This window comes from Staurois parvus, unplaced genomic scaffold (assembly GCF_062004578.1).
Source record: "Staurois parvus isolate SC_StPar_1 unplaced genomic scaffold, SC_StPar_1.0 ptg000270l, whole genome shotgun sequence".
Lineage (NCBI taxonomy): Eukaryota > Metazoa > Chordata > Amphibia > Anura > Ranidae > Staurois > Staurois parvus.
This window is the reverse complement of record NW_028318066.1, coordinates 3,904,940-4,193,297: the sequence shown is the minus strand read 5'-3', so window position 1 is coordinate 4,193,297 and position 288,358 is coordinate 3,904,940. Positions and strand designations below refer to the sequence as shown.

At 42.9% G+C, this 288,358-nt stretch overlaps 5 protein-coding genes and 1 long non-coding RNA gene across 9 annotated transcripts; 3 read left to right on the top strand and 3 right to left on the bottom strand.

The window, feature by feature from the left end:
• The first annotated feature begins 62,768 nt into the window (after positions 1–62,768).
• Positions 62,769–69,974, top strand: LOC149459203 (galactose-3-O-sulfotransferase 2-like). The gene is made up of 2 exons (XM_089681524.1): positions 62,769–63,016; positions 68,441–69,974. Exons 1-2 carry the CDS (start codon positions 62,804–62,806, stop codon positions 69,239–69,241), a joined length of 1,014 nt encoding a protein of 337 aa, XP_089537650.1. The 5' UTR covers positions 62,769–62,803; the 3' UTR covers positions 69,242–69,974.
• A 4,606-nt stretch (positions 69,975–74,580) lies between these two features.
• AQP12B (aquaporin 12B) lies at positions 74,581–90,083 on the bottom strand. Its single transcript, XM_089681575.1, has 3 exons — positions 89,477–90,083; positions 86,506–86,622; positions 74,581–75,349 (listed from the first exon to the last, which is right to left on the bottom strand). The coding sequence occupies exons 1-3, from the start codon at positions 90,081–90,083 to the stop codon at positions 75,126–75,128; spliced, it is 948 nt and encodes a 315-aa protein (XP_089537701.1). The 3' UTR covers positions 74,581–75,125.
• Positions 90,084–112,619: 22,536 nt separating this feature from the next.
• On the bottom strand, positions 112,620–232,026 carry PAK2 (p21 (RAC1) activated kinase 2). 2 transcript variants are annotated; one of them, XM_089681570.1, is made up of 15 exons: positions 231,926–232,026; positions 160,854–161,064; positions 151,368–151,462; positions 148,568–148,718; positions 148,081–148,115; positions 147,890–147,988; positions 146,598–146,724; positions 144,121–144,184; positions 139,287–139,335; positions 138,728–138,840; positions 138,287–138,404; positions 129,256–129,355; positions 128,015–128,211; positions 120,675–120,812; positions 112,620–118,709 (listed from the first exon to the last, which is right to left on the bottom strand). In XM_089681570.1, exons 2-15 carry the CDS (start codon positions 161,047–161,049, stop codon positions 118,623–118,625), a joined length of 1,569 nt encoding a protein of 522 aa, XP_089537696.1. In that variant the 5' UTR covers positions 161,050–161,064; positions 231,926–232,026; the 3' UTR covers positions 112,620–118,622. The 2 variants fall into 2 exon arrangements, with proteins under 2 accessions (XP_089537696.1, XP_089537695.1); XM_089681569.1 differs by lacking the exon at positions 231,926–232,026 and adding an exon at positions 210,753–210,878.
• On the top strand, positions 211,805–222,705 carry LOC149459201 (uncharacterized). Of its 2 annotated transcripts, none has more exons than XR_016313326.1 (2): positions 211,805–212,246; positions 221,375–222,705. It is a non-coding gene; the product is annotated as an uncharacterized LOC149459201 (long non-coding RNA). The 2 variants fall into 2 exon arrangements; XR_016313325.1 differs by lacking the exon at positions 211,805–212,246 and adding an exon at positions 219,062–219,161.
• Positions 219,929–256,995, bottom strand: PIGX (phosphatidylinositol glycan anchor biosynthesis class X). Its single transcript, XM_089681572.1, has 7 exons — positions 256,950–256,995; positions 248,896–249,023; positions 243,366–243,429; positions 240,969–241,110; positions 235,813–236,023; positions 231,926–232,026; positions 219,929–221,154 (listed from the first exon to the last, which is right to left on the bottom strand). The coding sequence occupies exons 2-7, from the start codon at positions 248,960–248,962 to the stop codon at positions 221,011–221,013; spliced, it is 729 nt and encodes a 242-aa protein (XP_089537698.1). The 5' UTR covers positions 248,963–249,023; positions 256,950–256,995; the 3' UTR covers positions 219,929–221,010.
• A 47-nt stretch (positions 256,996–257,042) lies between these two features.
• CEP19 (centrosomal protein 19) lies at positions 257,043–277,300 on the top strand. 2 transcript variants are annotated; one of them, XM_089681574.1, is made up of 3 exons: positions 257,043–257,251; positions 267,471–267,613; positions 276,696–277,300. In XM_089681574.1, exons 1-3 carry the CDS (start codon positions 257,154–257,156, stop codon positions 277,055–277,057), a joined length of 603 nt encoding a protein of 200 aa, XP_089537700.1. In that variant the 5' UTR covers positions 257,043–257,153; the 3' UTR covers positions 277,058–277,300. The 2 variants fall into 2 exon arrangements, with proteins under 2 accessions (XP_089537700.1, XP_089537699.1); XM_089681573.1 differs by having other exon boundaries at positions 257,099–257,234; positions 267,468–267,613.
• The last annotated feature ends 11,058 nt before the right edge of the window (positions 277,301–288,358 follow it).

Genomic DNA, 288,358 nt, shown 5'->3' with positions numbered 1-288,358 from the left:
TATCACTACCCATCATCAGTGCCACCTATCAGTGCCACTTATCAGTGCCGCCTACCCGTGCCACCTCATTAGTGCTGCCTATCAGTGCCACCTATCAGTGCCCATCAGTGCTGCCTATCAGTGCCCATCAGTGCTGCCTCATCAATGCACATCAGTGAAGGAGAAAAATTACCTTTTTGCAAAATTTTATAGTAGAAACAAAGAAACTTTTTTTTCACATTTTTTGCAATTTTTTTGTTTATAGCACAAAAAGTAAAACACCCAGCGACGAGTAAAGACCACCAAAAGAAAGCTCTATTTGTGAGAAAAAAATTATAAAAATTTCATATGGGTACAATCCTGCATAATCGCGCAATTGTCAATCAAAGTGGACAGTGCTGAAAGCTGAAAATTGGCCTTGTAAGGAAGGGGGTATAAGTGCCCGGTAGGCAAGTGGTTAACATGCCCGCAGATAATAGGACAACTGTTTTCATTTCATAACTGGTTAAATGGGGATAGTGAATTCTGCTTATGTTTTCTTAAGGTCATGAATAACCTAAAGAAATTTAGACGTTTTAAAGATTATGTAAAGTAGAAAGGAGGGAGTTAAATGGGAGTGACCTTTTCTGATGATTCAGAGTAAGTAGACATGTGAACAGTAGAAGCCGGATCATTCTGGGGTAAAGAATGATGACCTGGAGAAGGAGAAAAGTCTATGAAATTGAAATCTGACCAATAATTTTATTACAGATGATTGTAGTAATTATCAACAAAGATGTCCAAGCAAAGGGTGTGCTGCAGGTAAGAACAGAATGACTGACAGCTGTTATATGTATGTGAGATTCTGTTTCTGTGTATTGGAGGAGTGTTGTCAGTTGAGCAGCTTATGATTGATCATTAGCAGTGTAATCTTGTGCCCTGTATTGTATGTAGATCCTCCAAAGAGACTATCTGCAATCTGGCATTTTACAGTTAGAAAGCAAGGCTGTCAGTGAAATTCCTTTTCAGTCACATGTTCGCTTAATAATGGACCACTATACCTTAATCATCCATGTAAATGAAGACAGGGAGTTCAAATGAGAAGGCAGCAATTCCAACAAGATATACAAGATATATGTCTAATGATCACTTCTTCAGATTGTGTAGAAAGATGTAAAGAAGTGACCAGGATGTTATTTTAGAACATATTTTGGCACTCTTATCTATAGAAGAAGCCTGGGGCCATCCTAAAATGTATTAAACAAAATTCTAAGTTTCAAAGTCAGAATTCTGAGAATAAACATCAGAATGCTGAGGTTCAGAGATAGAAGAATTCCTACTTTTAATTAAAGAATTCTAACTTTTGTTTAATACATTTTAGGATGACCCAGGGCTCTTTAGAATCTATCTTCCAGTTTAGTTGTCCCCATATAGTTTGAATGCTCCAATGCTCCCAGCAGAGTTGGGAAGGGGGATGGTTAGATGGTTTTTCATTGCTATATCCAGGTTTCCCTAATTATAAGTAACTTGACCAAGTGAGTGCATACATATTTACTGCCATTTACTGTACCTTCTCAGGTTTTATGTCAATATCTTTGAAGGAAAACTCTAATAACACTGTTCAACAAATTTTTATTTTTTGCCAGTTTTGGAAACAAAAGGATCCATTTCTTAATGAATTTCACATTCTGAGTTCAAATATAACAATGAAATTTGTCAATTGGCTCTAGTTTTTCTGTAAACGGAAAGTTTTCTACTATAGGCGTAATGACTACATAATGAACAATAATTATATAGATAGATGTCTTTCCACAAATATAAAGCAAGTGATATTGACTACATAACAAAGCCTAAATGGCATAATATATTGCATAGGATTACCAAGAAAAATTATAGCCATAAGCTAAGTTGAATCATTTTAATACTTAGGATTCTCACTAGTTTTGTCTTCAGTTTGTGTCGGTTTTGCTTCTCTTGGCTTTTCTCTTGTATTCGAGGAAAGGGCTATCTCTTACAACTGCACGTGACTACACGCTTCAGGTTCTTCCTCACTTGACTCAACCACAAAGGATTCTGGTGCTTTAGGAATTGGTAGCCCCTCTCCATGAGGAACTGGACGTATTGCCGATGGAATATTTGGATAGTGCACAGATAACTTTTTCTTCTTATTTAGCCCTTTTACAATTGGAGGCACCATACAAAAGTAACAATTACTAACATGATCTGTTGGCTCTCTCCAAATCATTGGCACAGCGAAAGGCATAGATGCCTTTTTTCCATTCAACCATTGCTCCAGTGCCGTCCCACAAGAATTGCAGCATATATGTGGTGCCCAGCTCTTGTCCTGGTCTCCTATCTTGCAGCCAAAATACAAGTTGTAGGCTTTCTTAATCATTCCTGTTATCCTCCTTTTTTGTGAGATAAAAGTTATTTCACCGCAGATATAGCAGAAATTATCTGCTTTATTCACACAAGTTCGAGGCATTACTGAGTAGCCTATATAAGCATAAAACGAAATGTAAAGACGCTGTCGAACTACAATCAGCTACAGATACTGCAGCTTTTATGCAGTGAAGTGATGCAATTAAAGGCTAATATTGCATCATCTCAGTATACATGCAATTTTCTATTGGTCACCAGTATCAATTGCGCAATATGCAGCTGAAGTTGCATCATAATTTTGAATGGCTTACGTCATTAGATGGGTGAATATATCATGGAAACTAGAGCCAATCAACATTTTTTTAGGGTCATTTTCATTTTCAGCACCCCAAAATTATGTAAGATTAGCTAATTTTATGCCCAAAACTTTTTACCAGTTGAACAGTGTAATTAGTCAAGTTTATTTTCATTTACAAGTTTAGAAATGTTAAAATTAATAAGTAGAAACTATATATACCCGCTTTACCTTAGCAGACCATGGGGATCAAGGCAACACTAACACTTGGCAGAGGCCTTAACTCAATACTGTAATATATTGTACTTTAAATTCCTGCACACTAAAAGTTCAGTTGTTTGTTAAATGCAAAAAAAAGCTTTAAACAAAGAGTTTGCTTATGTTTTTCAGACAAATATTGCGTTTGTCATAGCTGACCTGGTCATCTATGATTAAGACTGGCCATAGATGGTTGATTTCTGTTTGATCAGCCAGCAAGATGAGCAAAAAAAAAAAATGAGCAGGTTCCCCCCATCCACAAACAAGGAGGATAGAAGAATTATCCATGTTGTACTATTGTATTCTTACAGCAGGACTCCTTCACAAGATAGCAGCTGCAGCCAATTGGCTATAGCTTTGGGATTCACTTGGGAGGAATTAGGGTAGATAAAAAGGGATGTAATTGGATTGTGCAGTCACCCTAGTGCAGTGGTGGGCAACCTTTTTTTTCAACTGAGCCAAATCTCGCCAAAACCACGATTGAAATTTATTTTGAGAGCCACATTTTTAAAACTGAAAATACATCCCCCATATAGTAATTCATCCCCCATATAGTAATTCATCCCCCATAGTAATTCATCCCCCATATAGTAATTCATCCCCCATAGTAATTCATCCCCCATATAGTAATTCATCCCCCATAGTAATTCATCCCCCATAGTAATTCATTCCCCCTATAGTAATTCATCCCCCCTATAGTAATTCATTCCCCATATTGTGTCAATTCACTTACCTTTGCTCCGCGCGTTCCTCTCGCCGTGTTCCCGCGCCGTTCCGGTCTTCAGGGCGGACTGTGAGAGGAGTTCGTCACGCTGCCCCGCCTACATCCTGACAGCCAATGTTTGCCACGCTCCGCGGGCCGGATTAAAAGGTCCGCCGGGCCGTAGTTTGCCCATTGCTGGGCTAGCTGCAGAGTCCTGACTTTTGGGGCGGCCCCCCGAGAGGAGGGAGGGGAGCGGGCGCCCGGCACACAGAAAAGCCACATTAAAGTGTGTAAAGAGCCGCATGCCGACCACTGCCCTAGTGGGATAGTAGGGGCTGATTTGGGACTCATGTAAAGACATAATATGTGTCTCTACCACCACTCTCTTCTCTGGGGACAATCTGGAACTAATCCCCAAGAAGGGCTGAGCTCAGCCATGACTGCTGGAGTGCCATTGAACATGGAGACATAATTAAATATTTCCCTTTTTGCAGGACATGAACCTGCAATTATGAAAAGAGAAGGACAAGCGAATTGCTCAAAAAACATTTATCAAAAAAGTACTGTATGTTCTGTAGTCTTTGCATAATTGTAAACCATGTTACAAGTAAAAATTGGATTGAGTCTTTTTGCATTCCTATGAGTGTTTGCATGAGCCTATACCTGGGGAGTGGGGAGTAGAGACCATGAGACCAGTTCTGGTAATTGAATTGGTGGTAACCTGGTTTAGGAGCCTCAAACTGTCTGGTGGTGGGAAAAAGGGTCACTTATGGTACCACAGGCCACTGACCTAGAATCCCCTAGTCACATGGGCCCTGGTGTTGAACATGACTCTCCCGCAAACTAAGCTTGGAAACAACAGAAGCAGAGGGACCCCTTCTGTGTGTAAATGAGTGTGTCTTGATGCATCCTAATAGCTGAGGAGTAGTGAACCAGAGTGGGGGTTTCCTTACAGGATCTCAGACCCTTCATCACTGAAAAAGTATAGTAGGCCATGTGGCAAGAACAGGTTTAACAACCTGCACAAGCAGGGCATTACATGCAGTTATACTGTCAGGAAAGGCCTACCCATAGTGCAGGTGAAGTTCCACAGCGCACAAATATGAACATGCGCAGAGTCCTTACCAGCCAAACAGATGTGCAGGCACTTGGACATAGGCGCGCACACGTGCGTGCACGCATGTGCATGTGCATATGGGCGCGCCTGTCACTAATGCTGGTGCCAAAAGGGCTATTTAAACTGGCTGCAGTAGTTTTCCCATTGCCGTATGGTCTTTTCCCTGCTCGTGTTCCCTGATTCCTGTGATTGTCTCCTGATACTGAACCAGCCCGTTCCTGATCTCCGCTTGATTGCTTCCTGCCCTGACCTCTGGCTTGTCTTGGATTATTCTTCTGTCTCTGCTCCTGTCTGATTGATCTTCCATTGCTGACTTGGCCTGTGACCTGACTACTCTTCCTCCTGCCGCTGTAAGCCTGATCTGCCTGACCAAAACCGAACCCAGCTCGTCTGACATACACTGACTTCTCTATCACATCCAACAACGTTACCATCAAACCCGCTCCGCAGGCCAGAGTACTTGGTGTCATTCTGGACTCCAACCTATCCTTCCAGCCCCAAGTCCAATCTTTAACAAACTCGTGCAGACTCCACAACCGCAACATCGCCAAAATCCGCACGTTCCTAACTCCAGAAACCACTAAACAGCTCATCCACTCCCTCATCATATCACGACTCGACTACTGCAACTCCCTCCTCACTGGCCTGCCCCACCACTGGCTATCCCCGCTTCAGTCGATCCTGAATACGGCTGCCAGACTAATTCACCTTTCCAACCGCTCCGTCTCCGCCACCCCCCTCTGCCAATCCCTCCACTGGCTTCCGATTGCGCAACGGATCAAATTCAAAATCCTAACGCTGACGTACAAAGCTGTCCACCATACTGCCCCGAACGACATCACTGACCTAATATCCAAGTAACGCCCAGCACGCACACTCCGCTCCTCACAAGACCTCCTTCTCTCTAGTTCCCTGGTCTCCTCCTCCCATGCCCGCCTCCAGGACTTCTCCAGGGTGTCACCCATCCTCTGGAACTCCCTGCCCCAACCCATCAGATTATCACCTACTCTCCTCTCCTTTAGGCGCACCCTGAAAACCCATCTCTTCAGGGAAGCCTACCCCACCCCCTGCTAGCTTGCCAACCTCCTCCACTCTTCCTACCACTCCATCCCCCACAGCTATCTCCTCCTGTGCCACCATCCCCTCCCTCCTAGATTGTAAGCTCGAAAGAGCAGGGCCCTCGATCCCCTCATGTTTTGCATTGTATTGGTATTGTTCTGTCACATGTTCTGTCCCCTTCTGTAATGTACAGCTCTGAGCGAACTATTGGCACTTTATAAATACTGTATAATAACAATAATAATAATACGTATACACTTGCTACAAACCAAATGCTACAATTTAAATTTAATAGGATTGTCAATAAAATTTACTTATTTCATAAAATTAACCATCAACAGCAATCACTAGAGACTTACCATATACTGTTTCTTTTCTACACCATCCAATACAGAGGTTTCTATCCAGGGGCGGACTGACCATTTGGAAACTCAGGCACTGCCCGAGGGCCCGGGGTCAGTAGGGGGCCCCATGAGATGCCCCTGGTACCTTTTTCATAGGCTTTTTTGAGTTTGGGCAAGGACACAGGGGCCCCATGATCCCCAATTGCCCGGGGGCCCCATGAGTTGTCAATCCACCTCTGTTTGTATCAAATTTGGTTTATAGCAAGTGTATAGATGCAGATTGCATCTAATAGTGCGATGTAAAAATGTCTCATCTATGTAAGTCTGGCTTGTGTTGTCTGAATGATGTTGTTTTTTCACAGTTCTTAAACAGCCTGGTTCATAAATGTGTCTGAAGGAACAATCCACATTGACCATACAACCAATCAGAATCTCATAATCGGCCACTCATACTGGGTGAAAGGGAGATGTTAATTAGGACTTTTTCTCTTCCAGGCAATTTCATATGTGAAATCCATAATCGAATATGAGTCCATAATTATCTTCAGTACAATTGTTACACTGTTTTACCCCTTTTTAATATTAACAACCTTATATCACGTCCCTAAAACAGTTAGTCACTTAATTGATCAGCTGACCTTGCATTTTCTCGGATCAGCACTAGTACACTAACTGCTCTTTGAATTTTCTTAGCTATTTTTGTTGCCAATTAGCTTTGACATTAACTAAATAAGGCATCAAAAAGAATATTTAAAATGATCCAGCCCTTATCTGCCATTTCAAAGACAATGTTGCTTTATGTTTGCAATCTTTGATACGGGTAGGGGAAAGGGACACACTGTTCTCTGTTTTGTTTTTTTTTGTCCTGGAGACATATGTAAACCCCAACATACTGTACATAGCTTGGTTGGCTAGGCATTACATTTGCCTATTTGCTTATAATATCATACTTTCATAAGAATCACATTAGCCAGATTGCCTTATCTACATTTTCTGTTGGATGATATTCTAAAGTATCAGGGTTGAAGATCAGTAGCTTTGCTTTCAAAGCCCTTCAATAACTAAAAGTGAATGTTGTCTTTCTTAGGGAACGCATGCACATTTCTCAGGAATCCACCATTGTGGTGGACAGAGGTTGTTAATAAGTGGTTTTATTTTGGTTAAGACATGGGTTTTCATCCTTACACACATTTTCATGGATCAGCCATTTGGACTATTACAAGGTGTATTGTTTAGATTTTAGTAAGGCTACAATTAGTTGAGTATCATTCAGTTTATATAGGAATAGCTAGTAGTAGTTAGTCACATTGAGCTGAACTTGTTCTGTCATGAAAAAGATAACCTGCAGCTTATAAGGATAACTCCCTAAAGTGGTTCTAAAGCTAAGATGATGTTTAGCGTAATGCATTTCCTGCATTTATGTAAAAACATTTTACCGCTTGGTGTGCTCCCCCACCTCCCTATACACTTACCTGAATCCCCTATCAATCTAGCACTGCGCCTCTATGCGTCTCTTCTCTCCCCTCTACTTGCTTTCACAGGCTTTTGTGAAAGCAGCTAGAGCCATTGGTTCCTGCTGCTGTGAATCAAATCCTGTGAGGAAGGAGCAGCGGGTGAGGCCAAGCCATACTGTGTGTGTCTATGGATGCACAAAGCTCAGCTCTGGATTCAATACAAAATACCTTTTCCTATTCTACAAACATATACACCCTATCCCGCAGTCTCATACTGCTAATATAATGTCTATCATAAAGTCCCACATATAAAAAGTCCAAAAATTAAAATAATAGATACAAAATAAAAAATATGCAAATAATAGTCCTCGCTCTCCAATCTTCCAACTGTGAAAATGTCCAAATCTTCCCTTCAATCCAAAAAAGCACCTAAAAAAAAATATACTAGATATAGTGCATTATCTTTTTAGAAAATAAATATACGTGATATCATGCAACCACACTGGTGACATAAATAAACATCACACATGTGAAGTGAGAAAACAACACACCACTTGACTAGTGGTCCTGTGAAACAACCACTGCAATGCGTGAAAATCTACAAATACACAATTTGTGTTCAGTGACAAAATTGTGCCAAAATAGGTGCCACTCTGCATATAGGATAATATACAATTACCCTCTTTTACTTTCAAAGCATACTGGAATTCCTTTGTACCACATACAGTTGCCTTCACTGGGAGTATGCTTTCCTTTATATGAGTAGATAATGGAATCACTTCCTCATACAATAACGGGCATCGGGATCCCCGTTCCTCACAGGACAAATAGGAGCAGACTCAGTGGAATAGTATATAATGGTATACAGAATTTATTTCACAGCTTACATAGTAAAAATACTGTCCATCCTCGCTGATCTCCGTTCTGTGCTGAGACCTTCTCAAAATGGCCGCTCTGCTCCTTCCGGCCTAGCGTCTGACGTCACGACACTGACGCGTTTCGTCACTTCCGACTTTTTCAAAACGGATCAGCTCTGGATTGCTCCCACACGTGTGACCACATGGCACACAAGAAATTGACAAACTTATTGGGCGCTGGTAACCAACAATAAGGTCTTGTAGCTTTTTAAGGCTATAACCACAGCTGCTCAATAAACCATAGGAGACATATGTGAATAGAACAGTAGCTGATACTGAGCGCTATTGGTATAGAGCCAAATTAATAGTGACAAGTAAAGTATTAAAAATTAGCAAGGATAGAGAGTGCCCATGCGCGGCAGCCGGGACGGACATGTCCCGATGAGGCTCCGTCTCCCCGTCGGGTGACGGCACCTTGAAGCAGCGGGTCCCGGCCCTCAATTCACTCAGGGGGGATCCGATCCCCACGGCAACCATCCCGGGATCCGATCCGCCCGGGTCTGCGGCGGATCCTCCGCAACAGGTCGGAGAAATCCGACAGGGGACTGGCTCCCCACTGTGAGCCGTCCATAGGCCCGCCCACCGCTGTACACAGAATAACGCAGCCGAGGCAAGGAGAGAGAGAGCAGGGGGGGCTGAGTGCAGTATAACAGCCCCCCTCCCCTAGCAAACGGCAAAATGGTCAAAGGGGCACCCCGGCATCAGGTCCCCCCGTCGACCAAAACTATCAAAGAGGCCCTGGCAAAGGCCTCCACAAAGATGGCCACCGCCCCAACACATGGAAGCAAGCACGCAGCAGCAGGGGCATATGCAGCCCTGCAGGACCCGCAGCCCAGCCATCCCTGCACATCTGAGGGTGAGTCTGACAATGAAACAGATGTCCTTGCACAAGCCCTGACGCCTGACCTTACACCCACTGACCTATTATCAAGATTTGAAAAATTGCTACACAAAGCTTTGAAGCAAACCTCGGACCGCATCACTGCTACACTTTCTAGGGAAATCCGTGAGCTAGGACAGCGCACTGCGGACCTAGAACAGAGGGTAGATGGTCTTGACGCCTCGCTTCAGACGCTTACGGATGACCTTGATCTCTTGCGTGATGAAAACGCAACATTATTAACACGACTGGAGGACTTTGAAACCCGAGCACGGCGCTCAAACCTGCGTATCCGTGGCCTTCCGGAAATGATTGTTGATGTCCAATCAACGGTAACAGCTCTGTTCCAAGAGCTTGCCCCAGCTATCCCAATCGAAAGATTAGAATTGGATAGAGTTCACAGGGCGTTAGCACCACGACGCGCGGATGGTCCACCACGCGATATTATAGCCAAGCTCCACTTTTTCCGTACCAGGGAGCAACTCCTGCAGGCGGCCCGCAAAGCAGAATCTCTACAGTTCCAAGGTCATACCTACCAATTATTCCAAGATCTATGCCCCACAACTATCTCCAAGTGCAGAGCTATGAAACCCCACCTACAAGTTCTCCAACAACACGCTATACAATATAGGTGGAGCTTCCGCTTCGCAGTGCGCTTCCGACACCAGTCCCAGGACTACACCTGCAAGACTCCAGAGGACCTCTTAGACACCCTACGGATCCTGCAACTACATCCCCCAGCAACGCCTTCAGAAAGCGCCAAGCGGAGGTCCACATCTTGCTCGCCGCGGAAGTCCTTCCCCACGCGTGCAACTGAAGGTCGACTTAATTTCCACAAGCGGGGGCGTTTCTCGTCTCCGGGCCTACCTTCGCACGATACCATGGACTGAACGATATTTCACGTTTATTCTTCTTTCTCCCTTTTTTCGCCACATACATCGTAAGGTATACTCGTTTGATTATCACCATGACGGTTCACACCGTGGTTATCCACCCTCCCTTTACCTGTTAAATTTTGGTTGCCCCAATACCTGGGGATTGTTCTACACCCCCTCTCCTGAGCTCCACTGTAGTTTATATGTGGGATCCAGGGCTTTGGCGACATGAGATACCACACCCTTGCACTAACGTTGTCTAACTAGCACTACTAGTGCCGTCTGAGTCTAGGATCCCTGATTTTCTCGAATGTTCTTCTTATGTACCTACTTTTTTCTACCGGGACCTAGCCACCATTTATTAAATACGCTGCTGTCACCCTCACGGTCCGCGTACCTGCACACTCCACCTTAGCCCCTGTGTTATTGGTTCTTTAATAACACTTGGGCTATTGTTGTTCCCTGGCCAACCCTGATTCAGGATGTCCTTAGGAACACACCTTTTAGGCCACAAATGGCCTTCTACACCCCTTCTCACCTGTTACCTTTTTCATACCGTACCCCCCCTCCTTCCTTCCAACATGACTCCATGACTTCGCACAACACGCTTCGTAACGCTCTCATCCCCTGTAGTAATCGTCAGGCTACATCACGAGTGGGAGTGCCACGCTATACAAACCACTTTGCACTTTACCCATGGGCTTGTTAAATATCCTTACCCTGAATTTACAGGGTCTCAATATTCCCCAGAAACGGAATAAGGCTTTCCGAACCTTTGCTACACTTAAAGCTCACGTGGTCTGTCTACAGGAAACGCATTTCACTCCCAACTCCACTCCTAAGTTTTTTGGCCCTCGATACCCTCAGGTCTATACAGCTTCTGCCACCACCAAGCGCAGGGGGGTGCTGATAGCCTTCCACCGCACAACACCTTTCAAGCTATGTACCGCAATCAAAGACCCAGAGGGTCGCTACCTCTTGTTAATAGGGCAACTCCTGGACATAGATGTTACCATTGTAGCATATTACGCCCCCAACCAAGATCCCTTACCATTCCTCTCCCACTTACTCTCGGTTATAGACCACCATAAGCGCGGAACTCTAATTGTTAGCGGGGACTCTAACAGTGTAATATATCCCTTTCTTGACAAATCTCCTCAACCATCCCCCATCCCTGCCTCTAAACAGACCTTCCAAGCCATACTACATCGTTATTCTTTGATAGACACATGGCGGGAACTCAACCCGACTAAACGCCAATACACCTTTTACTCTCATCCCCACCAGTCATTCTCCAGGATAGACCATATATTCATTGCTACCGCCTCTTCCCCTCAGCTCCTGACCTCTGAAATAATTCCAATCCCTTGGACTGACCATTGCGCTGTATTCACGGTTATGGCCTCGTTAGCCCCATCTCCTACTGAATCCTCTTGGGTCATTAATGACAACCTGCTTGCTAACCCAGATCACTGTTTAGAAATTGAAGCAGCCCTAAAAGACTATTTCACTCTTAACCAATCTCCTGATATATCCCCTCTCCTGTTATGGGAAGCGCATAAACCGGTATTGAGAGGGTTCTGCATTAGCAAAGCATCCTTTTTAAATAAAACCAAAAGACAACAACGTCTCTTACTGGAGCAAACCTATGATCGTTCCCATCAAACTTTCCAGGCGGCTGCTACGCCCGCCAATCGTGAAGCCTTAGAGCGATCTAGATTGGCTCTAGATCTTTTTCTCACAGATCAAGCGGAACTCTCTCTACGTAGATCTAGACATAAATATTATACTAGGACAAATAAACCCAATACACTCTTGGCCCTCTCACTCCGTAGGCTCGACCAGCTCACTAAACCTATCCGGATTCGCTCCTCCTTTGGCAACCTCACTAGTAACCCAGAACTCATTCTACAGACTTTCCATAAACATTTGTCACAGCTTTACTCTTCTTCCACACCTTTTGACCCCGCACAAGCTGATACCCTTCTAAGTTCCATTTCCTTCCCGAAACTCTCAGAGTGCCAGTTAGTGGCGCTTGAGCGACCTTTTTCTCCTACTGAAACCTTAGACGCTATTAAAAATCTAAAATTACGAAAACGCCCGGGACCAGATGGCTTCTCAGCCACTTATTATAGGAAATTTGCTCACCTCCTCACTCCCATCCTTACTAACGCTTTTAACGATCTACTATCTGGCCAAACCTTTAACCACGAAACAGTGCAAGCGAACATTTCAATGATCCCAAAGCCGAATTCTGACGACACACAGTGGTCCAATTACAGGCCAATATCTCTTCTCAATATTGACATCAAACTGTTAGCAAAAATCCTATCTTCGCGTCTTAACTTATGTATTGGCTCTCTAATTCATAACGACCAAGTGGGCTTTATCCCAACTAGACAAGCAGGAGATAACATCAGGTGTGCATCTCTTCTAGCAAACTTAGCCAGGTCTCGTAATATTCCTGCCTGTTTCCTCTCCCTAGACATCCGGAAAGCATTAGATACAGTCTCATGGCCATACCTCAACTATATTTTGCATCGTTGGGGTTTTGGCCCACACTTCTTAACCTGGATATTTTCACTGTATCGAGAACCTTCGGCCAGAATTAGGTATCTGGGGCACAGATCAGCTCAGTTCCCAATTTCCAGAGGCACGAGACAGGGCTGTCCTCTGTCCCCCCTGCTCTTTGCCCTGGCTATAGAGCCCCTGGCCCTCCTAATCAGAGCTAACCCGGATGTTAGGGGACTCAAAATAGGAGGCACGCATCATAAATTATGTCTCTTTGCAGATGACGTCCTGCTCTTTCTCACATCCCCATTAACTTCCACCCCTTCCTTACTCCGGCTCCTTGAGACATTTGGCGCGCTTTCGGGCCTAATAATAAACCCTAATAAATCAACAGCACTCAACATTTCTCTCCCCCCTATAGAGTTGTCGCATTTGCAGCAAATTTTACCATTCCCATGGTCACAGTGTCATATCCCTTTCTTGGGGATCAAACTGACACCAAGATTATCGGACCTTTACGCAGCTAACTATCTACCGATGCTTAACCACCTCTCAACCCTTCTGACCAAATGGTCCTCCCTTCCCCTCGCATGGCTCGGCAGAATAGCAGTTATCAAGATGTCAATCCTCCCAAAAATTCTATATCTGTTTAGAGTCCTCCCCGTCCCACTACCTCCTCACTACCTCCGCACACTGCAGCGTCGCATCTTTTCTTATGTATGGGGCAATACTCGTCCTCGTATACCTCGCTCCACCCTCTATCGCCCTAAGCTCAGTGGAGGTTTGGGCCTACCTGATATTAGCAAATATTACCAGGCAGCGCATTTAGCCCAGTTGCCTAAATACCATGCAACTTTTGAAATCCCACAATGGGTTGCGCTGGAATCGATAGAATGCGACCCCTTATCTACAGCAAACTTACTCTGGTTGAGGCCGATAGACCGCCGCCCTATAACCAACCCCATCACGTCTCACTTTCTATCCTTATGGAACAAACTGAAAACCCGTTATCTTCTCCAATCCCCACATAACCCTATGCTCTCGTTCCTGCGAAACCCAGCTTTCCCCCCAGCTTGGCAGACACCCCTTTTATTTAAAGCCTGGTCCTCTGCTAATTTACTCCGTACACATAATTTCCTACAGAGGAATAAGTTTAAATCCTTTGCCTCGCTGCGGGAAACGCATAGCCTCCCAGCCTCCGAGATATTCCGATACTTGTAGCTACAACACTTTTACGCCCCCTATACCACAATAACCAATCGGCCAGACACCATGTCTTTCTTTGAACGAGCATGCTACAAAGACCCTCATAGACGTGGGCTTATTTCCTGCTTATATTCACTCCTCACCACTTCGGTTACCACGTCCCCCCCCTCTGTATACCCATAAGTGGGAAGCGGATATGGGAAAGAAATTTGACCCGTCTGAATGGGACCGCATTTGGGCCAACACCAAATCATCCTCACAGAACATTGTAGCATTGGAAACGAATTATAAAATCTTAACCCGATGGTACTTAGTCCCGGCAAGAATCGCAAAATTTACCCCTAATTACTCACCCAACTGTTTTAGAGGCTGTACGGACCCAGAAACGCATTACCATATGTGGTGGGACTGTCCAGTAGCCCGTGCCTTTTGGGGTGAGATCTTCACCATGATATCTACACTTAGCACAATCACACTACAACCCGACCCAACAATAGCCCTACTCAATCAATGCCCCCCTGGCATCTCCAACTCGCAATTTAAGCTCATTATGCAAGTTACGATGGCGGCTAAGCAGGTTATAGCAAAATCTTGGAAATCCCACACCTTGGGTATCGCGGCCGTCAAAACCAGAATAACACAAGCCATGATACATGCAAAGGTGGAAGCCACAATTCTTGACATGATTCCTAAATTCTTGCGCATATGGAGCCCCTGGGTAGAGCGCTTCCTCCCCCCTAACTTTGACGAATCACTCCTTCTCCCCTGATTTATATACTATGCGATTTGGATATAATCAATAGCCCTTTGTACGTAGCACGCAGGGACTGATGTAAATCTGTCGAACGCTCATGGAGTCATGGCTGCTGTTCCACTTTCCCTCTCCCCCCTCCCATCCCGGTTTGACCCCCCCTTCAAACTTCCCCCTATCTCTTTAATGCACTCGGGAGTCAGTACTTTGATTGGCTGGAACAATAATATCCTTTATTGTCAACTTTTATCTACCTGTTTATACTAGTAGTATATAGACATATGTACTGTGCATTTTTTTTTTTTTCTGTCCTATTGCCACTTCCATGTCCATTGTACATTAGCAATGTCTCCTTGTTTGTACCATTCTGCTTTATTGTTAATAAAATTGTTTGAACAAGAAAAATTAGCAAGGATGATGACAATGTTATCCAGAGTAAAAAAGAAGGATTTTATTATCTACTTGAAAGGAATTAAACCCATTGTCTATAGTTATATGGACACAGGTCGCCAACTGTGAGAACGTACCTGTAAGGGACCGCCTGGCGGTACCACTAGCACTCCACTGAATAGGCGTCCCCAGCGCACGGAATCTAAGTCCCAGGGTGCTTGTTCACCAGGGCCCCTGATGGTGGGGATGGACTTGGAGCCCCCCGAGACCAGGTCGTGGCTACTGGGTGCGTCCGTCAGTGGTAGTGGTATGCGCCAAGGGCTCCCACGGGGAAGAGTCTGATGTGAGGAGGTCAGAAGACCCCACTGCAAGGGATGGATGGATGAGCAAGGTCAGACGGGCCGGGTCGGTAACAGAGAGGATGGCAAGGTACAAGGCAGTGGGCATAGAATGGTCGGGTCACACGCCAGGTCAGCAACAGCAGGTCAAATCCAATCAGGGGCATTCAGGAGAGAGGTCAGGCAAAGCAAGGGTCAGAATAGGAGAAAGCAGCAAGGTCAGGTACAATCCGGGTCAAAACTTACAAGGTACAGGTTCACAGGTTCACAGGATGCAGGGAAGACCAGAAGGCACTGAATGACAGCTCAGGGCCATTTAAATATCCCGCCCTGCGCTGCCATTGGTGCCCATGCGCGAACTCGAACGCCGCGGCCGGCCCGGACCTAGTGCCCATGTCCCTGCACAGGGCGGTGCACTGCGCCTGCACCGGGACCATCGCGGTGGGGATCAAGGAGATCCCTGACATTGCCCCCCCCCTACGGGCAACCTCCGGATGCCCACCCGATCTCTCCACCACGGGTGATCGCGAAAAAACCTCCGGACAAGTCTGGGTGCATGGACATTATGGGCTGGTTCCCAAGAATTGTCCTCAGGGCCATAGCCCTTCCATTTGATAAGGAATTGGGTCTGGCCTCCCCTCCTTCGACACTTCAGGATTGTTTCAACCTCAAATTCTTCTTCACCCTCGACCGTTATGGCTTCCGGGGGTCTAGATTCCCAGTCAGGGAAGGCATCTGGGACTACTGGCTTCAGCAGGGACACATGGAAGACTGGGTGGATCTTGAGCGTGTCAGGAAGGACGAGTTCGTAGGCCACTTCGTTAACCATCCGTTTAATGCAGAGGGGGCCTATAAATTTGGGTCCCAATTTCTATGACGGGCAAAGCATCTTTAAATTGGACGTCGCTAGCCAAACCTTCTCCCCAGGCCGCAACACCAGATCTCCTCTCCGTTTCCTATTGAATGCCTTCCTGTAGTCTTCCTGGGCCCGACTGATGGCCTCTTGAAGCTTCTTATTGTTCGCGGAGAAAAACGTTACCACATCTTGCGTTGCTGGTACTGGGCATTCCGAGACCAAATCCGGGAGGAAGACTGGGTGAAAGCCATAGTTGGCAAAAAACGGGGACTGTCCCGTCGCTGAGTGGTGGGCGTTGTTGTACGCAAATTCCGCTAGGGGTAGAAGTGGCATCCAGTCATCTTGAGTAAACGAAGTATAGCATCTTAAGTATTGCTCTAGGGTCTGATTGGTCCTTTCGGTTTGACCGTTAGTTTGAGGGTGGAACGCAGAGGAGAGAGACAATTTGATGTCCAGGGCTTTGCACAGTGCTCTCCAAAATCTTGACGTGAACTGGACCCCCCGGTCCGAGACAATGTCTTCGGGGACCCCATGCAGCCTTACTACCTCACGAAGGAAGACTCGCGCAGTCTCGGCCGCCGAGGGGGTTTTCTTCAACGGGATGAAGTGGGCCATCTTGGACAAGCGGTCCACGACCACCAGGATTGCCGTGTGGTCTAGTGATGGCGGAAGCTCGACTATAAAATCTAACGAGATCTTTTGCCAAGGCCGTTCAGGAATCGGTAAGGGTCGCAGCAGACCCCAAACTTTGTTTCTTGCTGGCTTGTTCTTCTGGCAGGTGATACAGGACCTTACATAGCCCTTACAATCTTTAGCCATGTCTGGCCACCAGAATGAGCGTCGGAGAAGTTCCAGGGTCTTTTCTGGGGCAAAGTGCCCCGCCATCGGGTGGTTATGGCAATGCCCCAAGACCAGGGTTCGGGCTTCCTCCGGCACCACAATTCGATCTTCCCTCCATAGGAGTCCCCCCTTGTTCTGGAGCGGCCCTCCGCCTGGGGTAGAGATGGTTGTGGATGCCTCCATTAGCTTGGAATGAAGGTCCGACTGAAGGGCCAAGAAGTTACCCGAGGACAGGATGGTGTCGGGTACTGGGATCTCCTTGGCGTCCTCGTACATACGTGATAACGCATCTGGCTTAGTGTTCTTTGATCCAGGCTGGTACGTAATGTGGAAGTTGAATCTTGAAAAGAATAGTGCCCATCTTGCCTGTCCCGGGCGTAGACGCTTGGCGGTTCTCAGATATTCTAAGTTCTTGTGGTCAGTAAATATTAAGATGGGGTGCACCGCACCTTCCAGCAGGTACCTCTATTCCTCTAATGCCGTTTTGATCGCCAGTAGCTCTCGATCACCGATATCATAATTCTTCTCCGCTGGGGTAAGCTTCCGTGAGAAGAATGCTACAGGATGGAGCAGTTCCTTGGTGCCTTTCCGCTGGGAGAGGATGGAACCTACCGCATTCTCCGATGCATCTACTACCAAGATATAGGGCAGGGCGGCGTCTGGGTGACCCAAAATGGGTGCCAAGGTGAACAGCTTCTTCAAGGCTTCAAAAGCTTCCTGCGCCTCTGGTGTCCATCTGAACCGGGTTCCCAGCTTGGTTAACTGAGTAATGGGGGAGACCAGACCCGAGAAGTTCTTGATGAACTTCCGGTAAAAATTTGCAAAACCGATAAATCGTTGGACGCCTTTCCTGTCCGTGGGTTCAGGCCAATCCAGTATTGCAGCGACTTTCTGGGGATCCATCGCGACCCCCGCGGTGGAGATAATCAGGCCCAAGAAGGCAATGCTGGATTGTTCAAAACAACATTTCTCTGCCTTGGCGTACAACCCATGCTGCCGCAATCGCCCCAATACCTTTGCTACATGTATTCTGTGTTCCCCCAAAGAAGGGGAGAAAATCAGAATGTCGTCTAAATAAACGATAACAAAGACATCCAGAAAGTCCCTAAAAATATCATTCACAAAGTGTTGAAACGTGGCCGGAGCATTACACAACCCGAACGACATGACCAAATATTCAAAATGGCCGAAGCGGGTGCGGAAGGCCGTCTTCCACTTGTCCCCCTCCCTTATGCGAATCAAGTTGTACGCCCCCCTCAGATCCAGCTTTGTAAAAACCACTGCTGTTTTTAAACTTTGGAACAACTCTGGTACTAACGGCAGTGGGTAACGGTTCTTTATCGTGACCCTGTTCAATTCCCTGTAATCGATACATGGCCTTAAGGTTTTGTCTTTCTTTTCAACAAAGAAAATTCCTGCCCCCGCCGGTGAAGTGGAGGGGTGGATGAACCCCTTCTGGAGGCTGTCCTCGATATATTCCTTTAGGGCCCCCAATTCGAGCTCTGAAAGGGGGAAGATTCGCCCAAAAGGAATTTCTGAACCGGGTAACAGGTCAACGGGACAGTCATAAGGGCGGTGGGGGGGTAGAGTATCGGCTCCCCGTTTGCTGAACACATCTAGAAACTCATGGTAGACTGCAGGGATTACTTGTTTTAATTCAGCTTCCCCCTCAGAGCACAGGAGGATTTGGGGGACCCCCGGGCCCGAAGTGCGGCAGTATACCCGACAGTATGGGGAAGGGAACGAGATTACTCCGGTCTCCCAGTCAATCTGGGGGTTATGGGCCCGTAACCATGGGAGCCCCAGAATGACTGGGAAGAGGGATGAAGCTATAGCATCCAGGCGGAGGAGTTCCTGGTGCTGGCTGGCAATGACAGTGGTGACGGAGGGGGTTTCCTGGTTCACTACCCCCGATTTTATTCGGGAACCGTCGGCCAAATAAATATTGAACCCCTTCTGTTTAAATTGGAGAGGAATACCCTGCTGGTGAGCAAAATTAATGTCCAAGAAGCAGCTGCATGCCCCCGAATCAATTATGGCCGATACTTCCACGGTCCTTTCTGGAAGCTGAAAGGAAAGGGGCACCACTAAGTATTGGGATGGACCAACATTGCCAATGGATAAGGAAGAAGAGGTGCACTTACTCAGTTTCTGCGGGCAGGATCGTACCATATGACCAGCTTCACCACAGTAGAGGCACAGGTTCTGGGATCGTCTGCGCTGATGTTCCTCTGGAGATAGTTTAGGCCGTGCCAGGCCGAGTTGCATGGGTTCAGGGATATCACCAGGTGGCCGGTTCTGGATGTTTGGCCTAGGTGCTTGACTGGGACCTTGAAATGACCCCCAGGGATTTCCATGACCCTGGCCGGACCTCTCAAACCTGCGTTCCCGCAGTCTACGGTCAATTTTAATGGTCAGTGCTATTATGTCCTCTAAAGTCTCAGGCACCTCCACCCGGGCGATCTCATCTTTCAGGCCTTCTGATAGGCCTATACGGAACTGATGCAGGAGTGCGAACTCGTTCCAGCGTGTGTCCCCCATCCAGCGCCTAAACTCAGACGCGTACTCCTCCACCGCTCGGCGGCCTTGCCGGAGCGTGTACAAAGTAGCTTCAGCAGAAGCTGCCCGCTGTGGGTCATCATAAAGGATGGCCATTGCGTCAAAAAAATTGTCAACCGAACTAAGGTGAGGGTCATTTTTTCCCCGTAATCGGTGGGCCCAGTCTTGGGGTTCACCCTGCAGGAGGGAGATGACGAACCCCACCTTCACGGATTCAGTCACGAAGGTCCGGGGTTGTAACTCAAAATAGAGAAGACAGGACTCGCGGAATGATCTGAAGCGTGTGCGGTCCCCGTGAAAACGTTCCGGTAAGGGTACTCGGGGTTCGGCCGCCGGGAGTGGTGCGGATGCCCCAGAAACCAGCACAGGGGCTGCTACGGCTGGGGGTGCGGGGACCGCGGCCTGTGGGGCAGGAACGGATATAGTGCAGGTCTGGAATTGGGTTTCAATCTGCTGACATCTATCCTGCAGGGCCGATACGGCCTGTGTCAAATTAGACAGGTGCCTGCAGATCTCCTCAAGCGGCGAGGGCCCTCCTCTAGACTCAGTCATGGCCTTCTGGTACTGTAAGGGACCGCCTGGCGGTACCACTAGCACTCCACTGAATAGGCGTCCCCAGCGCACGGAATCTAAGTCCCAGGGTGCTTGTTCACCAGGGCCCCTGATGGTGGGGATGGACTTGGAGCCCCCCGAGACCAGGTCGTGGCTACTGGGTGCGTCCGTCAGTGGTAGTGGTATGCGCCAAGGGCTCCCACGGGGAAGAGTTTGATGTGAGGAGGTCAGAAGACCCCACTGCAAGGGATGGATGAGCAAGGTCAGACGGGCCGGGTCGGTAACAGAGAGGACGGCAAGGTACAAGTCAGCGGGCATAGAATGGTCGGGTCACACGCCAGGTCAGCAACAGCAGGTCAAATACAATCAGGGGCATTCAGGAGAGAGGTCAGGCAAAGCAAGGGTCAGAATAGGAGAAAGCAGCAAGGTCAGGTACAATCCGGGTCAAAACTTACAAGGTACAGGTTCACAGGATGCAGGGAAGACCAAAAGGCACTGAATGACAGCTCAGGGCCATTTAAATATCCCGCCCTGCGCTGCCATTGGTGCCCAGCGGCCGCGGCTTCTACTGCACATGCGCGAACTCGAACGCCGCGGCCGGCCCGGACCTAGTGCCCGTGTCCCTGCACAGGGCGGTGCACTGCGCCTGCGCCGGGACCATCGCGGCGGGGATCGAGGAGATCCCTGACAGTACCACTCACAGAACAGCTTGCTGTATGAATGACTTTGACAAAGTACATATCTGTGCGAAACGTGTCATCATAGCAACCAAGTCTTTTTGTGGTCTGTCCCAGACACTCTGGCTTCTCTGTCCAACCATAAGCATCCATCTGCCGGTTTCTGAGCTTCACTGACATCACTTCCGGCATACTCCGACGTAATGTCCGGTGCACGAGTTCCAGGGACATCCAAGGCAGCATCCTGTTCTGTGAGTGGTACCTTCTCACAGTTGGTGACCTATCTTCCAGAAGAGCAGCCCACAGGATTCCTTTCCACTGCCTCCTGCACCCTGGTCCAGATGTACCTGTTTCCTCAGCAGTAAGCCAATTTTATTGACCACATTCACATATTTTCCTTTGTCTACTTTTAACATATGACTATGAACAATGGTTTTAATTCCTTTCAAGTGGATAGAAAAAGATCTTTTCTTTTTCACTCTGGATAACATTGCCATCATCTAGAGATGAGCGAATCGAACTTGGCGAAGTGGAATTCGTTTCGAATATTAGGAAAATTTTGAAAATTAGCAGACTTCGGATGCGCGAATCGAAATTTTTCCAAAAATGGCGGCGACATGTGCGGCGACGGAGCGGGGATCTCTGGGAAGGTGCGCAAACAAGGCGCGCTGACCCATAATGCATTCATTCATGACATGTGATCGCATTAGCCAATCAGCAGCCAGCCAGCCAGCACTGTGTAATGGTCGAGCTATAAATTGCGGCCATTTTAGAATTCTCCATTTGCCTCCAGTCATTCAAGAGAGGCAGACCTGGCTGTATTGAGGGAGAGAGTTAGGGACACAGAAACGTTACTTAGGGACACAGAAACGTTACTTAGGGACACAGAAACGTTACTTAGGGCCACAGAAACATTACTTAGGGCCACAGAAACGTTACTTAGGGACACAGAAACGTTACTTAGGGCCACAGAAACGTTACTTAGGGCCACAGAAACGTTACTTAGGGCCACAGAAACATTACTTAGGGCCACAGAACCGTTACTTAGGGCCACAGAAACGTTACTTAGGGACACAGAATTGTTACTCAGGGAGAGACACAGAATTGTTACTGAGGGACAGACACAGAATTGTTACTGAGGGACAGACACAGAATTGTTACTGAGGGACACAGAATTGTTACTGAGGGACACAGAATTGTTACTGAAGGACACAGAATTGTTACTGAGGGACACAGAATTGTTACTCAGGGACAGACACAGAATTGTTACTGAGGGACACAGAATTGTTACTGAGGGACACAGAATTGTTACTCAGGGACAGACACAGAATTGTTACTCAGGGACAGACACAGAATTGTTACTCAGGGACAGACACAGAATTGTTTCTCAGGGACAGACACAGAATTGTTACTGAGGGACACAGAATTGTTACTGAGGGACACAGAATTGTTACTCAGGGACAGACACAGAATTGTTACTGAGGGACACAGAATTGTTACTGAGGGACACAGAATTGTTACTCAGGGACAGACACAGAATTGTTACTCAGGGACAGACACAGAATTGTTACTGAGGGACACAGAATTGTTACTGAGGGACACAGATTTGTTACTGAGGGACACAGAATTGTTACTCAGGGACAGACACAGAATTGTTACTGAGGGACACAGAATTGTTACTGAGGGACACAGAATTGTTACTGAGGGACACAGAATTGTTACTCAGGGACAGACACAGAATTGTTACTCAGGGACAGATACAGAATTGTTACTCAGGGACAGACACAGAATTGTTACTGAGGGACAGACACAGAATTGTTACTGAGGGACAGACACAGAATTGTTACTGAGGGACACAGAATTGTTACTGAGGGACACAGAATTGTTACTGAGGGACACAGAATTGTTACTGAGGGACAGACACAGAATTGTTACTCAGGGACAGACACAGAATTGTTACTGAGGGACACAGAATTGTTACTGAGGGACACAGAATTGTTACTGAGGGACACAGAATTGTTACTCAGGGACAGACACAGAATTGTTACTCAGGGACAGACACAGAATTGTTACTGAGGGACACACACAGAATTGTTACTGAGGGACACAGAATTGTTACTGAGGGACACAGAATTGTTACTGAGGGACAGACACAGAATTGTTACTGAGGGACACAGAATTGTTACTGAGGGACACAGAATTGTTACTCAGAGACAGACACAGAATTGTTACTGAGGGACACACAATTGTTACTGAGGGACACAGAATTGTTACTGAGGGACACAGAATTGTTACTGAGGGACACAGAATTGTTACTCAGGGACACAGAATTGTTACTGAGGGACACAGAATTGTTACTCAGGGACAGACACAGAATTGTTACTGAGGGACACAGAATTGTTACTCAGGGACAGACACAGAATTGTTACTCAGGGACAGACACAGAATTGTTACTGAGGGACACAGAATTGTTACTGACGGACACAGATTTGTTACTGAGGGACACAGAATTGTTACTCAGGGACAGACACAGAATTGTTACTGAGGGACACAGAATTGTTACTGAGGGACACAGAATTGTTACTCAGGGACAGACACAGAATTGTTACTCAGGGACAGATACAGAATTGTTACTCAGGGACAGACACAGAATTGTTACTGAGGGACAGACACAGAATTGTTACTGAGGGACAGACACAGAATTGTTACTGAGGGACACAGAATTGTTACTGAGGGACAGACACAGAATTGTTACTCAGGGACAGACACAGAATTGTTACTGAGGGACACAGAATTGTTACTGAGGGACACAGAATTGTTACTGAGGGACACAGAATTGTTACTCAGGGACAGACACAGAATTGTTACTGAGGGACAGACACAGAATTGTTACTGAGGGACACAGAATTGTTACTGAGGGACACAGAATTGTTACTGAGGGACAGACACAGAATTGTTACTGAGGGACACAGAATTGTTACTGAGGGACACAGAATTGTTACTCAGGGACAGACACAGAATTGTTACTGAGGGACACACAATTGTTACTGAGGGACACAGAATTGTTACTGAGGGACACAGAATTGTTACTCAGGGACACAGAATTGTTACTGAGGGACACAGAATTGTTACTCAGGGACAGACACAGAATTGTTACTGAGGGACACAGAATTGTTACTGAGGGACAGACACAGAATTGTTACTGAGGGACACAGAATTGTTACTGAGGAACACAGAATTGTTACTGAGGGACACAGAATTGTTACTCAGGGACAGACACAGAATTGTTACTCAGGGACAGACACAGAATTGTTACTCAGGGACAGACACAGAATTGTTACTCAGGGACAGACACAGAATTGTTACTGAGGGACACAGAATTGTTACTGAGGGACACAGAATTGTTACTCAGGGACAGACACAGAATTGTTACTCAGGGACAGACACAGAATTGTTACTCAGGGACAGACACAGAATTGTTACTCAGGGACAGACACAGAATTGTTACTGAGGGACACAGAATTGTTACTGAGGGACAGACACAGAATTGTTACTGAGGGACATACACAGAATTGTTACTGAGGGACACAGAATTGTTACTGAGGGACACAGAATTGTTACTGAGGGACACAGAATTGTTACTGAGGGACACAGAATTGTTACTCAGGGACAGACACAGAATTGTTACTCAGGGACACAGAATTGTTACTCAGGGACACAGAATCGTTGAATTAAAGAGTATGTCAGACAACATGCAGAGGAGTGGCAGAGGAGGCAATGTTTTAGGAGCGAGCAGACGTGGCAGCAGAGGAAGGGGTCGAGGCAGCACTAGTTGCAGCCAGAGGCCAGTGCTCCCGGTGTCATCCAGCGTTCGTGTCTCTACCGACAACCCTGCCGTCATCGATTGGTTGGCTCGGTCGTCTTCCTCTTCCCAGGTCACCTCTGACACCTACAGCCAACGGTCGGTGGGTACGTCAGACACAACCGTTAGTTGGCATGGCCCGGGAGCAAGCCCACTGAAATCACGTGTCCTCTACCTGCCCCTGTCCTTTGGTGTTCCCTCACCAAGCGAAGTATCGCATGCTGTGGGCTCAGCCCCACTGTACAGTGAGGAAGAGCTAACAGAGGGCGGTCAGAAACGGGGGGAGACATCCGCCTCTTCAGCAGCCAGGCGAAGAAGTAATGGCGAGGAGAGTGGCTCGGTAGCCGGTCTAGAGACAGGTCTGTCTCCTGACCCACATGCAGACGAGGGGGCTAGTAGTGAGGCGGAGACCCTAATTGATGATGATGAGGCTGATCGCACTTGGCAGCCTCGTCGTCATCAGGCTATTGCTTCCGCATCATCAGGAGAAGAGGGTGCCAGCTTGGCAGCGAGCAAAACAGTCGGTGGGTTGCCCAGGAGGCAGCAGGGTCGCAGCAGTGTCAGTGGAGGCAAACGGCCACGGAGTAGAGCACCAGCTCCACTGCAGCCTACCACCACGGCCAGTAGTGGTGCCGGTGTGCACGGAGGAAGTAGCAGTCAGCCAGTGAGGAGTATCGGGGCAAAGTTTCCTACTTGGCGGTGTGGCAATTTTTCGTCAAGCCGCTCGAGGAAGTAAACGTAGCCGTATGTCGACTATGTGGCCAGAAAGTCAAGCGTGGCCAGGGGGCCCATGTTGGGACTACAGCGTTGCGTCAGCATATGCAGCGTCGCCATTTGGTGGCCTGGGAAAACCGTGATAAAGATACGGCGGTTCTGCCTGCCCCAGCCCCCGCTTCATCACCCGCTCCGTTACTTGCTCCGTCACCCGACGTCAATCGCCCTCTATCAGCCAGTCAAGGCTCCAACACCTCTGCTGAGGGGAGTTGTCGCTCGTTGGCATCGTCCGCTCGTTCAGATGCTCCTTCTCCTGCTACTCCTCTTCACGGATTCCGTCAGCAGTCTTTCTTGGAATCCGTTTCCAAGAGACAACAGTTTGCGAGCACGCACCCGACGGTGCAAAAGCTGAACGTCCTCCTGTCCAAGTTGCTGGTGCTGCAGTCCCTCCCTTTCCAAGTGGTAGACTCAGCACCTTTCCGAGAAATGATGGCTTGTGCCGCGCCGCGGTGGAGAGTGCCAAGCCGTCATTTCTTTGCCAAAAAGGCAGTGCCAGCCCTGCATTCACATGTAGAAGAGATGGTGGGCCAGTCTTTGAGCATGTCGGTCTCTGCCAAAGTGCACGGCAGCGCCGACGCGTGGAGCTGTAACTACGGTCAGGGACAGTACATGTCATTTACGGCCCACTGGGTGAAAGTGGTGCCGGCACAGCCGCACCAGCAACTTGGACAGGTCACGCCGCTTTTGCCTCCACGTTTGCACGTCCTTGGTCCACAAAAGATGTCCGCCTCTACCACCTCTTCTTCCGCCATGTCCTCAGCCGCCACCCCCGTGCCAAGTCCCATTACCCGACCGGCATATCACATGTGCAGGGCGCAACGGTGTCACGCTGTGCTGCACCTGGTATGCCTTGGCGAAAGTAGTCACACAGTGACTACACTTCTGAGTGTAATGAACAGAGAAATCGACAGATGGCTGTCTCCGCGCAAACTGAAAATCGGAACCATGTTGACCGACAACGGAAAGAACATGGTGTCTGCTCTGCGACAAGGAAGGTTGTGCCATGCGCCATGCATGGCTCACGTGTTCAATCTGGTTGTCAAGCGGCTCCTAAAATCCACCATCCCACTGCAAGACATCCTTAAAATGTCACGTAAACTTTGCATGCATTTCAGCCATTCCTACACCGCAAAGCACACCCTCCTTGAGCTGCAGCGGCAGAACGGAATTCCACAGCATCGCCTGATCTGCGACGTTGCAACAAGGTGGAATTCAACCCTACACATGTTAGACCGCCTTTACGAACAGCGAAAGGCCATCACCGATTTCCTGATGTTACAAGCGGATAAAGGTACTCCCCTGTGTAACTTAGATGTCAGCCATTGGCAGCTCATGCGTGACACCTGCCGCTTGCTCAGGCCCTTTGAGGAGGCCACGCTATTCGTGAGTCGGCAGGACTATGGGATGAACGACGTCATTCCTCTGTTGCACGTCCTGGAACAAATGCTGTTAACAATGGTTGGTCAGGGTGCGGTAGACGTGGCGCACAGATCTCAACGCCACATGACCCCTGTGGGGGCAGGACAGGAAGAAGAGGAGGAGGTAGAGGAGGACATTTGTGCTCAGGAATTATTGAGTGAAATGGGTGGTTTTTCCACTCAGCGGACAGGAGTGGAGGAGCAGGAGCATCTGGTAGAGGAGGAGGAGGAGGAGACAGAGGACCCAGACGCACCGTGGCAGTATGCTGTGGAGATGGAGGCAGGGAGTCCCTCGCATTCCTTGGCACAAATGGCCCATAGCATGCTCGGTTGCTTGCGTAGCGACAGCCGAATAATAACCATCAGACAGAGGGATGACTTTTGGCTGTCCACCTTGTTGGACCCTCGCTACCGTTCAAAAATGGTGGCCTTTTTCACACCTGCTGAGAGGGAGGCCAAAATAACGTACTATAAAAACCACCTATGTAGTCAGTTGGTCTCTTCCTTTCTGCACCAACGTCCATCCTCAGACACTGTGGGCCCTGTGCGCTCGCGTTCCACTGCCATGGCAGCAGGGGAGGGGTGGGGTGGTAGGAGCAGTGGCAGCTCCACCAGCAGCGGCTGCCTCAGTCTGCAGTCGATGATGAGTAGCTTTCTTCACCAGCGCAGTGAGGAAACTACTAACCAGCCGCAGCAGCAGCAGCATCAGGTGGACCTGGAGCAGGACCTCAAACAACAGGCTTGGGCCTACTTGGACAGCACCCTGCCAACCGAGGTAGACAATCCCCTTGACTACTGGGCAACGAAACTTGACCTTTGGCCCCAACTAGCTGAATTTGCCCTTGAAAGGCTGTCATGCCCGGCCAGTAGCGTGGCATCGGAGCGCGTGTTTAGTGCGGCAGGAGGTATTGTAACTCCGCGGAGGACACGACTGTCCACCCAAAGTGTGGAGAGACTCACGTTTGTGAAAATGAATCAGGCGTGGATTAGTCTGGATTTCAAACCACCAGTTCCTGACACAACTGACTAAATCCGCCATGAATCATGCCCCAAACATGTGCCACTTTCAGGTCTCCTCACACTGCTGGTGTGTTCCATTTTTTGTCATAGGGTGCTGGCAGATTACGGGCCTCCCGTTGCTGCTGCCAGGCCTGTAATCTGCCATGGGCCCCCGTACCGCCTCTTCATGCTGCTGCCAGGTCCAGAGTGTCTCATGGGTCCCTGTACGGCCTCCCATTGCTGCTGTCTCCATCGCCACACTCTGCCATGTGCCACTTTCAGGTCTCCTCACACTGCTGGTGTGTTCCATTTTTTGTCATAGGGTGCTGGCAGATTACGGGCCTCCCATTGCTGCTGCCAGGCCTGTAATCTGCCATGGGCCCCTGTACCGCCTCTTCATGCTGCTGCCAGGTCCAGAGTGTCTCATGGGTCCCTGTACGGCCTCCCATTGCTGCTGTCTCCATCGCCACACTCTGCCATGTGCCACTTTCAGGTCTCCTCACACTGCTGGTGTGTTCCATTTTTTGTCATAGGGTGCTGGCAGATTACGGGCCTCCCATTGCTGCTGCCAGGCCTGTAATCTGCCATGGGCCCCTGTACCGCCTCTTCATGCTGCTGCCAGGTCCAGAGTGTCTCATGGGTCCCTGTACGGCCTCCCATTGCTGCTGTCTCCATCGCCACACTCTGCCATGTGCCACTTTCAGGTCTCCTCACACTGCTGGTGTGTTCCATTTTGTCATAGGGTGCTGGCAGATTATGGGCCTCCCATTGCTGCTGCCAGGCCCGTAATCTGCCATGGGCCCCTGTACCGCCTCTTCATGCTGCTGCCAGGTCCAGAGTGTCTCATTGGTCCCTGTACGGCCTCCCATTGCTGCTGTCTCCATCGCCACACTCTGCCATGTTCCACTTTCAGGTCTCCTCACACTGCTGGTGTGTTCCATTTTTTGTCATAGGGTGCTGGCAGATTACGGGCCTCCCATTGCTGCTGCCAGGCCCGTAATCTGCCATGGGCCCCCGTACCGCCTCCTCATGCTGCTGCCAGGTCCACAGTGTCTCATGGGTCCCTGTACGGCCTCCCATTGCTGCTGTCTCCATCGCCACACTCTGCCATGTGCCACTTTCAGGTCTCCTCACACTGCTGGTGTGTTCCATTTTTTGTCATAGGGTGCTGGCAGATTACGGGCCTCCCATTGCTGCTGCCAGGCCCGTAATCTGCCATGGGCCCCCGTACCGCCTCCTCATGCTGCTGCCAGGTCCACAGTGTCTCATGGGTCCCTGTACGGCCTCCCATTGCTGCTGTCTCCATCGCCACACTCTGCCATGTGCCACTTTCAGGTCTCCTCACACTGCTGGTGTGTTCCATTTTTTGTCATAGGGTGCTGGCAGATTACGAGCCTCCCATTGCTGCTGCCAGGCCCGTAATCTGCCATGGGCCCCCGTACCGACTCCTCATGCTGTGACGTTGCAACAAGGTGGAATTCAACCCTACGTATGTTAGACCGCCTTTACGAACAGCGAAAGGCCATCACAGATTCCTGATGTTACAAGCGGATAAAGGTACTCCCCTGTGTAACTTAGATGTCAGCCATTGGCAGCTCATGCGTGACACCTGCCGCTTGCTCAGGCCCTTTGAGGAGGCCACGCTATTCGTGAGTCGGCAGGACTATGGGATGAACGACGTCATTCCTCTGTTGCACGTCCTGGAACAAATGCTGTTAACAATGGCTGGTCAGGGTGCGGTAGACGTGGCGCACAGATCTCAACGCCACATGACCCCTGTGGGGGCAGGACAGGAAGAAGAGGAGGAGGTAGAGGAGGACATTGGTGCTCAGGAATTATTGAGTGAAATGGGTGGTTTTTCCACTCAGCGGACAGGAGTGGAGGAGCAGGAGCATCTGGTAGAGGAGGAGGAGACAGAGGACCCAGACGCACCGTGGCAGTATGCTGTGGAGATGGAGGCAGGGAGTTCCTCGCATTCCTTGGCACAAATGGCCCATAGCATGCTCGGTTGCTTGCGTAGCGACAGCTGAATAATAACCATCAGACAGAGGGATGACTTTTGGCTGTCCACCTTGTTGGACCCTCGCTACCGTTCAAAAATGGTGGCCTTTTTCACACCTGCTGAGAGGGAGGCCAAAATAACGTACTATAAAAACCACCTATGTAGTCAGTTGGTCTCTGCCTTTCTGCGCCAACGTCCATCCTCAGACACTGTGGGCCCTGTGCGCTCGCGTTCCGCTGCCATGGCAGCAGGGGAGGGGTGGGGTGGTAGGAGCAGTGGCAGCTCCACCAGCAGCGGCTGCCTCAGTCTGCAGTCGATGATGAGTAGCTTTCTTCACCAGCGCAGTGAGGAAACTACTAACCAGCAGCAGCATCAGGTGGACCTGGAGCAGGACCTCAAACAACAGGCTTGGGCCTACTTGGACAGCACCCTGCCAACCGAGGTAGACAATCCCCTTGACTACTGGGCAACGAAACTTGACCTTTGGCCCCAACTAGCTGAATTTGCCCTTGAAAGGCTGTCATGCCCGGCCAGTAGCGTGGCATCGGAGCGCGTGTTTAGTGCGGCAGGAGGTATTGTAACTCCGCGGAGGACACGACTGTCCACCCAAAGTGTGGAGAGACTCACGTTTGTGAAAATGAATCAGGCGTGGATTAGTCTGGATTTCAAACCACCAGTTCCTGACACAACTGACTAAATCCGCCATGAATCATGCCCCAAACATGTGCCACTTTCAGGTCTCCTCACACTGCTGGTGTGTTCCATTTTTTGTCATAGGGTGCTGGCAGATTACGGGCCTCCCATTGCTGCTGCCAGGCCCGTAATCTGCCATGGGCCCCCGTACCGCCTCCTCATGCTGCTGCCAGGTCCAGAGTCTCTCATGGGTCCCTGTACGGCCTCCCATTGCTGCTGTCTCCATCGCCACACTCTGTCATGTGCCACTTTCAGGTCTCCTCACACTGCTGGTGGGTTCCATTTTTGTCATAGGGTGCTGTATGGCCTCCCATTGCTGCTGCCTCTACTGCCACACTGTGGCTCCACACTCTGGTTTTGGCCCCGTGACTGCCCAAATGAGTGAAGTGTGCGGTGATTCTAAGATCGACGGCACTCATCTGCATGTCATACTGACTGACAGTATTATTTCTCTTCCCCAGCAGACTCCAAGGGCATTTAAATTAAAGGTACAGTGTTCTGCACTAATATGAAGGCTCTCTGAAGCCTAGAAACACCCTTTTATAAGTTAAATTCGCAGCGAATATATTCGCATCGAATCAAATTTATTCCTCGAATTCGCCGAATCAGCCGAATCGAATTTTTGAATACTTCGCTCATCTCTACCATCATCCTTGCTAATTTTAATACTTTACTGGTCACTATTAATTTGATATTTTAGCAGGTAAGTATAACATGTTTAATATTTTGATTAAAGAAAAACCCTTTAGAACCACTATAATCCAATCTCCATGGAATGTGCAAATACAGATGTTGATTTTTCCAGGAACACACAGGAGGTTTGAAAGATGAGGAACCACCCTGTTCTATTTCCATAATCGCATCCCTAGGCTTCAGGTAATCTGTAAGAGATGTTAATTCTTGGATTTAAACAGATACCATAGCGTCAAAGGCTCCCACCCTTGTTTAGGGATTCATGTTCCAGTCTCTTTGGCCTCTTGCGAAGCATTTGTTCTCTTCAATTAAAATGCGCTCAAAAGATATGAGGAGTGTTTTGGAGAATTTTGATATGATGTCTTGACTCAAGAAGCTATGTCCTGATAATGATCCTAATACCGCCTGGTATGTTTTCCCCATTGACAGTTTACCTGACATGGTTATATCAATAACTGTATTCCCTTACATACTTGTTATATACAGTCAGGTCCATAAATATTGGGACATCGACACAATTCTCACATTTTTGGCTCTATACACCACCACAATGGATTTGAAATGAAACGAACAAGATATGCTTTAACCGCAGACTGTCAGCTTTAATTTGAGGGTATTTACATCCAAATCAGGTGAACGGTGTAGGAATTAGAACAGTTTACATTTGTGCCTCCCACTTGTTAAGGGACCAAAAGTAATGGGACAGAATAATAATCATAAATCAAACTTTCACTTTTTAATACTTGGTTGCAAATCCTTTGCAGTCAATTACAGCCTGAAGTCTGGAACGCATAGACATCACCAGACGCTGGGTTTCATCCCTGGTGATGCTCTGCCAGGCCTCTACTGCAACTGTCTTCAGTTCCTGCTTGTTCTTGGTGCATTTTTCCCTTCAGTTTTGTCTTCAGCAAGTGAAATGAATGCTCAATCGGATTCAGGTCAGGTGATTGACTTGGCCATTGCATAACATTCCACTTCTTTCCCTTAAAAAACTCTTTGGTTGCTTTTGCAGTATGCTTTGGGTCATTGTCCATCTGCACTGTGAAGCGGCGTCCAATGAGTTCTGAAGCATTTGGCTGAATATGAGCAGATAATATTGTCCGAAACATTTCAGAATTCATCCTGCTGCTTTTGTCAGCAGTCACATCATCAATAAATACAAGAGAACCAGTTCCATTGGCAGCCATACATGCCCACGCCATCACACTACCACCACCATGCTTCACTGATGAGGTGGTATGCTTAGGATCATGAGCAGTTCCTTTCCTTCTCCATACTCTTCTCTTCCCATCACTCTGGTACAAGTTGAACTTGGTCTCATCTGTCCATAGGATGTTGTTCCAGAACTGTGAAGGCTTTTTTAGATGTCGTTTGGCAAACTCTAATCTGGCCTTCCTGTTTTTGAGGCTCACCAATGGTTTACATCTTGTGGTGAACCCTCTGTATTCACTCTGGTGAAGTCTTCTCTTGATTGTTGACTTTGACACACATACACCTACCTCCTGGAGAGTGTTCTTGATCTGGCCAACTGTTGTGAAGGGTGTTTTCTTCACCAGGGAAAGAATTCTTCGGTCATCCACCACAGTTGTTTTCCGTGGTCTTCCGGATCTTTTGGTGTTGCTGAGCTCACCGGTGCGTTCCTTCTTTTTAAGAATGTTCCAAACAGTTGATTTGGCCACGCCTAATGTTTTTGCTATCTCTCTGATGGGTTTGTTTTGTTTTTTTTCAGCCTAATGATGGCTTGCTTCACTGATAGTGACAGCTCTTTGGATCTCATCTTGAGAGTTGACAGCAACAGATTCCAAATGCAAATAGCACACTTGAAATTAACTCTAGACCTTTTATCTGCTCATTGTAATTTGGATAATGAGGGAACAACACACACCTGGCCATGGAACAGCTGAGAAGCCAATGGTCCCATTACTTTTGGTCCCTTAACAAGTGGGAGGCACATATGCGAAATGTTGTAATTCCTACACCGTTCACCTGATTTGGATGTAAATGCGCTCAAATTAAAGCTGACAGTCTGCAGTTAAAGCACATCTTGTTCGTTTCATTTCAAATCCATTGTGGTGGTGTATAGAGCCAAAAATGTTAGAATTGTGTCGATGTCCCAATATTTATGGACCTGACTGTATGATCCACATGTTCATCCTAGCATCCAGCTTTTTCTGTGATGCTGTACCTGTCTGCCTGTACGTGTCATACTGCCTTTCTATTACTCAATTAATGTATTGTTTACTATCTTCTGTATTTGCTGAAAATCTTTCATCGAAGAATGCATTAAAAATACACTCAAAAGAATGCTCCTTTTCCTTAAAGTATAGGAAAACAGATGAGTCCTGAAATGCAGAATATGCCCCCATATGTTAGGCCATCTGTTTGCTAAGAGGTTGTTTTGTCTACCCCATTTAGAATTTTTTGTACATATAACTTCTATGGCAGTCTGGAATTGTTTGATTTTCTAAAACAATCACAGCAGTTATTTAGCATTTTAGATTGTTTCACATTTGGCACAGCAGTACCTCTTTTGATCTCAAAAGCATAAAGATGGAAAATACCAAACCCAGTTGAAAAGCATTGATTATTTACTGGCACATTTGACTGAAAGATATGTTATTCAGGGAATCTCATTAGGAACTCTAATTATGAACTGGAAGTAATCTTTCCTAGATCTTGGTCACTGTTTTGGACCTTGGGGAAAAGATATACTGTATCAATTATACAGAGGTTGGCTAAGTTTTCCTAAAGTTTTTAATGTTAGACTTATTTGGTTTTAGCATAAGATATTAGTAAATTATTTGTGAAAGCATAAATGGGTAACATTCACTGAGTATTGCTCTTTCATAGAACAATCAAAAACTACAGTATTTATGATGTTTTGTGACAATGAAATGTTCTTACATTTGCACAAGAATATACACCAGACTTGCTTCAGAAGGGGGTTGTTGCAGTAGAATTAAACAAATGTATAATAACTACCTCATGCCCGGCCTACAGACAAATGATGACTAAGTTGAACACTTATTCAGGGAGGTCATCATATGACATCCCCCCTGCATGCACCTTGCACCCTAGAAGCCGAGCTGCACCAAGATTATGTCACCCACTGTGTCCACCGGGCACAGTGGAAGACAGATCGTTGTACTGGGCTTACTGGACCAACCACAGACATCACATGACAGTTGTACACAATGAATAGCTTTCTTTCATAGCCATTTATTGTGTACTATTGTGATGATCTCTGTGATTGGACACAGTGATCACATGGTGCAGAAAGGGCCAATCACAATGTAGGTGTACAATGTGATAGCCAATCAGTTATCACAACAGTACACAATTCCAATGAATGGATGCAATTCATAAAAATTAATGCTTATAGCGTAACAAAAAATCCTGATCACTTCCCCAGAGTAGTATAGTGTCTCTATGTTAACATTGCACTGCTCTGGTTACTGCATGTATAACAGAAATTGTAAAAAAGACAAAAAAAAAAGAAGAATGTTTAAAAAAGATTTTTTTTTTTTTTTTTTACATACTGTCATCAGTCAGTATCCCAGATCACTGCCACACCAGTCATGTGATGACACTGTACTGCTGTGGTGACAGTATGTAAAAACATTGTGGGAAAAAAAATATTATTAAATTTCTACAGTTCCCAAAAAATTGTGACAAAAAAAATTACACCTTCAAAAAACTCGCCATGCCTTTTACTAAAACCTGGTTCACACCTATGATTGTTGCAGTCTGCTGCAGGAAAAAAGTCCCAATATTCAAATATATACACTATATTTCCAAACGTATTGGGACACCCCTCTAAATCATTGCATTCAAGTGTTCCTATCACCTCCATGGCCACAGGTGTAAAAAATCAAGTACCTAGGCATGCAGACTGCTTCTACAAACATTTGTGAAAGAATGGGTCACTCTCAGGAGCTCAGTGAATTCAAGCGTGGTACCGTGATAGGTTACCACCTGTGCAATAAGTCCATCTGTGAAATTTCCTCGCTACTAAATATTCCATGGTCAACTGTTAGTGGTATTATAACAAAGTGGAAGCAACTTGGAACAACAGCAACTCAGCCATGAAGTGATAGATCATGTAAAATGACAGAGTGGGGTCAGCGCATGCTTAAGCGCACAGTGCACAGAAGTCACCAACTGTCTGCAGAGTCAAACGCTAAAGACCTTCAATCTTTGTGTGGCCTTAAGATTAGCACAACAACAGTGCATAGAGAAATTCATGGAATGGGTTTTCATGATCGAGCAGCTGCATCCAAGCCTTACATCACCAATTGCAATGCAAAGTGTCGAATGCAGTGGTGTAAAGCATGCCACCACTGGGCTCTAGAGCAGTGAAGACGTATTTTCTGGAGTGGCGAAGCATGCTTCTCTCTGAAGGGAACTCTTAAGGCATCAGCATACCAAGACATTTTGGACAATTTCATCCCCAAACTTTGTGGGAACAGTTTGGGGATGGCCCCTTCCTGTTCCGACATGACTGCCCACCAGTGCACAAAGAAAGGTCCATAAAGACATGGATGAGTGAGTTTGGGGTGGAGGAACTTGACTGGCCTGCACAGAGTCTTGACCTCAACCCAATAGAACACCTTTGGGATGAATTAGAGCGGAGATTGCAAACCAGGCCTTCTCATCCGACATCAGTGCCTGACATCACAAATGCTCTTCTGGAAGAATGGTTAAACATTCCCATAGACACACTCCTAAACCTTGTGGACAGCCTTCCCAGAAGAGTTGAAGCTGTTATAGCTGCAAAGGGTGGGCCAACTCAATATGGAACCCTACGGACTAAGACTGGAATGCTAGTAACATTCATGTGTGTGTAAAGGCAGGCATCCCAATACTTTTGGTAATATCGTGTATATACATACACACCCTAGTTTGTAGGCTCTATGACTTTCACACAGACTAAATTATATACACAGATTTGGGTTATTCTTATAAAAAAAAATGTAGCATAATAAATTTTGGTCTAAATTTATGAAGAAAAAAAACAGTGGGTATTAACTACTACCAAAAGGAAGCTCTGTCTCAAAAAAAATGATAAAAATTTCTTATGGGTGCAGTGTTGCATGACTGAGTAATTGGCTTTCAAAGTGTGACAGCGCTGAAAGCTAAAAACTGACCTGGGCAGGAAGGGGTGAAAGTGTCTGGTATTGAAGTGGTTAAAAAACAAGTATAGTAAACTTTACATAGTTATAATTACATTTGTTACAGCCTGTAGCTTACTTTTTACTTTACAAACAAAATATTCTAAAAATGTTGCAGTATGTATCTCTCTGCTGTAAGGTCCTCCAGCTTGATTTAAACAATTTATGACTTTCACTTTCACCCTGAGTATATCTGACTGGCTATCTAAGTCTAACATTTTAGGGGAGGTTGTATGATTGAAGTAAGATTGCGGACACAACCAGAGGTGTATTTATAAGAACAGTCAATCAGTAGATACTGAAAGTTTATAGGCTAATGTATTGTAAGTAGAGTTGAAACTGAAACACCACACAACTGTTAAGACGTCCATATACAACTTTATGGGGGCGCATGCTCGGCCGGATCCTGGATGGACGCGGTCTGACACTTGCTCCATCCACCCACCAGACACATCTCCGCACACCCCGGCCCTGAGGAACATAAACCAGCTGATTGTGCAGATAAAGGGTGTACAACCCTCAATGTCAATGCCTCGCCGCCGCAAAACCCCTGGACAGCCAGGGAAATTGACAAAATTCTTCCCTGCTGTCACAGCAGAGATCCAAGATGGCGCCGGCTCCACAGCTCGCAGACATAGCAGCCATGAGGGGGACAACACATCCCAGCATCCAGATGTCCGGCTGAGATCTCCTCTATACCCTGGAGACCCAAGTGAGTCATCTCCTCCCCTGTCTCCCACCACGAGCAGCCCAGCCAAATCGAGACCACGATTAGAAACTGACTCTCCCTCTGCCTGTCAGCCTCTCATCCCTCCATCACAATACTGATACATTGGTGATAGAATCTTTCCCTGCTTCAGACCAGCCTATCACCAAAATATATATGAAAACCATGCTATTATCCCTGCGACAAACATTACATAGTGATTTGACAGCATCACTATCCCAGATCTCCACTATGATTCAGCACCAAGAACACAGATTACGCCATATTGAAACGAGAATGGGAGAAATAGTCACAGCGCATAACGACTTAATTGACGCACACGCAGACCATACCACGGATATCGAGCAAATAAATCGGAAATTAGCGGATCTAGAGGACCGCTCAAGATGCAACAATATCAAATTCAGAGGTATTCCTGAAAATATCACCAACGACACATTACTGCCATATATCCAACAATATATGAAACACCTCATCCCATCTCTTTCAGATATGGATCTTGCCATAGATCGAGCACACAGAATACCCAAACCATCATTCCTATCAGCATCAATCCCTAGAGATGATCTGCCCACATCCACTTTTACCACGTAAAGGAAAAAATAATGTCGGCAGCCAGAAACCCTCCTCCACTCCCGCCATCGCATACAAATATCAGATTTTTTGCACATCTGTCAAAGGCCACACTCCTTAACCGTAAAAAGCTGGTCACCATCACCAAAGCCTTATGAAACCATGGAATAGGCTATCAATGGGGTTTCCCCACAAAACTGACCGTCAAACATCATGGTAGAATATATACCAACAAAACCCTAGAAGCAGGCATCGACCTGTTACAGACCTGGAACATAATACCCGTGGATCCCCAACAATTCACCTTTACCAATATGCAACAAATGGAGGCAGAGTGATTCTGACTTAGTAAACCCTCAATCCACTTCAATCATTTCACCTCGGGCACTATACCCCAACCTACTAATTTCTGGCAAACGGCCCTTCACCAAATATCCTCACGTTACAAGATATTGTTTAGCATGACCTCTTTAATGGTCAATGCTTGTTCACACCCCCCTATTTTGAAGTAGCACACCATGCTACTCATGTTACTTGTGTTTTCCGCAAGTCTTTTTTACCCCCCTGCACCACCAGTCGATCATCTGATTCAACTGTTCAACTGAAACATGCAAATCAAAATGGAATACATCCCCTGATTCAACGATCGAGCCAATACCACATCATCATGCCTGTGGAAATTCTTTGCTCACGACCACATTTATCCAACTTCCCTCAACATACCAAGAAACAACTAGCCTACTTAACTAACCAAGTCAACGATCTGCAATATGATTAACATAACATCTCTTAATGTTCGTGGCTTAAACTCCCCCTTTAAGAGATCGATGCTCCAAAAGGAAACCCACACATTTCATGCTGACGTACTCTTCCTACAGGAAACACATTTTGCATCAGCCAGGACTCCTAAATTAAATCTGCATCGATTCTCTCACATCTATATGGCCACCAATTCCAAGAAAAAAAAACGGTGTCATCACAGCCATAAATGACACTAAACAATTTCATCACATCTCAGAAATAGCAGACCCTCAAGGTCGCTACCATATCTTAGTCTGTAAAATTAACGATATCCCCTATACTCTGGTAAATGTGTATGGCCCTAACAACAACCAGATGAAATTCTACAATAAACTCCACTCCACCATCTCCTCTCAAAAACAAGGCAGACTCCTCATCGGAATCGGAAACCCACTTCTGGACTCTTCCTCCAACAAACGATCCCCCAAACATAACTTCAACCGTTTCTTACATGACCATGATCTCTATGACATCTGGCGATGTCAACATAGCACGGAAAAGGACTACACATACTATTTCCCATCTCACCTATCCTACTCCAGAATTGACTTCTTTGTTACGGACGGTTTGTAAATGAACAGCTGGGGATTCTCTTCATTATACCAGACCTATATCTTAGTTGAGGATCTAATATAGATGTTAATAGGGTTCCCCCTAAAAGTACATACCAGACTCTTATCCTTGAGTCCGGCATGAGTGCCAAAGGGAAACGCATGAAAAAAATAAAAAAAATGGTGTATGGGAATAATAGGCATAGGACCCCCTAGCAAAGCACCATGTTCCCATTTAATGAGGAAAGGGCCTGTTATGATTTTAAGATATAATTTTAATGAAAGAAAAGGAAAAAAGTGCAAGCAAAAACATTTACAGAAAAAGATAATACAAAATAGACAACAGCAAAATAAGAAAAAGTACTTAACAAGTTTCCAGGTTTTTGGCTCTGAAACAGTCTACTCAATGTTCTTTAAAGGATAAGTTCACTTTAAAGAAAAAAATTAAAAGCTCATTTTTTTTGCAGGTCAAAAAATGTCCATTTACTAGTGCTTTGCTTTTGGAGCCTGGAAAGTATTGCACAAGCAATCAGCAGATTGCTTTTACCATGCAGGACTGCAAACTGTCAGTGTATCTGCTTGCCCATATATCCCGTACAGCAAGCAGATACAGTCTGACAGAAAGACTCAATGAACTACCAGAGGGCTCAACAGCACCGTGGTAGTTTATTCAGAACTACAAGCCAACAGTCACAAAGGCTGTCAGGACTTACAGTTTATTCAGTCACAGAATTGTGAGGAGCCCCACACGGCCGTGCCGTTTTCAAAAACTGACAGCTAGTACGGGGAACTTCTCCCGTACTGCTGTCACAGGGAGAGGGGGGATCAGGCAGCAGCGGGAATATGTTACATGTTCCACCCTAAAAATGGCTGGAACTTGTAACATGCTCCCAAGAATGAACTTATCCTTTAAATTCTTGAGAATGACTCTTGGCAGGTGTCAGGGCTCCGGGTATGACCAGAGGTGTGTGGACCAACACAGGGAAACACGGACCCAGGATGCATCCTTCCCAACAACAAGCCAAGATGGCTTCCCTGTGCAGCCACTTCTGGTCAGGACTAGCCTTGGTGTAATGTCAGAGCTCCGGGTATGACCAGAGGTGTGTGGACCAACACAGGGAAACACAGACTTCAGGTATAGCGTGTAAAATATTATAATTTATTAAGGGCAACACAAACATAAACGCAGTGCAACAAACCAAACCCAAAACTAACACAAATACGTACAACAAGGTGCAACAAACCTTAACTGATATATATATATATATATATATATATATATAAAAATATGTTGCACAACGTAGTCAGGCGGGCCGGGTCGGTAGCTAACGGGCAGACAATGTACAAGGAGTAGGCAGAAGATTGGTCAGGAGTAGCCGAGGTCGGTGCAGGCAGAGTCAGGATCAGGCAGGAAGCAGACAGGATGCAGGTACAGGGGCTCATGGGAACAATACACCAAGGCCCTGACTGCAGGCCTGGCCAAATCCTTAAATACACCTCCTGCAATCAGCCTCAGGTGATGGCTTGATTGCAGGAGTGAGCTTCTGGCTGCTGAGAACACCAGCTGGCCAGCCCTGGTACTGCAGCCCACAAGGCAGGTGAGTCCCACCACCATTGGCAAGTCCATTCCTGACAGCAGGTGTGCATTGTTTTGATAGAAAAGAAGAGCTCTAAAGCTGCAGTTGCACCAGCATTTTGTAGAATGTTGCCACTGAGTTCTCCTCAAGCCAATCAAAAGAGCTAAAGAGGTTCATTGACCACTGCATAATGTCAATTGTATAATTATATTGTAAAAGTTATGTATAATAGCAGTATCACAGAATGAAGCTGCAGCACTTCCTGGCAGCATCCACACTGATCTTTTATAGAGATGATTAGTATTTAAAGTGAACCAGTCAGCCATTTTAAAACATTAAAATAAGTAGAGGGTTTTGGTTAAACTCATATTATTTGGGTCCTAACTTCTCTATTTTTATGGCTATAATTTTATACATGTCATTCCACACTCATGCCCAGTTTCAATAAAAAAGTGTGAACCAACTAGACACTCCTGACCACTGCACTTGTAAAGAAAGTCTTTCTAATTACAGAATCTCTCCTATTGTCACTAGGAGGGCCCAATACCTGAAGTTACTGGTTACTATTTTTATATGTACTGGAATTATATGTATGCTGGCCATGCTACAGAATCTGAACACATCAGTATGGTAAGTAGTAAGTAGTTGAGCCATATTATCAAATTATAGGTGAATGTTGAACTATGCAAGGAAAAGGGGCATGTTTGAGTAGTAATTTTTCCCAAATAGGGAAAGAATGTTTAAGAATTCTCAGATTTGAGAGCTGAGTGGATGTAAGCATGAGACAAGAGAAACACTTGACCAAGTCCCAAGCAGAAACTTTTAAGAGCATCTTTAATTAGGTACTGCCAAATTATAAATAACAACTAATTTAATTTTACTTTTCATTTACTGGAAAAGTTAATGGAAATATATCATTGTTGGTAGTCATTTGATAGATACCCGTTACCTATACAGCTGAGCTGTATATCCTCATTGGGTCTTATGCAACTTGTTAAAGGCCAAAGCTTCAGTATGTTGATCAATCTGTCCTTGGCAGAAGGAAGTGGTGTCCTTGATTGACAGACATAACAGTAAAGATGACAGCAAAAGCAGTGCCATTCTTTTAAAAGGGGAAGAGCTGCCTTGGCAGGCCCTTCCAGAGCACTCATGGAAAATAGAGCTTCCACTATGCTTCCACTGATTGTACAGGGTGCCAAGCCCAAAACAACAGGTCAATAATGGAATGGCTCTGACTCTCAACCAATGTATTACATTAGACTAGGTAATCTCTCCTCATTATTATTGATTACATTTACAGATGAAATTAAGCAATATAAAAATACAATAAAATGTGTATAATACAATTAGAGATGAGCGAATCGAAGTATCCGAAGTGGAATTCGAGTCGAATTTCGGAAAAATTTCGATTCGTGCCGAATCCGAAAAACAGCCTAATTCGGACGCGCGAATCGAAATTTTTCCGAAAATGGCGGCTGACATGTGCGGCGACGGAGCGGGGATGTCGGGGAAGGCGCGCAGACAAGGCGCGCTGCCCCATAATGCATTCCTCAACGACATGTGATCGCATCAGCCAATCAGCAGCCAGCCAGCCAGCACTGTGTAATGGTCGAGGTATATATAGCGGCCATTTTGGAAATCTTCATTTGCCTGCAGTCATTGAACAGAGGCAGACCGCTCTGTACTAGGGACAGGGACAGAGTTAGGGCCACAGAAACAATACTTGGGGACAGAGAGAAGTTACTTAGGGACAGAGAACCATTACTCAGGGACACAGACTTGTTAATGAGGGCCACAGAATCGTTCTTTAGGGACAAAGAAACGCTAGTTAGGGCCACAGAATTCATACTCAGGGACAGACAGAATTGTTACTCAGTGCCAGAGAATTGTTACTTAGGGCCACAGAAACGTTATTAGGGCCACAGAATTTTTACTCAGGGACAGACAGAATTGTTACTGAGTGCCAGAGAATTGTTACTCAGGGACAGACAGAATTGTTACTGAGTGCCAGAGAATTCTTACTCAGGGCCACAGAATTCATTCTCAGGGACAGACAGAATTGTTACTCAGGGACAGACAGAATTGTTACTGAGTGCCAGAGAATTGTTACTCAGGGACAGACAGAATTGTTACTGAGTGCCAGAGAATTGTTACTCAGGGACAGACAGAATTGTTACTGAGTGCCAGAGAATTGTTACTCTCACAGACACAAAATTGTTACTTGCACAGACACAGAATTGTTACTTGCACAGACACACAATTGTTACTCAGGGCCACAGAATTCATACTCAGGGACAGACAGAATTGTTACTGAGTGCCAGAGAATTCTTACTCAGGTCCACAGAATTCATACTCAGGGACAGACAGAATTGTTACTCAGGGACAGACAGAATTGTTACTGAGTGCCAGAGAATTGTTACTCAGGGACAGACAGAATTGTTACTGAGTGCCAGAGAATTGTTACTCTCACAGACACAAAATTGTTACTTGCACAGACACAGAATTGTTACTTGCACAGACACACAATTGTTACTCAGGGCCACAGAATTCATACTCAGGGACAGACAGAATTGTTACTGAGTGCCAGAGAATTGTTACTCAGGGACAGACAGAATTGTTACTGAGTGCCAGAGAATTGTTACTCTCACAGACACAAAATTGTTACTTGCACAGACACAGAATTGTTACTTGCACAGACACACAATTGTTACTGAGTGCCAGAGAATTGTTACTCAGGGACAGACAGAATTGTTACTGAGTGCCAGAGAATTGTTACTCAGGGACAGACAGAATTGTTACTGAGTGCCAGAGAATTGTTACTCAGGGACAGACAGAATTGTTACTGAGTGCCAGAGAATTGTTACTCTCACAGACACAAAATTGTTACTTGCACAGACACAGAATTGTTACTCGCACAGAGACAGAATTGTTACTCAGGGCCACAGAATTCATACTCAGGGACAGACAGAATTGTTACTGAGTGCCAGAGAATTGTTACTCAGGGACAGACAGAATTGTTACTGAGTGCCAGAGAATTGTTACTCTCACAGACACAAAATTGTTACTTGCACAGACACAGAATTGTTACTTGCACAGACACACAATTGTTACTGAGTGCCAGAGAATTGTTACTCAGGGACAGACAGAATTGTTACTGAGTGCCAGAGAATTGTTACTCAGGGACAGACAGAATTGTTACTGAGTGCCAGAGAATTGTTACTCTCACAGACACAAAATTGTTACTTGCACAGACACAGAATTGTTACTCGCACAGAGACAGAATTGTTACTCAGGGCCACAGAATTCATACTCAGGGACAGACAGAATTGTTACTGAGTGCCAGAGAATTGTTACTCAGGGAAGACAGAATTGTTACTGAGTGCCATAGAATTGTTACTCAGGGACAGACAGAATTGTTACTGAGTGCCAGAGAATTGTTACTCTCACAGACACAAAATTGTTACTTGCACAGACACAGAATTGTTACTCGCACAGAGACAGAATTGTTACTCAGGGCCACAGAATTCATACTCAGGGACAGACAGAATTGTTACTGAGTGCCAGAGAATTGTTACTCAGGGACAGACAGAATTGTTACTGAGTGCCAGAGAATTGTTACTCTCACAGACACAAAATTGTTACTTGCACAGACACAGAATTGTTACTTGCACAGACACACAATTGTTACTGAGTGCCAGAGAATTGTTACTCAGGGACAGACAGAATTGTTACTGAGTGCCAGAGAATTGTTACTCAGGGACAGACAGAATTGTTACTGAGTGCCAGAGAATTGTTACTCAGGGACAGACAGAATTGTTACTGAGTGCCAGAGAATTGTTACTCTCACAGACACAAAATTGTTACTTGCACAGACACAGAATTGTTACTCGCACAGAGACAGAATTGTTACTCAGGGCCACAGAATTCATACTCAGGGACAGACAGAATTGTTACTGAGTGCCAGAGAATTGTTACTCAGGGACAGACAGAATTGTTACTGAGTGCCAGAGAATTGTTACTCTCACAGACACAAAATTGTTACTTGCACAGACACAGAATTGTTACTTGCACAGACACACAATTGTTACTGAGTGCCAGAGAATTGTTACTCAGGGACAGACAGAATTGTTACTGAGTGCCAGAGAATTGTTACTCAGGGACAGACAGAATTGTTACTGAGTGCCAGAGAATTGTTACTCAGGGACAGACAGAATTGTTACTGAGTGCCAGAGAATTGTTACTCTCACAGACACAAAATTGTTACTTGCACAGACACAGAATTGTTACTCGCACAGAGACAGAATTGTTACTCAGGGCCACAGAATTCATACTCAGGGACAGACAGAATTGTTACTGAGTGCCAGAGAATTGTTACTCAGGGACAGACAGAATTGTTACTGAGTGCCAGAGAATTGTTACTCTCACAGACACAAAATTGTTACTTGCACAGACACAGAATTGTTACTTGCACAGACACACAATTGTTACTGAGTGCCAGAGAATTGTTACTCAGGGACAGACAGAATTGTTACTGAGTGCCAGAGAATTGTTACTCAGGGACAGACAGAATTGTTACTGAGTGCCAGAGAATTGTTACTCAGGGACAGACAGAATTGTTACTGAGTGCCAGAGAATTGTTACTCTCACAGACACAAAATTGTTACTTGCACAGACACAGAATTGTTACTCGCACAGAGACAGAATTGTTACTCAGGGCCACAGAATTCATACTCAGGGACAGACAGAATTGTTACTGAGTGCCAGAGAATTGTTACTCAGGGACAGACAGAATTGTTACTGAGTGCCAGAGAATTGTTACTCTCACAGACACAAAATTGTTACTTGCACAGACACAGAATTGTTACTTGCACAGACACACAATTGTTACTCAGGGCCACAGAATTCATACTCAGGGACAGACAGAATTGTTACTGAGTGCCAGAGAATTCTTACTCAGGGCCACAGAATTCATACTCAGGGACAGACAGAATTGTTACTCAGGGACAGACAGAATTGTTACTGAGTGCCAGAGAATTGTTACTCAGGGACAGACAGAATTGTTACTGAGTGCCAGAGAATTGTTACTCTCACAGACACAAAATTGTTACTTGCACAGACACAGAATTGTTACTTGCACAGACACACAATTGTTACTCAGGGCCACAGAATTCATACTCAGGGACAGACAGAATTGTTACTGAGTGCCAGAGAATTGTTACTCAGGGACACCTAATCGTTGAATTAAATAGTATGTCAGACAACATGCAGAGGAGTGGCAGAGGAGGCAATGTTTTAGGAGCGAGCAGACGTGGCAGCAGAGGAAGGGGTCGAGGCAGCAGTATTCGCAGCCAGAGGCCAGTGCTCCCGGTGTCATCCAGCGGTCGTGTCTCCACCGACAACCCTGCCGTCATTGATTGGTTGGCTCGGTCGTCTTCCTCTTCCCAGGTCACCTCTGACACCTACAGCCAACGGTCGGTGGGTACGTCAGACACAACCGTTAGTTGGCATGGCCCGGGACCAAGCCCACTGAAATCACGTGTCCTCTACCTGCCCCTGTCCTTTGCTGTTCCCTCACCAAGCGAAGTATCGCATGCTGTGGGCTCAGCCCCACTGTACAGTGAGGAAGAGCTAACAGAGGGCGGTCAGGAACGGGGGGAGACATCGGCCTTTTCAGCAGCCAAGCGAACAAGTACTGGCGAGGAGAGTGGCTCGGTAGCCGGTCTAGAGACAGGTCTGTCTCCTGACCCAGACGCAGCCGAGGGGGCTAGTAGTGAGGCGGAGACCCTACTTGATGATGAGGAGGTTGATCGCACTTGGCAGCCTCGTCGTCATCAGGCAATTTCTTCCGCATCATCAGGAGAAGAGGGTGGCAGCTTGGCAGCGAGCAAAACAGTCGGTGGGTTGCCCAGGAGACAGCAGCAGGGTCGCATCAGTGTCAGTGGAGCCAAACGTCCACGGAGTAGAGCACCAGCTCCACTGCAGCCTACCACCACGGCCAGTAGTGGTGCCGGTGCGCACGGAGGAAGTAGCAGTCAGCCAGTGAAGAGTAGCGGGGGCAAAGTTTCCTACTCGGTGGTGTGGCAATTTTTCCTCAAGCCGCCCGAGGAAGTAAACGTAGCCGTATGTCGACTATGTGGCCAGAAATGCAAGCGTGGCCAGGGGGCCCATGTTGGGACTACAGCGTTGCGTCAGCATATGCAGCGTCACCATTCGGTGGCCTGGGAAAACCGTGATAAACATACGGCGGTTCTGCCTGCCCCAGCCCCCGCTCCATCACCCGCTCCGTTACTTGCTCCGTCACCCGACGTCGTCAATCGCCCTCTATCAGCCAGTCAAGGCTCCAACACCTCTGCTGAGGGGAGTTGTCGCTCATTGGCATCTTCCGCTCGTTCAGATGCTCCTTCTCCTGCTACTCCTCTTCTCGGATTCCGTCAACAGTCTTTCTTGGAATCCGTATCCAAGAGACAACAGTTTGCGAGCACGCACCCGACGGTGCAAAAGCTGAACGTCCTCCTGTCCAAGTTGCTGGTGCTGCAGTCCCTCCCTTTCCAACTGGTGGACTCAGCACCTTTCCGAGAAATGATGGCTTGTGCCGCGCCGCGGTGGAGAGTGCCAAGCCGTCATTTCTTTGCCCAAAAGGCAGTGCCAGCCCTGCATTCACATGTAGAAGAGATGGTGGGCCAGTCTTTGAGCATGTCGGTCTCTGCCAAAGTGCACGGCAGCGCCGACGTGTGGAGCTGTAACTACGGTCAGGGACAGTACATGTCATTTACGGCCCACTGGGTGAACGTGGTGCCGGCACAGCCGCACCAGCAACTTGGACAGGTCACGACGCTTTTGCCTCCACGTTTGCACGTCCTTGGTCCAGCAAGCATGTCCGCCTCTACCACCTCTTTTTCCGCCGTGTCCTCAGCCGCCACCCCCGTGCCAAGTCCCATTACCCGACCGGCATATCACATGTGCAGGGCGCAACGGTGTCACGCTGTGCTGCACCTGGTATGCCTTGGCGAACGTAGTCACACAGGGGAGGAACTGCTGAGTGTAATGAACAGAGAAATCGACAGATGGCTGTCTCCGCGCAAACTAAAAATCGGAACCATGTTGACTGACAACGGAAAGAACATGGTGTCTGCTCTGCGTCAAGGAAGGTTGTGCCATGCGCCATGCATGGCTCACGTGTTCAATCTGGTTGTCAAGCGGTTCCTAAAATCCACCATCCCACTGCAAGACATCCTTAAAATGTCACGTAAACTGTGCATGCATTTCAGCCATTCCTACACCGCAAAGAACACCCTCATTGAGCTGCAGCGGCAGAACGGAATTCCACAGCATCGCCTGATCTGCGACGTTGCAACAAGGTGGAATTCAACCCTACACATGTTAGACCGCCTTTACGAGCAGCGAAAGGCCATCACCGATTTCCTGATGTTACAAGCGGATAAAGGTACTCCCCTGTGTAACTTAGATGTCAGCCATTGGCAGCTCATGCGTGACACCTGCCGCTTGCTCAGGCCCTTTGAGGAGGCCACGCTATTCGTGAGTCGGCAGGACTATGGGATGAACGACGTCATTCCTCTGTTGCACGTCCTGGAACAAATGCTGTTAACAATGGCTGGTCAGGGTGCGGTAGACGTGGCGCACAGATCTCAACGCCACATGACCCCTGTGGGGGCAGGACAGGAAGAAGAGGAGGAGGTAGAGGAGGACATTTGTGCTCAGGAATTATTGAGTGAAATGGGTGGTTTTTCCACTCAGCGGACAGGAGTGGAGGAGCAGGAGCATCTGGTAGAGGAGGAGGAGGAGGAGACAGAGGACCCAGACGCACCGTGGCAGTATGCTGTGGAGATGGAGGCAGGGAGTCCCTCGCATTCCTTGGCACAAATGGCCCATAGCATGCTCGGTTGCTTGCGTAGCGACAGCCGAATAATAACCATCAGACAGAGGGATGACTTTTGGCTGTCCACCTTGTTGGACCCTCGCTACCGGTCCAAAATGGTGGCCTTTTTCACACCTGCTGAGAGGGAGGCCAAAATTACGTACTATAAAAACCACCTATGTAGTCAGTTGGTCTCTGCCTTTGTGCGCCAACGTCCATCCTCAGACACTGTGGGCCCTGTGCGCTCGCGTTCCGCTGGCATGGCAGCAGGGGAGGGGTGGGGTGGTAGGAGCAGTGGCAGCTCCACCAGCAGCGGCTGCCTCAGTCTGCAGTCGATGATGAGTAGCTTTCTTCACCAGCGCAGTGAGGAAACTACTAACCAGCCGCAGCAGCAGCAGCAGCATCAGGTGGACCTGGAGCAGGAGCTCAAACAACAGGCTTGGGCCTACTTGGACAGCACCCTGCCAACCGAGGTAGACAATCCCCTTGACTACTGGGCAACGAAACTTGACCTTTGGCCCCAACTAGCTGAATTTGCCCTTGAAAGGCTGTCATGCCCGGCCAGTAGCGTGGCATCGGAGCGCGTGTTTAGTGCGGCAGGAGGTATTGTAACTCCGCGGAGGACACGACTGTCCACCCAAAGTGTGGAGAGACTCACGTTTGTGAAAATGAATCAGGCGTGGATTAGTCTGGATTTCAAACCACCAGTTCCTGACACAACTGACTAAATCCGCCATGAATCATGCCTCAAACATGTGCCACTTTCAGGTCTCCTCACACTGCTGGTGTGTTGAATTTTTTGACATAGGGTGCTGGCAGATTACGGGCCTCCTATAGCTGCTGCCAGGCCCCTAATCTGCCATAGGCCCCTATATACCGCCTCCTCCTGCTGCTGCCAGGTCCAGAGTCTCTCATGGGTCCCTGTACGGCCTCCCATTGCTGCTGTCTCCATCGCCACACTCTGCTGCCATGTGCCACTTTCAGGTCTCTTCACACTGCTGGTGTGTTAAATTTTTTGACATAGGGTGCAGGCAGATTACGGGCCTCACATAGCTGCTGCCAGGCCCCTAATCTGCCATGGGCCCCTATATACCGCCTCCTCCTGCTGCTGCCAGGTCCAGAGTCTCTCATGGGTCCCTGTACGGCCTCCCATTGCTGCTGTCTCCATCGCCACACTCTGCTGCCATGTGCCACTTTCAGGTCTCTTCACACTGCTGGTGTGTTAAATTTTTTGACATAGGGTGCTGCAAGATAACGGGCCTCACATAGCTGCTGCCAGGCCCCTAATCTGCCATGGGCCCCTATATACCGCCTCCTCATGCTGCTGCCAAGTCCAGAGTCTGTCATGGTCCCTGTACGGCCTCCCATTGCTGCTGTCTCCATCGCCACACTCTGCTGCCATGTGCCACTTTCAGGTCTCTTCACACTGCTGGTGTGTTAAATTTTTTGACATAGGGTGCAGGCAGATTACGGGCCTCACATAGCTGCTGCCAGGCCCCTAATCTGCCATGGGCCCCTATATACCGCCTCCTCCTGCTGCTGCCAGGTCCAGAGTCTCTCATGGGTCCCTGTACGGCCTCCCATTGCTGCTGTCTCCATCGCCACACTCTGCTGCCATGTGCCACTTTCAGGTCTCTTCACACTGCTGGTGTGTTAAATTTTTTGACATAGGGTGCTGCAAGATAACGGGCCTCACATAGCTGCTGCCAGGCCCCTAATCTGCCATGGGCCCCTATATACCGCCTCCTCATGCTGCTGCCAAGTCCAGAGTCTGTCATGGTCCCTGTACGGCCTCCCATTGCTGCTGTCTCCATCGCCACACTCTGCTGCCATGTGCCACTTTCAGGTCTCTTCACACTGCTGGTGTGTTAAATTTTTTGACATAGGGTGCAGGCAGATTACGGGCCTCACATAGCTGCTGCCAGGCCCCTAATCTGCCATGGGCCCCTATATACCGCCTCCTCATGCTGCTGCCAAGTCCAGAGTCTGTCATGGTCCCTGTACGGCCTCCCATTGCTGCTGTCTCCATCGCCACACTCTGCTGCCATGTGCCACTTTCAGGTCTCTTCACACTGCTGGTGTGTTAAATTTTTTGACATAGGGTGCAGGCAGATTACGGGCCTCACATAGCTGCTGCCAGGCCCCTAATCTGCCATGGGCCCCTATATACCGCCTCCTCCTGCTGCTGCCAGGTCCAGAGTCTCTCATGGGTCCCTGTACGGCCTCCCATTGCTGCTGTCTCCATCGCCACACTCTGCTGCCATGTGCCACTTTCAGGTCTCTTCACACTGCTGGTGTGTAAAATTTTTTGACATAGGGTGCTGCAAGATAACGGGCCTCACATAGCTGCTGCCAGGCCCCTAATCTGCCATGGGCCCCTATATACCGCCTCCTCATGCTGCTGCCAAGTCCAGAGTCTGTCATGGTCCCTGTACGGCCTCCCATTGCTGCTGTCTCCATCGCCACACTCTGCTGCCATGTGCCACTTTCAGGTCTCTTCACACTGCTGGTGTGTTAAATTTTTTGACATAGGGTGCTGGCAGATTACGGGCCTCCTATAGCTGCTGCCAGGCCCCTAATCTGCCATGGGCCCCTATATACCGCCTCCTCATGCTGCTGCCAAGTCCAGAGTCTGTCATGGTCCCTGTACGGCCTCCCATTGCTGCTGTCTCCATCGCCACACTCTGCTGCCATGTGCCACTTTCAGGTCTCTTCACACTGCTGGTGTGTTAAATTTTTTGACATAGGGTGCAGGCAGATTACGGGCCTCACATAGCTGCTGCCAGGCCCCTAATCTGCCATGGGCCCCTATATACCGCCTCCTCCTGCTGCTGCCAGGTCCAGAGTCTCTCATGGGTCCCTGTACGGCCTCCCATTGCTGCTGTCTCCATCGCCACACTCTGCTGCCATGTGCCACTTTCAGGTCTCTTCACACTGCTGGTGTGTAAAATTTTTTGACATAGGGTGCTGCAAGATAACGGGCCTCACATAGCTGCTGCCAGGCCCCTAATCTGCCATGGGCCCCTATATACCGCCTCCTCATGCTGCTGCCAAGTCCAGAGTCTGTCATGGTCCCTGTACGGCCTCCCATTGCTGCTGTCTCCATCGCCACACTCTGCTGCCATGTGCCACTTTCAGGTCTCTTCACACTGCTGGTGTGTTAAATTTTTTGACATAGGGTGCAGGCAGATTACGGGCCTCACATAGCTGCTGCCAGGCCCCTAATCTGCCATGGGCCCCTATATACCGCCTCCTCCTGCTGCTGCCAGGTCCAGAGTCTCTCATGGGTCCCTGTACGGCCTCCCATTGCTGCTGTCTCCATCGCCACACTCTGCTGCCATGTGCCACTTTCAGGTCTCTTCACACTGCTGGTGTGTTAAATTTTTTGACATAGGGTGCTGCAAGATAACGGGCCTCACATAGCTGCTGCCAGGCCCCTAATCTGCCATGGGCCCCTATATACCGCCTCCTCATGCTGCTGCCAAGTCCAGAGTCTGTCATGGTCCCTGTACGGCCTCCCATTGCTGCTGTCTCCATCGCCACACTCTGCTGCCATGTGCCACTTTCAGGTCTCTTCACACTGCTGGTGTGTTAAATTTTTTGACATAGGGTGCTGGCAGATTACGGGCCTCCTATAGCTGCTGCCAGGCCCCTAATCTGCCATGGGCCCCTATATACCGCCTCCTCATGCTGCTGCCAAGTCCAGAGTCTGTCATGGTCCCTGTACGGCCTCCCATTGCTGCTGTCTCCATCGCCACACTCTGCTGCCATGTGCCACTTTCAGGTCTCTTCACACTGCTGGTGTGTTAAATTTTTTGACATAGGGTGCAGGCAGATTACGGGCCTCACATAGCTGCTGCCAGGCCCCTAATCTGCCATGGGCCCCTATATACCGCCTCCTCCTGCTGCTGCCAGGTCCAGAGTCTCTCATGGGTCCCTGTACGGCCTCCCATTGCTGCTGTCTCCATCGCCACACTCTGCTGCCATGTGCCACTTTCAGGTCTCTTCACACTGCTGGTGTGTTAAATTTTTTGACATAGGGTGCAGGCAGATTACGGGCCTCACATAGCTGCTGCCAGGCCCCTAATCTGCCATGGGCCCCTATATACCACCTCCTCCTGCTGCTGCCAGGTCCAGAGTCTCTCATGGGTCCCTGTACGGCCTCCCATTGCTGCTGTCTCCATCGCCACACTCTGCTGCCATGTGCCACTTTCAGGTCTCTTCACACTGCTGGTGTGTTAAATTTTTTGACATAGGGTGCTGCAAGATAACGGGCCTCACATAGCTGCTGCCAGGCCCCTAATCTGCCATGGGCCCCTATATACCGCCTCCTCATGCTGCTGCCAAGTCCAGAGTCTGTCATGGTCCCTGTACGGCCTCCCATTGCTGCTGTCTCCATCGCCACACTCTGCTGCCATGTGCCACTTTCAGGTCTCTTCACACTGCTGGTGTGTTAAATTTTTTGACATAGGGTGCTGGCAGATTACGGGCCTCCTATAGCTGCTGCCAGGCCCCTAATCTGCCATGGGCCCCTATATACCGCCTCCTCATGCTGCTGCCAAGTTCAGAGTCTGTCATGGGTCCCTGTACGGCCTCCCATTGCTGCTGTCTCCATCGCCACACTCTGCTGCCATGTGCCACTTTCAGGTCTCTTCACACTGCTGGTGTGTTAAATTTTTTGACATAGGGTGCAGGCAGATTACGGGCCTCACATAGCTGCTGCCAGGCCCCTAATCTGCCATGGGCCCCTATATACCGCCTCCTCCTGCTGCTGCCAGGTCCAGAGTCTCTCATGGGTCCCTGTACGGCCTCCCATTGCTGCTGTCTCCATCGCCACACTCTGCTGCCATGTGCCACTTTCAGGTCTCTTCACACTGCTGGTGTGTTAAATTTTTTGACATAGGGTGCTGCAAGATAACGGGCCTCACATAGCTGCTGCCAGGCCCCTAATCTGCCATGGGCCCCTATATACCGCCTCCTCATGCTGCTGCCAAGTCCAGAGTCTGTCATGGTCCCTGTACGGCCTCCCATTGCTGCTGTCTCCATCGCCACACTCTGCTGCCATGTGCCACTTTCAGGTCTCTTCACACTGCTGGTGTGTTAAATTTTTTGACATAGGGTGCAGGCAGATTACGGGCCTCACATAGCTGCTGCCAGGCCCCTAATCTGCCATGGGCCCCTATATAACGCCTCCTCATGCTGCTGCCAAGTTCAGAGTCTGTCATGGGTCCCTGTACGGCCTCCCATTGCTGCTGTCTCCATCGCCACACTCTGCCATGTGCCACTTTCAGGTCTCCTCACACTGCTGGTGTGTTGAATTTTTTGACATAGGGTGCTGGCAGATTACGGGCCTCCTATAGCTGCTGCCAGGCCCCTAATCTGCCATAAGCCCCTATATACCGCCTCCTCATGCTGCTGCCAAGTCCAGAGTCTGTCATGGGTCCCTGTACGGCCTCCCATTGCTGCTGTCTCCATCGCCACACTCTGCCATGTGCCACTTTCAGGTCTCCTCACACACTGCTGGTGTGTTGAATTTTTTGACATAGGGTGCTGGCAGATTACGGGCCTCCTATAGCTGCTGCCAGGCCCCTAATCTGCCGTAGGCCCCTATATACCGCCTCCTCATGCTGCTGCCAGGTCCAGAGTCTCTCATGGGTCCCTGTACGGCCTCCCATTGCTGCTGTCTCCATCGCCACACTCTGCCATGTGCCACTTTCAGGTCTCCTCACACTGCTGGTGTGTTCCATTTTTTGTCATAGGGTGCTGGCAGATTATGGGCCTCCCATAACTGCTGCCAGGCCCCTAATCTGCCATGGGCCCCTATACCGACTCCTCATGCTGTGACGTTGCAACAAGGTGGAATTCAACCCTACATATGTTAGACCGCCTTTACGAACAGCAAAAGGCCATCACAGATTTCCTGATGTTAAAAGCAGATAAAGGTACTCCCTGTGTAACTTAGATGTCAGCCATTGGCAGCTCATGCGTGACACCTGCGCTTGCTCAGGCCCTTTGAGGAGGCCACGCTATTCGTGAGTCGGCAGGACTATGGGATGAACGACGTCATTCCTCTGTTGCACGTCCTGGAACAAATGCTGTTAACAATGGCTGGTCAGGGTGCGGTAGACGTGGCGCACAGATCTCAACGCCACATGGCCCCTGTGGGGGCAGGACTGGAAGAAGAGGAGGAGGTAGAGGAGGACATTGGTGCTCAGGAATTATTGAGTGAAATGGGTGGTTTTTCCACTCAGCGGACAGGAGTGGAGGAGCAGGAGCATCTGGTAGAGGAGGAGGAAGAGGAGACAGAGGACCTAGACGCACCGTGGCAGTATGCTGTGGAGATGGAGGCAGGGAGTCCCTCGCATTCCTTGGCACAAATGGCCCATAGCATGCTCGGTTGCTTGCGTAGCGACAGCCGAATAATAACCATCAGACAGAGGGATGACTTTTGGCTGTCCACCTTGTTGGACCCTCGCTACCGTTCAAAAATGGTGGCCTTTTTCACACCTGCTGAGAGGGAGGCCAAAATAACGTACTATAAAAAACACCTATGTAGTCAGCTGGTCTCTGCCTGTCTGCGCCAACGTCCATCCTCAGACACTGTGGGCCCTGTGCGCTCGTGTTCCGCTGCCATGGCAGCAGGGGAGGGGTGGGGTGGTAGGAGCAGTGGCAGCTCCACCAGCAGCGGCTGCCTCAGTCTGCAGTCGATGATGAGTAGCTTTCTTCACCAGCGCAGTGAGGAAACTACTAACCAGCCGCAGCAGCAGCAGCAGCATCAGGTGGACCTGGAGCAGGACCTCAAACAACAGGCTTAGGCCTACTTGGACAGCACCCTGCCAACCGAGGTAGACAATCCCCTTGACTACTGGGCAACGAAACTTGACCTTTGGCCCCAACTAGCTGAATTTGCCCTTGAAAGGCTGTCATGCCCGGCCAGTAGCGTGGCATCGGAGCGCGTGTTTAGTGCGGCAGGAGGTATTGCAACTCCGCGGAGGACACGACTGTCCACCCAAAGTGTGGAGAGACTGACGTTTGTGAAAATGAATCAGGCGTGGATTAGTCTGGATTTCAAACCACCAGTTCCTGACACAACTGACTAAATCCGCCATGAATCATGCCCCAAACATGTGCCACTTTCAGGTCTCCTCACACTGCTGGTGTGTTCCATTTTTTGTCATAGGGTGCTGGCAGATTACGGGCCTCCCATAGCTGCTGCCAGGCCCCTAATCTGCCATGGGCCCCTATACCGCCTCCTCATGCTGCTGCCAAGTCCAGAGTCTCTCATGGGTCCCTGTACGGCCTCCCATTGCTGCTGCCTCCATCGCCACACTCTGCCATGTGCCACTTTCAGGTCTCCTCACACTGCTGGTGTGTTCCATTTTTTGTCATAGGGTGCTGGCAGATTACGGGCCTCCCATAGCTGCTGCCAGGCCCCTAATCTGCCATGGGCCCCTATACCGCCTCCTCATGCTGCTGCCAGGTCCAGAGTCTCTCATGGGTCCCTGTACGGCCTCCCATTGCTGCTGTCTCCATCGCCACACTCTGCCATGTGCCACTTTCAGGTCTCCTCACACTGCTGGTGGGTTCCATTTTTTGTCATAGGGTGCTGGCAGATTACGGGCCTCCCATAGCTGCTGCCAGGCCCGTAATCTGCCATGGGCCCCCGTACCGACTCCTCATGCTGCTGCCAGGCCCGTAATCTGTCATGGGCCACTGTTGTCGCTTGTTGGCATATTCCGCTCGTTCAGATGCTCCTTCTCCTGCTACTCCTCTTCACGGATTCCGTCAGCAGTCTTTCTTGGAATCCGTTTCCAAGAGACAACAGTTTGCGAGCACGCACCCGACGGTGCAGAAGCTGAACGTCCTCCTGTCCAAGTTGCTGCTGCCAGGCTCGTAATCTGTCATGCGCCCCTGTACCGCCTCCTCATGCTGCTGCCAGGTCCAGAGTGTGTCATGGGCCCCCGTACCGACTCCTCATGCTGCTGCCAGGCCCGTAATCTGTCATGGGCCCCTGTACCGCCTCCCCATGCTGCTGCCAGGTCCAGAGTGTGTCATGGGTCCCTGTACGGCCTCCCATTGCTGCTGCCAGGCCCGTAATCTGCCATGGGCCCCTGTACCGACTCCTCATGCTGCTGCCAGGCCCGTAATCTGTCATGGGCCCCTGTACCGCCTCCTCATGCTGCTGCCAGGTCCAGAGTGTGTCATGGGTCCCTGTACGGCCTCCCATTGCTGCTGTCTCTATCGCCACACTCTGCCATGTGCCACTTTCAGGTCTCCTCACACTGCTGGTGGTTTCCATTTTTGTCATAGGGTGCTGTATGGCCTCCCATTGCTGCTGCCTCCACCGCCACACTGTGGCTCCACACTCTGGTTTTGGCCCCGTGACTGCCCAAATGAGTGAAGTGTGCGGTGATTCTAAGATCGACGGCACTCATCTGCATGTCATACTGACTGACAGTATTATTTCTCTTCCCCAGCAGACTCCAAGGGCATTTAAATTAAAGGTACAGTGTTCTGCACTAATATTAAGTCTCTCTGAAGCCTAGAAACACCCTTTTTTAAGTTAAATTCACAGCGAATTTATTCGACTCGAATCGAATATTGTCCACGAATTCGCCGAATCAGTCGAATCGAATTTTTCATTTCTTCGCTCATCTCTAAATACAATCATATAAGATCTACAATATCCTAGTCCATGTTAGGAAGAGTGGAGGCAGAAGTGAGCCATGGGCTCCAAATACAGTCAAACTTGGTGGATGACCTATATTGTTTATAAAAAGGTAAGATTAGATCAAATAGCTTTTTTCCATTCCACAAGGGTTGGGTTGTGGGTGCCCCTTCCAGGCAAGGAGAATGTCTTTCTTAGGCAAAATAAAAGGTATTGGTGGTATCAGGTAAGAGCTGTGATATGGAAGTTCTCAAGCATGCCAAGAAGACAATAAAGTTGGTAACCTCTGATTAAAAGCTATGGATATGTAGGTAGCTCCAAAACGAGTGGAAGAAATCTATCTCCATTATATTGGTAGTACGTCTGGTAGCACAAGAGGATATACTCCTATATCACCTGTAAATAACGCATTTGCAGGATGGGAGCTATTTTTGAGGATATTAATAGCTCTCTGAAGGCATCTCCTCTCCTGCAGTTCTTCAATGCTGGGTAAGGCATTTCTTTCCTGGACTGTGCACATCCCTTGCCACAGAGAGATGTGATAAGTCAGCACCCTCTCAATGGCAGCCTTATAGAAGCTAAGGAGGACCTGCTCAGAAAAGCCTGCCTTCCACAGCTTCCTCAAGAAGTATAATTGCTGATGAACCTTGCCCACCAGATGGGATATGTGCCCTGTCCATGCAAGATCCTCATATTGTTCCCAAGAAATGGCACTCCTGTACCGTCTCGATCTCCACCCCATCAAACAAAACTGTCTCATAGCTAGTCTCTCTTCGTCTCCTAAAATCTACTATTATTTCCTTTGTCTTATTGACATTTAGCTCTAAATTATTGTCTCTGCACCAACCTACTGCGTTTCCTATTTCCTGCTGATATGCTGCCTCATTACCATCACTTATTCTCCCAATTAACCTAGTGTCATCTGCAAATTTTAGAACAGAGTTCACCTCAAACTCTCTCACTAAATGTGAAGTTACTCTTTAATCATCTTTCTTCATTCATTTATTCTGCTACTTTTTTTTACTTAGAAAACATAAACATATTATTTTGTGTGTGTCAAATTTATAGTGTCTACAAACAATGGAATATAAACTCTGAAATGTACCAGTCCGCCAATACAATTTACAAAAACATCAACAAATCTGCCCCCAGCTATATCACCAACCTTTTCTCAAAATACCAACCAAGCAATTCACTTCACTCCTTCCAAGACTTCATGCACTCTAGCTCCCTCGTCACCCCCTTCCTTGCTTGCCTCCAAGGCTTCTGCTGTCCTATCCTCTAGAACAGCTTATCCCAACCTCTCCGAATACCTCCTAATCTATTCATCTTTAGGCGATCCCTAAAAATCCTAAAATGCCTATCCTGCCTCCACCTAACAACTGTACTTTTATTTTCTCCATCAGCTCATCCCCGCAGTTATTACATTTTGTAACACTCGACCCTCCCTTTTAAATTTAAGCTCTAATGAGTAGAGCCTTCCGATTCCTCTTGTATTGAATTGTATTGTGACCGTACTGTCTGTCTTCATTTTGTAAAGTGCCACACAAACTGTTGGCACTATATGCATCCTGTAAAATAATATATATACATATATATATATATATATATATATATATATATATATATATATAAAATTAATAAACACTGATGTTCTGACTAGCTATCTTGATACCCTAAAGTTCCAGGACAGTATAAACACCCCCAAAATGACCCTTTTTGGAAAACACCCCAAGATATTTGGTGAGAAGCATGGCAAGTCTTTTGAAGATTTCATTTTTGGCTATAAGTTTTTGAAAATTGATGAAACTAAATGAAAATTGCATTTTCCACAAAGTTGTAATTTTAACAAGTTATTACTCGCATACAGTATGGCCATACCCCAAAATGCATTCTGGTACTTCTCCCAGTTATGGGGATACCACATGTGAGACTTTTTTGTTTACTGGCAACCTAGGGGGACCCAAAATTGGAAGCTGGCACAATTGACATAAATAAATGGACACTTTTGTGTACCAGTTCTGATTTATGAGCCACTAGGTAAGTTTTCATCATTTGGTCATTTAAATCTATTGCTCCTCTATTCAGATTATATGTCTGGATGCAGTGAGGTTTTTTTTTATATCTCTGCAGAGTTCATTTGCACTGATACTAGGGTGTCACTGTTGATGGTGGGAGAATATAAACTTCCTATTAATTCCTCCATTTTAATGCCAATACTTCCTGGCTCCGCATACAGGTCTTTAAAAAGTGATACTAAATTTAAAAATGTTTTTTCACCTTAATGCATTCCTTCCTTTTTTTTGCTCTCTGCCCCCCTCCCCTGTGTGAGGGAGAAGAGATGGGAGAATAGATCCACCGCTGTGCAAGGCTGCATCTCTTCTCCTCTCTTCCTCTTCTTACGTCACTCGAGCAGCAGCAGGAGCTATTGGCTCCTGCTGCTGTCAGTCAAATGCAGTGAGGAGGAAGTTGGGGTTGGGGCTAAGTCCCACTGTGTAAGTCTATGGAGCATGGCTCCATAGACACACAGATCAGGAGCGCATAGATACTGTGTGCCTTCATAACAAATTTATTTATTTCAGGTACTTATATAGTGCTGTCAATTTACGCAGCGCTTTACACATATATATTTAGCATTCACATCAGTCCCCAACCCTCAAGGGGTGTACAATCTAAGGTCCCTAACTCACATTCATACATACACATATTAGGGCCAATTTAGACAGGATCCAATTAACCTACCAGCATGTCTTTGAAGTGTGAGAGGAAACCGGAGCACCCGGAGGAAACCTGCGCAAGCACAGGGAGAACATGCAAACTCCATGCAGGAGGCACCATGGTCAGGAATTGAACCCATAACCCATTTACTGCAAGGCAGACGTGCTAACCACTAAGCCACTGTGCTGCTCCAAATGGCTTAATGTGGGGATGGGACACACAAAGAAGAGGAGGAGCCAAGATCGCTGGTGGGAGACCCCTAGAAGAGGAGGATCAGGGCCACTGCACAGAACAGGTGAGTATAACATGTTTGTTATTTTAATTAAAAAAATAAAATAACTTTAGTAACATTAAGTAAAATTTGTCAGCCTAGAGGTGGTATCCTATTCTATTGGACAGGACTCTAAAGAGTAACGTATGTTTTGGAGTTAATAAATGCAGAGCCATGCAAATCAATCCTTTATAACCCAATGGCCAGATGCACATACAAAACCACTGGTGTATAGTTCAGATACAGCTTAAAATTATATTGTACAGTTGTGACCAAAATTATTCAACCCCCACTGAAATTGAGTGTTTTGGCCAGTTTGACATTGCTTTTGATCATTCAGTCATCTTGCTTACATTTACATTAAAGAGGCACTTGTAGGTCAGACAAATATAACATAACAGTTATAATGAAATAACCACAAATGTCTTTTCTGTGCTCACAGCATTATCAGTTTTATTCAACCCCCAAGTGACATTCAATCTTAGTACTTAGTACAGCATCCTTTTACAGTTATAACAGCTTTTAAACGTGAAGCATAGCTTGACACAAGTGTCTTGCAGCGATCTACGGGTATCTTCGCCCATTCTTCATGGGCAAAGGCCTCCAGTTCAGTCACATTCTTAGGCTTGCGCACTGCAACTGCTTTCTTTAAGTCCCACCAGAGGTTCTCAATCGGATTTAAGTCTGGTGACTGCGATGGCCACTCCAAAATGTTCCAGCCTTTCCTCTGCAACCATGCTCTAGTGGACTTGGAGGTATGCTTGGGATCATTGTCCTGTTGAAAGGTCCAACGTCTCCCAAGCCTCAGGTGTGTGACGGACTGCATCACGTTTCCATCCAATATCTCCTGGTACTGAAGAGAATTCATGGTACCTTGCACACGCTGAAGCTTCCCTGTACCTGCAGAAGCAAAACAGCCCCAAAGCATGATTGACCCTCCACCATGCTTCACAGTAGGCAAGGTGTTCTTTTCATCATAGGCCTTGTTCTTCCTCCTCCAAACATAGCGTTGATCCATGGGCCCAAACAGTTCTAATTTTGTTTCATCAGTCCACAGAACACTATCCCACAACTTTTGTGGTTTGTCCACATGGCTTTTGGCATACTGCAGTCGACTCTTCTTATTCTTTGGAGACAGCAAGGGGGTACGCCTGGGAGTTCTGGCACGGAGGCCTTCATTACGCAGTGTGCGTCTTATTGTCTGGGCTGAAACTTCTGTACCCACATCTGACAAATCTTTTCTCAGTTCCTCAGCAGTCACACGGGGACTTCTCTCCACTCTACGCTTCAGGTAGCGCACAGCAGTCGAAGTCAGCATCTTCTTTCTGCCACGACCAGGTAGCGTTTCAACAGTGCCCTTTGCCTTGAATTTGCGAATGATGCTTCCTAAGGTGTCTCTTGGTATGTTTAACATCTTTGCAATCTTCTTATAGCCATTGCCCTTCCTGTGAAGAGAAATCACCTCTTCTCTTGTCTTCCTGGACCATTCTCTTGCCTTCACCATGTTTGTAACCACACCAGTAAATGTCTAGAAGGAGCTGAGTATCACAGTCATTTTAAAGCTGCCTAATTGGTGCTTATTATGCTTGATTGCTGCTCGGTGACATCCACAGGTGTTTTCAATACCTGATGGAAAGCACCTGTATGAACCTCTGTTCTTCAGAGTGGTAGTCTTTAAGGGGTTGAATAATTGTGGCAATGAAGAAACCACATAAGAACCATTTACTACTGTATTACATAAACAATTGATGTCATTTTAGTTGCATTTGGGTAGTTACAACGTCCTTGTAGGATTTGATTCTGAATACAATTCCAAATGTACACTATAGTCCCTAAACCCCTTTACAGCATTGGGGGTTGAATAATTTTGGTCACAACTGTACATTGCATGTGAAGTTGGTCAGTGCATTAAGGATAGATTTGTTATGGCTCCATCCACTGCCCTGAAATAAAGAATAATTCTCTTATTGTTTTATTTATTTAAACTCTTTTCAACTTTCACATGTATACTTTCCCATTGGTCTCCAAGTCTCACTCCATAGAACCATTGTTTCCATCCATTGCCATAATGATGGCTCATGGCTGTATGCAGTTTGGAATAAATGTCTCTGTATTAGGCTGTACCAGTACTAAACACTAGTTTAGGAATTATTTGTATGACTCCATCCACTGTCTGAAAAAAAAAGAATGCTCCTGTATTTAAATATGCAATGCATTTATAATATGAAAACGTCTTGTACTAAGAAGGCTCTTTTTGTTATCCACTGGTTCAGTTTTAGGGCTTTTTGATTCCTTTAAACTCCTCTCACAGTTATACTTTCCTGTCAGATATTATACATAATTTGAGTAATGTAACTGAGTGAGAAAAAAAGTAATTTACAAGAAAAACTGACCTCACATGCATTCTCTTTTCCAACAGTGATATAGCACAGAAGCCAACTAAGGGCTCTTCTAAAGATGATAGTTTAAAGAAGAAATCATGTAAGCCTCACAGACATATTTTCTTCATGAAAACTCACAAGACGGCCAGCAGCACCATTATGAATATCCTGTTCCGCTTTGGAGAATCAAACAATCTGACCTTCGCCTTACCAGCTTATAACGCATCACAGTTCTTTTATCCTTTTTACTTCAACGCAGCTTCTGTGGAAGGATATTTTAGGAGGCCCATTCTTAAGTTTGATATCATGTGTCACCATATGCGATTTCATCTGAGAGAGGTAATCTGTAATTAAATATCATTATAAAAAACTTAAGATTTAATTGGTTAGGTCATTAAAGAGGAACAACAGGTAGTACAAAGCACAATGGATATTATAAGCTTACCTACTAGTGTCCATTAGTGTTTAAAAGATTCTACAACTTGGCTGTCACTGTGGCACCATGATATTGTGGTACCATTAACTGAACACTTCTGGTCCCAGCACACTAAAAGTGCAACTGGTAACAGTACACAGCACTGGCAGTGAAGTTTCCTGAGCCTTCTATCCCCCAAAAGACAGTGTGCAGATAAGTAAAAATTGCACATTACAATTACCATTCACTGAAATTTAATGTTATACTTCTTAGAGTTTTACTTTAAAACTGGAGCAAAGAAAAATGAACATACAAGTAGAATGTCGATCTGGACAACCAAAAAAATTTGATTTTCCAGGATGGTAGGAACTTCTCGATCCACCAACTTGTGTTTGATACGTTCCGCCAAACCTTGCCAGAAGGCTGTTTGATTATTCCAGGAAAGTTCAGTTGCCAGTGTGCAGAACTGAATGACGGACTGAGGTTACATTCACAAGGCAAAGAATTGCACCTACAGCAGAGGACGCACAACCTGGCTCATCAAAAATCTTTTTAAAAATTATTATTATTATTATACAGGATTTATATAGCGCCAACAGTTTGCTCAGTGCTTTACAATATAACGGGAGACAATACAGTAACAATACAGTTCAATACAAGAGGAATTTGAGGGCCCTGCTCCTTGGAGCTTACAATCTAGGAGGGAGGGGCTAGTGGTACAAAAGGTAGTAACTGTGGGGGATGGACTGGTTGGAAGAGTAGAAGATTCCAGTATTAGCTGAGGGCAGGATAGGCTTCCCTGAAGAGATAGGTTTTCAGAGATCTCCTGAAAGTGAGCAGAGTAGGCAATAGTCTGATAAATTGGGGTAGAGAGTTCCAGAGGATGGGGGAAGCTGGAGAAGTCCTGGAGACGAGCATGGGAGGAGGAGACAAGGGAGCTAGAGAGCAGGAGGTCGTGCGAGGAGCAGAGAGTACGGTTTAGGTGATATTTAGAGACAAGATCGGTGATGTAATTTGAGGCAGAGTTATAAATGGCTTTATATGTTATTGTTAATGTTTTGCATTTTATCAGTTGGGCAACGGGAAGCCAGTGGAGGGATTGGCAGAGAGGATGGCAGATACAGAACGGTTAGTTAGGTGGATGAGTCTGGCAGCAGCATTCATGATCGAATGAAGATGGGATAGCCTGCGATTAGGTAGGCCAATGAGGAGTGAGTTACAATAGTCAAGGCAAGAGATAACAAGGGAGTGAGTAAGTTGCTTAGTGGTTTCCGAGGTTAGGAACGGGCGTATCTTGGAGATGTTGCGGAGGTGAAGTCTACAAGATTTGGACAGCGATTGGATTTGGGGGTGAAAGGACAGATGGGAGTCTAGGATTACACCTTGTACCCTGGCATGAGGGGAAGGACTGATGATTGTGTTATTGATCTTGATGGAGAAGTCAGGGGAGGGTGCACGGGCTGGAGGGAATACAAGAGCTCAGTTTTGGAAAGATTGAGTTTGAGGAAGTGGAGTGACATCCATGCCGATATGTCACCTAGTAGGTTAGTAATGTGAGAGGAGACTGAAGAGGTGAGGTGAGGGGTAGAAAGATAGATTTGTGTGTCATCAGCATAGAGATGGTACTTAAAGCCATGGGAGTTTATCAAGTGACCAAGGGAGGAGGTGTAGATGGTGTAGATGGAGAAGATAAGGGGTCCAAGGACAGAACCTTGAGGGACCCCTACAGACAGAGGGAGTGAAGAGGAGGAGGCAGCATTATAGAAATAAAAAGAACAAAGATGGTGTCTCAAAGTCATAGGATCCAGTCACCTGGTCTTCACTAGGGCCTTTGGAGGTGTGGATGTTGCGCTGCATGGCTCTCCCAGGGTTGAGGCTCTCTAACACACCTGTGGTTAGGAAGGAATCCACGAACAGGGAGTAAAGGGGAAACAACTGCACAGCCAGGGGAAAACACTGAAAACAATCAAGTACAGACAGAATCAAGCACACAAAAAGTAGAAAACTTAAACGGCAGCGAACAACACAGGAAACAGAGGGGTTTGGCTTCTATGTGGAGGCACGTTGCTCGAACACCAGCACACAGATTTAATAATATCAAGGTTCAGGGCAGATAGGCAGGAACCCAAGCAACTCGGAAAGGAGAACAAACTTGGCGCCGGATCGATATGTCCAGAATCTTGACATGGAGTTGCTAATTGTTATTACTGTTTTCTTCTGAGACTCCTTGTACAAACCCCAGGGTTCCATAAAACAACATGGTTCAAGAAACTATTGACAAGTTACAAGAGACTGTTGACATGGTACAAGAGACAGGTTAAAAGTGTTAATACCATAGATTGCATGTATTTCTAATTATGAAGGCAGACTTCTAATTTTACAAGTAGATATAGTTTTTATTTAGGTCATGATTTAGTAACATATAAATTAAATAATTAATTTGCACTTCTGGGTTTTCTATATCACTAAATGTTTGTGAGTTTTAAAATAGAGCTGTGGCCAGGCATGCAGATATTTACAAATTCTTATTAACCCTTTGAGGACCGTAATATTTTGGAACGCCAAAAGTATAAAATTTTTTTTTTTTAAAGTTTGTACACTTTAGTTGCTGTAACTAAGCCATTTCATGAAATAATTGGCAAAAAGCTAGATCCATTTGTTGTTTGTTGATAAGAACTAATATTTTGACTCAAACCAAAAAAAAAAGAAGAGTTTTAAGTTCTTAATCAGATGATACACGCAATTAAAAACATGGGACAAATACGTCCCTTGGTCCTCAAAGGGTTAAGCAATAAAAACACTTAGAAACAAATCCTCACTGGCTTCTGTAGTTGCAGACACTGTGGAGTAATTCATTCCAAAATTATACAAGAGAAGCAGTAAAGTCACTCAAGGTGAGTCTCATCACTCTGCTCTCTCCTCTCTTCCTGCACCTGCTCTGTGTTTACATTACAAATTCTAAGGATGGCAGGCTGCTGATTCACTGCTGGCAGGGGAGAAACAAAACTATTTAGAGGAAAAATAATAAAAATGAAAATAAAAAATGATTACTCCTATAGTGTGGTGTAGTGTGCATGCATCACAGTTTGATGTCACTTCATGGATGCAGCCAGTTTTGCTTATTGACACATTTAGTATCTGTTTACTTTACATAATGTCATTGTGACATTAAAATATAGAAATAAGATGACATTATAGATATTTTCTATACTTGATCTTAGCCAAAAGGCAGAGAAGCAATACAGATATTTTCTTAAGTCAGTTGAATGTATTAGACATATGTTCACAATTTAACATGTACAACCAGGGTGACCATACATGGATTGAAATTCAGCCGGTCCCTGCTGTCCCAAGTTTATTATTGTCCCCTAATAAGTTACAACTCAAATGCCTAGTGACACAACACTTGGAAAGTCCTGTAAAATAAAGGGATAGCAGGGAATTCCAGTACAGTTTGTCCCTCATCTCTTCACTAGACACCCCAGTCAAGACACCAAATTCTTCAATTCATCTCTAAATATAACAGTTGGATCCTTCGCCAGCCTTGTATCAGTATTGGTGTCTGAAAGCAGTCTCAATACCTCATTGTAATAATCAGAGGCGTTGTGAACAATAACTGTTCTCCCCTTGTCTGCCATTTTCATAGTCACTTAATTTATACAGCAAATTTAACTCTTCTCATGACTGTTCTTTAAAAGTTTTAGTACACTGAATAAGTTCCCAGTATCTTCCAAATTTTGTTTCAGTCTACATCTTCTATTTCCCCACCCTCCTTTAATTCATTTGGGCTTCCTCTCCTCTTGATTTTTGGATATGTCATTTATTTCTATGATCTACTACCCTTGTCTTCATTTCCAATTGACACGAAAAGGCATCCATGAGTTTTCTCTTTCGATCAGCTGTAATCTCTATTTTTGGTTCTATTAATATTTTTTTGGTGATATACACAGCTTTAGTGTCACATACCTGGTGGAGATTGGGCTGGAAAGGGGGCTTGCACCTCTTGTCCAACACCCCTGGTAGTGATGACAGGGAGTTTGGGGATATAGACTGGCAAGAGGACCAGTGTAGCAGGTAGCGCCAGATAGGGTTTGCAGGAAGCAGATGACCGTAGATCACCAGGCAGGAACCAGGAACTGGAACACGGTGACACTTGCTTGGAAGACAGGAGTGTAGCCAGGACACAACCCAAAAGGTCATCAACAGCCAGGCAGCAAGGTACAGGAACATCAGGTAGAGTCGGAGTCAGGATATGAGCTGGGATTGGTACACAGCTGGGCAGCGAGATACAGGAACCCAAGACAGGAGCAATGTCAGAATACAAGCCTAGGTCACAGTAGGCAGGCAAAAGTCCAAGGACAGGTCAGGGGCAAGCCGAGTGGTGTACAGGTAAGTAGGTATAGCATGTCAAGGCTCAGGTAGAGCAGGAACTAGCTAAAGACCACTCAGCAATTCATCCATGTCAGAGTGCAGCTTAAATAGGCTGTTTGGTGCTCATACGTGTGCTTGTGCACATGCACATATGCATTTGGTTTCCACATATGTGAATACATTTGTGTGAGTGTGACAATGCATGTTTTGTATTGAGCTTTTGCTCAGAATTATGTGCATGCACATAAGTATGAGCATGTGCCAGCCTTCTCCTTCCAACATGTACTGAGTTGTGGACAATGTTTCTTTGCGGTTATTCTATTTGTTTTCAGTTGTAAATTGTTCTCATATCTACTGAGGTTTCTGTTTACTCAAATGTTTCCCCTTCTGTAGTTGAGAAGCTCATGTGCTTATTATGCTTCACTGATGTGGAACTGGCTGAAAAAAATGGTGTGTTACTTTTCCTCCTCTTAAAATTCTTCCATTTCCACAGATGAAGTCTGTCATATTGGTAGTCATCTCCACCTCATCCAATCAGAGAATGCTTTGCATTCATTCAGAATATGCAAATAATTCTCTGAAAGGTGCCCATCCCAAGTGGCTAACCTCCTGTGTTCACTAAGCAGCAGGAGCAAATGGAGGTCACTGGACTAGTGAAGTCTACTTCAGTAATTTCCAGCTTTCAGGGGGAAATAGGCCAGGTATGGTACAGTATATGCATAGTTACATTGGTAAAAAAATATTCATATCTTGAGTTCCTCTTTAATGAAAGCTTGTATGCCCTGGAGTTTAGTTTTATTTGTAGTCAGCAGTGTTTAAACTCCTAGCAATTATTCACATTTACTAACACATTAAATAAACACCTTTTCAACTATACTATGATAAATATTAGGCTTTCAGACTTCTAGCATTTATAATGTATCATATTTGAAAACAAAACAACAGATAAAGATTATCCATGTGCCCTTTACTTACAGGTGGAGAAGGTGATGCCAAAGGACACTTTTTATTTCACTGTATTACGGAATCCTGTGTCACTCATGGAATCATCTTACACATATTACAATGCTATAGACAGCTTCGTTAATACTAAGAGTCTGGAAGATTTTATGATGAATCCCTATAAGTTCTATAATAAAACAAGTATATACAGCAATTATGCAAAAAATTTAATGACATTTGACCTTGGTTTTGACCACAATGGACCAGAGTCATCAAAGTACTTCCAACTAGACCAGAAAGCCATAGAGATAATGTTTGACTTGGTGCTTATAACAGAGCATTTTGATGAGTCACTAGTACTTCTGAAAGATGCCCTTTGCTGGACCTATGATGATGTCCTATCATTTCCATTAAACAGTAGAAGTAACTCCACCCGAAAAGTCCTCCCTGAAAAAATTCAGGAGAGGATCAAGATCTGGAACCAGCTGGACTGGCAGCTGTATACTTATTTCAATAACACTTTCTGGAAAAAGGTGGATGAGTTTGGGCGAGAGCGTATGCAACAGGAGGTAGAGGAACTTCGGAGGAGAAGAGCTTTGCAATCGGACATCTGCCTACAAGGTCAAGTGGATCCAAACCACATAGAAGATGATTCTCTGAAACCATTTCAGGCTGGGTTAGCCAGAATCCTGGGTTACAACCTGAAACAAGAGCTGGTAGAGCCTGAGAGGTCACTGTGTAAAAGACTTATCACCCCAGAACTTCAATATAGCAATTTGCTGCTGAACAAACAACAACAGAAAACAAGCAAAGCTAAAGCCTGGTACATGCGATGAGAAAACCAGACAGAAAATACTGCTTTTGGAGCAATCGTCTGATAATATGATCATTAGTACACAGCTTTTGAGAGCCGATCATGACAGTTCATATAAAATTATCCAAAAGGGACAAGCATGAAAACGTTTCTTTTATGATAACAGAATGAACAATTTTTGTTTAATCAGTACAGTATTCTTAAAAAAATTGAGTGACCAAGACCGTGCATGCTCAGAACAAAAGACTACATTACAATACATTTTTACGGGAAGTTCTGTTCTGTCTTATGAAAATTTTCATAACTCTAGTAACCTTTTTGCTTTTGATATTAGACTAGCATGCAAAAAGAAAAAAAAAAAGGACAATCATTTGTCCGATATGTTCATCAAGATCTTCAAAAGCAAAATCCACAGGTTTGGCCACAAAAAAAAATACCACTGTAATAATATTTATAAATTGGCTGTGCTTTTCATTAGATTAATGTCACAAGTCTATGGTATACCTCAGGTTTGCTTGGGCAGGTAAGACCCTCTTTTAAAAATGTTTGCAAATGGTCAAAAAAATTACTATTTAGGTACAGTATATGAATGTGCTCATGATTTTTGTATATATCCATTCTGGCGATCTACAACTTACAGGAAACATATCCAGACTTATAAGGTGTCTATTTCAAATGAAAGATGTAAAAAAAACAGATCGGTGCTTCAAATTTGTTTCAAGGAAACTTGTACTGAGGAAGTCTGTAGGCTACCTTTGCTGCCCTTTCTCTCTGAAATGCTAGTTGCTTGGCTGTCAAGCAGAATTAGTGTCTTCAGAATAAGTTCCCTTATCAGGAGTCATTACTTCTGGCAAGAGTTGGTCCTGGCCAGCTCAGTGGATTGCTTTAAAAAAGCCCAGGATTCTTTCTTGGATACACAGAATATAACTGGTTACTAACATTTATAGGTAAAGTTGATCCAGGGAATATCCTATTGCCTCTTGGGGGATCATGAAGGAATTTTTTCCCAGCAGGAGCAAATCAGATCATGCTTTGCTGGGTTTTTCTGCCTTCCTCTGGATGGGTGTAGGATTATAACTTTTTTTTTTATGGTTGAATTGGATGGACTTTTGTCTTTTTTCAGTCAGACTAACTATGTAACTTCACTCTGACTTTCTTGATCTGCAAATTTGTTTTTGGCCGGTGACTGTGAAAACACTGAAGCTGGCGACAGACAGGTTACTATTATTGTCAGAAGTGGATCGGGATGTCAGCTTCCTTATATCTCTCCATGTAGGTTTAGACATCCAGTTAAAAATGTTTCTACACTTTGGGTTGGGATGGTAAAGGTTTGACCCTCCAGTAGGTCTATGCTTATGCCTCTTAAATAGGCAAAAAGATTCTCCACCTCTAACATCATGATTATGCCATGCCAAACTCCTTTTCACATCAAATTAAAGAGATATTAAACCCAAAGAGAAAAATGCAATATGTTGCAGCTTACCAATCCTTAGATGTGGTGGTTTTATTAGTTTTCTTTTTTAGGCCTTTTTTTCCCTTTATTTCATCTGGTGATCCAGCCAGTAATGCACTTCCTGTGTTAGGGTGTCTGCATTCTGAATGAAGGAGCAACAGAGACACCTTTGACCAGCAGCATTGCCAGTCTAGAGAAAGGGTAATGTTAGACTAGCAGATTTAGATGGACTTGACAAACAAATTAAAGCTGAACTCAAGTTAACACTTTGGAATCATTTACAGCAAACAGTCTTTTTTTTTTTTTGGGGGGGGGGGGGTAAAGGTTTATATAAATAAATAAGAGCTAGTCATTGTAAGCACACCTGCCAGTGATAATTTGTTTGTCTCATCCTTCCAACTGCCACTTTGGATAGCTTGATCTGTTAAAAGTTGAAAAATAATAGACTTACTGGTGGGAGCATCAGGTGAAAGTAAAGGAACCCTGTAACTGGTATATCTGTAGGACAGCACCTTTTGTTTAAACTGTAGTCAAACTGATTTACTGGCTAGCTCACAGGTGAAAATAAGGGAAAAAAGCCTAAAAAAGAAAACTAATGCAGCCACCACATCTAAGAATTGGTGAGGTGCAATTTAATAAATGTTTGTATTTCGGTTTAATATTGCTTTAAAGCAAGTACTTTATACAGTACATTCATATTAGGAATCCAGAAGAGGAAACACAACCAGTATGTTTGTATTCTACCATTTTGTCTAAAATTCTTGTGGATTTAAATAGGTTATTACTTCCCATGGACAATAACCTTTTAGGATGTATGTAATCACAATCTATTGTTCAGTATATTTGCCATCATGTCTGACTGTATACAGTTTTATTAGGCACGTTGTTTTTTGTTAACCTCCCTGGAGGTATTCCTGAGTGTAGCTCGGGGTAAAGTTTCAGCACCACAAGTGGTAACCCCGAGCTACACTCGGGAATACCCTGCAGCATTGCTCCGGGATCTCTTCTTCACTTACCTTGTCCTGCACTCCCGCGATGTCCCTCCTGCAGTGTCCCCGGCCATCTCCTCTGGCCCATGCCGGCATCTGTCTTCTGGGTTCCGTTCCCTGCGACGTTGGGATGTACGGGGGACGGAACTGGCGGGAAATTTGAAAGTTGTAAAAGTGACATTCACTAAAATCTCATGGTATAACATTACTGTATCAAACCATTTCACATACATATTGTCCCTAGTGCTTTGTCCTGTGCCCTGCCTGCATTTTTACTGTTCTTTCTGCCTGGAAACTGAGAAACGTCCATGGCGTCCAAAAAGCATCCCTTTAGGTCAAAAGCGGTTTTAAACCAGCTAGAGAACAGCGATAGTAAATCAGAACTACTTGCAGAATTGAGTGATAATGATTCGTGGGGAAATTCTTCATCAGACACTGAAAACAATTTTGCGACTTTGCTCAGTGATGTGCGAACTTGGCGCTATATTTCAAATTTCAGTGTTTTTGGTTTGAATATATTATTTAATTAAAATTATTATTATATTATTTTTTATGATTATTTATTAAATTATAATTTATGATATCGTGTTTCAAATTTTATCATGTGTACTAGACTTTTGTTCGGACAGATTTCAGTGAGTTATTCCTAAAAATTACAGACCTACAATAAAAAAAATACATATTTCCATGCAAAAAAATGTACTGCTTTGAGCACAGAAATACTGACATAATCAGACCGCTAGGGAGGCTACTCTGTTGAAATCTCCAGCAAGTAACAGCTAAGAATATGCATGCATCATACATACTGGGGGGGGGGGGGGGGGGGGGGAGTGCAACTGGGGGAATCAATGGTGGAGAAGGATCTGGGAGTTCTGGTAGATCACAAACTTAATAATGGCATGCAATGCCAAGCTGCGGTTTCTAAAGCGAGCAAAATCCTCTCTTTTATTAAAAGAGGTATAGACTCCAGAGAGAGAGATATCATATTACCCCTGTACAAATCATTAGTAAGACCTCATCTGGAATATGCAGTTCAGTTTTGGGCACCAATTCACAAAAAGAACATTGGGGAACTGGAGAAAGTACAGAGAAGGGCAACCAAACTGATAAGAGGCATGGAGGAGATCAGCTATGAGGAAAGATTAGAGGAACTGAATTGATTCTCTCTTGAGAAGAGGAGATTAAGGGTGGATATGATCAACATGTATAAATACATCAGTGGGTCATATAGTGAACTCAGAGTAGAGCTATTCACCCTGAGGTCATCACAGAGGACAAGAAGGGCACTCTTTACGTCTGGAGGAAAAGAAATTTAATCTCCAAACATGGAAAGGTTTCTTCACAGTGAGAGCTGTAAAATGTGGATTAGACTCCATCAAGAGTTGGTTCTGGCCAGCTCAGTGGGTTGCTTTAAAAAAGGCCTGGATTCTTTCTTAGATCCACAGAATATAACTGGATACTAACATTTATTAGTAAAGTTGATCCAGGGAATATCCAATTGCCTGTCCGGGGATCAGGAAGGATTTTTTATTCCCCTGCAGAAGCAAATTGGATCATGCTTTGCCAGGTTTTTTGCCTTCCTCTGGATCAACTGTGGGTATAGGATTATAACTTTTTTTTTTAGTTGAACTGGATGGACTTTTGTCTTTTTTCAGCCAGACTAACTATGTAACTATATGTAACATTCTATTGCAACACTAAGGCTAGGTTCACACTGTGCGTGGTGGTTGCGGGTGCGGGAATCACAGCTGGTCCCGCAATGGCAACAGCTCGCAGCCAAAACATTCTGCTCTTTAGAGACACGCTGGGCTGCCATTCAATCTTAATTGCACCTCATGCATCTCAACTGACAGCGTGTTTTCAGGTGCATGAAATGCAGGGAAATCGTATGGTGCATAAGTACCATGCGATTTCCGTGTGGATGTGTTTTTAAAATGGTGCAAGCGCCTTTTTTTGGAGGAAACGCAGGTACAGCAGACCATTCACATTAATAGGCTGCCATACCCATGCAATCGCGAGCCACAAATCCAGACAAGTGTAAATCTAGGGTAAGCCACAGACTTGCAATTAGCAGCAGTGTTGTCACGTAGCCTGGGGTGCATGCTCCTTTAGTTGGCCATTGGGTTGCCTATCTGTAGTTTGCATTGCAACAAGAAGTGCTGTTACTGGCAGGAACTCCAGGTAAGAAACTTTACAACAGATTCACAAACAAATGATTTGCCTAAGAAAACTGTATACAGTAAGACAGTAGTGTATTCAGGTTTCGTGCTGCCCTAGGCAACATAAAAATTGGCTCCCCCCCACAGAGAGACCCTGACACCGACCAACACCCCCTCCCACACAAAGAGCCTAACATTGCCCAACAACACACTAGCTCCACCCCCACCCGAGAAAGCCTTCCACTAACCCCGCCCCCCATACACTGGCAACCCCCCCACCCTGGCAAGATAGAAGACACTCACCTTCGCAGCTCTGGACATCCCCAGGAACAAGAGTCAGGCTCTGCATACACCATCAAGCAACCCTCAGCCTCTCTCAGATCCCACCTGGTTTCCATGCTGCGTGTGTTCATTCTTCCATCCCTTCTTTCAGGGGGCGGCTCTGCCCACATGAAAAATGCCGCTGCCCCCCCCCTGAAAAATTCCACCCTAGACAAATGTCTTGTTTGCCTTGTGGTAAATACGCCCCTACAGTAAGACATGATGCTGAATATACTGAAAATAGAGTTGGGATTTACAGAGACGTTAACACTGCGCCTCTTCCTACTTTGCTCTGCTGATGAGTCCAAATGGATTGCAATTATTTAATTCTGCTAAATACGCTTCATCCATTTTCGTCATAAAAGTCAATATGTGATTTTTAGAGTAATTTCAGAACATATGCAATATAGGTCTAAAACAAGTCTAATACAGCCAGAAATATTTTTATTCAAAATCTTTTATTCTTAAAATGTCTTTTACAGCTTCTTGTTCTAAAGTAAAATATATAAGCCTGTTGACAAAGATATTTGATAGAGAAGATCATTGGGAAGGATGTATTTACTACTTTAAAGTTACCCTGTGATGGGCAAAGTATAGGGGCTGCCTTTGCTGACCTCCTTTAAAAAGGTCTGTCCATTTCTGTATTCAAAATGTTTTAAACATAAATGCTGAAAATGACTGTCAGAAAAGTGTCAGGATTCCTTATCTTTATACTCAGCCCAGGTCAGTGACTCAGAAAGCATTGAAGCCAATTCATCAACAACACAGCCAAGGAACTAGCATTTTCAGAAGAGGTCAGCAATGGCAGCCCTCATAATTCTCTCATGACCACTTTTCTTTACCAATCAGTTGATAAACGTTTGATGAAGCCTTGGAAGCAGTGGAACAATGAACATCTGTGCTGTAAATTCCAAAGAGCTAGAGAGGGGTATTTTTTTCTACCTATAGGGTAAAGAATCCAGTAAAAAAAATTCTAGAACAGATTTAACTGCTTTTGTCTTTTAGTGTCACATTCTCCACTTTACGCTGCCTCGCCATATTGGATTTTTTCTCTGAACTCTTTGCAGGTGATGATTTATTACTTGAGGTTTTAGGCTGAACATTCTTTGTTTTTGGTGTTCTGAATTTGCTTTTCTGGCTGTAGAGTAGATTCCTCTGGAAGAGTCGAGGGATGTTTCCCTTGTACAGGAAGAGGGCCACCACCATGCCTGGATACAAAACACAGTTACATAGTTAGTCTGGCTGAAAAAAGACAAAAGTCCATCCTGTTAAACCATTAAAAAAAAAAAACGTTTTAATCCTATACCCACAGTTGATCCAGAGGAAGGCAAAAAAACCCCAGCAAAGCATGATCCAATTTGCTTCTGCAAACATATCATAAGAAGAATGATATGAAGCAGACACAGTGGCACCATTTAACAAAGCTCCACTCCAACCAAAACATTTTTTAAAGTTTTGAACAGAGTGGGGAAGGAATAGAAGCCTTATAAAGTTTTCACTGCCACTCATTTGGAGACATTTTCCCTCACTTGCTGGAAGAACAAAGACTACAAAAAAACACTTATTTTTCAGTATAATGGTACACAGAATACCTTTCAGGCTAATATTACTATGTATGGGGTGGATTTACAAATAGACTGTGCACTTTGCAAGTGCAATTGCACTCTGCAAGGGAATTTGCTCCAGAGCTTACTAAATGAGGTGAAGCTTCACTTTGCAAAGAATGCCCAATAACATGCAAGGAATATTAAAAAAAACAGCATTTTTGCTTGCACATGATTGGATGATGGAAGTCAGCAGAGCTTCCCCTCATTTACTAAGTTCTAGAGCAAATTCCCTTGCAGAGTGCAACTGCACTTGCAAAGAGTCTATTTGCCCTTAGTAAATCAACCCCTATGTCTTAATGTACCTGTGACAACTGCTACCTTTTTTCCTGTGTTGTTGTCACAGAGACAGAAACTGAAGCATGCTCTTGACAGCACAGTCCTGGACAGCAGAGGTGGACTGACAACTCATGGGGCCCCCGGGCAATAGGGGATCACGGGGCCCCTGTGTCTTTGCCCAAACTCAAGAAAGCCTATGAAAAAAGTACCAGGGGCATCTCATGGGGCCCCCTACTGACCCCGGGCCCTCGGGCAGTGCCCGAGTTTCCAAATGGTCAGTCCGCCCCTGCTGGACAGCAATAAAAGTTTGACAGAACTATTTACTAATCTATTGAAAAAGAACAAAAAAGTTGAAGCCCACAGTAACCAGACAATTATCATTTTATTCATCATTCGGGCACTTTGATAATTAACCTCTTGCCATCCGCCTGCTGTTTATAAACGGCAGGGCGGTGGCAGTCCAGGGGCGGGTTGCCGTTCATAAACAGCACCCGCCTTTTCTAGCTGTGCGCGCTCCCTGGGAGTGCGCACCACCGCGATCCAGTGCCCGCTGTGTCCTCCGGACACAGTGAAACACTGATCGTCAGACGGGACCTCTGTACGAGGTCCCGATCATGTGATCACTGATTGGCGAATCAGTGATCACATGCAAAGTAGTAAGCAAGATGTCACTTGTGACATCATTGCTTACTATGTGTGAAATCTGTGAATGATCACAGAGGTCACATTGTACAAGGCTATTCACAACAGCCTTGTACCATGTGACAGTAATTCTCAATGACTGCAAGAATGCAGACAGAGAGAAAGAGAAATGATTGCTTTTACATCCTATATGGGTGTAAAAGCAATCAGTGTAAAAAAAAAAAAAAAAAAAAATCTTCATCACCCCCCACAAGTAGTACAGTGTCACCATGGTGACACTGTACTGCTAGGGTGACAGTATGTAAAAAAAATAAATAAAAAATAATATAAAAAAAAATAAAAATGTAAAAAAAATGTTTAAAAATTATAATTTTTGGTTATAAACTAATTTGGATTTTTTTTTTTTACTAAAAAAATAACGGAATAAATTTTGGCCAAGATTTATGATGAAATATTATTTATTTGCATAATTTTATTAAAAAAAACACTTTTTTCTAAATTTTTGGACTTTTTTTTATTTACATAGTAAAAAAAATAAAAATCCCAGCCGTGAATAAATACCACCAAAATAAAGCTTTATCTGTCTCAAAAAAATGCAAAAAAATTCATATGGGTACAGTATTGCATGACCGCACAATTGTCATTCAAAGTGTGATAGCGCTGAAAGCTAAAAATTGCCCTGGACAGGAAGGGGGTAAAAGTGTCCGGACAGGAAGTGGTTAATAACTCTGGCAATTGATGAGATCAGTCATGAATATCACAGCATGGTGATCTCTCCATGGTGTGTGGAAAGCTCTAAATACTTTAAGGTGGTTCTATAGGCTTTTTTCTCTTTAAAATAAGAAACACATCATATTTACCTACTCTGCGCAATGGTTTTGCACAGAGCAGCCCCAGACCTCCTCTTCCTGGGTCCCCTGCTGATTCTCCTGGCTCCTCCCCCTTGCTGACTGCCCCCAGAGCTAGCTTCTTGCTCTGGAGGCAATAGTGCGTGCTCACTTCTGAGCCGCCTCTGTGTGTCTATGGGACACACAGAGCACGGCTCAGTCCTCCCCTATATAACCCCTCCTACACAGGAAGTACTTTTGTAGCAAGCAATGAAATTCCAGAAGGAGGGGAGGGACCTTTGTGTCTTGACCTTGATGTACTCCAAGAAAAGTATTTTACAGGCAAGGAATTTCTTTATCATACATCACGGGACACAGAGCAGGCTATTCATGACTATGTGGGATGTCCCAAAGCAATAAGAGATTTGAGGGGAGGGTGACACCATGATAGCCACCGACAATAATTCCTCAGGACCTACTCAGCTGTCTGTAAAATGGCAAAGGCAGAATCCTCTGTGGCTTGGACATCCACCTGGTAGAACCTTGCAAACCTGAGCCACTGACACCTGATGGCAGATTGCCCAAAATGCCCCCACACTCCTGGTAGAGTGTGCCTTCATCCATAAGGGTGGAGCCTTACATTTCATACCATAGGCTTGAATGATCAATTGGCGGATCCAATGTGAAATAGTCACCTTGGATTCCGTCTGCCCCTTCCTAGGCCCCTCTGGCAGCACAAATAGAGCATCTGACCTCCTGACCTGTGCTGTCACCTTCAAGAAGACGCTTACAGCGTGTACCACATTCCAGGTATGCAGAGATCTTTCTCCTGCTGACGGAGGCCTAGGAAAGAATGAAGGCAGAATGATGTCCTGATTGAGATGAAAACTAGAAACCACCTTTGGTAAAAAAGATGGTTGAGGTCACAACACCACCTTATGATGCAAAACCAGAAATGGTTCTCTGCAAGAAAGAGCTGACAGCTCCGACACCCTTCTTGCAGAAGTAATTGCCACTAGAAACAACATCTTACGAGTCAACAGGACCAGTGGAATTTCTCTAATAGGTTCAAATGGTGGCCTTGCAAAACCAAGTTCAGGTCCCAAGGGCACAAACGTAACCTGACAGAAGGAGCAATATGCATTACTTCCTGTAAAAAAGTGTGGACCATCAGTATCACCGGAATAGACTCCTCCCGAATCCTGCGCAAGAGAGGTAGCAGTAGCTGGATCGGAGGAAAGGCATAAATCAGTAAAAACTGGTTCCAAGGAATTACTAAGGCATCTACCCCTGCTGCAGGAGGGTCCCTTACCCTGGACACAAAAAGATCGACCTTGTTGTTGAACCTGGATGCCAAAAGATCTACATCTGGGAAACCCCAACGCAGGCAGATTTCCTTGAATAATCAGGATGCAAAAGTCCATTCCCCTGGAATCAACTGCCGGCAACTGAGATAATCTGCCTGCCAATTTTCCACATCCAGAATTAGCATTGCTGACAAACTGGGAACATATCTCTCTGCTCAAGTCAGAATGTAGTTCACCTCCTTCTGAGCACCTCGACTCCTAGTACCGCCCTGGTGTTTGATGTATGCCACTGCTGTGGCATTGTCAGACTAAATTCTTACAGGCCAACCCTGAAGCCTGGATGTCCAATACCTCAGAGCCAGCCTTACTGCTCAAAATTCCAGGACATTGATGGGAAGAACTCTTTCCCATGGAAGCTACTTTCCTTGAAATGTGGCCCCCTCTAGGACAGTTTCCTCTAGGACAGATCTGAAAGGATCTTCCTCTCTCAAAATTGTGAGTCACCAACCACTAATTCAGGCTTCGCAGCACCTGCAGAGACATGCAGTAATCCAGGGCCAGAATCTTTTTGTTCCAAACAGTCAGAATGTACCTTTGCAACAGTTTGGAGTGGAACTGGGCATAGGGAATAGCCTTGAACGAGGCCACTATCTTCCCTAGCAACCTCATACAGAGGTAAGTTGAAGGACAAGTCTTGGCCTTCAAACTGCACACCTTGCTCCTCAGGGCACAACATTTCCCTGAAGGCAGCAATACCTTTGCCTGAGCTGTGTGTAGGACCATCCCCAAATACTCCAGGCTCTGCACTGGTTCCAGGGCCAACTTCTTGAAGTTGAGCACCCAGCACAGCTGGTATAGGACCTGCATCATAAGGACCACATCCCGCTTCAGACCTGGCACTGATCGACTTCTGAGCAAGAGATCATCTAGATTACCTGTGACCACTATCCCCTGAATTCTGAGTAGACCCAACACGGAGCAAGAATTTTTGTGAAAACTCTGAGAGCCTCATCTTTGGTGAGGAATGAATATTGGTACATGTAGGTATGCGTCCTTGATGTCTATGGACGCTAAAAAATCTCTTGCCTGTAGGAAGGCCTCTACTGACCGAAATGATCCCATACAAAAAAACTGATTTAGCCCCTTGAGGTCCAAAATGGGCCTTATCATCCCCATTTGGTTTTGGGACTGTAAACAGGTTTGAATAAAACCCCTGAAACCATTCGTCGGCTGGAACCTGCGTGATCATTCCCTGAGACAGTAGGCAATAGAGTGCCTTAAACAGAGCTCTTCTTTTCTCTGGATTTACTGGTACATTTGATTTTAGAAACTTGGGAGCGGGAGAGACCAGGAATTCTAGTCTGTACCCCATAAAAAAATGTGGAAATTACCCATTTGTCTTGTATTAGAGCCCTCCATGCAGCCACAAAATTCAAAAGTCTCCCCCCCCACCCAAACGAGTGGAGGCGCTTCTTCTTAAGGAGGTGAACTTTGGATCTGCCTTGGATGACTTTTGCACCCAGGGCCTTCTTGGGTTCTGATTCTGAGTTCTACCTCTGGAGGCTGGGATCTGCGTGTGGCGAAACGACTGCCTAGTAGATGAGGAGCCAGCAACCGAAGCCACTGACACCTTAAAAGAAGGGCATTTGAACTTCCTCTTAAAGGGTAGAAGAGAACTCTTTCCCCCTGAAATTGTTTGGATATACTTATCCAAATATTCCCCAAACAGCCGTTCCCCATGAAAGGGAAAACCTGCCAACAATTTTTTGTATGGCAGTTCTGTCAACCAACTCTCCAGCCACAAAACCCTGCACAAGTGCCCTAATAAGCACCAAGCGAGAAATTTGCTGCACTGAATCTTTAACAGCATCAACTGCAAAACATAAAGCACTTGGAACATCCTCCTAATCCGGAGGAACACTCCCTCTGCATTGATGGTCTTCCAAGCCATTACTTGACGTGGTCAGAAAGACTCTGGCAAATGCCAATAGCTGCCACAGGTGGCTGTACAGAAGAACCCGCCAGGGAGAAGGAGGCCTTAAGGAGAGATTCCAGCTTCTTATCGGCTGGATCCTTGAAAACCTGCACATTCTCCACAGGACATGTTAAAGATTTATTCAGGGATGAAACAGCTGCATCCACTACAGGCAAACCCCATTGCTTAAACTTTTCTCCCATGGGGTACAACAAAGAAAACCCCTTGTTGGAACAAAAAAAGCTGTCTGGGTGATCCCAGTTAGTATATATAAATTTGCTCCATAAGAGGATGCACTGGAAAGGTCTCTGGGGAGGCGTCAAAGAGCCCAGAGAAGAATAAATAACCTCAGAGGTTTCTATTGGAGGTGACCTGAATCCAGATCGCACCATATCTGTGAGGTCCTGGACTAAATCTCTGAGACTGGGAGGCAGGGACCGCTTGCTTCTCCTCAGGTTGTGACTGCTCAGGCAGAGATTCTACTACGTGACTTTCCTCCAGTTCTTCCCCATCCTCAGATTCCACCCACTCCTGCTCCAGGATTGGTGGTTCTAGTGAAGATCTATCCCGCTTCTAAGTCACCTGAGAAACCAATGCAATGATCCCAGCGATCCTATCTTCTAACCCTGTTAAGGCAGAAGTAAGATCATCCTTGGTTGCATGTGCCGAGGCAGATGCCCCAGTAGTGGCCACAATACCAAAAAAATGCAGCGGCTCAGACAGCCCAGCCACTTCTGTCCTCTCAGGAGAGGATATTACAGCGGACCTTTGACTAGGTTCCTTAGGACCTGGTGGCTGCCCCTTATGGCCCTTTCCTGCTGCACCTCCCCCACTCTGCTTTCTGGAAGACATTACTTCACATAGTGTAATACCTGTATGCCTCCACTAGTAAACACAGACCACAAGATACAGCTATGCAAGTAGTGTGCTGAGAAAAAAACACTCAATGCAGATGCTGACCTTGTGAGCCACCAAGGGCTCCTGACTGGCCAACATTTCCCCCTCAGAGGAGTGCTCACGTCCCCCTACTGAATAGCCCCCTCTGTGTCCCGGCTACATGAAATTTCCCAGCAGCAGCAGTCCATGTGTGTTCTGGCCTCCTAATAAACAAATATGGCCAACTTCTGTTTCCGTCCACTACTGTGCATGCGCATGCGCCCTATGGCTGATGACCGGCTGTACTCCCTTTAGTGGCCGAAAAACAAAAAGGCAGGCACACCTCGGGAACAATCGCAAACACTCCCCCTGGTGGAAGCCTCAGTCAACACACCTCTCCTTTTCCCTCGAATATAGAGGTTTTTTCTTTCTCCCTACAGAGAGAATAAAAGGAGATATCTTAGCAGTCCTGCCGCAGGTCCCTGACTTCCTCCAGACACCAACCTTCATCCATCACGGCAGGCATTGTCATACAGACCTTCAAGGACCCAGCCCCATACTGAGGGGCCACTGCCTCGGACCCGTATAACACTCTGATATAAGCACCTTGGTCAGATTTAAAACTACACAGGGTTCCACCTGCACGGGGTCCAGCGCATTACAGGCCAAACCCCGAGGATTCTTCTTCTTATCCAGCGAGGCTCGTGTATCATCCATTTTGGCTCACAGCCTTCCGAAAGGATAGATTAAAGTCCCTGATTCTTTAATGGAACAATTCTGGACTTTCAGGTATGCTCCAAGAGCACAGCAACACTTTCAGTGACCATCCACCTTACAGACACTGGCGAAAAACTGAAGTACTTCCTGTGTAGGAGAGGTTATTTAGGGGAGGGCCTCCTCTCACATTGGTCAGCCAGTGTCCATTTACCTATAGGTGGCCTATAACCCACATAGTCAATAATAGCCTGCTCTGTGTCCCATGATGTACAAAAAAGAAAAGTTTATGTTTCCACAGACTGTCATTCTCAAATTACCAATTACTGTACAGTCCATCTGGCTGGGAAGAGTTAGCTACTGAGACACTCTTATTGTTTTTTTTGGGACATCAAGGCAGACAGGCCCCTACCAACAAAGTGATAATTATTTCAAGGCATTAATATTATGGTGATACTTTTCTGATTAATAAAAGTAAGAGCTGGCTGTTTTGGTGTTCATAAGTAGAACGTTTAATGTTTAAAGCTGAAGCTGGTTATTTTTGCATACCTAGATTGGACTAGCTTGGATCAATGTAAGTACATACTCTGGCTGGTCCCCGAAGAAAATGGAGAACACTGTAGTGGGCACCACTAATACAGGTATTGCCGCTAGATTCTGGTTCCTGTGCTGAGCAGCTGACTGCTGCTTAGTGAACACAGGAGGTCACATGATAGGTGCAGGTGCCATTCAGAGAAGCCTGCGTTTGCTCAATGAATGCAATGCATTTCCTGATTGAATGAGGTGAAAGGGCAGGGCGAAGATGTCAAAAACTTCACCTTATCCAATTAGAGAATGCTTTGCATTCATTGAATAAAATGTGTCTTTGCCAAGCAACTTCCTCTATTCACTTATCAGCAGGGCAGTCACTTGGCACAGGACCTGGAAGATGGTGGAGATCACTGTAATCGTTGTGCCTACAACATTGATTTCCAGCTTCCATGGGGATCCCACAGGTATGATATGTACATTCTTACATTGGTCCAAGTTGGACTAATGTAACTATCCAAAAATATCCATCCCTATACTTCAGCTTTAATGTTTAATGCTCTGTCATATACCAGCACTACTGACTTGCATTTGTGATGCTTCTGTGTTGCTTTGCTAATTCTTTGACCTGTATAAAAAGAAAGTAAACATATACAGGTGTAACTCGGTTTACGAACACCTCAGTTAACGTAATTTTTGTGTTTACGAATGAAAATCCTTTGAAAATAATGCCTCGATTTACAAATTTTTTTGCAATACGAAGTAAGTTTTCCCAGGATGCATTGTGCCTGGGAGGTTTATAGCGCCGGCTCCGTGCCTTTAAAGTGCACTTTATAAAGAGTTTTGAACAGATAAGACTTTTTTTTTTACTTATTTCTGACCTCCAGAACAGATTAATTGGTTTTCAATGCATTTACAAATTTTTTTTAATCATGTCCCTGTACAGTATTTATGCCTTTAAAGTACACTTTATAAAGTGTTTTGAACAGAGAAAAGACATTTTTTACTTTTTTCTGACCTCCGGAATGGAATTATTGGTTTTTAATGCGTTCCTATGGGAAACCGCATTTCGGTTTACAAATTGTTTGCAATACGAAACATCCTGGAGAACGCATTAAATTCGTAAATCGAGGTACACCTCTACCTCTGTAAGTTCACTTCAGTTTCACAATTACATACCTGTAATATATCAGGGCAGTGTTCATTTCACTCTACTCTCAGAACTTGATGCTGTTACTAAGGAAATGCCATTAGTGCTTTATATGGGGTGTATAATATAATAAATAATAGCTGTCGTAGGAGTCCACAAATGTTCTCTTATACAGATTTGCATGTATATTGAAACATTGGTGACAAACTTATGTGTATGTACATTGAATTGTTGATTTGGACGGCTGCTAGCAACAGTGATAATGAACACCCTGTACATGGATCATAATGATTCTCGAAAGTACCCACAGCCATTGTACAATGTCATTTTAAAAAACAATGCTATCTAAATACATATTTAATAAAAAGGTATGTCTGGCTCATACAGATGAGGGCTACTTTGCATTTGTGTACTTTTTCTTGATCTGTGAAAAATGCAATAAAGTGGAAGTCAAGTCAAGCCAAAACATTTGTTAAAAGTTTGGTGTAAATGTTGGGACTCTGTGAAGGTCTGATGGCCACAGATGCATCACATCACCTTTAGTGTTGTCAGAAGCAACAGGTTGGTAAAGAGAAGCAAAATACTGTAGAGTTGTCAAGGTGAGTAGCCCAGGTTGTTGTCAAGGATAACTAGAGCCAAGAATCTAAGCCAAAGGGCTGTATAGAGATGTAGTCAACTACAAAGCCAAGGTTAGGACCAGGGGTGGACTGACAATTCATGGGGCCCCTGGGCAATAGGGGATCATGGGGCCCCTGTGTCCTTGCCCAAAATTCAAAAAAGCCTATGAAAAAGGTACCAGGGGCATCTCATGGGGCCCCCTACTGACCCTGGGCCCTCGGGCAGTGCCCGAGTTCCCAAATGGTCAGTTTGCCCCTGGTTAGGACTATCAGGCAAAGGCATGTATGGTCTAGACTGAATAAAAACAAACAGGTACCAAGGTAAAACAGACTATGGGTCAGAGTCAAAAGTACAGAAACTGATTTGCAAGATATAAGAATAGGCTACATCAAAATAGGATAACACAAATGCACACCCAAGCAATAGTATGTGGGCAGGTGTCCACAAAATTGGGTTGCTCTTTGGTAGGGATTCTGGGCTGCCCAGTAAGGGAAAGGTTAACACTGGGTCTGCTGCTTTCCTGGGCTTTTGTGGACTCTGCCCTCCACCCTGTGGTACTATATATAGGGAGAAGGCTTAGTCCAAGAGAGCCAGGAGGGCCACATGGGAGAAGAGCAAAAGGTCCAGTAAGGAAGATGTACTCAGGAGCCACCTGCAATTACTACCAAAAGGGAACTTACCTGTCAAAGACTTTGCCATACATGGACTTCTACTTGCTAAAGGTATGCCTGGGCAGCCTAGAGTGAGTTAGTAAGAAGGGGACTTATGTGTTCTTGGACTGTGCTGTTACAGAATTTACAAGTAAAGTTTTGTTACCCATTTCTAAGCCTGGTTTGAAGTTACTCTAAAGGGTGCATGGGGGTACATGGCGTATCAGAAGAACAGGGCCTATAATGCAACCAAGGTGTGAAGTGGAAACCATGCCCTCGCTAGGGGCAACCAGCAGAAGAGAATGATATGACAGCCAGACAGCGGGAAAGCAGTACTGGCAGGGGTGACAAGTCTCATGCATAGTGAGGAGAGCGGTTTGCTGCCTTTCTCCCTATCGGTTGGTGCCCCAGTAACTGGGACCAAATCTGCATGGAGGAGGCCCTAGGGATTGAACCGCAGGTAAGAAGTTATTCAATACAAGTCGCGCACACAAGTGAGTTCATGCAAAACCCAGCAGGATCATATGCTTTCACTGGGAGTGAGGTGATAGGAGAGATGGACTGCTGGAACAGGACATTGCTCGATGGTGTCCCCTTCAAAATGTCGCATCCCATACAGGTGTATGTATCAAGGGACAGTGTGGCACATTCAGTAAAGCCTCAGGTTATGGTACAGATACGCGAGGTATACGGATCACTTCTAAGTTTGGCTGCCGCCTTCATGTTGAATCCACATGAACACGGCCCCAACTTGTCCAGGGCATTGGTGAGTGCATGAACACATACACCGGAGGAGGAAGGGAAAGAGTAAAGGCCTTATGTGCATGGGCGAGGGGGCTCCACCGACAAGCATGCTGGGGTTGTTTTAAAGGAGTATAGAGCTGACAGCCCTAACCACACCTGAGCATGTGCACAAAGGAATAGGACCAAGCCTGCTCAAGCCAGGACACAAGAAATGGGTCTTGAAATGGACAAAAGGAAAAGCAGCAAGTGCTTTCTATGTAGGTTTCTGATATTTGGACAGAATCTAAAATACTCTATTTTTCTTTTGCCTACAATTTTTTAAGTTGGAGACGGGGTCTCCAGCCAAATGAATTACATTTTGGTTTGCATTATAGTCATGTATCAATCAGTATTTTTTTATCTTCTGATCAAATGAATTCTGTGATAATAGTTCATTTTACAATTACTCACCAGCTAATGAACCACCAATATAGACCAAAGAGTTCTCTTGAAGGCTCTTCCCAGGGCAGTCAAATGTCAGGGCATATGCCAGGACTGGGTTGAAGTAAGCTGCCGTATAAGAGGCACCTGAGGACAGGAACAACTAGGTGAACATTGCCAAATAGAAGATCCAACACTAGATTAGCTAGGATGTAGTGAGCCAAAGGAGCAATTACTTACCTTGTTGACTCTTTCATAGACATAAATATCCATCAACCTTGGTTTTGATTTAATGAACAATAGTGCTTACTATCATGATTTATGCTGAGCATAGAAGTTAACACCCTCCATCTAACGGTTTATGATGAAATCAGAGAAAATAATGAGGTTTGTAAAGGAGACTGGTTGAGACCAATGATGCTGTCAATTTTGTGTAGCAGCCAATTGAGTAGCTAGAGGCAACCTTGAGCCTATTTGACCAGGATGTATAGTCTTCAATTATTTTTTATATATATATACACAAACCATCGGCTTGATATAAATCCTGCAAATATGTGTTAGCTTTTTGAAGAACCTTCCTTCTATATATAGTTTTAATTTAAATGTATGAGGGGCAGCCATATTCACTCATTTAACATACAGGCTCTGATTCTTGCTATGCAGTGCTACTTGATAGGGCAGTAGCCCAACAGCAATGTACTGTATATATAATATGTAGATATGTTAATAGATTATTTATGTACATCCATTGATTTCAGTGGGTGCCTAATGTACATTGTGCCAAAAAGCGTACATGCATTTGTTTTTATTTTAAACAAAGAGAATGCCTTTACTGTGCTACATTCTTCAAATGCCACTTGCTTGGCTGTTTTGTTTCAAATGCTTACAAGTAAGCAGATGAAGGCTTTTAATACTTGTTCTAGGTCACTGATTCAGAAATTATTTAAAGGGTTAGTCCACCTTTTCACAAAACATGAAAAGGAGAACTAACTCACAACACCCTCAGCACACCACCAGTGCCCATAGCTCTCACCTCCTTAAAGGATTAATCCACCTTTTCACAAAATGGAAAAAGGAGAACTTACTCACAACACCCTCCCTACACCCCCAGTACTCACTGCACTTGCCTTATGGTTGTCTTTCACTGCCCACACTAGTTGATGTAGCGTTGTACTGCATTTTTCAAATGCCTGGACCGCTACACCAGCTGGCATGGGCTGCAGAAGACAATCATTGAAGAATCTAAGCGGAGAAGGAACAGGAGGTGTTGGGAGGTTGTTGTGAGTTAGTTTACCTTTTTATTTTTTGTTAAAAGGTGAACTATCGCTTTAAGCCAGTAGGTCGGACAGGCAGCTAATGCTGAGAAGCATTGTAACATTGTGCTGAGGAGCAATTGTATTGAGTTATCTGTAGCAGGATAGCAGGCTTAGTGCCGGACCCTGGCTGCCAACCAGACATGGAAAAACAATGCCCAGGACAAAAACAGTAAGAGGGTTTTTCTGCCATAGTAATTTGTCATTGGAAACCACAAGGTTTTCTTGACTCCTTCTTAATGTAATTGTCAGAACATCTCTTATTACCTTGTTCTGTATTCTACTAATAAAGCAATTATGAAGAGCCAAGTATTATCAACTGACAATTAAAACTGGTGTTGATTGATAAGAGTGACTGTGTGCCTGGCTGCAGGTGCATCTATTGGGAAAGAACCTTGGGACATAAATAGTTGTCCCTTTAGGGGGAAAGCGCTACATATCATTTCCTAGAGCTCTCCTTTAAACATTAGCTGTTGCCATTGCTGATGTATACACACACATGCATCCCATATGTGTACAGAGCAAACAGCTGCTGGGATTACCCTATCATGTTGTAATCTCCAGTCATACAGTATATAGAGCTGCTGACACCAGCCTTGGGGGAGAAGCACTGCATGAAGCAACCATTCACTTAAAAATGCAATCAAGGAAATGTTGAGTACTCAAACAATAAAGGGTAATGCCACTTTTAAGGGAAAAAAATTGCAAATAAAAAAAAGTACAGCATATAAAATTTTGACACAAGGCAAATTGTACTTTAATGTTAATTAAAAATGACCTTTCCTTTTCAATCTGCAGTGCTATCACTTTCTGTAAAAGGAAATTCAATATGGCTACCCAGAGGCATTCTGTACACAGATGGTGTACAAAACACCCCCCCAGAAATGTGTGATTGGCTAACTGATTCTCCCATCTGCACTAAAAAGCAAGTCAGATTTTGGGCATCCCCTGCAAGAAAATTACATTTTTGGTGGGATACTCCCAAAGGGAAAAATCACATCTAAAAAGGGATGCAGACTCTGCACTTTTCCTTATTAGAGCCCTGCAGGTGCAGCAGCTGATTGATAATTATAAAGCCACTCCCATACATAGTCACTCCACACATGGACACAAACAAACAGTTATTTCTTCAGAATAACAAAAAGGTAGGACTCTGCAACAAAATTTGTTAAAATCCTTGCGATGTACATTGATGACCTACAGTGGAATGTTTTTTGTTAACAAAGGGAGTTACTCTTCAAAAATAATAGAAGGGTGAGATATAATGCAAATGAAACATATCTAAACAAATGCTGTAGTGTCTTTTTAAATTTTTTGGGTTGCAGTCTGAAGTTACAACTAAAGCTGGTCATAGGTAGCTCGAATTATGACAATTTCTGCTGAATCCGCTAAAGTTAGAGCCATGGATGCCCCTGCAATTTCCATCTGTCTCAAAAATATAGATGGGTTAAAATGGAGGAATTTGATATTTTTAAATCATGTATGGCCAGGCTGTATAGCACTCACACTCTAGGTGAGGGAGCCAATCAATGATATCAGTCAATATAGAACAGGAACTCAGTTTGTGTGAATGATCCCCCCAAACTCATGCCATCAACACAACCCCAAAGTCCATTGACACAGGCTCTATAGAAATAGGATACTGTATTTTACTTTGATTGTTTAAAGTAAATAAATTGGCTTCTTACCTGCATAGGCCATTAAAGTTACAGTAAGAGCAACTGTTGGTATCTTGTAGACCGGTTTTGAGTTTTGGAAGTAGAGAAGTACCAAATGGTAGCAGAAGGCACATATTGCCTCTACAAAGATGCCTTGAGCAACAGAGGTTTGTAGAGATGGACTGCAATCATCTATCATCATTATCTGGATTGTGTGGAAATCTGTTAATTCCAGCATCCAATACTGTTTTGTCAGAAACCTAGCAGCCTCCATGCCAGCATACTGAATAAATATTTTAACTGTTGTATCTAAGAAAGGGCAATCCTGCAGCAGAAACTCCTGTAGAGATACCATAGGGTTTGCCGAAGCTCCATCAAAGGTAAACCCATGAGCTAAAAACTGCAGAAAGAGAAGAGTGGAGACCACATCAGGACCATAACCTCCACCCCACATGCCAATCTCCACTAAAATGCGGAGCTCCATGTAGCAGGCACACAGCTGCAAAGAGCTGGCTAGCTCGTTGGTTGTGCATCTGTAAATCCTGGCAGGCAGATATTTCTTTGTTATCCATCGAATTAGCTGGGACAGTGCTACCACAGATATGAAAAAGCCTACCACTATGTTCAGCCCAGCCATGATAAAAAGCAAACATGCAGCACCCGAGAGCCCTTTGACAAAGAACTATGGATGGAAGCTTACAACCTAACTACTGCTTAGTGTAGGTAAACGTGGCCCAATCTACAACCACTGGCTTCAAGGACACAGCTAGGAAACTCTACAGGTGTTATTTTACTCAATATAAATATTAACAACATGCTTGCTATGTTGCTTCTTGAATGAAATGAGGTGTTATCTTCAGCAGCACTTATAAGTAACCCATTAATGGACTTCATGAAATTTCTAAAAGAGTTCAGTGCATTTACCAATGTGAAATGCTGGCAAACACTATTTTAACATATAAAGCACTGAGCAAACTGATGGCGCTATATAAATCCTGTATAATAATATTATGCCTGTGGCACCTTTTGCAGCATACAAATGAACACTCAGCTCAGTTGAGTGTTCATGTTTATGTGAATACAGATAGTAAAGATTGGGCTAGGGCTCTAAAGAATGGCAGGGGTGTCTTATTTTCTTTATGCAAAATGGTGTCCTATTTCATCTCAGTTTGGAAATATGGTTAAAGGTATCATACTTATAACTGTAGTTGGAGGGCCCAGCACAAATTCTGGGCTAGTGTTACCCAGCAGCAGTAAAGGACATGGAGTACCTACTTTGGGTCCCTTCCCCAAAGCAGGGCCCCAATTTCAGTTGCATTTACAAGTCCAGTATGGTCAAAAACTGCAATTTTTAATGAGCGCCTATGCGGATTCCAGGTTACGTTTAATGGTTAGCATAAGGGTGAGTAAAATATTTTGATTAGGTATCACCTGTCTGTGCAAGGATAACTAATTATTGCCTTTCCTGGAACATGCCACCAACATTAATTTGTTTGGGGTAGAATAGATCTGTCACTTGTTAAAGTACACTATATTGTCAATAAAATTGGGACAACCCTCCAAATCACCTCCATAGCCACAGGTGTATAAAATCAAGCACCTAGGCATGCAGACTGCTTCTACAAACATTTGTGAAAAAATGGGTCTCTCTCAGGAGCTTAGTGAATTCAAGCGTGGTACTATGATAGGTTGCCACCTGTGCAATAAGTCCATCTGTGAAATTTCCTTGCTATTAAATATTTCACGGTCAACTATTAGTGGTATTATAACAAAGTGGAAACAACTGAGAACAACAGCAACTCAGCCACGAAGTAGTAGGCCACGTAAAATGACAGAGCGGGTCAGCGCATGCTAAAGAGCACAGTGCACAAAAGTTGTCAACTGTCTGCAGAGTCATTAGCTAAAGACCTCCAAACTTCATGTGGCCTTCAGATTAGCACAACAGTGCATAGAGAGCTGCATGTTATGGGTTTCTGTGGCTGAGAAGCTGTATCCAAGCCTTACATCACCAAGTGCAATGCAAAGAGTCGGATACAGTGATGTAAAGCATGCCGCCACTGGACTCTAAAGCAGCGGAGATGTGTTCTCTGGAGTGACGAATCATGCTTCTCTGTTTGGTGATCCAATGGACGTGTCTTGGTTTGGTGGTTGCCAGGAGAACGGTACTTGCCTAACTGCATTGTGCCAAGTGGTGTTTGGTGGAGGGGGGATTATGGTGTGGGATTGTTTTTCAGGGGTTGGGCTTGGCCCCTTAGTTCTAGTGAAGGGAACGCTTAAGGTGTCAGCATAACAAGACTTTCCTACCTTTGTGGGAACAGTTTAAGGATGGCCCCTTCCTGGTCCAACATGACTGCGCACCAGTGCACAAAGCAAGGTTCATAAAGACATGGATGAGTGAGTTTGGGGTGGAGGAACTTGACTGTCCTGCACAGTGTCCTGACCTCAACCTGATAGAACTCCTTTGGGATGTTCGGGACACCGCTGAGACTGCGATCCAGGCCTTCTTGTCCAACATCAGTACCTGACCTCACAAATGCGCTTCTGGAAGAATGGTCAAACATTCCCATAGACACACTGATTAGCCTTGTGGACAGCCTTCCCAGAAGAGTTGAAGCTTTCATAGCTGCAAAGGGTGGGCCAACTCAATATTGAACCCTACGGACAAAGACTGGGATGCCATTCAAGTTCATGTGCGTGTAAAGGCAGGCATCCCAATACTTTTGGCAATATAGTGTGTGCCATCCATGACCTCTTTATCTCCCGCTCCCTCAACCTCCTAGCCATCACCGAAACCTGGGTACAGGCCACTGACACTACCTCCCCTGCGGCACTCTCCCATGGAGGTCTCGTCTGGTCCCATTCACCAAGACTGAGCGGTCACAAAGGTGGTGGTGTCGGCCTGCTCCTATCACCGCTGAGCACCTTCCAGGTCCTCCCTAACCCCCCCTCCCTAACCTTCTCCTCCTTCGAGGCTCACTGCATCCGGCTCTTCTCACCCACCCCCCTAAGGATCGCAGTGATCTACAGGCCCCCCGGATCCATAGCCCGCTTCCTGGATGACTTCGCCGCCTGGCTTCCCTTCTTCCTCTCCTCTGAGCTACCGACCATCATCCTCGGGGACTTCAACATCCCCATCAATGACAACACCCCAGCTACCTCCACCTAACCTCCTCCTTCACACTCACAATACACTCAATCCTCCACCCACATCAATGGGAACACCCTGGACCTCGTCTTCTCCCACCTCTATACCCTCAACCACTTCACTAACACCCCCTTCCCTCTCTCCGACCACCACCTCCTCACGTTCTCCACCTCCCCTTCCCCTAACTCCTCCCCCCCAGTGCGCCAAACCATCACCAGCCGCAACCTCCGCAACCTGCACCCGGCCCCCCTCCACTCGGCTGCCGACCGCTTACACGACAGCATCCTTCCACTGTCATGTCCTGACCTAGCCACCTCCACGTACAACGACTCACTATCAGCTACCCTAGACTCTCTGGCACCCCTAACCACACGCAACATCAAACCCAGACCGCTCCAACCATGGCAGAATGACCACACTAAATGCCTCAAACGTCGCAGTCGTGCTCTGGAGAGACTATGGCGCAAAACCAGGTCCCCTCACGCATTCTCCCTGTACAAAACTGCCTTCCTCACCTACACCTCCTCCCTCCACGCCGCCAAGCAGGCCTACTTTGTTAACCTGATTAACACCCTCTCCACCTGCCCTCGCCGACTCTTCTCCATCTTCAACTCCCTGCTCTCTCCCCCCCCTCCTCCACTCAGTACCTCACTTACCACCCACGAGATTGCCACTCATCTCCACAACAAGATTGACGCAATCCGCAAGGACATAGTCAACTTGCAATCTACCTCCCCATCTAGCCTCCCCCCTTCCATCACCCCCTCATCTCTCCCCTCCTCTGACCTCGCAACGGCACTGCCCCCCATCACACCCAAGGCCCTGCCTACCATAACCCCCCCATCACTGCACTCCTTCAGCCCTACTACCACTGAGGAAGTCAGCAGAGTCTTCTCAGAAGCCCGCCTCACTACCTGCCCCCTGGACCCTATCCCCTCTCAACTCCTCCGGTCACCCCCCTCTTCCCTCATCCGCTCCCTTACCCACATATTTAATCTCTCCCTCTCTACTGGCGTCTTCCCCTCCCCCCTAAAACATGCGCACATCACCCCCATACTCAAAAAGCCCTCCCTGGACCCCACTGACCTCAACAACCTCAGACCAATTTCCCTGCTGCCACTCACTTCCAAGCTCCTTGAGCGCTTGGTCTTCGATCGCCTAAGCGCCCACCTGACTGACAGCAACCTCCTTGACCCACTACAGTCCGGCTTCCGTCCCCTTCACTCCACCGAAACTGCCCTCCTCAAAATCACCAACGATCTACTAACCGCCAAAGCCAAAGGCGACTACTCTGTCCTCCTCCTCCTAGACCTCTCCGCGGCCTTTGACACAGTCGACCACCCCCTCCTCCTTAATAAACTACTCTCCCTTGGCATCAGAGACACCGCTCTCTCCTGGTTCTCGTCCTATCTATCCCAACGCTCCTTCAGCGTTTCCTACAACGGTGCCACCTCCTCCTCACTCCCCCTCTCTGTTGGGGTCCCCCAGGGCTCTGTCCTTGGACCCCTTCTCTTCTCCATCTACACCTCCTCCCTTGGCAAACTCATACACTCCCACGGCTTCAATTACCACCTCTATGCTGATGATACTTAAATCTACCTATCCACCCCTCACCTCACCCCCACATTCTCCGCCCGCATCACTCACCTCCTAAACGACATCTCTGACTGGATGTCGCTCCATTTCCTCAAACTCAACCTCTCCAAAACCGAGCTTCTCATCTTCCCCCCAGCCCGCGCCCCCCCCCCATCCTTTCCATCACTACCAACAACACCACCATCAATCCCGCCCAGCAAGCCAAGGTCCTTGGCGTCATTCTGGACTCAAACCTTTCCTTTCAACCTCATATCAAATCTCTCACAAACACATGCAGGCTCCACCTCCGGAACATCTCCAAGATACGCTCCTTCCTTACCCCAGACACCACTAAACTACTAGTACACTCCCTGATTATCTCACGCCTGGACTACTGCAACTCCCTCCTCACCGGCCTACCCCAGTGCAGGCTCTCCCCGCTTCAGACCATCCTGAACTCAGCGGCCAGACTCATCCACCTCACCAGCCGCTCCACCTCTGCCACCCCCCTCTGCCTCTCCCTCCACTGGCTCCCCATTGCCCAACGCATTAAATTCAAATTGCTCACCCTGACCTATAAGGCCATTCACAACACTGCCCCTAACTACCTCACCGACCTGATTCCCAGGTACCACCCTACCCGTACCCTTCGCTCTTCACAGGACCTCCTTCTATCTTGCTCCCTGGTCTCCTCCTCCCACGCACGACTGCAAGACTTCTCCAGGTCCTCCCCCATCCTCTGGAACTCACTACCCCAATCCATCAGACTGTCACCTTCCCTCCTCACCTTCAGGCGCTCCCTGAAAACCCGCCTCTTCAGGGAAGCCTACCCCACCCTCACCTAACAGCCGCTGCCCTTCCCTCCTCCTACCATTCCATCCCCCACAGCCGTTTCCTCCTGTGCCTCTACCCCCTCCCTCCTAGATTGTAAGCTCGAAAGAGTAGGGCCCTCTTACCCCTTGTGTACTGTTTGATGTTACTGTTCTGTTTCATGTATTGTCCCCCCTCTATTGTACAGCGCTGAGCAAACCCTTTGGCGCTATATAAACTCGATAAATAAATAAATAAATATATATATATTTTTTTTTAGCTGTATATTTTTATACAATTGCCAAGTACCAATGCAAAAAAAGCCCCTGCAACATAAATTCTACTCGTGACGATCAAGATAATACCACATATGGATGTGATCTGTTCATGTGTGTGTAAATGCAGGCATCCCAATACTTTTGGAAATATCGTGTATGTGTAAACCCAATCACTGAACTGTAATATAAACGTTAACATGTTCATTTACTGTGATAAAAAAGTGATGTTCAATATTTTACATCTTTATTATTAAATAATAACTTGGTGATCCTGCCATGAAAGTTATTGTTCAGGCTCTTCTGTTATAGGGTGACAGCAATCTGTCCCCATCTCCCAATTGTGCTCTTCATTGTCACTTATTACATGGGTCCATTTCAACACACATTACAGAGATTGTCTACTTTTGTCACCCAAAGAAACCTGCCTTGAGAAATGTCATACAGCCATCACCATCATTATTTTTTCCTGTAAAAATGTTTGAACTAGATGGACTTGCGGCTTTTTTCATCCCAACTATGTAAAATTGAGCACAATAAACTAAACATTCCTAAGTAAACTATTTGTTAAAATTCTTACCCTAGCATTTGCAGTTTACAACTTTCAGTGTGGCTTCCCTGAACTTCCGGTCTTCACTGGAAAGCGTTAACAGCAGACAGTGCAGTCTCCAGAAGAGACATTAGCTGGGAGGAGGTGGGGGAAATGAAGAAGAGAGGAGTGCCTTGCCCTCGTAAGGCTGTGTATTTCTATTGATGTACACAGTGTAGGAAGAAACCACTCTAGTCTCTGCATGCAAGGGTGATTCTGTAGGATGCTGCAAGAGAAAGGAGCCACCCTGGAAAAATTGGAAATTTGGGGCACCAACTTAAGCATAGGCAGCATAGGCAATGATTAAAAGATCAATAAGTAGAAAAATTGCCACCAAGGTTAGGCAGGGTAGCCTTGTATTAAGCTCTGAGACTCACCAAATATTAAAGGTGTGGGTGTGAACCTAAATGGGTATAAAATACAAAAATGGTAACTGAAAAGAGCAAGCTACCAAAGTAGGTAATAATACCCCCAGGCAAAGTAGTTCACATGTAAAAACACATATTTTATTAATTTCCTAGTAAAAAAAGGGAGGGAGAGTGATATCTGCAGACAGTGAATATCACGCAACCACCTAACATATAATAAAAACCAAAAAGCAATCCGGATTGCAATGCACAAACTAATGTAGTGTCATTATCGACAATGGTGAGGTGAAAAGGACCCTAATGTTCCTGATGAGGAACAACAAACAGTCTCTGTTCGTAGATGCACAATTTAGAAAACATAAGTCATATTGGCCAGCAAACGGATGGATAGTATGACCACAGAAAGGTAATTGTCCTGGATCTAAGGAGAGCAAAAATGGATAACCATCAGATATTGAGGGCATTAGGGCAAAATGATACAGATTGAACCGGGTGGATATCCAAACAGGAGTCTTGTACGTAGATGGAAACTGTTAAGTCAATCCGTGCAGTCCTGTGCATGGTGGATGTGGTGACCGGATATAGTTAAACAGATATGAAGACCATGTATATGTAAAGAAAAGAAGAGAAAGAGATAACCCTAGCAGAGTGCGGATTGTAACGGCATGAAATCATGAACAGATGCTTCACATAGTTACTGCTACCAGGACTCCGGGTTACAGACAGTCCAGTCTCTCTTTAGGTCTTTCCTGAAAACGTGTCTCTGGTGGCCATGCAGTTGGCGTTTTCATTCTTGTCCATGATTAGTCGCTGCCCATGCCTCAAAAGAGTATGATGTGTCCTGTGACCCAGTATTGGGAACTCTCCTGATCCTTCAGGAATGCTAATGGTTGTCCTTGCGTCATAATGTTTGTCACACAAGTCCAGTGTGCAGACCTCGTCAGAGGCTGCTTCCGAGTGTGATGACGTCATTACGGATTGCTTTTTGGTTTTTATTATATGTTAGGAGGTTGCGTGATATTCACTGTCTATGGATACCACTCTCCCTCCCTTTTTTTACTGGGAAATTAATAAAATATGTGTTTTTACATGTGAGCTACTTTGCCTGGGTGTATACTTACCTAGTTTGGTAGCTTGCTCTTTGTAGGTACCGTTTTTGTTTTTTAATGATTAAAAGATGCATACTCAATAAATTATTAATTCAGCTGCTAAACATACTTAAATAATTGTTTAACATCCCTTTAGTGACAGGATTACAAGGAATTATTTTAATTAAAGGTGTAGATTCACACTAGATCCAATACAAGGTTAAATCAGATTGTTCCCTTACTATATTCTGAAGCATAAAGGCCTCACTAATCTTCCCCACTCAGTGTGCAGACAATAAATCAGGACCCTTTCCATTGGCATAGCCTAAGTATTTTAAAATTGTGACTTTTAGGCACAACACATTTAAAAGCACAGCGGTGTGGTTGTTTGTACCTCATCCCCCTTTAACTGCTTCCCATCTAGTGTACATATTTTGCTGCTGGCCATGCTGTTTTAAGTAAAAGTGATCAACTGGCTATATAGCTGCCTAATCACTTTTACAGGTCTTGAAAGGGGCCATCTTTCCCCAGTAGTGTATTTAGATTTTGTGCTGCCCTAGGCAACACAAACATTTTGTGCCCCCTCCTCCGTCTCCCCAATAAGAGAGCAAGAGTTCAATAAGTGTGTGTATGTATATACGATTCTCTCTCCCTTTCTTTTCTCTCTTTCTCCCCCCCTCTCTCTCTTCCTCTCTCTTCCCCCCCTCTCTCTCTACCTCTTTCCCCCCCCCTTCCCCTCTCTCTTTCCATCTCTCCCTCCCTCTCTCCACATTTTTCCCTCTCGTTCCCCTTCCCTCTCTCTCCCTCCCCTCTCTCCCTCTCGTTCCCCTTCCCTCTCTCTCCCTCTCGTTCCCCTTCCCTCTCTCTCCCTCTCGTTCCCCTTCCCTCTCTCTCCCTCTCGTTCCCCTTCCCTCTCTCTCCCTCCCCTCTCTCTCCCTCCCCTCTCTCTCCCTCTCTTTCCCCTTCCCTCCCCCCCCCTCTTCCTCCCTCTCTCTCCCTTCCCCCTCCCTTCCCCCTTCGGCAGCAAACACAGGTAAAGGTGGAAGATCTATTCCTCCCCTTCCTCTGTGACAAGACATGAAGCCAGAAGTGACGTGTATTACATCACTTACTGTTTCGGTTCTTTGTTTGCCTGACCAGTAACGGCAAAGCAGGCAGATGATCAAACCATCTGTGTGTGATTGGCTGCCTTGGAGGGCAGAGGAGAGAGCAGGTTCTAATAGCCCACAGATCTCTCCATAAAAAGGACCTATCATTTACCAAGAGATGTTGTTCATCCCTTGTGACAGTAATAAAATTGAATAAAAAAATTAAAGAGAAAGTGTAAAAATATTTTTTTTAATAAAATAAATTTAAAGTGCCCCCGCATTCATGCGAAATGCAAATGTGCACATAGGTCCTGCACCATATGTAAACGGTGATTGCACCACACATGTGAGGTACCACCGCGAATGTCAAAGTGAGAGCAATAATTCTCGTGCCAGAGTTCATGATTAACTCTAAACTGGTAACCTGTAAAGGCCTTTAAAGTGTCGCCTATGGACAATTTTAAGTACCGTAGTTTGTCACCATTTCACAGACGTACCCAATTTTAAATGTTGACATGTTTGTTATCCATTTATTCAATGCAGCATAAGATTTTATATTTTACCAAAAGTGGGTATTACATTGTGTTTGTGGACATTAAAATTATTTTGATTGCATTTTTTTCCTTGAAAATTTGCATTTTAAAAAAGGCTACCCAAACATAATGCAACATAGAAAATTGCAATAACCAACATTTTATTTTCCGGGGCCTTTGCTTTCAGAAAACATGGAATGTTTGGGAGTTCTAAGCAATTTTCTAGCAACACAATACAGATTTTAACATGTATGTGAAAAATGTCAAAATTGGCCCAGGCGGTAAGTGGATAAAACAGCACTTACAGGCATTTGCCATTTAACGGCTCATTCACATGGGAGCAAGGCCTATAAAGCATGCAAGAGCCATTTATTTAAACAACTGGAGCTGCATGCAGGTAGCATAGCTTAGTTAATGGAGACAAAGCCACCCTAGGTTCACACCAAAGTGTTTTCTGCAGCATTTTGCAGAAACGCAGTACAGTCCATTTAACATGATTTCCTAAGGGACATGTTCACACCTGTGCGTTTTTACCTGGTGCGTTTTATGGAAAGGGTCAGGGACTTTTTTTTAACACAAAAAGCTATGTTTTTGTTTCTATAGACTTCAATGGAAATACTACAGAAAAGCATGTATTGTGTTTTTGCTGCATTTTTTTTCGTTTTATATCTGCCTAGCAACAAGAAAAACATGAGAAAAAAAAAAAGCATCAAAAACGCATAACAAACGCAACTGCAAAAACACAGCGCAAAATGCAATGCAGAAATGGCTCAAACAAAACCTGCATAGGTGTGAACCTAGGGTCAGTGTCCATTGACTAACATATTATTATTATTTTAATACAGGATTTATATAGTGCCAACAGTTTGCGCAGTGCTTTACAAAATGAAGGCAGACATAACAGTTACAATTAAATTTGGTACAAGAAGAAACAGAGGGCCCTGCTCTTTAGAGCGTACAATCTAAGATTTCTTTCGGTGGTATTTGATCTTCAGAGCGGTTTTTATTTTTTGCATTACAAATAAAAAAGAGTGACAATTTTGAGAAAAAAAACTATATTTTTTACTTTTTGCTATTAACCATGTCCAGTAAAAAAATTAAAAAACTCAAATTTCGTCAAATTTAGACCAAAATGTATTCTGCTACATGTTTTTGCTAAAAAAAAATCCCAATACATGTAATTTAATTGGTTTACGTGAAAGTTATAGCGTTTACAAATGGCGGTATATATACACTGAGATTTTTTTCTTTAATTTTTACCAGTAATGGCGGCGATCAGTGACTTATAGTGGGACTGCGGGACTTCGGCAGGCATTCTGACACTGGGGGGAACTGACTCAGTGTCACTGACATCCCCAGTGATACCAATACAGTGATCAGTGCTAATAAAAAGCACTGACATTGTACTACTGGCACTGGACAGGAAGGGGTTAACATGTGGGGCAAAGGGTTAACTGTGTACTGGGTATTTATTTTACTATGCGGTTGTGTCTGTGTGCTTCACTGTAAGCACACTGATTTGTGTGGCTGTACTATGCACAGCCATTCAAAGCAGCATGCATGAGTTGACAGGAAGGAGAACTGTTTTGTTTACTAACAGCTCTCCCCCCGTCAGGGGGGACAGGAAGCTGTTAAAGAGAAAGGTGTTCAGGGATCATCTAAAGGTGGATAGATTAGGAGATAGTTGGACAGATTGGGGTAAGTAGTTCCATAGGATGGGAGAAGCTAGGGAGAAGCTCGGGAGAAGTCCTGGAGGTGGGCATGGGAGGAGGTGACATGGGAACTAGAGAGCAGAAGGTCTTGGGAAGATCAAAGAGCGGTTTGGTTGATATTTTGAGACTAGGTTGGTGATGTAGCTAGGGGCAGAGTTGTGGATGGTTTTGTGAGTTGTTGTTAGTATTTTGAATTTTATTTGTTGGGTGGGTGGAAGCATGTGGAGGGATTGGCAAAGAGGGGTAGCAGACACTGAATGGTTGCTAAAGGTGGATGAGCCTGGCAGCAGTATTTATGATGGACTGGAGGAGGATAGCCTATGTAAAGGTAAGCCAATGAGGAGGGAGTTGCAAAAGTCGAGGCGAGAGATGACCAGGGAGTGAATTAGAAGCTTTGTGGTATCATTGGTTAGAAAGGGGTGTATTCTGGAGATGTTGCGGAGGTTGAGGCAGCATGGTTTGGACAGGGATTGGATGTGGGCCTTAAAGGATAGTTCAGAATCCAGGGTTACCCCTAGCACCCTGGCATGCGGGGATGGGTTGATAGTTGTGCTATTGATCCTGACCGAGAAATCGGGGGAAGAGGCACTTGGGGGAGGAAATATTATGAGCTCAGTTTTGGATAGATTGAGTTTTAGGAAGTGGTGTGACATCCAGTATGATATGTCTGTTAGTAAATCAGTGATACATGAGAAAACTGATGGGGTGAGCTGAGGAGTATAGAGATAGATTTGTGTGTCATCAGCATAGAAATGGTATTGGAAACCATGGAAAGCTATCAGCTGACCCAAGGAAGAAATGTAGATCAAGAATAGGAGAGGTCCAAGGACAGAACCTTGGGGGACCCCGACAGTAAGAGGAGTAGGAGAGGAGGAGGTAGAGTTGTAAGTGACACTGAAGGTGCGGTGAGATAGGCAAGATTCGAAACAACGGAGGGTACAGTCACAGAGAGCAAGTAAATAGAGTTTTTTGAGGAGGAGGGGGTGGTCAGCAGCAGCAGAGTAAGTCCAAGAGTAAGAGTATGGAATAGTAACCATTGGTTTTAGTGGTTAGCAATTCATTTGTACAGACATACTGTCTGCATGCAGCTCCAGAGTCCAGATGTCTAAAAAAAAAAAAAAAAAATGGATTTTGCACCCTGCACGGGTCTCTGCACCCATGTAAATGAGCCCTTCTGCACAGCTCCCTCTTTTGAGACCAAATCTATCCATCATTTGAGAGGCGGTGAGAAGTTGTTGTATCACCTCCTCTCCACCTGGTTTAACTCTTAGTATCTTGCATTTGCAGGATGCTTGTACAGCAGCCCCATTCACTTACCCCCTGCCCACCAAAATTGAAAAGGGGTATAGTGCTTGTCACAGCCATGAGGCAAAATCATCACGGCTGCTGCAGATGTACACCGCAGCTTCTGCAGCTAAAGTGGGCAGCAGTTGGGATGGTAAAAGCATGGTTAACCATGGTTTTTTTTAGTCCACATCTCCTGAGAAGACAGCACAGTGCAAGATCATCATCTCTGCAATCTGGATGTTGGTTGCAGGAGGATGACATCACCTTCTGCACTATGGAACTCAAGAAAATGTGATTATCAAACAGTTTTTGCCTTTTGAAGGTTCTTTTTGCACTTTCATCATTATTATTACTTTTATACAGAATTTATATAGCACCAACAGTTTACACAGCTCTTTACAGAATGAGGGCAGACAGTATAAGTAGTTACAACACAATTTAATATAGGAGGAATCAGAGGGCCCTGCTTATTAGCGCTTACAATCTAAGAGGAAGGCTCAAGGGATACAAAAAGGTAATAACTGTGAGGGAGGAGCTGATGGAGAAAGTAAAAACACAGTGTATTAGTTTGAAACAGGATAGGCTTCTTCCAAGTGAAGGGTATTCAGGGACTGTCTAAAGATGGATAGATTAGGAGATAGTCAGACAGACTGGGGTAAGGAGTTCCATAGGATGGGAGAAGCTCGGGTGAAGTCCTGGAGGTGAGCATGGGAGTTGGTAACAAGGGAGCTAGAAAGCAGGAGGTCTTGGGAGGAAAGAAGAGAGCGGTTTCGTTGGTATTTTGAGACTAAGTTGGTGATGTAGCTGGGGGCAGAGTTGAAGATGGTCTTGTAAGTTGTTGTTAGTATTTTGAATTTTATTTGTTGGCTAAGTGGAAGACAGTGGAGGGATTAGCAGAGAGGGGTAGCAGACATTGAACGGTTGGTAAGGAGGATGAGTCTAGCAGCAGTATTCATAATAGACTGCAGGGGGGATAGCCTATGTAAAGGTTAGCCAATGAGGAGGGCAGTTGCAGTAGAGATGACCAGGGAGTGAATTAGAAGCTTTGTGGTGTCGTTGGTTAAGGGAAGAATTCTGGAGATGTTGCGGTGGTCAAGCAGCATGATTTGGACAGTGATTGGATGTAGCCACAAAAGGACAGTTCAGAGTCCAGGGTTACCCCTAGCACCCTGCCATGTGGAACGGCTGATAGTTGTGCCATTGATCAGTGCAGTGTTTAAGGAAGAGATAAGGGGAACATTAAATAGGCAGACATACCCTCAGCTGATTGGACACGGGCACTGGCTTCTTCTTCCCATCTAGCCTTAGGTTTGTAGTAACAAAAGGGAGATCATAAGAACTAGGGGGGGGGGGGGCACATATTCTGTATGGTACTTCAAGAAACTGAATTTACTGGTAAGTCAAAAATTCTATTTGCGTAGTTTTACAGTACGTAAGTGGTGGGTAGCACAGCAAAGGTGAACCGTTCCACATGACAAAATGCTAAAGAAAGGCTCAACAGACTCAGAGAGCCACTTGTAGCACCTTATGCCCAAAACCTATATTAGAGGAGAGCGCTTGCTTGGTAGAACAAATATGTGAACAACAGGGAAAAAAACAATACAATATTTAAAATGCACTGCACTCTGTAACGCACTGCACACTGCAATGCACTGTACTCTGTAACGCACTGCACACCGCAATGCATTGTACACTGTAACACACTGCATGCCGCAATTCACTGTACTCTGTAACACACTGCACACCGCAATGTACTCTAACGCACTGCATGCCGCAATGCACTGTACAGCACTGGACACCACAATGCACTGTACACTGTAAAGCACTGCACACCACAGTGCACTGTACTCTGTATCGCACTGGACACCGCAATGCACTGCACTCTGTAACGCAGTGGACACCGCAATGCACTGTGCTCTGTAACGCACTGGACACTGTAGCGCACTGGACACCGCAATGCACTGTACACTAACGCGCTGGACACCGCAATGCACTGTACACTGTAAAGCACTGGACACCGCAATGCACTGTACACTGTAGTGCACTGCACACCACAATGCACTGTACTCTATCGCACTGGACACCGCAATGCACTGCACTGCACTCTGTAACGCAGTGGACACCGCAATGCACTGTGCTCTGTAATGCACTGGACACTGTAGCGCACTGGACACCGCAATGCACTGTACACTGTAGCGCACTGGACACCACAATGCACTGTACAGTAATGCACTGGAGACCGCAATGCACTGTACTGTAATGCACTGGACACCGCAATGCACTGTACTCTGTAATGCACTTGACACCAAAATGCACTGTACACTGTATCGCACTGGACAGCACAATGAACTGTATTCACAGCACAATGCATTGTATTCTGTAATGCACTGTGCCTGGTTTGCTCTCCTGTTGCTCCTCTGGCTGCAGCGGGTAAAATCATGGGCTTCCAGGCCACTGCTCGTTGTGTAGCGAGCAGCCTAGCTATTTGCTGGCCCGGCGCCAGGTTTTTTTTCCGGCTGGCACAGCGATACGGGTAAATGTCTTTGGCGGGCCATATGTGGGCTACAGGCCACAGTTTGAGGACCCCTGGGTTAAATCATATAGTGAGGAGGAGATATATTGCACACAAACACTGCACACTTAGGTCTTTTGCAAATTGTTCTCTATTTGGTGATACACAGCTTTCTTTGCTGTCACTTTGTAATTAATGGACACTAATCATGACTCAATTTTCACCTGTTTTGAGCCTCTGTGTACGTATCAGGTTTATTATTATGTATAGTTACCAGCTGGTTCTAGACCAGCCATTTACCGTGAACCATATCCAGCATTTCCTTCGTAGCTGAACAAAGAAAAAAGCCTGGAGGAGAGCCTGGCCCCATGACCTGTCAAAGTCACATTATCAGCTCTGCTCCAATCACAGAGAACTCTCTGTTGCATTGATCAGAGGGAACTCCATGGGGCTTCACAGGCTCTACACCATGACCTGCATTTTATGAATATGCCATAAAATGTGAGCTGTGGTGTGCACTGTCAGAGAATATAATGGACTGAAAAATCCTACTTAGTGCTCCCTGTTTATGAGAGGGCTGGAAGTTTGTGTTTGCCATAATTAACCCTGCCTGTACTGTGCTGGCAGATTTCATTATCATTTGTACATTAAATGAGCAGGGCTGCCTGTCCAAACAAAGGGTTAAAGATGTCCCAGCCCGGCTGGTCCATTGTATATTAATGCACTAAAAAAATAACACCCCCTACTTCTGTAGCCTGTCTGTTCATTGCCATCTAGTCGGAAGCTGGTTGTAGGGGCCTATGTATAACCCTGTCCAAAACAAACAGCTAAAAATATATTTTTTTAAATTATTTTTAGGTTTGGAATTTGAATGGAGACGCATACCAAATGTATATTAGGGGTTTCTAAAATCTGACTGCAAAGTGGAAATACAATTTTAAGCCCAAATGAATTATTTAGCTAAGCACATTCCAAGTACATGAAATCAAAAGGTGTTCAAAGTTGTACCAGTTGAGTACAGTTATAAAAACAATGAGCTGCTCTCACAGCAGATTAAGAAGAATTTATGTTCACATTTCAGGCCTGGCCTAGAAAAAAAAGACAGTTGGGACTCAAATTCATGCTGCTGGCATCTCATTAAATGCTCATGGGACATTTCTTATAACTGTTGTACGTAGTGTACGGGGGGGGAGTAGCAACCATGCATTGCATATTTGACCTCTTTCATGAGTCATACAGGGATGTTCATTTAAATGTGCAGTGCATATGTGGTAAACCTTTCTGTATTTTATCTGTCATACATATGTGCTCCTTCGCATGACATTAATAGAATTGCACTGTTGTTTTACTTTATGGTTGTTAAAAATCAGATGTACCAATGAGCACACAGAGACCTTTATCCTACAGAGTGCCACATTATCTAGTCAGCTGTAAAATGTAGTCACATTTATGGTATATTTGATGTTTAACTTCACCTACAGCCAAAATCTGATAATGCCAGCCAAATAAAATGCCACATTGGTTTATTGGAAGAGAATAGTGCCAAGATATGTGTGCCATGGTTTTACCAAACGTTTTGGCAACTCCGAGGCAAAATGATGTGGTCAGTTCCTTTGAAACCACCTCTGCGTATCCATAACAGATATCACAGAGATGGGAAACCCTGCATGGTTATCTATCAAGGAAGATTTTCACTCAGAGCCTGACTCATTAAAGCTGATTTACTAAAACTGGAGAATGTAAAATCTGGTGCAGCTCTGCACAGAAACCAATCAGCTTCCGGGTTTTATTGTCAAAGCTTACTTGAACAAGTTGAAGTAAGGCTGGCTATACATTATACAATTTTCTTTAGAAAATTGCTTTAGATTTAGCAAAAACCATATAATATGAGGTCAAACCTAAACAATACTTTCAATTGTATCTAATTAGGCAGGACCTTGCACTACATAGTTGAAGGTAAATCTAAAGGAAATTGGGTAGAAATTGAACAGAAAATTGTATAGTGTATGGCCAGCCTTAGGAGCTGATTAGCTACCATGCACAGCTGCACCAGATTTTGCACACTCCAATTTTAGTAAATCAATCCCATTGTTACTTTTTGTGCTTTGTTACAGACACAATAAATAATGACTATCCATAATGTAGATCTAAGCATGGTCCCTAACGGCTGAGTCACAGCACAGGCATAGAGGTGCATTGGGTGGCATTGCCCAACGCAACTACAGCGCAAAGACAAGGCAAACAGTCTTGATTTAAATAGGTGCAGTTAAAAAAAAGTCTGAATCCTTGGGTAACAGTTGTTTGAATATTGTGTGAAAGCAATAATAGATAGACCCCAGAAGATTCTCTAATCAAATTATGCAACATTTAATACTGATAAAATTAGGTAAAATACTTACGTTGTCTGACAGCAGAAGACACTGGCCAGTGGCTAGGAAATTGCTGACTTCTCTAAATACATACATAGAACTAGACACCTATTACAGACACAGCAATGGGTAAATATAATATTTTTCCTAACATAGAAGTCTTGTGCAGTATAGTCATGGATTCTGGAATAACAGCGGGGGGGGGGGGGGTATTTACTAAAACTGAAGTGCAAAATCTGGTGTGAATCTGCATAGAATCCAATCAGCTTCCAGATTTTATTGTTAAAGCTTAATTGAACCAGCTGAAGTTAGAAGCTGATTGGCTGCCATGCACAACCACACTAGAGTGCATCTGAGTGCTCCAGTTTTAGTAAATCTACCCCAGTGTGTTTATATACATGCAGAATCTATGACAACTAGTAAGAAGCCTCTTTACTAAAGTCAGATTAGTACAAGGTGTATCGCTTAAAGTATTTTTTTTTCACAAATAAATATCTGAAAAGTTTAATTAAAAAAGAGCTTACCAAAATACCCTGTTTATATAGAAGAGAGCTCTGGGGCTTAGGAATATGGTAGCAAAATATGTAATACATCCTCCCAGAAAACAGGTAACCTTTCTAGATAGAAAAGGAGTTTATAAATGCAAAAGATGCAGAGCACGTAGAATAACGAAGAATAAAAATAGGATGTTGTCAGAATTTGTCTCAATCACTGGGAAAAAATATTAAATTGACAAATTTATAACATATGACAGCAGTGGTGTGTTCAGGGTAATGTGGAGTGTTAGTTTTCCACCACACAGGTGATGTAAGACTTGGATGCAGCTGCTCGACCATGGAAACACATTCCATGAAGCTCTCTACACACTGCTGTGACAATCTGAAATTTGGAAGTCTTAAGCTATTGACTCTGCAGACAGTTGGTGACTTCTGTGCACTGTGCTCTTTAGCATGCGCTGACCCCACTCTGTCATTGCTGTTGTTCTCAGATGCTTCCACTTTGTTATAATACCACAAACAGTTGACCATGGAATATTTAGTAGCAAGGAAATTTCACCGATGGACTTATTGCACAGGTGGCAGCCTATCACGGTGCCAAGCTTGAATTCACTGAGCTCCTGAGAGTGACCCATTCTTTCACAAATGTTTGTAGAAGCAGTCTGCATGCCTTGGTGCTTGATTTTATACACCTGAATCCAATGATTTGGAGGGGTGTACCAATACATTTGACAATATAGTATCTGTGTGTATATATATATATATATAAGACTAGTTCTCCATCAGGTCCGTGGCCAATATTCAGTTTGCCAGCTTTCAAAGCCACTCACTGCCATGTGCTGTCAATCAAGAGCCAGGTGGACCTAATGTAGAACTAGCATCTCAATTCCTCGTCAGGCTCCATCCACCCAGTGGCAAAATCAATTCCCAAATATGGGCATTGCCATTTGGGTAACATCACTATCCCTGTTTACATTTAGCTTTGGGACAAGGAATCTCCCAGCTGAATGGTATTGGGCATACAATACTGTGTGAGGGAAATTGTCACATTTATGACAGCTTCCCAGCACCAAAGACATGCCCCACCGAGTACTGCTGCACCTCCTTATACCAGCTCAGAGCTGCTCTTAAAGTGGTATTAAGCACAAAACCAATAATGTAATGTGTTCCAGCTTACAAATCCTTAGATATGGTTTCTGCATTAGTTTTCTTTTTTTTTTTTGTAACACTTTTTCCCTTTGTTTTCACCTGGTGATCTGGCTACTAACACCTCCTGTATTAAGAGTGCCCCCACTCTGGATGAATAAGCACAGAGCCAGCTTTGGACAGCAGTACTGTCCATTTGGGGGAAGGATATGTTAGATGTGCTAGTAGCTTTAAAAACACTAAACAAATTGAAGCCAAAGTCTTTTTAAAACATTACAACAATTTTGTTCCATTTGGGGTAAAGGTTTTACATAAATTAATAAAAGCTGAACACTGTTAGCACCCGTCAGTAGTAAATAGTGTGCCTTAACCCTCCAACTGATACTTCTGCAGGAAAGCTGGTTATGTTGAAAAATAGACTTACCAGCCAGATCACCAGGTGAAAATAAAAGAAAGCCTAAAAGAAAACTAATGCAGCCACCATATCACTGACTTTCATGAATTGTGGATCTGGCAGGAAAGGGGGGGCATAGAGAGCTCTTGACAGCCATTTCTTTGTATTAACTTCAACCGCACAGCCATCCTACCCAGTGCGGCTATCCCAAAATGTGCCTCCACTCAGTGTGCTGGCTGATAGTACTCAAGTCCCGCTCAGTGGGTTTCATCTATAGTAGTATTATCAGCAGTTGCATAGATGAAAGGTGCTGGGCGGAACTTGAGTACTGTGATATCAGAAAAAGAGATGGCACGCGGAGCATGAAGCGATTGATTCATGTCATAGCTGTCAGATCCTTAGTGCTGGGCTGAGCACTCTAAATTGTTAATAGTGTGACCTTTTAATAAAGAAGTTGTTTATACTATAAGCTTTTTCTCCTTTCTTTATATGGGACCCTCCTTTAATGAGTGTTATCAAGATCGTAGGAACCAAGGGCTTTCCTGTGCCTTTCAGCCATGTTACAAAATGGGCGAACAACATAGGGTAACAAGTGGTCAGTGCATTATACCAATGGTGTTCATCCTGAAAGGTGTAACACACAGGCACCTCATTGAAGATTTACTGTCACATTTCTTCCCTTGTGGAAGAGGTTTGTATAAAAGTTGCATGGTTTATAAACGTACAATTGATTTTATACAGTTGAATTAATTCTGCATAAATACAGTGCCTTAAAAAAGTACTCATACCCCTTGAAATGTTCCACATTTTGTCATGTTACAACCAAAAAACCTAAATGTATTTTATTGGGATTTTATGAGATAGACTGAAACAAAGTGACACATAATTGTGAAGTGGAAGGAAAGTGAGAAAAGGTTTTCAAACTTTTTTACAAATAAATATGTGAAAAGTGTGGCATACATTTGTATTCAGCCACCCTGAGCCAATACTTTGTAAAACCACCTTTTGCTGTAATTACAGCTGCAAGTCTTTTTGGGGATGTCTCTACCGGCTTTCCACATCTAGAGAGGGACATTTTTGCACATCCTTCTTTGCAAAATAGCTCAAGCTCTGTCAGATTGGATGGAGAGGGTCTGTGAACAGGAATTTTCAAGTCTCACCACAGATTCCCAGTTGGATTAAGGTCTGGCCTTTGACTGGACCATTCTAACACATGAATATGCTTTGATTCCATTGTAGCTCTGGCTGTATGTTTAGGGTCGTTGTCCTGCTGGAAGGTAAGCCTCTGTCCCAGTCTCAAGTTGTTTGCAGACTCGAACAGGTTTTCTTCTAAGATTGCCCTGTATTTGGTTCCATCCATCTTCTCCAACTCTGACCAGCTTCCTTGTCCCTGCTGAAGAAAACCATCCCTACAACATAATGCTGCCACCACATTTTACAGTGGGGATGGTGTGTTCAGGGTGACATGCAGTGTTAGTTTTCCACCACACATATAGCATTTTACTTTTAGGCCAAAAAGTTGAGTTTTGTTCTCATCTGACCAGTGCAGCTTCCTCCACGTTTGCTGTGTCCCCCACATGGCTTCTCGCAAACTGAAAATGGGACTTCTTATGGCTTTCTTTCAACAATGGCTTTCTTCTTGCCACTCTTCCATAAAAGGTCAGATTTGTGGAGTGCACGACTAATAGTTGTCCTGTGGACAGATTCTCCCATCTGAGTTGTGGATCTCTGCAGCTCCTCCCGATTTACCATGGGTCTCTTAGCTGCTTCTCGGATTAATGTTCTCCAAGGACGGCCATGTCTTGGTAGGTTTGCACTTGTGCCATACTCTTTACATTTTTGGATGATGGATTGAACAGTGTTCCGTGAGATGTTCTGGATATTTTTTTTTAATCTACCCCTGCTTTAAACTCCTCCACAACTTTATCCCTGACCTGTCTGGTATGTTCCTTGGCCTTCATGATGCTGTTTGTTCACTATTGTTCTCTAACAAACCTCTGAGGGCTTCACAGAACAGCTGTATTTATACTGAGATTAAATTACCCGCAGGTGGACTCTATGTACTAATTAGGTGACTTCTGAAGGCAATGGTTCCTTTAGATTTTAGTTAGGGGTATCAGAGTAAAGGGGGCTGAATACAAATGCAAGCCACACTTTTCAGATTTTTGTAAAAAAGTTTGAAGACCATTTATCATTTTCCTTCCACTTCACAATTATGTGCCACTTTGTGTTGGTCTATCACATAAAATACACTTGTACATAACACACTGCTGCACAGCAAGCTGCCAAAAATTGTAAATGTAAATTTTGTTTGCACTGGTGTGCTCAAATAAATAGACATTTACACAGTATGTGTTAACTCGTGCGCATTAAAGTATAACCAAAAGGCAAAACTTTTTGTTAGTGGGGAAGGATTAGAACACCTATGAAGTTTTTACTGCAGTCTGTGCCCCCCCCATTAGGGAGATTCGCCATTTGTCCTCTTTACCATTATCATGGAAAAGAAAGAAAAATCACAAATTTGGGGTTGTCCCCAGAAAAGAGGGAAAATCTTCCAATGGAGGAACTAGTTCTGGTGAACTGGGGGTCCCCAAGGGATTCCCTTAATTTTTAGGGATTTCCTCTCACTTCCTGTTTTGGCTATGTGACAAGAAGTGAAGGTATATTTCCATAATGGGACACACATGGAAAAAAAAAAAATCTGACAGAGGTTTTAACACTCCCTTATTGTATCCAAAATGAAAAACATTTTGCCTATACTTCTACTTTAACCTCCCTGGCGGTATGATTATTTCAGATTTTTGGTGCTGAAAGCGGTACCATTATTTTGCATGGAAATATGTAGTTTTTTTTATTGTAGGCTGTAATATTTAGGAATAACTCACTGAAATCTGTCCGAACAAGAGTCTAGTAAACATCCCGGGTATGATAAAATTTGAAACACAAAATCATAAATTATAATTTAATAAATAATCATAAAAAATAATAATATAATAATACATTTAATTCAATATAATCAAACCAAAAACACTGAAATTTGAAATATAGCGCCATAATAAGTTCGCACATTGCTGAGCAAAGTCGCAAAATCGTTTTCAGTGTCTGATGACAAATTTCCCCACAAATCATTATCACTCAATTCTGCAAGTGGTTCTGATTTACCATCGCTGTTCTCTAGCTGATCTAAACCGCTTTTGACCTAAAAGGGACGCTTTTTGGACGCCATGGACGTTTCTCAGTTTCCAGGCAGAAAGAACAGACAAAATGCAGGTGGGGCACAGGACAAAGCACTAGGGACAAAATGTATGTGAAATTGGTTGAGACAGCAATGTTTTACTATGTAAAAAAAAAAAAAAAAAAAAAAAAAAAAAAAAAAAGACATTTAAAATTTTTAAATTTCCCGCCACCGCCGGCGCCCGTACGTCCCGACGTCACAGGGACAGGACACAGAAGCCGGATGCCGGCATCGGCCGAAGGAGATGGCCGGGGACGCTGCAGGGGACACATCGTGGGAGCGCAGGGTAAGGTAAGTGAAGAACAAATGCCGGAGCAGTGCCGCATGGTAAGCCCGAGTGTACCTCGGGGTTACCGCTCTTGGTACTGAAATGTTACCCCGAGCTACACTCGGGAATACCGCCAAGGAGGTTAATACAATGCATCAGAACAGAAAGGTGTAAAACAGGAGCTAGATATAATAGTGAAACTTTATCTTTATTATGTCTGACATTCACCTTAAATTCAACAGTGCAGAATTGGACAGTGGGAAATAAATATACATCACACTATTAAAATAAAACAAAAAGTTTATTCCAAGCAAGGTCGACGCACACAAATGATTCAGTAGTTATTGCCGTAAAAATTAACAATTAAATAAAGATGGGATAAATTAAACAAGTCAGGTAAAGGAAGAACTCCAGAAAAGAGATCCACAGAAATATGAAAACATCAGCATGCAAAGGCTACAGAGAGGCAAGGAAACCAGGAAATATAGCAAAGTGACAGCTTAGTGGGTCCATATTGAAGTGAACTCATTTGAGGGGGGGGGGGGTTCAAGGAACAGCTATGGACATAGCTTTAAATGAAACCTCCATCTTTCTGAAATCTGATACAGTAAGGCAGGCCAGTGAAATAATTAACACTGTAAATGATACACTTAGTACACATTAAATCTCTACTGCTGGGCCAAGTAGACAATGCCCCAAAATTACTGCAGGCATGTAATCTGTAGCCCTTTCTCTCATGGAGGTTAATTAATGCTGTATGTCCGATTTATCCAGCATTAACCTGTCCTGTAGATATGACTGGTGCCTGAATGCTGTATCTACAGACAGAAGATTGTTATCCAACTTGACTGAAGCAGTTCTTTAAGTGTCCATTATACCTAAATGGAAAGTTACAAAGGTTGCTTGTTGCCAGGTAAAAAACAGCTGCGCCTACAGGATACACAAATATCTTTAGCATTCCACACATACAGGTAAGCATTGCAATCTCATGGTAACAACTGTTTCTCACAGAATGCAATGGACACTTCAAAGGCCTGAATAAGCAAAGGAATACAAAAGGAATATTCAGAAAGTGAATGAATATGTCACCAAGCCACCAAGGGCAATTTAATCTTTTGCTGCTGAGAAATTTTACCACTTGGTGGCAATCTCTTAATAGCAATATGCTGATTTCAACATGCTGCAAATGGAGTGACAAATGACAAATTGTTATGAGAACAATGGACGATCTGCTGCTGCTTACCTGGAAATACCAGTTGCCTGGCTGCTGGGGTAACCCTCTGGCTTAACACTAAATCCCCTAGGATATGTATACAGATTAGGAAAGCCTTCACCTGCCTACTTGTTCTGGTTCAGGGACTAAATGTTATGAAGCCATTGAATAAGTATGAGATGCAAAACAAGCAAGTCGGCAATGGCTGCCTCAATGATTTCCCCCCACAGAGGATCCATTTTAAATCACTGAGCAGCAAGAGATTAAAATCTCTAGTTAAGCTTAACGTTCAAAACCAAAATTTATCAGAAATGTAGAAGTTGTGCAGAATTCTGCAACATTTTAGAACAATTAGAGCTCTGTGAATGGGTAAGTTCTTTGGAAATAAACCATGTATTCAGGTCTTAAAAAAAATATCCAGCCACATTTAAGATTTGTATTTGATGTGAAGTCAAGGCAGATCTCTGACAGCAAGTAGCTGCAGGAATCCTGACAAGGGCGTGTGACTGCAGTCAGAGCCAGCGAGGGGTAGGCGAGCAGCTTGGAAAATGACTGTGCCACCATGCTGCTGGATCCAAAGGACCAGCAGCATTCTAATAGTATTTGCAAGTATTTAAAAAATGTTGTTACAAAGCAAATACTACTAATCTTTTCAGACCCCTTGTTCAGACTATGCCATTTTCCCAAATCCTTGAAAAGAAATGATATATTCAGTATGAAAATAATCTATCCCTTAACATCTCGAACGTTAAGGAGTCAGGGTTTTGTCAACACAAAGAAATCGTATATTAGAAATGCCCTATGTAGGGGGTTAATGCATTCTCCTACAAAACTCATGTAACATTCACTTATTCATCTGCTAAATCCTAGCTATTTACATGCATTTCAAAGCAGTTAAATTTTATGCTGAAAAAATTATTACAGCCGTCTTCACACTTAACTCTGATACAGTATGATTCGTCAAATGTGACTTCTAAATACTAAGCAGTAGCCACAGACTGCTGCCCGGGGATTTATCAACACAAAATAACATACAATGCATCCTAGTTAAACAACTGATGTTTGAGAGGTTCAGAGAGGTCTTCAGATATTGTATCCTATATTCTGGAAAAAGAACTATGGTTTTAAGGATGATTTCACCTTCAGGCTGAAAAAAAAAAAAGACTGCTGATGTTCCTGATGATTACAAACACTGAGCATTAAAGACTGTTGGAAAATAGAAACCCAAGAGGAAATCAACTTTTAGACATATAAACATTTAACAGGAACCTTTGCATAGCATGAACAATGCAATGAAAGCCCTTGATTTCCACTCATGAGCACCATTGTAAATATACTGGCTCTGTATTGACCTTTGATAAAAATTCAGTACTCTGATGCAAATGTAAGCCATCTATATATATATATACATATAACTACATGGCCAGATCTGGAGTCCTTGACTGGACCCCTATTACCATATAATCACACTATTAATTAAAGTAACCAGGCTCCTCTCACTGCAATAGAGTCTCATTGTACTTCTGGGTTTCTGAGTATTAATATACAGCCAGGAGAAGTTTCAAGCTATTGCTATCATTTGCAGTGCCTTATCTTGCTTTTCTATATGTGTGTCTAATGTAAGCCATGAGTGTTCTGATCTGTAGATTCACTTACGCCAAACATTTGGGTTTTGCACTTCCTTTGTGAGGGTGGCTAGGCTATCCCTCCATGGCGTCTCTGTATGCCTAGCATTGCCACCCTCCTTGGTGCATTCCCATTGTGGACTACATTGTGGACGCAGGCAGTGCAAGCATGTACATCATCCCTCAATTTCACCAGAATTTTTCTAATGCAGCGTTTAATGGGGCATGCGTGCACATTACTGAATGCCAGTGCAACACATCTTGGAAGATGTAATCTGAGGCTGGTAGTGCATGTGACCATGATGATATGTGCACTGTTTAAGCCTCAGACTGGATATTTAGGAACATTACAAACTAAATCTACTCTACTCACTTTGCAAAATAAGCCATGAGGTGAGCATTTATTATTAGTGACATGGTTTCTTATTTAAACGAGGCTTTAAAGTGTGCCTGCTGAACACACAAAGCACTTGGCAGCCATATTTATTAGAATGCATTCTATGACTTCTGTAGAAATTAGTGGTGATGATGTAATCAATCAATTCAGGAATAATATACATTGTACTGGTTCGGCTTACATTATGCCTCACAAACATGGCATTGATAGACACCCCCTCCCTTCAAGAAGATGACATGATAACCAATTCATCTCACAAAATGGCTACATATGCTGTGTAAAAAGGTCAGGTACATTTTAAGCCAGTAAAAAGTTTCATCAAGACCTTCGCTAAACAACAGTATGCATTGGAGCAATGGTTTGCTGGTACTTCTAGCATCAGATTTCAACTGTATGATGTAGGGAAAACAAGGAAAGAGTTCTTTTAATTGATTGATATGGGTTACCACACAGCTCCCTATCCTATTTCATTCTAAAGTGGTTTGTAACAATAAATATTTATTGTAATCTAAAGTAATACTGTGGATATTTGTATATGTTTAAACACTGCAGTAGGGGGCAGAGTTTCCATCTATGCGTACCTTAGCTGCTGGATGAAAAAAAAAAAAAAATCTAGAGTTTCCATTAATCTCTATGGTAAAGGCAAATGTAAGCACTCGATGCTGTGTTTACATTTGGCAATGCACATTAATGATGCTTGCTCTTTGTAGCTGTGCTTCCTCTAGTGACGGACACCAAGAGATCAGTTCCACCTAATATCAATGTGCTGTAAATACAGGTCACTATACTACAAAAAGATAACCTTCACATCACAGTGTCAGGAGACAGCTGTCATGTAATAGTTCAAACCACTTGCTGTAAAACACCAAAGCATCTAAGAATTATACCTACAAAAAAAAACAAAAACAGAATAAAGATGCAAAAAGTAGCAGCAGATAGAATAGAAGACAGTGCAAAAATCTAATGGCAAAACTAAATATCTTTAGGAAAACAAGTCAGTGTCTTGGCAGCAGCAAAATCATAGGACAACCTTCTAAACCGTCACACAAAAGTACAAAAACACTGCAGTAGCTGATATTCTATAGCCAGACCAAATCCCATAAGGCAGGTTGCACATGGGCAGCTAGCTGCAGTGCAATATTCCATTTTTGAGCAACTAAGAGGCACAGGTGCAGTGTCCATGCATTTAGGGCTTGTACATTCAGGGATGAATGCCTGGAATACAGGTAATCTGAGGCATAGCACCCTAAAAAGACAGTACCCACTTTGTACGGCGTTCATAGACATTGGCATTCATAGACATTGACAGGCTGCAGACAGCGGGGTTGTATGCTGCACTTGTGCCTCCCAGACACACTAAAATGCTGGGACTGCACACACAGCAGCTAAATGGTCTGCCTGCAAGTGGCTTATGGCAGGTAACCACTGCTCATAGAAAATTATGACCTTTTGAGAATGGAAAAAAAACAAAAAAAAAACCCACCACATTTCCATCTCCTTAAAATAAAATGCTGTGCTTGATGTGACAGGTATCCGAGTTTTACTCTATAACTTGTCCAGCCACACACTGCAGCTTTTCAGTAACCGATTCTAAGTAAAAGGCACAATGTTATTATTGCTCAAATAACGACTTTTCATCTTCCAGTCTTGATATGGGCATCTCATGAAATGTCTACAGACCTACATCCAGCCTTGTGCTCACTTTGCAACTAGGTCAAATCAGAACTCTTTGAAGGCAAGGAAATTGTGGACCAGGATAGAAAATGAGGCCGTTTGCCAATTTAGCATTATACAAAAATTCCCTTTTGTCCAGTGAAGAAAAAACAAAAACACAGAACCCCTTCTGGCCAAGGCAGGCCCTAAAAGGAAATTTTCTGGTAACTGTAATGAGGTTAAGGTCATCTGGCACTTGTCTGACTCGAAGACTAAATAGCACTATTGAAATCATGTGTAAAAACAAATATCAAGAGAAATTCTGATCTTTACCTACATGCCAAACAACTGTTTTTTTCTTCAATAAAGATCAGCGTCCACAAGTACTGAAGTAGTACTGGTTGTTTGGGATTCCCACAGACATTTGTCCTAGGCACTTTTTTTTTTGCATATTGTTGCAGTTTTTGCCAAAATTTGAAAATGTATATTAATTATAAAAAGAAAACACAGATGCTGCATAGTAACTAACTTTGGCACTATTTCCCTTGACGTGATACTGTGTGAAGCCTTAAGAGCAAAAAAAAAAAAAAGCCATGCAAATTAAATTTTCTTTAGTAAATACACAGGACACCTTCCCATGTAATGTTAAGAGCACTTGGAAGTTACATTTAAGTGTCCACATTAACAACAAAAGGGCCATCAATGTGCGGAAGAAGCATGTAGGTCTTGAAATGGCATGGCACAAATAAGAAATGTCTTTACTTCCCCACTTTCCTTAGCCCTTTCCCTATATTTTAATGGACATGACAGACAAGTAAGACATTTTAATGTCTTCCCTACTACAGGGCACAGCAACATACAGCTGTGGCAGGGAAGAGGTTGAACACCGTGGTGGCAAAATAGCTGTCCAGAGGCACATTGTCCCTGATCCAGGCACAGAGACAGCAAGAGGAATATAAAGAGCCAGCAAAGAGTAGAGAAGAGCTCTGACACTGGCATGAGAGTTATTCAAGTATCAAGAAAAGGCCAGAAAACAGGAGCGGGGGTCCTCAGAATGAAGAAAGCAGACATATAAAGTAAGGTAATTCCCATAATGCAGTCGTAACCCCCTGAAACTCAAGGGGTTGTAAAGGCCACAGACAGAAATCAGTTTCATTTGTTTCTTCCAGGAAGAAAGATGCACATCGTGGGGTCTCCATTATATTTTCTCAGTACTTTCATTGCCACGGCAAGTAGACAACATATGACGCTCTGATTTCTGTTCTCTTCACAGAAGGCCACTGGTTTTACACATCCTCCTCTCAGCAGCGTGTGAGCAGAGCCAGAGTGGCACTTGCAAAAATGTTAAGTTGGTTAAGAAGGCAAAGGGCGATAAAAAGGAAGGGCTTGACTGGATGTTAGCGATTGCCTTTCATGGCATCTTTTGCAGCCAGGATTAGAGGTGTGAGGCTGGACAGTGGCTTGGCAAGTTTCAAGAATGGATGCTGTAACGAGAAAAAAAAAAAAAAAGTTATTCACATTTTACCTTCCCTAACTGAGATAAAACCAGCACTGTTTAACCCCTTAATGCCGTGCATCCTGGCTCTTTAACCACTTGCCTTCCAGATGATTCCCCACCTCCCCCCTTCCTGACCAGGCCATTTTTTTTGCAATACGGCGCTGCGTTACTTTGACAATTGCATGGTCATGCAACGCTGTACATAAATGAAATTTGTTTTTTTTCCCCATAAATAAAGCTTTCTTTTGGTGGAATTTGATCACCTCTGCATTTATTTTTTGATCTATTAACAAAAATTTTTAGAAATGTTGGCAGCCTACTGGCTGGATGCTCTAAGCAGCCCGAGCCACGCCGTCGGATTGGCCAAGACTGTATGAGCTGGCTGGTAATTGGCTGCCGTCAGTAATGGCTGCCTAGTCGTACTCTTCATTATTTTCTGTCGCGGTCAGGTTGGAGATGCTGTGCAGCCTCCATAGTGTCATAGCGCTCAATGGAGGTGGCCTGCAGGCTCTGAAAGGGAAGCCGGAGGCAGTGGAGGAGGCCGTGCTGTGCCAGGGATGAGTGTGCTGCTCAGCCTGGACATTGACTGGTGAGTGAGGAAGGAGGAGGAGTGCCGGACCCCCATCCGGATTATGTGTGCTGTGCCATCCCCGTTGCTGACACACCCACCACACCAGAGGGAGGCATCCCCGTTGCTGACACACCCACCACACCAGAGGAAGTCAGTCATCCCTGTTGCCGACACCCACACCAGAGGAGTCACCCCCATGCTGACACCCACCATCAGAGGAGTCACCCCCATGCTGACACCCACCATCAGAGGAGTCACCCCCATGCTGACACCCACCATCAGAGAAGTTGTAAGGGTGTGGGGCGTGGATAAATACTGATGTGCAATGTTAAACTGCAATATGCTCTTCGGTCAGTACAGCAAAATACAAGAACTGATTTTGCGTTGAGGTTTACTAAAACAAAAAACTAATGCTTATTCACCTTATAAAGTTTAATGAATGCTAATTTAGGGGCCGAGTAGGACCCTCAGAAGGGTCATAGTGAACTGTAAATGCAGGTTTGAGGCTGCAATTAGGAAATTACTTACTGCATCACAAACTCTCTAAGAAGGGGAGGAGTTCCGGTGCAGAGCAGGAAGTGAGAGGGGTTCTGTGTCTGGCTGGTGTATGCTGAGGACGTCTGGAGAGTCTGTGTGGAGCCTGGAAGAGGATTTATGGCTCATAGTGGAGTCTGGCGACGGCACCTAGGGAAGATTCACCGCGACAAGACCGGGAAACAAATGACTATATGGTCCGGATCTGGAGTGGATCAGTGGATCAGGAAAAAGCACCAAGAGCCTGCCAAGGAACTGTAAGTGCGGCTTTGCCGCAGCACATCTCACCACACGTGTTTAGTGACATTTTGGATATACCAAAAAGCTACAAGAGACATACTCCACTTTCCTTTGGATTACAAATAGTATTGCGCAATACTTAGGGTGCACCCCAACGTTATATCTTGCTCAGGAACATTCAGGCGCAGCCAGGCTGCTTTCTGGACATTGGGGGAACGTCCGCAAGTACGGGGTTAGTGTTAGACAGTATTATTCTTACTGTATGGTTATGCGCTGTTATTCTGTTTATGTATGCTCAACTACTTGTTCACTATAACTGTTCAGTAAATGTAATTGTTGTAAAAGAACCGCTCTCTGTGTTTGTGTGGCATCGTGTACCCCCTGAATCTGTGGGCCCAGCCCTCGGTTTTCTTTCAAAGTCACCCCCATGCTGACGTTCAGATCAGGGTCCAAGGAGTCATTCTCCATTCTGACACCCAGACCAGGGTCTAAAGGAGTCATCTCCATCCCTGGCCTTCTCTGTTTTGTTTAAGTGCATCCTGAATTTTCGGTTCCAGCACCATAATGTTTATTTCAGTGCACCACTAAAACAGATAGTTTACGCACCTGTAGGAGCTCTCTAGCTGAACCTCTCTTCTCCACATCCATCTCCAAAGAGCGGTTCAGAAAGTCTCGGAAGATTGGAGACAGCTTTTCAGGATTCTGCAGCTCTGGGGTGCCATTGGTGGCAATCAAATACAGAGCCTGAGGAAAAAGAACAAACTATGTAATGGCATATTACCAACGACTATTTCCTGAATGTATCCTTATATTATTAAATGAGACTTGAGGTGCATTACCAGGATAAAAAAAAAAAAAAAAAAAATTCTCAGGATAGACCTTTTTCTTTCTAAAAATAATCTCAGTAGGAAATGTCAGAAGTAGTGCAAGCCTCCCACTAATTATAGAAATAAATGTAAGTAATCGAGCGCTGGGTGAATGATAAATATAGCCGCTAGCATACACAGGTAAACTTCAAGAACCCATAAAAGAATAAAGCGAATATATAATATGCAGCGCTAATGGAACTAAAAACACACACTTTCATAAATGAACCTTAAATCACAGTAATAAAATAGGTGCTGAATCCCCATGTATGGGATAGTTAAAGTGACAAGTGCAAAACAGTCAATATATGCATAGTGACGAAGGAAATCTGTGGCTCCTGTGATAGTAGAAATGGACAAATATTGCACTAACCAGATAGCGCAGATGAATGCGCATGGAGTATATAAGACCTACTCCTGGTTCTCTGGATGTTTGATACTGCAAAGGATCGATGTCACCAGTACTGCAACCTCCAGGTGTCATCCATCCGGACAGAACATTCAGCCTTTAAAAATGCCAATCACAGCCACCAGGGAGGGGGCCATTCACAATGCGCAGCCACAGAGATCACCTTCAAAAAAACAGGCTCCCAGGGAATTAAGAGCCCAAGAGAAAGCTTCCAATAGTGTAGTATGTCTTTATTCCAAAAAAAATGACAGCATATGAAGGATGAAAACAACTTGCATCAAATCCCAATTCCAATATGGAATATGTGCACATACCGCAGGGCCGTTTTTTGGGATGCCTGGCGGCCATATTGGAATTGGAATTTTATGTAAGTTGTTTTCATCCTTCATATGCTGTCATTTTTTGGAATAAAGACATACTACACTATTGGAGGCTCTCTTGGGCTCTTTATTCCCTGGGAGCCTGTTTTTTGAAGGTGATTTCTGTGGCTGGGCATTGTGCATAACCCCCTCCCTGGTGGCTGTGATTGGCATTTCTGAAGGCTGGATGTTCTGTCTGGATGGATGACACCTGGTGGTTGCAGTACTGATGACATCAATTCTTTGCAGTATCAAACATCAAGAGAACCAGGAGTAGGTCTTATATACTCCATGCGCATTCATTTGCGCTATCTGGTTAGTGCAATATTTGTCCATTTCCACTATCACAGCAGCCACAGATTTCCTTCGTCACTATGCATATATTGACTGTTTTGCACTTGTCACTTTAACTATCCCATACATGGGGATTCAGCACCTATTTTATTACTGTGATTTATGCCCAGGCCTTGTTTCCCTTCTTTATGCAGCTTTGAACAGACGCTTGACGCATACTTCTGGAGGACTGGAATGGGGCCTGGTTGTTTACAGCTAAATGTTCCTTTAATACGACCATGCTGGAGGCGGCATACAAAGTATTGTTTCGCTGGTATTGGGTTCCAGCTCGTTTGGCCCAGGCAAACCCTGCCTGCAGTGATCGATGCTTTTGAGGTTATGGCCATCGTGGTGATGTATTGCATATCTGGTGGTCATGCCCGAGACGGATTGGTTTTTGATCTCGTGTGTTTGGTCTCCTTTTCAACTTGTTCCATCTCCCCATACACCGGGATGCTCGGTATGCTTTGCTTCATTGTCCCATACTGGGCCTCTTGCCCCACCAGCAGAAGTTTGCTTCCTATTTGTTTTTGTCGGCCACTAGAATAATTGCTCAGGCATGGAAGCTCCCGTTTGTCTCACTTCAGGGAATGCGGGACCGTATGACTACTATGATGCTTAAGGAACAGAGGTCGAGTATTTGTAAAGATTCCCAAAGGAAGTTTTTGAAAATATGGGAGCCGTGGTTCCAATATGCCCTTTCCACGCTCCCCCTCAGCTAGTCTGGGGTTGTGATGTTGCTCGGTATTGGCGTTCCCGAACCCCTGCTCATGGCCTTGTCATCTTTTTCCTATTGTACTCCTCCTTCCTTTTCTATGTTTTTGGTGTGGCGGTGGATAGCTGCCGTAGGTTTGAATTATTGTCAATGTTATACCAATGTTTTTGTCATTTATGTGCCATTGATAGCCCCTGCGTGGTCGCACTTTTTGCTTTGTTGGTGTTAGAGCACTGTTTATTTTTTTATGTGCAATTGATGGCCCCTGCGTGAGAGTGTCATGTTGCTCCTGTTTTTTTTTTTTTAAATGTTTATAAACTAATAAAATCATTGAAATACAAAATTCAAGATGTCTGTACATTATCCATAAAATCCCAACAAGTATCATACCTGCTATATTATACAGAAAAGAGGATAAAGCAGACACACTGGAGCGGTGTTTCATGAGCCACTGCTCTGAGGAGGGGGCCAGTCCCCCAAACTGCGTCAGCTGGGATTGTCATCCGTACATTTTGTTGAGGTTGAAGAGTGGACTTCTGGATTCTGTGTCCTATGTTATGCCATCATCCCTTGTGAGCATTACACGTATTCTTTTATCGCTTAATAAAGTGCTGTGGATAATGCACTACACTAGCATCCTCTTTGTTTTTGTTGTTGAGCTGTGTTTCGTGCCTGTTTTGAACCTGGACAGTGTACTGTTAAGACTCAAGGACAAAGCCCCAATAGATATCAAATGTAACAAGGAGGATGAGACTAGGAAGCATATTCTATTTACAATATCACAATTATGTACTTGTTAAGGTATTATGGAATATGTTTGTTTTAGGTACAGACAACTTGGACTTTAAAATTGATTCCATTGTCCAATTATATCAATACAACACAGAACACACTAAAATTAGGAGAGCACATAGTGATGATATATCAGTATAGTAATGTTCTTCACTGCAGTATTATCCATGCTGAACCAAGGCCACCACAGGAGAACCAACATCTCTACAGCTCAACCACCCTGCCCTTAAACTTCTTGTACAAACAAATCTATTCACAACAGCTCAAGATTTAATACAGATGATCCCATTTAGTGCAATGGACCACAGCAGAATTTGTACTTTGTCTTATTACAATAATCACCAAGGAAAACCAAGCTCTAGAAAACTGGATTTTTTCTACATACTTACGTGTAAAATCCATTTCTTGGAATACATCACGGGACACAGAGCAGGCTATTCATAACTATGTGGGTTATATGCCACTTATAGGTGGATGGACACTGGCCGACCAATCAGAGAGGAGGTCCTCACCTATATAACCCCTCCTACACAGGAAGTACTTCAGTTTTTGTAGCAAGCAATGAAATTCCAGAAAGATTGGCAGGACCTCTGTGTCCCATAATGTACTCCAAGAAATGGATTTTTACAGGTAAGTATGTAGAAAAAATCCAGTTTTCTTTATTGTACATCACAAGACACAAAACAGGCTATTCATGACTATGTCGGATGTACCAAAGCAATAAAGAAATTTGAGGGGAGGGCGACACCATGATAGCCACCGTCAATAATCCCTCAGGACCTACTCAGCTGTCTGTAAAACACTGCGGCCAAAAGCAGAATCCTCTGTGGCTCTGACATTCACCTGGTAGAACCTTGTGCACTTGTGAACCGAAGACCATGTAGTGGCCTTGCAAACCTGAGCCACTAACGCCTCATGGCGGATTGTCCAAGATGCCACCACACTCCTGGTAGAGTGTGCCTTCATCTGAAAGGGTGGGACCTTACGATTCATACTATAAACTTAAATGATCAATTGGCGGATCCAATGTGAAATAGTCGCCTTGGATGCCACCTGCCCCTTCCTAGGCCCCTCTGGCAGCACAGAGCATCTGACCTCCTGACCTGTGCTGTCACCTGCAAGGAGACCCTTACAGCATGTACCATATCCAAGGTATGCAGAGATCTCCCTCTAGCTGACTGAGGCCTAGGAAAGGATGAAGGCAGAACGATGTGCTGAGTGAGATGAAAACTAGAAACCATGTTTGGTTAAAAAAAAAAAAAAAAAAAAAGAAGAAGGTCGGTTGAGATCGCAACACCACCTTATGATGCGAAACCAGAAATGGTTCTCTGCAAGGAAGATCTGTCAGCTGACACCCTTCTTGCAGAAGTGATTGCCACTAGAAACAACACCTTACTATTCAACAGGACCAGTGGAATCTCTCTAACAGGCTCAAAATGGTGGTTTTTGCAAAAGTTGAGGTCCCAAGGACACTAAGGCAACCTGACAGGAGGCGCAATATGCATTACTCCCTGTAAAAAAGTGCAAACTAAAGAGTGAGACACAATGGGCCTCTGGGAAAACACAGCTAAACCCTGTTTGAAGAAACAACAGAATCCTACCAATCACATACTTTCATGGGTGCCATTTCCAGACCTTACAGCAGGAAATGTAAGCCCTCCAAGACCTGTAATAAATGTTCCTAGAGACTACATTTCTAGCACCCAACATGATGGGGATGACAGAATCTGATACTCCCCTATCCTTTAGGATCTGGGTTTCAAATAGCCATGCCGTCAAATTTAGCGACCGTAAAGGACCTTGAGACGGCAAGTCTGGCCAACATGGCAGGGACCACAGCCCATCTACTGCCATCTTCACCATGTCTGCGTACCAGGCCCTCCTGGGCCATGCCAGAGCAATCAGTATCACCGGAATGGACACCTCCCAAATGCTGCGTAAGAGATGTGGCAGAAGCTGAATCGGAGGAAAGGCATCTACCCCTGCCATGCGAGGGTCCCTTACACTGAACACAAAAAGACCAACATTGTTTAACCTGTATACCAATAGATCTATGTCCGGGCAACCCAATCGCTGGCAGATTCCCCTGCAAACCTTGGGATGCAAAGCCCATTCCCTTGGAAGATAATCTGCCTGCCAATTTTCCACCTCCGGAATGAACACTGCTGACAAACTTGGAACATATCTCTCTGCCCAGGGAAGAATATAATCTCTGTGAAATATACTTTACAGTATCTCTGGAGACAAAGACATACAGTAATCCAGGGCCGGAACCTTTGTGTTCCAAATAGTCAGAATGTTCCTTTGCAGCGGTTTGGAGCGGAATTGGGCATAGGGAACAGCCTTGAATGAGAACACTATCTCCTCCAGCAACCTCATACAGAGGCGAACTGAAGGATTCCTCCTGGCTTTTAGGCTGAAAACCTAGTTCCTCAGGGCGCAATGTTTTCCTGGAGACAGAAATAGCTTTGTCTGAACCGTGTCTAGTACCGTCCCAAATACTCCAGGCTGTGCACGGGCTCCAGGGCCAACATCTAGAAGCTGAGCACCCAACCCAGCTGTTCCAGATTCTGCATCGTAAGGACCACATCCTGCTTCAGACCTGGCACCGACCGACCTCTGAGCAACAAATAGTCTAAATAACCAATACCAGATACTACACCCCCTGAATTCTGAGCATGTAGGTATGCGTCCTTGATGTCTATGGACGCTAAAAAAATCTCCTTCCTGTAAAAAGAGGCCACTACTGACCAAACCGATTCCATACGACTGGACATTTAGAAACTGATTCAGCCCTTTAGGTCCAAAATGAGTCTTACATCCCCATTTGGCTTTGGGACTGTGAACAGGCTTCAATAAAACCCCTGCCTGACCTTCCTCCAGTTCCTCATCCTCAGGTTCCACCCATTCCTGCTCCAGGATTGGTGGCTCTAGTGACAGGCCCTCTCCCACTTCTTAGCCCCTTGTGGAACAGAGGCAAACATCCCTGCAATCTTATCCTCTAATCCTGCTAAGGCTGATGCAAGATCGTCCTTGGTTACAAACACTCATGCAGAAGCACCAGTAGTAGCCACAATGCTCAGATTGCCCAATTGCCTCTGGCCATTCAGAAGAGGATATCACAGCAGAACTTCGACTAGGCTCCCCATGACCAGACGATGGTGTATTAGCGACCCTTACTGCCGTGCCTCCCCCACTCCGCTTTCTGGAAGACATGAGTTTGCTAAGTGTTTCTACCCTGTGTACCAAGAACAGCAACACAGGGACAATACAGCTATGCTAGCAGTGTGGTAAACAAACACTCACTGCGACTGCTGCTCCCTGGGCCGCATCAAAGGCAGCCTTCTGACTGACTGGCCTACTGTCCCTACCAAGGGAAGTACTCACATGTCCCCACCAAATAGCCTGCTCCGTATCCCGGCCACAGCATCCAGCAGCAGCAACAGACCAGCCACAAGTGTCCAGGATGCTTGATAAATAAGCATGGCCAATTTCCACACGTGACCGTCATGCATGAGCCCGCCCCATAGCCAGCCGCACTTCCAGGCACTCTGCTTCCTCTAGTGGCCTCCAAACACCACAGGCAGATTCACAGCAAGCACTCCCCCTAGTGATATCACAGCCCATTGTAGCATCAATATACTTCTCATTTCCCTCCAAAACCACAAACTGATTTTAGGAAATAACAGAAACAGCTTACCAGTGCCATCGCAGGTCCTGACTTCCACCAGGTACCAATCTTCATCCATCAGAGCGGGCTTTGTCATACAGACCTACAAGGACTAAGTCCCCTATTAAATGGGGCCACTGCCTCGGACCAGTACAGCACCCTACCGGAAAAACGCCTTGGTCAGTTTCCACTGCACAAGGTTCTGTTAAGCATGGTCCAGTGCCGTAAGGCTGCATTACAGGCAAAACCTCAAGGACTCTTCTCTTTATCCATCAAGGCTCGTGTACCATCCATCTTGCTAAGCAGCTCTCCAAATGGATCCGATTAAAGTCCATAATTCCCCAGGGAACCCATCTAGACCTTAGGTATGCTCCTTGGAGCACAAGCAACACTTTCAGTGACCATCCACCTTACAGACACTGGCGAAAAAACTGAGGTACTTCCTGTCTAGGAGAGGTTATATAGGGGAGGACCTCCTCTTTGATTGGTCGGCCAGTGTCCATTCATCTATAGGTGGCATATAACCCACATAGTCATGAATAGCCTGCTCTGTGTCCTGTGATGTATGATAAAGAAAGTGGATTTTTTTATATATTTATGTCCAGTCTGCAGGCAGGTTGGTGTTCAAGTTGTAGAGCAATAATGAAAAATCTAGATAACAGAATAACACATCTTTTTGCAGGCAAGACAGTTGACACAAATGCTTTAACTGTGCATTTAATGGATAGGCTGGAGTTCAAGCTTAAGGTAATAAGCAAACACCAAATTCATGAACACTATGACATTGCAATAAATAACTTACTCTTAGCGGGTTCTCATTGAGGTAAGGTGGTTCTCCTTCCACCATTTCAATAGCCATGATACCAAGGGACCAGATATCAACTTTGGGTCCATATGCTTTCCTGGTCACCACTTCTGGGGCCATCCAATATGGAGTTCCAACCATAGTGCTACGTTTGGTTTGCTCTGGGGTAATCTGAGCACAGAAGCCAAAGTCAGCTAAAGGACAAAAAAGAAGCAATGAGTATAATTGTTGTGGCACAGGGAAGATGTAATGGAGTCAAAATCAAGAGGGGGGGGGGGGGGGGGAGTTAATCATATTAAGACTTATTTTAAAGATGCTCAGTTTAGCAAATTGGCTAGGGATTTAAAAAAAAAAAAAAAAAAAAAAAAAAAAAAAAGGATTTAAAATCAAAAGAGTGGCCATCCTTATATGCAACTATACAGAGTGTGTGAATATCACTGGCCTATAATTGTTCTACATATTCCTACCGAGAGCAATGGTTAACTCCCACTAGTGGATTCTTTATGAGAACCCAAACTCTGACAAGAATAAACCTCTCCAGGGTGAACATCTGATGGGGAACTGGATCTAGCTCTGCCATGGGGCTGAAATTGAAGACTTTATAGAGATGTGAACACAATAAAACTATGAACTGTTCTAGATATTTGTTCACAGATATATGCTGTCCCTGATTGGTGTTTATTTTAGCACCCCATTTTCTCCTGCCAGTGTAGTTGCATATTACAATGTAGCCCTGATGTTCTTCTGTATTGCGCAATCCTTATATTAGGACTATTCTTGCCGTACTGTTTTGGATTTATAACCCTGCTCACGCAATTGTATCTTCACCATATTGTATCTATTATGGTTGTATGCTTTTTTTCCTCTCAAGAAAAAAAAAAAAAAAGTTCACACTTGAAAGTTAAAAACTATGAACTATTAATATTGCATCTGGGATTCTCTCCAGGGCTACCCACCTATCTTAGTGGTCAGACAACCAGTGCAACAAATACTCTATTTCTAAGCATTATCTATTGATGCCAATGGGTGCACATGTTCTTGGAAACTGCTGCTTTCAAGACAGAGTGGTTGACTGATGCACCCTGCATTACTGTATCTCAGATAATGATTTTCTGTCTGGAAGCCAGAGAAGGCTAGCACAATTCCATAATCAGAAAAAGATATGAAAAAAGGAATTTAATATTATTAACATTGGAACGCAATAGAACTGGCTAATATGTGAAAAAGAAGACACTAACTCAGCTTGACAGAGCCATCCATTCCCAAAAGAACATTATCACTCTTGATATCCCTGTGAATGACCTGGTTGGCATGTAAGAACTCCAGCGCTTGCAAACACTAAAATCAAAACAGAAACAAAAAACAATTGAGCAAAAATACTCATACACTGTATACAGGATAAATATTAACAGTCACAAAGCATGTAAACATTTCTAATCAAAATAATTATTTGCAAAAAAAAACCCACAGAATTAAAATCCTGTCACAAACTGAATACGTGTTTAAAATAATAAAGCATAGGTTACCGTCTGTAGAAAACATATGACTAGATCCAGAGGCATTATGGGCACCAGGAGATTTACATGTATCCCCAACTTTTCCTTTGAAAGTTAAAGTGGTTGTAAATCCCCCCAAATACCCAAGTGAAGAGACTGGCCTCAGGTGATACACAGAGATGAAACAAATCCTCTATATAAGTTGTACCTGTTTATCTGAGTGTTCTCTTCTCTACATCTGTATAAAGCTTGTCTGAGCTTTGAGAAAGCAGGGGCGGAGAGCTGAAGTAGCACACTGCAGATCTCAGTGAGGAGAGCTCTGAGCGCTGATTGGAATGAAGGGACACACCCACTATCACAGAGCACACAGGGCCAGAGTTTTGGTTGTCAGTCTGTGTGCTGGAGCTCCCTCCCCTGTCACCTTTTTTTCCTCTTGGCATCAGGAAAACTTGTCAGAAGTGATTCATGCTGACAACTACACAGCAAACAGAAATTACACTTTGTGCTCTGGACTGAGACAAGTATAAACTATAGAGGCATATGCCCTGTTCATAAACTGCTCAAAAAAATTAAAGTAACACTTTTCATTAAGAGTATAGCATCAAGTCAATTAAACTCCAGGGATATTGATCTGGTCAGTTAAGTAGAAGAGGGAATTGTTAATCAGTTTCAGCTGCTTTGGTGTTAATGAAATTAACAACAGCTGCACTAGATGGGCAACAATGAGATGACTCCCAATACAGGAATTGTTTTATAGGTGGAGGCCACTGACATTTTTTCCCTACTCATTGTATCTGTATTTCATTAGTTTTGCACTTGGCTAAGGTCAGTGTCACTACTGGTGGCATGAGGAGATACCTGGACCCTACAGAGATTGCACAGGTAGTCCAACTCTTCCAGGATGGCACATCAATTCGTGCCATTGCTAGAAGGTTTGCTGTGTCTCCCAGCACAGGTTCAAGTGCATGGAGGGGATTGCAGGAGACAGGCAGTTACTCGAAGAGAGCTTAACAGGGCCGTAGAAGGTCCTTAACCCATCAGCAGGACCAGTATCTGCTCCTTTGTGTGAGGAGGAACAGGATGAGCACTGCCAGAGCCCTACAAAATGACCTCCAGCAGGCCACTGGTGTGAACGTCCCTAACCAAATTATCAGAAACAAACTTCATGAGGGTGGCCTGAGGGCACAATGTCCTCTAGTGGGCCCTGTGCTCACTTCCCGACACCATAGAGCTTGATTGGCATTTGCCCTTGAACATCAGAATTGGCAGGTCCGCCACTGCACCCTGTGCTTTTCACAGATGAGCAGGTTCACCCTGAGGACATGTGACAGTCGTGAAAGGGTCTGGAGAACCTGTGGAGAATGTTATGCTGCCTGTAACATCATTCAGCATGACCATTTTGGTGGTGGGTCAGTGATGGTCCAGGAAGGCATATCCATGGAGGGACGCACAGACCTCTACACCTAGACAATGGCACCCTGCCTGCCATTAGGTATCGGGATGAAATCCCTGGACCCACTGTCAGACCCTATGCTGGTGCACTGGGTCCTGGGTTCCTGCAAAAGTATGCAGGCAGTTCCTGGAGGATGAAGGAATTGATACCACTGAATGGCCCCCATGCTCTCCTGACCTAAACCCAATAGAACACTCTGGGATATCATGTTTCGGTCCATCAGACGACGCCAGGTTGCACCTCAGACTGTCCAGGAGCTCAGTGATCTGGTCCAGATCTGAGAGGAAATACCCCAGGACACCATCCGTCTTCTAGGAGCACGCCCCGACGATGTCAGGCATACATACAAGCACGTGGGGCCCAAACAAACTACTGAGTACCATTTTGAGTTGCTGCAATGAGATTTCGGCAAAATGGACTAGCCTGCTGCATAATTTTTTCACTTTGATTTTCAGCGTGTCTTTGAATTCAGTCCTCTGTAGGTTGATAATTTTAATTTCCGGCAAACGATGGGGCATCCTTACATTCCTAACAGATTACCCAGCCCATATCATTTTAGATATCCAGCATATTTTTTCCCCATTGAGATCTGATGTGATTTCAAAGTGTTCCTTTTGAACAGTGCATTTCAGGTCTAAGGTTTACAACCACTGTAAGCTTGGCCCCACCTGCCCACGAGCTTCCATCTCTCTAATAGTTGTACAGACCCTTAATCCAGGGCTCGATAATTCCTAGGCGCTAGGTCGTCATGGCGACCAGAAATCGCATCCTGGCGTTTGGGCCCTGCTAGCCCACATTGCCCCATACTCCCCCACCCCACATCCTTGGTCAGCTTCTCTCCCCTGCCCCACAGAGTGGAGCCCAGCCCCAGGTTCTGGTGTAGCAGCAAGAGAAGTATCCCATATCGCTAGCGGGAATAATCCACAACAGATTCCAGGGCATTATGTAGGTCATGAGGGTCTTAGGGGTAAGATAGGTAGGGGGAAGGGAGGGTGGGAAGTAGGGTCGTGGGTGGGTAACCAGAGGGGGATGGGAAGGAAAATGGGGGGAAGTTTTAGGAAGGGAATGGAGAAAAGGGAGAACGTCCATATCTTAAAATGTCTATATCTGTCTTCCTTTGATGGGAAATTAGGTAGTATAGTGAACAGGAGAAATGAGCCTAATTAAATGTATGACATATAATGTGAAAGGATTAAACTCTAACAAAAAGACACAAGATAATGAGGGAAATCTACCAACATTCCATAGATGTAGTGTTTCTTCAAGAGACACATATACCTCAAAATACAAACGTTAAGTTATATTCAAAGCATTATCCAAGATGGTATTATGCGGATTCTCTAAAAGGAGTAGCAATTAGGTTTTCAAAAAACGTAAGTTTCACCCTTGAGGGTAGATTAGAGGACCCCGAGGGTCGGTTTCAGTTCCTGAGGAGATTAGTATAGTACTGTTTGGACCTTGAAGAAGGGGGCACTCCCCGAAAGCTTGTTCTCAAAATTGTATGTTAGTGCAAATAAAAAAAAAAGTATCACGGACAGTACTCAATAGTTCCTGAGGAGAAAATTGCAGGGACTGGAATTCACATTAGTTAATATCTACTGTCCAAATAAAAACCCAGTAATATATCTGGAGAGAGTGTTAAGAAAACTTGAATTTAAAAAGGGTACCCTGATTGTGGCAGGAGATTAAATTTGTGTCTGGATCCTCAGTTGGATGCATCATCAGGTATGCGGAAAGCGGGGGGTAGGAAATTAAAGTTATTGAAGAGGTTATTATATCAATGCCATCTGACCAACACTTGGAGAGTAAAAACATCCAAGAGAAAGACTATACCTTCTCTCCGGTACATGGTTCATATTCAAGACTGAATTATATAATGATTGAACATAGACAACTGGAGTCATTGGTTAGTTCCAACATAGAAGTTATGTCCATCTCTGATCATGCTCCTGTCACAATGAGGCTATGGGTAGGAGGGGAACAGCATAAACTATGTGGAGACTAAATGAGATGCTTATACAGGATCCTGAAACAGGAGACAAGGCTAAGGCAGGAAATTGAGAAGTGTTTTGAGCTCAAGGAGACTGAGGAGGTTTCAGTGGCCACAATTTGGGAGGCACACAAAACATATATTAGGGGAATATTGATTTTGATAGGAGCGGGGAAAAAAAAAAAAAAAAAAGAAAGAACAAGGAGAAAAAAAATAAAGATGGTGATAGAGGAGCTCCATAAGTTAGAAGAGTTACATAAAAAAGACAAATACAGATAAAGAGGAGAAGAACTAAAAGATCTTATGGAACAGGAATCGCGAAGGATATTTAATAGGGTTTCAAAAGAAAGATATCAGTGGGGGAACAGACCAGGAAGATACTTAATGAGGAGGTTAAAAGGAAAAGAAATCTAAAAACTTCATAGAAAAAATTCAAGACGGAAAAGGATAAATGGTTTATTCCACCACTGATATTGCCAATAGGTTTCAAAAATATTATAGTGGACTGTATGATGTAAGCTACAGAAATAAAAAAGAAATGGAGGATGAAAATAATAAAATCAGGCAGGAATATTTAAAGGAGGCGGAGTTACCAAGAACAGCAGAAGAAAAATTAGGACCTAGAGAGAATTATTACCCCGGAGGAAATCACCTTGGCCTTAAAGAATATGGCCGTAGGAAAGAGCCCTGGCCCAGATGGATATACAGTGGTTATATGAAAGCAGTAGGGGAGGGGCAGGAAATGAAGGAAGAGTCATTACACGCCTACATAACGATCATACTTAAGGGAAGGATAGCTCACAATGTGCCAGTTATAGGCCCATATCCCATAGGGGAAGTGGAGCATAAGGTAGCAGCATATGCAGACAATATGTTACTCTATATTGGAAATCCTAGAATAACGTTGCCCAATTTACTGAGTTTATTAAAACAGTATGGCGAGCTATCAAACCTGAAAATAAATCCTGCAAAGTCAGAAATTTTACATATCAATACACCAAAGCTAGAGAAACGGAGTTAACAAAAAGATTTTCCATTTACCTGGGGGAAAAAAGGAAATAGGCTATCTAGGAATACAAACCAACACCTTCAATAACAGGCCTATACCAGGCAAATTTTATCGCATTAACAAATTAAATAAAGGAGGAGCTGGGGAGACTTTTAAAGCGGAAGAGTCTCCGGGATAGGTTGTATAAATCTGGTAAAGATGGTGATAGCACCAAAAATCCTGTATAAGTTTCACATGCTTCCAGGGTCTTTCTTTGGAATAATAAAGGTTTAAATGGGCTAATAAGAAACCGAGAATAAGGCAAGAGGTATTATGTAAGGCAGAAAGGAAGGGGGATTGGGTTCGCCTAATGTTAGGAAATATCATTTAGCGGTGTTATTCTCATGAATAGTAGACTGGACATTTAATTCACATAGGAAAGGTTGGGTTAACATTGAAGGGATTTTAAGTAAGGCACAGTTAGAGAAGATAGTTCGGATTCCACATAAATTTCACACATTTGATGTGAATACTAGTCCATTGACAAAGAAAGTTTTAAGTGTTTGGGATAGAATGTTTAAGCAAAAAGGATGGAAATATAATTCAGTATTGACTCCTTTGGTGCGAACGGAGTATTTCGCCCCAGGGAAGGATAATATCTCAGGGAAATGGATAAAAGAAAAAAATGCACATTTGAATATTTTGATTATAGGGAAATTGCACACTTTTTTAGATTTAAAGAGGAAAAAATATTTATTTTTTTACATTAGAGGAGTAGCGGTATGGTCAATTAGTTAATTTTGTTTCAATGCTCCCACAACCACTGAGGACGTTGGAGGATCAGTATCCATTTGAAAAATTGTTGAATGTAACTACAGGTCCAAAACAATCCACCTCTAGGATTTATAAGATCCTTAAGGATATGGAAAGAGCTGATCCTCCCCAGTTCTGGGCAAAATGGGAAAAGGAACTTGGAACAGAATTGAATGAGCAATAAAAGGAATAAAATGTTTAATTTAACACACAAGGTGATAAACAGGAGCACAGTTGAAATGAACTATAAATGTTTGGAGAGATGGTATATTACATGGCACATAAACAACAAGTAGAGGTATCACCGCTGTGTTGGAGAGGTTGTGGGAAAAAGAGAAACAATGGCACATATATGGTGGGATTGCCCAAAAATACAGGATTACTGGAAGGGAATTACCCAATATATTCAGGAAATATGTGGGATTACTGTACAGAGGGACCCATGGACATGCTTATTTTATAATCTTGAGCCTTCAGGGAAACTGCATAAAATAGGGTACTATATCATCTAATTAGTGCAGCTAAGGGCTTGATTCACAAGTTCTGGTAAGTGCTAGAGCTGCCACAAATAAATGATTGGATAATTAGAGTGAAAAATATTTAAAGGATGGAAGAGCTAGATCACATAGAGGAGGATGAAACAGAAAAATGTAGGAAAACGTGGAGTAGTTGGATAAATTTTAAAACATCTAAAAGATATTCGGAATTGGTCAGAGTCTAGGGGGAAAACTAGAGAGGGCTCAATGGAGTACCAGAAAGAGAGTGGAGGTGTGAGAGAAGAGACATGGATATAGATAGACAACTATGAAGAGAAGACAGAAACAGGGTTATAGGACATGGACTGAAGTAAATGGAGGGGGGAAGAAGGGTGGGGGTAAGGGGATGTAAAATGGAATTTTAAGCACATGTGAAGTGTCCATGTACTAGGTTGCTTCTTTCTTTGTTTTATACTGGAAAATTTAAATAAAGAAAAAAAAAAAAAAAAAAGGATGAGTATCCCACGAAAATTGGTATCCCCTGAAGCAATTGCGCATGTGCTGGTTTAAGGCACGACTATCAGATCACCGAAGTTGCTTCAGTTGATACCTATTTTCATGGGATAATCATCTTGCCACTACACTGGGACCCTTGGAGTCTCCTCCATCCATCCCTGTGCAGAGTCCAGGTGAAGCACGGAGTCCTGGACAGCCCCACAAATGCTGCGCTCCCCTCCGGAAGACACCACAGGCCCGCCCCCTCCGCACACAGCCACCCCTGCCAGAGAGCACATTGAGTGGAGAACGTGGCCTCCCACACCGTTTGCCCCATCCGCACCGCTGGACAAGTGTTTGGAGGGCAGCCAGCCGCACACCAGAGCCAGTCAATGCTGCCTTTAACTGTGGTGGCACTCCCCACTGGAGGACTGGAGTCAGTGGGGACACCAAGTCCCGTTACGTGTGTGACAGCAGACAGCCACAGCATGGTGCCAACCCCCCTACCGACCCACAACAACCAGGCTACCCCTTCCTGACACCAGATCCTCACCATTGACACCATCTGGAGGAGCTACAGCTGGACAGTTGAGAGCCCCCACCTGTCCCGCTGCCTCACTCCTGTGACACTGCCCCCCCCCACCTACCTGTCCCCCTCTTGTGATGCTGCCCCTCACCTGTCACCCTACCACTCTCCTGTGATGCTGCCCCCCACCAGTCCCGCTGCCCTCCTCCTATGATGCAACCCCCCCACTTGTCTCCCTGCTCCCCCTCCTGTGACTCTGCCTTCCCTTGTGATGCTGCCACTCACCAGTCTCACTGCTCTCCTCTTGTCTCCCCGCTCCTCTTCTGTGACGCTGCCCCCTCTTGTTCTGGGGCCCCCCTCCCCCCCACATGGATTTTTAACTTTTTTAGCTAACTCCTAGTTTCAAAGTAAATTTGTCAAGCCCTGTCCTAATCACAATAAAAGGACCGACACCAAAGCTCAGGAGACTGAACTTTACATGAAATTACAAGCTTTGTACTCAACTTCAGGTGAATATATCTATTGATCAATCTGAGGTGTACTTTTCAAAGATAAAGATGGATATATACAATCGCATGCAAAAACATTAATATTTTCAGGTTGTAGAAAATATTACAGATTAAAGTAAAAAGCACCTTGGAGATAAAGAACAGAAACAGAGCAGTTGCATCTAAAAAGGGAACAAGTCAAAAGCACTGTTACCCAAGAGTGCCGCAACTAACCCCCAGCACTGTTTTCATACTTAGCTGTGACAGGTACAGTGGTCTTTTCACATTAATTTTAAAGAGAACCAGTAATGAATAGCCTTATGCAAGAATCTTAATAGTCAGCCCTGAAGTGGACCTGAATTAAAAAAGTGAAAATTTACTACCTTAAAAAGTGAACACCTGCAAAATGTGAACTCGTGCACAAATGCACCTGCACAAAATGTGGGGAGAATTGAAGCACAGTGTTCAAAGCTAATGGACACAGTAGTTGTGGTTCAGGCCAGGTTTGGGTCAGGTCGGGTTTACATCAGGATCAAGCAAGAAAACCATCCTGAAATTGTGTTCACAAACTCATGACATGTGCGATTCAGAAGCGGTTCCCATAGAAGTCAATGAGCCTGTAATCCGCACTTGAACCTGCTAGTTAGAACCAGTGTTGTTTACTGCGCTCCTTGTCTAGCTGTACCCAAAAAGATCTGCAATTCAAAATATCCCTACATCATTCATTCACTGGATCTGCGATTCCTGCATTTCTTATGCTCATTAGATTACAAGTCATCAGGGGGAAAGCTCCGACATGATAAAGCAAATTCCTGCTACTAGAAAGATGTCCAACTCCACATACACAAACACTGTGCACAAGGCATGGTAAATCAGTAAATGGGGGGAAAAGATCAGTTGCATGGAGCTTACAGACCATATTGAGGACTAGTCTTTTGTCCTCTGTTGCAATTCTTGGGAACAGCTTTCACGGATAAAGTCCTTTTTAAAGGATTTACATATGTGTGAAACAAATTTATCCCCAAAGCTCCTTCCCTAGAGCATGCTGCAGTATTAATATTTTTCTGTGAAGTCATCACCTGACACCAGCACAATTATTGCAGGGGCAGATGCTGAGAGGAAGGATCTGCAAAGTGCTCTAGGTCACTTCCTACTGACACAAGCAAGCCCCCACAGAACTACATCTCCCAAGATGTTAAAAATTGCATTTTTAAAAATGGGATAAAACACAGGGAAATGCACAGGTATTGCAGAGATGTACTGCATGTATTTTTTATTCTGCTCAGACATATACTTTAAAATGATCAAATGTACAGGCTTACCTAGAAAATATTTTTCAGTTACCCCTTACTTAGCTGAAAAACAACCTAATTTAACCTGAAATTTTAGAAAGTAACACAGAAGAAATGCGTAGAAGTAACTATGTTTGTCTACAAATTTTGGATTAAAGTGTTATATTCTTGCATAAAACAATTAAGTGGTTCTCAGCCCTGCAAAACCAGCTGATTACTTTTATTTACTCACATGACAGATGCAGTACTCACCTCTCTACATACAGCAGCTATTTGTGCTTCATCCATGCAGGTCTCTGTGACCACATCTGTGAGAGAACCACCAGCCAGATATTCCATAACAACAAACAGCTCATCTCCAACTAGAAAACTGCACAAGACAAAAACGTTACAAGAGAATAGCAAGTCCTGTCATATATGCCTTAAGATATACACTAGAACATTACTTTGCTGACTAGTTACACACACATTACTGCAAAGATGCATGTTATCAAAAAGCAAAAACTCTGATAAGTGCAGTTTGTACCCAAAAATACCTGTTCTATTGCCTTACTTGCACAATTTCATTTTTGATTAAGAGTGATTAGATATTACTAAATGTAAAAAGGATGCTGGATGTACCATAGGACACTACCAATGACTGCACACATGGACCGTGGTTAGCAAGCATGACAACATGTACTGCCTTCATACCTGTCCAGGAAGTTTACAATATTTGGGTTCTTCAGCTCTTTCATAACAAGAATCTCATTTATGATGAGCTCTTTCTTAGGCTGTTTCTGCAGATTAATCTGTTTGATTGCAACCTGTAATAAAATTAAAGCATAAATGATATTATTATAATCATATTGTGAGGCATCAAGCTTGCACACTACTTTTATAGCACAGAGTGTGCAAGTAAAAACTAAGTGGTTCATTCAATTTTCAGATTTGGTTTTAAAAAATTAAAACAAAGAGGAGATGAATAAAAAGTTTTACTATTTGCTCTGCTTTTAGCAAGGAAAACTTGATACAATAAATTTAAACCACACATGTAAACCCATACAATGTTTGTCATTCAAATGCGTTGTACCACAATATTCTAAAAAATACTATTAAATAAGGAAGGACAAATTGGTGATGATCATCTGTATAGCACAATAACCTTTTGTAACCAATATCACATCCCATTGCCATGGCTTAGAAAACAAAATAATTACCTATTAAAACAGATTAGACCTGTATAATAATGAAGATGAAATGTGAGCCTTACCTCCTGCCCGGTGGCTACATCAATAGCAGTAAAGACAGTCCCCGAGGCACTGTGAAAAAGAACCAATGGTCATTATATATAGTCACATTCTAGACAAACTACTTATTAAAAGAAGATAATTTCCTCTGTAAAACGCTTTAAGCAGCATCAGACAGGAAACAAAGTCAATAAAGGCCAAAGTGCTGTTGTGGACACTAGCATGGTTTTGCTCAACATTTTTTTTTACTCAACCAAATAAAATGCAGATAGGACCTTTGTAAACAGCACCTCTTAGGTATGTATAATAAAAACTGCAAACAAACCAGGGAAAGAATCTGAGAAAAGAGGTACCACGATAGATCCAAATAGTTTGGCAAAAAATGTTAACTTTATTGTAACAATATGCAATTAAAAATATACAGGTAAAAATAGTAGATGCAAAGTAACAAATGCCAATTTTTCAGGAACCTCCACCCAACACCAAAAAGTAGTGACAACGCTGTCAGTGCTATTGTAAATCGCCAGTTTCCCATAATGATAATGAGAGCAGTTTATAGGAGTGCTGCTGTAGTAGCTTATCCATAGTCACCTATGCACGTGGCAATTGCCCCTTATGTGGAACTCTGCTTCATATAGCTTTGAAACAGCCATTACTACACAGCTCAATCCAGGTTGGATAAGCTACTACAGCAGAATCCATATGAACTGCTCTCAACAGATTGTTCCCCTGCTTGTGGCTTCTCACTTGTGTTGCTGCTGCCTGTCAATGAATGTGCAGAAAGTCAGTAATATCCATATATACGGACATGGACTTTCATCTTTGATTTGACAATTCAGCCAAGTCTGCCTTTCTGAACCTATGCGATGCATGAGCGTCTTTCTTAATGTCCCAACTGCCTGTCAGCAGCTTGCATACACACTATTATATGAGCCTGCCGATTTACCTTCTTCAGCTTTATACCTTTTGCAATTGCTATTTAGCCTGCAGTGAGGACCTTTATAGAGCGTATTTAGCAGGGTTGAGCCATGAGCTATTCATGATTACTTATGCTGCTAATGTAGATCGCCAAGATCTATTCCCTAATTTATTTCCAATTTGGTCATTATATTACCCCTAATCTGTAGGGCTTAGGAAAACTGTAATACAATAAGACTGACATTATCTCTTGTAGTCCGGACTAACGTGTTTTTATCACTAACGTTGTCACTGTCATTTTTGGCATTGGGTGGAGGTCCCTACAAAATTAGCATTTCCTACTTTGCATCTACTATTTATCTGTATATTTTTAATTCCATATTGTTTCAATAAAGCTTAACTTTTTTTAGTCAAAACTACTTGTATCTATTGTGGTACCTCTTTTCTCAGGTTCTTCCCTTGGTTTGTTTGCAGATTCTACTTTGGTACATGATCCACACTGCAATTCAGGGAGTTAGTGGACTTTTCAGTTCCACTGCTACAAGCGGTGCCATTTTACTTTTATTGAAGTATGTATAGTAAAAACCTGAACAGCAGCAATTTTAGTAAACGAACACATGTACAATAGGCCTATTACAATACAAATTTGACATGGTCTATAGAACAAATACTTTGCAGTACAGACTCAAACAGAGCTTAACATATGACTCCAAATACCAGCCAGTGTCGACAGCCTTTTGTTCACTTTATTGGAAATACCGATACTTCCCCGTGCAAGTTTAGGGTAATGTAAAAGTAGACTGAAAAGTAGGATAAATGCAGGTCAAACTGCAATTCATTCTGAAAGAGCTCATAAATCATCTCAAACTGATGTCAAAAACAAGCTGCATTTTGGCTGCCTAAAGTGATTGTAAAGGAATTTTTGTTTTATAACAAACATTATACTTGTCTGCTCTGTGCAATGGTTTTGCACAGAGCAGCGCCTATCCTCCTCTTCTGGGGTCCCCCACTGGCTTTTTTGACTGATCCTGCCTTATGAGTGCCCCCTAGCAAGCTGCTTGCTAGGTATGCACTTGTGGGGGCTCAATCTCCAGCCACACCAATTACACCCACAGTGAGGCTTGGCACCGCCCCCATCACTGGATATGATTGACAGCAGCCCTTGGCTACTGCTGCTCTCCCTATATCCAGTGAATGAGGTTTGAGAAAGTAGCGGTCACGGGCACAGCGATGGATCGAGATTGGATTCAAGTAAGCATTGGGAGGGGGGAATATACCTACATTTTTTTTTTCTTTTTACTCTTAATGCAGAGAATGCCTTTACAACCACTTTAGGTTTGTGTTTATGATTTCATTTTTGTTCCCTCAAGATCAGTGGCTGCTGAAAGTTAGGATAAAATCATTCTACTGCTTGCTTGGTTAACATGTCTGCTATGAAAGCATACCCCTTTCTTCACTCCTACTCGGTACCAACTAGGACTGTCAAAACTTGCATAAGAAAACATTTCGTACCTGCTACATATATCAATGTTTTAATGTGTCAGGTTTTCTTAGGCGTAGATGTGCAACCATTTGAGCAAAAATCCTGCCCTAGCTGCACAACTTACAAATCAGAACTGTATATGCACCCCTATGGAGGTTGGATATTTGTAACAGTGCAATTATGTATACATAAAGCCATTAAATAACCCAGAGATGATCTGAAGATAGAAATTAAGTTTGATCTACTATAATGAAAAACTACATCATGCAAGCTTCTGCATGATATAACAATTTAAGAGCATATAGCAGGCCTTGAAATTTCCACTCGCCTGCTCGCATTGGCGAGTAAAAATTATGGTGGGGGCGAGTGTGTCCTCATGGCTGTCTTGCTGAGCAGGCTCAGAACTCGGGGTCGGATCTGTCACTCGCACTGGGAGCCGTCAGACTGCTCAATAGTTGAGCAAAGTGAAAGCAAAGGAAGGATTGTGTGCTGTGCTCTCTGCCTCCCCCTAGAGTGCAGTATCCGGCTCTGTGAGTGAAGGTAACTAACTACTGCAACTTTTTATAGGGCTGTGTGTGTGTACACGTATCTGTGTGTGTTTGTGTATGCATGTACATTTGTCTGTGTGTATATGTACATGTGAAGAAAATTAATTATATCAAATTTATAATTCGGCACTTATATTATATTGATGGCAAGCTTGCAAAATATGTTTTTTATGATTAATCATAATTATTATTAAAATGCTTTAATGGTTGCCTTAAGCTGATGATAGTGTTTATTTCTTCAGATATAGCTGAGACAGAAAAATATGACGTGAGTTATTAGCTGAACTAACCAGCTGAGAGTTGAGTATTCTATTATAAGGTATAGCTGGTTAGAGAACAGGTAAAATGTCAAGGGTGTTAGAAGTGACTAAAAATAGAATAAGTATTACATTATGTATTTTAATAGTATCTGTGTGTATTTAGTTTGATTTATAAGTTGGTAATATTGTTACATATGTAGATTAGTGGTTATACATTATTGTAATGTTGTAAAGATACATTCTTAATTTATATTATCATTTAAATATGAGTAGCTGATGTTACATCACCAGCTTATTATGGACATCACATATGTACCTGTCAATCAAACGGCCATATATGTAGCGTCCCCTCCCTTCTATGAAATTGCTCTGCTAAGCAGTATTGATTTCCATACAAGGTCCCAAGATCACAAGTTATGACGCTTACTTGCTTTATAAAATCACCTTAAGGGACAGTCTGGGGACACACATTCATACACAATCACACACACACGCGGCTGTCCAAACAGACACGCATAAGAACATTCTGAGAAGCTGGAACAGGTGCGTGCTACAAGACAAGAAATAGTCATTAACGTCACTTCCTTCTTGCTCAGACTCAGCTGCGTTGAACAAGACAAGACCACATGAAGGACAAACATGCACATGGCCAGACAGCCATGACAATAATGGTGACTTATCTTTAAACTTCTGCTTGATATTTCTAGTTTTATCTACATGGAACTGTTCATGATACGCTTTACATTGTTATTTTAAGCCATTGTGTGATAGAATAAAATCACACTTTACTTTTTATTTCAACGGCTTTCATTCATAATCGCCTCAAGACACTAAAGAAGTATTATATGTGTCAAAAATTCAACAACATGTGTCTGTGACTGTACATGTATGTGTGCGTGTACATGTATCTGTATGTACGTACATGTATGTGTGTCTGTACATATGTCTGTGTGTGTATACATGTGTCCGTATGTGTGTGTGTACACATTTGTCTGTGCGTGTGTGTGCATATATATATATACACACGTCTGTGCGTACAGGTGTCTGTATGTAAACCTACATGTATGGGTGGTTTGGTCAGGTTCAGGATTATGTGGTTATTATGGGTGGTAGAGTATGGGCACCTGAGGTACTGCTGGGTTGGATAGTAGCTAGGATATGCTTGGTAGAGTTATGGTTTTGTGAGTAAAAGATTATGGGGGGTTATGGATGTATGCGGTACGTGGTCTAAGTATGATGGAGTGTTTAGGGGTACATTGGAGGCCCTAATGTAATGTGGGGGGACTCTGGGGACACAGATGTAATGTGAGGGGATCCTGATGTAATGTGAGGCGACCCTGATGTAATATGGGTAACATTTAACAGTGTCATTTCATGAAATAATTTACGAGGACGTGTTTAGGGGCGGAATTAGGGGCGAGGCAGGGTAAGGATTGAGTGAGGCAACTGGTGGCGAGTAACTCTTCAGTCTTGGCTAGTAGCTCAGGACTTGAAATTTTAAGCCCTGGTTACAGTAAACTTTTTTTATGTAGCCAGTACTGATAGAATTCTAAAAACAGCAGGCTCACTTAGGTCAAACAGCATGGCTAATATAATTAAAAAAATAATAATTTTTTTTGTTCCTTTAACATGAACAAGTGTGGCTTACCCTTGCCCAATCTTTTCATATCTGGTATACTTCTTCTTAGGATCGCCTATGCTCACAATAGTTCCTACAAAGAAACATCACATGCCAGTTAGAGAGGTACTGCTAGGGTTCTGGCCGAGAATGGAACAGAAAATATGTAGAGCTAGACAAATTCCTGGAATACAAGTGCTGCAACAAGTACATATCTACATCTGGAACTTTTCTCCTTGAGCTGCTCTAACATGTAATAGATCTGTATCTGCCACACATATTTTAAAGGAAAAAACTACATTCTCTCATATCTATGTTTTCCTTTAAAATATAAAAGGTAGATATGGGTTTGCATATATGTAGAAGCAGCTCAAGGAGGAAAATGCCAGAAGTAGATTTATAGTGAAATCTACACTCCTTCCTTTAGCACATTATATTGGGTACGAAAAGTGATAAGCTTAATGGATATAACTTGTCAATGTATATTAAAACTGTACCTATAACCAATTTTTTAAAGTTCTTGATAAATAGTTAAAAGCACCCACCAGGTTTTTATTTTGGTGGTCTATGTGTTGTTCTGGAAATTTCCCTTTCCTTTTTGTCCCAGAGATGCAACAGGAAGTCAGAGAAATTTGTCAAAATAAGGGGAAATTTCCATCTTAGACAGCTGTCTCCTATGGAAGATTTCCACTCACCTGTTGTTCTAGGAAAAAATAATACGTGATAGTGCACTAAACTGAGTCCATCAAGTCCATATAAAAATAAAATGGATTCAAGAGTCTATGCAGAAAAATTCAACAAGAGCCAATTTACATCTTGATTCCAATATAGGATTTAACTGCCTTGGAGCCTTGCTGCTTCTGCAAACATCGGGCAGTAAAGAAACCGGTAAAAGAAAAAAAATAAAGAGGGGAAGCACTTCTACCTAACGCAGTAAATTCTTTTATTAAAATCAATTCAAAGTAATGCACTCGCTCTAGGATAGAACAATTTGCATACATTTTTCCATGACAATTGTACTGGTGAGTGCATTCCTTTTTTATTGTTGATTTTAATAAAATAATTTACTACACTAGGTATGTGTGCTTTCACTCTCTTTTTGAGTGTACAACACTTTAAAAAGTTTAGATTTCACTTCATGTTCTGTCTGTCTTGATGACAGAGATCAGGACAAACAATGTGGTAATGGGAACGCAGGCAGGAAGAAGGAGTTGAGATATACTTTAGACATCTTTCACACAGGGCAGATGCTACTTTGCCCAGCGTGAGATCTGTCCACTGATCCCCCGCAAAGTGGGCAGATGACAGGTCTGTGTCCACTCCATTTATGCAGACCGGACAAGGACAAAACCTGCTCTGCTCTATGGCTGGCCGGGTGCAAATGGATCAGCTAACCATTTACATTCAACTGCCCTACAATCCGATCCACCCTGCCTTTCGATCCTCCCAGATTGAGGGGAACGACGGACCCATCCTGTTTTTTTTTTGTTTAGCGCATCAGATTGGAGGCAGGCCGGTGTTAAACGGATACAAATCAGTTTACATCCATCGCTACATATAAGAGAATGGAGGGTCCGATCAGTTCCACCTGAAAAACTGAACAGGCAGACCCAACCAAACCAACTATGTGAAAGGGGCCTTAAAAGTTCCAAAAAACCTTTGCAACCATTGTGCTTTGTATCCTACCATTGTGCGATAAACTTCATATTCTGGACAACGCCACACTGTATACTGTGCTGGAACTGCGATACTGTAAACTCCCCCATTCTGCACATTGTACAGTACTTTACAAGCCAGTATACAGCTGACTCTCTGAAATAATCCACATTTGTATACAGCATCCAGAGATTTAATACAATGTGTTCTCTAGGAGGTACAAAACATATAGTCTATATCCTAAATTAGTATTAAGGCAGGATTAAACCCAAAAACAAACACTCTGCAGTTTACCAATTCCTATGTGATAACTGCATTCAATTTCTTTTTATGCTTTTTGTTCTTCTATTTTCACCTAATGATCCAGTCAGTACAGCTGTTCTTCAAAAGAACAAGCTCTCTTGCAGATGTATCAAGGTAAAAAGGGATGAGACAAACAATTCAACACTGCTAGAAGTGCTTACAAAGATCAGCTTTATCCCTTTATCCCAAAAAGGAAAAAAAATGTTTTTCTGTAACTGCTTATAACATGTTAGCTAGACTTTGGATTCAATTTGTTAGTGTATCTAAATCTGCTAGTATACCCAACACACCCCTCCCCTTCAAACTGACAATGCTGTTGTCCAAATGTTCCCCTGGTGCTCCTTCATCTAGAGTGGGAGTACTCTAATACAGGAGATGTGTTACTGGCCAGACTGCCAGGTGAAAACAGAGGGCAAAAAAAGGAAAGAGGGAAAAAGTCTACAAGAACACAAATGCAGCCACCACACCTAATGATATTTAAGCTGCAATATATAATAAGGTTTGGTTTTGGGTTTAATAACGCTTTAAGAGAAACACATGCTGCTTACGGAGTTTTTCCATGATCTCTTCATCACTCATCTTTGTCTTCTTTTTTTGCCTGTCTGCACCCTTTGCCGTACTGTCTGCATCACCAGCAGGGGGAGGTATTGGGTCGATTACAGATCGGGTGTATATCTTTTAGACGGAAAAGAAACATTCAGAACTTAGTTCATAATGAATAAGCACATGTAATCATATGACATAAAATAATAACGGATTACACAAGTCCAGAGTTTGTCAGAGGGATACAAACCCACCCCATCTACAACTGCTATGAGTGAAGCAGGGGTAGCCAACCTCAGAACTCTAGCTGTTGTGGAACTACAAGTCCCATGAGACACTGCAAGACAAACATAACCACAGGCATAACTCCCAGAAGCATACATGGGATTGAAGATTCATCACACCGGGAGCACCAAGGTTGCCTACCCCTGTTTTAGAGAGTCTCACACTGGTTACATGAAAAAATACTGCAGGACAGAGAATCCCTCATTTGTTGTTGTAAGGGCTACAGTAAGCTGAAAATCAACTTTTCTTGGAAATTCTAAAGAGATTAAGGAATCCAATAGCTAATGACAGCCATAACCTTCCATTCAAAAATATCACTTTGTTTGGGTTTAACCTTTTAATCTATGCATTAAGGTTAAAAAAAAAAAAAAAGAAAAAAAAAAAAGAAAAAAAAATTGCAGCTCGATAAACCCCCCCCCCCTCGGCTTTCTCACTTCTCATTGGCTCCCGCTGCTGTCAATCACAGCAGGCAAGTATGACAACAAAAAAAATAGCTTTAGAATCACTTAAATGAGCCGCAAATGAGCTTAAAAACAAACCTCATGGACCTCTGTAGCTGCAGACACCGGAGAAATATTTAAATATATCCTCAGTTTAGAACAGAGGCACTGAAATCACAGCTTTCCCAGCAGGGACTTGGCAGCCTGCCAGCCTTCTGATATAAATGGGCTCATATCTACAAGTGTGAAGGGGCCCTTAGCTGTCAAACAGTTGATTGCTAGAAAAAAACTGATAGGAGCTCACTGGCCACTGAGATCAAACTCTTTATGACATAATCTCATTATGGACGGGTAAAAAAAATAAATAAATAAAAAAAAACCCCAAAAATCCTAAAACCTAATTACACAGATTAAACCAGAATAAAATTATGAACTACAAGCAGAATACATACAAAAGGGCAAGAAAAGTGAAAGTATTGTTTGCATAGGTAAAATAGCTTACAGGTATTTTGTCTTGCACTGTAAACACAATTACGGAACAGAAAATGTCATGTGACCAAGATACCACTCACAGATTTTGTATGTTCAGGACGAGGAGCAATAATTGGAGGTGGAGCATCATCATCTTCTGTATCTGAATGTCTTGTGGGTTCAGTCCCTTTTGCATTTGGCTAAAGAAAATGGGTAAGGAATTTGGTTAGTAGTTCTACACGTAACATTGGGCAGGTTTAGCCAAAATGTATGAAAATTAGGTAATACTCACAGCAGGTGATACCCCAGAGGGAAGGCCATCTTTATCTATAGGAAACACAGCACATTTAAACACAGTGTAATGTCATCTTAAGAACAACAGTTCCTCAAGTAGTAATAAAATATTAAAGCCATTCATGCCCCACAGTCTATCAAGGCTAGAAAAGCTCCAGGGACCACAGTCAACTTTTTTGTAACCTCTGATTTTTTTTTCCATGTAAATACAAACCCTGGCTATTTAAAACAGTTTTGATTCCTCCACAGGCTCCTGAATTTTATAATCATTTCTCCACCTTTAGAATTCTGTCAAAAAAGTCAAAACTCCTCTTAGTGTAAAAAAAATAAAAAAATAAAACACACCTCACAAACCAGTCTTGAATAAGTTAGGGCAAGAATCTGAATATTTAGCTTTCAATAAAACTGTGAAAGTTTACTTGTATGTCACGCTAAGACATGCTGCCTTTAGTTGGCGCAACTTAACTGGATACACAAGGCCTTACCTGGTGCTGAAAAACTCAGGTATTTCTGCTTCGCAGTGTCCTTTGAGTCGTAAAATTTAAGCACATCCAGCACAGCCTGCGGGTTCTTCTTCTGTTCTAGCTTTGTGATATTTGATGTTTGCAACAGTCGTGCCCACTGTTCTGGCATTCCCTGTGAAATGGGATGAGACAGTCAACTTTCCACTTGTGAGTTCACCCTCTTGCACATGTTCAATTAAAGTGTTACTAAACCGACAACAATAAAATCAGTCTGTATATGCTGGTTATACTGTGGAACCTAAAGGGTTAATCCTCTGCATTGTGTAAAAAAGGCAGATTGATCCTGTCTTCTCTGCTCCTCCTCTTGTTCAAATGTCCACGTTTTATCTCCTGATAAGACAAACTGAGCTGTAACCATTCTGCACATGCTCAGTTTAGTGCGTATTGCTAGAAAGGTTTTTGTTTTTTTCCTTGGGAGAGTGCATGTGATCAGCACAGGGCCAATTAGCACTGTCCAGACAGAGGTCAGTGGTTCTGCATCCTCTTAAAATGAAAACTCCTCTTACAAGCTTTAGTCAGTGCGCTGCTGGACACTGCTAGAAGTCACAAGACTGCTCTAACTGCTGATGAGAAAAGGTATTTAGCCATGTATATTCACTAAAATAATTGCATTTGCATGTTCTGTGTACTGTGGGAGACCAGATATAGTGAATGCATGTCCTGGGTTTAGTAACACTTTAATGTATTTGCCTTTTAACTGCCATGTGCAAAAAAATCAAATTGAAAAATTAAAATGACTATTTTCATATAAACAGGCTTTATAACCCTAGTATATTAAAAAAAACAAAAAAAAAAACCTGCAACCTTTTCTGTAGAGGAAAAAAAATACAACACAACACTGCTTATCATATGCACATGGATAAAATCAATATACTGTACTTGTGGCAGATTAAAAAATTAATAGTAATGAAATGTGGTTGGTTAATCCTCAGAAAGACACAGATAAACAGGAACTATTTATCTTTGAAAAGATTATGGAATAGGAGAGATTACATCTAGGACTTTAGTTTGGAGAATTGCAGCATGCATACCATTTTATATACAGTCAGGTCCATAAATATTGGGACATTGACACAATTCTAACATTTTTGGCTCTATACACTACCACAATGCATTTGAAATGAAACAAACAAGATGTGCTTTAAGTGCAGAGTGTCAGCTTTAATTTGAGGGTATTTACATCCAAATCAGGTGAACGGTGTAGGAATTACAACAGTTTGCATATGTGCCTCCCACTTGTTAAGGGACCAAAAGTAATGGGACAATTGGCTTCTCAGCTGTTCCATGGCCAGGTGTGTGTTATTCCCTCATTATCCCAATTACAATGAGCAGATAAAAGGTCCAGAGCTCATTTCAAGTGTGCTATTTGCATTTGGAATCTGTTGCTGTCAACTCTAGAGATGAGATACAAAGAGCTTTCACTATCAGTGAAGCAAGCCATCATTAGGCTGAAAAAACGAAACCAACCCATCAGAGAGATAGCAAAAACATTAGGCGTAGCCAAAACAACTGTTTGGAACATTCTTAAAAAGAAGGAACGCACCGGTGAGCTCAGCAACACCAAAAGACCCGGAAGACCACGGAAAACAACTGTGGTGGATGACCGAAGAATTCTTTCCCTGGTGAAGAAAACAGCCTTCACAACAGTTGCCAGATCAAGAACACTCTCCAGGAGGTAGGTGTATGTGTGTCAAAGTCAACAATCAAGAGAAGTCTTCACCAGAGTGAATACAGAGGGTTCACCACAAGATGTAAACCATTGGTGAGCCTCAAAAACAGGAAGGCCAGATTAGAGTTTGCCAAACGACATCTTAAAAAGCCTTCACAGTTCTGGAACAACATCCTATGGACAGATGAGACCAAGATCAACTTGTACCAGAGTGATGGGAAGAGAAGAGTATGGAGAAGGAAAGGAACTGCTCATGATCCTAAGCATACCACCTCATCAGTGAAGCATGGTGGTGGTAGTGTCATGGCGTGGGCATGTATGGCTGCCAATGGAACTGGTTCTCTAGTATTTATTGATGATGTGACTGCTGACAAAAGCAGCAGGATGAATTCTGAAGTGTTTCGGACAATATTATCTGCTCATATTCAGCCAAATGCTTCAGAACTCATTGGACGCCACTTCACAGTGCAGATGGACAATGACCCAAAGCATACTGCAAAAGCAACCAGAGTTTTTTAAGGGAAAGAAGTGGAATGTTATGCAATGGCCAAGTCAATCACCTGACCTGAATCCAATTGAGCATGCATTTCACTTGCTGAAGACAAAACTGAAGGGAAAATGCCCCAAGAACAAGCAGGAACTGAAGACAGTTGCAGTAGAGGCCCGGCAGAGCATCACCAGGGATGAAACCCAGCGTCTGGTGATGTCTATGTGTTCCAGACTTCAGGCTGTAATTGACTGGAAAGGATTTGCAACCAAGTATTAAAAAGTGAAAGTTTGATTTATGATTATTCTGTCCCATTACTTTTGGTCCCTTAACAAGTGGGAGGCACATATGCAAACTGTTGTAATTATTACACCGTTCACCTGATTTAGATGTAAATACCCTCAAATTAAAGCTGACAGTCTGCAGTTAAAGCGCATCTTGTTTGTTTCATTTCAAATCCATTGTGGTGGTGTATAGAGCCAAAAATGTTAGAATTGTGTCGATGTCCCAATATTTATGGACCTGACTGAAGGTCTTTGCCTCAGCCTTACTTCATGTGTTACAGTGCTGAAATATTCACTTCAGCTCCACGATTCCATACTTACAGTGAATTCCCCAGTCACAGCATCGAACCCTACATGTATGGTGTGCTCAAAGTCAGAGGGCGGAGAGATCTCAGGACGCTCTTTCTTTTTGCCCACTGTTGAGAGAAAATCATGAAGAATGAGGGATCCTTCTTGCTACCCAAGCAATATAAATACTGTATGTAGACAATGTTGTGTCGGAATTATTTCTGAGGTTCATGTGATTTCTTAAGGGAAACAGTGGAGAGCCGTTCACTCTGCTGTGAGCATTCCACCCAGAGTTTAGCTCCATAAACAGCAAATCCAAATAACAGTGGAAAGTTGGTCACATATGCTCCGAACAAATCACAAAATTAAATATTTGTACATCTATGTACCAAGAGCTTTGGCATGAAGGCCTTGCTGACTGAATATGATGGATTTTCTTCAGTTAAACCATAAACACCATAAAGTCCAGGCTTCATGAAACTTTATATAGTTGGCCCAAATGAACTATTTTCATTAAGAAGTTACTTGGCGGCTGTGAGTGCTATATCAGCAGCTACATACAATATGCACAATACTGTGTTTCGGCAGCACTACAGGTTTCTTCCGGTTTGCTGACGGAACAAAATTGAGCCAGGCTGAGTGTTTCTTAGTTATTCAAAAGGAAGCTTCTGTACTTTATTAATGAATATGCTTCCTCTGGTTAGCCTGAGTGGAGAGATGGGCAGATGATGTCACGATCTCTACTTTGGCCAGTCTTTAAGTTTATGCACCCACAGGAACGATTTAGTCTGGCTAGTTGTCAAACAGAGGGAACACAATGGCTCCTAGGAGTACTAATCCAACAACTCTGATATGCTCGTATACCAGTTCAAACTAAACTCCACTAATCAACTAGTTGAAGAATTAGGCCTCATTCACACTATGGCTGAGGTCCATATAGTGGCCTTCTTTAACCTCTAGGTGCTGCATGCACGCACTGAAATCTATAAGGATGCAGCAGTTGCATGGACAACCTGAACAAGCATGCTGCTTATAAGTTGAGGGATGGATTTTGTTGTGACCAAGTGCTCAATGTAAAACAAAAACCCAATAACCACATGAAAAACAAAAATAAAAACATATAACAGAGTTTATAACCCTATCCCTACTCTATCGAAAATGGAAAAAAGGAAAGTTTTGCCTTCGAATCAATTTTAACGTAAAGTTACCAACATATCTTTTAGGAGCAAACAAGGGGCTCCCTTGCCAAAAATGTCTTGTAAAAATTGCTTTATTTTTATATGGAACCTATAGACAGAAGGTGTAGCAAAGAAACTAACCACAGACAAAATTACCACTGCTATTCTCAACACTAATTTGTTCCATTGAAAATACTAACATTATGTTACGACTGCAAAGCAAGGCGAAGCATTTCTTTGTTTTTTTTTGTTTTTAAATGAGTCATTAAAAATAAAAAAATCAGCAGCAAAATAATAGTGGAGGAGAGAGAGAAGTTAACTAGGGATGCTTATGGTTAACTAAGGAGTAACAAAGGGTTAGAAAGGAACAAAGTTTATTTTGTAACTTGCAAGGCTGGTTTAACTGCTATTACATGCAGATCAAAGATCACCCCTCTGATATGCTATTACTGAATCAGATTATTTACAATGTAGCAAAATAACAATGCTACATTACAACAGTATCATTAAATTGATATTGCAGACGCTGTTCTGACAGTTTACAAAGTGGTAGCAGAAGGATAGGGGTACCGCAAACGCCTACAAAATTTAGATGAAGCTTTTTGGCATGTGCAAGGCATTCCCAAAGTTCAAGACTGGTTGAAGTATATGTATTTGTCAATTAAAATTTAAAACCAGATTGTCGATTTTGTAATCATGCAAGGGAGGCTGATTTTCTACCCATGATGGCCCACATATTAGTAATCAGAACAAGTTCAAAGTGTGTTGCACGTGTTGTTTTTAAAAATCTATTTTAACTGGTTGCCAGCCAGCCACAGTACATATACTGCAGCAGAGTGGCACCGCTGCGCAAAATCACGTATATATACGTGATTTTGCATATCGGGTAGGGGGCACGCGCGAAGCGCACAACCGCCCTACCCGCACCGCCAATCGTGGCCACGGGTGTCAATCACTGGGTCCCGGCCGGTCATTACCCGCCATAGCCCGGCGATTACCGGCAAACACTGATAGAGAGGAAGGTTGCAGTGTTTACACTGCAGCTCTCCTCCCTGTCAGTTTCCAGCACACTGTTCTGGAGAGCGGATTTCATGCTCCTGTATGTGGTAACCCCATACTCGGTAGAAGTAGCATAATGTATTTTGGGGTGTAATTCCACATATACCCATGGCTTGTGCGAGAAATAAATCATTTAAAATGACAAGTTTGTGCAAAAAAAATTTTTTTTTGTAATTTTCCAGAAACTTGTGGAAAGAAAAATCTTCCATGGACTAAATATGCCTCTCAGCTGATAGCTTAGGGTGTCTACTTTCCGAAAAGGGGTCATTTGGGGGTGTTTGTACTATCCTGGTATTTTTGCACCTCAAAAAAATGTGATAAGCAGTCAGAAAGTAAAAGCTATGTAAATTCCATTATCTATACCATAGTTTGTAGACGTTATAACTTTCACACAAAGCAATCAATATACACTTATTGGGATTTTTTTTAACCAAAAAATGTAGTAGAATACATTTTGGCCTAAATTTATGATGAAATTGTAGGGTTTTTTTTGGATATTTTTTATGACCAAATTGAGAAAATATTGTTTTTTTCAAAAATGTTTTTTTTTCTTAAAAATTTTTTTGGTTATAGCGCCAAAAATAAAAAAATCGCACAGGTGATCAAATACCACCAAAAGAAAGCTCTATTTGTGTGAAAAAAGGACAAATTTCATTTATGTACCGTATTGCATGACTGCTCAATTGTCTGTTAAACAAGTGCAGCGCTGTCTAGCAAACAAATGGCGTAAATTGCAGTATCTATAGTTTGTAGACGCTATAAAGTTCACACAAATCAATCAATATACACTTATTGGGACTTTTTTTGTACCAAAAACATGTAGCAGAATATATTTTGGCCTAAATTTATAACTAACTTTGAGTTTACTATATATTTTTTATAGCCAAAAGTAAAAAATATAGTTTTACTTCACAATTTTCAGTCTTTTTTTGTTTACAGCGTGAAAAAAAAAAATCAAAGTGCACGGGTGATCAAATACCACGTAAATTTCATTTGGGTACAGCATTGCATGACTGCGCAATTATCAGTTGAATTAGTGAAGTGCCAAGTAGCAAAAAGAGCACTGGTCATTAAGGGGGGTAAATCCTCTGGAGGGCAAGTGGTTAAAAGGTCAGGATAAGTAAATATTGTCTAAATCCATGTTTCTGAAGTAGTGTGTCGCGACCAGGGCAGCACGGGTGCACAAAATCACATATATATACAGTTGCAAGAAAAAGTATGTGAGCCCCTTGGGATTTGGTGGAGTTTTGCATGAATTGGGCATAAAATGTGCTCTGAACGTCATCTAAGTCACAACAATAGAAGAGCACAGTCTGCTGAACATAATATTACACAAACATTGGATGTTGCCATGGTTTAATTGCACATAACATGTAAACATTCACAGTGTAGGGAGGAAAAAGTATGTGAGACCCTAGCTTAATGCCTTCTCCCAGAGCTAATTGGAGCCAGGAGTGAGCCAACCTTGACTCCAATCAGTGTGATGATATTGGATGTGTTGCTGACAGCTGTCCTGCCCTTAAACACACACCTGTTTTGGGTTTACTGGTTTCAAGAAGCACTGTCTGATGTGAACCATGCCTCGCAGAAAAGAGCTCTCAGAAGACCTACGATCCAGAATTGTTGACTTGCATGAAGCTGGAAAGGGTTACAAAAGTATCTCCAAAAGCCTTGATGTTCATGTGTCCACGGTAAGACAGACTGTCTACAAATGGAGAAAGTTTAGCACTGTTGCTACTCTCCCTAGGCGTGGTCGTCCTGTAAAAATGACTGCAAGAGCACAGCGCAGAATTCTGCATGAGGTAAAGAAGAATCCCAGAGTGTCAGCTAAAGACCTACAGAAATCTCTGGCACATGCTAACATTTTTGTTGACACATCTACAATAAGGAAAACATTAAACAAGAATGGAGTACATGGGAGGACACCACGGAGGAAGCCATTGCTGTCCAAAAAGAATATTGCAGCACGTTTGAAGTTTGCAAAAGAGCACCTGGATGTTCCACAGCACTACTGGCAAAATATACTGTGGACAGAAGAAACCAAGATTGAGTTGTTTGGGAAGAACACACAACACTATGCGTGGAGAAGAAAAGGCACAGCACACCAACATCAAAACTTCATCCCCACTGTAAAACATGGCGGAGGGAGCATCATGGTTTGGGGCTGCTTTGCTGCCTCAGGGCCTGGCGTATTGTTGTCATTGATGGGAAAATGAATTCCAGAGTTTATCAAGACATTTTGCAGGAAAACGTACAACCATCTGTCCGCCAACTGAAGCTCCGCAGAGGATGGGTGACGCAACAGGACAATGACCCAAAGCATACAAGTAATTCAACAAAACAATGGCTGCAACAGCACAGAATATGGCTTCTGGGGTGGCCCAGTCAGAGTCCTGACCTCAACCCGATTGAAATGCTGTGGCATGACCTTAAGAGAGCGATTCACACCAGACATCCCAAGAATATTGCTACACTGAAACAGTTTTGTGAAGAGGAGTGGTCCAAAATGACTCCAGATCGTTGTGCAGGTCTGATCTGCAACTACAGGAAACGTTTGGTTGAGGTTATTGCTGCCAAAGCAGGGTCAACCAGTTATTAAGTCCAAAGGTTCACATACTTTTTCCTCCCTGCACTGTGAATGTTTACATGTTATGTGCAATTAAACCATGGCAACATCTAATGTTTGTGTAGTATGTTCAGCAGACTGTGTTCTTCTATTGTTGTGACTTAGATGACGTTCAGAGCACATTGTATGCCCAATTCATGCAAAACTCCACCTAATCCCAAGGGGTTCACATACTTTTTCTTGTAACTGTACACATGATTTTGCATTTCCAGGTACAGGGCGCACGCCCTACTTGCACCGCTATTCGTGGCTGTCAATCACCGGGTCCCGGCTGATGATTACTCGCCAGCGCCCAGTGATTGCCGAGGATCTCTGACGGGGAGAACTGTTTGTAAACAAAACAGTACTCCACCCTTTCAGCCCATGTACATTGCTTTGCATGGCTGTGCAACAGTAAATCTCATTTGGGTGCAGTGTTGCATGAACTGTCAAAGTAACGCAGCACCAACGCAAAAAATGGCCTGGTCGGGGGGGTAAATACTCTGGAGGGCAAGTGGTTAATGCCCCACTTATATTTTGTATTATTGCGGCCAGCCAGTCCTATTAAAGGTGGTGCACACACAAAATGGTCCCATGGCCCTTGCGCTCATTGCTCCTTCCTATGTGGCAGCGCTGGGAGAAAGTGACAGAACTACACTTCCTTCCAGCCAGCCGGCTGAAAGTGTGCATGAAAGGGGAGAACTGAAGCAAACCATGAAAGGTGAGGGCATGGAAAAGGAGTCAAGGTGGGTAATTAAAGGTGTGAAAGGGGGATAAGGAAAGAGCATAAAAGGGGAAAGGAAGGGGGGCATGAAAGGGTGAACTAAAGCAGGGCATGGAAGGTAGGATTTAAAGGAGTGCATGAAATGGGGGGGATGGACTCACACAAACATTGTACACACTATATATACTTATTTTAAAAGCCACTGAAGACAATAATACTCTTAACTTGCCTTTGAGAGAGTGAGTGGTGGAGGAGGCATTGCTCAGCTTAATGGACTATTAGTGTGAAGCAGAGGGGAATCGCTTAACGACAGCCCTATAGCAGATATACTGCTACAGGGTGGCACCTGTGTGCAGAATCGCGTATATACAGGTGAAACTTGAAAAATTTGAAAATCGTGCAAAAGTTAATTTCAGTAATGCAACTTAAAAAGGTGAAACTAATATATGAGATAGACTCATTACATGCAAAGGAAGATAGTTAAAGCTGTGATTTGTCATAATTGTGATGATTATGGCTTGCAGCTCATGAAAACCCCAAATCCACAATCTCAGAAAATTAGAATATTGTGAAAAGGTGCAATATTCTAGGCTCAAAGTGTCCCACTCTAATCAGCTAATTAAGCCATAACACCTGCAAAGGGTTCCTGAGCCTTTAAACGGTCTCTTAGTCTGGTTCAGTAGGAATCACAATCATGAGAAAGACTGCTGACCTGACAATTGTGCAGAAAACCATCATTGACACCCTCCATAAGGAGGGAAAGCCTCAAAAGGTAATTGCAAAAGAAGTTGGATGTTTACAAAGTGCTGTATCAAAGCACATTAGTAGAAAGTTATGTGGAAGGGAAAAGTGTGGAAGAAAAAGGTGCACAAGCAGCAGGGATGACCGCAGCCTGGAGAGGATTGTCAGGAAAAGGCCATTCAAAAGTGTTGGGGACTTTCACAAGGAGTGGACTGAGGCTGGAGTCAGCGCATCAAGAGCCAGCACACACACACAGACGGATCCTGGACATGGGCTTCAAATGTCATATGCCTCTTGTCAAGCCGCTCCTGAACAACAAACAACGTCAGAAGCGTCTTACCTGGGCTAAAGAAAAACAGACCTGGTCTGTTGCTCCTCTTCCAAAGTCCTCTTTTCTGATGAGAGCAACTTTTCCATCTCATTTGGAAATCAAGGACCCAGAGTATGGAGGAAGATTGGAGAGGCACACACTGCAAGATGCTGGAAGTCCAGTGTGAAGTTTCCACAGTCTGTTGATTTGGGGAGCCATGTCATCTGCTGGTGTTGGTCCACTGTGCTTCATTAAGTCCAGGGTCAACACAGCCGTCTACCAGATTTTGGAGCACTTCATGCTTCCTCCCGCAGACGAGCTTTATGGGGATGCTGACTTCATTTTCCAGCAGGACTTGGCACCTACCCACACTGTCAAAAGCACCAAAACCTGGTTCAATGACCGTGGGATTACTGTGCTTGATTGACCAGCAAACTCGCCTGACCTGAACCTCATAGAGAATCTATGGGGCATTGCCAAGAGAAAGATGAGAAACATGAGACCGAACAATGCAGAAGAGCTGAAGGCCGCTATTGAAGCATCTTGGTCTTCCATAACACCTCAGCAGTGCCACAGGCTGATAGCTTCCATGCCATGCCGCATTGAGGCAGTAATTGCTGCAAAAGGGGTCCAAACCAAGTACTGAGTACATATGCATGCTTATACTTTTCAGAGGTCCGATATTGTTCTATGTACAATCCTTGTTTTATTGATTGTATGTAATATTCTAATTTTCTGAGATTGTGGATTTGGGGTTTTCATTAGCTGTAAGCCATAATCATCACAATTATGACAAATCACGGCTTGAACTATCTTGCTTTGCATGTAATGAGTCTATCTCATATATTAGTTTCACCTTTTAAGTTGCATTACTGAAATAAATGAACTTTTGCACGATATTCAAATTTTTCGAGTTTAACCTGTATATAATGGCAATTTACATTTCCGGGTAGAGGGTGCGTGCATGCCTTACCCGCATTGCCATCTGTGGCCACCAATGTCAATTACCGGGTCCCAGACGGTAATTACCCACCGGCACCCGGTGATTACTAAGCATCTCCGACGGGAAGGAAGATTGTTTTGTTTACAAACAATCTTCCTCCCTGGCAGCTCAAACACACTGCTCGGGATGGCTGTACACAGTCATCCCAAGCAGTGTGCTTAAACTGAAGAACAGCCCCCCCGCACCCTAGTAAAACACTCCCAGCACACAATTAACCCTTTGATCACCCCTCCCATTAACCCCTTCCTGCCCAGTGCCCTTAGTACAGTGTCAGTGTTTTTTTTTTTTTTTTTTTTTTTAAGCACTGATCACTGTATTGGTGTCTCTTTGGTGTCAGTGACACCAAGTTAGTTCCCCCCAGTGTCTTAATGTCCACCGCAGTCCCGCTATAAATCGCTGATCTCTGCCACTACTAGTAGAGGAAAGAGAATACCATTATCTATACCGCCATTTGTAAACATAACTTTCGTGTAAACCAATTCATTTACACGTATTGGGATTTTTTTTTTTTCTAGCAAAGACATGTCGCAGACTACATTTTTGCCTAAATTTATGGCAAAAATCAGATTTTTTTTTTTTACATTTTTTACTGGACATGTTTAATAGCAAAAAGTCAAAAACATTGGTTTTTTTCCCTCAAAATTGTCGGTCTTTTTTTGCTTATAGTGCAAAAAATAACCACACAGGTGATCAAATACCACCGAAAGAAAGCTCCATTTGTGGGAACAAAAGGACGTAAATTTCATTTGGGTGCAATGCATAACCGAGCAATTGTCAGTTAAAATAACGCAGCGCCGTAACACAAAAAATGGCCTGGTCATGAAGGGAGGTAAATCCTCAGGAGGGCAAGTGGTTAAAGTTAGGGGGTATTGGTGATTTTGTTATTTTATGTATGCTTGAAATATTTAAGTCTAAAAAAGTGTTTTGTTATGCAATTTTCTTGCCATGTTTTTTTTTTTTTTTAAATGGGAAAGGGGTGGGGGGTGGGAGAGAAGAATTGCTGCATCATGGGCCTATGTATGGTACTCGCCCCCCCAGGCCAAAAGTTGCCAGTCATCAGCCCCTGCTTTAACCCCCTCACGAGAGTGATGTACAAAGTACGCTGCTAAGTGTCTGCGACTACAAGTGCACATTATATGCCACCTGGCGAACCAGGTGAACACTCAACTTTTTTGTTTAAAATTACATAATTTAGCAAAACAAAACAAACAAAAAAAAAAAGTAAATGCATCACAATTTTTTTTTTTTTACCTCAACAGCACTTTCATTTTCACTAGTGCAGCGATTTTTTGGAAGGAAGCTGTTTGTTTACAGTTTAAAAAGTGCATATACATTGTACAATACTGCACAAGTTGTTTTGTGAAATAAATTATGTTTCAGAAATTAAATAGTTTTTGGGTCGTTACTTAATGACCAAGGACAAATGTGGGTCCTGAGGTTCCACAGGTTGAAAACCACAGGTCTAAATACATTTATCATGTTTATTCTTCCTTGAATCTTCTTTCAGATTTGTGCAGTGATACAATGTGAATTCTAAGTCTGTGCAGAGCTTCATGCAATAAAGACTGGTCACTGCTGCTCTCTCATTGTACAGAGTGACTAGTCTGGTTTCCATCCACAAATGGTAGTTTTCAGCAGGTAGCCTTTAGTGGATGGGGCTGCTGGGCCCCTCCCACAGCTCTGCTCTCTGTACAAGCCAAGTATTGGACTGTGATGATGCCACTGCTACTTTTACAAAGTAAAATCAGACTTGCAAAAGGCATTTTGTGCATGCAAAGAGGATTTAAAGCTTGTATTGCTGTTGAGGAATAGTATTAAACAGTTTTGTGCCTAGAGTTCAGCTTTAACATTATTTTTTTTTTAATTCCATAGCTTCCAAGTACAATCATAAAAACATACTTTTTTCATTGCTAGAGAAGATGGATAACATTTTATTTCTTGAAGATTTTCTTTCCTCAGGGATCAGTGGAAGGGGTTTAAGGCTGTGATTACTTGACAAGGGGTCCTTCAACCCAGAACCGAAGACTGTTGCGCTGCTTATCCGCACTGGAGGGGCTGGTGGCTTATCTTCGAGTTCTCCGTTGTCAGACATCATTGGTGCAGCTCAGACCTAGGGTTACAAGAGAGAACGGGTCAGTGTGTCTAACAATCCTGAATGGATTTTACTTTTTTTTTTTACATTCAATAATTATAAATAGCAGACTTGTTCAAAGCTAATCAGCAACCTTGTACAGAGTTAAGCGCTCAAATTTATGTCCGAGTACAGTTATTTACATGTATACACACTACCTATGAGCGTACAGGTGTAAACTGAAAATCAGCCAGCTAGATGAGGACAAACAAGAATTTTAGGTGTATATAGCGAGGTCTACACAGAACATAACTAGCATTTTTGCTACATATTCTGCCAACCCCTGACATCAAGATCCTGCATATAAAGATCAGTAACTATTATGTCTGTATACAAAAGACCTTAGAAAGAATATACACCTACAGTAGTGCTAGAGCATAGAAGTTTTAGAACGTCTGTCTGTGTCTCCTAGGAAATGCTTCTCTTTTTGAACAAATATTTCTCCTATTAGCTGTGCCACCAAACACTTTCAATAAAGAGAAATTAGACTCCAAGTCTCTGCAGAAACCAACAATTTGGGTCAATCTTCTATCGTGCTCAGTGCATCCTGCTGCCCACTCTTAGGCCCCATGTACACGGGACACTTCTGAACAATGGAAACTGACTGCTGGAAAACGCAGGTTAATAAACGCCTGTTTAGCCACGTTTGCATAATGCGTTTATGTGCGTTTGGAAGAGTTTTTTTTAAAGAAAAGCACAGGAGAACCTCCCAAATGCCCAGAATGCACTGAAAAGTGGTAAATTATAAACTATTTCAGACTGTTTCAGAGAAATACACAGAGTAGAAGCAGTATGTGTTGAGATTAGCTTAGGTGTGAATTGCTCATTAACATTTTTTTTCTTTCCAAGGGTGGGAAAGGTGTCTGGTGGAGTGAGTCATTAAGGCCACCTGGCAGGGGGCCTTCATTAGGAATTTGAGGCATGAATGGTCATTAAGATATCTTTTGTTTCCAAGGGTGGGAGAGGTCTGAGGTGTGAATTGGTCATTGCAATGTGTGACAAGCTTGGTAGGAACATCCTGTGTTCAGGGTTTTGTCCATCTGAGTACCTTGAAAACACTTTGCATGCATTTTTCATGATGAAAAAAGGCTCTGGACAGCATCGGGAACTGGAAGAGTTAAAAAAAAGTTGCAAACGCTTATAAACCAAATTTGCCGCGTTTACAAGCGTTTTGCGTTTGAAACACTGATAAAAATAGACTGCTGAACGCAAGTTTTCTGCGTTCAAAAAAACTACTGTAAACGACTGTAAATGAAGATGTGTACATGGACACATAGGAAAACATTAGGGTGAGTTCAGGGGCTGCTGAAAAAAACGCTGAACAGCTCCTAAATGTGAGTTTACCAGCTGCAGTGTGCAGCAGCCCTTGTGTCCCCACAGGTCAGGACACAGTAGTAATGTTGGTGGCGACGAGAGGAGCAAGCCTCGACCCAAAAGGAGTTAGGAACTCCATCTAAGCCCATGTGAGACAGCATACAAGCGTGTCGATTGGCTACCGAGGCTGACTTGTGGCTTTGTGGACTTTCTGGTTTTAACCCAAAAACAATACATTAAAAAAAAAACAAAAAACTAATTTTTCAAACTGATTTGCAAAGTCTAACTTCATAATGCAATTCAGCACAAGGTAGGCATACAGACTGGGAAATATGAGCATATGGTTTAAAAGAAAGAATTGCACACAGCAGGAGTATAACATTTCTTGGTAAAACCCCTTTTGTGTAGCTTTACTGGAAACACTAAACATCGATCACCGGAGTCTATTGTGGCGTTTAGTGTCTGGAGAGGAAATGAACATATGCCACAATATATTCATTCTTACACTCTGACCTTCAAACACAGCAAAAAACAAATTAAATGCAATGTCATTTTATTCTGTCTATATGTGAAAATGAATAGTCAAAATTGAACAGCATCAGGCCTCATTCACATTGGCAGTCCTGCACTGAGCTTTTCTAAACACAGGAGACATTGTCTAGATGCTTAAGCAACTTTTAGGTCTCCCAGATCACTTTTTCCTGATTTAGAGGTTCCTGCTTTACAGCATGTTTAGCTGTGTTTACATGCATTTCGTGTTTAATCAGATCCTGGACTCGCCAAATTTTATTTTCTCTTTTTTCTAAGCTTTGGGTAGAGTAGGAAAGGATTAGGATCCTGGTCAAGCTGTTACTACTTCAGGGCTCTGAAAGATTTACCCTCACTTCCTGTCCTGCTTTCATCATTTTCCTAGACAAGAATTTAGCCGACTCTCCAACAAACATAGCTTGAAATAAAAATTCTTTCCATTCGTAGATTACAGGGAAGGCTAGAATTCCAGTCATACTTATTTCTGTCCATGTATCTGCGAAATAATTTTTCTATCTTCCTGTCTGGTAAAACAGAACAGGAAGTGAGGGGAAATCTTTGGAACAGAGCCTTGGATAGCAGTAAAATCCCAACAAGGGTTCTCACCATATTGGATTGACATACACTTTAAAGTTAAAGTAACTTTTTTTCCCTATACCTTTTAATGGTATAACCTTTAATAAAGGAAGTACAATGTTGTGCAGGCAGCTAGATCCGAAGAAATCTTCATTGCAGGGATGCCTGTTATCTTCCAGAATAAAGGGGGTTAATAGCTTCATCACCTGCCTTTTCAGATGAGAACCCAGTCCCTCCTTCCACTAAGTAATGCTCCTTCATTGCTTTCACTGCATGAAACATGATTTGTGAATGGGGGAAGAGAATCCTTTGGCTCCCCAGACTCTCCCCTATTCAAAGATTGGGACACAGGCAGTAAAGGCAATCATGGAACTTTTCTCAATAGAAAAAGAGGGATGAGGGGTTGGGTTCTTGTCCAGCAGCTCTGCCTGGAGCCTGAAGCTAATAACACCCCCTGTGCACAAGAAGTTCAGCCACAGGAAGAGGACAGGCATCACTGCAGTGAAGATTTTTTCCCGGATCCAGATGCCTGCACGACATACATCATTGCAAGTCCATTACGTAACTAAAGCTGTAAGAGCATTCTTTTGAACAAAAAAGTACAGCCTTGTTAAATGGAAATTTCACAACTGCAAACAAAACCAGATTTCAAAGTTATGCTTCTTGAACTCTCTGGCTATCTAGCTCGAAGGAATCTTTAAGTAGCATATTTTGGGCAGGGAAAACTTGTTCTGGGGCTTGCTGTTCCACCAAGACAAGAGTTTTCTTAACATCCTAGCATCCTGTGAGGAACACCACTAGAACAGAGAATGTTTCATGTTCAGAGAATGTGCTATGTGGCTGACTGAATCAGATATGCAAGTTCTGTACTTGTTCCACACACACCTGTAAATTCCTGCTAGCTTCCTACACCCTGTTTGCTGGCCACAGAGGAAGTAAACATGAGTAGATGAAGTCAGGAAAGGTCCAACAACATAATTAGAATAAAGATGAGATGAGAATGACTTATATGGTACTGAAAAAAAGAAACACAAACCCTTCCTAAACCTAAAAGCGGACATTCTCCCTTTGCTACTTTATGCTCCGTCCTCTTTTATTGCATTTGTAAATGTTTTATTGATTTTTTATTTTTTTTAGCCCAAAATAACTGGCACTTCTGCCTTTTTCCTATAGGCAAAATGAGTGCTGCAGCTGCCTGCAGGGGCATTTAGGTCATGCATCCCAAGACACCCCAGGACAACCTACACCACACTGAAAATCACCAATCTAATGCACCATGATGTGTCATCAGGCAGCCATCTGCAAGAGAAGATAGTGGTACTGAACTCAGCGAGCAGCTAAAAAAACCCTGGATTTTTAATTAACACACTCAAGGTAAGAAGGGGGGAAAAAAAAAAAAATTTAAAGAAGGAAGGATCAGAGTTCCTCTTTAACAAACTCTGTCTGTTAGATTGTTTTCACCTACAAACGATTCTCTTACCTTTTCTAACAGAACAGGTGTCATAAGAAATGTTGATATCAGACATTAAAGAGAACTCCAGTACACCCCAGCAGCTTCTAAATTTATACAGGCATCTCTGAATAGGCCACTGAATTGCCTGAATTGCAAAAGTCAATACTTGTGCAGAACGTATATCCATAAATAAGTGGCTTCAAGGGCAAGCTTGAGTATTTTTACATAAGCTATAAGGTATGTACAAGCAGATTATGTTTTTTAATGTATTCTCTATGGAGGAAAGGCTGCCTTTACGCTTGACAAACTGTCAAGTATGCCGGTCTTGCTGACATCATATTGACCTGGAAATCATCCAAAGTCTGGCTTGACATGCCTTTTACAATGGCTTTGCCAAAAATAGAGTGCAGTAAAAAGCACTCACCCACAGGGCAACTTCCACTCGCTCTTCATAGAGAACACTGAAGCAGCCAGGTGTCTGCTGTATTCTACTAACACTACTAGAAAGGCAAGCCTGTTTCTTATACCAACACCACTGCTAAGTAGCAGAGGTTTAGGTTTCACATTTTCTAAAACTGGCACTTCTTGGAAGTGTAATTAAAGTGAAGCATCCTACAATAACATATGAAGACACTTCGGGGTTGATTTACTAAACTGGAGAGTGCAAACTCTGGTGCAGCTCTGCATAGAAACCAGCTTCCAGGTTATATTGTCAACGCTTAATAGAACAAGCTTAGAAGCAGATATACCATGCACAGCTACACCAGAGTTTGCACTCTCCAGTTTTAGTAAAATCAACCCCTGTCTATACCGGGGTGCTCAACCTGTGGCCCTCGGAGCCCCCTGATGTGGCCCTCAACCTCAAAACAGGAGAAGTGCAGGCTTGGGGTCTGCAACCCATTGATTGCAATCTGGGCTTGCCAACCCATCATGCCAGAGCATCAGAGTGCATGGAGCCAGCGCCGGCAGCGGGGGAAGTAGGTGGCCGTGGAGGGAGAAGGAGCCACATAAGCCAATGCTTCCTCTGTAGTGCCGGCTCCTGTCCCAGGCAGAATGATAACAAGTGCAGGGTACCTATGACCTTTCTAGCAACCTGGAGTGTGATGCCAGTAGAAGCTGGAAGAGGAAAAGAAAGTCAGTGTATTAAGCATCACATACACTGCACTTTTGCAATGAGTATTTTATCACCATACAAAAAAAAAAAAAAAAAAAAAGGAAGAAGAGGAAGAAGAAGAAGAACTAACAATAGGCTGCTTTCATACTGATCTGCACCTGTGGGTTAGTTACACTGAGCCATAGACATCTATTATATCCTGCGGGCTTGGTGCATTTTATGAAAGCGCACCAAATCTCCTGAACGCAGGAATTTTGTGGCGCTTTCAGGAAGAGTGCCACACCCACAAAGTATACTAAATTATATGGCAAAGCGCAGCTAACCCACAGGTGCACTGTGCTGTCCCCCGCTGTGTAGGTAAACTGCAGCGCATCAGTGTTAAAACAGCTTTATAGGGGGCTCATTTATATTTGCGGTTTGGAGGGCAGTAAAAACCCATACTTTAGACATATGTATGCTCCAGGGGGCCCATGCAGCCTCCCTGTCATTTGGTGACACACTTGGACAGGAGGGGCGGCGGGAGTGGTATATACAGGAACCAATCCTCTCCATTTTGCTCCTGCAACCATTGAAAGATGGCTTCTCCTACTGTCCATTCCACCAGCATTCAACAGCTGTGGGAAAAAAAATGCTCATTATTCTATTCAAATTAAAAAAATTTACAATTCTGAACCATTTAAGTTCATTGTGGCCTTCTACTGGTTACCAAATCACTAAAAAGTAGCCCTCACTCTTTCCAAAGGTTGAGCACCCCTGGTTTATACCACAGTAGCAACATCATGCTAAAGCCCTAATGAAATCGTAGAGACACCGCTCTCTCCTGGTTCTCCTCCTACCTATCCCAACGCTCCTTCAGCGTTTGCTACAACGGCGCCACCTCCTCTTCCCTCCCCCTCTCTGTTGGGGTCCCCCAGGGCTCTGTCCTTGGACCCCTTCTCTTCTCCATCTACACCACCTCCCTTGGCAAACTCATACACTCCCACGGCTTCAACTACCACCTCTATGCTGATGATACTCAAATCTACCTATCCACCCCTCACCTCACCCCCACATTCTCCGCCCGCATCACTCACCTCCTAAACGACATCTCTGACTGGATGTCGCTCCATTTCCTCAAACTCAACCTCTCCAAAACCGAGCTTCTCGTCTTTCCCCCTTCCCGTGCCCCCCCCCCATCCTTTCCATCACTACCAACAACACCACCATCAATCCCGCCCCGCAAGCCAAGGTCCTTGGCGTCATTCTGGACTCAAACCTTTCCTTTCAACCTCATATCAAATCTCTCACAAACTCATGCAGGCTCCACCTCCGGAACATCTCCAAGATACGCTCCTTCCTTACCCCAGACACCACTAAACTACTCGTTCACTCCCTGATTATCTCACGCCTTGACTACTGCAACTCCCTCCTCACCGGCCTACCCCAGTGCAAACTCACCCCGCTTCAGACCATCCTGAACTCAGCTGCCAGACTCATCCACCTCACCAGCCGCTCCACCTCTGCCACCCCCCTCTGCCTCTCCCTCCACTGGCTCCCCATTGCCCAACGCATTAAATTCAAACTGCTCACTCTGACCTATAAAGCCATTCACAACACTGCCCCTAACTACCTCACCGACCTGATTCCCAGATACCACCCTACCCGTACCCTTCGCTCTTCACAGGACCTCCTTCTATCTTGCTCCCTGGTCTCCTCCTCCCACGCACGACTGCAAGACTTCTCCAGGTCCTCCCCCATCCTCTGGAACTCACTACCCCAACCCATCAGACTGTCACCTTCCCTCCTCACCTTCAGGCGCTCCCTGAAAACCCACCTCTTCAGGGAAGCCTACCCCACCCTCACCTAACAGCCGCTGCCCTTCCCTCCTCCTTCCACTCCATCCCCCACAGCCATTTCCTCCTGTACCTCTACCCCCTCCCTCCTAGATTGTAAGCTCGAAAGAGTAGGGCCCTCTTACCCCTTGTGTGCTGTTTGATGTTACTGTACTGTTTCATGTATTGTCCCCCCTCTATTGTACAGCGCTGAGCAAACCCTTTGGCGCTATATAAACTCGATAAATAAATAAATAAAATAAATAAATCGTAATGCATACTGTATATTAGAAGCAGTCACACCAGCGTGTTCTGCCATGCACCCCCCCCCCCCCCCCCCAAACACACCTACACACACCTTGAAGATGCATGTTAAACTCTAAAGGTGACATAAAAGAAGCATGCAAAAGACAACAAATCAAAAATATTGGTTTTAATTCATAAGCAGCCTTCCTAAAACTAAAAATTCATGGTTATATAATGTAAACAGGTTGGAGATGAAATCTTATGAATACGATGGAACACTACAAGAAAAAAAAAAAAAGAAGGAAAAAGAAGGATTGCTTGTTAGTCCATTCATGTATTGCACATAATTTATCTTACAGGTGTACAAACTAAACAGAGTAGTTCATTTCTGGCCCTGTGAAATAATTTACCATGCTGAATATAATGTAACTTCAGCTTGACAGGAAAAAGGATACAGTGTTCCATGGAGTAAGAATGTGTATATAAAAGGAAGTTCCGTCCAGGATTTCCTATTGGAGAGCCACTTACGCTCCCTGTAAACTCAGTAATAATTAGACTTACAGATGATGCTGGGAGACTTGCTCCGCCCCCCCCTCACAAGCACAGGCAAACATCAGGAAACCGGGCTCAGCATGTATGAAGAACAACATGTGTTCTACACAATTAAGCTGTTTTAGCAAGGCAACCCAGAATACATTTTACAACCTGGGAGTATGTGGTCCTTCAATACCAACTTAGCGGTCAATAACAAAGTTGGGAAGTATGTATAAAGTCGGTGCCATCTTGGTGACCCTCATTAGTACATAGGAGGCAGTCTTATAAAAGGGGAAATGTGAATGCTACGGCAGTGGTGTTGGTTTCAGGTAAAAGTTTTTTTTTGTTGAAAATGAGTTTCATACTCTACCCTCCACAGACATGTATTAGTCACCTTGTTCTGAGTATTAATTGCAGCATACCTGCCCCTGGAGAGGACTTGTGCAGATTCCCAGATATCAAACAGTTTTAAATATTACAGTTAGCAGGCTCCATTTGCAGAATGTATTTTTATAGTCTATGTTTTTACACAACAGAACACTTGCACAGCTATGGGCATTAGCACTTGTGACAGTTTTAATTCTTTTTAAGATGTGGATTTTGGTGAACACAGGGATGCAAGGTGCATTGCACATCTACTCCTGCACCAAGTGCATATCATTATTCTAGACTTCAAAAGATGTTCAGAGCCTAAACCCCCCCCCCCCCCCCTTAAGAGGTTCCCAATGCCAAGGGCAATTTCTGAACACCCATGTGATGGTGAGCCGATTCTACCAGCTCCCAAACATGGGACTGGGGGCGGTCAGTGACAGTAAGGTCACAGTGTTGGGGCCACGTGACAGAGCACTCCCAGTACAAGACAAATGTGCATATGTGTGGCAGCATGAATATATCACCCACCTCACTGCTACCACATACAGTATGTGCACGGCCAGAGGCAAGATGTTAAACAGGCACAAACACATGCAGAGTTCTGACAATGGATTCAGGGGTGTGAGCATGACCATAGAATTTAGAATCAAGTATTGACTTGTTCAAACAATTGTACATTTCTAGACAATCGTTTCCAATAGCAGTGCTTGATGAAAAGTTGGTTCTATTGGAAACGTGAAGGCATTCTTCAATGGGCAAAATTACTGAAGTTTTAGGTAGGTTATTCTATGTTGCTGTGACAAAACAGAGTGCAGAGAGAGAGCACACAGATGCAAATCACAAAGGACCCAACATGCAGGGGTTTATGGGAGGACTCAGGGTACAGGCAGTAAGCAAATTAGTCCACAGAACAAACAGTTGACACAGCAATGAAGAGTGGTCCTCAGGACAGCACATGGGTGAGTCTACAGGGCAAAGCAGAGTTTGGTACCGCAGAGGTCAGTGTCCTTGGCACACGGGCAGAGTGGTCCTCAGGACAGCACATGGGTGAGTCTACAGGGCAAAGCAGAGTTTGGTACCGCAGAGGTCAGTGTCCTTGGCACATGGGCAGAGTGGTCCTCAGGACAGCACATGGGTGAGTCTACAGGGCAAAGCAGAGTTTGGTACCGCGGAGGTCAAAGTCCTTGGCACACGGGCAGAGAAGTGTTGGCACAGTAAGGTGCAAAGTAGTACAACAAAATAGTCCACTGGGCATAAGTGGGACCAAAACAACCTGTAATACTGTATGACAGTGTAATATGAAGAGTCGTCTCATTTGACTGTGTACATTGCAATTGTTTTTTTTTTTTGGATGATCTTTTTTGGGATTTAGCGTGATCATATGGTTCTTGGATCAGCCACCCTATTAATTATTCTTCCAATAGCCAGCTTTAATCTACTGGAACCCTGTACATGTGGGATGTGCTGCTATCCTAGCTCTGAAAGGGCTTGATGTCTGGCATGGTATTCATTACTTTCTGAATCCTGGACATGTATAAGCAAGCCTCGAGAAGTTAAAGAAGTACAGCTAAAGCTCTTTTGGCCATATGTCGCCTGCATTTCTGCACTCCTGTGACCCAGATTTTCCTTACTGCAGGAGATTAAAGAATGTGGGATACTTAGCAACTACAGAGAGGGAATGGATGCGTCTTTGCCCTATGACAAGTTAGTATTAAACCCAGGGCCCTGCATTCACTCTATCTGGTCTCCCACAGTACACAGAACATGGAAATGCAATTAATTTATAAATATAAACTGCTAAATACCTTTTCTCATCATCAGCAGTTAGAGCAGTCTTGTGACTTCTATCAGTGTTCAGCAGAGCACTGGTAAAGCTTGTAGGACGAGTTTTCTTTCTGCTCTAGGAGGATGCATGACCCCTGACCTCTGTCTGCACAGTGCCGATTGGCCCTGTGCTGATCACATGCACTCTCCCAAGAAAAAGCAAAACAAAAAACTCTCTAGCAATAGACACCAAACTGAGCATATGCAGAGTGTCTCCACAGATTATGTGATAAGAGGGGGACACTGGAAGAAGGGGAGGATCAGAACTCAGGATCGAACATTCTTTTTACACAATGCAGGGGATTAACCCTTTAGGTTCCACTGAGTATATCAAGCATGCTTTATTGCATATACAGACTGATTTTACGGTTGTGGGTTTAGAAACACTGTTCAGAACACTTTTTCCAAAAAATGGAAAAGGGACTATATTACATATTTGGGGTTACATACTGTACCAGGAGTGACAATTTAATTCCTGGAATGGACCGGTAATAACCATATCCAGCAGTTCTGCATTTTTTCTGATCTTCTGTCAAGATTGAAGGCAACATCTTTGTGAAAAATCTCTCTCATTCCCAAATCCTTTTAGAATATGCTGCATGGTTTTCCTCTCCTTGGTCAATTTTTCTGTCATCATTCACACACTCAATGTTCAATCTGAGCATAAGAAGGTTTGCACTATGTCCACATTTACACCCATACTTTGTTTTTGGCTGTGTGATCGTGAACATCTTCCTGCCCTTCCTTTTAACTGCCTATACCATTCAAAAACACTTGATTGCTTCACGGAATGTTCACCATAATTCTGTAACAGTTTCACTCACACTTTTACCAATTGTTACGCAAAATTGATGTTAATCGCTGCTCCAGATTCCTTTGCTTATTTTGTGCCACCAACCCACACATGTGTTATTTCTTCTACTACCCCATAAAGACTGAGTCAACTGGTCAGCGACCCAGACTAGTGTGAATTAGAGCATGTCAGACCATGTTCAAGTGTGAATGGCTGTGTGACTCACCACCATAGTGCTACACCATAGGCATTCCAGGAATTAAATTGTCACACTTTGTATATCTCCAAAGCGGTTTACTTTATATGAGCTCTATTATAAACCTTTACTTGAAAACATATGTGCGAAATTACAGTTAGGGTCAAAATGTCATCACAATACTTGGTTTGGGAACTTTTTTTTTTTTTTTTTAAAGATGAATCTTCTGCTTAGTGTGTATATTTATTCCCGACAATCCCACTTCACCTCCCTAAATCCTTATTTTTCTACGCTGAAGACAGCATTGCTGAAGTATATTTGGAACAGCAGGAGACCTAGACTTAAATATCAGATCCTTACTGTAATAAAGTAAGGAACAAAGGGGGAAGAGCACTTCCCAATCTAGAATTTTATCATAAAACTTCACATTTTGCGCATATGCTGGATTGATAGATAAACACCAAACCAATGTATGGCTTAATATAGACCAGAAAAGAGTATGGTGCCAATATACACCTTGCCACGGTTAGCACCTATAGTATGGCGTTCACTTTCAAGTCGATTGTTTTGTACCATTGTAGTTTTGAAGACATGGAAACAGGCAATAATCTTCACTTTACTACAATTAATGGCCCATTAGCACCTATAATGGGAAATCCTGCATTTCCACCAGCATGTAAATCTAAGACATGTTTATGCTGGCAGATCTCTGATCACACTTCTATTATTCAGTGCATCCAGGGAAAAGGTTTACAAACGCTTCAGCAATTATTTCATCCTTTACTTCCAAGAGGAGCCTGGCTACAACAGCTACAGTTTAGGCCTTTTTCTCAATATGATCGCTGGGTATGATCAGTAATATTAAAAGCTTACATTGTTTGAATAGATTTGTATGTCCTTCCCATACTATCTACTTTTTTCAAAGCAACAACCAGAGGTAGTGTATTATTTAAGGGAATGGAAATTGAATGCCTGTTTAAAAGGAAAATTATATCTTGAGAGGTTTCCATTTAAGCACAGAGTATGGCCAGTGTGATTCAAGAAAGAAATTCTAAATTGTTAACCTAGTGGTATAGATCCTCCAAACATTACACCAGATATCTGCTATCAGCTCAACAGTTTATATGTTGATGATTAACAGGGGGTGGCACACTCATATATATCTGGTGGAGCTGTCCAAACCACTTTAAGACCAGGCCTGTTCTGACACTTTCTTCACATATAAAAATCAGTTTTTTTTTTTTTCTAAAATCTACTTAGAACCCCCAAACATATTTTATATATTTATCTTTCATCTGAGGGCCTGGAGAATACAAGGGTGGTTGTTACAATTTTTTGTCACAGGGTCAGTGAATTTTCAAATGCATATATACTAAAATACCTAATTGTATGGTAAAATATATTCGAGAAAAAAGGGATTACGTTACACCGAGTATACCTAACATGTCAAGCTTTAAAACTGTGCATGCACACTACGAAACTTAGAAATCTCCATAGGCAATGCTTAAAAAGCCTTCACAGGGTAACCAGTTTAGAGTCACACAGGATGCTAGAATTATTGCTCTCACTATAATGTTCGCGGTGATATGTCATGTGTGGTGCTATCACCGTTTAAATACATATGTGACCTATATATGCGTTTGCCTTTGTGCGTGAGCACAGGGGATGCTATTCATTTTTTTTAAAACAATCTATTTAAAATTGTTTATTTTTACGCTGTCTCTGTACATTTGTTTTTACATTGCTTATTGCTGTCAGAAGGAATATAAACATCCCTTGCGATAACAAGCAGTGACAGGTCCTCCTTACGGAGACATCTGAGGTCTATTAGACCGCAGGTCTCTCCTCTGCCCTTGAAAGCTTTGTAACAAACCCAGAACGATTTGATCTGAAGCCAGTAATGGCCGATAAACAAGAGACTGAAACTGGAAGAGTCAAAATACTCGTCACTTCTGGTTTCATATACCAAAGATGATCACCTCTGTGGTAAGCCGGTGGGAACCTCTGGCCTCAGTGCCGGGATCCCTGTGTCACAGGAGAGCGGCAGGAAAGGGGGGGGGGGTTGCTTTTACAAAAAACAACATCTCTGGCCCTAAAACAGTACTGGGATGTTGCCTATAGCTGCAGACATCATCCTGGCATACCACTTTAAGGTGGCAACATAAAAATGTATGATAGACCCAGCCTTAGGCTACGTTCACACTAGCCTTGTTAGCAAGCGGCAGACAGGCGTTTGGGAAGCGCCTGGGAAAATTCTGCACATTGCAGCACATAGTGCTGTTCAAACGGGAGCGATAGAGTCGCGGCAAAACAGACGCCTCTGGTCGAGTCAGGAGTTGAATCCTCCTATTCAAGTCTATGGTGCCGCTCCGCAAACGCCCGGCTGGAGTTTGTGGTGCTGTTGCGACACGGTTGTGGAGCGGTAACACCATTCAAACTTCAATATAAGCGTTTGTGGGGTGGTTTTAATGCTTGGCAAATGCCTAGCAACCACCGCTAAACCGCGCATGCGGCGTTTGCGGAGTGTTAAAAATGCTCCGCAAACGCCAGACCAAAGCTTGTCAAATGCTGTAGGGGCGTTTGGCAAGAGTTGGAAAAACAGTCAAGTGTGAACGAGCCCTTAAAGTGACTAAGCAATTATGGGATGGAATAGTACAAACATAATAAAGTAACATCAGTAAATTTTGAATAGACACCCAATAAGGCTCATGACTCTCAATCCCTGTTTACATTTTCTTCAATTAAGAAGTCCTTACTTTAATTTTTCCTTAGTGCGGCCAGAGTTCTGATCCTGCGATACTGGCAGGCTACAAAATCCTCTGTGTCTGGGGAAGGGGTGATAGAGGTGTATTGCTTGATGAGGATGGAGGAAATGGTTGCACAATATCATGAGAGATGACGTCTTTCATAAAGGTGGACCCCTTGGAATCTATATATGGAAACAAAATGATTGTAGGACCTTGATCTAGAACGGTGTAATTTTTTAGTTGGGCTACATGGGTAAAGCAAACGTTGCTTCCAATTTAAGCACATGGATCTGTCCCCCATACTTTTTTTTTTAATATTTTTTTGATTATTTGAATAATGGTAAAGAAAGAGAAAAAGAGGGAGCGAGAGAGCATGAAAGAGCGAGAGAGCGTGCGAGAGAGGGGGAGCACGCGTGAAAGAGAGCGAGAGAGAGCAAAAGAGTGAGAGAAAGTGAAAGAGAGCGAAAAAGACAGAGCGAGCTAAAGAGAGAGCGAAAGAGCGAGCTAGAGCGCGCCAACACATTTGTAATAATAGAAGAATAGGTGCACAATACTCCTATACAAGTTCTTCAAGGTTATAATGTGACATCTTCAATGCCAAAAGGTCTACATGTTATCTAAATATAAACTAAAGCTTAAAGGGGGACTGTATTAACCACTTGCCTACTGGGCACTTATACCCCCTTCCTTACCAGGCCAATTTTCAGCTTTCAGCGCTGTCGCACTTTGATTGACAATTGCGTGGTCATGCAGCACTATACCCATATGAAATTTTTATCATTTTTTTTCTCACAAACAGAGCTTTCTTTTGGTGGTATTTACTTGCCGCTGGGTGTTTTACTTTTTGCGCTAAAAACAAAAAAAAAGAGCAAAAAAATTTGGGAAAAAAAAAGGTTTCTTTGTTTCTATTAGAAAATTTTGCAAACAGGTAATTTTTCTCCTTCACTGATGTGCGTTGAAGAGGCTGCATTGATAGGCAGCACTGAAGGGCACTGATAGGTGGCACTGATGATGGGTACTGATAGCACTGATAGGCGGCACTGCTGGGCACCGACTGGCAGCACTGACTGGCGCAACTGCTGGGCACTGATGGGCACAGGTGGGTGGCACTGCTGGGCACTGGTGGGTGGCACTGCTGGGCACTGATCATCAGAGCACTGATCAGCAGTGCCGATCCCTGCTCTGAGAACTGCCGGTTCTCGGCAGTACTTTCCCCACGTTCGGGCAGCGCGAGGAAAGTGCAGCCGAGAACCGGCAATTGCATTTCTCTGTGATCAGCGTGTCATTGGACACGGCTGATCACGTGGTAAAAAGCAGCTGTGATTGGCCTTTTACCACATCCGTAGGACACAGCGATCACGGAGATCGCCGGGTGCGCGTCATATGACGCCCTCCCAGAACTGGTCGGCCGCAGTGTAGCCATCATTCGGCTATCTGCGGTGGGCAACTGGTTAAGTACTCCAAGCCCAGATAACATTCTATGAGACGTCAGTGCAGCAGCATCATATAAAAATGAAAACTGTTGAATTGAGCTGAAATGCTCTCCTATTCTATGCCAGGGCATATATTTTTTTACAAAGATGATTTAAGAAGTGACAAAGAAATAAAGTGCCTTATACCAGACCAATACATTTTGAATGAAAGTACATAAGCACTGTGGTACACTAGCACAAATTACTAGCAGCCCTGAGATAAAAGTCTTCTAGGTCTGCATTGAGTGTGTATGCACTCGCCAGGTCCTCCTGTTTCCTTGTACAAACTATACATGAATACGTTTGTGTGTGACTGGAGCAACGCACTATAACCTACTCAGACATTGGAACTGATGAACATACTAACAAACATTGTAATATGTAAAAATACAACAGTGGGCAAAATTGCTGGTACACTTTGAGGTGAAATAAGTTTTTTTTTTTTTTTTGAAGCCTTGTTGCAGCACTTTTTAAAGCCAGAGAACAGCAAATATACAGTGCATCCAGAAAGTATTCACAGCACTTAACGTTTGCCACATTTTGTTATGTTACAGCCTTGTTCCAAAATGGATTAAAATCATTTTTTTTCCCTCAACATTGTACAAAAACCCCATAATGACAACGTGAAAGAAGTTTTGAAACCTTTGCAATTTATAAAAAAAAAAAAAACACATGTACATCAGTATTCACAGCCTTCGCCATGACACTCAAAATTGAGCTCTGATACATCCTATTCCCACTAATCATCCTTGAGATGTTTCCACAACTTGGGAGTCCACCTGTGGGAAATTCAGTTGATTGGACAGGATTAGGAAAGGCATAAACCTATCTATATAAGGTCCCACAATGAACAGTGCATGTCAGAGCACAAACCAAGCCGTAAAGTCCAAGGAATTGTCTGTAGACCTCCAAGTCAGCACAAGGAGTGTTGTGTGCAGGACAGAATGCATCCGAAGGCATTACAGCACTATGTAGCTCCTCCCACAGTGCCAAGCATGTTTCACGAGCCACTTTTGCTACAGTTGCAACACCCATCAGAAAGTAGTGCTCTGCTTCTGCTCTCTCTATTTCTCAAAAAATGTCTGAAATAGTTATTTACGATTTTTCAGTGCATTCTGGGCATTTGGGAGGGTCTCCTGAGGTTATCTTTTAAAAACGCTTCTGAACGTAAACGCGGCTAAACTGACGTTTTTAACCTACGTTTTCTAGCAGTCAGAAAAATATTTCAAACGCCCTGTGTACGCGAGCCCTAAGGCTGTAACATAAAATGTGGCAAAAGTTAAGTGCAGTGAATGCTTTCTGGATGCACTGTATTACTGCATATGCTGCCTGACTTTATTACAGCAATAAATCAAGTGTTCAATTGTGCTTTAAACTACATGTATATACAGGGTAAAGCTGTTACTCAGCTGCCAGGCACTGGGTGTCTCTGCTACGCGGAAGTGTGAAATGTGCCAGGGTCATATTTGTGTCTGTTACACATTGACTCATGTTACCTCCTCCTGTGTTTTGTGTCTCCCTGTTAGTTTGCATATCTATATGACTCACTTTCATGAATCAGTCAGTGGTTATGGTGAGCTGTGCACCTTTTGTGCAACTTTTTTACCAACAATTCAGTGAATCTCTACCAATGACCACTACCGTAGCTTCTCCAAAATCTGCTTGTTGCCCAGCTATCAGATCTACTTGTTGGGGCTTAAAAATTGCTCAATAAAAAGGATGGGATGACAGAATATATGGAACAGGGAAAGCTACAGAAAAGTACAGCAGTTTTCACAGAGCACCCAGATGGTCCCTTTTTATTTTTCAAGGAAAAGAAAAACAAAAAAAAAAACAAACACAAAAAAGATGATTTTTGAAAGGATATTTAAAGTTTTCCTAAACCCACATCATAAAAAACTATCAATAAATGCTGCATTACCTGCTGTTCATACTTATTCACTATGCAATAATTGTTCTGTAAAAAAACTGGTTGATCCAGCTGTTCTCAATCTCCTCTTTCTGCCCATGTCCCCACTGCAGTTGGGGATTTTGCACAGCAGTGTTGGCAACTACTGCACATGCTCAGTTTTCAGGGAGTTTCTGTGGTAAGCATTTCCTCCCTATCACATATGAACTATAAAGTCACATGTGGGCGTTTACACAGTGGTAAATCACAACCCACTCCCTCCCTCCTCCATGTTCACTAACAAGCTAAAACACAATGTGTGTGGGATATTACATCTTCATGGATTGAGGCTTTATTCTCAGACACAGATATGATATGACATCTTAAAACCGTTTGATTATATTTTTACTCTGTATCCCAAAGGCTGCTTTTTTATTTTGAACATGTGACCAGAAGCAGAGGACAAGAAGTGACTCCTGCCACTGTTTCCCTGCAGACAGGCTGGGGAAGAGCTGGGTCATGTGACAGCTGTATATCGATTAGGAAAAAAAGGTACTTAGATTTTTTTTTTTTAAATTACAGTGCCATCATCCACATACAGAAGAAGAGATAATGTAAAGTGAACAGTGTGTGCTTAGTATCACTTTAAAGAATATTGACAGTGTTTTGCTAAAAGGGAACCTGTTAGAACAGAATTATGGAAACTACAAGCTTCAGGACTGTCATACAAAATCCTTGTCACAGACCTGGAAAAAGCATGTTGATTTTTAGTTCCAACTTCACTGGTTGCATTATTTCCAAGTTGGCTACTCACTACATAATGAAATGAGGATAATAGCTCCAGAACCTACACCTTTATCAACAATCCAGCAATGCCAGGTTACAGTTCTATCCCAACAGGCTCATGTGATAAAAAAAAAAAAAACCAAAAAACAAAACCAAAAAATAAAAACCTATGTTCTATATCAAAGCTACAATATACCTAATGCCAATTTCTGGCACAGCTAAAATTACTGACTGCAATCTCGTAATTACAGATCATGCAGCTGCAGGCTTAAAGAAATATGCTTTATCTACAGTATACGCAGCTGTAGTGACCTCAGAAATTGCTTCAGCACAATACTGTTTCTTCCAAAAAAAACTTGCACAAATTCAAAAACACAAGAAGAAATAGGTGGGATGAAATATTAAAAAAAAAAAAAATAAATAAAAAAATGCTGTTACACGTTTTCTTTAGTGCTAGTCACAAAAGCTTAGATACCTGACCATATGATCTCTAAAGGAGAGGAGGATCATAACAGCCTATTCTATTCCTTGAGGGCTAGTTCACACCAGAACACGCTGGAATGCATCACCTTTATGATCCTCTGCGGGTGTCAATGTATTGTTAATGGCACCCCAAACGCAGATCGCAATTGTAGTGTGTTTGCGGGCACCAAAGTGTCATGTGATTTGGTGTGGAATGTTTTTAAAATAGTGCAAGCACTACTTTTTCTGGGTTCCGGTGTGATCTGCAGACCATTCAAATGAATGGGCTGTAAAATCACACTGCAATTGCACAGGAACGCAGGAGGTATTTCCACTTTTGCAGTCAAATTTCAACAACAAAAACCCCACTATATATGCCCCCATTCTCACAGAATACCCAGCAGATTATTTTAAAATATTTCTTACATTTTTAGATGCTTCTTTGTAGAAGATGCCTCGGCTGACTGCAAGGATTTTTGAACAATGTTAAGAGGGAGTTTATCCCAAGTCTGTCAACATAAAACATACAATGCAAGAAGCCCAGCATCTACATGTTTAACCCTGTGTCCAATTAGTTACACTTGATAATGAAGATCTGCCTACACAGTACAGATGGGGTTAATTATGGCAAAAACACAACTGCCCTGCCTCTCCACAAAATGAAATACCTAGGATTATTTTTTTGCCGGAGGGTCAAGAATACAATTTATAAAAAAAAAAGGCAGGCTGCAGTTTACATTTTAAAAAGGGCCAGTTCACATTTGTGCAGAGTGCCGCATTTTTCTGCATATGTCCCCCATTCACACTTCCACACGCACGCAGCACAGAGCAGTGCAAAAAAAAAAAAAAAAAAAAAAAAAAAAATGCAATACAGCTGCATTTTTTTTTTTTTAAAAACACTTCTCTGCAGGTTTTAGGTGCAGACAATTAAACACGGTGTTCCCTTCCCTTATTCACAAACTTCCCCAAAATGCATATAAACACTTTAAACCCCAAAAAGTGTGATAATCTTATGAAGTATGCTTAGTATCCCAAGTATATAAATACAAATAAACCCCCTAGTGCAAAATAATGACAATCAAATACAGAGTACCCTTCCCTTATTAACAAACTTCCCAAAATGCATATAGACAACCCCAAAAAGTGTGATAATCTTATGAAGTATGCTTAGTATCCCCAGTATAAATACAAATATAATAAGTGCTCTGAACAAAAACAAAAACCACACAAGTCCCAAAATAATAAAATAGTCTTTCAAAATATCAAAGCCATTCAAAATCTCAAAATCAACCTCCAGGTGAAGACAGCCTCCAAAGTGATTTCTGAAACAAAAAAAAACCTCAAAAAAAGGAAAGGAAAAAACGCACAGTGTATTATCCTTTACAACTGGAATTATTCATTCCATAACGCATGCGATTCACACAAAAACACTCGTGATCACTATATGGTAAGGTGAAGAGCTGTGTAAACACGTGCCCATGAAACAATCTAGTGATAAAAAACTGTGAAAAAGGTCCCAGGTGCAGGTCATGCCAATAAAGTTTGGGAGGAAAAGAAGAGGGGGAAACTGTGCAATTTAACATTGTAAAACACAAAGCACCCCCCCCCCCCCATTCACCAGCAGGGCAGGGTAGTGTGAACCTACCCCAAGTTATGATGTTTGCAAAATTGAAAATAAACCAAGCAGAACATAGGTGGCTAGGTCTGTGACTTACTAGTTTCATATGCTAATATGCCCATGACATTTCTCTAATCATTTCTATTGGTTATAACAGCATCGTAGGATCAATGTGAATATGGTAGACTTCACTGTCCGATGGGCTATTTACTTAACATTGCCTGCTTCAAAAGCCTCTGGCCAACTGCACGGAGAAGATTATGTTTTGGCACTTTGTTATTTTGTCTGTGTAACGATCATTCTATATTGGCTGTACTTTCAATAATAACTAACTACTACTAGTTGTGTGTTCCTTTTCCCTTTTTCCAATAAAAACTAAGTAGAGGAAAACAGGTGGCCAAAGGCCCTGGTGTTTGGTCATGTGAGCAGAACTGGAGAAAGCCTAGAGTGGCATTTTTTCACAAAAAGGCATACATTTCAGGACTTCTATAGTGATGTTAATTCCAGAGAGGCTGTCAATTACTTTAATGCATTTGTTAATATGATGCAAATGTACAGTAACTGCATGCTTGAAACTACAAGCTGGATTCAGCAATGTCTCCCAAAACACTACTGCATCAGCATTTTCCCTTAGAAATTAGCAGTGCCTGTCTTTAGACTACAATTACACATCCTTGGGAGGGAATTTTTAGATTTTATTAAACGAGGCAGGAAAACCACTTCAGTCAATTTAGTTTTCCTACATGAACACAGACACACACGAGTGCTGACATCATTACACTACACACTGGGACTGAAGAAACCTTCTGCCATGTAAATACTGCAATATAGCGGGCTACACACTGAAATTCAGCCGCTGCCTGCTGAACCAGCCACATTTGAATTCAATGTGTGGCCTTCCTGCCTGAGAGAAATCTTTTATTTAATCAACTACTGTCGAAGGAATGTGACAACGTTTTTAGTCAATTAGCTGCAGCCACTGATCAGGGAATTGTGAGAGCGAAGGGTCACACTGTCAAAATACAATATGTCATGGAGGGGGGTATTCCACCATCCTCCTCTGTGTGGGGATGGGGAATCTGTTAGTTTTTTTGGTTCAACCAAAACACAACTGTGTATGTCCAGAAAGAAAATAGAATTACATCCAAAAGCAAACATTATATTGCACTATACCAATTCTTAGATGCTATGGCTGCATTAGATCTCTTTTCTTCTATTTTCATCTGGTTTTCCAGACAGCAAGCCTGTTTTTCAAAAGAACAAACTCTCTTACAAAAGGCGTCAGTTACAGGGATGAGAAAAAACATTTAGCACTAGCAGGTGTGCTTACAATGATCAAATTTTATTTATGTAAAATGTTTATCCTTAAAAAGGAAAAAAAAAAAAAGTTTGCTGTAACTGCTTATAAAGCATTAGCTGATGCTTGGCTTCAATTTGTTAGTGTATTTAGATCGCCTAGTACATTTTTTTTTTTTTTTTTTTTTACACACAAAGTTGTAATTTAAATGATATATTTCTCACACAAGCCATGGGTATATGTGGAATTACACCCTAAAATATATTCTGCTACTTCTACTGAGTATGGGGATACCACATGTGTGAGACTTTTTTGGAGCCTAGCCACATACAGGAGGCTGAAGGTGCGTAACTTCCTCATTTCACTTCCCCACTACCTATCACAATTTCAAAGGCCCTGAAAAACCAGGATAGCACCAACCCCCCCCCCCCCCCCAAATGACCCCTTTTTAGAAAGTAGACACCCCAAGGAATTTAAAAAGAGGCATGGTGAGTATTTTGCTCTCACATTTTTATTTTGCTCTCATCAGCATTTTTTTTTACAAGGTTTTGAAATATATAAAATAGAAAAGAAAACAAAATATTTTTTTGTTTTCGGTCTTCATTTTCCAACAACTTGTGGCAACAAACAAGAACTGCGAAATACTCACCATGCTTCTTATCAAATTCCTTGGGGTGTCTACTTTCCAAAAAGTGGTCATTTGGGGGGGGTTTGGTGCTATCCTGGCATTTCAGGGCCTCCGAAACTGTGATAGGTAGCCAAGAAGTGTAATGAGGAAATAAAGCCCTTTAAAAAGGTGCTTATTGGATTTTGGGGTCCTGTTCTTGGCTAGACTGCCAAAAAGTCTCTCACATGTGGTATCTCCATACTTGGGAGAAATAGCTGAATGTATTTTGGGGAGTAATTCCACATATACCCGTGTCATGGAAATTTTCTATTACAGGTTGTCCTTTAAATGTGTCATATATTAGTGTTATTCATATGTCTCTCGTGTGGCTTAATTAACCGTTTCAATACCGTGCAATTTTACACCTTCCTGCCCAGGCCAGTTTTCAGGTTTCAGCGCTCTCACACTTTGAATGACAATTGCGCGGTCATACAACATTGTACCCAAACTAAAATTTGATCATTTTCTTCACACAACTAGAGCTTTCTTTTGGTGGTATTTAATCACCGCTGGGGTTTTTATTTTTTGCTAAATTAACAAAAAAAGACCAAAAATTTTGAAAAAAAAAACACATTTTTCTTTGTTTCTGTTATAAAAGTTTACAAATAAATAATTGTTCTTCATAAATTTAGGCCGAGATGTATTCTGCTACATGTCTTTGGTGAAAATAACCCAAATTAGGATGTATTTTTTAGTTTGTAGGAAAGTTATAGAGTTCACAAACTATGGTATAGATCTGAATATTGATCAATCCTGAAGTACTGACAGCCAATCTAATATCTTGGGGTCCAAGAATGTCAGAACAGTACAGATATCCCCCAAATGACCCCTTTTTGCAGAGTAGACAGTCCGACGTACTTCATAAGAGGCATGGCGAGTTTCTTGAAGTTGTATTTTTTTGTCATAATTTTTCGGAAAATGAAAAAATTAAAAAAATAATTTTCACTATTTTTTTTTTTACATACTGTCACCAGTGCAGTACAGCGTCATCATATAACTGGCATGGCTGTGAACAGCGACACTGACTGGTGACAGTATGAAAAAAATATATATATATTTTTTTTAAATTTTTTTATTATATTTAATTTTTTATTACATTTTTTTTATTTTTTTTAAGATTTTTTTTCATATTTTACTATGACCAAAATAGTACAATGTTACCATAGTAACACTGTACTACTTTGGGGAAGTGATCAGTATTTTTTTTTTTTTTTTTTTTTACACAATTTGCTTATAGCAAAGAATTACTTTGCTATAAGCAAGCATTTACCTGAATGAAATCGATTCATTCAGCTTTTTTTTTCTTTTTTTTTTTTGTGCTTAGCTGTGATTTGGTCAGCTGACATGTGCATGTGATTAGCTGTGACCATTCACAGCTAGGCACTAGTATACAATGGATGGCATCATGAATGAAGCCATCCATTGTATACAACTGTCATGTGACCTGCTGTGATTGGTCACAGCAGGTCACATGGTACCGGCAACGGGAGCCGGTACTCGGATCTGTCATCGGCCATGTCCGAGGTGCACGGGCGGTGACAGATCGCACTGCTGCGTCGCTCTGCAACCGCGCAAACCGTGCATGTGCGGGAGCACGCCAAATGGCGTGCACCCGGAAAGCTGCAGCGCTTTTCAAGCCGCCAAACGGCCATTGGCCGGGCGGCTAATGGTTAAAGCTCTGAAGGCTGCAATTAGGCCATGCGCATTTACAATGTATATATTACAGTACTCAGCTCGGTAATGGATGAGATGGCAGATCTGCGCTTATAGACTGGCGTGTATGCCACCTCGCCATTCGATGCGAATGCCGCCGGCGGTAAGCCGCGGGCCTGTATCCACATATCAGCAGCATAGTACCGCATGGACTTCGTATGGCCAGGCGCCAGGCAGTGCGAACTCCGTGTGTAGGCTCATGTATATCTCTACAAGCCGATACCGACCTGAACTGTATCTGGATGGATGTGTTTTAATAAAGATCGTATCAGGCCCATTCAGATACAGACTGGCACTGTTTAATCTAGGGGATGTTTGTACAGACAATGAACATACTGCTAGGAGCTGATAGCATGTAAATAATGGGAAACCCGCTCTCCAAAGAGAGCTTTACGGGGGAGGGCAGGAAAAACTGGTTTAACTGGTTTTAGTAAGAGGGAATTTTACACTCCGAGCAGGATGGACATGCTGGTGTATGGACACTCCCTATACATTGTTCTGTGGGAGGGGATTGACTTGGCCCCCATGCGGGGGGTGTGTGTGCGTTTTTGTAAGATAATAAAACAGGAGTCTTGTGTTAGACCCAGACAGAGTGGATTCAAACTCCAACCTGGGAGTATCGTCTGATGATTCCTGGATCACGGGAGCTCCATTTTCCCCACATCTCAAAAGAGCTAAACCTTTGCACACCAGTTGGAGGCGCAGGAATCGTGGAGTTAAGCTTGCTGTTGCGGTAAGCGAAGTTCGCACATTTTTATGGGGGATTGCTGCGCATCCAACTGCGGGTACTCACGGTAAGGAGAAATTTGTTGAAAGCGAATTTCCAAGACATGTGTGAGCAGTAAATCATTTAATTGACAATTTTGTGTAAAAAAAAAAATTGTCATTTTCCAAAAACCTGTGGTAAAAAATAAATTCTTCTATTGATTCAACATGCCTCTCAGCAAATAGTTTGGGGTGTCTACTCTTTAAAAAGGGGTCGTTTTGGAGGGTGGGGGCATTTTATGCCCAGCATTAGAAGTTTATGCCAATCATCACTCACTCTTCTAACCGCCTGATGATCAAGCCTTTTCTGACACTTCGTTCGCATGAAAAAAATCTGTATTTTTTTGCTAGGAAATTAATTTAAACCCCAAACATGACATTCTTTTAAAGCAAACACCCTAGTGAATAAAATGGTGGGTGCTGCAATTTTTTATGTCACATAGTACTCGCGCAGCGATTTTTCAAATGCAATTTAAAAAAAAAAAAAAAAAAAAAAAAACACTTTATTTTATTTTAATGCACAAAAACACAATATATTGGCCAATTATTTGGTAAAATATAAAAGATGATGGTATGCCGAGTAAATAGATACCAAACATGACATGCTTTAAAGCTGCGCATGCCCCGTGCAATGGCGACAAACAGTATACATTTTTAATATCCATAGGCAACGTTTTAAAAGCCTTTACAAGCTACCATTTTAGATTTACAGAGGAGGTCTAGTGTTTATTACTGCCCTTGATCTGATATTCGTGGCAATACCTCACATGCATGGTGTAACCGCTGTTTCCATACTGGCACAGGATCAATGCACACAAACACAGGTTCCCAGGGGGGGGGGAAGCGAGGGTATTTTTTTAAGTCATCTTGACTTTAAAAAAAAAAAAAAAAAATGAAAGCAGGTACAGTGTAAAAATAATAATCACTTTTAATGCTATCACAGGGAATGCAAATACCCCCTATAACTTCAATGGGCATGGTCATATATTCTTTTTTGAGAAATCTGGGATCTATCAGGCTCTAGATATCACCTCTGCCCTTACATTATCTAATCAAACCAAAATCGGTGTGATAAGATGCTTTCCCAATTTACAAATGGTGCGGTTTATATCCTGCGAAACTGAAGTGATTAAATCCTCGTAGCTTCTGATTCCTTAGGCTATAGAGATGATTGGCAACATTCTGGTCTCCAATTAGCACTATGGTCAGCTGGCAGAAACACCGGCTGCATTCTCAGGTTCCCCCGATGGCACTGGACTGCCCGAGAAGGCCGTGGAAGGCAGCGGGGCAGGGGGGCATCGTCTCTAGCTGCATGTAAAAGCAATCAGCCACTAGGATTGCTTTTACATGAAAGACGATCGCAGCTGAAAAAAATTATACCAGGATGATGCCTGCAGTTGTAGGCATCATCCTGGTATAACCGAAGTCCAGTGGTGTACCAGTACGTCGCTGGTCCTTGTTGGGTATATATGCCTTTTTTTTTTTTTAATGTAGCCTGTGGGCTGCATGAAAAAAAAAAAAAAAAAGGGAAGAAATCTATGCCAAAAAAGTGTGGGGTATGCCCACCATTAGAATATACCCCCCTGCATCCACCCACTTCTAATGGTGGGCACACATTAGGTCACATGGTGCCACATGCGCCAGTTCCAAGATTGTACAAATATCTAAATAGTGGCAGGCTTGAATAAAAATTGTCCACGTATAAGTGGTACCCCATATGGGAAAAGGATGACACAAAGTCCCAAACCATCTTGCCACTACTCCCCATGTAGTCTGGGCATCCGGGCGGGCTCCACGTGACTCTTTTCCCTTGTAAATCCAAAACTTATAAGTATAGCCTGTTGTCCTCTCACAGGTCTTCTACATCTTGACCCCATATCTGGCACACTTGCTGGGGAAAAATTGTTTGAATGCAAGGCGGCCAGAAAAAGTAATGAGGGACTCATCAACGCAGATTTTTTGCTGGGGAGTATAGACCTCTTCAAATTTTTGAATAAGGCGATTTACGAGGGGCTGATGGTTGCGGGACAATACTTGTGCTACAATACTTGTGCTATAGGGCAGTCAGGAAGCAGTTACATAAGCGGTTTGTGTTATGGTGCTGCGTCACTTTAACTGACAATTGCGCAGTCATGCAACGCTGCACCAAAATGAAATTTACATCCTTTTTTTCCCCCCATGAATTGGGCTTTTTGGTGGTATTTGATCGCCTGTGCGGTTTATATTTTTTACGCTATAAAAAAAGCGTCAATTTTGAGAAAAAAAAAATATTTTGGACTTTTTGCTATATAACATGTCTAGGAAAAAAAACATTTAAAATTAAATTGTCATAAATTTAGGCCAAAATGTATTATGCGACATGTCTTTGCTAAAAAAATATACCGTATATACTCGAGTATAAGCCGACCCGAATATAAGCCGAGGTACCCAATTTTACCACAAAAAACTGGGAAAAACTATTGACTCGAGTATAAGCCGAGGGTGGGAACACCAGTGGGAAGAATCGTGCCTCATCATTGGTGTCAGTGGGAGGAATAGTGCCCCATCATTGGTGTCAGTGGGAGGAATAGTGCCCCATCATTGGTATCAGTGGGAGGAATAGTGCCCCATCATTGGTATCAGTGGGAGGAATAGTGCCCCATCATTGGTGTCAGTGGGAGGAATAGCGCCCCATCATTGGTGTCAGTGGGAGGAATAGCGCCCCATCATTGGTGTCAGTGGGAGGAATAGCGCCCCATCATTGGTGTCAGTGGGAGGAATAGCGCCCCATCATTGGTGTCAGTGGGAGGAATAGCGCCCCATCATTGGTGTCAGTGGGAGGAATAGCGCCCCATCATTGGTGTCAGTGGGAGGAATAGCGCCCCATCATTGGTGTCAGTGGGGGGGGAGGAAAAGTGCCCCATCGTTGGTGTCAGTGGGGGGGAGGAATAGTATCCCATGATTGGTGTCAGTGGGGGGTGGAATAGTGCTCCATGATTGGTGTCAGTGGGGGGCGGAATAGTGCCCCATCATTGGTGTCAGTGGGGGGGGGGGGGGGGGGGAGGAATAATGCCCCATCATTGGTATCAGTGACACCAATGATGGGGCACTATTCCTCCCACTGACACTTGCTGACCCCTGTTCCAGTATGGTGCTGCTGCAGCCAGCATATGTGGTTGCAGCAGCACCTAAGCACGGCACACTTACGTGCATCTCCTTCACTCGATTTTCGCGGGGCCGCTCAGCTCCGCCTCCTCGCTGGTGATTGGCCGCCTGTGTACCTTTCCTGAGCTACAGTTCTGGCGGCCAATCACCGGTGAGAAGGAGCCGCCGAGCAGCCGCGCGAACATCCAGTGGACGAATCGAATGAAGGAGCACCCGAGCTTCCTGGAGCGGATCGTCGTGGGACCGGAGCCAGGTAAGAGACAGCAGCCCCCTGCAGACGTTGACTCGAGTATAAGCCGAGGGGGCCGTTTTTCAGCACAAAAAATATGCTGAAAAACTCGGCTTATACTCGAGTATATACGGTACGTGTAAATGAAAAGGTTAACGTGAAAGTTATAGCGTTTACAAATGGCGGTATATATACTGGATTTTTTTTTGTATACCAATAGTGGCAATCAGCAACTTATGGCGGGACTGTGGCGGACATTCTGACACTGGGGGGGAGCGGACTTGGGGTCACCGACATCCCCAGTGACACCAATACAGTGATCAGTGCAAAAAAAAAAACAAAAAACGGACACTGTACTAATGGCACTGGTGAGAAAGGGGTTAACATTTGGAGGCAATCAAAGGGTTAACGGTGCGAGGGGAGTGTTTTACTAGGGGGCATGTACTTCTGTTACACACGGTTCCGGAAGGCTGAGCTCAGCAATCCCGGAACAGTGTATTGAAAACTGACAGGGAGGAGAGCTCCATTTAAAACAATGCAGCCTTCCTCCTGGTCAGTGTTTGCCGGGTAATCACCAGCTGGGACCCTGTGATTGACACCCGGGGTAGGGGGCGGCCACGCGCCCGGACTGGCCACATGCGGGGCCGCAGGTCCGAACATTCCGACACGGAGACGCTCACACAGGTTTTTAGGATGTTTACATCTGTGCTGAGCAGAGGATGAGAATCTGGTAGTGCTGAAGAGCTGCTGCAGAAGGTGGACTTCAACATCAACGGGGATGACCTGACCATCTTCCTGCACATCCAGAAGACTGGGAGCACCACTTTTGGCCAATACCTAGTCTGCAACATCTGCCTGGAGCAACCATGCGTGTGTAAGGCCAGCCAGAAGTGAATCTGTTACCAGCTCAGCAAGGAGACCTGGCTCTTCTCCAGGTTCACCACTGGCTGCAGCTGGAACTGCAGGCTGCATGCCGACTGGACAGAGCTGACCAACTATGTGCCCACCGTGGCGGACAAGGAGATCTATCCGGCTCAGACCGCTGCATCTCTAGCCAGGGGTGTCACACCCACACAACTGTGATTGCTGGGGAGAACAAAGGGAACCTGGCTGTCCTTTTTGTCACATTGACAAAAAAAAAACCAAAAAAAAAAAAAAAAAAACCACACAAACAGAGGATTGCATATGAGCATAAACCACCTACTGTCTCAAACATTAGGTATTCTCACAGATGACAAGTCAGAGTGTATGGTCATGATTAAGGTTGAACTGCAAATTAGGGCTCAAATCACAGGGGCATTTCACTTTTCAGTGGGAGGTAAGCTGCCAGGCACTTGAGAGGATACTGCAAACTCCTGAATGCCCTTTTCTGACAGATAAATAGGTGTCTTGTATAAGTACTGCACAGCAATCATGAGTTGTTGTGGCACGGCCCCGTTTCTTTGAATCAGTCAAGTTTGGTGACTGGACTGCCCTGAACCCAACAGGGATAAAATGTTTGTTATGGTGTGTACAACCCTTAGCGGCTATATGCCATTTGTTTTTTTAGGTGGGCAGTAAACCTGCAGCTCATGTTTACTGCATCCTTGGCCACTCGTATCAATGAGGCCTTGATGAGGTGTAAAGTTTTTTTGATGTGTAACCTAACTACAGTTTTGGGAATGATTTGTTTTGCAGTTTCCCAAGTTTATATGATTTTGATCTTGGATATACAGTATATGCTACAATGTAATCCAGCCTCTCTCAACCTCAAAGAACCCCTGCTAAAAATGTCTATCTACAACTCAGGATACGATGGTTTGATGGTCAGTGGGTAAAAGGTTCCTTACACTTGTAGCCATTGGGAAGAATTCCCTCTTTATAGATAACTAAAAAGATCAATGGTGTAAGTGGGAACTTATCTGAGCTGCAATTTCTCATTGCTCGAGGAACTCCTAGCAACCACTGGAGAAGCCCTGGTTGAGAAACCCTGTTGTAATCTTTCATATCTATAAAAAAAAAAAATATTCGCAAAAAACTGAAAGATTCCAATTACTTGGCTATTTGCCTCAGCTGCATATCTCACCAGGCTGGTAATAAATTTCAAGATGGACACAACATTTTCAATGCCTACAACTACATTTACAACTGAATTTTTCATGCAGTGTGGTTGCTGTGCAATGTGTTTTACAATACACCCCTAGGGATGGTGTGCTTTACTAGGACGCACACCAAAGATGCAGCCAACAAAATTTATAGACACAAATTTTTTCTTCCCTCAATGCAGTTTTTTTTAATTAAATCTAGCTATGTGGAATGGAAAAAAAAAATACAACACTGAAAAAAGATAAGGCTGTGTGGCTGAAGGCTGTCAAAGAAATCTGATGAAATATATGGGGTGTGCCACAGTCTCTCTGTACTTGAAGATGCAAGCTCCAGTGCACTCATCTTGAATTTGCTATTGACCTAGAATAACTTCTGCATATCAAATGTCCTGACTCAATACCTGCCTAAGGCCTGTTTAGTCAGAAATTCATAGAGTATTGATAGAATAGGGATGACAGCCGAGGAGCTTGCTCTTAAAAGGCAAGCCAATAGAGCCCTTCTTTTTGATCCAGCAGGTTCCAACAGTCAATCTGTCAATGTGTAGCTAATGAAGCTTGTGAAAGCTCTTGGTAGGGGTTAACTGTACACAAAACATTTTGGAAGGTTCTCATTTATCAGGGGTCTCCAAACTACAGCCCGTGGGCAAGATGTGGCCCTTTGCGTGCCTTTATCAGGGCATGCCTTGGACATTATTCCTTTCACTGACACCAAAAAAGCACTATTCCTCCCACTGATACTAACAATGGGGCCCTATTCTCCCAACAACACTAATTATGTCATTTTTTTACACTCACTGACCAACAAACCTATGGCACTATTTACTCCCACTGAAGCTGGGGCATGTTCTTCTCCCACTGGCCATAGTCCGACCCCCCTGAAGTTTGAAAGGCAGTAAACTAGCCCTATGCTTTGAACGTTTGGAGACCTCTGATCTAGGTCATGGTATAGCAAGGTTCACATGGGTGTACTTAAAGCAGAACGAAAGGCACTAAATGTACCTCCTAATCATCCAAGTCCTTCACCAGCTTCTTCTCCCTAGGTGCCGGTCTCCAAACATCTCCACTGGCTGGTGCAGGGCGATGTAACTTCTGTGCATGCACAGCAGTCTGTCAACCCGGCACAGGGACTTTGTTGGAGATGTAAGCTGAGCTGCACATGTACAGCTTAGTTTGCATGCTGTAGAAGACTACAAGCAGGCAGCAAGGTGTATTGTATTGCTGGAGAGACACTGAATGGCTCTTCTGCATTAATAGCCTGCCTGCTCACAATCTTTTCTAAAAAGCCTTTTGTTTCGCTTTAATGCGAAGGCCATGTTTCCCCAAATGGGGAAGCACATGTGTTCTGTACATGCATGAGTAGGCAGAAATATTCATGTCAACTGGGACCCAGCAGCTGCACAGACGCAGTCACTGCTCCCGATTTGACATGAGTGTGCATGCAGGTGTCCCCCCCCCCAAACTCAAATGTAAGTTCATGGACATGCACCGGCATCCACACCTACAGTTGGCAAATTGGAGCAGCAACGGTGTCTGTGAAACTGCTGCATCCCAACTTAGACTGTCTGCATGGGGATACAGAGAACAAGTGCGCATCATTGTACACCTGTGCAAGAGCCATCTTTGACTGTATGATTACGTATTCCTTTGTGAACAAGGCCTTAAACACATTCAATTGGACTTGTTCTGAAATGTTTAAGACATAATATATAGTTCCTCTTTTTCAGTGTCAGGAAGATACCCCATGAACGTGTACATGAGTAGGGAGAGAGACCAACTACTAAACTGGGACTGACCATCCCTGAAGGATGTAGCCATCCAAGTGGCTCCACTGTCCAATTAAGGTGATCCCTGTGTGAGAAATTCACTTTGGGGGCTGGTTTCCCTCCCCCTTTCCTGAGCCCTCTTTCCATCTAGACCTGGTGCATCAAGGTGTTGATGGGGAGCACATCAAGAGAAGATAATTTTCTGTCCTTTTTGTACAATTATGACGAGTTAAATTACAATAGAAAACTGGATGGTATCTAGGATGTATATTTATGCCTTATTTGACTGTATATCATTAGTGATGTTATTGTTGATTCTTATTCATGTCCACTATATTCTGTAGAATGTTTCTTGGCCATCCTTTCCCTTCAACATATCCCTGAAGAAAGATTTTTGCTCTAAAACACGTCGGGTCTTTTCAGCTGAAGCTTACTCACCCTTCACGTTCTTCTGGTTCACAGGAGAGGGTGAATATCAATTATCAGCCCACAGCAAGTTTATAGGCATTTGTTTACATTTTTGTTTTCGATGTACGATTTTAACATTTGTGTTAAATGTCAAATCAAGTTGTTTCACCATAATTTTGTAATAAAATTATTTACATACTTATTAGTTTTGAGTTGCCTTAAAAGTCCCAGTACAAACTGTCGGGGAACATATCTTAGGGAATATAGCCTTTGGGATGTTGGCAACTAGAGGATGAACCCTGTGCTGGATCCACTACATGGATAACTAGAATAAGGGGGCGGGGATTACATAATCTTCACACCTTCCATCCTGTTAGTGGACAATAAGTATCCACACATTCCACTGTGAATGGACTAAGCTGTCTGTGCTCCCTGGGAGGATATAAATACTGGGGTTCTATTCCTGACCCTCATTGGAACTGAAGCGGCTTGGATGAGCTGCAGAACGTCTTCAGTGTTATAGAACACAGAAGTCCAGTTAAACATGACTATCTCCTACTAGCTGTAGACAATACAAAACGTTGCCCAACTGCTTTCCCCTGAGGCACTAGAGATATGTGAAAACAAGTTATCTGTCCCTTCAAACAGAAGCACTCAGCACTCCCAACAACGGTATTTAAAACACCCGGTGGCCAAGCATTTTGCCAGAGTATGGTTAGATATTTGCATGTCCAAACACCCCCTAGGCAACTTTAGCAGGACACTGTCTGCAAGCATGCTATGTGCATTATTGCCAGAGGAATGCTGTAAGAAGTTAACAGTAAACCATGAAGAGATAAAACTCCTGTTACTATGTGGAGCTAAAAAAACAAACTATGTTCTCTAAAAATGAAAATGCCTTCAGGCACAGACTTTGTAAAAGGCAGGTGGAATTCACTAGAGAATGTAGATGACAAGCCGAAACAAGCCAAAAAAAAAAAAAAAAAAAAAAAAAAAAAAATCAGAATCTAAGTTCCAGGATTTGGAAAGAGCTAGAATACTGTACAGTGTCAGCCATCGATTAATACAGAAAGTCTGGAAGCTAAGTGATCCCCTTTATTGGCCAAATGAGGTTATTAGAGATGCAAGCCTTCAGGATGTTCTTTCTTCCATTATATAAAGCCTGAAATGAGGATCTAAGACATCATCAGCTTGACTACATTAACCACTTTCCTATCGGGGCAATATTTCAAGAAGTCTGCATTTTTTGGTAGAAATTAATTTACACCCATATAAAATTATATATTTACTTAAATTTGTGTGCTTGTGAAATCGCAAAAACCATATTACCCAAAATACTATAGGCAACACTTTAAAAGCCTTTACAGGTTAGAGTTAACCGTGGGTTATAGCCCTTGAATTATTGCTCATCGACATTTGCGGTGATAACCTCTCACATGCATGCTGCAATTGAGGTTTACATACAGGTGCGTACCCTACACTGTACACTTGCACGAGGGTGTGTTTCAAAAACACTTCATATTCTTATTCTTCATTTTCTTTTTTGCCATCTCAAGGGGGCAAAACAAGCCCCCTATGAAATAGCATAGGCAGGTGACATGTCCTCTTTAGAGACATCAGGGGTCCCCCAATATCACCCCTGTTCTCCACTGCAGCTAATAAAGCACAGACAGTGCCTAATTAGCTGTTAGCCAGGAAACCGCTTTAAACCTGGAAGGGATGCAATATATGTCACTTCCAGATTCATTAATTTTGTGGGGGTTGGGTTTGGGCTGGGGTACCTTCAGAGCCTCCGCAAGGTGAGCGTGCAGCTCTAGAGTCACCCCTATCACTTTCCTGTTGGCCAGGAGTTACTATAACCCACTGAATGCGAGGACATTTACAAAATATACCTTGGTAGATAGGGGCGTTAATCTACTGAAACTTGGTATCCCAGTTGTCGCTATAGGCATACCTTACTGTTGCTTGCACTATTAGAGAGTTTTGCCTCAAGTTGTATTTCCGTGCCCGGGACAGCCCTGCAGCATACAACTGTTCAGGTTAATGAAAGGTTGTACAGAGGTACATGCCATGCATGCGGAAACTCAAGTATTGACATAAATTCCATGGATTGTGCGTTCAGGTATTTTACGCCTGTATGCAGAGAGTTACGCAAGCACAGTGTATATCACTGTACAGCCACTCATAATCTCTCATAGCCATGGTAACAGGCCCACAAAAAGTAGATACCTGGAGTAGCCCCATGTGCACAAGTCCTTAACCTAAAGTATAACTAAAGGTAAAACTTTCTATTTAGTTTTGGATAGAGTGGAGAGGGATTACAACACCTGACAGTTTTTATGGATGTCTGTGCCCCCATTAGGGAGATTCTCCCTCTCTATTTGTCCTGTTTACCATTAACATAGAAAGTGAACGTAAAAGACAATCCCAAATTTTGGATTGTACCCAGAAATGTAATAGAGGGGAAATCTTCCAATTGGAATATTAGTTCTGAGAGCCTGGGGGGGACAAAGGATTCCCTTAATTTGCAGGGATTTCCTCTCACTTCTTGTGTTGGCTATGGGACAGGAAGTGAAGGTAAATCTCTTGAAGGGGACGAAGATGGAAAAAAACTAAACCAACAGGGGATGTAACCCTCCCTTACTCTATCAAATTGAAAAAAAAAACCCCAAAAGTTTTGCTTATAGTTCTACTGTAATGGGAGCATTTAAACTCCCAACTATTGGTGGTCAAGCAAGTCAGTGGCATTTCCTACAGCAGAGCAGCATAAAGGTGCCACTGGTCAGGATCTCATTTTTTATACACTTGCAAAGTGCCTTTGAACTTGCTAAAAAATTTGACAAGTCAATTGCCTAGCACAGCCCCCTTCCTTGCACATCACAGCCCTCTCCTTTTCTGGTAGTGTAACATTTGTTTACCCACTGGAGGAGGAGAGAAGGGGAATACTAAGTGTTACTAGAGTAATAGCTCTGCGTCTGAGGGGTTGACATCACTTGCAAGATGATGTTGCCCAACAGCAGTCTTTGGCCTTTTCGATGGCTACACAAGGACGTTTTTCCAAGTTAACAACATGCATAAATGGAAAAATATTTGTTGAAATGAGTGGTCTGATGACAGGGCCTCTACAGCTTTAGGTACCAATAACATATTTATGTGGTGTGAATTAAGTTACATTTAAACATCTTTTACTCCCCAATATACACTCACCAGCCACTTTATTAGGTACACCTTGCTAGTACTGGGTGGGACCCCATTTTGCCTTCAGAACTGCCTTAAAGTGTTACTAAACCCACAACAATAAAATCAGTCTGTAAATGCAGTAAAGCATGCTAGTTATACTCACTGTGGATCCTAAGGGGTTTATCCTCTGCATTGTGTAAAGCAGCCATTTGATCCTTTCTGCTTTGTTCCTCCCCTGTTTCAAGCGATCACCTCTTATCTCCTGATGAGACAGACTGAACCGTTGCCATTCTGCACATGCTCAGTTTGGTGTGTATTGCTAGAGAGGGTTTTTTTTTTTCTTCTTGGGAGAGTGCATGTGATGAGCACAGGGCCAATCAGCACTGGTCAGACAGAGGTTAGGGGTTCTGCATCCTCTTAGAGCAGGACAAAAACTCCTCCTACAAGCTGTAGCTAGTGCTGGGCTGATAGAAGCCACAAGACTGCTCTAACTTCGATGAGAAGAGGTACTTAGCAGTTTAGATTTACTAAAATAATTGCACTTCCATATTCTATGTACTGAGGGAGACCAGATTTAGTGGATGCAGGGTCCTGGGTTTAATAGTACTAATTACTTATGGCATAGATTCAACAAGGGGTTGGTAACATTTCTCGGAGATTTTGGTCCATATTGACATGATAGCATCACTCAGTTTCTGCAGATTTGTCAGCTGCACATCCATAATGTGAATCTACCGTTCCACCACATCTCAAAGCTTCTAGATTGGATTGAGATCTGGCGTTTGTGGAGGCCATCGGAGTACAGCAAACTCATTATCATGTTCAAGAAACCAGTTTGTGACATTATCCTGCTGGAAGTAGCCATCAGAAGATGGGTACACTGTAGTTATAAAGGAATGGACATGGTCAGCAACAATACTCAGGTAGGCCATGGCGTTTAAACTGTGCTCAATTGGTACTAAGGGGCCCAAAGTGTGCCAAGAAAATATCCCCCACACCAATACACCACCACCACCAGCCTGAACCGTTGATACAAGGCAGGATGGATCCATGCTTTCACGTTGGTTTCATCAAATTCTGACCCTACCATCTGAATATCACAGCTGAAATAGAGACTCATCAGACCAGGGAATGTTTTTCCAATCTTCTATTGTCCAATTTTGGTGAGCCTAAGCGAGTTGTAGCCTCTGTTTCCAGTTCTTAGCTGACAGGAGTGGCAGCCAGCATGGTCTTCTGCTGATATAGTCCATCTGTTTCAAGGTTTGACATGTGCGTTCAGAGATGGTATTTTGCATACCTTTGTTGTAACGAGTGGTTATTTGAGTTACTGTTGCTTTTCTATCATCTCGAACCAGTCTGCCTATTCTCCTCGGACACCAACAAAGCATTTTCTTCCCCACAACTGCCGCTAGGAACATTCTCTTTAAACCCTACAGATGGTTGTGTGAAAATCCCAGTAGATCAGCAGTTTGTGAATACTCAGACTAGCACCAACAACCATGCCACATTCAAAGTCACTTAAATCCCTATTCTAATGCTTGGCTTGAAATTCAGCAAGTCATCTTTACCACATCCAGATGCCTAAATGCATGGAGTTGCTGCCACGTGATTGGCTGATTAGCAATTTGTGTTACCAAGCAATTGAACTGGTGCACGTAATAAAGTGGCCAGTGAGTGTATATCACACAGAGGTTTTTGGAACTTCTGTTTAGTTTGAAAATAACTTTGAATATGCATTCAAAGTAAAGCCAACTGTTACCTTATTTTCCTGGCATTGAAAGATGTTAAAACTCCCAATGGGGAATTTACAGGAATTGTAAGCAGAAAGTTTTAGAAATTGATAAGAAGTAGATCACGCAATTACACATTTCTTATGCATCCCACTTCTTTAAATAAAAAACAGACAAGATTCCTAAAGTGTAAGTAATGCAGTGTATGAGAGTCAATGTCAGTAGGCTACAAACACCTGTGCAGACAAGCAATGTTCCTGAAGAAATAGTAAAGAACAAACTGCCCAGAGGCCGCGTTTAACTAGCGCATTCATATTTGTTAATGCACCCGCACTAAGATTAGATGCAAAAACCCCACCAGGGAGGCAGCCCCATTAAAACCAATAGGAGGCTGCTGGTTCCCGCAGCTAATCGTGGCCTATCGCGTGTAATCTCTCATGTAGCGATCCAATGCGAGTGATCAGCAGACAGCCTGCGTCCAGGGCAGATCATTCTCATGTGATCGCCAAATGTGAGATTTACATGCGTGTGGGATGCAATTAGCTGCGGGAGCTGGCAGCCTCCTACTACCTTAATTGGGCTGCCTACCACAGCTAATCACTGGAACCCTCACATCCAGAGTGTGGGTAAATTTGCAGGTGTAGCACTAAGAAAAAAAAAAGGGTGGAGCTTCAAATTGTGACGTCATCATGTTTTTTTGGCAGGACAGCGGATATTTTCTTGGTTGGAAACTTGATTTAAATGCTGGTAACCTTCCAAAACAATGTACGAGTAACTTGAAATTAAACAGTGATTTTTTTTTACTTAAATACTACACTAGGAGTGGCTTTTTTCTTTTATCCTTTATCAAAGTATTGGATGAGAGTATTCCTTTAGGACAGACTTCAGATCTTTAAAAAAGGGAAGACTGATATTCACCTAGATGAGGATTGCTGGTTCCATGATCTACATGTTCATCTCCCATTTGAGTTGCCTATATTGACCGGTGTGTTTCGGTCAGAATTTCTGGTAAGAGGCTGAACCATTTGGGTATGCTGGTGATGGGGAATCGTAAGAATACTTTTGGGACTTTTATAATTGGAATTTTTCCTGTTTTATTGGACGTTATGTTTTTTTGATTAGCGCTGCATTTTTATTTTATTTTTTATTATTATGTTTATTGCCTGATGTGCGAGCTGCTTTTCTATGTTATTTTTTTAAGATTCGTTTATTTATCGAAGTGCAGTTTATTTGTTTTTGAATTTGCAGGTGTGAATGCACCCTAAAACTTGAAGCCCCACTCCAGGTACCAGAACAAGAAATAAAAACAATCTTGCAATGGGGTCTTCTACACTGCAATGGTAAATATTCCAAAGCATAAGGGTAGAATAATAGGATGCAATACTTACCTTAGTCCTTGATCTGGCAGTCTTCTTCCACGCTGAACAACCAGGGACCGATAACCTCTTTTCTTCAGTACTCCAGCTAGCAGCCAAACTCTAATATCATATACAGCACAGGACCACTAGCTCATATTGTATGTGAGGATCTGCCTACAATCTGGAATGTCAGAGAAAAGAGGAGTAAGGAATAAGGTGAATATTACTCTGCCTCTAGATTTCAGCATTTAACCCATGCAGTCATGGGGGGACCCCACTACAAGGGTATTTTTAAATCCCAAAGTTCAGCTTTACGAGTTACAAATATATTTTGGAAATTCCTCCTGTAATTTATTTTATGCAACACAGTGTCCTGCTAAAGACCAGCAAAGACTAGTATTCTAAAACTGGAGCTTGTAAAATGGCTGACAGTTATGTCTACTGGGATAGCAGTGCCCTTATCAGCATCACCAATGCAAAGTGGAGCTGGCTGCATAATGCAAAACCATATAGAAAGAAGCTGTGAATCAATTCTGAAACACCAAGCAAAAGCTCTGCTGATTTAGGCTGCTTTCACAGACTGATCCGTTTTTGTTCAGTTATTCAGTTAAAAAAAGCCGAAGAAAAAAACAGGAAAAAAAAATCCCTTTAAATCCTATGGAGTTGTTCACACTGGTCCATTGCACTTCAGCTGTGTTTTTAAAAGTCCTATTTGCTGCATTAAGTCAGAAATAAAAATAAAAAAAACACCACACAACATGTATTGAAACCGCATACCTCCATTCATTGAAATGAATGGAAACTGCAGCAAAAAAGCAGCACACCTGTGGAAAGTGCTTTTTCCAGTGGGGAAAAATTGCAGTGCAGACAAAAACAAACATAAAAAAAAAATTAAAAACACAGCAATGCACTAAAAATACATCAAGGATGCATTTTTTCAATGGAGCAGTGTGAAAGCAGCCTTTGGGAACACTGGATTTTATATAAATCCAGGTGTGGACTGAGTTTGGCAAAGCTGCAACCTCTCCTAAATAACATTAGCATTTCACTAAATGGTCATGATTTAAAAACACCTGTCTGTCTGATGAACTATTTCTTTACCTAGATTAAAGCTGGGTACACACTAACAAAATTGGAAGAAAAATTCTGTATGAGGAACGATCATTCGATGATCTGTTCCATTAGCATAGCGCTTTGACATCCAATTCCAACTGTTTGGATAGAAAGAAATGACGGCGCAAGCTAGAAAATTCTTCATAGTACATGAAAACATCCAATTTTCACTCAATGTGTACAGTAATCGTACGGACCAAATAGAACCCCCCCCCCCAAAAAAAAAACAAAAACGCATGATCAAAAGCAAGAAACGACCCAAAAGAAGGTAGCAACGAACATAGAAATCAAACACAAGAAAGTATGTTTGCCTTAGTCGCTTGAGAATTTTCGGTTACATCATGATGCGCACCTTCAAGAAAATCGGACGATCGTTCAGCTGATTTTCTCATAATGTGTACCCCACTTAAAAGTGAAAGTATGAGCTCTAATAAATGTAGTTGTATTTTAGCTGACTACACACCTTGTGTATGTGATTTGAACAAAGCCTGCCAGGTAACAGCTTGCTGAGTCTTTAAATAACATGGGAGGGTTAGAGCTGATCATACACCCTGCAGGCACAGTCTTTGTAATGGAAGGAATCTTCAGAAAGGAATTGTAAAATACTTGAACAGATAAAAAAAACCCTTCTATACTAGCATCATTTTTCCCTTACTAAAAGGAAAAGATTACGCAAACTTTGGCTTAGGCTTGCTCCAAGACCACAAAAATAATAATAAAACTGATGCCGATCTTGAGGATTTTTGCATTGTATTGTGTATAAATGAAGTCCAGGCTTCTCCCAAATTCTGCTTAACTTTGTGCTAAAAAAAGAAAAAAAAAAAAAAAAAAAGTTTCATGCGCACTGTATAGACTAGTCTCGGCAAGCATCAGAAGTGTGTATATCGTAAAGCCTATATTAACCCTTTTCACGCCAAGCGTTACGCAAATATGCAGCTCCACTGGACTGGGCTGGGCTGGTTTTCCGTGGAGTTGCATATTTGCACGTCTGTCTGTGCTGGGAGCGCACTACACGGTGTGTCTCACGGAGAGCCCCGAGTCCTGTAGTAATGATTGGGATCTGGAACTCACCTGATCGCCGTGATAGCCTCTGATTGGCTATCACATTAATAAGTCACTGTAAAGCCCACCCCCATGTTTTCACTCTGAATGGAGGAAAGAGATACATTGTAAATGTAAAAAAAAAAAAACCCAAAAAACCTAGATCAAGGTTTGATCTAGTCCAGTGCCAGGGTTAGTTTTTTGTGGTTCAAGATCAAAAGTTCAAGGTCAGGTCAGTATTTTTTTTTTTACATTTTTTAAAAAAAGAGCATCAGTTCGTGCCAGTATATTTTAGGTAGAATAAAAAAAAAACAAAAAAACAAAAACGCGCACTATTGTTTTTGGGCCGTACTACTGGTACAAAAAAACAACTAACAGACATATATGGTATCACTGCGATCATCAAGAGCAGGAGAATTTATTTTGGGTTGTTCTTTTGTGGTAGGTTATAGTAGTGTCAAGAAATATACAGCTAAATTTTTTAAAAAAATATTTTTTTTTACACTTTTGGGCCAGTCTCTTGGATAGTGAAAAAAAAAAAAAAAAAAAAAAATCATCAGGAGATATCTGTTATTACTTACCACCAAGGTATAATCCACCTGGGTGCACAAAGAAGTTGATATGTACGGTTTTACTAACACATATCAAAGTTGCAAAATTGTGCTTGGGCATTAAAATTTGTTTTACCCTAAGGGCTTGTTCACACTTGACTGTTTTTCCAACTCTTGCCAAACGCCCCTATAGCGTTTGACAAGCGATGGTCCGGCGTTTGCGGAGCGTTTTTAACGCTCCGCAAACGCCGCATGCGTGGTTTAGCGGAAGTTGCTAGGTGTTTGCCAAGCGTTAAAAACGCCCCACAAATACCTATAATGGAGTTTGAATGGTGTTGACGCCCCGCAAACGCCGGCCGGGCGTTTGCGGAGCGGCACTATAGGCTTGAATAGGAGGCTTCAACTCCTCCTGACTCGACCAGAGGCATCCGTTTTGCTGCGACGCTAACGCTCCCGTTTGAACAGCACTATGTACTGTAATGTGCAGAATGTTCCCAGGCGTTTGGGAAACGGTAAAAACGCTTTCCAAACGCCTGTTTGCCGCTTGCTAACAAGGCTAGTGTGAACGCAGCCTTAGGTGCAAAAGGGGTTAAGGTGTTTTTTTTCTTAGCAGAAAAGACGGTACTTATGTTTCTTAAGAAGTGGCCCTTGTGCTGGAGCTGGCTTTCCTAGTTGAAATCTTCCTTTGGAACCCTTTTTCTTTTTTTTAAGAGTAGCAACAGCTCCTCTCTCTGCTCACTCAACCCATTCTGCGTCAAACGAGAAGAGGACCGGCAGTGAAGGAGGTCACAGAAGACAGCAAATGGAGAGAGTGTGTAGGTACTTTTTATTTTCTTCTTCCCCTCTTTTCAAACAGGAGGGAGGGACAAAAGAATGAAACAATTATGGAATTGGATTTTAATGATTTATTTACCTAACACATGCCTGGATTGTTTTTTTCTATCTGCCTGGAGTTCAGCTCTAAAGATACACCTTGCCCATGCAAGACCAATTGACTGTGTCTAAAGCTTACCAACCCAAACCACTTTATATTTACTTTTTGAGCTGCTTTGCCACTCCTTCCTCCATTAAAGCACCCTAGCCAATCCTTCCTCCTTCAAAGCCACTACCAAAATAAATGTCCACTGGTATCGGAACTTAGAGGGAGCCACAATGCCACTCCATCATGTGACAAGGTTAATCAAAGCACTGCATCATGAGAGTAGGTACCGCGACCCTCCATACCCAGATGCTCAGGGTATTATGCAGCGGTAGGGAAGAGAGGAGTATAAGGTGGTTGGTGGTGAATGTGTTTAACAAAGATTTTTGGACATGAGAGGCCCCACTCCTGGAAACTAGTTCTGGCTGCTTTTCTTCTTTAAATGACAGGACCAAGTGTCAGCAGTGGATCTAAAGTCATTTCTAACTACAGGTCTGTTGTAATTTTCACAACAATTTACTTCAAATGCCTCAGTGTGTGTTTTTTTAATGCCAGTAAATATGTTAATGATACACACTAAACAGAGGTAAGTCACTCAAAGCTGGATCCCAGAAACTATAACTAAGCTCCTGAAAATTTCACATGCCCAGGGAGCACATCAAATTCAGCTGTGACCATCTTTTCTAGCACTCCTCTCACTGTTTTATCTGCATGAACTTCCTCCCACAGCTAAAAGGTTTCACAGCATTTCAACACAAAAAGGCAGGATTGGCCAAGTATATGGCAATAATAGGGTGAGAAGGGTTCCACTATTATATATGGGGGTATACATCAACAGCCTGCGTAATGGATTAAAAATATTGAACAAGGGTTTGGAGGATGCAACAAATCTGTACTGTAGATGTCCTCATATACTGTTTCACACTACAAACAGCTTGGATAAAGCATGGGTTACCTAAAGAAAAGTAGGTGCACACGCAAGAAATGGAGATACCCTTGTGCTTATTAGAAAGATCAGAAAAAAAACAAACAGCGCAACAATTTTCTGAGTATACACCATATCCAAATGCTGGTCTTGGTGAGGAAAACATTGTGCCAGTTTTCATTTATTACTGATCCAGATATGACAATGCGAAGATCTGTCACTGTCCATTTGTTTAGTAGTAGATCTGCCTGGCAACTTACAAATGGTCATATACAGGGCATAAAATAGAAACATACTAACACATACATTAGTCATATACAGTGCATAAAATAGAAACACACTAACACATACATACATATATTAGTCATATACAGGGCATAAAATAGAAACATACTAACACATACATACATTAGTCATATACAGTGCATAAAATAGAAACATACTAACACACACACACACACTAAAAAAAAAAATTTCTATTTATATTTTAATATTCGAATATACAGTCTAATTTTTTACTACAAGCTTCTTTAGGTTCACACGGGTTTAAAGAAGCTTTCCAAATGTTTGGTAAAGCCAATGCTAGTTCTGTGGCATAAAAATTAACAATCTAGTGCACATATAATATAGTATATATGGTATTTGATCTCACCAACAATGTCTGACAAACATTGCCAAACACCTCAATTCAATGACCGCACAACCCTGAACATCTTAAATGCATGTAGGGAATAGAGGAACCTCATCACCAAAGTCACTGGCCAAAATTGAGGGCAAATCCAAAATTGTTAGTTTTAACCAAAACAGGAATAGAGGGGAATCTTTCAATCGAGACGCATGTTCCTGTGACAGATGGTTAAGAAGGGCTTTCTCTCACATTGGAAAGTTATCCTATTGCTTCCTGAGAAGTCTACAGAACAGGAAGTGAAGGGAAATCTCAGACAGCAACATTCACAACTGAGCAGAGTTCATTTCAGGTGTTGTCCGCCATTTTTGCGGACGCATACAAGAGATTAAAACACATATTTCAAACATTTTGTGTGTGTGTATTCGATTTTCAGGCATTTTTGTTTTAACGAGTGGAAAACACTAGGGGGGGGTGAGACCAGTTCTTACAGGCTAAATCACCTAAGATGTACTCAATCGGAGCATTTACAAGTGTTCCCACTGAGGTCCATGGGGCCAAAAACAACCAAATCTGCCTCAAGAGTAGCTCATGTAGCTTTTGGACCATCAGGCTACAGGTGCCTGAGCACCTACAGTGCCTTGAAAAATAATTCATACTCCTTGAACTTTTCCATATTTTGTCATGTTACAAGCAAAAATGTAAAATGTATTTTACATGATAGACCAACACAAAAAGGCACATAATTACGAAGTGGAAGGAAAATGATAAAATGGTTTTCAAATTTTTTTTTACAATAAAATATCTGAAAAGTGTGGTGTGCATTTGTATTCAGCCCACTTTGCTCTGATACCCCTAACTACAATCTAGTGGAACCAATTGCCTTCAGAAGTCACCTAATTAGTAAATAGAGTCCACCTGTGTGTAATTTAATCTCAGTATAAATACAGCTGTTCTGTGAAGGCCTCAGAGGTTTGTCAGAGTACATTAGTGAACAAACAGCATCATGAAGGCCAAGGAACACAACAGCCAGATCAGGGATAAAGTTGTGGAGACGTTTAAAGCAGGGTTAGATTATAAAAAAATATCCCAAGCTTTGAACATCTAACGGAGCACTGTTCAATCCATCATCATAAATTTATGGAAGAGTGGCAAGAAGAAAGCCATTATTGAGAGAAAGCCATAAGAAGTCCCGTTTGCAGTTTGTGAGAAGCCATGTGGGGGACACAGCAAACATATGGAAGAAGGTGCTCTGGTCAGATGAGACCAAAATTTAACTTTTTGGCCTAAAAAGCAAAACGCTATGTGTGGCGGAAAACTAACACTGCACATCACACTGAACACACCATCCCCACCATGAACCATGGCGGTGGCAGCATCATTTTCTGGGGATGCTTTCCTTTAGGAGGGACAGGGAAGCCGCTCAAAATTGATGTAAAGATGGATGGAGCCAAATACAACACAATCTTAGAAGAAAACCTGTTAGAGTCTGCAAAACACTTGAGTCTGTGGTGGAGGTTCACCTTCCAGCAGCACAACGACCCTAAACATACATCCAGAGCTACAATGGAATGGTTTAGATCAAAGCATATTCATGTGTTAGAATGGTCCAGTCAAAGTCCAGACCTAAATCCAATTGAGAATCTGTGGCAAGACTTGAAAATTGCTGTTCACAGACGGTCTCCATCCAATCTGACAGAGCTTGAGCTATTTTGCAAAGAAGAATGGGCAAAAATGTCCCTCTCTAGATGTGGAAAGCTGGTAGAGACATAATCAAAAAGACTTGCAGCTGTAATTGCAGCAAAAGGTGGTTCTACAAAGTATTGACTCAGGGGAGCTGAATACAATTGCACGCCACACTTTTCAGATATTGATTTGTAAAAAATGTTGAAAACCATTTATAATTTTCCTTACACTCCACAATTATGTGCCACTTTGTGTTGGTCTATCACATAAAATCCCAATAAAATGCATTTATGTTTTTGGTTGTAACATGACAAAATGTGGAAAATTTCAAGGGGTATGAATACTTTTTCAAGGTACTGTATGCGAACAGCCACTATAAAAATACATGGGATTTGGAATGTTGAGTGTTTTTGGAGCTTTGAGCTACTGAATGCTCAGGTGTAAATGGGCATATTAGGTAACACAAAGTCATAAAATATATTGAAAAAAAAACCAAAACAAAAAAAAACAAAAAACACAAAAAAAAAAAGTTTGTATTTTAGATGCACCATAATTTTTTTTATTTTTTTATTTAAAGAAGAGAACTACAGCTGTGAACACTGTCACCATAACCCCAATCCTCTCTTTAAAGCCCCTTGGGGAAACAAACAGTTTTTCCTCACGGATAAACACAGATAACCGCAATGATACACAGACAACAGTTCATGCCATGTTCAAACCAGAATGTGTTTCAGGTGAATTCCACAGCAGTGTGATATGCAACATATCTGCATAATATTTCACCTCTCTAGATGGCCCTGCATGTCACTGCTGTGCAGTAACATCAATGAAGTGTCACTCAGTGCACTTAAAGTTCAGAAAAAAAGGAAGCTGTGTAACAAAACATGCACCACCCCCTGCCGCGCCTCTCTGCAGTCCCCAAATGGACTGCTGCCTGCTCAGTTTGGTGTCCGGGCAAGTGTGAACAGGCCCTCAAGATGGTCTGGTGGCATGGGGTCTTTTTTTCTTCCTTAGCAGCAGGCGGTTCATCCTCTGGAATTAAGCAGCGCTCAGCCCTGTCTGTGTAATGACACACCTCTTAACTGGTGGCAACAGCAGGATGGGGCAGACCTTCTGCAGGGCACGGCACCAGAATGATGCCGAGTACTGCAGCAAAAGTGATGTACATTTTGATTTAACAAGGTGTTCTAAAAGAGTTAGAGGGAATTTTACAAGTGACTCCTAAATACAGGATTGGTTTCTATGCAGAGCTGCACCTGATACTGTACTCTCCAGTTTTAGTAAATAACCCCCATAGTGTGGCAACAATTTACTCAAATGTTTTATGCATTTTTGTTCTCATGAAGAAATCTAGTGCACGTGGATGGGTTGCAGTATGACCGACCTCAAAAGGACAAAAAAGAAACACAAGTGTCCCAGAGGCAGCATATGAACTAGCTTTAAAAAGTGATCTACCACAGACTGCTTTTCCGAAAGAATAAAAAAGAAAAAATCCCCACACAGCTGCCCAGGTGAACAAGACCTGACAATTCTCTAAAGTGTGTGTCTGCGCAGGGGAAAAAAAAAAAAAAAAAAGTATACCTATGTAATACATGCACATATCATCTTTTGCCCCTATAAAAGTAATGAAAAATACTCAATGATCCTGCCAGAGCTTTGGTGAGCTTCTATCATCATGTACTGAGATGACAATCCTGACATTTCTGCACCAACACCCCAAACAGCAATGTCAACTCTACATAAATGCTCTTCACCTGCACTACAGGACACCCCTCCCCTTTCATATTGCAATCATGAGAGGGGGAGGTGTCCTGTATCCCAACCTAGAGAACACAGGCAGGGGTGACAACACTCTGCTTAGGATCTCAGTGCAGCAGAGGCAGTGTCCTCAGCTCACTAAAGGAACTTAAAATCTCTGGATTTTTAGGCAGCATCACCAGACAATTTTCTGTACTTGCAACCCCCCCCCCCCCCCCCCGGGTTATCTTCTGGGCCACGCGACAGGTCCCAGAAGACTACAGGACTATTTGTTGCTCGTTAATTTTTGTAGCCAATTCTCTTTCCCATTTCTCTAAGAATAACGAAGGTTCAGATCCCATCAGTTCAATTAGGATCTTACATATCCTAGAGGTTATATGTACTTAGAATGCAACATTTTTTTCAAATGGAAGCATGTCCTCCGGCATACTCCGTGGTTGGGGGAGCGTTGAGACAAAACGTCCTAATTGGTAATATCTCAATTCATCTAATGTAAAAAGTATATATTTTTTACTCTAACTTTTGAAAAGTGCATAACTTCCCCTTATCTACTATATCCCTTAACTGTGCATTTCTATCTTTAAACCTTTTCCCAGAGATATCTTTCCCGACAGCTTCCCGACCACCCTATAGAAGAAAGACTGCTACAGGGCGGCACGGCTGTGCAAAATCACGTATATATACACACGTGATTTTGCATTTCCGGGTAGGGGGCGTGCAAGCGCCGCCAATCACTTGGTCGTGGCCAGGGATTACTAGCCGGCGCCCGGTGATTGCCGAGCATCTCCGACAGGGAGAACTGTTTGTAAACAAAACAGTTTTCCTCCCTGTCAGCTTGTGCACACTGTTTTGGATGGCTGTGCACAGCAGAGCCATCCAAAGCAGTGTGCTTACAGTGAAGCTCACTGACACAGCACATAGTGAAACAGCACACAGTTAACCCCTTTGATCACCCCTCAGGTTAACCCCTTCCTGCCCAGTGCCATTAGTACAGTGTCCGTGCTTTTCCTTTTAGCACTGATCACTGTATTGGTGTCACTGGGGATGTCAGTGACACCAAGCCAGTTCCCCCCAATGTCAGAATGCCCGCCGCAATCCCGCTGTAAGTCGCTGATCGCCACCATTACTAGTAAAAATTAAAAAAAAAATCCCAGTATATATATCGCCATTTGTAAACGGTATAACATTCATGTAACCCTATTGAAAACACACACGGACAAAGCACACTATGTAAAACACAACACACTGTTAACCCTTTGATCATCCCAGATGTTAGCCCCTTCCTGCCCAGAATCATTAGTACAGTGTCAGTGCTTTTTATTAGCTCTAATCACTATATTAGTGTCACTGGGGATGTCAGTGGCAGTTAGTTCCCACCCAGTGTCAGAATGCCCACCGTAGTCCCGCTGTAAGTCGCTGATTGCCGCCATTACTGGTAAAAATTTTAAAAAATCTCAGTATATGTCGCCATTTGTAAACGCTATAACGTTCACGTAAACCAATTGATTTACACGTATTGGGATTTTTTTTTTTTAGCAAAGCTGTGTAGCAGAATACATTTTGACCTAAATTTATGGCAAAATGTGATTTTCAACATTTTTTTACTGGGCATATTCAATAGCAAAAAAAAATTCAAAAAAAAATATATATAGTTTTGTCAAAATTGTGGAAGGTTTTTTATAGCGCAAAAAATAAAAAAGCGCACAGGTGATCAAATACCACCGAAAGAAAGCTCTATTTGTGGGGAAAAAAAGGACATAAATTTCATTTGGGTGCAGTGTTGCATAACTGTGCAATTGTCAGTTAAAGTAACTCAGCGCCGTAACGCAAAAAATGGCCTGGTCAGGAAGGGGTGCAAATCCTCTGGAGGGCAAGTGGTTAAATAACACACACACACTACATCCACAGAACAAAAACAATATGACTCAATAAAGTCAACAATCTAGCCCTTCCCACCGACATTCTGTAAGACCAGAAACTCAAATACATGTAATCAAAAACACCACCACTTACATCACTAATCAAAAGGAATAAAAACTGGCTAGTATCCAATCAGAAAGGTGTGTGTGTAGGCAACTGTCCAATCAGATAAGCATTGTCCAGTTAGATAAGAATGTATGGTCCACTGTCCAATCAAATGAAATTGTGTATAGGCCATCGTCCTATCACATAAGATTTTGTGGTCAATCATCAAATCAGATAGGTGTGTGTATGGCTGATCAACCTATGAGACAAGAGTGCCTGGAAGCAAAAAAGAATCGTCCAGAGTGTGAAACCAATCATCCTATCAGATAGGACGATCGCTCACACTCTCTTATCAGATAACAGTGTGTGGCTGATCATCCAATCAGCTAAGTGTGTGTATGGCTGGTCAAACTATCAGATAAGAGTGTCTGGAACCAGATAAGCATCATCCAATCACAGTGTGAGTCCAATCGTCCTATCAGATAAAGAGTGTATGGGTAGTTGTCCAATTAGACAAGCATCATCCAATCAGACAAAATCGTGCAGGCAATTGTCCAATCAGACAAGTGTGTGTATGGCTGATCAACCTATCAGATAAGTGTGGACAAATTTCCCAGCAGATAAGCATCATCCAACCAGAGTGTGTGACCAATCGTCCTGACAGATAAGAGTGTGTGGGTAACTGTTCAATTAGATAAGCATCGTCCAATCAAATCATCCTATCAGATAAGAGAGTGCGGACAATCGTCCAATCACATAAGAGGGTTTAGACACTCGTCTGATAAGTGTGGACAACTCTTCTGGTGCCAGCTCAGAGGCAGAGCAGAAACCTGTATCGCAGGCGGGAAGTGAGTGTCCAACTGACGAGGAAGCACAAGTCCCAGCAGAGCACCCACGGGATGTCAACGCTGGAATCAGTGCTGCGCTCTCCGTTCCGGTCCCCCTATAGTGAGAACAGCGCCCCCAGGCTCATGCGGCGACAAGCTGTAGTACATAGAGCACGTTCAATTACCGGGCGTTGTTGTGAAGAGCTGCGGCCTGGACTCCCCGCCGGTGCCGGCTCCTTCCTACGTTCTCCACAGACCCCTTTCTCGATACGCAGACCCTCCTTCTCCTCACCCTTTCCGGTTCCGGGTTGCCACACCTCCTCCTCTTCCCTTCAGCCTGTGACACGTTCCGCCCGCCCCCTCTCTTTTCCCCAGCCGGCAGGCAGGGCGGGAGCGCGGCCCCGACACAGAATGCGGGAGCGTGCAGGGTAGAATGGCAGAACAGTGCCACCTGTGCCTAGACGGGGGGAGGCCCGGATGACAATAAAGGACTGTTCTGGATTGTCTTCTAGGATGGGGCAGCGAGGTTATTATGGACGTGTAGCATTGATAGACGGAACCACCGGAGTCCCTGTGCAAGGACAATCCCCCACCTCGCCCTTGGAGCCTATACCTCACTGATACATTGTGGGAACTCGCATGTGTTATGGTGGAGTTCATCTTCACCAGGGGTCTCCAACCTTTGTAAACAAAGAACCATTTTACTGTCCTTCACACTTTGGGGGGCCGGACTGTGGCAAGTGGGAGTAGAAAATGTCCTGGCATCAGTGGGAATAAACTATGTCCATCGTTGGCGTCAGTGGGAGGAACAGTCCATGCCCAACTGTGTCAGAGGGAGGCACAGTGCCCAGGGGCGGACTGACAACTCATGGGGCCCCCGGGCAATAGGGGATCATGTGTCCTTGCCCAAACAAAAAAGCCTATGAAAAAGGTACCAGGGGCATCTCATGGGGCCCCCTACTGACCCCAGGCCCTCGGGCAGCGCCCGAGTTTCCAAATGGTCAGTCCGCCCCTGACAGTGCCCGATAAAAGGTGTCAGTGAGAGGAATAGTACCCCATTAGTGTTAGTGGGAGCAATACTACCCTATTGGTGTGAGTGAGAGGAATAGCGCCCCATCGTTGGCGTCAGTGGGAGCAACAGTGCCCCATTGGTGTCAGTAGGAGCAATAGCGCCCCATCGTTGGCGTCGGTGGGAGCAATAGCGCCCCATCGTTGGCGTCGGTGGGAGCAATAGCGCCCCATTGGTATCGGTGGGAGCAATAGCGCCCCATTGGTGTCGGTGGGAGCAATAGCGCCCCATCGTTGGCGTCAGTGGGAGGAAGATTGCCCAATCAGTGGATGGAATGGTGCCTCAAGCACCAGATAAAGGCTAGCAAGGGGCCACAGTTTTGAGACCACTGATCCTGACTAATCTCTGATACACGTGGGTTGCCACACACCATAGTGCAGGGTAAGGCTCCCTTCACACGTCCAGACAGGCAGAGGTGCCATTAGTTCTTAATACCAACCCCCATGCATCGGAAAACCTAACACATTTTCATGCGTGACGTGGTATGATGCAATTTGAAAAAAAGAGTCATGGACTTTTTTCCCTGAGTTTCTGCTGGTCGGGCAACACACTGAAATGAAAAGAAAATGAATGAAAAGACTGTCTACCAGCCAGATACAGATATGTAAAGGTATCATTATAGCACCCCAAACAAGGGAAGCAAAATGTGTGGTTAAAGATATGCAAAACAACGTGGCAGAAAGCCACATAAGTTACTGTATTGCACGTAGGGGCTGCCCTCTGAGAACACACACAGCATGTTTTGCCTGCATTGTAAATATGCCTAGGTGTGAATGAGTGCCCCTTCACATCAGGACTCAGTGCTGGACACCCAAGTTCTGTGCACTTCCTTCACCACATTTGAAATACACTGCAATTGTAATCTGCAGCAGGTGTCAATGTTAACGACACCTTAAACACAGGTCACATGGTGCAGGAGTGCTATGCAATCTGGTTGCAGTGCATTTCCAAAAGTAGTGCATGCACTAATTTTGCTGCGGTCCATTGTGTATCAGTCTATTAAAATGAATGGGCTCAAATGGCCCCACACTGCACTATATGTGAATGGTAGAGGAACATGCAGTGTGTTCCCATGCAATTCCCAGTGTCAACCAGCCCTACACTGCACATTGTGGTGTGCTGCAAAGAAAAAGTCGGATGTTCCTTTTCTTAGTGCTTGTAGATACACCATCTTATCACCTGTCAAATGCTGTCTGAAGAGCAATCCAAATGCATTTTGTTCTTCAGAGACCAAGGCAAGTGTGAACGAGCCCTTAATCAGCACTGGTATGCTGGCAGCCCATCCGAAATAACTACACATGTTAATGCATAACTTAAAGAGATCCTGTCACCAGAACATTCATTTCAGCAACCATTTCCCCATAAGATTGTATGTGCATCAAACACATTTTATTCATGGTTTTTACCTGTAAAAGTCTCTTTTGGGTAGAAATCCAAAATCTCTAAAACTTCTGCTGGGCACTGCCATCTTGTATATAATATCAGTAGCCCCAGCAAACTCAGAGCTGTCACTCCATGACATTCAGTATTCCTCTTTGCTTCTACCTGGCAGCTACATAAAAGGTTATGTAGGGAGGGGCAGAAGAGCTGGGCCGGCATGGAAAGTAATTAAGACACTCCCAGCAGGAGAGAGGGCGATGGCTTGCAGTTGTATTTAACCACTTGTCCTTTAGAGGATTTACCCCCCTTCCTGACCAGGCCATTTTTTGCCTATCCAGTAAAAAAATGTTAAAAATAAAATTCTTCATAAATTTAGGCCAAAATGTATTCTGCTCCATGTCTCTGCTAAAAAAAAAAAAATCAGAATACATGTAAATTAATTGGTTTACGTGAAAGGAATAGTGTCTACAAATGGCGGTATATATACTGGGATTTTTTAAAATAAATTTTTTACTAATAATGGCAGCAATCAGCGACTCATAGCAGGACTGTGGTGGGCATTCTGACACTAGGTGGGAACTGACTAACTGCCACTGACATCCCCACTGACACTAATACAGCTAATAAAAAGCACTGTTACTGTACTAATGACACTGGGTAGGAAGGAGTTAACATCTGGGGTGATCAAAGGGTTAACAGTGTACTGCGTTGTGGTTTACATAGTGTGCTGTGTCTGTATGTATTTTACTATGTAGACATGCTGCTTTGTATTGCTCTGATGTGCAGAGCAATGCAAACCAGCATGTCCGTGCTGACAAGTAAGAGATCTGTGTTGTTCTGCCGACGATCACCGAGTCCCGGACCAGAATCAGCGGCCGGGACCCGGTGACTGACATGCCGAGGAGCCAATAGCAGGTAGGGAGCGCACGCGCGCTCCCCCTACCTGGAAATGCCTATCACGTATATATACGTGATTTTGCGAATCCATGCTGCCCTGTAGCAGTACTTCTGCTGTATGGCGGTCGGGCAGCGGTTAAAGGGGGGAAGGGGTTGTGCTGGCAACTGATTTGTGAAATTTCCCATTAAGTTTAAAGGTCAACATTGCAGGCCAATAAAAATCAATATATGGAAAGTAAAAACAATGCAAGTAAGCCTGTAAAATACTTCAAGTGACACTAAACCTCTAGTTAAAAAAAAAACAAGAAGTGTATTGTTAAAGCTGAACTCCGGGCACACAAACAATATATTCCACAGCAGCCATACAGGATATAAATCCACTTTGTGTGTGCAAAATGTATTTGTAAACCCAGATATTACCTCATAAACATATCAGTGACATAATCACTGTGCTGTACATGTGCAGAGAGCAGAACAGAGCTGTGGGGCAACCCAACAGATCCCACCCATTACAGGCTGCCTGCAGAAAACTATGGGAGGGGGCAGAGACAAGACCAGTCACCCTGCAGAGAGAGATCAGCAGTGACTGGTCTTTATTACAGAAGCTCTGCACAGAGGTAAAGTTTCACACTGGACTACTAAACAGATCTGCAAGAAATACACAAAACACACCAAGATTCAAGGAAGAACACAATATGATATTTGCTTATGCCAGTTTTCAGCTTTAAACGCTTGTCCGCTGCCCGATAGCAAAACAACTTCTACAGGGCTGCACAAAATCATGTATATATACACGTGATTTGCATTTCTGGTTAGGGGGCACATGCACCACCCTACCCGTGCTGCCATTGGTGGCTAGGGATGTCAATCACTGGGTCCCAGCTGGCAATTCCCGGCCGGCATTTGGCTATCGCCAGGTAAAGCTGACAGAGGAGAGACCTGTGTGTCAGCACGGACACGCTGCTTTGCATTTCTCTGCACAGCAGAGAAATACAAAGCAGCATGCCTCCCTAGTAAAACACAACACAGAACACATAGAAAAACATACCAGGCACACAGTGAACCCTTTGATTGCCCCAGATGTTAACCCCTTCCTGCCCAGTGTCATTAGTACAATGTCAGTGCTTTTTATTAGCACTGATCACTGTATTAGTGTCACTGGGGATGTCAGTGGCAGTTAGTTCCCACCCAGTGTCAGAATGCCTGCCGCCGTCCCGCTGTAGGTTGCTGATCGCTACCATTACTTGTATAAAAAAAATTAAAATTCCAGTATATATATTGCCATTTGTAAACACTATAACTTTAACGTAAACCAATTACACATATTGGGATTTTTTTTTTTTAGCAAAGACATGTAGCAGAATACATTTTGGCCTAAATTTATGAAGAAATTTAATTTTTTTTTTAATTTTATTGGATATGTTTTATAGCAAAAAGTAAAAAAACGTTATTTTTTTAAATTGTAGGTAAATACCACCAAAAGAAAGCTCTATTTGTGGAAACAAAAAGGACATAAATTTCATTTATGTACAGCGTTGCATGACCACGCAATTGTCAGTTAAAGTAATGCAGCGTCAGGAAGTGGGGTAAATCCTCTGGAGGGCAAGTGGTTAACTAGAAAGTATCTTCTGTTGCTCTCAGACTCCTCCAAATCTCTAAATTTCTTTTCCTGCTGTTATCTGACTTCCTGTTAGAGTGGCTACATTCATTCTCCATGGTCCTACTATATGTAGGAACATAGCTACCCTCTCTTGCTCGCTCTCCCAATGGACTATGGAATTTGCAGTGTGCATAGAGCAGTGCACATGACCGAGTACTATCTGTGCAAAGTCTCTCTTGTGTAGACATCCAAAAGCCCTAAAACTTCTGCTGGGCACTGCCATCTTGTATATAATATCAGTAACCCCAGCACTCATAGCTGTCACTCCATGACACTCAGTATTCCTCTTTGCTCCTACCTGGCCCAGCTCCTCTGCCTCTCTCTACATAATGTTTTATGTAGTTCAATGTTACTAACTGTAAAATACTGCACCTAGGGAAAAATAATCCCTTGAGAGAGAGAGTACAACATTGGGGGTGCAGTGTTGGCCAGCACTACAGAAGAAAAGGATTAGGGGTTACTAATTTCAGATGAATGCAAAATGAGCAAACAGTGAGGCCCGGCAGTGGGGAATTCTTAGATGCATCACTAGAGAGGTCACCAGCAGGCGGAAGGAGGTGCTGATTCCCCTATATAGACCTTTAGTTAGAGCTCATTTAGAATACTGTGTTCATTCATTCAGGAAATGCACAGCATTCACTGAATGGCACCTATGCTGACAGGCCGACCTCCTGTGTTCAGAATGCAGCAGGCCGGATGCTCAGCACAGGATCTAGAAGCAAGTGAAGATCAATGCAGTAACAATGTCTGCTTCAGCGATTTCCATCTTCCAGGGGCAATGGCTAGGTATGGTCCAAGCTGGACCAATGTAACTATTTAAAAGATATCATACCTGGAATTCTTCTTTAACTCTTTAGTGCATCCAATCCCTGCTAGGGAGGTAAAGTCTATTTGTCCTTGTGACCATGGGCACACGGAATAAAAGTGAGGAAAAATTACAAATTTGTCACTAGAACTGTAATAGAGGGGAAATCTTCCGTTGGGGACATTCCAGTGACAACTTTCAAAGGGCTCCATCACATTGGCGGCCAAGGGGCAGTAAAAATAAGCAACTGAGATACGCTTTTACTGCCCCTGCAGCTGCCCACCAAAATTCTAACAATACATCCTGACAGGGCTGTACACATGCTGCAGCTGCACGGCCATGGCAACTTTAACTTAGGCTGCAGAGTTTGGTGCTTGGTATGCAGTTACAATGCACACCTGCAGTTTAAAACAACATTAGTCAGTAGCATCCCCTGAAAACCTGCCAGCCACTACTTCACTCTCCTGAAAAGCAGTCTAGTGTAGTTTGCTTTTCAGAGGGTGGTAAGCATTACTGCCTGTCTGAAAAAGCCCTTCGAGAGGATTTCTCTGACTTTGGAGAGATTTCCTGTAAAGTCTACATGGCAGAATGTGCAACAGGAAGCATAGAACACAGATGGAAAACATACAGGTTTAATATCCAATAGTGTATTCAAAATGGAACAAAGAGCTTTTGGCTTTAAGAGACTTTTTTATGTGGCTTATACTGGATATGCCGCCATTATTCTGCACAATTGCATTTGATCATGTGGAAAAGATTTGATCAACAGATTGTGATTGACAAAAAAACTAAAACTAGCAAGATGATTTTCTCAGGATAGGTTGATTCATGTATGCTTTGTAAATTCAGGGCTATATGGATGTGGAAATAGGATCTATTACTGGCCAATTCAAGTCAAAAGCAAGAGGGAACTTTTGTTATTGGGACTAAAGAGAATTTTCTAAAACATAACAAAAAAAACACTGCCAGAAGTTCTAACCCTTCTCCACTTATATTTTTGTGTTTGTCTACATTGAAGAGATTTCTTATTCCATCCCAGATTTCCTGTTCCTGTTCTGTGAATAACAAAAAAAAAAAACCATGACGGAGGCTCTGTCACTTCCTCTTTATGTAAAACAAACCAACAGCTTTGATTGATGGGTTGTATTTAAAGAGTTACTAATATGTAGGCTGGCTGATATAAGCAAGACACTCAGAATACATACAATGTTCCAAGTTTTGTATCTAAACATCACCACTCAACAAAAACATTCAACTCAAACAAAATCAGCTGAAAACAAAGTTACTTAAAGGTGATATGGACTGGTACAAGTAGTCTTTGAGTTAACACATATGACATCTCCATTTGGTGACCCTTGGAATTTCTACAGTCTAATAAAATAAAACAAAATGCAGTAGCCCCTACCAAGCAATAAGGAGGACTCTTTAAAAGGTTAGATTACAATAAACCTGAATCTGGTTATATGTACTTAGCATGCCATCCCTGTCTTGGGCAGTACATTACTGATGGGAATGTATTGCGTTTTTTTGTATGTGTTTAATTTAGAAAGGTAAAAAACAATATATTGATACAAAAATAGTACATTTAAAACAGAAACATAGAATATACAGTGTGTGTATGTATATATATATATATACACACCATACTGTATATAGTAGTCCAGTTATTACAAAGTATATAGTTTAATATATTTTTTAAAGCCAGCAGGTGGAGCACTTGACTCCTCTTCACATCTGTATCTATGAACAGCTTGTTGAATAAGAACTTTGTATACAGGTGTTATACAGTAGATGTAATGTAGATACACAAATAGAAGTGAATGACTCATCCCTCCTGTGGGATGAGGGATCCCTTTCAGTGAGACAAAGGGATCTCTACAGCAAGAAGCATCTACAAAGCTGCCTCTTTAGCTAACCCACAGTGATCTAGGAATCCATTGTCATGTATTAAATGTTTATTAGCAGGGCTTTTTTTCAGCGGAAACGTGAGGGAATGCAGTTCTTGCACCTCCAGCACTAAATGTTTGTAATAGCAAGGGGTGCTGGAGAGTCTATTGTTGCTGGCTGCTGAGAAACACTGGAGGCATGTATCTCTTCAGGTGGGTTTATTGTTGTTGGGAAAGTCCCTTGTTGCTGGTGAGGGATCTATTGTTGCTGGGAGGGGTCAACTGTTGGTGGGAGGGATTTACTGTTGAGAGAGGGGTCTATTGTTGCTGACAATTGGAGGGGTTGTTGGTGCTGACTGCTGGGAGATAAGTTGTTGCTGTCAGGGGTCCATTGTTGCTGGAACAGATCTATTGTTGCTGGCGAGGGTATTTTTTTTCTTAACATGAATTAATCCCATACACACACAAACTTCCTAGTACCGCAAAATAATACTTGAGTCTATATTCTCTAAAAGGGGCAATACTGGGAGGTGGGTAGAAGGTGGAGCCAATGAACAGTTCTCAGAGGTGGGTAGAGGGCGAAGACAAGGGGTGACTCGGAAGGGTGAGTACCTGCACCTATTTTCTGATAACAAATAGCTCTGTTTACTAGTAGAACAGAGAGTGAACATTTAACAGAGACCACTTAATTGGTAAACATTTATGTGTTCAAAAGTTTGGACCACAACATAGACTTTTGCAAGCCCACATGAATGTGTACTGGACATGCGATCCTAATCAAGTCTTTTATTTAACACTACAGTATAGACCTGGTCATAGATAATATAGGAGCATCGATCTTAAGTCTATTGTACTAGCAGAAGGTTCCAGCTGACCTCAAGGACAAAGAGTGGACAGGTGAGTAAACCTTGTCCAGTCCCCACTGTTTTGCATAAAGTAATTACAGAAGATGTCTGCGCACACACCTTCCTCTATATAATTGTTTCTATCTAAACTGGCAAAGTGTCATGCCTGGAGGTGTCAGGTTGTGCATCCATGTATAACCACCCAACCATGCTTAGGATAACCCTTTATGTCCAAAGAAAAAACAAACATGCTTCCTGGATACAAAGACTCTAGTCAGACAAATACAATGCTGAAAGCTACAAATACAAACAATACTGACGTACAAAGCCGTCCACCACACTGCCCCGAACTACATCACTGACCTAATATCCAAGTACCACCCAGCACGCACACTCCGCTCCTCACAAGACCTCCTTCTCTCTAGTTCCCTGGTCTCCTCCTCCCATGCCCACCTCCAGGACTTCTCCAGGGTGTCACCCATCCTCTAGAACTCCCTGCCCCAACCCATCAGATTATCACCTACTCTCCTCTCCTTTAGGCGCACCCTGAAAACCCATCTCTTCAGGGAAGCCTACCCCACTCCCTGCTAACTTGCCGACCTCCTCCACTCTTCCTACCACTCCATCCCCCACAGCTATCTCCTCCTGTGCCACCATCCCCTCCCTCCTAGATTGTAAGCTCGAAAGAGCAGGGCCCTCAATCCCCTCATGTTTTGCATTGTATTGTTATTGTTCTGTCACATGTTCTGTCCCCCTTTGTAATGTACAGTGAGTGAACTATTGGCGCTTTATAAATACTGTATAATAATAATAAATGTATTATCAGTATAAAACAATTTAATTATTAAATCCCATATTTACATAAACATTCAGTTGATAAAAAAAATACATTCCTGATCAATACCTTTTTGGATCCATCTGACCCTGCTAACATCTGCCACAAATCAAAGCAATAATTCCGCAAGGATCTTGTAGCATGCCACTGTTAAAGCTGATCAGACACTGGATGTCATACAACTGCCCTGGATGGTGTACAACTGATCTCTTCCATGGACGCCTCTATGATTTTCATCCGACTATATCCTCTATGACAGTTGAAAATGAAGTTCATCATACAGGGAAATGTTTTCCAACTGACAAAATGTTAGGTGGTAATAAAAGGTGACCTTTGTTAGCACACCTGGTAGTGTTTGTCCCAACACTTTCTCATCATCACATATCACTTCTATATATATATTTTAACAGGCTATTTTACACCTCTTGCTCATTACAGTTGATATCGCTGTTCTTTTTCAGATTTTTAGGTCTGTTTACCTGCCCTGTACAGCAGTAAAAGGCCCCACAGTCCTTGTTATGGGTGGAGTGTCCTTTCAGGTCAGGGAGCCCACACAGTGCAAAACACAAGTAAACTGAAGCATCCTGCATTCTTGAAGAATGTAAAAGTTATCAGATTCTCAGATTCCTACATATTTCTACACAATTTTTTACAAAGAGCTGTAATGACTTGCTTTTAGATGTTACCTGCTATGGATAACTGCCTGTAAGTCACTATTTAGAAAAAAACTATTAAAGAATGCATTTTTTCATTTAGACAGAGAGATATCAGTCTAGACTAAAAAGGAAAATATAAACCACCATAAGTGAAATTCAGTAAAAGAATAAAAAGTGCAATGCCCATGAACAAATTACAGCCCCCTCCTTCAATCAATCAGCAACAAATCTTAACTCAGTACAGTAAACAAAATTAGATTTGCTGCTATGTGTTACAGCATTTTGCAAAATGCCACTGTGCTTCCCACTGATTACTGTATAACACCCTTGTGTCTGAATTTCACTTCCTTGTTTTGTCTCTGATGTAACTGAACTTTGTCAACGCACACAGAAGTTCCTTCTTTTAAATGCTATGAGGACTTCTGCTTGTGCTTGTATACTGTTCTGAGTAGCATTCCAGTGCAAATCAGGGTGACTGCAATCGTCACAATACACACAACTGGTCCATGTTGTGCCATCCCCACTGGCACTTTCACCGTTGTGCTGTCTTTAATCTGTGAAGAAATTACAGGAGATACTCTCGTTAGTCAGGGACACCATGCTTCTCATCAGTAATTATAGGATAGTCTACAAAATATTTCAGCTGACATAACTCTAAATAGACTAGCTCTTTTTCATGGAAAGGTGCAGGTTTTATTCCAAACTGTTGTGATAGGAATCTTTCCCCACCACATCTATAGCTGTGAAAATGTTACATTTAATATTTTATGACAGGACCTTGAAGAGAATGAGGGGAGAACCCGAAGGCATTTATCAGTGTTGCCTGATTGCCCAAACCTACAGGATATTGATTGGGAGGTGAGATATTTCTGAAGACAAAGTCTCCTGCACAGACAGTACCCAGGATTCTTCCTCAGCTGGTATTTGTGAGGATCCTTCAAAATATGGGAAAGGAAGGACTTCCCTGGACAATTTCCTGAGCTAATAAGACGAGGTGCCAAACAAATCAGTCACGCTAAGTTCACACCTATTCAGGTTGCGGTTGATATGTTTTTCCTGTGCATTTGCGGTGCGGTTTGAATTTTTTTCACATGCATTTTTTATGTTTTAAATGCATTTTTGATGTGTTTTTGGGATGTGTTAATGTTGCTGCCTCTCTGCAACGCTAACTTAGGGTAAATGCTGCTGTCTCATCTCCACCTTAAACTGCCTCTCTGCAACGCATTGACTTTCTGCTAACTTAGGGTAAATGCTGCTGTCTCATCTCCACCTTAAACTGACTCTCTGCAACGCACTGACTTTCTGCTAACTTAGGGTAAATGCTGCTGTCTCATCTCCACCTTAAACTGTCTCTCTGCAATGCATTGACTTTCTGCTAACTTAGGGTAAATGCTGTTGTCTCATCTCCACCTTAAACTGTCTCTCTGCAATGGCACTGACTTTCTGCTAACTTAGGGTAAATGCTGCTGTCTCATCTCCACCTTAAACTGTCTCTCTGCAACGCTTTGACTTTCTGCTAACTTAGGGTAAATGCTGCTGTCTCATCTCCACCTTAAACTGTCTCTCTGCAATGCACTGACTTTCTGCTAACTTAGGGTAAATGCTGCTGTCTCATCTCCACCTTAAACTGTCTCTCTGCAACGCATTGACTTTCTGCTAACTTAGGTAAAAGCTGCTGTCTCATCTCCACCTTAAACTGTCTCTCTGCAATGCATTGACTTTCTGCTAACTTAGGGTAAATGCTGCTGTCTCATCTCCACCTTAAACTGTCTCTCTGCAATGCATTGACTTTCTGCTAACTTAGGGTAAATGCTGCTGTCTCATCTCCACCTTAAACTGTCTCTCTGCAACGCTTTGACTTTCTGCTAACTTAGGGTAAATGCTGCTGTCTCATCTCCACCTTAAACTGTCTCTCTGCAACGCTTTGACTTTCTGCTAACTTAGGGTAAATACTGTTGTCTCATCTCCACCTTAAACTGCCTCTCTGCAACGCATTGACTATTTGCAAAACTCAGGATAGTTAGTCTATATCTTTTTGTCTGTTTGTTGTGATTGATTCTCACCTTCTGGCTTTCTGTGATCAGAGAATAAATCATCTTTTATGACTTTGGCCTGTGTCTGTGTGGCTGGTCTAGTTTTGACCAACATCTCCCCCTAATTCATGTGATCCTTATCAGTTCCTAGTTGGGGACGGAGGTGATTGTAGCCTGTAGCGGTATTAGTGCATTTGCGACAGAAACAATTGAGTACTGTCTGCACAACCAGACCACACTTTGGGAGACCTCATATTTTAGTTCTTAAAGGAAATTTCAAATCCATTCAGGAAAGAAAAACTTTTGAACTATGAATGATAATTCTATTTGACACAAGAGATAAGGGCCTGAATTTGGACATGGGATTCCTCACTCATATCCACCAGTTTTATGACTATCACCTCAAGCATGACTGCCTCTGTTAGTGTTGTCTCTCTCCCCCCCCCCCCCAGACTTTGCTTTTGCTGTATCTTATCTCTGTTTTTTTTTTTTTACCCCATCCCCTACATCTCTTATAACATTTTGCTAAAACACTGTGATCAATACTGCTTGGACCTGAAGAAGGGGACATTCCCCGAAAGCTTGTCCTCAAAATTGTATGTTAGTGCAAATAAAAAAAGTATCACGGACAGTACTTAATTGGGACGGAGCAGAGTTGCTCATTTAATCATCTCCCTATAAATTTAGACCAGCTCATGGGGGAAGTCACAGATGGATTGGGGGACATTTTCAGCTGGAGTGTGAAGCAGCAGTTGAACACAGCAGTTTAATTAAAGCAGGAAAACGCAAGCAACTGGAACATACAACAAAGAACTCTACTGCACGCTGGATGGACTGCAAGCAAACACCCTGGGAAACACCTCCTACAAGTCTGATTCCCACTCCATGTACCTTTTTAATATGCCGCCTCTACTCCTTTTCATATTACTATCCTGTGTTCTCAAAATTTCATTTCTTTACCCTTCCGCTCCACCTCAAAACTTATACATATCACCCTCACTGCTACCATCTCCCTACTACTGCTCTCATCACCTCCTGCTGATACTTTACTCATCTGCTGACCCAAACAGAAGGACAGGAAGGCATGTACACTCATATACATCCTGCTCCACCCTTACTTTCCTCACCTTCCATTTTCTCCTAACCTCTGGGGATATCTCGCCAAACCCTGGTCCTCTAGTATTTCACCCCCACACCAGGCATCCTCCTTCCTCCAGGAATAGCCGCAATCCACTCAATTTAATCTCTATTCCCATGCTCCTAAAAACCACCCTCCCTTTCTCATGTGCGCTCTGGAATGCCCGCTCTGTCTGTAATAAGCTCACCTCTGTCCATGACCTTTTTGTCTCCCGCTCCCTTAACCTACTAACAATTACAGAAACCTGGCTTCAAGTAGCAGATTCTTCTTCTCCCGCAGCACTTTCCTATGGAGGCCTCATCTGGACCCACTCACCCAGACCCAGTGGTCAGAAAGGAGGTAGGGTTGGTTTGCTTCTATACAAAAAAGAGGGGTTGTGTTATATGACCAGTTGTCTTGCTAAGTAATTAGCTCTTTTTTCCATTGAGAATGGTTGCCAGCAACCGATTTGCATATATGGGCGGCACTGGGCCCAGCATAAATAGGAAGCTGAAAGGCAGATGTCTCATTGGTCCTGACCAATCCGAGTGAGATACGCCCATCGGCGAAACGCGTTGACGTCATACGTCAGATACGTCACTTCCGGTCACACACATTGGCGCCATACACGCTGACCAGCAGGGAAGCGGCCATATTTGTGTGCCATGTGCTGTGCAAGGCTGCACAGGCACCAAGGGGAGAACGGAGCCCGCCAGTCACAGTCCCGATGTCAGCGTCTGTTTCCGGGACCATGCCTGGTAATCTAGACGGAGGAAACTTCAAGAAAGTATCACCTATGGCCCAGGTGGTGAGTGAACTGTCACACGGCTAGATGAAAAGGCGTTTATTCGCCACTCTACACATACATCAGCAAGAATATATTGATTGACTGTCCATTTGTCATCAATTTATTGCAGGATGGGGACAATATGATTCACTATCCAGGTGCAAGGCACCAATTATATATTACAAGAGACGGAGGACCCAGCAGGCTTCATACTATCATCTATATTAAGGTGGTTTATAGTCCGCACATTGCGGTGAAGAAACCCTGTGAAGCAGGGCCCAGCCATCTTTATCTCACTAAGGATACCAACAGTGATTCCTTTATGAATAACTCTGCATCTTTACATAAGGGCATGTCCATTGTGAATCTGTACATGTTCACCACTCACTCGTGCCCTACATAGGGGCTGCATTTCTATCATTTTATCAGCCTGTTATTATAGGAGCATCCGAAACCCCCCCCCCCTTTTACTTTTCCAATTTTTCAACCCACATTGCCTGGATTGGGTTATGGGTAATTTCATTAATATATGGTGCCTGTTATCAGCCATTATTGCATAGCACTGTACAGTATTATACCTGATGGTACAATGTTTTTTTTACACACACCCTTCTGGTGGTGTAACCAATGTGTTGGTGCTGCAAATGCACTAGACAGGTTTCTGTCATTGCTTATGCAGCACATTTATATTAAGACCGATCTTGATGTTGCTTTTATGTCTGTGTGTATTATCTCATACTGAGGTGATGGTGAACCAGGGTATTTACCCTATTGTCTATAATTATTGTGTAATAAAGCATAATTTTTGGGAATTATTCTAAGTATCGCATTCTGTCCATGATGTAACCACTTTTTCTGTGAATTTATTTTTCACAACCCCTCTTTTTTGTATGCATGTCTTTTGGTTACTGGGCAGAAACCATATACTGGGTGATACAGCATATCTATGAACCTCTACCCTCTCTTATTCTTTGGTTTGCTTCTATCCCCACTGAGCACCTTTCAAGTCCTCCATAACCCTCCCTCTCTATCCTTTTCTTCATTCAAGACTCACTGCATTCGGCTGTTTTCTCCCATTTCTCTGAGGATTGCAGTGATCTATAGGCCTCCTGGACCAGTGTCCTGCTTTCTTGATGACTTCTCTGCTTGGCTACCCTACTTTCTCTCCTCTGAACTACCCACTATCATTCTCGGAGATTTTAACATCCCCATTAATGTTAACAACCCAGCTACATCCCAACTCTTCAATCTAACCTCATCTTTTGCATTAGCACAATGTATACAGTCCTTCACTCACTCTGATGGAAATACATTAGACCTTGTTTTCTCCCATCTTTGCACTCCCTACAACCTCACAAAAGCCCCCTTTCCTCTCTCTGATCACAATCTCATCACCCTCACGTTGTCCTCGTCTTCAAACACTTATCCCTACAAACAGCAAACAATTACCTGCAGAAACCTTCACCACTTAAACCCTTCTCTTTTCCACTCTGCAACTGACCGCCTCTGTGACCAAATCTCTCCCCTGCCCTGCCCTGGCCACTGCTGTCTACAACAGTTCGCTTTCATCCACACTAGACTCACTTGCTCCTTTAACTACACGAAGTATCAGGCCCCGACCAGTACAACCGTGGCAAACTGACAACACCAAAAATCTTAAGCGACATAGTCGTGCACCTTATACTAAACCTCCCTCAACACTTTCCTCTTTTGGCCTTGCTACTACTGAAGAGGTCACTAAAGTTTTCTCAGAAGCCCGTCTCACTACCTGCCCCCTGGATCCTGTCCCCTCACAACTACGGTCACCCTCTTCTTCTATCCGATGCTCCCTCACTCACATCTTCAATCTCTCTCTCTCTAATGGTGCCTACCCCACCCCTCTAAAGCGTGCACACATCACTTCCATACTTAAACAGCCCTCACTGGACCCCACCAACATGAACAACTTACGACCCATCTCCCTTCTCTTGTTTACCTCTAAAAACTTTCAGGACGCTTAGTCTAAAATCGCCTGAGCTCCTACCTCACTGACAACAACCTTCTTGACCCTTTACAGTCTGGCTTTCGCTCACTACACTCCACTGAAATTGCCCTACCAAAACTCACTAATGATTTACTAACTGCTAAAACCAATGGCCACTACTCTATACTCTTACTACTTGACCTCTCTGCGGCTTTTGATACGGTTAACCATCCCCTCCTCCTCAACAAACTCCACTCTCTTGGCCTCCAAGACTCTGCTCTCTTCTGGTTCTCCTCCTACCTATTGCAGTGCTCCTTCAGCATTACCTATAACTCTGTCTCCTCTTCTCCACTTCCTCTTTCTGTAGGGGTCTCTCAAGGTTCTGTCCTTAGAGCCCTTCTCTTCTCCATCTACACATCTTCCCTTGGTCACTTGATAAACTCCCATGGCTTTAAGTACCATCTCTATGCTGATGACACACAAATCTATCTTTCTACTCCTCACCTCACCCCTTCAGTCTCCTCTCGCATTACTAATCAACTAAGTGACATATCGGCATGGATGTCACTGCACTTCCTCAAACTCAATCTTTCTAAAAGTGAGCTCATACTATTCCCTCCATCCCATGCCCCCTCCCCTGACTTCTCTATCAAGATCAATAACACAATCATCAATCCCTCCCCTCATGCCAGGGTACTAGGTGTAATCCTAGACTCCCATCTGTCCTTTCACTCCCGAATCCAATCGCTGTCCAAATCCTGTAGACTTCACCTGCGCAACATCTCCAAGATACGCCCGTTCTTAACCTCTGAAACTACCAAACAACTTATTCACTCTCTGATTATCTCTCTTCTTGACTATTGTAACTCCCTCCTCATTGGCCTACCTCATCGCAGGCTATCCCCTCTTCAGTCTATCATGAATGCTGCTAACAGACTAATCCACCTTACTAACCGTTCCATATCTGCCATCCCTCTCTCCCAATCCCTCCACTGGCTTTCCATTGCCCAACAAATAAAATTGAAAGAAATAACAATAACATATAAAAACATTTATTACTATGCTCCCAAATATATCACCAAACTTGTCCCCAAAATGCTGTCCAAAAGGTTTAGGAGTGTGTCTATGGGAATGTTTGACCATTCTTCCAGAAGTGCATTTGTGAGGCCAAGCACTGATGTCGGATGAGAAGGCCTGACTCACAGTCTCCGATCTAGTTCAAAGGTGTTCTATCAGGTTGAGGTGCAGGCAAGTCAAGTTCCTCCACCCCAAACTCACTCATCCATGTCTTTACGGACCTTGCTTTTATGCAATGGTGCGCAGTCATGTTGGAACAGGAAGGGGCCATCCCCAAACTGCCCCCACAAAGTTGAGAACATGAAATTGTCCAAAATGTCTTGGTATGCTGACGCCTTAAGAGTTCCCTTCACTGGAAATAAGGGGCTAAGCCCAACCCCTGAAAAACAACCCCACACCATAGTCCCCCCTACACCAAACTTTACACTTAGCACAATGCAGTCAGGAAAGTACCGTTCTCCTGGCAATCTCAAACCCAGAAACGTCCATCGGATTGCCAGACAGAGAAGCGTGATTAGTCACTCCAGAGAACACGTCTCCACTGTTTTAGGGTCTAGCAGCAGAGTGCTTTACACCACGGCATCCAACACTTTGCATTGCACTTGGTAATGTAAGACTTGGATGCAGCTGTATGGCCATGGAAACCCATTCCATGAAGCTCTCTACACACTGTTGTTGTGCTAATCTAAAGTTTGGAGGTCTTAAGCTATTGACTCTGTAGACAGTTGGTGACCTCTGCGAACTGTGCGCATCAGTATGTGCTGACTCTGCTCTGTCATTTTATGTGCCCTACCACTTTGTGGCTGAGTTGCTGTTGTTCACAGTTGCTTCCACTTTGTTATAATACCACTAACAGTGGACTGTGGAATATTTAGTAGCAAGAAATTTCACGGATGGACTTAATGCACAGGTGGCAACCTATCACGGTACCACGCTTGAATTTACTGAGCTCCTGAGAGCGACTCATTCTTTCACAAATGTTTGTAGGAGAAACAAGAATATGTGAATAAATGACGCGGCTGTGTAGGTAGTCCTGCACAGCGGCACTGTTTTTAAAAAGTGACAGAAGGTGCAAGGAGAAGAACCCCCACCTGCTGTCACAAGGAGGGGGGGATCGGTGGAAGAGGGGGCATTAGCTGGACCATAAACATAAATAAAACAATGCTGCACTGCAAACAAATAAATGAACAAATAAGCATATATGAAGGTGTATAGAGTGTAGTATACACTAAATATTAAATGAATGTCCATAAACCAAGTCCATATTATGTGAAATAATCAGTGATATTGTGAACAATCCAACTCTTCACAGCTCATTTGCTTCTTCATGTTCTCAAAACCTGCACCATTGGATAAGTGCTATAACCATGCAGGTGGTGTCACCTCAGTGCTCACAGAACTCTCACCTACACACCAACTTGAGCATTTGCAGAGTGACTCCACACTATATGTCTTATCAGGACATAAGAGGGGGACACTGGAAGGGGAGGATCAGAGAAGTCAGGATAAAACAGCCAACATCCTCCAATGCAGAGGATTAACCCTTTAGGTTCCACAGTGAGTATAACAAGCATGTTTATACAGACTGATTTTACTGTGGTGGGTTTAATAACACTTTAAGCAGTATTGTATAGACTATTGTCTGGAATCACAAAAGCACAATACATTTGTTTTGCTGTGATCTGCTCACTTATTATTTAGTCATGCATGCACATTTTATTGTAATTGCGGTGATTTACTAATATCTACTGATATTGTTTTATGTAGGATTGATGTAGATCTTAGTATTCTTTGCATATTTATGATTGTTTATACAATGGGGAAAATAATTTTTTGATCCTCTGCAGATTTTGTAAGTTTGCCTACTTACAAAGAAATGAAGGGTCTATATTTTTTAGAATAGGTATATTTTAATTGATAGAGACAGAATATCAACCAAAAATCCCCAAAAAACACAATACAAATTTTATAAATGAGCTGCAATTCTTCCATTTAAACCTCACCACCATGGGCAAGATCAAAGAGCTGTCAAAGGAGACATCCAGGACAATATTGCAGACCTGTACAAGGCGGGAATGGGCTAAAGACCATCAGCAAGAAAATTGGTGAGAAGGAGACAACTGTTGGATTGATTATTCGCAAACGGAAGAAATACAAAATAACCATCAATCGTCCTTGGTCTGGAGCTCCATGCAAGATTTCGCCTCATGGTGTAAGGATGATCATAAGAAAAGGGAGGGATCAGCTCAGAACTACACAGGAAGAGCTTGTGAATGATCTCAAGGCAGTTGGAACCACAGTCACCAAACAAACCATTGGTAACACAAAACGCCGCCATGGGTTGAAATCCTGCAGCGCCCGCAAGGTACCCCTCCTCAAGAAGGCACATGTACAGGCCCATCTGAAGTTTGCCAATGAACATCTAAATGATTCAGAGAAGAATTGGTAGAAAGTGCTGTGGTCAGATGAGACCAAAATTGAGCTCTTTGGTATTAACTTGACTCGCCGTGTTTGGAGGAAGAAAAATGCTGACTATGACCCTAAGAACACCATCCCTAAAGTCAAGCACGGATGTGGAAACAATATGCTTTGGGGCTGTTTCTCCCCTAAAGGTAGAGGCTGACTTTGCCGCATTGAGGGGCCAATGGACGGGGCCATGTATTGTAAAATCTTGCATGAGAACCATCTTTCCTCAGCCAGAACACTGAAAATGGGTCATGGATGGGTCTTCCAGCATGACAATGACCCAAAACATACCGCCAAGTCAACAAAGGAGTGGCTCAGGAAGAAGCACATTAAGGTCATGGAGTGGAGCTGAAACTTCTAATTGCCATGCAACAGCCAAGAAACCTTAAGGATTTAGAGAAGATCTGTAAAGAAGAGTGGACCAAAATCCATCCTGAGATGTGTGCAAACCTGGTAACCAACTACAAGAAACGTCTTACCTCTGTGCTTGCCAACAAGGGTTTACCCAGCAAGTACTAAGTCATGTTTTGCGTGGGGATTAAATACTTATTTTACTCACTGAACTTCAGCTCAATTTATAACTTTTGTATCTTGTTTTTTTCTGGATTTTTGGTTGATATTCTGTCTCTATAATTTAAAATACACCTATAGTAAATATTATAGACCCTTCATTTTTTTGTAAGTGGGCAAACTTACAAAATTTGCAGGGGATCAAATAATTATTTTCCCCACTGTATATAACCTCAGTATCGCAGCACTATTTTTATTTTATTTATACTTTACTGATGTAGGAACACATACAATACAGCAGCTGAGTGTCACTGAGAGTATGTGTATTGTCACATTGTTTTAAGTTGCAATGTTTTCGGTTTGCTAATGTTGCACCCCTGATCTACTGAACATGGGTGCAATGCTTTCCAGGCTTCTGCAGGAAAAAATAATAAATGTACATTTTTTTCTGCAAAAATATGTGCATTTATTATTCTTTCTGTAAAGTTGAACTCATCCTTTAAGAAAAGTGCTAAAAAAAAACTGGTTAGTCTTTACCACTGCAGAGCCTAAACAAAAGGTTAATTTCCCCTAGGACACTACCAAAATATTCAAGCATGCTGAAGTAGGAAAGGTTATCCTGGGCTTGTTTAGTTTTTTTTGCCTGCCAGTGTTCAATCCTCCAGCAGCATAACCTGAAAATTAAAGACTTCCCATGTTGCGCAATGGATGAGAAAGAAATGTCATTTAATATCATATTCCCACTGGTGTTCGTAGGGAAGGACTATTATCTAAGATACCAGATTCAATTTCCTCATCCAACCCTGCAATGCTTGACTTATAACTATCGACGCAATGGTAGTCAATGGCAAAAAAAACAAAGTCAGGTGGCTGAACCCCTGCTGGGAAACTCTGCTCAGTTACCTTTTGAATTAGGACACCATTTACATGTAAAGAAAAGTTGGTTAGTAAATTCAGACCATGCTGTTACAATGCAAACCTATTTCTATTTATGAAATGCTGATATGTATTTAAAAGGGATCTCTCACAAAACATTACAAACTTTACTATAATTATCCTAATTTAAATCCTGAATGTAATGTACAGATATAACATTATCTTGAAAAATTGTTTATGTTTCCTGTTTAAAACCCCATAGCAAGAGCTATTATACTGACCATGATACAGATGCGATTATGAACATGACAGCCATGGGTTTCTAGAACACAATGGAAACGGTTTTCTTAAAAGCACCACAATCATTATCTGTGACAATTATTGACTTACCTTACCACTCATAAATATGGATGAAAGCAAAAGAATACAGACATATAACAACAAAGAGAGAAGGAACTATACACCCTCTAATAATTTAACAAAATAGATAACACACCAGTGTATATGGCAGATCCATCCATTGACATTCTTCTTCAGCTGAAGATCCACAAGGAGCTTCTACTAAAGGGTGCATTGAGCAATCTCTTGGAGGAAAGTCTACAAATAAATAAAGCAATAACAATACAAAATATAAAAGTAAACTCCAGTCCATTATAAAAAAATGTAAGTTAAATTTGTACTCTATGCAAACAAAATCACACAGACGATTTCCCTGCCAAAATACTGGTCATTTTAATTAGCCAGTCTTGTGATCCAAGCATCCCTGCCAAACAGCACAACTAGCTTGTAATTTGACAATGCAGAGCAGTAGTACAATTATAAGGACATCCCTCTGTTCTCCCCTTCTGTAAGCGCATTCATAATATTAAAGTGAAAGCATTATAGAAAGCATTGGGCTCTCTAGCTCAGAGTTCTACCCCTTCTTCTCCCAATCCTAGTATGCAGGAGGCTGATACCAAGAAATATTTGGTACTTTTATGGAAAATAAATTTTATGATTTCCTAATAAATAAATAAATTGCATAGTGGTTATTTATAACTACTTGGAGTTCATGGTCTTGCTAACACCACTCTGGCTCTAGTTTTCATTTTGTGTATTTGGCCATCTTGCTCGGTTATGGAAAACACAGTGTAGTGTTCACTGGGGTTCCACAGAACAGTATTTTGTGGTAAGACTGCAGTCTTACCAAAAGCTCTGTAAGAAATGAATTTACTACGGTTAAACTGAATTATAAAACACAGAGCTAAATGGCTTTTCTAACCTAGCACAGTTGGCATGTTTCCCATATAGCATTAGCAGTTCACTGATTCAATTCTACTTGTGGCCTGGATTACTCTGTAACCACTTCAATACAGGGCACTTTTACCCCCTTCCTGCCCAGGTCAATTTTCAGCTTTCAGAGCTGTCACAATTTGAATGACAATTGCGCGGTCATGCACTACTGTACCAAAATGAAATCTGTATCATTTATTTACACAAATAGAGTTTTTTGTATGGTATTTGATCACCATTGGGTTTCTTTATTTTTTGCTAAACAAATAAAAAAAAGACAGAACATTTTGAAAAAAAAGTGTTTTCTTTGTTTCTGTTATAAAATGTTGCAAATAAGTATTTTTTCTTCATCACTGATGTTTGCTGATGAGGCTGCACTGATGGGCACTAATAAAGAGACACTGATATGCTGCACTGATGGGGCTTCACTAATAATCAGGGCACTAATGATCAGTGACCTGATTATCAGTGTAAACGTCCCATCACAGGAAATTGGCTTTTCTTTCCTCAGCACTGTGACAATACTGTGATTGGACATAGCTGATCGCATGGTAAAGAGCCAACATCATTGGCTCTTTACCCTGATCAGTGATGCTCTGTGTCTGAGGGACACAGCTCACCACCGATCACCGGGTGTGCGCCCCAGGGTGGCGCACATGTGTGGTAAGAATGGGAGGTCCTCCCAAAACAAGAGTGGTCCTGCCCAGCCGTCATTCCACAATAGGCTAGGCGAGAACCAGTTAAAAAAGGGGAAAATGTTTTGCTCATTTGCTTTGCTGTCCAAATGTAATGGATCTAATGCGTTTGTCCTTGAGGAAGCATGTTGTACAGTATATCAGCTATATGGCATGGTACATAAAATGCATCAACATAGGCAACTATTATTGTAGCTGATGTTTTTTCCTAAAACTTGTTCAGGCGTAGAACCTCTGTGTTTTTTTTTTTAGTTTTTGCTGTCACAGTCCTGTTGGTGGGATTTATGTTCACTTCCTGTTTTGCAGATACAACAGAATGTAAGAGAAAATATCTCAGAGATTAGATGAAATCTCTGGAAAAGGTGACTGCACTGGAAGTTTTCAGCTCTATTTTAACTCTGCCGACAACTGTAAAAATGTTGAATTTCCAGTCACTTTCTGTTCTGTTAAATTGTTCACCAGGTAAAGTAAAGAGGGTATGTCTCCCCAATGGGGACACAGACAGCAAAATAATCCATACAGAAGTTGTAATCCTTTACCACTCTATCCAGAACTGAACAAAAAGCTTTGGTTTTATATATACCTGAAATCTATATTTAAACAGTACCTCAATTTGTTTTGATATCAGCCTCTTGTAATCCCTTGTACATAGTTGCATGTAGTATTCAGAATGGAAAAGGAATGGGCAACACTCTAAACCAGTTAGGCTTTACTGTTCCTTACAGTGCAGTGAATTAGACAAATTGGGCTTTCCGATTGGAAGAAAAAGAAAACAGAGATGAGCTCCTAAGTAAAATGCTGCTCCTTCACTAGCTAGACACAGTCCATCAAGGGAATGGAACAGTTGGCTTTCAGGTCTAGTGTACATGGGCAGTAAAATGCATTTATAGTGTATTTGCCATGCATTTACCATACATTATGTGTATTTACTATGCATTCAAATATGAAGGAATAAAATCAAAGCCCAATCAAAGCTCAGATTACCTTAAGGCATTGTTCATACAATATGTGCAAAAAACTGATGAAAAAACACACAGATTTGGCTTTCCTATGCTTGTTCACACCATGTGCAGAGAAGTGCATATTTATTATGCAAAGACACAAAGAAAACTGTTTACTATGTGTCCTCTTCACACCACATGATACCATTGTTGTGGTGTGAACAGGGCTCATAGAGAACAATTGTTTTCTTTGTGCCCTTGCAGAAACAGGTGCAGAAAAACTCACATCTCTGCACATGGTGTGGAGGAGGTCTAAGTAACTCAAAATACATTTGTATACTAGCACTGCCATGAGAAAAACCATGGAGCAACATTGTGGATATCTCTTTCTGAAAATAACAGTTGCCTGGCTTTCATGATGACCCTCTGGCTTCACAACATTGAGGTCCTGACCTGGAACAAGCATGTCTTTTATCTGACTTTGCTGGTCTTCATACTCATTCTGAGTGGTTCAGATAGTTTTAAAACTAGTGGATTAGAATGTCAGCTAGACTATATTTTCAGGTGGTTAAGGACAGCTACAGCGTGGTTGTGTAATCCTGGGACGACGTCCATGGACGTCATTCCAGAACACACCCCACTGTGCTCCCCCAGCGGTGCGCCGCCGGTGATCGCTGTGTTCTAAGGACACAGCTGATCACGTGATACAGTAAACGGCCAATCACAGCGGCCTTTTAGCACATGACCAGCTGTGTCCAATAACACAGCAGATCACCGGGTAAATACAGTTTCCGGTTATCGGCTGTATTCTCCTCACGCTGAAAGTACTGCTGAGAAACGACAATTGTCAGCGAAGGGATCTACACTGATCATCAGGGCACAGATGATCAGTGCCACCCACCTGTGCCCATCAGTACCACCCACCTGTGCCTATCCGTGCCACCTTATCAGTGCCCATCAGTGCTGCCTATCAATGCATCCTCATCAAAGCACATCAGTGATGGAGAAAAATTACCTGTTTGCTAAATTGTATAACAGAAACAAAGAAACACTTTTTTTTCAAATTGTTTGTTTATAGCGTAAAAAATAAAACACCCAGCGGCAAGTTAATACCACCAAAAGAACGCTCTGTTTGTGTGAAAAAATTATAAAATTTTCATATGGATACAATGTTGCATGACCGCGCAATTGCCATTCAAAGTGCGACAGCACTTAAAGCTGAAAACTGGCATGGGCAGGAAGGGGGTATAAGTGCCCAGTAGGAAAGTGGTTAATGGCCTGTCTTTTTATCTCCTGACAAGTGTAGTGCAAAAATCAATAACAACATGTGAACTGCAGTAACCAATAACAACAACAATTCAGGTGACTGCAGTCAGACCAGCAAACACAAGTTATGTGACTGCTGTGTTTTACTGCAGTCTGAACATCTTCGCTGCTCTTTGACTAAACCCAGCAGAATACCACAAATGAGTCACCTTTGCTGCAACGAATAAGTAACTGAGGACTGCGGACATGTATGGTCACTTCATAGACTTCGACAGACGGACGATGGTATCTTGCATGGACTGGTACCATGGAGATATAGCAATGTTTGCAGCTTTCGTCTGGTTTCATGTACACCAGAGCAGTGTGTTGTTTGGAGAGGTATTCAGGAGCTTCTACATCTACAGATGTTGGCACTATTACCTGATTAAAGAGACATAAGCATACAGGATGTATTACTATTTTGATTACCTCAAGTAATAAAAAGTTGTATGCTAAAGAACCCAGTAAAACTGGCATAAAACTGTAAAGATCACAACATGTGTGTAAAAAACACAGCTAAAATACATTCAGATATAAAAGACACAAAGGAATGAAGCTCTATATTCAGTAATACATCATTATATATATTTCTTTAAATGCAAGCAGTGTACAAATGTAACTTGGTATCAGGCTCCTGCAATCCCCTTAGAGCAGAGCTCAGATTAGGAGACGTGGAACAGTTCATAGAGACAGAGTCAATCAGTTGTGCTGTAGTACTGATTCGCTACAAAGGAACATAGTGAAAGGAGGAGAGAGCAGAGTGATAGGGAAATGAGCTGATTAGTTTGCTGATTCTCCTTTACTGTCACAGCATCATTGTGGAGTGGGGGAGGAATAAGACCTTAAGCTTGGATTTACTTCATATGTGTTGACGTGCATTTTTAATGTATTCCATTGATATGCATTTTTTGTAGCTACAGCCAAATACTCATATTTTTCTTACCCTCATGTTCATTGGAGCACACTGAGATAGGCTGCAGTGCACTGCACTGCAGTTAAATGCAGCATACTCTATTTTTACCCAGCACACACTAATGCAGAGCAGAAACCTATTGGAAGCAAGAGATTTAAGCTTGTCATTGCATTGGATCTACGTAAGCAATGAAGCCCAACATACCTGGTATAAACAGTGTAAATAAGTGTTACCTAAGTGCGGCACAACTCTTCAACAGATAAAACTCTTTTTTTTTTGTCTGTGTGTTTAACGGTTTGCCTGGAAATCAAATTTAAAGCAGAACTTCACTCTCTCACTCAACATGGACTATTTTTAATCCTTATGTTACTAGCATTAGTAAATAGATAGAAAAGTATAACATATATACTTGTTTTAAAGTGTTTTTTTTACATTTCTTTAGTTACTTCCTGATTTCCACACCTAGGCAAATTATGTTATACATCCAAGGAGTCTTCAGGAGGGGAGTGAGGGTTCTCAGCTCTGTCAGTGCCTGAGCTAAGGGCAGATGGATTCCAGGAAGTAAATGATACATAAATCATCTAACCTTACTCAAGATGGCTACTGCCAGAAATGCCAGAGGGTGTTTTTCTAAATGATTTCTCAGCAAAATAAAGTGTGGAGACATGGATGGATGGGTGAGTTTGCTTTGAATATTGAACAAGAATTAAATAGCATTTTGGTTTGTGGTGCTCAGATGCAGTGCAGTTCCACTTTAAAGTATAGCTATAGTTTAAGAGCAAATTAAATGCTGCAAAAAGGAGGATGGGGAATGAAGGCTCTGGCAAAGTTTTATGAAAGCTTTAGGGTTTGTTGAGGCATAAGATTTAAGAATAGGTGCTTTTTGTGATAAAAATTAAAAATGTCTAGCCTCATTAAAATCCTCATAAAATCCTGATTTCTGCAATTCATGAATCCTCTAGAGAAAAGGTCTTCAAACTTTTCAGTATGAGGGGTAAATTGTATATTTTTTATTCACAAGCAAAAAATTTTTTAAAAAATCCCCATCAGAGTCCCCCTTGCATCAAGGTCTCAACCAGAGTCCTCTTTATATCGGCGTCCCCACTGGGTTTCCCTTTACATCAGAATTCTCATTAGAGTTCTCCCTCCATCATGATCCTGATTAGAGTATTTGCTTACATCAGCGTCCCTATCATATGTCATATGAAGATATGTCACTAACCCTAGCTACGGGACTGATAAAATCTTGTAGCAGGCCCACGGGCTGAAGTTTGGAGACCTGTGCTCTAGAGGGCTGGAAGCTGACAAAAAGAAGACAGTTTACAGTACTATAGACCAGTATTTTGGACACAAACACACACACTTTTATTTGGTACACTGTTTTATTGAAAAGAACCTTTCCCTCTTACTTATTATTACTTTTGATAATGCAACTGTATCTCACAGTTACACTATTAAAGAGATGGCACCACAGATAAATGCTGCAGCCTGAAGATGACAGTTTTAATCTGTAGACCGAAGCTTTTAATTTTCATAAATTAGACTATGTCAGAGCTGACATAGTGGTCACATGGCCAAGAACCATTCTGATCAGGGCACTGGCTGTTAGTGACAGCAGGGATTAACAGATAGTAGCATAAGATACAGTATGAATAAATGCAAAATACACTGTGTCTAATGTGACAGGTACAAATCATACTGTCATTTAGTATAGTATTATAGAGACTGATTGTGAGCTAAGAGCACGCACATCTTAAAAAAGTAAAACATTTATAAAAGAAAGCTCTATAGCTAAAGATATGATGTTCTTATAAGCAGTAGTCTAAAACGGTAGCAGAACCATTAAACTGTCTGCAAACCTTGATCTCTTCCATTGGTATTTTGTCAGGGCACACAATACACATTCTATTACTGATGAACATAGTGAAAAAAAAACACCTTTTTAAGCCTTTATTAAAGGCTGTTACACGGTAGCAGTCCTCCTTTACCTGGCAGGGCCCAGGTGGGTGGTACTAAGCTGCAATGCTCCACTGTGCAGTGAGGATCTGTGCAAGAGAGAGAGGAGGGAGAGCACACTGTGAATAGGCAAAGCTTTCTTTTTATCACTGTGTGTACCACTGTCGTAATACTTACCAGGCTAAAGAAACCTGTAGATAGCCTGAAGCAGGAAGCTGAACAAATTGACAGGTCCAACAAGCATTTTATGCTCATATTAAAGGTTAAATTCACCTTTTGTAAAAATAAATAAATGCACATCTTTCTGTAGGTAACAAAACGTGCATTTTTTTTTTTTTACAACCTGTAAAGCATTGCATCCGCACTCAGCAGATCATGAGTGCAATGCCAGGGACCTGCAGCCCCTCAGTAAGCCACCTGCTCGTACCTCCTGCTGTCTGCTTGTACCACAATGGCTGATGATACCTGTAGTCTGTTCATACACAGAAAACTGTGAATGAATGAAGAGGCCGTGTGGGCAGAGCCCCGTGCAGCCGCACTGCTTTCAAATTGTGACAGTGGGGTGTGGGAAGAAGATACCCTGTCCGCTGTTACTGAGAGGGGAGTGCTGGCTGCAGGAGGTGAATGCATAGGAGCATGTTACATCCTAAATATTCTAAAAATCCTAAAGGTGAACTTATCCTTAAAATGTATTTGGAAATAAATTTCAGGGCATACTTTGAGCACTGATAAAAAAAATACATTTTTAAATTGTTTAGTCTGAGTGAAAATATTAAAGAAAACCTGTACTGAGAAAAATATTGGCACAGTTGACTAGACAGTTGCACAGCTGTCATACTGATCCAATAGCATCAATACTCACTGCAGGATTGATCCAGAACAAAATAATTCTGACACTAATGCTCAACTAATGCCATCTAGAAAATGTCATATAATGCAGCTGTAGTGAAATAACATATGAGTGAAAACAGCACCAAATCAAAAAATTTAAATACAAAAATCAAGCTGCTAAACCTCACCCTCTACAGAGGTAATAATGAAAAGGTAGCGCTAATTAAACAAACATATTTTTGTGACAGTGATGTATAAACCAATAAAATTTGTGCAAATATCCATAAAAAATATATGAATTCTCAAAACCACTAAATATTCAATAAATGATTAAAAAATGTTTCTAATATTTTTCAATTCAAAAGCTTCATGTTGAAAATCCACCACCAATTGTGTAAGACTCCATCACCAATAGAATTGCAGAAACTCACCAGAGGAGATTGCTAGTAAAATTATAAACTAGCAAATTGCGTTTTGGCTCTGGGAGCAATGGTCTGCAGATTGATGACCAGCAACAGAAGATGTTTCTTATAATGTACGGATCTTCATATACCACATAAGCTGAAAGGAATAGAGCAGAGCAGGAAATAGTGTGATACTGTATAGCAGGTTTTTATTAAAGACCGCAAAAACACATAAAACCGCTTCAAAATTCAGAGATGCCAGCAGCTTACGGAACGTTGTGACAGCACTCTGAGGCTCCACCCTACGCATTTCATCACTTAACGTCTTCACAGAGCAGTCCGTTCCGTAAGCTGCTGGCGTCTCCGGCTTTTGAAGCAGTTTTATGTGTTTTTGCGGTCTATGCTAGTGTTGGCTTGTGGCACTTAAAAATGTGAGTTGCTTGGATAAAAAGCTTTTAATAAAAACCTGCTATACAGTATCACACTATTTCCTACTCTGTTCTCTTCCTTTGAGCGTATATGGTATATGAAGATCCGTACATTATAAGAAACATCTTCTGTTGCCGGTCATCAATCTGCAGACCATTGCTCCCAGAGCCAACAAGTGATTTGCTAGTTTATAATTTTACTAGCAATCTGTTCTGGTGAGTTTATGCAATTCTATTGGTGATGGAGTCTTACACAATTGGTGGTGGATTTTCAACATTATGAAGCTTTTAAATTGAAAAATATTACAGACATTTGTTTTTAATCATTTATTGAATATTTAGTGGTTTTGAGAATTCATATATTTTTTATGAATATTTGCACAATTTTTTTTGGTTTATACATCACTGTCACAAAAATATGTTTGTTTAATTAGCGCTACCTTTTCACTTTGATTTTCATATAATGCAGCTGGACTAGCAGTTTAATCTGAAAATGCCATTTCCACTTAATTCTTTACTAGCTTCAGTTTCTGTTTAAGAATTGGATCCTGCCTGGCTGGAGAATGGGTTTGGGAAACATGCCCTATCCACACAATAACACCCACCATATTATCTGCAAATGTTGCTGGGGATGAGAGCAACTTCAAAGTCTTGAACATTGCTGGTAATCAACACAAGTCAAGGTATAACTGAGCATCAAAAGTAAACATTTACTTTTTTGGGGTGGCTACATATCAGATTAACATAAGCAGGTTTCATTGGACACAATGTAATTAGATCACCCATATGGATACCTCAACAAGATTGTGCTGTTGTAGAGAGGAAATCTGAAACGGATCCATAAATAGTCCAGATGGGATTGTCTCATTGAGCAAAATTCTGCAGCTGTCCAACAGATCCATAAAGCCCTGAATACTTGCTCTGGTTACCAAATCCCTAATAACATGAACAGAAAAGTGTATTAAAATGTACTGTATGTATGTAATATGACTACTAAAGCATAACAATAAAATATGCTTCATTCATACAGTAAGTGTACTTGTAGAGGATATTTTTTTTTTTTTAAAAAATCTCCAAGATATGATAACTTGGCAGAAACACATTTTTTATTTGGCTTTTCTACATTGCATATACTGCATTTTGATTACGTAAACAGAAAATACCAACTGAAAATGAACAGCCTACATATGATCAGATCTTAGAACAGCTTATCATTGCCTTCCATGTCACTCATTTCTCTACATAAACAACGTCTCCTTCTGCAGGCTCTACTTTCTCTTTCCTTTGTTTGTATTACAGTGTCATCATACATCATTTTTGGCACAAAAACAAACAAAATATAAGCACAGTGACAAAAAGGTCTGGGGAACTGTGTAAAGTGAAGTAACATTTGCTGTAGAAGAGTCCATGTCACCAAATTTAATGACTTTCCACTAGCTCATTTTCAGATCCAAGTGCAGTCACGTAGGAGTGAGGGGAACCTGTGTTGTCCCTGTAAGGTTTGACTTTCTCAAAAATTCAAAACATATAAAGGACTTTGTGGTATCAAAATTCAAAACATATAAAGGACTTTGTGGTTTCAAAATTCAAAACATATAAAGGACTTTGTGGTTTCAAAATTCAAAACATATAAAGGACTTTGTGGTTTCAAAATTCAAAACATATAAAGGACTTTGTGGTTTCAAAATTCAAAACATATAAAGGACTTTGTGGTTTCAAAATTCAAAACATATATAGGACTTTGTGATTTCAAAATTCAAAACATATATAGGACTTTGTGATTTCTCGCAGTGGATGGAGTGACGGATGAAGGTGGAAGGTAAGCAAATTCAGCTGACATTGCCTCCTGTGAACAGTGAACCTGTTACTGTACTCAGTATGGGCACAGTACAGGTTCGCTATAAACAACTGAAAAATAGGAACACACCTCTTGTACTGTCTTATGAAGGTTGTTATGTATCTAGGTCATAGCTAGTAAAAGTAGCCACATTCAACTGGACATCTTTCATTAAAACAAGTCATGTAAATTGTGACTGACAACCACTAGATATAACTTAAGAGGCTACTTTTAAAAAAATCTATTGAGTTTCCATATATTCTGTTCACATGGTAACTCAGCTTTTGCTTCAGACAGGGGGATAGTCCCCTCCAGGCTGCAACATATAGTTGGGCCCTTCTTACCATAAAATGTTGGTCCTGGTCTGGTCCAGGTCTCTTCTGAAACCTGCTGTGGTCATCTATAATTCCTAATTTCTTAGTGTTTTTAAGCTGATGTCCAGTGAAGAATGAAAACTCACCAACGAAAAGTGCAAGTCTATTGACAATAAAAGATGTGGCTCATCTGATTAACTACTGTATTCTTCTCTAAGAAACTAATGTAAATGTAGTGCTGGAGCCACCCTGATTTCCCTTCCAGCCGATGCACTGGACATCTGAACGGTCACTTCATACCTACATAGGCATTCATAACACAATTTTTTCCCAAGCAGTTTTACATGCCATGTAGATGACAATGGACACTGATGTTTCCATTGTTGTCCCAAAGAGTTCTCTTGCACTCCTCTAAACTTGTTTAGAGCCGCTTCACACATTTGTGAATTGGATGCATTTTGAACTGTATCAATTCACACTTTATTGTGCCTGTTGACATATGTCTGTTGCAGCCGGAGTGTGGATTCAGTGAGAATTGAAAGAGTCCTGTCAGTTTTCTGAGCAGTCCGGTCCTGTACAGGTGCGAATTCAGGCCCATAGACCTCTATGGGAATGCTTCTGAATCGCACATGTTATTTAGTTGTTAACAGATTAAAATCCTGACCTGATCCTGATGCAAACCTGACCTGATCCTGATGCAAACCTGACCTGAACCTGATCTAAACCGGACCTGAAAGGCTGAACAACTACTTTGTGAAAACAGAGCTTCATTTCACACCACACGTGTGGGCTTGCAGCTGGTCTAATATCATCCAGCCTGGCACAGTGCAAAATACTCTATATTATAAATCTGCCTACCTTTTTATTAGGGACAGAGAGGAAAAAAAAGCATGGACAGGTGTTCTGCACACCTAGTCTACACAGAAAACTCCTATAGACATATTCCTTTTTATGCACACTGCTTCACAACATTAAATACAGAGCTGATAACTTTACAGGAATGTAAGATAGTTTCCTAAGGTTAAGACAAGAAAAAATACCTGTGAAATCCATTTTTCAAAATCTCTCTCTCGACTTTCAGCTGAGGACATGAATACTCTTCATCTAAATGTAAACAAAATTGCAATAAAAATACATGAGTTACAGTATATGCACAGCAGCCATTTCTCTGTTCATGGTACCTTTGTAATAACGGTACAATCTAACTCAGCCCTTTTCAACCTTTTTAACACAGAGAAACCCTTGAAATAACTTTACATTCTCAGGGAACCCCTGCTAAAAATTACTATATCTACAACGCATGATACATTATTGTGATGGTCAGTGGGAAAAATGCTCCTCACACTTGTGGTAGTTGGGAATAATTAGATAGCTAAAAAGATCATTGATGTCAGTGGGAACGCATCTGAGAGGCAGAAATTGCTCATTGCTCAAGGAACCCCTGTCAACCTCTGAAGGAACCCTGGTTGATAAACCCTGCTCTAACCAAATATGAAAAAAAAATCACTGGAGAAGAACAGATAACCTGAATAGCTGTAGTCATCCTGGGATTTATCGAGTATAGCTGCCTGTTCTGCTCCTTAAAGTGGATTTCAGCTAAAATAATTATGTTTTGGATTCAGTAGGATTAGGACCTCAGGCTTTTGTTTCTGCTGTGCAATACTGGGCAGTAGATTTCCTTGCATTTTTTACCAGAGGAATATTTTTGAAGACACAATCATAAAAACACCTAATAGAGTGGAGAAGCATCAGAATCTCTGTCATGTTTTTACTGAGCTGCGTGTACCAATTGATGAGATCTCCCCTCACCTTTCGTCCTAGTGAAAGGCAATCAAGCAACATCAGGAGGTATTTTCCTTTACTTGCATCATTTGTAATTAGACAAAACATTGAAAGCAGTGCATGTATTGCAGAGATGTACCTAGCCTTAGTTTTTGCAGTTTTGAACATACATAGTTACATAGTCTGGCTGAAAAAAGACATAAGTCCATCCAGTTCAACCATAGAAAAAATCCTATACCCGCAGTTGATCCAGAGAAAGGAAAAAAAAACCTAGCAAAGCAGGATCCAATTTGCTTCTGCTGGGAAAAAAATTCCTTCCTGATCCCCCGAGAGGCAATCGGATATTCCCTGTATCAACTTTACCTATAAATTTTAGTATCCAGTTATATTCTGTGTATCTAAGAAACAACCCAGGCCTTTTTTGAAGCAATCCACTGAGCTGGCCAGAACCAACTCTTGAGGGAGTGTATTCCACATTTTCACAGCTCTCACTGTGAAGAAACCTTTCCGTGTTTGGAGATTAAATTTCTTTTCCTCCAGACAAAAAGAGTGCCCCCTTGTCCTCTGTGATGACCTCAGGGTGAATAGCTCTACACCGAATTCACTATATGAACCACTGATGTATTTATACATGTTGATCATTTCCCCCCTTAATCTCCTCTTCTCAAGAGAGAATTAATTCAGTTCCTCTAATCTTTCCTCATAGCTGAGCTCCTCCATGCCTAGTATCAGTTTGGTTGCCCTTCTCCTTACTTTCTCCAGTTCCCCAATATTCTTTTTGTGAATTGGTGCCCAAAACCGAACTGCATATTCCAGATGAGATCTTACTAATGATTTGTACTGGGGTAATAAGATACAGTCAGATCCATAAATATTGGGACATCGACACAATTCTAATATTTTTGGCTCTATACACCACCACAATGGATTTGAAATGAAACGCTTTTCTGCTTGTCTGCTTTAACTGCAGACTGTCAGCTTTAATTTGAGGGTATTTACATCCAAATCAGGTGAACGGTGTAGGAATTACAACAGTTTGCATATGTGCCTCCCACTTGTTAAGGGACCAAAAGTAATGGGACAATTGGCTTCTCAGCTGTTCCATGGCCAGGTGTGTGTTATTCCCTCATTATCCCAATTACAATGAGCAGATAAAAGGTCCAGAGTTAATTTCAAGTGTACTATTTGCATTTTGAATCTGTTGCTGTCAACTCTCAAGATGAGATCCAAAGAGCTGTCACTATCAGGGAAGCAAGCCATCATTAGGCTGAAAAAACAAAACAAACCAATCAGAGAGATAGCAAAAACATTAGGCGTGGCCAAAACAACTGTTTGGACATTTTTAAAAAGAAGGAATGCACCGATGAGCTCAGCAACACCAAAAGACCACGGAAAACAACTGTGGTGGATGACCGAAGAATTCTTTCCCTGGTGAAGAAAACACCCTTCACAACAGTTGGCCAGATCAAGAACACTCTCCAGGAGGTAGGTGTATGTGTGCCAAAGTCAACAATCAAGAGACGACTTCACCAGAGTGAATACAGAGGGTTCACCACAAGATGTAAACCATTGGTGAGCCTCAAAAACAGGAAGGCCAGATTAGAGTTTGCCAAACGACATCTAAAAAAGCCTTCACAGTTCTGGAACAACATCCTATGGACAGATGAGACCAAGATCAACTTGTACCAGAGTGATGGGAAGAGAAGAGTATGGAGAAGGAAAGGAACTGCTCATGATCCTAAGCATACCACCTCATCAGTGAAGCATGGTGGTGGTAGTGTCATGGCGTGGGCATGTATGGCTGCCAATGGAACTGGTCCTCTTGTATTTATTGATGATGTGACTGCTGACAAAAGCAGCAGGATGAATTCTGAAGTGTTTTGGGCAATATTATCTGCTTTTATTCAGCCAAATGCTTCAGAACTCATTGGACGCCACTTCACAGTGCAGATGGACAATGACCCAAAGCATACTGCAAAAGCAACCAAACAGTTTTTTAAGGGAAAGAAGTGGAATGTTATGCAATGGCCAAGTCAATCACCTGACCTGAATCCGACTGAGCATGCATTTCACTTGCTGAAGACAAAACTGAAGGGAAAATGCCCCAAGAACAAGCAGGAACTGAAGACAGTTGCAGTAGAGGCCTGGCAGAGCATCACCAGGGATGAAACCCAGCGTCTGGTGATGTCTATGTGTTCCAGACTTCAGGCTGTAATTGACTGCAAAGGATTTGCAACCAAGCATTAAAAAGTGAAAGTTTGATTTATGATTATTATTCTGTCCCATTACTTTTGGTCCCTTAACAAGTGGGAGGCACATATGCAAACTGTTGTAATTCCTACACCGTTCACCTGATTTGGATGTAAATACCCTCAAATTAAAGCTGACAGTCTGCAGTTAAAGCACATCTTGTTCGTTTCATTTCAAATTCATTGTGGTGGTGTATAGAGCCAAAAATGTTAGAATTGTGTTGATGTCCCAATATTTATGGACCTGACTATCTCTCTCTCTGGAGTCTATACTTCTTTTAGTACAAGAGAGGATTTTGCTCGCTTTAGAAACCGCAGCTTTGCATTGCATGCCATTATTAAGCTTGTGGTCTACCAGAACTCCCAGATCCTTCTCCACCATTGATTCCCCCAGTTGTACTCCCCCTAGTATGTATGATGCATGCATATTCTTAGCCCCCAAGTGCATAACCTTACATTTATCAACATTAAATCTCATTTGCCACATAGTTGCCCAATTAAACAGTGTATTGAGGTTGGCTTGTAAGTTGAAGACATCCTGTAAGTATGTTATTCTACTACACAGCTTGGTGTCATCTGTAAAGACTGAAATGGGATTATTAGATCTCAGACCCTATATCATTTATAAAATATATTAAAAAGTAAGGGTCCCAACACTGAACCCTGGAGTACACCACTGACAACCCTAGACCATTCAGAGTATGAATCATTAACCACTACTCTTTGAATACGATCTTTTAGCCAGTTTTCTATCCATTTACATACAGATTTTTCCAAGCTCGTAGACTTTACCATACAAATTAGCTGTGTGTGGGGAACTATGTCAAACTCTTTGCAAAATCCAAGTATACCACGTCCACTGCTACCCCTCTGTCCAAGGTTTTGCTCACCCCCTCATAAAAAGAAATCAGATTTATTTGACAACTTCTGTCTTTCATGAATCCATGCTGTCTGTTGCTTAAAATATTTTTTTCCATCAAGAACTCATCTATGTGGTCTTTTATTAAACTCTCCAGTATCTTCCCAACTATAGAAGTTAAACTAACAGGTCTATAATTACTTGGTAAAGATTTGGACCCCTTTTTAAATATTGGCACCACATTGGCCTTACTGTCGTTCGTTTTCATTTTTTGCGGCCTTTATTTTCTTTTTGCATATTCTGTTATATTCTTTGTAATGTTTAAACGATGATAGCGTTCCTTCAATTTTAAATTTAATAAAAGCTCTTTTCTTATTATCTATAGCTTTTTTAACTTTGGACGTAAGCCACATAGGTTTTATTTTTAGCCTTTTAAACTTGTTGCTCATGGGAATATATTTTGCAGTGTGTTCACATACAGTCTTTTTGAAGAACTCCTATATCTGTGTTGTGGTCATCGATGCCAATATTTCCTCCCAGTCTAAGTCTTGGAGAGCATCTCTCAGCCTTGGAAAATTAGCTCTCTTGAAATTGAGTGGTTTTATTTTTCCCATATGTGCTCGCTGTTTACAGCTAACAATAAATGAAATAATGTTATAGTCACTGCTACCCAGATGTTCTTTTATATGGATATTCGTACTAAGCTCTGCATGGTTTGAGATTACCAGGTCCAGCAGAGCATCATTCCTAGTTGGGGCCTCTATGAACTGTACAATAAAATTGTCCTGTAGTAGGTTTTCTACATTTTTGCCCTTTAACTGTTCTGCAGTACCATTACTCCAGTCAATTTCCGGGTATTTAATATCCCCCATTATTATCACTGTCCCAGCCCTTGCAGCCCTTTCGATCTGTGCAAGGAGCTGAGTTTCCACCTCCTCATTAACACTGGGAGGCCTATAACAAACTCCAATGATTATCTTTGTAGTGCGCACCCCCATGTGCAGTTCCATTCATAATACTTCAGCCTCATCACACTCTCCATCAACTAGGTCCTCTTTCACACTTGCTCTGAGATCACGTCTCACATAGAGACAGACACCGCCACCTTTCCTATTTACTTTGTCTCTCCGAAAGAGAACATAGCCAGGAATATTCATGGTCCAATCATGCGAAGAATGAAGCCAAGATTCAGAAATACCAATTAAATCATAGTTCTGTCAATGCACCAAAGCTTCCAACTCACCTATTTTTCTTAAAAAAAATTTGGCTAAGATTATTTATATGAAGGTTTCAAAATAAATCACTTTCCCCCAATATTGCAGCATGCAAGATATTTTTCTAAATGCATGGCAGAGTATCACTCTGGTGAGAACAGGCCCCACTGACATAAAGGGAGTTTTAAATTACGATGTACTGTAGTTTATCTGTGAAAACTGCATATATGACTGAATTAGTCCTAAAATACAAAAGTTCCTACTTTAAATGATAGGTGTCATCTTAAAAAATATTGCCCTAGCCTACTCCCCTGCCATTAAAAAAATAAACTGTACTATAGGCCTGAGATGTAGACTTAGGGCAAGCCCACATGAGCTGCCCAAAGCTTTGGTGTGGATTATCTGTAATTTAATATTCTCTATGGTTGATGCTATGTGTGCGTGGAACAAGTTATGCCCAACTTACCTGTACTTGCTGCTGAATGAATGGTAAACAGTAATATAGACACCACTGCGACTTGTAGTTTTGACATGACGAAAAAACAACAAAAAAGGTATGTTTCTTGGAAAGGATGGATTATCTAGAGTTTTTACCTGTAAACAAGTAATACATTAATAATTACTACTGTAAATTCTAAAATTGTCAAATCTCAGATCCTAAACAAAACCCCTTTTCAGTTACAAATCCGTGTAATAAATGTAAAATTATCACTTAAATTATTTTGCTTTATTTTATGGATCTCTAAACTATGTAACAGAAAACAGTTTAAATAGCTATTTCACTTCCCATCAAAGGCATCTGAAGAGGCAGGGTGCCAGGAATGGTCATACTTTGAGTTCCACATCAGCTACAAAACTTAAATTTGGCCATAAACACTAGAATTCTGGCACAATCTGTAACGGCTAGTGCACCCCTAAACATGAATGCTCATATAGGGGGATTGGTTATATTTAGAGCAGTGTTTCTCAACCTTTTTGGATGGAATATCATGGTTACACTTAACAAGGAATATATTTACCTATTTCTGATAAGCATATGCATATGATTTTTCAACATGGGGATTATGGGTGGAATATCATGGTTATACATTCCAAAGAACGTACTTAACCTATTTCTAATAAGAATTTGGGTATATTTATTTTTCTATATGGGTATTATGGTGGGAAAAACATAGTTACACCTGACAAGAAAGATATTTAACCTGCTTCCTAAAAGATTATGAGTTTAATTAGTTTTTTACTGGGGATTAAGGGTGGAATTTTATGGCTAAACATGCCTAGGAACACATTTGACCTGTTTCTCATAAGAACGTGGGTATGACCTTTTTTTTCTACATAGGGATTATGGGTAGAATCTCATGAATTCACATCCTATGTAATACATTCGACCTGCTTCTGAAAGAAATATTGGTATAATTATTGTTCTTCATGGGGATTATAGATGGAATATCATGGTTACACTTACAGCGGTGTTCCACTCGACCTATCAAAAAATAAAAGTCAGCAGCTACAAAAACTGTAGCTGCTGACTTTTAAAAAAACAGCCACTTACCTGTCCCTCGGTCCTGTGGTGTGTCCTCCGCAGCTCATTTCACCGGCCGTCCTGTATTCCAGGAGGCCGGCATCTTCAGTGTGGGCACCCGGCTGTGATAGCTTGTGGCTTCACAGCTGGGTACCCACTGCGCATGTGCGAGTAGCGCTGCGCTTCATGAATGGTCCTGTAGACTTCTGGGACCTATCACGTGTCCCAAAAGACTAAAGGGAAGGAGGGGAGGAGGACAACTTCCATTTCTGATTGCCTAGACGATCTCCTAGATGATTGCCTAGAAGTGGGAGCGGGTACCTGTCAAATTCGGGAACCCGCTCCGCCAAGGTGCCAATCCTTAATGGGGAGCGGGGGAGCAGTCCTTAAAGCGGAACTTCCCCTTTTGGGTGGAGGGAGCTCCACTTTAACAAGGAACATACTGTAAATTGAAACCTATTTCTGAATATGCTTATAATTATTCTTCTGCAAGGGGATTATTCATTAAATATGATTATACATTCCAAGGAATGCTTCTGATAGGAATATGGGTACAATTATTTTTTAGAAGGGGATTATGGAGGAATATCACGAGTACACAATCCAAAAAGTACACTTGACCTGTTTCTGATAAACAATATGGGTAAAATTACTTTTATATACAGGGGTTATTGGGGGAAATTTCATACATTTATCAGGGAACATATTTAACCAGTTTCTGAAAAGATTATGGATATAATTTTTTTTTCTACATGGGGATTATGGGTGCAATATTGAGGTTACACATGCCAAGGACAATACTTGACCTGTGCCTGATAATATGGGTATAATTATTTTTCTTCAAGGGGATTTGGGGGTGGGGAATATCATCATTACACATCTTATATAACGTATTTGACCTGTTTCTGATAGGAATATGGGTATAATTTTTTTCCACATGGGTATTATGGATAGAGTATCATGGTTACTATAGAAAAATAATTATACCTATTTCTGATAAAAATATGCATAGAAATATTTTTCTTCATGGGGAATATGGGTGGAATGTCAAGGTTACACATACCAAGGACCATATTTGACCTGTGTCTGAGAAGAATATGGGTATAATTATTTTTCTTCAAGGGCATTAGATAAGAATTAGGGGGACTGTGGGGAGAGCAGCACAGAAGGTTTTTTTATAGAATGCAAAAAGGTAAAGAAAAAAAAAAAACTTCTTCTTTTTCAACCACTTTAAGTGTTTCCTAAATGATTTATATCAGAATCAGGTAAAAATAGATTTTGTGGCACGTATAATTCCACACATAAACTCAACGATAAAAATTAGGCCTCATGCACACAGGGCATTTTAAAGGCGTCAGGTATTTTTTTTTTTCACTACTTCTAAACGGCTCTCTATGTTATCCTATGTGTCCATGCACACATAGACTTTTAGAAGCTTTTAGTAGCAGTAGTGTTTATGAGCAAGAAAAAAAACTCAGGACCAGTGTGTCCAGGAGCAGCAGCATTTTGGAAGAAAAACCGCTTGATGCGTCTAAATGATAATTTTACCCATATTCTTATATAAAGAAGGTCAAATGCATAGTGGGAGATGTATAGCTACAATATTCCACCATTAATCCTCATGTAGAAAAATAATTAAACCCATAATCGTATCAGAAACTGCTTAAATATGTTCCTGGGAATAACTAACCATGTTATTTTACCCATAATCCCCATGTAGAAAAATAATTGTATGCATATTCCTATTAGAAACAGCTTAAATATATTCCTTGTTAGATGTAACCATGATATTCCATCCAAAATCCCCATGTACAGCAATAATTATACCCACATTTTTTTCAGAAAGAAGTTAAATATTTTCTTTGTTAAGTGTAAGCGTGAGTGTAAGCGTGCATATAGATGTGTATCCATGATAGTCCACCATAGTCCCCATATAAAGACATAATTATGTGCATATTCATATCAGAAATAAATTAAATATGTTCCTTGTTAAATTTTACCATGATATTAAATCCATAATCCCCATGAAGTACAATATTTATACCCATATTACTTTTAGAAACTCGTCAAATACGTTACATAGCATTTGTAATGATGATTTTACCCCCATAATCACCTTGTAGAAAATAACTATACGCATACTCCTATCAGGCACAGGTCAAATGTATTCATAGGCATGTTTAACCACAATAATTCACCCATAATTCCCATGTAGAAAAATAACTATACCCATAATCTTTTCAGAAATAGGTCAAATGTGGTCCTTGGCATATGTATCCACAATAATCCCCATGTGGAAAAATAACTATTCTCATATTGTTACCAAAAACAGGTCAAATGTGTTAATAAGCATGTTTAAACATGATATTACAACCATAATTCCCATGTAGAAAAATAACTATTCTCATATTCTTATCAAGAATGGGTCAGACATAGTCCTTGGCATGTGTATCCACAATAATCCACCCATAATCTCCAAGAAGAAAAATAACTATTCTCATATTCTTATCAGAATCTTGTCAAATGTGTTCCTAGCCATATTTAACCGTGGTATTCCACCCATAATCTCCATGCAGAAACACAACTATTCTCATATTATCAGACATATGTCACATGTGTTCCTAGGCAGGAGCGGACTGACCATTTGGAAACTTGGGCACTGCCCGGGGTCAGTAGGGGGCCCCATGAGATGCCCCTGGTACCTTTTTCATAGGCTTTTTTGAGTTTGGGCAAAGACACAGGGGCCCCATGATCTCCTATTGCCTGGGGGCCCCATGAGTTGTCAGTTCCTAGGCATGTGTATGCACAATAATCCACCCAAAATCCCTATGTAGAAAAATAACTATCCTTATCAGAAACAGGCTAAATATGGTCCATGGCATGAGTATCCACAATATTCCACCCATAATCGCCATGTAGAAAAATAACTATTCTCATATTCTTATCAGAAACAAGTCAAATGTGTACCTAGGCATGTTTAACCATGATATTCCACCCATAATCCCCATGTAGAAAAATAATTATGCTCATATTCTTATCAGAAACAGGTCAAATGTTTTCCTAGGCATGTTTTTTATTTCAATGTTTTTATTAATTTATAAACAGTTTAAGACAGGAGCAACAAAACACACACACGCAGGGGCTATCAATTGCACATAAAAAAAAAAATAAAAAATAAAAAAACAGTGCTCTAACACCAACAGAGCAAAAGGTGCGCCCACGCAGGGGCTATCAATGGCACATAAAAGACAAAAACATTAGTATATCCTAGGCATGTTTAACCACAATAATCCACCCATAATCCCCATGTAGAAAAAAAAACTATTCTCATATTTTTATCAGAAAGAGGTCAAATGTGTTCCTAGGCATGTTTAGCCATGATATTCCACCCATAATCCCCATGTAGAAAGAGAGCTATTCTCATATTATTTTCAGAAACAGGTCAAATATGGTCCATGGAATGTGTATACACAATAATCCACCCATAATCCCCACATAGAAATATAACTCTACCCATATTCTTATCAGAAACCGGTCAAATATGGTCCATGGCATGTGTATAAACAACATTCCACCCATAATCCCCATGTATAAAAAGAACTAATCTTATAAGGAACAGATCAAATGTGTTCCTAGGCATGTTTAACCATGATATTCCACCCATAATCCCCATGGAGGAAAAAAATAACTATTCTCATATTCCTATCAGAAACAAGTCAAATATGGTGCTTGGCATGTGAATCCACAATAATTCACCAATAATCGCAGGTAGGAAAATAACTATTCTCATATTCTTATCAGAAATATGTCAATTGTGGTCCTAGGTATGGTTAAACCACTATAATCCACCCATAATCCCCATATAGAAAAATAATTATTCTCATATTCTTATCAGAAACAGGTCAAATGTTTTCCCAGGCATGTTTGTATTTCAATGTTTTTATTAATTTCTAAACAGTTTAAGACAGGAGCAACAAAACACGCCCACGCAGGGGCTATCAATTGCACATAAAAAAAAATTAAAAAACAGTGCTCTAACACCAACAAAGCAAAAGGTGCGCCCACGCAGGAGCTATCAATGGCACATAAATTACAAAAACATTAGTATATCCTAGGCATGTTTAACCACAATAATCCACCCATAATCCCCATGTAGAAAAAAAACTATTCTCATATTTTTATCAGAAAGAGGTCAAATGTGTTCCTAGGCATGTTTAGCCATGATATTCCACCCATAATCCCCATGTAGAAAGAGAGCTATTCTCATATTATTTTCAGAAACAGGTCAAATATGGTCCATGGCATGTGTATACACAATAATCCACCCATAATCCCCACATAGAAATATAACTCTACCCATATTCTTATCACAAACAGGTCAAATATGGTCCATGGCATGTGTATAAACAACATTCCACCCATAATCCCCATGTATAAAAAGAACTAATCTTATAAGGAACAGCTCAAATGTGTTCCTAGGCATGTTTAACCATGATATTCCACGAATAATCCCCATGGAGAAAAAAAATAACTATTCTCATATTCCTATCAGAAAAAGTCAAATATGGTGCTTGGCATGTGAATCCACAATAATTCACCAATAATCCCCATGTAGAAAAATAACTATTTTCTCATATTCTTATCAAAAATATGTCAAATGTGTTCCTAGGTATGGTTTAACCACTATAATCCACCCTTAATCCCCATGTAGGAAAATAACTACTCTCATATACTTATCAGAAACAGGTCAAATATGGTCATTTGCATGTGTATCCACAATAATCCACCCATAATCTCCATGTAGGAAAAAACAATTTTATATTCTTACTAGAAACATGTCAAATGTGTTCCTAAGCATTGTTTTTTCCTACTTGGCGCTGAGCGTATGCAAATTGGTGGATATCACAGCAATCCGTCACTGTGAAGCTTGCCCCCCCCCTTGTTTTCTCTTTCTGAATGGAGGAGAGATACATTGTAGCTCTCTGTCCTTACAAAAAGTGTTTGTAAAAAAAATTTAAAAAATAAATAAAAATAATAAAAAAAATAAAAATAACGTATTTTTCGCTCCATAAGACGCACCTGACCATAAGACGCACCTAGATTTTAGAGGAGAAAAACAATAAAAAAATATTTTGAACCAATGCACTGCAGACATAGTACAGGAGATGACCAGAGACTGCGGACATAGTACAGGAGATGACCAGAGACTGCGGACATAGTACAGGGGATGACCAGAGACTGCGGACATAGTACAGGGGATGACCAGAGACTGCGGACATAGTACAGGGGATGACCAGAGACTGCGGACATAGTACAGGGGATGACCAGAGACTGCGGACATAGTACAGGGGATGACCAGAGACTGCGGACATAGTACAGGGGATGACCAGAGACTGCGGACATAGTACAGGGGATGACCAGAGACTGCGGACATAGTACAGGGGATGACCAGAGACTGCAGACATAGTACAGGGGATGACCAGAGACTGCGGACGTAGTACAGGAGGTGACCAGAGACTGCGGACGTAGTACAGGAGATGACCAGAGACTGCGGACATAGTACAGGGGATGACCAGAGACTGCAGACATAGTACAGGGGATGACCAGAGACTGCGGACATAGTACAGGGGATGACCAGAGACTGCGGACATAGTACAGGGGATGACCAGAGACTGCGGACATAGTACAGGGGATGACCAGAGACTGCGGGCATAGTACAGGGGATGACCAGAGACTGCGGACATAATACAGGGGATGACCAGAGACTGCGGACATAGTACAGGGGATGACCATAGACTGCGGACATAGTACAGGGGATGACCATAGACTGCGGACATAGTACAGGGGATGACCATAGACTGCGGACATAGTACAGGGGATGACCATAGACTGCGGACATAGTACAGGGGATGACCATAGACTGCGGACATAGTACAGGGGATGACCATAGACTGCGGACATAGTACAGGGGATGACCATAGACTGCAGACCTAGTACAGGGGATGACCATAGACTGCGGACATAGAACAGGAGATGACCAGAGACTGCGGACAAAGTACAGGCGATGACCAGAGACTGCGGACACAGTACAGGAGATAACCAGAGACTGCGGACACAGTACAGGAGATGACCAGAGACTGCGGACACAGTACAGGAGATGACCAGAGACTGCGGACACAGTACAGGAGATGACCAGAGACTGCGGACACAGTACAGGAGATGACCAGAGACTGCGGACACAGTACAGGAGATGACCAGAGACTGCGGACACAGTACAGGAGATGACCAGAGACTGCGGACACAGTACAGGAGATGACCAGAGACTGCGGACACAGTACAGGGGATGACCAGAGACTGCGGACACAGTACAGGAGATGACCAGAGACTGCGGACCTTTGGGGAGGGAGGGGGAGCAGGTACCTAAATTTGACAGGTACCCGCTCCCACTTCAATGGAGGTGTCTTCCCTTTAGTGTGAGAACCCGGCTGTGACAGCCAGGTGCCCACTGCGCATGCGCGAGAAACGCTGCACTTTGTGAATGGCCCGGCGTCTTCTGGGACCTGTCATGTGTCCCAGAAGACGCCGGGTCATTCACAAAACGCAGAGCTTCTCGCCCACACTAAAGATGCCAATGCAGGAAGACTAAGGTAAGGTCCTGCTTGCACAGGTGGCAGCCTATCACGGTACAACGCTTGAATTCACTGAGCTCCTGAGAGAGACCCATTCTTTCACAAATGTTTGTAGAAGCAGCATGCATGCCTAGGTCTTGATTTTATACACCTGGGGCCATGGAGGGGATTGGAACACCTGAATCCAATGATTTGGAGGGCTGGCACAATACTTTTGGCAATATAGTGTAGAAAGCATGGAGGACATCACTCCCTCATAAGAACTATAGACTGTTAATGTAATTCATATTTAACTCCATTTCCAGGGACAACATTCCTCCTTCTTGTCCCCCCCCCCCCTCGATCTGTACAATTTCACTGAGCACTAACCGCACAGCATGTTTGCCTGCACTTCCGCCTTCCTCCGGGGTCCTCCTGACAGGAAACATAGAAGGGCTCCTTGTACTGCCTGTTCCTAACAAACGTAAAACGCGCTCCCCGAACTAATAATGCGATGTTCTGGGGTTGATTCTGGATATTTTCCTTGTGAACGGAGCACCATAATTACCATTTCTCCTTCTGAATCAGAAAGTAATGATTGCAGGCACCGTAAGGTTAGCCCGGCAGAGGCACGTGGCTGTTTGTTGCCAGGGTAACGCTTGTCTAGCGGCTCAGGTGAGTGACTACAGCACGTACTATGGCTGGTTGCGGAATACATTGAATTGTGTGTGTTCATTGTAATGTGGTATAGTTGTGGGGTGATCGCTGGAAGAAGCTGTGTTGTCCGTTCACGTTGATTACAATGTGTAGCAGCTGTACTGTTACTGTGACACCGTGTAAGTCATTGTCTGCCTTCTGTACAGTCCTGACATTTTCTGCTTGTCTGGACCGGCTTCTACACGTGATGAAGGAAAGTGTTACTGAGAGTGATATGTAGGATGCTAATGCCCTCTGCTAGTTGTATGGCTCCTCAGGCTTTCAATGGCCGAGGACCAGCATGCAGCCAGTGAAGTCACCATATCAGATCTGCACACCTGCTGTAGGTCATGTAAGCCACTGGCTCAGGTTGACAGCCAGGCAACCTGCATTTTCAACTGGTCAGTAGGGATCTAAACCAGGCCCTAAATACTGTTCAGTAGTTGGAAGACGAGGAGGAGGAAGCCAAAGAGAGAGTGAAGCCAATAAGGGAGTGATTAGAGAGAGGAAAAGGAAAGTTGGTGAGGTTGCCAGGAGTGCATAGGTAGGAGAATACAAGGTCAAGGCACTTACCATTAGAGTGAGTAAAAAAAAATACACCTGAGCTCATCTCTATTAGTCAGAATGGGCAGCCTACATGTTAACTCAGTACAGGTTTACTTTAACCTGATGCACATATGTCAGGTAACAAAAGGGTGGGCTTTGACGCTCACATGCCGCTCATATGCATCACTGGGCGGGCCAATGTTTCTGTGCTGAGAGTACAGTCACTGCACGCTCCCAGCACAGACACTGAGCTGTCAAAGACTGGCTCTCGACCATGTGACCACTGTGATAGCCAGCACACCATGGATCGGCAAATACCTCCAAATCTTTATTAAAGAACGATCACATCACAGAAGACATAATGCAACATTTTGGAGGCATGTGATAAATGAGTACATTAGTGCAACAGTATTTAATGCGCTCTCCACCAATCAAAGAACAGATAAAAGTGACACACCTTACCTGCTGATGTTGCACTATGTCTTCTGTAATGTGACCATTATTCAATAAAGATTTGGACGTATTTGATGATCCATGGTGTGCTGGCAAATATGTGCATTTGATCTGGGATGTCTCCAGTTCTAGCTGATTGTTGCTGCAGCACCAGTTACTCCTAAAGCCTTATCCAGGAAGGTGTGCAATGGGAATAGCGATACTATTATTATTATTATACAGGATTTATATAGCACCAACAGTTTGCGCAGCGTGTCATTTAGGAATACTAGTAGATGGAAATACAGTCCAATGACATAACAGAAATAAGTGGCAGATAGTACAGATTCAAAAATGGCCGCCGGCCTCCACGCACTCGGACGGCGTGACGTCACCGGCTAGGCTCCACCCAGAGGGGCCCGTCCGAGCAGCTTGGAGGCCAGCGGCCATTTTGAATCTGTACTATCTGCCAAATGTGAGTGCTCATCTGCTTGTATTTAAATCAATAAAGGATCTTAAATTACTACACTATCAGATATTCTGTTGGGGCCTGTTGCACCACGAGCCCCCTCTTTCAAGGTGGATCCTCTTAGCCCGATGTGTATGATCTTGGGGTGATTCCCTGTCTGGTATCTGAGAGCCCATTATACATGGGTGAGGGCCCCCTGCTGGATGGAAGAGGTACCGCAGTTGGTAAAGATGAGATGCTGATCACCTGCCGAGCTGTTCGTTTTGCTAGATGATCTTCAGGTCTTGTTCTTCCCAGTTCCAGAGTACCAGGAGTGGTCTGATTACTCAAACGCACTGAATTGTGCACTATCTGGTTAGTGCATATTATATACACACCTTTGAGCACGGGAACTACTGATACTTCACCTGTATTTGGATGTCCACTATCACAACGTGGGATGCATCAACATTGATAATTGATCACTTTATGCACTTATTTCTGTTATGTCATTGGACTGTATTTCCATCTACTAGTATTCCTAAATGACACGATTTGTTACACTAGTCATTATTCTATATATTTAGCGCTGCATTTTTATATGTTACCAATGAGAAGGTTTTGAGGTTGTACCTTTATGCCAGCTGCTCACATATTAGTCAAAGCGCTCGTGTCAACTTTCTAGATTGCGCAGCGCTTTACAATATAAGGGAGACAGTGCAATTACAATACATTTCAGTACAGAAGGAATAGGAGGGATACTACAGAAGGAATACTACACTGTGATAGCCAATCACAGTGCAAGGTACATCTTTGCAAGCACACAACTGATCAACAAGTACCACCTGAAAGTTTTATTGTAGCATGATCACATCACAATGGACAGTGTGCAGTGCTTCAGAGCCGTGCAGGAACCCTTCGCCAGGCATGTGCTCATGCCTAGGTAATTGACACAAATTTTCCTGTGCTTGGGGGTGAACTCAATACAGTCATGGATCCATTGTGGAGATCCTGAATGGTGCATGCCTTGCTGCCCTCAAAGGACTGGAGGAGTCCAGACACTGGATACAAAGAAAACAAACAGAGGGCGCACCGGCCTAGTGCATTACCTTTAACCACTTACCTATAGGGCACTTATACCCCCTTCCTGCCCAGGCCAGTTTTCAGCTTTCAGCACTGTCGCACTTTGAATGACAATTGTGCAGTCATGCAACACTGTACCCATATGACATTTTTATAATTTTTTTGAGACAGCTTTCTTTTGGTGGTATTTAATCACCTCCTGGGGTTTTTATTTTTTGCTAAACAAACCAAAAACAACAAATTTGTGAAAAAAAAACTTTTTTTTGTAGTTTTTGTTATAAAATGTTGTAAATAAAGTGATTTTTCTCCTTCACTGATGTATGCTAATGAGGCTGCAGTGATGAGCACTGATAGGCTGCACTGATAGGTGGCACTGATGAGGAAGCACTAGTAGGTGGCACTGATGGGCACTGAAAGGCAGCACTCATATATGGCACTGATAGGCATCACTGATGAGTGGCGTTGACTGGCACTGATAGGTGACACTGAAAGGTAGATCAGATGATGTGCCCTGGTAGGCACTGATATGTGGCACTGATGGGCACTGGCAGGTGGCATTGATGAGCACTGGCAGGTGGCATTGATGAGCACTGACAGGTGGTATTGATGGACACTGACAGGTGGCACTGCTGGGGCTACACTGATAATCAGGGCACACTGATCATCAGTACCCTGATGATCAGTGTACATGTCCCCTCTGAGGAATGCCGATTACTGGCTCTCCTCTCCTCTCGAGCTGTCAGCGTGACAGCTAGTCAGGAGAGAAATGCCGATTGGCATTTCCCTATTTAGATGCGATCAACTGTGATTGGACACAGCTGATCACATGACTGAGCCGACATCTTCGGCTCTTTCCATTGACCGGTGCTCCGCTGTGTCCGAGGGACACAGCGCACCCCCGATCGCCGTGCTATGCGCTCTTGGAGCCGCGCATGCGCGGTTAGAGTGGGAAGACGTCATATGACGTCCTCCCAGAACGAGAAAACTGCCTTGCGCCCGTCATTACCTTTATATGGCGGGCGGGAGGTGGTTAAATAACATTTATTGATAAAAATGATAAAGTCCATAGGAAGAGGCAAGTCCTCGAAATGCGTTAGCATGTTGGAGGTCCATTGTTCCTATGTGGATAGCCATACCATATGGAATAGACAGGGCTGTTCTTTATGATGAGCTTATATACATTTGTCCTTTGTGAGTATATCACTTATCATTTTTATCAATAAATGTTATTTCAAGGTAATGCACTAGGCCAGTTCACCCTCTGTTTTCTTTGTATTATGTACTCATTCCTGACAAAGAGATCCTTCGTAGCTCCGAAATGTTGCACTCTGTCTATCGTGATGTGATCATGCTATAATAAAACTTTCAGGTGGTGTTTGTTGATCCGTGGTGTGCTGGCAAAGATGTACCTTGACCTGTGAATCTCCAAGTCCCCAGCCGGTTGTTGCTGCAGAACCTGCTACTTTTGAGCCTATTCCAGGAATGTGTGCAATGAGAAAATATATATATATATATATATATATATATATATATATATATATATATATATATATATATATATATATCAGGGGAGATTTACTAAAACTGGAGCACTCAGAATCCGGTGTGCATGGTAGCCAATCAGCTTCTAACCTCAGTTTGTGTAAATAAGCTTTGAGAAAAATCTGGAAGCTGAGCGGTTTCTATGCAGAGCTGCACCATATCTTGCTCTCTCCAGCTTTAGTAAATAACCCCCATTGACATTATTAGCCAATCAAACCCCAGGCGTTCAGAAATTTTTAAAGGGATTTAAATTTTGGTATGTTGTCCGGTAAAGCCCCCCACCCATGTGACCACTACTATGAAATACTTCCCATCAGCCCCAGTCTGGAAACCTTCAGAGTTCCCTGTACACAGCCATCCATTGGAGTACCAACCCACACATAACAATGGACGGTGGGGACACAGCCCAGCCGGCACTATTTACAAGTGAAGACTGTGCGGGGAGCAGACACTGCCATATAGGGCAGGGCTGAAGGTATGTATTCCACAGAAGTAATCACATGGAGGGGGGGGGGGGGGCTTTACAGCACAATTTCACTAAGGGTCCATTCAGAGTAGTCCAGTGCTTTGTATTTCCTATCACAAAATGCCTTCCTGATCCCCAGAGCGGCAATCAGATATTCCCTGGATCAACTTTACCTATAAATGTTAGTATCCAGTTATATTCTGTGTATCTAAGAAAGAATACAGGCCTTTTTTAAAGCAATCCACTGAGCTGGCCAGAACCAACTCTTGAGGGAATCTATTCCACATGTTCACAGCTCTCACTGTGAAGAAACCTTTCCGTGTTTGGAGATTTAAATTTCTTTTCCTCCAGACATAAAGAGTGCCCCCTTGTCCTCTGTGATGACCTCAGGGTGAATAGCTCTACACCGAGTTCACTATATGAACCACTGATGTATTTATACATGTTGATCATATCCCCCCTTAATCTCCTCTTCTCAAGAGAGAATAAATTCAGTTCCTCTAATCTTTCCTCATAGCTGAGCTCCTCCATGCCTCTTATCAGTTTGGTTGCCCTTCTCTGTGCTTTCTCCAGTTCCCCAATGTTCTTTTTGTGAATTGGTGCCCAAAACTGAGTTGCATATTCCAGATGAGGTCTTACTAATGATGTGTACAGGGGTAATATGATATCTCTCTCTGGAGTCTATACCTCTTTTAATACAGGAGAGGATTTTGCTCACTTTAGAAACCGCAGCTTGGCATTGCATGCTATTATTAAGCTTGTGATCTACCAGAACTCCCAGATCCTTCTCCACCATTGATTCCCCCAATTGTACACCCGCTAGTATGTATGATGCATACATATTCTTATACCCCAAGTGAATAACTTTACATTTATCAACACTAAACCTCATTTGCCACATAGCTGCCCAATTAAACAAAGCATTGAGGTTGGCTTATAAGTTGAAGACATCCTGTAAGGCAATTATTCCACTGCACAGCTTGGTGTCATCTGCAAAGACTGAAATGGGATTTTTAATCCCAGACCCTATATCGTTTATAAATATATTAAAAAGTAAGGATCCCAACACTGAACCTTGGGGTACACCACTGATGAGCCTAGACCACTCAGAGTATGCATCATTAACCACTACTCTCTGAATACGATCTTTTAGCCAGTTTTCTATCCATTTGCATATGGATTTATTAAAGCCCATAGACTTTACCTTACACATTAGCCGTGTGGGGAACTGTGTCAAATGCTTTTGCAAAATCCAAGTATACCATGTCCACCGCCACCCCTCTGTCCAAGTTTTTGCTCACCTCTTCATAAAAAGAAATCAAATTTGTTTGACAACTTCTGTCCTTCATGAATCTATGCTGTCTGTTGCTTAAAATATTTTTTTTCCAGCAAGAGCTCATCTATGTGGTCTTTTATTAAACTGTCCAGTATCTTCCCAACTTTAGAAGTTAAACTAACAGGTCTATAATTACTTTGTAAAGATTTTGACCCCTTTTTAAATATTGGCACCACATTGGCCTTACGCCAGTCCAGTGGTACTATGCCAGTCATTAAAGAGTCCCTAAAAATTAGAAACAATGGCTTTGAAATGGCAGAGCTCAATTCTTTAAGGGCCCATGGGTGTATGCCATCCGGTCCAGGTGCTTTTATTCACCTTTATTCTGTCTAAATAATTTTGGCTCATGTCAATTGTGAGCCAATGTGGATCATCTAGGGCTGTGTCAATACCATGCCCATTATGGACAAGCGCTCTCCCATGCCCTTTTGTATACACAGAGCTGAAGAACTTATTTAATAAATTTGCCTTCTCTTTGTCCCCAGTCACCCACTCTAGATTATACTATAAAGGGCCTACATGCTCGGACCGCACCTTTTTACTATTACTATATTTGAAGAATTTTTTGGGGTTTGTCCTGCTAACTTTTGGCAGTCTGTCATTTGTTTTAAATTTTTTCGGCCTTTATTTCCTTTTTGCATATTCTGTTATATTCTTTGTAATGTTTAAATGATGATAGCGTTCCTTCATTTTTATATTTAATAAAAGCTCTTTTCTTATTATCTATAGCTTTTTTAACTTTGGCCATAAGCCACATAGGTTTGATTTTTAGCCTTTAAAATGTGTTGCCCTTGGGAATATATTTTGCATTGTGTTCACATAAAGTCTTTTTGAAGAACTCCCTTTTCTGTGTTGTGTTCATTGATGCCAATATTCCCTCCCAGTCTAAGTCTTGGAGAGCATCTCTCAGCCTTGGAAAATTAGCTCTCTTAAAATTGAGCATTTTTATTTTTCCCATATGGGCTTGCTGTTTACAGCTAACAATAAATCATGTACAATAAAACATTTAGTGGGAATGCCCCAAAATTCAGGAATTCTCACAGGAGATAATACAACAAATAGTTGAGATTACAAGGGAAATATTAAAAGATCCGTGGGTATGTCTATTTCATAATACCAATTTAACAATGAAACAATATAAGGACACAATGATACCCCACTTAATTAACACAGCAAAAGGGCTGATTCCTAAATTTTGGAGGTCCCAAGAGATCCCAAGAATAAAAGACCGGATAAAAAGAGTAGAATTTATATATAAGAATGAAGAACTTTATTTTAGTGGAGAAGATAAAATGGATACATTTAGGAAAATATGGGAAAAGTGGGGAGAATTCAAAACTACACAGAGATTTGTAGAATTGATGGAGTAGAAGGTAAAAGGGAAATATAGGAATGAGAGATAAGGGATAAAAAGTTCATATAACGATAAGAAGACTTCTGATTAAGAGGTTAGTAGAGGTGAATGAAAACTACTAGAAGAGAAAAGATAGTGAAATTGGAAGGGAAGTAAGAGGGGGGTGGGCATTGTGGAAAATGTTATAAAGGTTTGATTATTGTGTTCATTTTTTGGTTATGATTACATTGGTTTTGTACCTAATAAATACATAATTAAAAAAAGAAAGACACGGTCGTCCACCTAAACTGACAAGCCAGGCAAGGAGAGCATTAATCAGAGAAGCAGCCAAGAGGCCCATGGTAACTCTGGAGGAGCTGCAGAGATCCACAGCTCAGGTGGGAGAATCTGTCCACAGAACAAGTATTAGTCATGTACTTCACAAATCTGGCCTTTATGGAAAAGTGGCAAGAAGAAAGCCATTGTTGAAATAAAGCCATAAGAAATCCCATTTGCAGTTTGTAAGAAGCCATCTCGGGGACACAGCAAACAGGTGGAAGAAGGTGCTCTGGACAGATAAGACCAAATTGACCTTTTGGCCTAAAAACAAAACACCATGTGTAGTGAAAAACTAACACTGCACATCACCCTGAACACACCATCCCCACCGTGAAACATGGTGGCACCATCATGTTGTGGGAATGCTTTTCTTCAGCAGAGACAGGTAAGCTGGTCAGAGTTGATGGGAAGATGGATGGAGCCAAATATAGGGCAATCTTAGAAGGAAACCTGTTAGAGTCTGCAAAAGACTTTAGACTGGGGCGGAGGTTCACTTTCCAGCAGGACAATGACCCTAATCATACAGCCAGAGCTACAATGGATTAGTTTAGATCAAAGCATATTCATGTGTTAGAATGGTCCAGTCAGAGTCCAGACCTAAATTCAATTGAGAATCTGTGGCAAGACTTGAAAATTGCTGTTCACAGACGCTCTCCATCAAATCTGACAGAGCTTGAGCTATTTTGCAAAGAAGAATGGGCAAAAATGTTACTCTCTAGATGTGCAAAGCTGGTAGAGACATACCCAAAAAGACTTGCAGCTGTAATTACAATGAAAGTTGGTTCTATAAAGTATTGACTCGGGGGCTGAATACAAATGCACGACACACTTTTCAGATATTTATTTATAAAAAATTGTGAAAACCATTTATCATTTTCCTTCCACTTCACAATTATGTGCCACTTTGTATTGGTCTATCACATAAAATCCCAATAAAATACATTTACAATTTTGATTGTAACATGACAAAATGTGGAAAATTTCAAGGCACTGTACATTACAGTGTTACTAAACCCAGGACCCTGCATTCACTATATCCAGTCTCCCTCAGTACCCAGAACATGGAAATGTAACTATTTGAGTAAATATAAACTGCTAAATACCTTTTTCTAATCAGCAGTATATTGCAGTCTTGTGACTTCTATCAGTCCAGCAGAGCACTGGTTAAAGCTTTTAGGAGTAGTTTTCATTCTCCCCTATGAGGCTGCAGGACCCCTGACCCTCTGGACAGTGCTGATTGGCCCTGTGCTGATCACATGCACTCTCCCAAGTAAAAATAAACTCTTAAACTGAGCATGTGCAGCTTGTCCCCAACCCTCTGTTCTATCAGGAGATGAAATGGGGACAGTAGAAGAAAGGGAGGATCAAAGAAGACAGGATCAAATATCCTTTATACACAATAGAGAGGATTAACCCCTTAGGTTCCACAGTGAGTATAACAAGCATGCTTTACTGCAAATATAGACTGATTTTAGTGTTGTGGGTTTAGTAATACTTTTAAGATTTCTCTCATGCAGGCTGAACAAAAGAAATTAGTATGGTGGAGGAATCTCCCCTGCTGGCTATTGTATTCTGATACCCCCTGCTCTTGTGACTTTCAGAATACCCAAAGAGTGACTACATCTGATTGGCTGCAGTCACTGTTTAGCTAAGAATTTTCTGACCAACTCCTTTTATTTTCAGATCAAAATTCATCTGGTCTGGTGGTGCCGACAATGCCACCAGCATCTCAAACGTCAGATGATTCAACAGGAATCAGCCGAAATTCAGGCTGTAAAGTACAGAAATGCAGGCTAAGTCCTTTTAGGGCAGGTTAACAGCTGCTTAATGGAGACCTAGAACTGAAGTAAGAAAACTATGGAGACTGTTGCTGACATTTCCTGGCTGTCATTCTGTTCTGATATCTATAATACTTTTTCGAGTCATTGACTTGGAAAATGTATGCAGATCAGGAGGTCTGACATTACTTGCTGCATGCTTGTTCTGGGTTTGTGACTCAGTAAGCATGGAAACTGAAGACATCCAGGTATCTTGGATTTTTAATACGAAGCCAGTAGTGGCAGCTTCCATATTTTTCACAGCACAGGTTTCCATTCAGAAGACATCAGAGTCTTAGGTTAAACAGTTGGCAGTAGCTGTCTTCTACCTCTATATAGCTAGCTAACAGTAAGTTACCAAGCCAAAATAATGCCCTCTTTTTACAGGCTTTTTTGTTTGCCATCCAGTCAGGTTCTAGTTTTCCCATTCAAACCTATACTGCACAAGACAAAACCCAATTGGTTGCTGGGGAAACGGATCCACTTTTTTCCATCAATATAATAAAATGATAGGAAGACATGGGATGGAGGAGATGGAATTGGAGGAGGAGGACATGGGAAGGAGGAGATGGGACTGGAGGAGGAGGACATGGGATGGAGGAGATGGGACTGGAGGAGGGGGAGGACATGGAATGGAGGAGGAGGACATGGGATAGGACTTGGTGGGATGGCCAGTAGAAGGATTCAGTGGGATGGCTAGTGGGTGAGCCCAGTGGAATGTTGGTGGTCAGTCCCAGGCCTAAAGCTGTGTAAGGGGCCTCAAAAGGTCTGATGGCTGCCCTGGATACCCCTGTTAGTAGCCAGATTGGTGTGAGGGTAATAAAGTCATAAGATCATCTTCACTTTAATCCTGTATCTTTTGATTTTAAGGAGACAGGCTATCGGTGCCATGAGCTGCAAGGCCAGGAAATGCGGTATACGGTTTGAGCCTCCAGCCATTGTCCTGGTATATGAGAAGACCGAAGGGAAGACTCGGCAACGCATCATGCCCATCAGGAATTTCTCTAAGTTCTCAGGTACAGGATATTTTTCAAAGTTTAAGAAACCTTTGTCTGAGGAACAAGTGAGGGCTGTTGCTGCCAATTATCTTCTGAAGATGCTGGTTCCAAAAAAGTATTGAAACAAGAGAATGAATATGACAGCCAGCAAGCTAGCCCTTGCAGAGGAAGAAGCAGCAATGCCAGCCTCATGTCTCTCTCACGAAAGGTTTCACTTAACCACTTGACCCCCAAGCCAATTCTGAAATTTCTCACATACATGTAAAAGTCAGCATTTTTTTTGCTAAAATCAATTAGAACCCCCAAACATTATATATTTTTGAAAGCAAAAATCCTGGATAATAAATTGGTGGCTGTTTAAAATTTTTTTACAAACACATTTGTTTTTATTAGTGTGCACAAACACAATTTTATGGTAAAATATAAAAGATGATATTACGTCAAATAAATAGCTATCTAACATGTCATGCTTTAAACATGCATACGCCGTGAAATGGCGACAAACTACGGTACCTAAAGGTCTCCTTAAGTGACACTTGAAAAGCCTTCACAGGTTACCAGGTTAGAGTTACACAGAAGGTCTGGTGTTAGAATTATTTTATTATTTATTTTATTTAAAACTTTTTTTTTACACTGTTCCTTTTAATTTTTTTATCAACTTGATTGCTATCACAAAGGAAGAACAACATCCCTTGTGATAGCAATAAGCATGATAGGTCCTCTTTATGGAGAGATCTGGGTCCATTAGACCCCAGTTCTCTCCTCTGCCCTGAAAGGATCTGATCAAACGGAGACCGGTTTGATCAGATGCTTTATAAGCCGGTAGCTAGTTGAATCATTTCTACAGTAAAGCCCATCACTGGCTGAAAATTTTGATACCAGGATGATACCTGCAGGTACTGGTATAACCACTTCAACCCGAGGAAGTACGGGTACATCCTATGGTTAAAGTGGAATTCTTGCCTAACTCTTAACTGTGCTTAAAAATGTTTTCTCCCCCTTTCTGCTACCTATCCTGTGAAAAAAGATTTGTATACTTACCTATTTTTAGTCTACCCCAGTCCTGTCATGATCATTCTGTATCCGTGAGCTGTGGCTGCAGGGGAGAGGAAGGTGTGCTCAGCAACACCTGGGAATTCCAGGAGCCATGATGTCATTGATAGGCTCTCATGAGCCAGCTGTTGTTGGCGCACCCTTTTCTTCCCAACAGCCATTACCCACTGACAAAGGGGAGTCAATACTGCAGGATCAAAATGCCAGACCAAAGCGGACTAAAAATAGGTAACTTTACAGATCCTTTTTACTCAGGTTAGGCAGGTTATATATGTGGATAAGGGAGGGAACATTTTTAAGCACAGTTAGCATTGGGCTGTAGTTCTACTTTAAAAGAACCCTGTTATGAGAGATACATGGAGGCTCCCACTGCTGATATCTTCTTCTGAAAATGATAGTTGCTTTCCTGACATACTGACTTATTGGATTTAATACTTTAAAGGTACTGACTAGGAAGCTGCCAGAGTTTGATGGGGTGTCCTGTGCAATTTAGTATAGCCTGATTGCTTTGCTACCCCTTCCTTTCCTATTGCTCATGTCAGGGGTGTGATTTATATTGCTCGATGCGCAGGACATGTAGTTCTGGGCTCCAGGCAGGTGCTTTTCTTTTCATTTAGCCCTGCTGTGGGTAAGCAGCAGGTTTCCATTTTCTTTTTTTTTTTTTTGCCCCCCTCCCTCGCATGTATCCCGGGCTCTTCTTGCCCATCTGCAGGCCCAGGATCGATATAGCATGTGCCAGTAGTAGGGGGGGAAGGAGTTGAGCAGACACGCATACGCTTTCTTCCCCTTCTTGTCCTGACCCGGGAAGTGATGTGTATGATGTCACTTCTGACTCACAGCTGCCACTTTCCTTGCAATGCATCCAGAGGATATGTGCAGTGTCTTTCCTGGACGTCTAAAAGAGAATATGTCACCAAAAAATAATGACATAGGGGACATTTTGTCCCCTACGTGATAAAAGTTTTTGTTGTTACTTAAGTTACACCTGAGCACATAACCCCCCCCCCAAAAAAAAATGTTGAGGCCCCCCAAATATACACATGTATGAATGAAAACATAAAAAAAAAACATTTTTACGATACACATGTTGCATATCGCCGCACACCCTGGAATTAGAGCAATAATGTTAGCACCAGACCTCCTCCGTAGCACTAAACTGATGACCTATACGGGCTTTAAAAGTGACACCTGTACAAAATATAAGGTGCTAAAGTTTTTCACCATTTCACGAGTGCACACAAATGTAAGGTTTGACATGTTGGGTATCTGTTTACTGTGCAACCTCATCTTTTATGTTTTACCGAAAATAGGTAAGTTATTGCCTTTTTGTTCCCTAAAATTAACTTAGACCTTTGTGGTAATATTGTGTGACATAAAAAATTGGAACTTCCACTATTTTAACCAAATGTGCGGCCTCCCGGCGTCTGTGCCTTGACGCTGAGCGGCCGCACAGTTGCGTGCAATTAAGAAAAACATATGTGCTGAGAGCGTGCGCCCTGCGCGCTCCCGGCGCACATGTCCAGTAATCACGGAAAGGTCCCGATCTCCTCTTTCGATCGGGACCTTTCCCGATCATGTGACTGCGAAACACAGTGGTCACATCACCCTAAAACCCCGCCCCCCTCCGGGCTTCTGAAACCCTTAAAGGACCGGGAGGCACTGGCGCCAAGGGGTTAATCTCTAGGGTGCCTGCTTTCAGAAAATATATAATGTTTTGGGGGTTTTATCTTCAGGCCTAAGATGATTTTTTTTTAAACGTGCAAAAAACACAAAAAGGGCTCTGGCAGTGAAAGGAATAAAGGATAAGTTCACCTTTGGGAACATGTTACATGTCCCACCCGCTTTTAGGGTGGATCTTGTGGCATGTTCCCACTTCTGCAGCGGCTTGGCATTCCAAGCCCTCTGTGTGATAGTAGTATGGGGAGAAGTTCCCTGTATTAGCTGTCACTTTGTGAAAAGAGCACAGCTGTGTCGGGTTCCGCCCACATGGCTGTGTCGGGTTCCGCCCACATGGCTGTGTCATCCATTCACAGAATCCTGTGAATGAATCAACTATGAATACTGACACGTAGCTTGTAGTTCTCAGTGAACTACCACGGCACTGTTGAGCGCTCTGGTAGTTCATTGATTCTTCCTGTTAGTGTGAAACTGCCTGCCTGTACAATGTACGAAGTACTGACAGTCTGCTGGAGTCCTGCATGGCACCAGAAATCTTCTGATCGCTGTTGCAATGCTTTCCAGGCTCCTAAAAAAGAAAAAAAAAATTAAATGTGTATTTTTTACCTGCAAAAAAAATTGTGCATTTACTTTATATTTTTTAAAGGTGAACCTATCCTTTACTGGATCGGCCACTGGAGTTTGACTGGCTGCTGAGCATGTGCTTGTACTGAGCACCCAAGTGTTTTTCTGTGCAAGGGTAACCTAAAGGAATAAAGTTTTTTTTTTTTTTTTTTCCCTCACTCAGCAGATGCTCTTCTGCTGGGGGTTAAGAGTAGAGATGAGCGAATCGAACATGACGAAGTGGAATTCGTTCCGAAGATTTGGAAAAATTCTATTCACGACGAATCCGAAGATTAGCAAACTTCGGATGCACGAATCGAATTTTCCCAAAAATGGCGGTGACATACTGTATGTGGCGACGGAGAAAATGGACAGAGAAGATGGGGCAGGGATCTCTGGGAAGGCGCGCAGACAAGGCACGCTGACCCATAATGCATTCATGACATGTGATCGCATTAGCCAATCAGCAGCCAGCCAGCACTGTGTAATGGTGGAGCTATAAATCGCGGCCATCTTAGAATTCTCCATTAGCCTCCGGTCATTCAAGAGAGACAGACCTGTGTGTATTAAGGGACAGAGTTAGGGCCACAGAGACTTTAGGGCCACAGAATCGTTACTCAGGGCCACAGAATCGTTACTCAGGGCCACAGAATCGTTACTCAGGGACACAGAATCGTTACTCAGGGACACAGAATCGTTACATAGGGCCACAGCTATCAAAGAATCGAAAATTTAAAGTGACATACACCCTTTTTTTTTTTTGGTGCCTGTCGTGCACAGTTGGTGCTGCAGTTTGCCGATTGTGCAAAATAAACTGACTTTCTGCTTCACAACCACTATTGTACGTTCAAAGAGTTAGATCCATTTACACCCCGGGTGGCGGTAATATTTTTTGGGTGATTAGTGCATTCCAGTGACATAAACGTACAGTTTCCAGCCAACGGCAAGCTGCAATTGACCGATTGTGTACAATAAACTGACTTTCTGCTTCACAACCACTATTGTACGTTCAAAGAGTTAAATCCATTTACACGCCGGCTGGCGGTAATATTTTTTGGGTGATTAGTGCATTCCAGTGACATAAACGTACAGTTTCCAGCCAACGGCAAGCTGCAATTGACCGATTGTGCTAAATAAACTGACTTTCTGCTTCACAACCACTATTGTACGTTCAAAGAGTTAGATCCATTTACACGCCGGCTGGCGGTAATATTTTTTGGGTGATTAGTGCATTCCAGTGACATAAACGTACAGTTTCCAGCCAACGGCAAATCGACAGATGGCTGTCTCTGCGCAAACTGAAAATCGGAACCATGTTGACCGACAACGGAAAGAACATGGTGTCTGCTCTGCGTCAAGGAAGGTTGTGCCATGCGCCATGCATGGCTCACGTGTTCAATCTGGTTGTCAAGCGGTTCCTAAAATCCACCATCCCACTGCAAGACATCCTTAAAATGTCACGTAAACTTTGCATGCATTTCAGCCATTCCTACACCGCAAAGCACACCCTCCTTGAGCTGCAGCGGCAGAACGGAATTCCACAGCATCGCCTGATCTGCGACGTTGCAACAAGGTGGAATTCAACCCTACATATGTTAGACCGCCTTTACGAACAGCGAAAGGCCATCACCGATTTCCTGATGTTACAAGCGGATAAAGGTACTCCCCTGTGTAACTTAGATGTCAGCCATTGGCAGCTCATGCGTGACACCTGCCGCTTGCTCAGGCCCTTTGAGGAGGCCACGCTATTCGTGAGTCAGCAGGACTATGGGATGAACGACGTCATTCCTCTGTTGCACGTCCTGGAACAAATGCTGTTAACAATGGCTGGTCAGGGTGCGGTAGACGTGGCGCACAGATCTCAACGCCACATGACCCCTGTGGGGGCAGGACAGGAAGAAGAGGAGGAGGTAGAGGAGGACATTGGTGCTCAGGAATTATTGAGTGAAATGGGTGGTTTTTCCACTCAGCGGACAGGAGTGGAGGAGCAGGAGCATCTGGTGGAGGAGGAGGAGGAGACAGAGGACCCAGACGCACCGTGGCAGTATGCTGTGGAGATGGAGGCAGGGAGTCCCTCGCATTCCTTGGCACAAATGGCCCATAGCATGCTCGGTTGCTTGCGTAGCGACAGCCAAATAATAACCATCAGACAGAGAGATGACTTTTGGCTGTCCACCTTGTTGGACCCTCGCTACCGTTCAAAAATGGTGGCCTTTTTCACACCTGCTGAGAGGGAGGCCAAAATAAAGTACTATAAAAACCACCTATGTAGTCAGTTGGTCTCTGCCTTTCTGCGCCAACGTCCATCCTCAGACACTGTGGGCCCTGTGCGCTCGCGTTCCGCTGCCATGGCAGCAGGGGAGGGGTGGGGTGGTAGGAGCAGTGGCAGCTCCACCAGCAGCGGCTGCCTCAGTCTGCAGTCGATGATGAGTAGCTTTCTTCACCAGCGCAGTGAGGAAACTACTAACCAGCCGCAGCAGCATCAGGTGGACCTGGAGCAGGACCTCAAACAACAGGCTTGGGCCTACTTGGACAGCACCCTGCCAACCGAGGTAGACAATCCCCTTGACTACTGGGCAACGAAACTTGACCTTTGGCCCCAACTAGCTGAATTTGCCCTTGAAAGGCTGTCATGCCCGGCCAGTAGCGTGGCATCGGAGCGCGTGTTTAGTGCGGCAGGAGGTATTGTAACTCCGCGGAGGACACGACTGTCCACCCAAAGTGTGGAGAGACTCACGTTTGTGAAAATGAATCAGGCGTGGATTAGTCTGGATTTCAAACCACCAGTTCCTGACACAACTGACTAAATCCGCCATGAATCATGCCCCAAACATGTTATTAGGGACAAATGGAAGACCTCCACCTGATCCGTACATTTGTATATATATTTTATTGAGAGGCTGCTGGTCGGCCGACTCATGTTTTGCACATTTTTAATGACTTATACTCTGCAGGTCGGGCCCCTCATGAATTGGTGTTTTTAAATTATTTGGTCTAAACCATTTCTTATAATGTCAATTTGTAGGATACGCCGCTGTAAGGCGACCTACTTTTTTGTCACTGTGTAGACATCTATTTGTAGGCCTATGTTTGGCCAGAAAGATATATTTAGTAATAACCTAGCCGCTCACTGAACACCTCGGGAATTGCTTTGTATATCTGTTGCCTTAGGGGCCGCTGTCTGGCGACATAATTTTTTGTCACTGTGTAGACATCTATTTATAGGCCGATGTTTGGCCACAAAAATATATTTAGTAATAACCTAGCCGTTCAGGCCGCTCCCTGAACACCTCGGGAATTGCTTTGTATATCTGTCGCCTTAGAGGCCGCTGTCTGAACAGCTCATGAATTGCTTTCTATATGTGTCGCCTTTGAGGCCGCTGGCTGGACAGCTGATGAATTGATTTGTATATATGTACTTATTGTCCGCTGTCCGGACAGCTCATGAATTACTTTTTGTATATAGCCTTCCAAACCACTCTCAGAATAAGTCATGATATTCATGCTGTGTATAGCCTTATAGGCCAATGGTCAATCAAGACATGATTGTTATAGTGTGTATAGCCTTATAGGCCGCTGTCTTTACAACTTTATAATTCCATGCAGTATATAGCCCTATCGGCCACTTTCTGGCATCCAGTTGCTGTAGCCCCCATCACCACACTGTGCCACGGGCCCCTGTACCGCCTTCTCATACTGCTGCCAGATCCATCCTCTGCCATGTGCGTCTTTGTCGTCTGCTCACGCTGCTGGGTTCCAGTTTTAAACCTAGGCCTGTGTATGGCTTCCGAATACTGCTGCCTCCACCGCCACCCTGCGCCATGTGCCTCTGTCGTCTGCTCACGCTGCTGACGGCTTCCGCTTTTTAACCTAGGCCTGTGTATGGCTTCCGAATACTGCTGCCTCCACCGCCACCCTGCGCCATGTGCCACTTTCGGGTCTCCTCACACTGCTGCCAGGTCCATACTGATTCATGACCCCCTGTACCGGCTCCTCATGAACGTGGTTCAGCGGGTTTGCATCACTTAACGGCAAATCGTTGACAAATGCTGGGACGTTCAGTGTTGTGCGCATTAAGCCAGACACCAAAGGGCAGCACAGACCTGTTATTACTCGCTCAAGCATGGCTGAACAAAACCAGTCTCTACCACAAATTGGACCCAGACCTGCCCAGGGTCTCGTAACTAGATTGCACGGAGGAGTAGAGTTCGTTATTGGAATTAACTGTGAGGGACTTTTAAACCTAGGCCTGTGTATGGCCTTCAATTGAAGCTGCTTCTGCTCTGCCACTCTGCCATTGGACTCTTGATAGTCGTCTCCCCACTCTGCTGCTGGGGGGACTTTTTAACATAGGCCTCTGTATGGCCTTCAATTTTAGCTGCTTACGCTCCGCCACTCTGCCATGGGCCCCTGTACCGCCTCCTCATGCTGCTGCCAGGCCCGTAATCTGCCATGGGCCCCCGTACCGACTCCTCATGCTGCTGCCAGGCCCGTAATCTGTCATGGGCCCCTGTACCGCCTCCTCATGCTGCTGCCAGGTCCAGAGTGTGTCATGGGTCCCTGTACGGCCTCCCATTGCTGCTGTCTCCATCGCCACACTCTGCCATGTGCCACTTTTAGGTCTCCTCACACTGCTGGTGGGTTCCATTTTGTCATAGGGTGCTGTATGGCCTCCCATTGCTGCTGCCTCCACCGCCACACTGTGGCTCCACACTCTGGTTTTGGCCCCGTGACTGCCCAAATGAGTGAAGTGTGCGGTGATTCTAAGATCGACGGCACTCATCTGCATGTCATACTGACTGACAGTATTATTTCTCTTCCCCAGCAGACTCCAAGGGCATTTAAATTAAAGGTACAGTGTTCTGCACTAATATAAAGGCTCTCTGAAGCCTAGAAACACCCTTTTTATAAGTTAAATTCGCAGCGAATATATTCGGCTCGAAGCGAATTTATTCGGCGAATTTGGCGAATCAGCCGAACCGAATTTTTGAATAATTCGCTCATCTCTAGTTAAGAGAGCCCAGCACTCCCCTTTCCTGTTGAGCACCCAGTCGATGCTCATTACACTGCAAGGTCCTCGGTTGCGGTGCTGGAGACAAGCTGGGAGGTAAGGAGGAGATAAACAGCACAATTTTAAAAACCTGAAAAGTTTATGTCGCCATGAAGCCCCTTTCATTTTTAAAAGCCCCAGACATTCCTAAAAGCACCTCAGATTTAAATATGGTTTTGGTTAGATTTTTTTTTCTTTTTTGTTTAATCAGGACAAGTAGATTGTCATGAGGGATAAGTAGATTGGGACCCCAATTTAGTCCCTTGGACAAGTAGTTTTTTTTTTTTAAATTCCACACCCCTGTTATGTATGGAGATTACAGAAGGCAGATATCAACAAAGTTCATGGTTTTTTTTTTTTTATAAATCCATAACTGGATTAAACGGGGACTTTAAATAACTGCCTGAAGTTAACTTTTTTTTTTTACATAGACCAGTCTTCAGTGAAAACTAGTTCATGTTTTGCAGCCCTTTAATTATGTATCCACATTTATATACTCACTTTATGCATCATCATTGTATTTATTCATTATAAATAGATCAACACATATAAATTCATTGTTCTGTTTATAAGAGTTTTTCCAATGGGATGATAAAATATTGTATGTCTGATGGTGACCACATTTAAAAAAAAAAATCGGGAAGTCTAGTTATGGCATATTTTATTTGGGTTAATTGTAAAACATTCTCAGCTCATCTTGGCTTATTCTTTTTGTAGACTGCAGCCGAGCAGCAGAGCAGCTTAAGAACAATCCACGGCACAAGCAGTACTTGGAGCAGATATCATTGAAACAGCTGGAAAGGCTTTATAAGTTGCTTAGGGGACATTTAAAGGGGGAGACTTTGGAGGCTAGCCTGGATGGGATTCGAAAGGAGGAAAATATTGATCCTAATGAAGATCTGAACAAACTAGATGACAAGGAACTGGCAAAAAGAAAGAGCGTAATGGATGAGATTTTTGAGAAAAACAGGAAAAAGAAAGATGACCCAGACTTTGAGTACAACGTGGAAGTGGATTTCAACCAGGACAGAGCAGTGGAGAGCTGTGAATGGGATGATAACTCTGAAGACGGTTTCTGACTACAACCTTAAAAATATGGAATAACGCTACAATACTGTTGGAATTTATGGAAATCCTCGGAATTATTCATATACTTTATTTATCATATCTGACAGTTTGAACCATGCCACAACAGAAAATATTTTTTTACCAACAGACATCATTCATCACAAGATCTTTTTTTGAAGATATGTAATCAATATATTATTTGTCTTGTTTTTTATTTATATTATTGGTAAACAAATATAAATGGGAAAAAGATGTGAAGGTTTCTGTTTCGTATTACCACACAATATGTTGTAGTAGGAAGTGTGTAGAAGTGACAGTTGCATCATCAGATCTCATCTTCAGCTTGATGGTTCAAGCATGGGTTGTTGGGGCAGCAAGACTACTCTTTTTCCCAGATACAGCCATTAGCTCTTTCTAGGAAATATCAGGTCATGTGTAAGCCAGCCGAAACAAATTCCCCACAGTGTATTCTGAATCTGTTCTTGGGATTTCCCCTCAATGGTTGCAGCTGGAGCTGGTCCAGTTGGAAACCCAGGAAACATCTATAAAAGGTGTAAAACCATATTGAAGAATTTCAAAATTACTGAGCTTTTTTCTTTATCAAAGAGAGTGAACCCTTATATTCTGTCACTTTTGTGTACAACCATTTTGGCAAGAAACTAAGCTTACTGTACACAATCTCAGTTTAACAAAACTTTAGGTGCTAATTGAATTGTTTGTCAGCCTCCTGCTTTCTCTTTTTATCACTGGAGAACATATTGTTATGGCAGCAGTCATCTTCATAGATGCACAGCCTTTTCATGTTGAATGACACACTCTGTGCTGAGACAGCACCATGTATGAGTAGCAAGATGAGCTGTGATACATTTAGGAACAATGACTGTACATGGTCTTGTTTTAACCACATAGAACTGCTGGATTTGTAGCACTAATGTTCAGTAAGGTCTGCACAGGCCTCAGGCATAACAATATTTTGTAAAGCTTTTGAATTGAATACATCTTTATTCTTTAAAAAAAAGCAGATTGGAGAGTAATTTGTTTGGTAGTTTGGCAATCACCGCTTTCTGCTCCTCACAGACTGAGAACTGAGCAATCAGAAGACTGCATTTTTCCAATCAAAACATCTAATTTTTTATGCTGCAGCATAGAGGTGAGTATATATAATGTTTTTTTTTTTTTTTACTACCAAACTTCTCCTTTAAACTTCTTGCATTTATAAATAATACATATTTTTTAAAGTGTATGTAAAATTTAACAATTATTATATTACTAACTAACTGATGCTATGCTACTCAATAACAAAAGGTGCAAACCCACAAATGTGATTACGAAAGGTGAAGGTAAATCAATGTGACAATAAATGACATATCAATAATAATAAATCACTGAAGCATGAAATAAATGACCTACAAATAGTGACCAATAATCATATGTGAGCAAATAAATATATGCTGAAAATATATAGTGATAAAAACAACAAAGTGCAAAGTCCCAATAAATGTGTATCTTCTGCAGGACTGTGAATCAAACAGTGATTGCTGCAAACAGATCTTCCACCAGCTAGTGTGCACGCTCACCTCCAACTATGACCCACAGGCTTTGGATGAATAAGCTCAGCAATGATATCCCTGTATATCCCCTCAATACTTGTCAGGGCAATCCTCTTAAATTGGGAAAATGAACACTCCACAAGTGGACCAAAAATAGCTATGACCCACAGGCTTTGGATGAATAAGCTCAGCAATGATATCCCTGTATATCCCCTCAATACTTGTCAGGGCAATCCTCTTAAATTGGGAAAATGAACACTCCACAAGTGGACCAAAAATAGCTCAGATGTCCCCTCCAGGATATGGCAAGAAAATCCTCTCCCATGGACATGGAAAATTAAATCAAAACTGACTTCCCATAGTGTAGTAAGACAAGTTTTTATTAAATAAATAAGCAAAGTGCCTACTCACATTAAAAACTGGGTCCACAGACCCATAAAAGCATGTATAGTAGTAATGACAGAGATGAGTAGCCCTGAGGAAGTCATATGACTTGTGACGCAACGCGTAGGATGGAAGCGCGGGGCTGTCATTTCTGGTATGGACGGAAACCATCATCTTTGTACACCCTATTGCAGTACACTCATCTCTGCCATTGCTACTATACAATAAATAAGCAAAGTCCAAAAACTACTCTAGAAACCCACTATTCCTGGGGGTTTTTTCCAGCCAAAAAACATTGATTACAGTCTATGTGTGTATGATAGTAAATCAACTACATTGTGCCCAATTTGCTAAATATCTGTAGACTTTTCAATGATAATTTGAACAATAGTGTTTTAATTTAAAAATGATGATAAAGTGAGAGCTTATGAGAGTGCTGATAATGTGCGGCTCTCTGCAGCACCCAGGCAAAAGGGCAAAGGCTTGATGTCCTAGGCTCAAAAAACGTGGGCTGACTGATGCTGTGTCCCTTCCCAACCAGGAAGATGAGCAGCACCACATTACTGGATCCATGAGTCTGTGGTGAATAGCACTGGACATTGGGTGAGTATAGTGGCTTAAGCTGTCACCAAATAGGAGATGAGGAGAAAGCTTCCAATGAGGATACCTGTTGTGTTGACAACTGTCTGAGAGGGGGATTCATCTCACATTTTGCTTTTTCTGCTGTGTTTCAGGGACAAGACGTGCGGTGAAATTGCTGGAGAAATCTGCAGCACATGGAATACACTTTATAAATAGAAACACTTTACACTCCCTGTTCTGTATCCACCATGATTTATATCTTTTCTCTTAATGTTAAAGGTCTCAACTCTAACTATAAATGACACCTGACCTTGAGGGGATTTAGGTGATCTGCGGCACATATTGATTTTTTTAAGAGACACATCTGGATGAGTCTGGCACTGTGTTGTTTGCTACCAAGTGTTTCTCCCAAATTTACCAAGCCTCCAATCCTTTAAGAAGGGCTCTCCATTTCAAGCATAATGTGTATGCTTTTGACGGACCGCCTGTCACCCCTTTTGGAACTTCCATCAGAGCATTGCTTCCTCGCCGCTGGGACACAGGATCAAGGTATTATAGCTGGGGATAACACTGGCTTATGTGCAAAACTGGAACCCCTTTATTGAGCAGAAATACAGGTTTTTATACACTTCAGAAACGGGCAGTCGCCACATGAACAATAAAAGCAAATAGTACACATTGGGATAAACATCCCACACTGATTAGGTAAGAGCTTGATCACTTTATCCTAAACAGTGCAAATTGTAAAAAGTACTGCCAACAGCTAACAGTGATCTAATTAACAGCTAATCAACAGCCATGCTTCCCATGCTTCTCCTTCAAATTATTTAATGGTTTCCTTAAAGACTCCCCCATTCTGTGTGACATGCAATCCTACTCTATCATGGAGCTCCCCAAACCCATAAAAGACCACGCTTTATGCTCAAACTACAGGCAAGTAGAACCCCTGAACTTGGACTTAAAGATTTTCACTGTTGCTGGCGAATAGACTTAATCAACTTCTTCCTTCCATTATCCACAAGGACCAAGTTGGTTTTATCCCCTTTCGACAAGTGGGGGATAACACCAGAAGGTTTGTTGACCTTATCGAGATAGCTAAAATGCAGAAACTTGAGGCTCTGTTCCTCAGCCTTGATACAGAGTTGATACAGAGAAGTCTTTTGACAGGCTCAGTTGTCCATTTCTATTTACCACACTCAGATACCTTGGAATCAGTGGTCCCTTTCTAATCTACACAACTCCAATCCTATTGCTTTGATCAAAACACAATTTGCCACTTCACCTCCCTTTTCCATACAGAACAGCACTATGTATAGTAGTCCCCTTTCCTTTCTCCTGTTTGCCCTATGAATTGAACCCCTAGCAGCCCACATTAAAAATAATCCTGATATTCATGGTATCCCAGTGCTCAGTAAGGAGTTCAAGCTCTCCCTCTTTGCTGATGATGGTTTCTTATCACTCACCCAGTTACATACAACACTTCCTAACCTTCACAAGGAATTGGACTTATTTGGTTCTCTCTCAGAGTATAAAATGAATAACTCCAAATCTGAATGTCTCCCCCTTAGACTTACAGCAGCTATCTCAAACAATACCCTACTTCTGGAAAACCAAGGCATTGAAATACTTGGAAGTGAACTTAACACCCACCTATAAGGTGGGTAAAGGAAAACTTACTTCACCTTTACAATACTATCGACAAGCTACTTCTCCAGTGGAGGTCCCTCCCCATTTCTTGGCCGCATTGCAGTGGTCAAAATGACTGTTTACCAAAACTGCTGTATTTATATGAAACCCTCCCCATTCTGACTCTGATGTCCCATTTTAAAAACTTCAGATTAAATTGTTTAACTTTGTTTGGAATTAAAAATGAACGTAGCGAGATCAGTTCTACATGCTCCATGGAGCCAAGGAGGTCTAGCCTTTCCAACCTTTCTAAATATTATCTAGCTGCTCAATTGCGTCTATTAGCTTCCTGGCTCACTTTGCATTCTTACAACCATTAGATGAAGTTGGAGAAGTTATGGATGGCCCCAGTCCACTCTAACTCCATGATGTGGAGCCCCTGGTACCTTTTTCATAGGCTTTTTTGAGTTTGGGCAAGGACACGGGCCCCATGATCCCCTATTGCCCGGGGGCCCCATGAGTTGTCAGTCCGCCCCTGGTATAGATACTGCAATTCATGCCATTTTTTTGCTATACAGAGCTGCACTAGTTTAACTGATAATTGTGCAGTCCTGCAATGAATAAATGAAATTTATGTTCTTTTTTTCCCAACAAATAGAACTTTCTTTCAGTGGTATTTGATCACCTCTGTGTTTTTTATTTTTGTGCTATAAACGAAAAAAATAAAACCCTAAAATTTTGATAAAAACCCAATATTTTTTACTTTTTGCTCTAAAATATATCCAGTAAAAATCATATTTCGTCATAAATTTAGGCCAAAATGTATTCTGCTACATGTCTTTGCTAAAAAAAAAAAACAATACATGTAAATTAATTGGTTTATGTGAAAGTTATAGCGTTTACAAATGGCGGTACAGATACTGAAAATTTAGCGGGACTGCGGCGGCCATTCTGACACTGGGGGGAACTGACTTGGTGTCACTGACATCCGCAGTGACACCAATATAGTGATCAATGCTTAAAAAAAAAAGCACTGACACTGTACTAATGGCACTGGGCAGGAAGGGGTTAACCATGAGGGGTGATCAAAGGGTTAACTGTGTGATGGGAGTGTTTTACTAGGGGGCGGGGTGTGTATGCTTCACTGTAAGCACATTGCTCTGGATGGCTCTGCTCAGCCACCCAGAGCAGTGTGCCCAAACTGACAGGGAGGAGGGTTGTTGGTAAACAATGCAGCCCTCCTCCCTGTCGGTGATCGCTGGTAATCACCAGGTGCTTGCAGGTAATCACCCGGGGCCACGATCGGTGACATGGGTAGGGCGTGCATGCAGCTTGCGTGCGCAACCTACCCAGAAATGCAGAATTACATACTGTATATATACATGATCCTGTAGCAGTAAATGTACTGTGCGCGGTCTTAAAGCAGTTATTCTTTAAAATGTTCAACATATGTATATAGGAAGTGTAAATTGCTTGAAATCATGTCGTAAAAAAGACTTTTCTCTGCTGTTCTAGGAGGTGAACTCATTTAGATGGTTAAGAAAAACAGAAATAAGTGAGCGCTTGAAATAGATATAATGAGCAGCGGCTGTACACCAAAAAGGCACCGTATCAAACCTTCAAGGACATGAATATAAAAAAAGGGGGGGGGTGCAGCGCTACATAACTTAGCAAAATGATAAGTCAAACACAGATAATAAACAATAAAACAGTGACTATGTGTTAATAAGGCCACTGAATGGTGGCTATGAAGTGAGGGAAGTGAAACAGTCCAATGGAGGAGTGCTCTTAAGATCCAGGATGATCCTCAGACGTCCAGTATTAGGAACCGTCAGGTGATAAAAAATGTAAAGACTGCGCACTCACCAGATACGCAATCTTTATGCGCATTTGTGTGAAATATCACCGGACCTCCTGTGTCATCATCCTGGTCTGGTCAGATCTGGTCAGCATATCCTCCTTTGCCTGGTACCCGGATAGATGCAGCTATTCCATGGATCTGGCTGGCTCCCACCAGAACTCAAATAAATAGAAAAGGCCACATAGTGTGATATCCTCAGGTATCTTTATTGTAGGCAAAGGATAGCAGGAAAACCAACATGCAAAGTATTACTGACCCAGATACAAATCAAAGATGGCCGCCGGGGCCCCTCGTGGTGCCGGCGGTGAGGCGTCCAACCTGCTGTAGCTCTCCCTGACGCGTTTCGAGCGAAGGCTCGTACTCATAGGGGTGCAGCTTACAGTGGTGGACGCAAATGACAATGTTTAAATACGAGCGATGGCACATGCGCAATACGTCATGCGCCATCTTTCCTGTGCTGAATGTCCGCGCGACGGGCGCCATTTTATTGTAGCTCAACCCGATGGCGCATGCGCAAACGCCCTGTCATCGGGTACACGGAGACAACCAGCAGAAACGAATGCTATGAGCACCAGGGATGACTCAATCAAATGCTATAAGCGCCAGAGATGATCGAATCAATAATTCAACGCTATAGATCACCTACGTGGAAACAAACCAAGATGATATAATTATGGGCAAGAACAAAGATGGATCTTGATTAACAGATCCAAAGTCATGTTATATAGCCCATGCTTATCACCACAACAATAATGCAAATATATAAATACTTCATATGAATAACTATATTCACATAAAAATGAAATAAAAAATTAAAAGATTATAATTCATGTGAGAGCCTGGTGGTCATGCATATATAAACGTTGGCAAATATATAGAGTCTGCCAAACATGAATATAAGCACATCATAAGTACCCATATATATAAATATTATATCTGAATACTAGAAAGCCAAAAATACATAAATCCACAGTATATATAATCAATGCAGATATAAAATAATACATACATCTATAGACCCGTCGGTCATTAGTGCATGCAGAAAGTTAGAATAATAAAACATTAAATATTAAAATTACCTGAATAACAAAAATATATCGTCAAAATGACAGAGGAATAAAGCCATATAATGTTAAGTGAAATACACACTAAGATCAATGACAAAAATTCATATGTGTATATAGAAAGATATCTGGATAGTCCTAATCAGCTGTTATCAATAAAACTATTGATATCCAGTTCTATATTAAGTCCATTGGGGCGCATACAGTCCATCTGGAATATCCATTTCGTTTCCATTTGCGAGACTGCTCTTTTCTTATTTATGCCTCTCCAATGGGCTTGTACTGTATCAATACCTACAAACTGCAATGAAGATGGGTCCCTGTTATGATGGGTTCTGTAGTGTAACGATAAAGAATGATCTTTAAAGCCCTTCTTAATGTTGTTAACGTGTTCACGGAGTCTATCCCTAAGTCTTCTGATGGTGCGCCCAACGTACTGTTTTTTGCACGGACATTGCAAAAGATACACAACATTTTTGCTGTAGCATGATATAAAGTTATTAATTTTAAATGTCCTGCCAATACTAGTTGATATAAAATTATCGACCCTCTTTTTCCTTTTGCCATTACAGGTGCAAATAATACACTTGTTGCATGGGAAGAAACCAGTAATATTATTCAAAAAGGAAGTGTTCCTAGGAGGGTCGATAATATTTGGGGCTATAAGATTTCTCAGAGATTGTGCTCTTCTATAGGTGATCTCAGGTCTATCAGGAAGAATATTAGTTAGCACTGGATCCGCCTTCAAAATCTTCCAGTTCTGATTAATGATTCTAGAAATCGTCCTGTATTGTCTAGAGAAAGTAGTAACAAAGGGACAGATTTTTTGTGACTTTTGTGAGGTATTGTTAGCAAGCAGAGAATCTCTATCCATATTACCTATCTCGTGCATAGTGCGGGTAAGACATATCTCATCGTATCCCTTTTCCAAGAATCTATTTTTTAATATAGATGCTTGTGACAGAAAAGTATCAACAGAGGTACAGTTTCTTCTCAGCCTTAAGAATTGCCCTTTCGGTATGTTTGAAAGCCATAGTGGGTGATGACAACTGCTAATGGGAATGTATCCGTTCCGATCTGTTCCTTTGAAGAAGGAAGAGGTTATTAGGGTACCCTCTTGGTTCATTAATGTCAGATCCAAGAAATTCACACTAGTCTTACTGTCATCAAAGGTTAATTTAATATTTAAGGTGTTGTTATTAAGGGTACCGAAAAAATTAACCAATGTTTGTTCATCTCCTTTCCAAATAAGCAGTATATCATCGATATATCGCCTATAGAAATATAATTCTGGCCAATCCCTGGCATATATAATGTCCTCCTCCCATCTAGCCATGAACAAATTTGCCAGGCTTGGAGCGAATTTCGCTCCCATAGCCACGCCCCTAGTTTGTAGATAAAAATTACTATCATACCAAAAATAGTTTCTAGTCATAGCGAAATCCAGAAGGGTAAGTATAAATTTTTTATGTAAAAGAGGCAGAGTAGATTCATTAAGATAAAAATCCACTGCTTGCATACCCTCTGTGTGGTCAATGCTCGTGTACAGAGAAGCCACATCAGCTGTAACTAGAAATGTATCATTATCAACACAAAGACCTTGGATATCTTGTAACACTTGTTTAGTGTCTCTCAGATAAGATGGCGTTTTCCGTATGATGTGCTTATATTCATGTTTGGCAGACTCTATATATTTGCCAACGTTTATATATGCATGACCACCAGGCTCTCACATGAATTATAATCTTTTAATTTTTTATTTCATTTTTATGTGAATATAGTTATTCATATGAAGTATTTATATATTTGCATTATTGTTGTGGTGATAAGCATGGGCTATATAACATGACTTTGGATCTGTTAATCAAGATCCATCTTTGTTCTTGCCCATAATTATATCATCTTGGTTTGTTTCCACGTAGGTGATCTATAGCATTGAATTATTGATTCGATCATCTCTGGCGCTTATAGCATTTGATTGAGTCATCCCTGGTGCTCATAGCATTCGTTTCTGCTGGTTGTCTCCGTGTACCCGATGACAGGGCGTTTGCGCATGCGCCATCGGGTTGGGCTACAATAAAATGGCGCCCGTCGCGCGGACATTCAGCACAGGAAAGATGGCGCATGACGTATTGCGCATGCGCCATCGCTCGTATTTAAACATTGTCATTTGCGTCCACCACTGTAAGCTGCACCCCTATGAGTACGAGCCTTCGCTCGAAACGCGTCAGGGAGAGCTACAGCAGGTTGGGCGCCTCACCGCCGGCACCACGAGGGGCCCCGGCGGCCATCTTTGATTTGTATCTGGGTCAGTAATACTTTGCATGTTGGTTTTCCTGCTATCCTTTGCCTACAACAAAGATACCTGAGGATATCACACTATGTGGCCTTTTCTATTTATTTGAGTTCTGGTGGGAGCCAGCCAGATCCATGGAATAGCTGCATCTATCCGGGTACCAGGCAAGGGAGGATATGCTGACCAGATCTGACCAGACCAGGATGATGACACAGGAGGTCCGGTGATATTTCACACAAATGCGCATAAAGATTGCGTATCTGGTGAGTGCGCAGTCTTTACATTTTTTATCACCTGACGGTTCCTAATACTGGACGTTTGAGGATCATCCTGGATCTTAAGAGCACTCCTCCATTGGACTGTTTCACTTCCCTCACTTCATAGCCACCATTCAGTGGCCTTATTAACACATAGTCACTGTTTTATTGTTTATTATCTGTGTTTGACTTATCATTTTGCTAAGTTATGTAGCGCTGCACCCCCCCCCTTTTTTTATATTCATGTCCTTGAAGGTTTGATACGGTGCCTTTTTGGTGTACAGCCGCTGCTCATTATATCTATTTCAAGCGCTCACTTATTTCTGTTTTTCTTGATTATTTGTCATTACCTATTTTAGTTGAGCTGCTTGTTTTGTCAAGTTTATAAATGGCTGACATATTTGAGATGAGGTCCATGAGACCAAAAATATCTGATGATGTTTTTAATATAGAACAAGAATCTGATGACATTAAGGGACTATTTACACAGCTCCATAACCTAACCTCATCTGAGGTTAGAACATTGTGGGATATTTCCTTTTTAGATAAATATATTAAGGAACAAATGGTCCCTCGGTCCTTAAGATGGAATGTCCCCCCTGAAACAGGAGACACTAACAGCATAGTAGAATGGTCACAGTATTTTAATTTGGCTGGGCTAGATCTACTTAAGTTTTTAATTACACGGAAAAAGAAGAAACTTATCTATCTAGACACGGAAATTAATAAAGTACGAGAGAAACTCATTCCATTTAAAGATAGGAATGATTATCAATCAGAATCCGAGAAACTTAAACAATTTTTAGAACACACTGAAAAGGAACAAAAGACAAAAAAAATGTAAGAAATACATACGTGATCATAGGGACTATACCGAAAATAAAGTTTTTAAATGGCAAACAGACTTGGATGAACCCATGAATGAGCCTCCTATACCCATGGAGACTAATTTATATACATCTAAACCAAAGAAAAATAACAAAGGCGGGAAGGTCCCTAATCATTCTCGTCATACATATCATCACCAATCTCAGCCATCTGGGGAAACTAGGGTCACTTACAATAGTAATATACCCACGTCTAATCGTTTTGAACCACTGAGGTCTATGTCAGATGACAATATAGGCTCAAGAAACTATGAGTGGTATCCCAATCAAGGTTATAGGGATAACCAATTTAAAAGACCATTTCAACAACAGGGTAATAGACCCCCCAACAATAATTATAACAGAGGATATGGCAATTATAACTCCCCGAGAAGGAATTATGGAGCCCCATATAGACATGACGAGTTCAGGACACCTACACCTAGAACACCTCAGCAGCCATTTAGGCAGCCACCATATGCCCCACCATATAGAAATGACACCTATTATCCTCCTACAACTAACCATTCCACATATCAAAATGAGAATTGGAATCCCACTCCGGTTCATTTTTTAGACCAGGAAAGCTCACGCAAAAGAAACGTTCGAGCAGGGGAAAAAGGGGAGGCAAAAGGGTCAACAAACCCAAAAAAGAGGAAACTATAAAGGGTAAGGGGATTTTTAATCTTAGTGGGAAAGTATTAACTTCCCAAGAGTTGGACCTATTAGATAGAGGATTAAAATTTGCACCAAATAACAAATTGGACAAATTTCATACATATATTGACATACATAGATTTGTAAGATCAATATCTTTGAAAAAATA

Coding starts and splice junctions, on each gene's coding strand:
- LOC149459203 (XM_089681524.1), top strand. CDS start 62,804: ATGAAAACTCACAAGACGGCCAGCAGCACCATTATGAATATCCTGTTC. Junction 63,017..68,440: donor TGCGATTTCATCTGAGAGAG/GTAATCTGTAAT, acceptor CTTTACTTACAG/GTGGAGAAGGTGATGCCAAA.
- AQP12B (XM_089681575.1), bottom strand. CDS start 90,083: ATGGCTGGGCTGAACATAGTGGTAGGCTTTTTCATATCTGTGGTAGCA. Junction 86,623..89,476: donor AACTTTAATGGCCTATGCAG/GTAAGAAGCCAA, acceptor TCCTGTCCTCAG/GTGCCTCTTATACGGCAGCT. Junction 75,350..86,505: donor TATTGGTGGTTCATTAGCTG/GTGAGTAATTGT, acceptor TTTTGTATCCAG/GCATGGTGGTGGCCCTCTTC.
- PAK2 (XM_089681570.1), bottom strand. CDS start 161,049: ATGATGTCTGACAACGGAGAACTCGAAGATAAGCCACCAGCCCCTCCA. Junction 146,725..147,889: donor GTCCTGAACATACAAAATCT/GTGAGTGGTATC, acceptor TCCGTCTAAAAG/ATATACACCCGATCTGTAAT. Junction 128,212..129,255: donor GGATGGCTCTGTCAAGCTGA/GTTAGTGTCTTC, acceptor TTTGTCCTTTAG/CTGACTTTGGCTTCTGTGCT.
- PIGX (XM_089681572.1), bottom strand. CDS start 248,962: ATGTCAAAACTACAAGTCGCAGTGGTGTCTATATTACTGTTTACCATT. Junction 241,111..243,365: donor TTGAAAAATGGATTTCACAG/GTATTTTTTCTT, acceptor TCATGTTATTAG/GGATTTGGTAACCAGAGCAA. Junction 221,155..231,925: donor TGGATCTGCCATATACACTG/GTGTGTTATCTA, acceptor ATTTCTTCACAG/ATTAAAGACAGCACAACGGT.
- CEP19 (XM_089681574.1), top strand. CDS start 257,154: ATGATTGCAGGCACCGTAAGGTTAGCCCGGCAGAGGCACGTGGCTGTT. Junction 257,252..267,470: donor CAGGTGAGTGACTACAGCAC/GTACTATGGCTG, acceptor GATTTTAAGGAG/ACAGGCTATCGGTGCCATGA. Junction 267,614..276,695: donor GAATTTCTCTAAGTTCTCAG/GTACAGGATATT, acceptor TTCTTTTTGTAG/ACTGCAGCCGAGCAGCAGAG.